The 288,358-nt window shown below is 47.8% G+C and overlaps 6 protein-coding genes across 9 annotated transcripts in view; 1 reads left to right on the top strand and 5 right to left on the bottom strand.

Annotated features, from left to right (window-relative positions):
- dnajb2 (DnaJ heat shock protein family (Hsp40) member B2) overlaps positions 1-11,847 on the bottom strand; it is a 99,363-nt gene extending 87,516 nt beyond the window's left edge. For 3 of the 4 annotated variants that reach the window (XM_043694299.2, XM_043694300.2, XM_087989354.1), the window contains exon 1: positions 11,707-11,847. The gene's annotated coding sequence lies outside the window, so the exon portion shown is untranslated. Of the gene's footprint in view, positions 1-9,829; positions 10,624-11,706 lie in introns of those variants that run through there. The other variant, XM_043694298.2, reaches the window with a different exon arrangement.
- A 21,548-nt stretch (positions 11,848-33,395) lies between these two features.
- Positions 33,396-39,668, bottom strand: LOC122551815 (tubulin alpha-3 chain-like). The gene is made up of 4 exons (XM_087988628.1): positions 39,648-39,668; positions 36,661-36,883; positions 35,866-36,014; positions 33,396-34,364 (listed from the first exon to the last, which is right to left on the bottom strand). Exons 1-4 carry the CDS (start codon positions 39,666-39,668, stop codon positions 33,396-33,398), a joined length of 1,362 nt encoding a protein of 453 aa, XP_087844754.1.
- A 53,487-nt stretch (positions 39,669-93,155) lies between these two features.
- On the bottom strand, positions 93,156-103,612 carry LOC122551814 (tubulin alpha-1D chain-like). The gene is made up of 4 exons (XM_043694293.2): positions 103,475-103,612; positions 96,301-96,523; positions 96,018-96,166; positions 93,156-94,956 (listed from the first exon to the last, which is right to left on the bottom strand). Exons 1-4 carry the CDS (start codon positions 103,475-103,477, stop codon positions 93,979-93,981), a joined length of 1,353 nt encoding a protein of 450 aa, XP_043550228.1. The 5' UTR covers positions 103,478-103,612; the 3' UTR covers positions 93,156-93,978.
- Positions 103,254-219,613, top strand: LOC122551809 (tubulin alpha-4A chain-like). The gene is made up of 4 exons (XM_087989356.1): positions 103,254-103,520; positions 206,996-207,218; positions 212,720-212,868; positions 218,485-219,613. The coding sequence occupies exons 1-4, from the start codon at positions 103,446-103,448 to the stop codon at positions 219,439-219,441; spliced, it is 1,404 nt and encodes a 467-aa protein (XP_087845482.1). The 5' UTR covers positions 103,254-103,445; the 3' UTR covers positions 219,442-219,613.
- On the bottom strand, positions 109,058-130,870 carry LOC122551812 (tubulin alpha-1D chain). Its single transcript, XM_043694292.2, has 4 exons — positions 130,557-130,870; positions 123,701-123,923; positions 116,165-116,313; positions 109,058-110,464 (listed from the first exon to the last, which is right to left on the bottom strand). Exons 1-4 carry the CDS (start codon positions 130,557-130,559, stop codon positions 109,481-109,483), a joined length of 1,359 nt encoding a protein of 452 aa, XP_043550227.1. The 5' UTR covers positions 130,560-130,870; the 3' UTR covers positions 109,058-109,480.
- Positions 219,614-227,625: 8,012 nt separating the features above from the next.
- Positions 227,626-240,054, bottom strand: LOC122551950 (tubulin alpha-4A chain-like). The gene is made up of 4 exons (XM_087988627.1): positions 239,811-240,054; positions 231,625-231,847; positions 230,342-230,490; positions 227,626-229,170 (listed from the first exon to the last, which is right to left on the bottom strand). Exons 1-4 carry the CDS (start codon positions 239,811-239,813, stop codon positions 228,196-228,198), a joined length of 1,350 nt encoding a protein of 449 aa, XP_087844753.1. The 5' UTR covers positions 239,814-240,054; the 3' UTR covers positions 227,626-228,195.
- Positions 240,055-288,358: the final 48,304 nt, after the last annotated feature.

Here is a 288,358-nt window from a genome sequence, read left to right as displayed (position 1 = left end):
GCAGAAAAGGGCGGAACTAGCAGAAGGAAGAAAGGGATCCTGGAGGATCATCAGGCACAGTGTACACAGAGTGCTACTCTTTCACTGAAAAACCAAGGGCTCATCTGCCCCCTCAAAACGGGCAGTAAAAATCCCACAGCATTTTAAAGAAAGGCAGGGGTGCCTTAAACATCACTAACAGATTCTTGTCACCTCGTCCTCACTTGTGGGAGTTTGCTGTGCACTGCACTTCCCAGGGCTGGAGGATGGACTAAAGTTTTAATGCTGAGGTGCTGTTGGGCCAGGGGCCTGTGTGGGTCACAGCAAACACAACAACAAGACTTGGCGATTGTCAGAACACGGGCAGCGGTCTGAGTAACAGAGGTCTGTGAAAGCTTAGGTGTGTGGTGGGAGAAACCTCCCTCTTTGGTCACTGTTCCAACATTAAAAATAGGTCATTAGGTCCTTCTCAAGGTTGTGCTCTGGATGTTAAATTCTTATCAGTCTATCAAAGCCCCTGGTAAACACTATGAGATGTTTAACACAATAAAACGGCTTAACAACTGTTCATTCTTGGCTCTAGTCCTGAACGTGCCAATGCTCCCACTCAGCAATTAAATCTGAAGATTTTGAGCAAAGGCACTCCACAAATACCAACCTCATCTCCAGTTATAGAGACATTTTAAAACAAACCACAGGCAGCAATTCAAGCAGCCTCCACATAAGGGCTGCTTTCTCTTCTGTTCTGCATGATTCATATCATCATTAGTAAAGAGCTATTTTTTGTTATAAAGCAACCAACCAGTCAGCCAATTCCTCTGAAAGATAATTAACAAGTCAACACATCACTTGCAAACACAAAATAACTGTCCCCATTTAACCTGACATTTCCAACATCACCAATGACACCCAAGATGATTCCAGTGCCCTATTTTCCTGTGTCAAAGTCACTGAATGCATTTTAAAAAGATACTGGCAAGATTTCTACAAGCTAAAGATGTCAAGGGGTACGGGAGAGAGTAGAAGTACAGCATTGAGATAGAGGATCAACCATGACTCTAATGAATGACAGAGTGGGCTCGATGGGCCAAATGGCCTACACCTTTTAAAACAGGTTCACATTTCCTTCAGGTCAAATCACAACAAAGAAAAAAACAGCCATTAACACTGACAGGTGCTACCATTGTTCAGTGGGTCGTGTTTTTGCCTCCAAGTCAGAACTTTGTGGGTTCAATTCCCACTCCACCAGATAATGGAACAGAGTTATAGAATACTCACAGCACGGAAAGAGGCAGTTCAGCCCACAGTATCCATGCCAGCTCCAGGAAGGACAATTTACCTTGAACCTGCCTCCACTACACTCTCAGGCCGTGCAATCCAGATCCTAAACACTCAGAGCCATAGTCATACAGCATGGAAACAGACCCTTTGATCCAACTAGTTCATTCCTACCATATTCCCAAACTAAACTGGTCCCACTAGCCTGCGCTTGGTCCATATCCCTCCAAACCCTTCTAATTCATCAATTTATCCAAATGACTTTTAAATGTTGTAACTGTACCTGCATCCACCACTTCCTCTGGCAGTTCATTCTATACAAGAACCACTCTGTATGTAAAAAACGTCCTTTTTAAAAACTTTCTCCTCTCACCTTAAAAATAATGCCCCCTAATTTTGAAATGCCTCAGCCTAGGGAAAAGACCTTTGCTTTTCTCCTTATCTATGCCCGTCGTGATTTTATAAACCTCTATAAGATCACCCCTCAACCTCCAGTGAAAAACGCCCCAGCCTATACAGCCTCTTCTTACAACTCAAACCCTCAATTCCTGGCTCTCATTGTGGAAAACAAGTTTTTCCTCACATCATCATTTCACCTTTTGCCAATGACTTTGAGTTTGTGTCCTTTGGTTTTTGATGCTTTCACCAATGAGAACAGGTCTGTCCTATCCAGTCTAATCAGACCCCCTTAAGGTTTTGACTATCTGTCCCAAATCTCTGATCTTCTCTCCTCCACAGAGATCAGGCCCAGCTTCTCTGAACTTTCTACATCAGTGAAGTTCCCTGGAATCTTTCCTGTACTCTACTCTAATGCCTATGTGTCCTTCTTGAAGGAAAAGGGTAAACGGTACCAAGTGTCTCAGTGCCAGTATCGGGGACCTCTGCATACCGTCTGTGCACAATGAGATGTCAAAACTAAGAGCCCTCGCAGGGATAACATTGAAAAGTTTCATGACATTAGTTCTCACCAATGCCCCAAAGAGCACCACTGAAACAGATTCTCGTCACTTAGTTGTCATTGGTGGGAGCTTGCTGTGCATGAAATTGGCTGCCATGGTTTCCTACAGGATAACAGTGACTACACTTCAAACGCAGTACATGGCCCCTTTGGCTGTAAATCACTTTGGAATAGCTCAGGTTCTGAAAGGCGCGATACAAATCCAAGCCTGTGAAGTTCATTGGTGAACCAAGTGCTGAGATGCCACAATTTGGTTTGAAAAGAATGAAATTATGCGTCTATATAAAGCCAATGAAGCAATTCTGCAGGGTAATTATTGCTGTGATTTCCGAAACACAGCAGCCAACTCTGCTCTGCAAGCTCCCACGAACAGCAAAGTGATAAAGACCCAGAATTTTGGCGAATTTTGTTTGTAACATTGGTCAAGGGATAGTGGGAAGAACTCTTCTGCTCTTCATTAAAATAGGAACCATGAGATCTTTCACATCTACCCAAGCAAGTAGATATGGCAACATTTTAATGTCACATAATGTCCTAATACTTATTGACTACAGTTCTGCCTTCAACAGCATAATTCCAAACAAACTCATCTCTGAACTCCAGCACCTAGGCCTTCGCTCCACGCTCTGTGACTGGAACAGAGACTTCCTGACCCACTGATCACACTCAGCAAGAATAAGTGACAACACCTCCTTCACCATAATCCCCAACATCAGTGCCCCCCAAGGCTGCATGCTCAGCCCCTTACCCTACTCCTCCTTATACACACCGACCAGGAGAAAGTGAGGACGGCACACTCTGGAGAGTCAGAGTCGAAAGGTGTGGCACCGGAAAAGCACAGCAGGTCAGGCAGTATCCAAGGAGCGGGAGAGTCGATGTTTCACACATAAGCCCTACATCAGGACATGCCTGAAATATCGATTCTCCTGCTCTTCACCTGCTGTGCTTACCCGGTGCCACACTTTCCGACTCCTTATACACTCATGACCGTGTGGCCAAAGGTTTGTTGTTGGTCTGTTCACCGAGCTGGTAGGTTTGTTGGCAGACATTTCGTCCCCTTGCTAGGAGACATCATCAGTGCTATGTTACCTCCTGTGAAACGCTGCCGTGCTCTTCTGCTATGAACTGATGTGGTTCTGTTTGTGCTGTTCCTGGTCTTTCCATTGCAGCAGTTTGTATACTGGGTCCAGGTTAATGTGTTTGCTGATGGAGTTGAACGATGAGTAATCATTCTCATCTGCCAACAAACCTACCAGCTCAGCAAACAGACCAACAACGAATCCAACCAGCTCCCAAGCTACAGATCTTCACAAAAACATGGAAGTTTTTATAGGTGTACTGTAGAAAGCATCCTATCTGGATGCATTAGTGTGGTATGGCAACTACTATTCCTCAGACCGCAAGAAATCACAGAAAGTCGTGAACACAGCCTAGTCCATTATGCAAACACCATCCTTCCATCTACAATTCCTGCTGCCTCAGGAAAGCAACTAACATAATCGAAGACTCCTCCCATCCTGGTTATACTCACTTCCACCCTCTTCTGTCACGCAGATGTATGACTGACCTGCGCTGTGCTTCTTACCTCATGTTTTACAGCTGTATCATTTCACTGATTTAAAGCCACTACTATGTTTCTATTCCATGGATAGTTAAGAGCTATACAACATAGAATAAGGTCATTTGGTTCATCGTGTGTGTGTCTCTCCATTTTGGAGGCTTCTTTTGAATCTGTCAAAAGCAGTATCAGCATTGACAATGCCAGTGTACAGTGTTTAAAACAACTCTGTAAAACAAAATCACTTGTGATCCCACTCTCAGCCCCAAGACACTGAATCTGTCCCCTCCCCGACAAATACAGGGGGCTGAGCAGAGACTGGGGATTGTTCCTAAGGGTGTGTCAGTGAGATTCTGGGTACATATATCTTGACTGCAGTGTGTACACACATGCATGTATGTATTGATTGTGTTCCTAAGTACGTCGATGGATGAAAGATGGTGCCTGTCAGTGTGCCCATCTCACTGTAAAGTTTGAGTGTCGATAGTCCAATAGGTGGGAACTGTCTATAAACCCCAAGCTGTCCCTGCCCCAGTAATAATTCACAAAAGGCACAGACTCCTGGACACTCACACACTCTCCCAGTCACACACACATTCCCAATCACTCAGTGCATTCCACTCTATGTTCGCACTCTGACAAACTCTCACACATTGAAGCAAATACCTTCACACACTCACTCGTATTCTGTCATCCTCATTAAATCACACTGTCACACACACTCTCATTCACGTACATACATGCTGTCTCACACACACACACCCGTTCATGTACATACATGCTGTCACATGCACTTACACATCCACCCACACACCCACCCACCCCTCGCACTGATAGACAGACACACAACCTCATCATTCTTACCTGTTCTAACACAGGGTCATCATATTTATGAACAACGGGTTTACTTTTACAGTGAAAGGCAGAAAGTTGAGAGGGAATTTGATGAATTTACTTTTCACCCAGAGGCTAGTGGGGATCTGGAATTTACTGTCTGGGAGGTTAGTTGAGACAGGAAACCTCACAAACTTTAAAAAGTGCATGGATGAACACATAAAATGTCTTAACATTCAAAACTATGGACTTAGTGTAGGAAAGTGGGAAGGTATAGGTTGTAGAGCAGTTTTGGCAGTGCATCAGTGGATCAAAGGGCCTCTGCTGTACTGTATGACTCTCTGATTCTGTATCCATCATGCTTTCAGCAGTGCATTCCAGCTCCTAAACACTTGTGCAAAATAGCCTTTCCTCTCTTGGCAGAGACTGCCACTGAACCACGAGTGAAATGTGACTATTGTGTGAATGCAATAAATACTAGCCACTCCTTGTATCTGAACGTATTTAAATATCACACGCACACGACACTTGAGTCAAACATGAAGCGAGGCAAAGCAAACTAAATTTGGCACCATGGCACTATCAAGTGGACGGAGAGCCCTGGATTCAGGAAGCAGAAAGGAAGGGAGATGAAAATAGATAGTCCACAGGAATGCAACATTTTGAACCACGAGTAGGCCATTCAGCCCTATTCCCCCAATTCTATAAGATCGTGGCTAATCTGGTTGAGGTCTCATCTTCATTTTTCGGGCAGTCCCCATTACCCTCGACTCCCTCATCTACTGAAAATCTATTCAAATCTGCCTTGAACGATTTCAAGGAATTTACATCCACCCAATAAGTTCCAAAAGCCAGATTATCCCTCTACATCCCATTCCCACCTCCATTGCTGCAAAGACTTAAACAGCCTCAAAAACTGACAAATATTTCCTTTGGCATTACAATCAAACACAACATAAGCCCTTCCTGAAGAAGGGCTTATGCCCGAAACATCGATTCTCCTGTTCCCTGGATGCTGCCTGACCTGCTGCGCTTTTCCCGCAACACATTTTCAGCTCTGATCTCCAGCATCTGCAGACCTCACTTTCTCCTCAATCAAACACAACAGACCTACATGCCCAAGTTCAGGCTCAAAATGAACCGACCACCTCCTCTGGTAAACCACTAAGTCTCAGAAGGTCATCCCTCATAAGCGACCTGTCAACAAAACTTCATAAATTAGTATATCACAGCTATGAAAATAAAATACCCTGAGCTGCTTCACAGGAGTATTATAAAGCAGAACTAGATACAGAGCTTTAACATATATAGGGACAGATTCCTGAAGATTTGGTCAGACCAGTGGACTGAGTTTCCTGAATATGTCACCTCCAAGACACACAATGAGCAGAAAGCAGGCTGACATTGTTCTCTGGCAATAAGAGGATTTTCCTGCTCCTCGGATGCTGCCTGAACTGCTGTGCTCTTCCAGCACCACTGATCCAGAATCTGGTTTCCAGCATCTGCAGTCATTGTTTTTACCCAATAAGAGGATCAGCCTGTCTGTCAAAGGATGGATGTGAAATAGACTGTACAATAGAATAGGAGTTTATATTTTATTTCCTATCAGTAGCCCTCTCACCCTCTCTCCCTGACTGCCTTTGCAGTGTCCTACCCTTTTTCCCATCACTCCTCAGACAGAAGGGAGGCTGGCTCATAATGCATGCATACCGCCATTTACCCAACCTTCAATGGACACACCACCTGCCTTCCAGCTCCCACAGACAGGCCACATCCACTGCCTCGCACTTGGAGTAAGCCTCTCCCACTGCCCCAGCACCCGGGCCCGGCTCCATCCCCACGGCCCAGCACCCAGGCCCGGCTCCATCCCCACGGCCCAGCACCCAGGCCCGGCTCCATCCCCACGGCCCAGCACCCAGGCCCGGCTCCATCCCCACGGCCCAGCACCCAGGCCCGGCTCCATCCCCACTACCCCAGCACCCGGGCCAGGCTCTACCCCCCCTACCCCAGCACCCGGGCCAGGCTCCATCCCCACTGCCCCAGCACCCAGGCTAGGCTCCATCCCCACTACCCAAGCACCTGGGCCAGGCTCTACCCCCACTACCCCAGCACCTGGGCCAGGCTCTACCCCCACTACCCCAGCACCCGGGCCAGGCTCTACCCCCACTACCCCAGCACCCGGGCCAGGCTCTACCCCCACTACCCCAGCACCCAGGCCAGGCTCCATCCCCACTGCCCCAGCACCCAGGCCAGGCTCCATCCCCACGGCCCAGCACCCAGGCCAGGCTCTACCCCCACTACCCAAGCACCCGGGCCAGGCTCTACCCCCACTACCCCAGCACCTGGGCCAGGCTTCACCCCCACTACCCCAGCACCCAGGCCAGGCTTCACCCCCACTACCCCAGCACCCAGGCCAGGCTTCACCCCCACTACCCCAGCACCCAGGCCAGGCTTCACCCCCACTACCCCAGCACCCAGGCCAGGCTTCACCCCCACTACCCCAGCACCTGGGCCAGGCTCTACCCCCACTACCCCAGCACCTGGGCCAGGCTCTACCCCCACTACCCCAGCACCTGGGCCAGGCTCTACCCCCACTACCCCAGCACCCAGGCCAGGCTTCACCCCCACTACCCCAGCACCCGGGCCAGGCTCTACCCCCACTACCCCAGCACCCAGGCCAGGCTTCACCCCCACTACCCCAGTTCCCGGGCCAGGCTCTACCCCCACTACCCCAGCACCCGGGCCAGGCTCTACCCCCACTACCCCAGCACCCAGGCCAGGCTTCACCCCCACTACCCCAGCACCCGGGCCAGGCTCTACCCCCACTACCCCAGCACCCAGGCCAGGCTTCACCCCCACTACCCCAGTTCCCGGGCCAGGCTTCACCCCCACTACCCCAGCACCTGGGCCAGGCTCTACCCCCACTACCCCAGTTCCCAGGCCAGGCTCCTACCCCCACTACCCCAGCACCCGGGCCAGGCTTCACCCCCACTACCCCAGCACCTGGGCCAGGCTCTACCCCCACTACCCCAGCACCTGGGCCAGGCTTCACCCCCACTACCCCAGCACCCGGGCCAGGCTCTACCCCCACTACCCCAGCACCTGGGCCAGGCTTCACCCCCACTACCCTAGCACCCAGGCCCGGCTCTATCCCCACTACCCCAACACCCGACCAGGCTCTACCCCCACCACCCCCTCACCGCCGGACCAGGTTCTCCCCCACCCCACCATTCCCACACTGCCCCAGCACCCGGGCCAGGCTCTCTCCCACCACCACTCCCAAATTGACCCAGCACCCAGGCCAGGCCTCACCACCCCCGCCTCCCCACTTTTGATCCTCCTCCAGTGCAACCACATCCTGCCTGCCATGATAATTATTAGGGAACGTGGATTTTTTTTGAATGGCCACACAGGCTCAAGGGTCTGAGTGAGTTACTCCTGCACATAATTCCTGAACGTGTATGACTGAACGGCTGACACCTCTTTTTGGAAGATGCTCCTGATTATTCCCTTTCAGTATTTAAAGGGGTTGGAGGGTTTGAACTACAGGGAGAGGCTGAATAGGCTGTTTTCCCTGGAGCGTCGGAGGCTGAGGGGTGACCTTATAGAGGTTTATAAAATCATGAGGAGCATGGGTAAGGTAAATAGACAAGGTCTTTTCCCTGGGGTGGGGAGTCCATAACTAGAGGACTTAGGTTTAGAGTGAGAGGGGTAAGATATAAAAGGCATAATACCTAAGGGGCAACTTTCTCACACAGAGGGTGGTACGTGTATGGAATGAGCTGCCAGAGGAAGTGGTGGAGGTTGGTACAATTGCATAATTTAAAAGGCATCTGGATGGGTATATGAATAGGAAGGGTTTAGTGGAATATGGGCCCAGCGCTGGCAAATGGGACTAGATTGGGTTGGGATATCTGGTCAGCATGGATGCCTTGGACCGAAGGGTCTCTTCCTATGCTGTACATCTCGATGATCCCTAGTTCAAGAGTTTATGAAAACGTCAATGCATGAAAAACCAACAATACTGTGGATTATTGTTTGTAGGCAAGAACCAAAAGATGTGCAGGTCAGGTGAATTGGCCACACTAAATTGCCCATAGTGTTAGGTGTATTAGTCAGAGGGAAGTGGGTCCAGGTGGGTTAATCTTTGGAGGGTCGGTGTGGGCTTGTTGGGCCGAAGGGCCTGTTTCCACACTGTAGGGAATCTAATCTAATCTAAGCATAATACATATTTTTAAAAGCAGTGAGTTATGATCTGAAATGCACCCACAGAAGTGGATGGAATTTGCCTGAAGGGGTAACAGTGGTTGGATTTAGGGTTACAGGGTTTTTTTTTCTAAATTCATTCTTGGGATGAGGGCATCCCTGGCTAGGCCAGCATTTATTGTCCATCCTTAACTGCCTATCAGGTATTTAAGAATCAACCACATTGGCTGTGGGTCTGGAGTCACGTGTAGACCAGACCAGGTAAGGATGGCAGTTTCCTTCCCTAAAGGACATTATTGAACCAGATGGGGTTTCTTAACAATTGACAATGGATTCATGGTCATCATTCAGACTCTTCAATCCAGATTTTTTTTAAATTGAATTCAAAATCCACCATTTGGATTCAAACCTGGGCTCCCAGAACAATACCTGGTTCACTGAATTAACAGCCCAATGCTAATGCCTCTAGTCCATTGCCTCTGGACCAGTAATCCAGAGAGAAGTTCAAATCCCATCATGACTGGGCAATTTAAATTCATACCCACAACAGCACAGCACAGGAATAGGCCCTTCGGCCCACCATGTCTGTGCCCACAATGATGCCATTTTAAAATAATCCCATTTTCCTGCACATGGTCTTTCTATTCACTGCCTGTTCACACATCTGTATGCATGTCTCTTAAACATTGCTATCATTTTTAATTCATGTGAATTTGGAACAAAAAAGTATCAGTTATAATGACCATTAATCTCTTGGATTGTAGTAAGAATGTTCACTAATGTTCTTCATGGGAAGGAGGTCTGCCACCCTTACCTGGGTAAAAACAATGACTGCAGATGCTGGAAACCAGATTCTGGATTATTGGTGCTGGAAGAGCACAGCAGTGCAGGCAGCATCCGAGGAGCAGTAAAATCGACGTTTCGGGCAAAAGCCCTTCATCAGGAATAAAGGCAGAGAGCCTGAAGGGTGGAGAGATAAGTTAGAGGAGGGTGGGGATGGGGAGAAAGTAGCATACCTGGGAGTTGCAGTGGGAGAGGGACTCCCTGAGATTCTTGTAGAGAGAGAAGGAAAACTTCTTCAAGGCAGGCATCCTTGCAAGAGGGGTCAGGCCTAGATGTGACTCCAGACCTACAGCAATGTGACTGATTCTTAGCTTTCCTCTGTAATAACTGAGCAAGTCACTCAGTTCAAGGGACTAAAAGGGATGGATAATAAATCCTGGCCTTATCAGGGCAGTTTAGTGGCTCAGTGGTTAGCAGTGCCACCTTACAGTGCCAAGGACCTGGGTTCAATTCCACCCTCAGGTGACTGTATGTTAGCACATACTGTGTCTGCATGGGTTTCCTCCTATGGTCTAGATGTGCAGGTTAGGTGGACTGGCCACACTAAATTGCCCATGCTATCCAGGGATGTGTAGGCTAGGTGGATTAGCCACGGGAAATGTAGGGTTACAGGGATTGATAGGATGCTGTGCAGAGGGGCAGTTTGGACTTGATGGGGTTGAATGGTCTGCTCCCACACTGTAGGGATTCTATGAACTAACGTTCACATCGAATGAAAAGTATGTTTTATTAATTCAGAGTCTTTAAAAAGACTTGCATTTACTTAACGAGCTGACATCCCAAAGCACTTTACCATTAATGAAGCGTTGTTTCAAGGGTAGTCATGGTTGAAGGAAAGACGGTGGCGAATTTGAGCACAGCAGGATCCCACAAACAAATACTTTTGAAGAAGAGGTACACACATTGACCTAGCTGAGAGAACAGGAGAAATTGAGGACTACAGATGCTTAAAAATGTGTTGCTGGAAAAGCACAGCAGGTCAGGCAGCATCCAAGGAGAAGGAGAATCGACGTTTCGGGCATAAGCCCTTCTTCAGGAAGAAGAAGAGGACTGCAGATGCTGCAGAGTCAGAGTCAAGAAGTGTGGCGCTGGAAAAGCGCAGCAGGTCAGGCAGCAAAGGAACAGGAGAATCGACATTTCAGGAAGGGCTTATGCCCGAAACGTTGATTCTCCTGTTCCTTTGCTGCCTGACCTGCTGCGCTTTTCCAGCAACACATTTTTAAGCTCTGATCTCCAGCATCTGCGGTCCTCACTTTCTCCTAGTTGATTTCAAGCATAAGCTCTTCATCACACTCCTGATCGAACATCGATTCTCCTGCTCCTCAGATGCTGCCTGACCAGCTGTGCTGTTCCAGCACTACACTTTTTGACTGCCAGCTGGGACTATCCCAATGCTCTGGGAAGTATGTCATGGGAACCTTCTCGAGCAAGATTTGGCAAACCCTGTGGGGGGGAGGTCACAATGACCTCAAACGGACTCTTTCTCTCCATTCTTCCAGCACTTTCTCTGTTTTCATTTCCAAACTGCACAAGGTTTGGGGGAAGGGGAGGGGCAGAGAATGACTGGCAGCCGCTGCGGGCAATGGGGATGAACGGGGTGGCAGGCCAGGCGCCCAATGAGTGGCCGCAGGAGGCGGGGCAACAAACACAACACAACATGAAGCCCCCTCCTGCCTCTGCACCAAAGTAGACACAAAGTAACACAATGTGGACACAAAGTAACAATCGCACCATAATGTAACAAGTGAGACAAAGGGAAAATGAATCCTGGGTTACAAAGTATCCAGCAGAACAATGAGGTGGTTACAATGTATCACAGCAACCGCTAACAATTCGGAGAGAGGGGAGTTTTTGATGGGCTCAGGAATCCAACTGCTGAAAGACTTTACCTCAAAAAGCTGTTTAAATCGGGGTGCTAACAAAAGAACAAGTCTTCGGAGACAGTTAATTATAACACGGGTTCATCTCCACTGCCCGCTGGAGCAGGGCTGGGGAGACGGTGGTTAATTAAAAGATTTTTTTAGTAAGTATTTTATTGCAATGCTCCTACCTGGCTGTTTCAGTAAGCTGTCAGTCTCTCTCCCTCTGTGTGTGAGTATGTGTGTGTGTGTGTATCTCTGTGCTGTTTCTGCCGGCCTGCCCTTCACTCTGAGCTCACCGCGACGTCGACAATAAAGCTGCAGAAACGTCCAGAAACAAAAAAAAACCCTCCAGCCCCAGGACGCACGCGCGCTCACTGCCCCCACCCCCCAAGCGGTTGTCAGTCATAAGGCTACGGTCACCAAGAGGCTGCAGGAACATTCTGTCAGGCTGTGTCCAGATGCTTGCAGGGTCCCTGCTGGGCAGAAGGGGAAAAGGGGGAAACAGTCCAAAAAGCTAGATAAAAAAAACTCCTGAAATAAAGCTTGATTGATAAAGGTACAATGGGTATGCATTAAATTTGACATGCATTAAAGTGATGGTGCCCCCACCTCTGACCTAGGAGGCCTTCAAGTCCTGTGTGCTCCAGATGGTGCTGTGGCAGAGTCCCTCCCTCTGAGGTAAGAGACCTGGGTTTCAAGTCCCGCCCGCTCCAGAGACATCTCTGAACCAGCTGATTTAAAAATATCTATAGAAATATCTTAAGAGCAAGATAATTCAGCTTTTCACTGTTCTAGGTCCCTCAATATTACACATGCATATTTCATGTTAAAATATTCTTAGCTGAATACAACTGGAGGGTGAGGTGGGAAGAGAATCTCAGAATTTTTACAATGCAGGACACCATTCAGACTATTGAGCCTGTTCAGTTCTATCACCCAGTGCCAATCTCCTGCCTTTTCTCTGTCTCTTAACAGTTCTAAGGAAGGGTCACTGGACTCAAAACATTAACTCTGACTTTTCTTCACAAATGCTGCCAGACCTGCTGAGCCAGCAACTTATGTTTTTGCTTCTGATTTACAGCATCTGCAGTGCTAACAGTTTTTATGGTGTATTAGTGCTGCCCTGATTTGCATCACTTACACACATTGAGGTGTTTTTTTCAAGATACTAGTCAAGAAGTCACAAAAGCCATCAAACTATGCAGTAAGAATAGGTCTACAAACTGTATATACCCCCACAGCAAGTATTGAGAAGATTTGTAGCTTAGGTTGAGGTTCTGGATGTGGGTTTGCTCGCCGAGCTGGAAAGTTCATTTCCAGACATTTTGTCATACTACTAGGTAACAATTTCAGTGGGCCTCCGGGTGAAGCACTGCTGATAATTCCTGCTTTCTATTTATATGTTTGGGTTTCTTTGAGTGGGTGATGTCATTTCCGGTGGTGACATCATTTCCTCTTTTTCTCAGGGGGTGGTAGATGGGGTCTCACTCTTTGTGTTTGTTGATAGAGTTCCGGTTGGAATGCCATGCTGCTGTGTTGTCCCAGTCAAAGTGGTGTCCTTCCTCATCCATATGTGAGGATACTAGTGAGAGAGGGTCATGTCATTTTGTGGCTAGTTGGGGTTCATGTATCCTGGTGGCTAATTTTCTGCCTGTTTGTCCAATGTAGTGTTTGTTACAGTCCTTGCACGGTATTTTGTAAATAACATTAGTTTTGTTGTTGTCTGTACAGGGTCTTGTTAGCTGCTGTTTTAGTGTGTTGGTGCAAAATACCATGCAAGGACTGTAACAAACACTACATTGGACAAACAGGCAGAAAACTAGCCACCAGAATACATGAACACCAACTAGCCACAAAACGACATGACCCTCTCTTACTAGTATCCTCACATACGGATGAGGAAAGACACCACTTCGACTGGGACAACACATCCACCCTAGGACAAGCCAAACAAAGACACACATGAGAATTCCTAGAAGCATGGCATTCCAACCGGAACTCTATCAACAAACACATCGAGTGAGACCCCATTCACCATCCACTGAGAAAGGAACAGGAAATGACATCACCACAGGAAATGACTTCACAAAGAAGAATCCCAAACATATAAATAGAAAGCAGGAATTATCAACAGTGCTTCGCCTGGAGGCTCACTGAAGATGTTACCTAGTAGGGTGAAGAAATGTCTGGAAATGAACCTTCCAGCTCAGCACGCAAACCTACATCCAGATTTGGAGCCAGTACATTTGTATATATGTATGTGTGTATGTTCCCCCAAATCCCTTGGAAATACTAATCCTAAATAATTTATTTGATGAAAATAAAACTGACCTGACATAACCAGGATCATCTGCATTGAATCCATGTTAATGGATTATTCGAGGCATTATTATAGTCCATAACAAGACAGACTTGGGATGGTTTTCTTGGGACAATCTTTGTAACCAGAGTGATTTGGGATTTTCTTTTAAGAAATATGTTTCGAGTAATAGGTAAAAGCAGTCAAAATAAAAAAGGGAAAACACCAGCCAATAGTAATAGCAGCACAGCATTGCGTAGGGCTTTCATGAACTTTTATATATGTTACTGATTTAATTTACCAATGCCCATCTGATTTGTCTAATCAATATGCAGTTGAAATCACCCATGAAAATTATAGAGCCCTTCTAACACGCCTCCTTAATTTCTGGATTTATATTTTATCCTACAATGAGACAACTCATTGGGGGCCTACAGACAATACCCACCCATGATGTCTTCCCTTTTGCTATTGAACCAAACTGATTCAACGTGACAATCTATCGTACCTATATCGGTACTCAGCACTCATGGATACCTTAATTTATCAAGCTACCCAACCTCCTTTTCCTTCTTTTACCAATTCAACACTGACATCAACTACAAACCCACCACCTCTCTCAGCTACATTGACTACACCTCCTCCCTCCCTCCCAATTCCTCCGCTTCTGCCACATCTGCTCTCAGGATGGATGATTCCACTCCAGGACATCCCAGATGTCCTCCTACTTCAAGGACCAAAATTCTCCCTCCCTTGTGATCAATGTATTAGGCAAGAACTTTCGAAAGCTGATTGGAGGCAGATGTTCGCAGATAAAGGGACGGCTGGAAAATGGGAAGCCTTCAGAAATGAGATAATCCGGAGAAAGTATATTCCTGTCAGGGTGAATGGGAAGTCTGGTAGGTATAGGGAATGCTGGATGACTAAAGAAATTGAGTGTTTGATTAAGAAAAAGAAGGAAGCATATGTCAGGTATAGACAGGATAGATCGAGTGAATCCTTAGAGTATAAAGGAAGTAGGAGTATACTTAAGAGGGAAATCAGGAGGACAAAAATGGGACATGAGGTAGCGTTGGCAAATAGAATTTAGGAGAATCCAAAGGGTTTTTACAAATATATTAAGGACAAAAGGGTAACTAGGGAGAGAATAGGGTCCCTCAAAGATCAGCAAGGCGGCCTTTGTGTGGAGCCACAGAAAATGGGGGAGATACAAAATGAATATTTTGCATCAGTATTTACTGTGGAAAAGGATATGGAAGATATAGACTGTAGGGAAATAGATGGTGACATCTTGCAAAATGTCCAGATTACAGAGGAGGAAGTGCTGGATGTCTTGAAACGGTTAAAGGTGGATAAATCCCCAGGACCTGATCAGGTGTACCTGAGAACTCTGTGGGAAGCTACAGAAGTGATTGCTGGGCCTCTTGCTGAGATATTTGTATCATCGATAGTCACAGGTGAGGTGCCGGAAGACTGGAGGTTGGCAAACGTGGTGCCACTGTTTAAAAAAGGCGGTATAGACAAACCAGGGAACTATAGACTGGTGAGCCTGACTTCAGTGGTGGGCACGTTGTTGGAGGGAATCCTGTGGGCTAGGATGTACATGTATTTGGAAAGGCAAGGACTGATTCGGGATAGTCAACATGGCTTTGTGCGTGGGAAATCATGTCTCACAAACTTGATTGAGTTTTTTGAAGAAGTAACAAAGAAGATTGACGAGGGCAGAGTCGTAGATGTGATCTATATGGACTTCAGTAAGGCGTTCGACAAGGTTCCCCATGGGAGACTGATTAGCAAGGTTAGATCTCATGGAATAAAGGGAGAATTGGCCATTTGGATACAGAACTGGCTCAAAGGTAGAAGACAGAGGGTGGTGGTGGAGGGTTGTTTTTCATACTGGAGGCCTGTGACCAATGGAGTGCCACAAGGATTGGTGCTGGGCCCTCTACTTTTTGTCATTTACATAAATGATTTGGATGCGAGCACAAGAGGTACAGTTAGTAAGTTTGCAGATGACACCAAAATTGGAGATGTAGTGGACAGCGAAGAGGGTTACCTCAGATTACAACAGGATCTTGACCAGATGGGCCAATGGGCTGAAAAGTGGCAGATGGAATTTAATTCAGATAAATGCAAGGTGCTGCATTTTGAGAAAGCAAATCTTAGCAGGACTTATACACTTAATGGTAAGGTCCTAGGGAGTGTTGCTGAACAGTGAGACCTTGGAGTGCAGGTTCATAGCTCCTTGAAAGTGGAGTCATAGGTAGATAGGATAGTGAAGAAGGTGTTTGTTGTGTTTGCCATTATTGGTCAGAGTACTGAGTACAGGAGTTGGGAGGTCATGTTGCGGCTGTACAGGACATTGGTTAGGCCACTGTTGGAATATTGCATGCAATTCTGATCTCCTTCCTATCGCAAAGATGTTGTGTAACTTGAAAGGGTTCAGAAAAGATTTACAAGGATGTTGCCAGGGTTGGAGGATCTGAGCTACAGGGAAAGGCTAAGACGGCTGGGGCTGTTTTCCCTGGACCATTAGAGGCTGAGGGGTGACCTTATAGAGGTTTACAAAATTATGAGGGGCATGAATAGGATAAATAGACAAAGTCTTTTCCTTGGGATCAGGGAGTCCAGATCTAGAGGGCATAAGTTTAGGGTGAGAGGGGAAAGATATAAAAGATACCTAAGGGGCAACTTTTCATGCAGAGGGTGGTACGTGTATGGAATGAGCTGCCAGAGGAAGTGGTGGAGGCTGGTACAATTGCAACATTTAAGAGGCATTTGGATGGGTATATGGGTTTGGAGGGGTATGGGCCGGGTGCTGACAGGTGGGACTAGATTGGGTTGGGATATCTGGTCGACGTGGACAGGTTGGATCGAAGGGTCTGTTTCCGTGCTGTACATCTCTATGACTCTAATTGTGCCATCAATCATATTTCCTCTATTTCCTGCACATCCATCCTTGAACCCCACAACCCCAACAAAGATAGAATTCCCCTGGTCCTCATATTCCACCCCACCTATCTCCAAATTCAGTGTATCATCTCCCACCAGTTTTGTCACCAACAGTCAGACTCCACCACCAAAATTATATTTCCCCCGCCACCCCTATCTGCATTCCATAGGGACCGATCCCTCTGCAACTCCCTCGTTAGGTCCACACTCTCCACCAACCACCCCCTCCACCCCGGCACCTTCCCCTGTTGCTGTAAGAGGTGCAAAACCTGTGCCCAAACCTCCCTCCTCACCTCTGTTCAAGATCCCAAACGATAATTTCAAATCTGGCAGCGATTTACTTGTATTTCCTCCAACCTCATATACTGCAGCCAGTGCTCTCAACGTGGTCTCCTCTACATCAGAGAGACCGAGAGCAAACTCAAGGAACGGTTCCGGGAACGTCTCTAGTCTGTATGTAGCAACCAACCCCACCTTCCTGTGGCCATCTACTTCAACTCCCTTTTTGCACTCCCCTAAGGACGTATCCATTCTCCTCCACCACCTACACAAGGCTACCCGCAAACTGGAGGAGGAAGACCTCCGCTTCCACCACAGGAACCTACAACCACTCGGCATGAACATTGAATTCACCAGTTTCCAACTCTCCACCCTCCCCCACCCCATCGCAGATCCAACCCTCCAACTCAGATCTATTTTCTTGACCTGACCTACCTGTCCACCTTCCTTCCCACCTATCTGCTCTGCACTTCCCACCACCTGTACCTTCGCTCATCTATCGCCATTCATCTTCCTTTCTCCTAGTCACACCCCCCAACCCCTATTTACTCTCAGCCCCCCTCCCCAGTCCTGATAAAGGGCTTATGCCAAAACGTCGACTCTCCTGCTCCTCGGATGTTGCCTGACCGGCTGTACTTTCTCCAGCTCCACGCTTTATCAACTTTGACTCTACAGCTTCCTTTTCTTTCTTGTCTACTTTTCCAGAATGTCAAATACTTCTGAATATTGAATTCCCAGTCTCTGTCACCCTGCAACCACATTAATTAATAGATATCAAGCAATATTCATTTAATTCTATTTGTGCTATCAACTTATCACTTATGATAAATGCTGTGTGTGCATTCAAATGAAAAGCTGTAACCTTCAATATTTTACCATTATTACTTACTCTGCTACTAATTTCTGCCCCTTCCTGCTGTAGCTGATTGTTGTTCACCACTTCACAACCTTTGCTCGTTTCTTTTTCATTTTTGTATCTTGGACACGTTAAGACTCAGAATGGTGGATAAATCCCCAGGACCTGATCAGGTGCATCCCAGAACTAGTGGGAAGCTAGGAAAGTGATTGCTGGGCCTCTTTCTGGGGTACTTGTATCGTCAGTTGCCACAGGTAAAGTGCTGAAGACTGGAGGTTGGCTAACGTGGTGCCACTGTTTAAGAAGGGTGGTAAGGATAAGCCAGGGAACTATAGACCAGTGAGCCTGACGTGATGAGTAAGTTGTTGGAAGAGATTCTGAGGGACAGGATTTACATGTGTTTGGAAAGGCAAGGACTGATTAGAGGGAGTCAGCATGGCTTTGTGCATGGGAAATCATGTCTCACAAACTTGATTTGAGTTTTTTGAAGAAGTGATAACCAAGGTTAATGAAGGCAGAGCAGGGTACGTTGTCTATATGGACTTCAGTAAGGCATCTGACAATGTTCCACATGATTAGCAAGGTTAGATCTCATGGAGTACTAGAGAGCTAGCTATTTGGATACAGAAATGGCTTGAAGGTAGGCGATAGAGGATGGTGGAGATGGATGGTTGTTTTTTTGCATTGGAGGCCAGTGACCAGCAGTGTCCTGAAAGGATAGGTGCTGGGTACATTTAGATTAGATTACAATACAGTGTGGAAACAGGCCCCTTCGGCCCAACAAGTCCACACCGACCCGCCGAAGCGCAACCCACCCAGACCCATTCTCCTACATTTACCCCTTACCTAACACTACGGGCAATCTAGCATGACCAATTCACCTGACCTGCACATCTTTGGACTGTGGAAGGAAACCGGAGCACCCGGAGGAAACCCACGCAGACACGGGGAGAATGTGCAAACTCCACACAGTCAGTCATCTGAGGCGGGAATTGAACCCAGGTCTCTGGCGCTGTGAGGCAACAGTGCTAACCACCGTGCCGGCCCAAACATTGTTCTTCATCATTTATGTAAATGATTTGGAAGTGTACATAGGAGGAATGGTCAGTAAGTTTGTGGATGAAACCAAAATTGATGGTTTTTGGTCAATGAAGAAGTATCTCAGAGTACAACAGGACCTTAATCTAATGGGCTGAGGAGTGGCAGATGGAGTTTAATTTAGATAAATGTGATGTACTGCATTTTGGTAAGGCAAATCAGGGCTGGACTTATATATTTATTGCAAGGGTTCTGGGAGTCCTGCCGAATAAAGGAACCTTGAAGGTGGAATCGCAAGTAGACATAGTAGTGAAGAGGACATAAAACATAGAACATAGAACAATACAGCTCAGAACAGGCTCTTCAGCCCACGATGTTGTGCCGAACATTTGTCCTAGCTTAAGCACCCATCCATGTACCTATCCAATTGCCGCTTAAAGGTCACCAAAGATTCTGACTCTACCACTCCCACAGGCAGCGCATTCCATGCTCCCACCACTCTCTGGGTAAAGAACCCACCCCTGACTTCTCCCCTATACCTTCCACCCTTCACCTTAAATTTATGTCCCCTTGTAACACTCTGTTGTACCCGGGGAAAAAGTTTCTGACTGTCTACTCTATCTATTCCTCTGATCATCTTATAAACCTCTATCAAGTCACCCCTCATCCTTCGCCATTCCAATGAGAAAAGGCCTAGCACTCTCAACCTATCCTCTTACGACCTATTCTCCATTCCAGACAACATCCTGGTAAATCCTCTCTGCACCCTCTCCATAGCTTCCACATCTTTCCTAAAGTGAGGCGACCAGAACTGCACACAGTACTCCAAATGTGGCCTAACCAAAGTCCTGTACAGTTGCAACATCACTTCACGACTCTTGAATTCAATCCCTCTGCTAATGAACGATAATACTCCATAGGCCTTCTTACAAGCTCTATCCACCTGAGTGGCAACTTTCAAAGATCTATGAACATAGACCCCAAGATCCCTCTGTTCCTCCACCACACTAAGAACCCTACCATTAACCCTGTATTCCGCATTCTTATTTGTCCTTCCAAAATGGACAACCTCACACTTTGCAGGGTTGAACTCCATCTGCCACTCCTCAGCCCAGCTCTGCATCCTATCCAAGTCCCTTTGCAGCCGACAAGAGCCCTCCACACTATCCACAACTCCACCAATCTTCGTATCATCTGCAAATTTACTGACCCACCCTTCGACTTCCTCATCCAAGTCATTAATAAAAATTACGACATTTGGTATACTTGCCTTTATTGGTCAGTGTATTGAGTATAAGATTTGAGAGATTATGTTGCAGCAGTACAGTTCATTGGTTAGACCAATTTTGGAATATAGCATTCAGTTCTGGTCTCCCTACTATAGGAAACGTGGAGTTAAACCTGAAAGGTTGTAGAAGAGATTTACAAAAGTGTTACTGAGTTGGAGGGTTTGAGCTACAGGAGGAACTGGGGCTATTATCCCTGAAGCATCGGCAGTTGAGGAGTGACCCTATGGAGGTTTGTTAAATCATGAGGGGCGTGGATAGGATAAAAAGACAAGATCTTTTCCCCAGGGTAGGGGAGTCCAAAACTAGAGGGCAGAGGTTTAAGGTGAGCGGGGAAAGATTTAAAAGGAACCTAAGGGGCAACCTCTTCAGACAGAGGGTGGTGCGTGTATGGAATGAGCTGTTACAAGTAGTGGATGCTGGTACAAATAAAACATTTAAAAGGCATCTAGATGGGTATATGAATAGGAAGGGTTTAAGATGGATATGGGCCAAATGCTGGCAAATGGGACTAGATTAATTTTGGATATCTGGTCGGCATGGATGTGTTTGACCAAAGGTTCTGTTTCCATGCTGTACATTTCTATGAATCTATTCTCATCAATTAAACCATCACCCTGCGAATTAAATTCCTATCAACCATAATTATACAATTCACCATGACACAGATCCTAGCTTGATTCAAATGAAGCCTGTTCCAAATGAACAGGCCTGTTTTCCCAGTACCAGTGCCTATTAATCAAAGCTCATTTTTTCCACAACAATCTTTGAGTCATGCATTTATTTCACTGATCTTATTTACTCACCACATGGCTCAGACGGTAACCTAAAGCTTATTATCTTTGTGGTTCTACCTTTAATTTAGAACCACGTTGCTTGCAAAGAGCTAGGGGGAGTGATGGACGGCAGTTATAGGAAGGGAGAAAAGCCGCAAGTACAGTCAGGTAGATGGGTTAACTCCAGGAAAGGTAGTAGAGGTGGGCAGGGAGTGCAGGTGTTGTCTGTGGCTATCCCCATTTCAAACAAGTATGCTGTTTTGGAAAATGCAGGGGGTGATGCACTCTCAGGGGAATGCAACACGAACAGCCAAGTTTCTGGTATTGAGACTGGCTCTAATGTAATGAGGGATAAGTTGGGTTTCAAGCGATTGATTGTGTTGGGGAAATTCTCTAGTCAGAGGTAGAGACTGACGTTTCTGTGGCCAGCAGCGAAAAATTAGAATGGTGTATTACCTCCCTGGTGCCAGGATCAAGGATGTCTCAGAGAGGGTACAGAATGTTCTCAAGGGGGAGAGGGGCCAGCAAGAGGTCATTGTCCACATTGGAACCGACAACATAGGAAGGGAAAAGGTTGAGATTCTGAAGGAAGATTGTAGAAAGTTAGGCAGGGATTTAAAAAGGAGGTCCTCGAGAGTAGCAATATCTGGATTACTCCCGGTGCTACGAGCTAGTGAGAGTAGGAGTGGACAGACAAGATTCTTAGAGACCTGACCTGACCCCTAAAAACATTTTTAAGCAGGCAGCTCAGACTGTAAACTTGCTATTTGTTTTAGGTAAGCACACAGTGGATATAGAGCTGAAAATGTGTTGCTGGAAAAGCGCAGCAGATCAGGCAGCATTCAAGGAACAGGAGAATCGACGTTTCGGGCATAAGCCCCCTTATGCCCGAAACGTCGATTCTCCTGTTCCTTGGATGCTGCCTGACCTGCTGCGCTTTTCCAGCAACACATTTTCAGCTCTGATCTCCAGCATCTGCAGCCCTCACTTTCTCACACAGTGGCTATACCCAGGGTGAATTAGCTGATCCGACTGCCATATTTTAAACAAACATTTTATTTACAAAATTACGGAATGAAACACAAAGAACAGAAAATAGAAATCCGGATGACTTATCCTATCCAAAAGCCTGTCAGACTATCCCAACTTAATGATGCTGATCAGAAAATACTTGCAACAATCTCAATAAACATATACCTTAGCACAAGGTGTAAAAATGAAACAAGCCAGGCTTACAGGCTTGATGTTAGAGAGAGGGAGTACTCGGCTGGACTTGCCCCAGCCGCCTTTCTTCACACACAAAATGCTGCTGAACTCAATCAAAAACTCTAATCTAAACGAAGGCTAGCTACACAGCTAGCTGGCCACTCCCCTTTGATTATACCGGGTTTTATTTTAATTCTTGACAGCCTTAGGCCGGATGCATTATCTGTTAGGGGTTTACAGAAATGGCCCCAATAAACCTTTCAAACCCAGCCTAGTTGGAGCCTGGCCAATTACCCCCTCTCTGGAAAAGAACTCAAGAGCATAGTAACCATGTAAAAAGAACCTGTATTGTGACAAGATGAATGTGTGGCTGAGGAACTGGTGCATGGGAGACGAGTTCACATTTTTGGATCATTGGAATCTTTTCTAGGGTAGGAGTGACCTGTACAAGGAGGATGGATTGCACCTGAATTAGAAGGGGACTAATACACTGGCAGGGAGACTTGCTAGAGCTACTTGGGAGGATTTAAACTAGTAAGGTGGCAGGGTGGGGGACCCAGGGAAATACTGAGGAAAGAGATCAATCTGAGACTGGTACAGTTGGGAAAGGGAACAAGTCAAAAGGTCAGAGCAGGCAGGAACAAAGCACAGAGTTAGAGCTGATTAATTAAACTGCATTTACTTCAATGCAAGAGGCCTAACAGGGAAGGCAGATGAACTCAGGGCATGGTGAAGAACATGGGACTACACTAGTGATTGAGCTGCTGGCGGAAGCTATACAAACTGACCCTAATGTAATGGCCCGGAGGTTGGATCGGGTATGCATAAAATTACTCTCTTTGCGGATGACGTCCTTCTTTTCTTAAATGACCCATTGACATCTGTGCCTCGCTTAATTCAAGTGGTTAACTTATTTGGTATGTTCTCAGGTTACACAATCAATTTTATAAAATTGGAGTCTATGCCGCTGGGAGGTCTTACCAGCATATCCAATTTTCCGGATGGATCCCGTTTGCCTTTTTGGTGGTCACTGGGAGGTTTTCTTTACTTAGGTATTTTTTTACTCCGGTATTTGGTCAGCTCTATAAAGCCAACTATATACACTTATTAGAGAAAATAAGACAGGACCTTCAACGCTGGGAAGATCTCCCGACATCCTGGCTAGGTAGAATAGCTTTGTTTAAGATGAATATTCTGCCTTGCCTTTTATACCTTATGAGAATGCTCCCCTTGATGTTGCCGAGACAGGCGCTGCGTAAGCTCTACGGCTGGCTCGGCTCCTTTATTTGGAGTCATAGACGGCCCCTTATTAAATTTGATGAGCTGCAGCTTCCACAATTCTGGATTAGTGGTGCTGGAAGAGCACAGCAGTTCAGGCAGCATCCGAGGACAGGCAAAATCCGAGGACAGGCAAAATCGACACTTCGGGTAAAAGCCCTTCACAAGTCAGGGGAGGGCTGGATTTTCCGGATTTCAGGAAGTACCAATTGAGCTCTCTGTTACCTTATGTAGCTGACTGGGTCTCCTGTGAGCCACAATCAATCTGGTTAGATATTGAGGCCTCCCAAGCAAAATGTCCCCTCATCAATTTACTATTTATGGATAAGATGGGAGTCATTACAGATCATTGTAAAAATCCTATTGTATTAAATACAATCAATGCTTGGCGGATAATGCGACAGGATGAGGGTAATCTGCAAACAACCTCCCCTTCTACCCCTATAGTGGGAACGTTGGGATTCCAGCCAGGGCTGACTGATGCTGAATTTAAATTTTGGGAGTCCAGAGGTATCTCCTGTTTGGGAGATCTGTTCAATGGGGAGGTCATGATGTCCTTCGAACAGTTACGTCAGATGTTTGGGTTGTCAAGCAAGGACCTTTTCGATATTTTCAAATACGAGACTTCATACAAAAGAAGACCACATTGATAATTAATCCATATAAATTAGATATGGAAAGGAGAGTGCTTTGGCCAATGGGTTCGCCCTCGGTCAGTACTCACTACCACTTACTACGTAATAAGGTATCGAAGGACCTGTGAACATCTGTCCCCAGTTCTTGCCTAATACCATGAAAATTGGCTTTCTCCAATTTAGAACTTCAACTTTTAGATCTGGTCCATTCTTTTACATCACTATTTTAAAACTAATAGAATTATAGTCGCCGGCCCCAAAGTGCCCGGTTTTTGGATAACTGGGGTTCTTTCTGGGGACGGTGGGACCTCTATAAACAGGATGGTCTACACCTGAACCTGAGGGGCACCAGTATCCTTGGGGGGAGGTTTGCTAGTGCTCTTGGGGGGGGTTTAAACTAACTCTGCAGGGGCATGGGAACCCAGATTGTAGCTTCAGGGTGCAGGGCCTGGAGTGTAGGGAGGTTAGGAACATGGCATCAATTTCCAAGGAGGGTGTCTGTAAACAGGAAAGTGGCTTGAAGTGTGTATACTTCAATGCAAGAAGTATACGAAATAAGGTAGGTGAACTTGCAGCGTGGGTTGGTACCTGGGACTTCGATGTTGTGGCTATTACGGAGACATGGCTAGAACAGGGACAGGATTGGCTGTTGCAGGTTCCAGGATTTAAATGTTTTAGTAGGGTCAGAGGTGGGGGTAAAAGAGGGGGAGGTGTGGCATTGCTTGTCAAAGATAGTATTACAGTGGTGGAAAGGACGATGGATGAGGACTTGCCATCTGAGGTAGTTTGGGCTGAGGTTAGGAATAGGAAAGGTGAGGTCACCCTGTTAGGAGTCTTTTACAGGCCTCCTAATAGTCCTAGAATCATTGAAGAAAGGATAGGGAAGGTGATTCAGGAGATGAGTGACAGTAATAGGGTGGTTGTTATGGGGGACTTTAACTTTCCTGATAATGATTGGGAAAGCTATAGCTCAAGTTCGTTAAATGGGTCAGTGTTTGTTCAATGTGTGCAGGAGAGTTTCCTGACACAATATGTAGACAGGCCAACAAGAGGTGAGGCCATACTGGATTTGGTTCTGGGTAACGAACCAGGCCAGGTGTTAGAATTAGAGGTAGGTGAGCACTTTGGGGATAGTGACCATAATTCGGTGATTTTTACTCTCGTGATGGAGAGGGATAAGTGTGTACTACAGGGCAAGAGTTATAGCTGGGGTCAGGGAAATTATGATGCGGTGAGGCATGACTTAGGATGTGTGGCTTGGAAAAGTAGACTCCAAGGCAAGAGTGTAAATGATATGTGGAGCTTGTTCAAGGAGCAACTATTGAGTGTCCTTGATAATTATGTACCTGTCAGGCAGGGAGGAAAGGGTCGTGCGAGGGAGCCGTGGTTTAATAAGGAATTGGAATCCCTTGTTAAATGGAAGAGGGCGGCCTATCTCAAGATGAGACGTGAAGGTTCAATTGGGGCGATTGAGAGTTATAGGGTAGCCAGGAAGGACCTGAAGAGAGAGCTAAGAGCAGCAAGGAGGGGACATGAAAGGTCCTTAGTCGGTAGGATTAGGGAAAACCCTAAGGCTTTCTATAGGTATGTTAGGAATAAAAGAATGACTAGGGTAGGAATAGGTCCAGTCAAGGATAGTAGTGGGAAGTTGCGTGTGGAGGCGGAAGAGATTGGGGAGACACTGAATGAATACTTTTCTTCAGTATTTACTCAGGAACAGGGCATTGTCGTCGATGTGAATACTGAGTCACAAATAAGTAGAATGGATGGCTTTGAGGTATGTAGAGAAGAGGTGTTGGAAATCCTGGAAAAGGTGAAAATAGATAAGTCCCCTGGGCCTGATGGCATTTATCCTAGGATTCTCTGGGAAGCAAGGGAGGAGATTGCAGAGCCATTGGCCTTGATTTTTATGTCCTCTTTGTCTACTGGAGTAGTGCCAGAAGACTGGAGGATAGCAAATGTGGTTCCCTTGTTCAAAAAGGGGAGTAGGGATAACCCTAGTAACTATAGGCCGGTGAGTCTCACTTCTGTTGTGGGCAAAGTCTTAGAGAGATTTGTAAGGGATAGGATTTATGCACATCTGGATAGGAATAATGTGATCAAGGATAGTCAGCATGGTTTTGTGAAGGGCAGGTCGTGCCTCACAAACCTTATTGAATTCTTTGAAAAGGTGACGAAGGAGGTTGATGAGGGGAAAGCGGTAGATGTGGTATATATGGATTTTAGTAAGGCGTTTGATAAGGTTCCCCATGGTAGGCTACTGCAGAAAATACGGAGATATGGCATTGAGGGTGAGTTGGAGGTTTGGATTAGGAATTGGCTGGCTGGAAGAAGACAGAGGGTAGTAGTTGATGGCAAAGTTTCTTCATGGAGTGCCGTCACTAGCGGTGTTCCGCAAGGATCTGTTTTGGGACCATTGCTGTTCGTCATTTTTATAAATGACCTGGAAGAGGGGTTAGAAGGTTGGGTGAGCAAGTTTGCGGATGATACGAAAGTCGGAGGAGTTGTTGACAGTGAGGAAGGATGTGGCAGGTTACAGCAGGATATAGAGAAGCTGCAGAGCTGGGCAGAAAGGTGGCAAATGGAATTCAATGTAGCTAAGTGTGAGGTGATTCACTTTGGGAAGAATAACAAAAAGATGGGGTACTGGGCTAATGGTCGGATACTTGGTAGTGTGGATGAGCAGAGGGATCTTGGTGTCCATGTACACAGATCTCTGAAAGTTGCCACCCAGGTAAATAGTGCAGTGAGGAAGGCATATGGCGTACTGGCTTTTATTGGTAGAGGAATTGAGTTCCGGAGTCCTGAGGTCATGATGCAGTTGTATAAGACTCTGGTGCGGCCGCATCTGGAATATTGTGTGCAGTTTTGGTCGCCATACTATAGGAAGGATGTGGAGGCACTGGAACGGGTGCAGAGGAGGTTTACCAGGATGTTGCCTGGTATGGAAGGAAGATCGTATGAGGAAAGACTGAGACACTTGGGGCTGTTTTCATTAGAGAAAAGAAGGTTTAGGTGTGACTTGATTGAGGTGTACAAGATGATTAGGGGGTTAGATAGGGTTGACAGTGTGAACCTTTTCCCGCGTATGGAGTCGGGTATTACAAGGGGGCATAGCTTTAAATTAAGGGGGGGTAGATATAGGACTGAAGTTAGGGGTAGGTTCTTCACTCAGCGAGTCGTAAGTTCATGGAATGCCCTGCCAGTAGCAGTGGTGGACTCTCCCTCTTTATGGGCATTTAAGCGGGCATTGGATAGGCATATGGAGGATAGTGGGTTAGTATAGGTTAGGTGGGCTTGGATCGGCGCAACATCGAGGGCCAAAGGGCCTGTACTGCGCTGTATTCTTCTATGTTCTATGCTCCCCCACTGACACCTCAGTCGCCTGCCCTGCCTTATTTCCCCAGCGTAGGTCAAGCTTTGCACCTTCTCTAGGAGGTACATCCACATACTGAATCAGAAAATTTTCTTGTACACCCTTAACAAATTCCTCTCCATCTAAACCCTTAACACTATGACAGTTCCAGTCTATGTTTGAAAAGTTAAAATCCCCTACCATAATCACCCTATTATTCTAATAGATAACTGAGATCTCTCTACAAAATTTGTTTCGCAATTTCCTGCTGACTATTAGGGGATCTATAATACAATAGACGGAGAGAAATGTGTTCAGTGTGTAGGAGAAAATTTTCTGATTCAGTATGTGGACATACCTACTAGAGAAGGTGCAAAATCTGATCTACTCTTGGGAAATAGGGCAGGGCAGGTGACTGAGGTGTCGGTGGGGGAGCACTTTGGAACAAGTGACCATAATTTCATTTGTTTTAAAATTGTGATGGAAAAGGCTAGATTGGATCTAAAAGTTGGAGGAAGGCTAATTTTGACGATATTAGGCAAGAACTCTCCCAAGCTGACTGGGGGCAGACGTTTGCAGGTAAAGGGATGGCTGGAAATTGGGAAGCCTTCGAAAATGAGATAACGAAAGTTCAGAGACAGTATATTCTTGTTAGGGTGAAAGGAAAGGCTGGTAAGTATCAGGTGCTGGATGACTAGAGAAATTCAGGCTTTGGTTAAGAAAAAGAAGGAAGCATATGTCAGGTATGGGCGGCACGGTGGCACAGTGTTTAGCACTGCTGCCTCACAGCGCCAGAGACCCTGGTTCAATTCCCACCTCGAGCAACTGTGTGGAGTTTGCACATTCTCCCCGTGTCTGCGTGGGTTTCCTCCCACAGTCCAAAGGTGTGCAGGTTAGGTGAATTGGCCATGCTAAAATTGCCCGTAGTGTTAGGTGTAGGAAATGGGTCTGGGTGGGTTGCTCTTTGGAGGATCGGTGTGGACTTGTTGGGCCGAAGGGCCTGTTTCCACATTGTAAGTAATCTAATCTAAAGGTATAGACAGGATAGAGCGAGTGAATCCTTAGAAGAGTATAAAGGCAGTAGGTGTATACTTAAGAGGGAAATCAGGAGGGCAAAAAGGGGACATGAGGTAGCGTTGGCAAATAGAATTTAGGAAAATCCAAAGGTTTTTGTAAATACATTAAGGACTAAAGGGTAACTATGGAGAGAATAGGGCCCCACAAAGATCAGCAAAACAGCCTTTGTGTGGAGCCGAAGGAGATGGGGGAGATACTAACGAGTATTTTGCATCAGTATATGCTGTGGAAAAGAACATGGAAGGGATATAACGTCAGGAAATAGATGGTGATATCTCGAAAAATGTCCTTATTACAGAGGAGGATGTATTGGATATCTTGAAATGCATAAAAGTGGTTAAATCCCCAGGACCTGATCAGGTGTACCCTAGAACTCTGTGGGAAGTTAGGGAAGTGATTGTTGGGCCTCTTGCTGAGATATTTGTATCATCGATGGTCACAGGTGAGGTGCCGGAAGACTGGAGGTTAGCTAACGTGGTGCGACTATTTAAGAAATGTGGTCAGGACAAGCCAGGGAACTATAGATTGGTGAGCCTGACATCAGTAGCGGGCAAGTTGTTGGAGGGAATCCTGAGGGACAGGATGTACATGTATTTGGAAAGGCAAGGACTGATTAAGGATATTCAACATGGCTTTGTGCGTGGGAAATCATGTCTCACAAACCTGAATGAGTTGTTTGAAAAAGTAACAAAGAGAGTTGATGAGGGCAGAGTGGTAGATGTGATCTATATGGACTTCAGTAAGGCGTTCGACAAGGTTCCTCATGGGAGACTGGTTTGCAAGGTTAGATCTCATGGAATACAGGGAGAACTAGCCATTTGGATACAGAACTGGCTCAAAGGTAGAAGACAGAGGGTGGTGATGGAAGGTTGTTTTTCAGACTGGAGGCCTGTGACCAGTGGAGTGCCACAAGGATTAGTGCTGGGTCCTCTACTTTTGTCATTTATATAAATGATTTGGGTGTGAACGTCGGAGTTATTATTACTAAGTTTGCAGATAACACCAAAATTGGAGGTGTAGTGGACAGTGAAGAAGGCTCAGTATAACGGGATCTTGATCAGATAGGCCAATGGGCCGTGGCGTGACAGATGAAGTTTAATTCAGATAAATGCGAGGTGCTGCATTTTGGGAAAGCAAATCAGAGCACAACTTATACACTGAATGGTAAGGTCCTGGGAAGTGTTGCTTAACAAAGAGACCTTAGAGTGGAGGTTCATAGCTCATTGAAAATGGAGTCACAGGTAGATAGGATAGTGAAGCAGGTGTTTGGTATGCTTTCCTTTATTGGTCAGAATATGGAGTACAGAAGTTGGGAGGTCATGTTGCAGCTGTACGGGACATTGGTTAGGCCACTTTTGGAAAAGTGTGTGCAATTCTGGTCTCCATCCTATTGGATGTTGTGAAACTTGAAAGGGTTCAGAAAAGATTTACAAGGATGTTGCCAGGGTTGGAGGATTTGAGCTATAGGGAGAGGCTGAACGGGTTGGGGCTGTTTTCCCTGGAGCGTCGGAGGCGGAGGGGTGATCTTTATCAAAGTTTATAAAATCATGAGGTGCATGTATCGGATAAACAGAGAAGGTCTTTTCATGGGGGTGGGGGAGTCCAAACTAGAGGACATGGGTTTAGGGTGAGAGGGGAAAGATATAAAAGGGACCTAAGGGGTAATGTTTTCATGCAGATGGGTGGTACGTGTATGGAATGAGCTGCCAGAGGATGTGGTGGAGGCTGGTACAATTACAGCATTTAAAAGGTATCTGGATGGTTTTATGAATAGGAAGGGTTTAGAGGGATATTGGCTCAGTGCTGGCAAATGAGACTAGGTTGGGTTAGGATCTCTTGTTGGCATGGACAAGTTGGACTGAAGTGTTTGTTTCCGTGCAGTACATCGCTATGACTCTAATCCCTCAGCAAAATCTTTTTTTGACTCTTATCGATGTCATTGGTTCCTACGGGGCAACCATGAAATATGGATCCTTCCCCCCTCATTCCAATTGACTCTCCAGTTAAGATGTCCTTAATCTACCATCAGATAGATAACACAGCCTTCAGAACTCAATTCTGAAGGGTCACTGGACCCAAAACGTTGATTCTGCTTTCTCTCTACAAATGCTATCAGACCTGCTGAGTTTGTCCAGCAATTTTTATTTGCTTCAGAACTCTGTCTTTGTTGTACATAACAGTATCTATTCCCTTAACTATGGTGTCCCGTGTGCATGGTCAATTCAGTCATTTTCTCTGCATTATCTCCTCCCCACAGTGGGAGCAATAATCTTTCCTGTTGGACAAAGGCTGAGGCTCCACCAATAGCCAAATTGTGAATCCCCGTATCTCCTCCCCTCTCAGTCTCACTCCTGTTCCTGGCAACGAACCAAATTTGATATAATTAAACTAAGGGGTGTGAATACCTCCTGAAACAGTGTCCAGGTATGTCTCCCACTGTCTGATGTGTCCCAGCCTCCAGCTCATCAACTAATAGGCAAAGCTCCTCAAGCAGCGAACACTTGCTGCAGATGTGGTCACCATGACATTCACCAGCTCCACATACAACAGCTGCACTACATCATAGCTCTTTGATCAAACATTTGAACATCTGTCTTGATATATCTCTGTCTAAGATCGTATGAGGAAAGGCTGAGGCACTTGGGGCTGTTTTCATTGGAGAAAAGAAGGTTTAGGGGTGACTTGATAGAGGTGTACAAGATGATTAGGGGTTTAGATAGGGTTGACCATGAGAACCTTTTTCCACGTATGGAATCAGCTATTACGAGGGGGCATAGCTTTAAATTAAGGGGTGGTAGGTATAGGACAGATGTTAGGGGTAGATTCTTTACTCAGCGAGTCATGAGTTCATGGAATGCCCTGCCAGTAGCAGTGGTGGACTCTCCCTCTTTATGGGCATTTAAACGGGCATTGGATAGGCATATGGAGGATAGTGGGCTAGTGTAGGTTAGGTGGGCTTGGATCGGCGCAACATCGAGGGCCAAAGGGCCTGTGCTGCGCTGTATTCTTCTATGTTCTATGTTTAAATCGTTCTGATCTGTACATCCTTGCCTGCACTGCTCGTAAACAAAGCTTTTCACTCTGCTTCAGTACATATGACAATAAATAAATCAATATCTCCTGTGGCTCATATACATGTCATTTTAATATTTAATTTTACTAAATTTCGTATTTTGTTTGGTAATTCTCCTGTGAAGCAGATTTGGAAGATATTCCCTGCCAAAGGTGCTATGTAAATGTAAGTTTTTATTGAGTCAACTCAAAACAAAACAGAAAATGCCAGAAAGTAACAGCAGATCAGACTGTAACCAAGGAAAAAGGAAACCAGGATGATATTTAAGAAATAATTTGGCTTTGTCTAAAGGCTTTTATCAGTAAGACCCAAAACTCAGAATGTTTTCTTGCATTGTCCTTCAATCGATGAATGCGTATGGACTGTTCATGAGTGATTGAGACATTAGTAATAAAATGAATAGTTTCATACAAACATGATTTTATTACAAAAATAAAAAACATTACATGATTGTACAAGGTATCATAGAAGATTCGTGGTCCCAGCGGATCAGGAAATAACTGATTATTGTTCTGATCTGATTTTAAACTAAGTTTCCAGTCGTACTGTTTATTCACATGTACAGTTAATGACCAATCTCTGGGCAATTAATTTACTTCCCAGTGCTATTATTGGATAAAAACATTACAAACAGCAAGATATTTTTCCCCTTTTTTCTCCTATTAACTTTCTTCACTTCCGGTTCGGAGGGATATGGGCCGGGTGCTGGCAGGTGGGACTAGATTGGGTTGGGATATCTGGTCGGTGTGGACAGGTTGAACCAAAAGGTCTGTTTCCATGCTGTACATCTCTATGACTATGACTCTATGATGTCCACCCATCCACCTCCTCCTTCTAAAGACACTGATTGCTGGCTGCAGTGTCATTCCCAGGGATGAGATATTCATTCACATGGGAGTCTGTGTGACTGACAACCGGGGAATCAACTGAAAGGTGCATCAGAGCAAAGTTTGCTCTGGCCAAATTTGGACATTTCCGGAGGAGGACCAGAAATGGACACTCTGCAACATTGCCTTTAATGATTCTTCTGAAGTCCACGGGCTATTTGTTTAAACATACTGACGTTTTAATTTTTGGCTGATGTGTTGCACAACAATCTCAAGAGCTGACCAATGCATAGCCGGAAGGACACCAGCAAAATTGATCAGGGTGCCAATCTGATTGTAGTGAGACAAGTTATACGTAAAAATGCAAGAAACAGGAGCTAAAGTAGATCATTTGGCCCCTTGAGCCTGCTCTGCCATTTCACCAGATCATGCTCATCTGTTTGTATTCTGAATACCAAAAATGCCTGATTCCTTCGCCCAGCAGGAATGTATCAATTTCAACCTTACAAATATTGAGTAACCCCATCTTCATTATCGTTTGAGGTAGTCAGTCCCTAAGTCACACAACACTCTGAGAAAGAAGAAAAGAGTCTCCTCATCTCATTCCTCAGTAATCCCTAATTTTAAAACAGTGCCTCCAGTTCTGGAGTTACCCAATGAGGAAGCATTCTTTTCACATTCACCTTGTCAATAACACTCAGAATCTTGTACTGTTCAGTATATGTACTGCTTTAGGACAAAGTGCACTACTATGGCCAGCTACACTCACTATTTTAACTAACATGAGTCCCAGATAACAACATTTAATCAAGTCCACAATAGTCTCTTTTTTTTTAAGTAAATAATGTAGTAAATGCTTCTGTGGTTACAGACGTGAAAGAAAACCAGAGAGTGGAAAAGCTAATCCTTTATTAACCCTTGGAACGAAGTTTTAGGTCTTCTAATATTCCTCACGGTCAAGTTCAGCACTGTCAATACCAACTTCTTCATAATCTTTCTCTAGGGCTGCCAAATCATCACGGGCCTCTGAAAATTCCCCTTCTTCCATCCCCTCACCCACGTACCAATGTACAAAGGCGCGTTTGGCGTACATCAGATCGAACTTGTGATTGAGACGAGCCCAGGCTTCAGCGATAGCTGTGCTGTTACTCAACATACACACGGCACGCAGCACCTTGGCCAAGTCCCCACCAGGCACCACAGTTGGAGGCTGGTAATTGATACCAACCTTGAAACCCGTTGGACACCAGTCAACAAATCTAATGGACCGTTTGGTCTTGATGGAGGCAATTGCAGAATTGACATCTTTTGGCACCACGTCCCCTCGATACAGCATACTTACAGCCATGTACTTGCCATTGCGAGGGTCACATTTGACCATCTGGTTCGCTGGCTCAAAACAAGCGTTGGTGAGCTGGGCCACAGAGAGTTGCTCATGGTAAGCCTTCTCAGCAGAGATGACAGGCGCATAGGCAATCAGAGGAAAATGGATACGTGGATATGGAACCAAGTTGGTCTGAAATTCTACAAGGTCAACATTCAAAGCACCTTCAAAGCGAAGGGAGCATGTAATACAGGACACAACCTGAGCAAGCAGCCGGTTCAGGTTGGTGTAGGTCGGACGTTCAACATCCAAATTTCTGCGGCAGATGTCGTAAAGGGCTTCATTGTCTGCGATGAAGCAACAGTCTGAATGTTCAAGGGTGGTGTGTGTTGTGAGGATGGCATTGTAGGGTTCAACCACAGCTGTTGAAATCTGAGGAGCTGGATAGATGGTAAATTCAAACTTGGTTTTTTTGCCATAGTCAACGGTAAGACACTGCATCAAAAGGGAAGTGAAACCAGAACCGGTGCCTCCACCAAAGCTGTGGAACAAGAGGAAACCCTGGAGTCCAGTGCAATCATCAGCCTGCAAGAAATTGGATATATGCTAGATTAACCTAGATTAACTTACATTGAGATTCAAAATACAGCAATGGTGAGTGTACAGGCAAAATTCTTGTTAATTTCTTCTGGTGGGAAATGTTCTTAAAGAAGGAAGTAATGGAGAGAAGTCAATGGACATTTTTGGAAAAGAAAAAATACTATACATTTATGTAGTACCTTTTATGACCTCAGAGCTTTCTGAAGCACCTTTCAAACAATTAAACAACTTTGAACATTAGAAACTGTTGCAATATTGGAAACATTACAACCAATTTCAGTACAGCAAGCTACAAGAAACAGCAATGAAACAATATCCAGATAATCTTTAAAAAAAATAGTTATTTTTGTTCCATTCTAGACATCAAAGGATAAAACTGAAATTTCATCTCTAAAAGCTAAAACAGAAATGAGGAGGAATTTGGCTGGGTTGCTGAATATATTAAAAGCTGAGTTATGGGGAGGGCGTAGGTAGCAAAGTGGTTTGAAGGCTACAACCAGAGTGAGCGATAATCTTAGTGAATGGTGCAGCAGGCCCAATGGGCTGAACAGCCTACTTCTGCTCTCTGTTCTTCTAACATTATGTCATCAGCTGTTAATAAATTGGAATTTCCTGAGGTCATGAAAGTGCTCTGGACATGTTAGGCTCTTTATTCTCATAACAGCCATCAAGGATTTATTTCTTTCAGTTATTAGTTCCCTGTGGCCAAAAGTGAAGACCAACCTCCAGAGTTGTGACTGATAGCAATAAATCCTTTAGCAAAAAAAAGGAGCAATTTACTTAGTTGAACCTTTACCACAATGTAACAATATCTCACTTTTGCACTGAAAATGTTTAACAAACATCTCCATTCTCTTGCTTTCTTCCATGTTGCTCCTGACTGAGAAACCTAAGATACCACTGCAAGAAATAAGGAGTCAATATGAAGTCCATGACAATACCATGGGTTGCATGATGACCTTCTTTCCCTGTTTCCTAAAGAGGTTCTTCACCTGTCCTTTCTTCTCCCCTTCCTAGGTATGACTGAGAATTCACCGAGGAGTGCGGGGGGCAGAGGAGGAACACTCTTAAGCCCATATCTTTAATGCATTTAGTGATATTGAACTTGAGCCTCTGGCATTGCATTAAACATAGTCAATTCACCAAAGATCCTCAGACAGTAGCTTCCAAATCCACGGCCACTTTCCATCTAGAAGGACAAGGACAGCAGATATAAGGGAAGATCATCACCTTCAGGTTCTCCTCCAAGCCACTCACCATCCTGACTTGGAAACACATCACCGTGCCTTCAGTGTTGCTGGCTCAAAATCCTGAAGTTCCTTCTCTAATGGCATTGTGGGTCAACCCACAGCAGGTAGAATGCAGTGGTTCAAGAAGGCTGCTCACCACCATCTTCTCAAGGGGCAACTAGGGATGGGCAATAAATACTGGCCCAGCCAGCGACGTCCACATCTCACAAAATGAATGAATGAAGAAAACCCCTTACCAGTTTGCGTATTCTGTCCAGCGCCAGATCAACGATCTCTCTGCCGATGGTGTAGTGCCCACGAGCATAATTGTTGGCAGCATCTTCCTTGCCAGTGATGAGCTGCTCAGGGTGGAATAGCTGCCGATAGGTACCAGTACGTATCTCATCTAGAGTGAAGAGTAATAATTTTTCAGGATCCAGTTTATCTTTGTTTGGCTTTTCTGCCCATCAAAAAGCTGAACTGAAAGGAAGGGTCTGGAGGGATATGGGCTGGGTGCTGGGAGGTGGGACTAGGTTGGGTTGGGATATCTGGTCGGCATGGACGCGTTGGTCCGAAGGGTCTGTTTCCATGGTGTACATCTCTATGACTCTCTGACTATGACAGTAAAAGTGGAAGGAAATGGAAGCTCTAAAATTCAAGCATTTCCATAGCTATCATTAAGCACAGAACTTTCACCTTATCAGTCAACCTGATGATCACCCAAATTTCTGGGTCAGAAATTTTAAATATTATTGGGTAGGACGAACGCTTACACTTGAGGGAATTCAAGTCTAGTCTGTTCAAGTTAATAGCTTTCTCCAGTGCTAGTATGTTTCAATCATTTTATAATGTTTTGAATGTGTGCTTTGTGTACACAATCCTGAACAGACATTTTGTCGTGGCGCTATCTCTTGATCTGCTATATATGGATCATCTGTGACCCAAGTATTTTGGATTAGTGTTCTAAATCGTTCTGCCACTCAATGTTTAGGAAAAGAAATAAAGGCTTGACATTAAAATCATCATCAAGAATCAGTTTTCATTAGACTTACCAATCACGGTTGGCTCTAAGTCAATAAACAGAGCTCGTGGGACAAGTTTTCCAACACCTGTCTCACTGAAGAAAGTAGTGTAGGAGTTATCTGCAGCTCCATAAGTCCAGTCCCTAGGCATCTGCCCATCGGGCTGGATACCGTGTTCTAAACAGTACAGCTCCCAGCAGGCATTGCCTATCTGGACACCAGCCTGGCCAATGTGGATGGAAATACATTCACGCTATGGAACAAGAAGTGCAAATATCAGTACACGGTGGATCAGGTTAAGTCAAAGCACAAATCACAGTAATCCTAATTAATTAAATGAAATTTATAATCCAAAAACATTTTGATTATGTAATGTAAGAAAAATGTTAAGGTAGTTCACCACTCAGACTAATAATGGTGGACAGCAAGTCTGACGTTTCGCTAGACTATTAATCCGGAGACCCAGGTAATGCTCTGGTGACCCAGATTTGAGACCCACCATTGCAGATGGCGGAATTTGAATTCAATAAAAGAATCTGGAATTAAAAGTCTAATGATGACCATGAAACTATTGTTGATTGTCGGAAAAACCCACAGTTTCACTAGTGTCCCTCAGGGAAGTGAACTGCTGTCCTAATTGATCTGGCCTACGTGACTCCAGACCCACAGCAATGTGACTGACTCTTCACTGCCCTCTGGGCAATTGGAGATGGGCAATAAGTTCTCGCCTAGTCAGCGACGCTCTCATCCTGTGAATGAATTTTTAAAAAGCTATCATCCAGTTTCAGTGGTAATGGGAAAGCAAAACGTACTGTTGGCCTTTATTTCAAAGAAAATGGACGATAAAAATAGGGAAGTTTTGTTAAAACTATAAGAAAAGCTCATTAGACTACACTGGCAATACCGTGAACAGTCTTAAAAGCCTAGAAAATAGGTGTACAAAGTTAAAAATCACACAACATCAGGTTATAGTCCAACAGGTTTAATTGGAAGTACAGTAGCGCCTCAACTTACGAACTTAATATGTTCCGGGACCCGGTTTGCAAACCGAAAAGTTTGCGAACTGAATCAATTTTCCCATTGTTCGGATATTTCCGGAGTCTTTTCTCTTTTTTGTCTCTTGGAGGTTGGTGATGCCACTAGAAAATGATCCAGAGAAACTTGTTTTTTTGCTTTGTTGCAGAATTTTCCGAAAATGGGACATCCCGTTGTCATTTAAAATGTTCGCCTTCGTTCGTGCCTTGAATTTTGTACGTACGTTGAAGCAAAAGTTTACGTACAGTCCTGTTCGTAAACCGATTTGTTCGAGAACGGGGTCGTTCGTATGTCGAGGCGCTACTGTACTAGCTTTCGGAGCGCTGCTCCTTCATTAGGTGGTTGAGAAGTATAAGATTGTAAGACACAGAATTTATAGCAAAAGTTTACAGTGTGATGTAACTGAAATTATATATTGAAAAAGACCTTGGTTGACCTTGACTCATCTGTTAGAATGACCACGTTGGTTTCAATTCTTTCAGATGTAAATTGCAAACCTTTTTTTTAGAAGTTACATTTTCAAGTGAACTTTAACAATTGGTGTCTGTCAGCCCAGATAATGTAATGAAGGTGTGAGCTCCCCTGTGTGATACTGTCTGTGCCACAATGTTTAGACTGATGCTAATCTAAAAAAATGAATTTACAGAATCTTACATGGATTCATGCAGTTTTTGAGTGAAGTAAAATGTAACTCTGCAAGTACAAACTCATTCCATAAACGTGTGTGTGTGTGTGTGTGTGTGTGGTGGGGGTTTATAAATGTCTGTCAGAGAGTGAGTGCATGTGTGTGAGTGTGAGTATAAATGGGTATAGGTCTGTGAGAGGCTGCATGTGTGTGTGTAGAAGTGTGTGCGTATGTGTGAAAGCTAGTGCTTCCAATTAAACCTGTTGGACTATAACCTGGTGTTGTGTGATTTTTAACTTTGTCCACCCCAGTCCAACACCGGCATCTCCAAATCTAGAAAATAGGGCATTGGTCCCTTCTAGCCTTTATAGGAAGGATGTGGAGGCACTGGAACGGGTGCAGAGGAGGTTTACCAGGATGTTGCCTGGTATGGTAGGAAGATCGTATGAGGTAAGGCTGAGGCACTTGGGGTTGTTTTCATTGGAGAAAAGAAGGTTTAGGGGTGACTTGATAGAGGTGTACAAGATGATTAGGGGTTTAGATAGGGTTGACCGTGAGAACCTTTTTCCACGTATGGAGTCAGCTATTACGAGGGGGCATAGCTTTAAATTAAGGGGTGGTAGGTATAGGACAGATGTTAGGGGTAGGTTCTTTACTCAGCGAGTCATGAGTTCATGGAATGCCCTGCCAGTAGCAGTGGTGGACTCTCCCTCTTTATGGGCATTTAAGCGGGCATTGGATAGGCATATGGAGGATAGTGGGCTAGTGTAGGTTAGGTGGGCTTGGATCGGTGCAACATCGAGAGCCAAAGGGCCTGTGCTGCGCTGTATTCTTCTATGTTCTATGTTCTAAGCCTGCTCCATCAATCTATATGATCATGGCTAATCATCCAACTCAATCTCCTATTCTTTTTTTCGCCCCGTACGCTTTGATCCCTTCAGCTCTATGAACTATATGATTAGATTAGATTACTTACAGTGTGGAAACAGGCCCTTAGGCCCAACAAATCCACACCGACCCGCCAAAGCGCAACCCACCCATACCCCTACATTTACACCTAACCTAACACTACAGGCAATTTAGGATGGCCAATTGACCTGACCTGCACATCTTTGGACTGTGGGAGGAAACCGGAGCACCCGGAGGAAACCCACGCAGACTTGGGGAGAATGTGCAAACTCCACACAGTCAGTCGCCTGAGGCGGGAATTGAACCCAGGTCTCTAGCACTGTGAGGCAGCAGTGCTAACCACTGTGCCACATGCTGCCTATAAACTATATCTAACTCCTTCTTGAAAGCATTCACTATTTTGGCCACAACGACTTTCTTTGGCAGAGAATTCCACAGGGTCATCAACTTCTGATAAAAAAAACTTCATCTCATCTCCCCATATACTTAAGTAAAAACAAGGACTGCAGATGCTGGAAACTAGAGCCTGGATTAGAGTGGTGCTGGAAAAGCACAGCAGGTCAAGCAGCATCGGTGACCCCTGGGTCTGGACTCCCCAGTCATCAGGAACAATCTTCCTATGTTTACCCTGTCCAGTTCCTGTTAGAATTTTATACGTTTCTATGAGACCCTCCTCATTCTTCTACACTCCTGTGAATATAGTCCCAATCAATCCAGTCTGTCTTCATACATCAGTCCTGTCATTGTAGGAATCAGATTGGCAAACCTTTGTTACACTCACTTCATAGTCAGAACTGCCTTCCTTGCATAAGGAGACCATAACTGCAAGAATTGCTCCAGGTATGGTCTCACCAAGGCATTGTACAATTGCAGCAAAATCTGTGCTTCTGTATGCAAATTGTCTTGCTGTGAATACCAATATACTATTTGCCTTCCACGCTGCCTGCTGCACCTGCATGCTTACTTTCAGCAGTCTTAGTTCCGTTATCGAAGGAAAGATATTCTGAAATTGAAGGCAGTTCAGAGAAGGTTCACTAAGTTCATTCCAGATGTGGAAGAATTTTCTTGTGAGGGACAGTTGAGCTGATTGGGTCTGTACTCATTCGAGTTAAGAAGAATGAGAGGAGATCTTACTGAAAGGTTCAAGATTCTTAGGAGTTTAGATCAGAATGGTGCTGGAAATCAGATTTTCTGCTCCTCGGATGCTGCCTGACCTGCTGTGCTTTTCCAGCACCACACTGATCTAAACTCTGGTTTCCAGCATCTGCAGTCCTCACTGTTGCCTCAAGATTCTTAGGAGTCTTGCAATAGTAGATGTAGAGAGGCTATTTCACTTTATGGGAGAGCCTAGGACCAGAGGACATAATCTCAGAATAAGAGGCTGTCCATTTAAGGAAGAGATGATGAGGAATTTCTTCTCTCAGAAGGTAGTGAATGTGGCATTATTTACTTCAGAGATCTGTCAAGACTGACTTATTAAGTATATATAAGGGTGAGATAAACAGATTTGTAATCAATACGGGAATCTCAGATTATGGGGATAAGGCAGGAAAGTAGAGTTGAAAATTATCAAATCAGCCTTAAACTCACTGAATAGTGGAACAGACCTGCTCCTGCATCTCATGATCTTTCTGGATAAGTAATTTACAAAATCAATACTGTAATCAAGCAGAAAATTCTATAAAGGGCTGAAGAATTTCTCTTCTGATACACAGCAGCACAAAGGTTAGCACTGCTGCCTCACAGCGCCAGGGACCAGGGTTCAGTTTCACCCTCGGGCAACTGTCTGTGTGGAGTTTGCACATTTGCCATGTCTGCACGTGTTTTCTTTGGGTGCTCAGCTTTCCTCCCACAGTCCAGGTTAAGTGGATTGGCCACGATACATTGCTCCATGGTGTTCAGGGATGTGCAGGCTAGGTGGGAAATGTGGTGTTACAGTGATAGGGTAGGAATGTGGGTCAGGTGGGATGCTCTTTGGAGGGTCAGTGTGACTTGATGGAGTAAATGGCCTGTTTCTACACTGTAGGGATTAGCGGGTTTTGAGAAGATTTGTAGCTCAGGTTGCGATTCTGGACGTAAGTTTACTCAGTGAGCTGGAAAGTTCGTTTTCAGACATTTCGTCACTATACTAGGTAACATCATCAGTGAGCTCCGGTGAAGCGCTAGTGTTATGACCCGCTTTCTATTTATGTGTTTAGGTTTCCTTGGGTTGGTGGTGTCATTTTCTGTGGTGATGTCATTTCCTGTTCTTTTTCTCAAGGGGTGGTAAATGGGGTCCAAGTCAAGGTGTTTGTTGATACAGTTCTGTTTGGAATGCCATGCTTCTAGGAATTCTCATATCTGTCTCTGTTTGGCTTGTCCTAGGATGGATGTGTTGTCCCAATCGAAGTGGTGTCCTTCCATCTGTGTGTAAGGATAGTAGTGATAGTAGGTTATATCTTTTTGTGGCTAGTTGATGTTCATGTATCCTGGTGGCTAGGTTTTTGCCTGTTTGTCCAATGTAATGTTTGTTACAGTTCCTGCAACGTATTTTGTAAATGACGTTCGTTTTGCTTGTTGTCTGGATATGGTCTTTTAAGTTCATTAGCTGCTGTTTTAGTGTGTTGGTGGGTTTGTGGGCTACCATGATGCCAAGAGGTCTGAGTAGCCTGGCAGTCATTTCTGAGATGTCTGATGTAGGGGAGGGTGGCTTGGATTTCTGGACATGTTTTGTCTATTTGTTTGGGTTTGTTGCTGAGAAATCAGTGGACTGTGTTCATTGGGTATCCATTCTTTTTGAATACACTGTATAAGTGATTTTCCTCTGCTCTTCATAATTCCTCTGTGCTGCAGTGAGTGGTAGCTCATTGAAATAATGTTCTAATGCAGCTTCGTTTGTAGGTGTTGGGATGATTGCTTCTGTAGTTCAGTATTTGGTCCGTATGTGTTGTTTTCCTGTAGACTCTGGTTTGAAGTTCCCCATTGGCTGTTTGCTCTACTTTGACATCTAGGAATGGCAGTTTGTTGTTGTTTTCCTCCCCTTTAGTGAATTTTATGCCAGTAAGGATATTATTGATGGTCTTGAAGGTTTCCTCTAATTTGCTTCTTGGTCATCCATGTAGCGGACCCAAAGTTTGGGTTGGATGGTTGGCAGAGCTGTTTGTTCATGTCTCTGCATTACAGCCTCTGCTAAGAACCCTGATATCAGAGATCCCATGGGTGTCCTGTTGGTTTGTCTGTAGATTTTGTTGTTGAAGGTGAAGTGAGTGGTAAGGCATATGTCCACTAGCTTGACGATGTTGTCCTTACTGATGAAGTTTGTGGTGTTTGGTGTATTTGTCTTTGGGTCTTCTAATAGTGTAGTCAGTGTTTCCTTGGCCAGGTTGATATTGATGGATGTGAACAGGGCTGTTACATCAAAGGAGACCAATATTTCATCCTCTTCTATCTTAGTGTCTTTGATGGCGTCAGGAATTCTTGGGTGGAGTGAATGGAGTAGTGTGAGTCTTCTACTAAGTGTTTTAGTCTTTGGTGTAGCTCCTTGGCTAATCTGTATGTTAGCGTTCCAGGTAGCGAGACTATGGGTCTGAGGGGTGATCCTGGTTTGTGAATTTTGGGTAATCCTAGAAGCATGGTGTGTTGGATCCATCTGGTTTCATTTTTTGGAAGTCTGTCTTGTCTAATTCTCCAGATTTCTTAAGTGTTTTGAGTAGGGCAGTGATTCGATTTTCTAGTTGTAGGGTTGAGTCTACTGCCACCTGTTGGTAAGTGTCGGTATCTGCAAGCAGTGCGTTCACTTTCTCAACATAGTCTATCAGTTTAAAATGACTGTCAAGCGTCCTTTGTCTGTAGGTAGGATAACAATGTTTTTATCTCTTTTTTTGAGTTCTCCCAGTGCTTTCCTTTCTTGTGTATTGAGTGTGTGTCCTTCCTTTATCCTGCTTAATGTTGGTGTAACTGTCTGTCTGATGGTTTGTTGGGTTTCATCTGTGAGTTTATTGTCTTTCAGTGTTGTTTCTAATACTGCTAAGAAATATTTCCTGTTGTAATTTAATCCTCTTACTAAGACGGCTTTTTCAGTGTCTGTTAAGGGTGGGTCAGATAAGTTTTTTTATCCATGCTTCTAGGTTGTCTGTGTTGTTATTTTGTGTGAGTTCGCCCACTATCACTAGTATCCTTACAGATGAAGAAGGACACCACTTTGACTGGGACAACACATCCATCCTACGACAAGTCAAACAGAGATACTCACAAGAATTCCTAGAAGCATGGCATTCTAAACGGAATTATTAACAAACACATCGGCTTGGACCCCATTTATCACCCTCTGAGAAAAAGAACAGGAAATGACATCACCACAGAAAATAACACCGCTGCAGGAATAACACCGCCAACCCAAGGAAACCTAAACGCATAAATAGAAAGTAGGCCATAACACCAGTGCTTCATCCGGAGGCTCACTGATGAAGTTATCTGGTATGGTGACGGTATGTCTGAAAACGAACCTTCCAGCTCAGCAAGCAAACTTACATCATTGTAAGGATTGTATGAGGGCAACTCCAGTCTGTAATGTTAAAAATAAGGTTTCAATAAATATGATTTATTGTTAAACCAAGATTTTGAATATAAAAATATATTATTTTAGCAATCCAAAATGATACTGGCGGAAAGCAATAATAAAAATGATTTCTTCTAGCATGCCTCACATATACTTACAGGGTTGTCATAAAGAGTTGACAAATATTCAGCCGTTAATACTTTTATGCAATAAACCATTGGTATTTACTGCCAGAGAGACCATGAGGTATACAAAATTTAGGTCAGGCATCAAGTCTACTATTTGAATTTGCTTAATGACTGAGCCCGGACAGTCCTCAGTAGTAAAGAATTCCACAGATTCACTACCCTAGAGAAGAAAATTCTCCTCATCTGTGTTAAATAGACAACCCCTTACTCTGAAAATATGTTCTCTATAAAAAGAACACAGAAAACAAGAGCAGGAATAGGCTATTCAGTCATCAAGGTCTGCCATTCAACAAGACCATGGATGATCCTCTCTTAAAGTCATATTCTCACTTTCTCCCCATATCCCTTGATCCCTTTAGCCCCTAGTTATTAATCAATCTATCAATTCATCTGTTTTGACTGTCCAATGACTTGGCCTCCACAGCCTTCTGTGGTACAGAATTCCACAAGATCACCATTGTCCGTGTGAAGACATTTCTAATCGCAATCCGAAATGGTTTACCATTTATCCTAACACTGCGACCCCTTGGATCTGGATCTTCATCCTTGACCAGAGATAATATCATCCAGTCTGTCCAACCTTGTCAGAGTTTTATGCATTTCAATAAGATCCTGTCTCGTTTTTCTAAACTCCAGTGAATATAGGTCCATTTGACCCAATCTCTCTTCACGACAAATCTTCGTGCCAGCTCAAGAATCAGCTTGGTAAACCATTGCTGCATTCTCTTCAGAACATAAGGTCTAGAAGCAGGACTAAGCAATTCAGCCCCTCGAGCTTTCTCCACTATTTGAAATGACCATGGCTGGTCTAATCTTGGCCTCAACTCCATTTTCTTGCCCACTCTTCAATGCATTATTAATTAAAAATCAATTTCCTCCTTCAATTTACTCAATGTCCCAGCTTTCACTGCACTCTGAGGTAGTGAATTCCACAGATTCACAACCTTTTGAGAGAAATATTTTTTATCTCTGTTTTAAATCTAAGACTATGACCTCTCATTCTAGATTGTCCCATATAAGGAACATTCTATGTCTACTTTGTCAATTCCCTTTAGCCCTTATTTGCCTCAATTAGATCTTGTCTCATCTTTCTAAATTCCAGAGAGTATTGGCCTAAACTACTCAGTAAGACAAACCCCTCATCTCTAGAATTAATCTAGTGAACTTCCTCTCAACTACCTCCAACACAACATCCATTCTCAAGTAGAGAGACTAAAACTGTGTGCAATTATCTCCCGTTGTGGTCTCACTAGTGCCTTGTACAGCTGCATTTATGGCAAGTATATCTTAGATAAGGTGATCAAATCTGCACACAATACTCCATGTGTGAGCTCACGAGGGCCCAGCACAGCTGCATTAAGACTTCATTCCTCCTGTGTCAAACCCTCTCACAACAAAGGGCAACATACCATTTTCATTCAAACTGCTTGCTGCATCTGCATGCTTGCTTTCAAGTGACTGGTGTACCAGGACACCCAGGTCCCTTTGTATATCAACATTTCTCAATCTATCACCATTTAAATACTTTGCTATTCTGTTTTTCTGACCAAATGGAAAATTTCATACTTATCAATCGGATGCATCTGCCATGCTTTTGCCATTTTACTCAGTTTGTCTAAATTGCCTTGAAGCCTTTTACATTCTCATAACCACTCTCAAACTCACCTGATTCCGTATCATCAGCAAATGTGGAAATTACATTTTAATCCCTCAACCAAATCATTAACAAGAAGACACTGAACATAATGGACAACTTAAACTTTGTTTCTGAGTTGCTTTGTGGAGTGATTTTGTGTCTGGTGAGTTGCTGGTCCAGTGAAGGTATGTACCTGTGAGCTGACAGTTAATTAGTATTAACGGAGCAGAATATACCACTGTAACAATTCCTGCAGTTAAGACTAAGGGGAAAGATGCTGTTAATGATACATCTGTACTGATCTCTGCAGTGCCAACACAAACTGAATTTCCTGTTTCCACTCTGTATATTCTGACTATCACACCAAACCCATGTTCATTATTTCTATATCCCTTTCTTTTGCCTCTTGGCTCCTTCTCCTCTGTCTCCTCCTATTCCTGTCTATCAGCCATAATACGTTTCCTCGTCTCTTTTTGGATATTCTGCTCCACCCAACCCTATTCAACTCAACATTACTTCTTGTCCTCCTGACACCATTCTCAGCTTGAACTCACCTTGAATACACTGATAGCTACCTTTTGTGTTGACTGTGAACAGCTCGTTGAAATTTATTAGCAGCTTCCCTGCCCTTTCTTGCCTACTTTCTCATCCACACACACACTCCATCCAATTCAAATCATCCCATCTATGCCAGCAGATTAATCAGCTACACTCTCCTTTCCAATCCTCTCCCCCAAAATGCCTGTTCACTCATGAGCCACTGCATTGTCTTCCTGATCTTGACTGGGACAGAAAACAAGGAGTAGGGTGGCAGGTGGACTGGGTAGTGAAGAAGGCATTTGGTACGTTTGCCTTTATTGGTTCAGTGCATTGAGTAGAGGATTGGGAGGTCATGATGCACTCAATCCCAGGCATTGTACGACTGCCCACTTTTAGAATGATGTGGGGATTGGCCAAGGAACACAACTGGGGCTTTGCAATCTCATTCTTGACAAGGTTGTTCACCAAGCCTGCCTCCCAAAGTTGAGGTAGCTGAGAATGTGATAGGTGGATCACCTACCTATCGAATTCTTAGCTACCTTCTCCCCCAGCCCCATTCCCTCACATTTATCATTCAGCCCCCCCAACCCACAAGTCTCATTCCTGATGGAGGGCTTATGCCTGAAACGTCGATTCTCCTGCTCCTCGGGTACTGCCTGATCTGCTCTGCTTTTCCAGCATCACTCTTGACTCTGATCTCCAGAATCTGCAGTCCTCACTTTCGCCTGCCTCCACTGTTTTTTTTTAAATAAAAACCCAAAGCCTCACAACCTCTTTATTTTCTTTAAAATTCAGAAGTCACACAACACCAGGTTACAGTCCAACAGGTTTATTTGAAATCATAAACTTTCAGAGCATAGTCCCTTTTTCAGTGAAGTGAGAGAGAAGCGCACAGACACAACTTATAGGCAGAGAGATCAAGAGATCATTCCAGATCCTTTGATCTCTTTGCCTATAAATTCTGTGTATGTATCCTTCTCTCTTCACTTTTCCCGACGAAGGGACTACGCTCCGAAAGCTTGTGATTTCAAAATAAACCTGTTGGACTGTAACCTGGTATTGAGTGACTTCTGACCTTCTCCAGCCCAGTCCAACACCAGCACCTCCACATCATATTTTCTTACAGACAGCTTAGTACCTCTCGTTGAATCTCTCTTAAAAAAGCCAAAGTAACCTGTTAAAGCCACAGCATCGTCACGGGGTGGGATGGGGTATTGGGGGTGATGGGGTATTTGAGGGAGTGATGGGACATTTGGGAGATGATGGGGCATTTGGGGGCATTTAAAGGGTGATGGGTTTTGTGGAGAGGATAGGTATTTGACAGAATGATGGCATAATTGGGGCTAATTGGCCATTTGGGGGTGTGATGGGACATTGGGAGTGATGGGGTGTTTGGGGGAATGATGGGGTATTTGGTGGGGTAATGGATTTTGGAGGGATGAGGTATTTCACAGGGTGATGGGCTGTTTAGGGGATATTTGGAGAGTGAAGGGTATTTGGGAGGTATTTGAAGGGTGATGAGGTATTTGGGTGGTAATGAGGTATTTGGGAGTTATTTGAGGGGGTATGATGGGATATTTGGTGGTGAGGGGGCATTTGGGGGTGTGATGGGTAATTGGGGGTATTTGGGGTGAGGGGTTATTTAGGGATATTGGAAGGGTGATGGGGTATTTGCGGGGTAATGGGGTATTTGGCAGTGAGGAGGTGTTTAGGGATATTGGAAGGGTGATGGGTTATTTTGGGGTGGGGGGTATTTGGGGGTAAGATGTGGTATTTAGTGGTGATGGGGTATTTAGGATGAGTGGGGATTGAGTGGTGATGGGGTATTTAGTGGTGAGGGGGTATTTGGGGATGAGGGGTATTTAGTGGTGATGGGGTTTTGGGGGTGAGGGTGTATTTAGTGGTGATGGGGTATTTGGGGGTGTGATGGGGGTATTTAGTGGTGATGGGATATTTGGGGGTGATGGGGTATTTGGGGGTGTGATGGGGTATTTAGTGTTGATGGGATATTTGGGGGTGTGATGGGGTATTTAGTGGTGATGGGGTATTTGGGGGTGTGATGGGGTATATGGGTGAGGGGATTTAGTGGTGATGGGGTATTTGAGGTTGAGGAGTATTTGGGGGTGAGGGGGTATTTGGGGTGTGATGGGGTATTTGGGGGTGTGATGGGGGTATTTAGTGGCGAGGGAGGCATTTAGTGGTGATGGGGTATTTGGGGGTGTGATGGGGTATATGGGTGAGAGGGGATTTAGTGGTGATGGGGTATTGGAGGTCGAGGAGTATTTGGGGGTGAGGGGGTATTTGGGGGTGTGATGGGGGTATTTAGTGGTGAGGGAGGTATTTAGTGGTGATGGGGGTATTTAGCAGTGAGGGGGGTATTTGGGGGTGATGGGGGCATTTGGGGGTGAGATGGGGTATTTAGCGGTGAGGGGGGTATTTAGCGGTGAGGGGGTATTTAGTGGTAATGGGGGTATTTAGCAGTGAGGGGGGTATTTTGGGGGAGTGAGGGGGTATTTAGTGGTGAGGGGGTATTTAAAGGTGAGGGGGTATTTAGCAGTGAGGGGGTATTTGGGGGGAGTGAGGGGGTATTTAGCGGTAAGGGGGTATTTGGGGTGTGATGGGGTATTTAGCAGTGAGGGGGTATTTAGCAGTGAGGGGGTATTTGGGGGAGTGAGGGGGTATTTAGCAGTGAGGGGGGTATTTAGCGGTGAGGGGGTATTTGGGGGAGTGAGGGGGTATTTAGAGGTGAGGGGTATTTAATGGTGAGGGGGTATTTAGCAGTGAGGGGGTATTTGGGGAGTGAGGGGGTATTTAGCGGGGAGGGGGTATTTGGGGGTGTGATGGGGGTATTTAGTGGTGATGGGGGTATTTGGGGGTGTGATGGGGGTATCTAGTGGTGATGGGGTATTTGGGGGTGTGATGGGGGTATTATGGGGTGTGATGGGGTATTTAGCAGTGAGGGGGTACTTAGCAGTGAGGGGGTATTTAGCAGTGAGGGAGGTATTTGGGGGGAGTGAGGGGGTATTTAGCAGTGAGGGGTATTTAACGGTGAGGGGGTATTTAACAGTGAGGGGGTATTTGGGGGAGTGAGGGGGTTTTTAGCTGTGAGGGGGGTATTTTGGGGTGTGATGGGGGTATTTAGTTGTGATGGGTGTATTTCGGGGGTGTGATGGGGGTATTTAGTGGTGATGGGGTATTTGGGGGGTGTGATGAGGGTATTTAGCGGAGAGGGGGTATTTAGTGGTGATGGGGGTATTTAGCAGTGAGGGGGGTATTTAGTGGTGATGGGTATTTAGCAGAGAGGGGGTTATTTAGCGGTGAGGGGGGTATTTGGGGGTGAGGGGTATTTAGTGGTGAGGGGGTTTGGGGGTGAGGGGGTATTTAGTGGCGATGGGGAATTTGGGGGTGTGATGGGGTATTTAGTGGTGATGGGGTATTTGGGGGTGTGATGGGGTATTTAGTGTGATGGGGAATTTGGGGGTGAGATGGGGGTAATTAGTGCTGATGGGGTATTTGGGGGTGTGACGGGGGTATTTAGTGGTGATGGGGTATTTGTGGGTGTGATGGGGTATTTAGTGGTGATGGGGTATTTGGGGGTCTGATGGGGTATTTAGTGGTGATTGGGTACTTGGGGTGTGATGGGGGTATTTAGTGGTGATGGGGTATTGGGGGGTGTGATGGGGTATATGGGTGAGGGGGTATTTAGTGGTGATGGGGTATTTGAGTTTGAGGAGTATTTGGGGGTGAGGGGTATTTGGGGTGTGATGGGGTATTTGGGGGTGTGATGGGGGTATTTAGTGGTGATGGGGTATTTAGCAGTGAGGGGGATATTTGGGGGTGATGGGGCATTTGGGGGTGAGGGGGGTATTGAGTGGTGATGGTGTATTTGGGGGTGTGATGGGGTATTTGGGGGTGTGATGGGGTATTTAGCGGTGAGGGGGGTATTAAGTGGTGATGGGGGTATTTAGCGGTGAGGGGTATTTAGTGGTGATGGGGTATTTTGGGGGTGTGATGGGGGTATTTAGCAGTGATGGGGTATTTAGCAGTCGGGGGTATTTAGCAGTGAGGGGGTATTTGAGGGAGTGAGGGGGTAGTTAGTGGTGAGGGGGTAGTTGGGGGTGTGATGGGGGTATTTAGTGGTGATGGGGGTATTTGGTGGTGAGGGGTATTTAGTGGTGAGGGAGTTTTGGGGTGAGGGGGTATTTAGTCGCGATGGAGTATTTGGGGGTGTGATTGGGTATTTAGTGGTGATGGTGTATTTGGGGGTGTGATGCGGTATTTAGTGTGATGGGGTATTTGGGGGTGAGATGGGGGTATTTAGTGGTGATGGGGTATTTAGTGGTGATGGGGTAGTTGGGGGTGTGATGTGGGTAATTAGTGGTGATGGGGGTATTTAGCGGTGAGGGGGTTATTTAGCGGTGAGGGTGGTATTTGGGGGTGAGGGGTATTTAGTGGTGAGGGAGTTTTGTCGTGAGGGGGTATTTAGTGGCGATGGGGTATTTGGGGGTGTGTTGGGGTATTTAGTGGTGATGGGGTATTTGGGGGTGTGATGTGGGTATTTAGTGGTGATGGGGTATTTGGGGGTGTGATGGGGTATTTAGTGGTGATGGGGTATTTGGGGGTGTAATGGAATATATGGGTGAGGGGGGATTTAGTGGTGATGGGGTATTTGGGGGTGAGGGGGTATTCTGTGGTGATGGGGTATTTGGGGTTTGTAATGGGGGTATTTAGTGGTGATGGGGGTATTTGGGGTGTGTGTTGGGGATATTTAGTGGTGATGGGGGTATTTGGGGGTTGTGATGGGGATATTTAGTGGTGATAGGGGTATTTGGGGGGTGTGATGGGGGTATTTAGCGGTGAGGGGGTATTGAGTGGTGTTGGGGGTATTTAGCATTGAGGGGGTATTTGGGGGTAAGGGGGTATTTAGTGGCAATGGGGTATTTGGGGGTGTGATGGGGTATTTAGTGGTGATGGGGTATTTGGGGTGACGGGTATTTAGTGGTTATGGGGTATTTGGGGGTGAGGGGTATTTGGGTGTGAGGCGTATTTGTGGGTGAGGGGTATTTAGTGGTGAGGGGTATTTCGGGGTGTGATGGGGTATTTAGCGGTGAGGGGGGGTTTTAACAGTGAGGGGGTATTTAATGGTGATAGGGGTATTTGGGGGTGAGGGGTGTTTGGGGGTGTAATGGGGTATTTAGAGGTGAGGGGGGTATTTGGGTGTGATGGGGGTATTTGGGGGTGTGATGGGGTATTTGGAGGGTGTGATGGGGGTATTTAGTGGTGATGGGGGTAGTTAGCTGTGAGGGGGTATTTTGTGGTGATGGGGGTATTTGGCAGTGATGGGGGTATTTGGGGTGTATGATGGGGGTATTTAGTGGTGAGGGGGGTATTTAGTGGTGATGGGGTATTTAGTGGTGATTGGGGTATTTGGGGGGTGTGATGGGGGTATTTAGCAGTAAGGGGCATTTAGCAGTGAGGTGGTATTTAGCAGTGAGGAGTATTTGGGGGTGTGATGGGGGTATTTGGGGGGTGTGATGGGGTATTTGGGGGTGTGATGGGGTATTTAGCAGTGAGGGGAGTATTTGGGGGGTGCAATGGGGGTATTTAGCGGTGTGGGTATTTAGCGGTGAGGAGTATTTGGGGTTGAGGAGTTTTTGGGGTGAGGGGGTATTTGGGGTGTGTGATGGGGGTATTTGGGGTGTGATGGGGGTATTTGGGGGTGTGATGGGGGTATTTGGTGTGTGTGCTGGGGTGTGATGGGGTATTTGGGGGCATTTGGGGGTGTGATAGGGGTATTTGTGGGTGTGGGGGTATTTGGGGTGTGTGATGGGGTATTTGGGGGTGAGGGGGTATTTGGGGTGTGTGATGGGGGAGTTTGGGGGTGAGGGGGTATTTGGGGGGTGTGATGGGGTATTTGGGGTGTGATGGGGGTATTTGAGGGTGAGGGTGAATTTAGGGTGTGATGGGGGTATTTGGGGTGTGATGGGGGTATTTAGCAGTGAGGGGGTATTTGGGGGGTGTGATGGGGTATTTAGCGGTGAGGGGGTATTTAGCGGTGAGGGGGTATTTAGTGGTGAGGGGGTATTTGGGGGGTTGTGAGGGGGGCATTTAGCGGTGAGGGGGTATTTGGGGGGTTGTGAGGGGGGTATTTAGCGGTGAGGGGGTATTTAGCGGTGAGGGGGTATTTGGGGGGTTGTGAGGGGGTAATTAGCGGTGAGGGGGTATTTAGCGGTGAGGGGGGTATTTAGCGGTGAGGGGGTAGTTGGGGGTGTGATGGGTGTATTTAGCTGTCAGGGGTATTTGGGGGTGTGATGGGGGTATTTGGGGTGTGAGGGGGTATTTAGCGGTGAGGGGGTATTTGGGGGTTTGATGGGGATATTTGGGGTGTGAGGGGGTATTTAGCGGTGAGGGGGTATTTGGGGGTGTGATGGGGTATTTGGGGTGTGAGGGGGTATTTAGCGGTGAGGGGGTATTTGGGGGTGTGAGGGGGGTATTTGGGGGTGAGGGGGCTATTTATCCGTGAGGGGGGTATTTATCGGTGAGGGGGTATTTAGCGGTGAGGGGGTAGTTGGGGGTGTGATGGGGGTATTTAGCGGTGAGGGGTATTTAGCAGTGAGTGGTATTTAGCAGTGAGGGGGTATTTAGCGGTGAGGTGTATTTAGCGGTGGGGGTATTTAGCGGTGAGGGGTATTTAGTGGTGGGGGGTATTTAGCGGTGAGGGGAAGTTGGGGGTGTGATGGGGGTATTTAGCGGTGAAGGGGGTATTTAGCAGTGGGGGTATTTGGGGGGTTGTGAGGGGGGTATTTAGCAGTGAGGGGTATTTGGGGGGTTGTGAGGGGGGTATTTAGCGGTGAGGGGTATTTGGGGTGTGTGATGGGGTATTTAGCGGTGAGGGGGGTATTTAGCAGTGGGGGGTATTTGGGGGGTTGTGAGGGGGGTATTTAGCGGTGGGGGGTATTTGGGAGGTTGTGAGGGGGTATTTAGCGGTGAGGGGGTTATTTAGCGGTGAGGGGGTATTTGGGGAGTTGTGAGGGGGTATTTAGCGGTGAGGGGTATTTGGGGTGTGATGGGGGTATTTAGCGGTGAGGGGTATTTGGGGGGTTGTGATGGGGGTATTTAGCGGTGAGGGGGTATTTAGCGGTGAGGGGGTATTTGGGGTGTGTGATGGGGGTATTTAGCGGTGAGGAGGGTATTTAGCGGTGAGGGGGTATTTAGCGGTGGGGGGTATTTGGGGGGTTGTGATGGGGGTATTTAGCGGTGTGGGGGTATTTAGCGGTATGGGGGGTATTTAGCGGTGGGGGGTATTTGGGGGTGTGATGGGGGTATTTGGGGGGTTGTGAGGGGGTTATTTAGCGGTGAGGGGGGTATTTAGTGGTGGGGGGTATTTGGGGGTGTGATGGGGGTATTTGGGGGGTTGTGAGGGGGGTATTTAGTGGTGGGGGGTATTTAGCGGTGGGGGGTATTTGGGGGTGTGATGGGGGTATTTGGGGGGTTGTGCGGGGGGTATTTAGCGGTGGGGGGTATTTGGGGTTGTGATGGGGGTATTTGGGGGTTGTGAGGAGGGTATTTAGCGGTGAGGGGGGTATTTAGCAGTGGGGGGTATTTAGCGGTTGGGGGTATTTGGGGGTGTGATGGGGGTATTTGGGGGGTTGTGAGGGGGGTATTTAGCGGTGGGGGGTATTTAGCGATGGGGGGTATTTGGGGGTTTGATGGGGGTATTTGGGGGGTTGTGAGGGGGGTATTTAGCGGTGAGGGGGGTATTTAGCGGTGGGGGTATTTAGCGGTTGGGGGTATTTGGGGGTGTGATGGGGGTATTTGGGGGGTTGTGAGGAGGGTATTTGGGTTGTGATGGGGGTATTTGGGGGTTGTGAGGGGGGTATTTAGCGGTGGGGGGTATTTAGCGGTGGGGGGTATCTGGGGGGTTGTGAGGGGGGTATTTGGGGTGTGATGGGGGTATTTGGGGGGTGTGAGGGGGGTATTTTGTGGTGATGGGGGTATTTGGCAGTGATGGGGGTATTTGGGGTGTATGATTGGGGTATTTAGTGGTGAGGGGGGTATTTAGTGGTGATGGGGTATTTAGTGGTGATTGGGGTATTTGGGGGGTGTGATGGGGGTATTTAGCAGTAAGGGGCATTTAGCAGTGAGGTGGTATTTAGCAGTGAGGAGTATTTGGGGGTGTGATGGGGTATTTGGGGGTGTGATGGGGTATTTAGCAGTGAGGGGAGTATTTGGGGGGTGCAATGGGGGTATTTAGCGGTGTGGGTATTTAGCGGTGAGGAGTATTTGGGGTTGAGGAGTTTTTGGGGTGAGGGGGTATTTGGGGTGTGTGATGGGGGTATTTGGGGTGTGATGGGGGTATTTGGGGGTGTGATGGGGGTATTTGGTGTGTGTGCTGGGGTGTGATGGGGTATTTGGGGGCATTTGGGGGTGTGATAGGGGTATTTGTGGGTGTGGGGGTATTTGGGGTGTGTGATGGGGTATTTGGGGGTGAGGGGGTATTTGGGGTGTGTGATGGGGGAGTTTGGGGGTGAGGGGGTATTTGGGGGGTGTGATAGGGTATTTGGGGTGTGATTGGGGTATTTGAGGGTGAGGGTGAATTTAGGGTGTGATGGGGGTATTTGGGGTGTGATGGGGGTATTTAGCAGTGAGGGGGTATTTGGGGGGTGTGATGGGGTATTTAGCGGTGAGGGGGTATTTAGCGGTGAGGGGGTATTTAGTGGTGAGGGGGTATTTGGGGGGTTGTGAGGGGGGCATTTAGCGGTGAGGGGGTATTTGGGGGGTTGTGAGGGGGGTATTTAGCGGTGAGGGGGTATTTAGCGGTGAGGGGGTATTTGGGGGGTTGTGAGGGGGTAATTAGCGGTGAGGGGGTATTTAGTGGTGAGGGGGGTATTTAGCGGTGAGGGGGTAGTTGGGGGTGTGATGGGGGTATTTAGCTGTCAGGGGTATTTGGGGGTGTGATGGGGGTATTTGGGGTGTGAGGGGGTATTTAGCGGTGAGGGGGTATTTGGGGGTTTGATGGGGATATTTGGGGTGTGAGGGGGTATTTAGCGGTGAGGGGGTATTTGGGGGTGTGATGGGGTATTTGGGGTGTGAGGGGGTATTTAGTGGTGAGGGGGTATTTGGGGGTGTGAGGGGGGTATTTGGGGGTGAGGGGGCTATTTAGCGGTGAGGGGGTATTTATCGGTGAGGGGGTATTTAGCGGTGAGGGGGTAGTTGGGGGTGTGATGGGGGTATTTAGCGGTGAGGGGTATTTAGCAGTGAGTGGTATTTAGCAGTGAGGGGGTATTTAGCGGTGAGGTGTATTTAGCGGTGGGGGTATTTAGCGGTGAGGGGTATTTAGTGGTGGGGGGTATTTAGCGGTGAGGGGAAGTTGGGGGTGTGATGGGGGTATTTAGCGGTGAAGGGGGTATTTAGCAGTGGGGGGTATTTGGGGGGTTGTGAGGGGGGTATTTAGCAGTGAGGGGTATTTGGGGGGTTGTGAGGGGGTATTTAGCGGTGAGGGGTATTTGGGGTGTGTGATGGGGTATTTAGCGGTGAGGGGGGTATTTAGCAGTGGGGGGTATTTGGGGGGTTGTGAGGGGGGTATTTAGCGGTGGGGGGTATTTGGGAGGTTGTGAGGGGGTATTTAGCGGTGAGGGGGTTATTTAGCGGTGAGGGGGTATTTGGGGAGTTGTGAGGGGGGTATTTAGCGGTGAGGGGTATTTGGGGTGTGATGGGGGTATTTAGCGGTGAGGGGTATTTGGGGGGTTGTGATGGGGGTATTTAGCGGTGAGGGGGTATTTAGCGGTGAGGGGGTATTTGGGGTGTGTGATGGGGGTATTTAGCGGTGAGGAGGGTATTTAGCGGTGAGGGGGTATTTAGCGGTGGGGGGTATTTGGGGGGTTGTGATGGGGGTATTTAGCGGTGTGGGGGTATTTAGCGGTATGGGGGGTATTTAGCGGTGGGGGGTATTTGGGGGTGTGATGGGGGTATTTGGGGGGTTGTGAGGGGGTTATTTAGCGGTGAGGGGGGTATTTAGTGGTGGGGGGTATTTGGGGGTGTGATGGGGGTATTTGGGGGGTTGTGAGGGGGGTATTTAGTGGTGGGGGGTATTTAGCGGTGGGGGGTATTTGGGGGTGTGATGGGGGTATTTGGGGGGTTGTGCGGGGGGTATTTAGCGGTGGGGGGTATTTGGGGGTGTGATGGGGGTATTTGGGGGGTTGTGAGGGGGGTATTTAGCGGTGAGGGGGGTATTTAGCAGTGGGGGGTATTTAGTGGTTGGGGGTATTTGGGGGTGTGATGGGGGTATTTGGGGGGTTGTGAGGGGGGTATTTAGCGGTGGGGGGTATTTAGCGATGGGGGGTATTTGGGGGTTTGATGGGGGTATTTGGGGGGTTGTGAGGGGGGTATTTAGCGGTGAGGGGGGTATTTAGCGGTGGGGGTATTTAGCGGTTGGGGGTATTTGGGGGTGTGATGGGGGTATTTGGGGGGTTGTGAGGAGGGTATTTGGGTTGTGATGGGGGTATTTGGGGGTTGTGAGGGGGGTATTTAGCGGTGGGGGGTATTTAGCGGTGGGGGGTATCTGGGGGGTTGTGAGGGGGGTATTTGGGGTGTGATGGGGGTATTTGGGGGGTGTGAGGGGGGTATTTAGCGGTGAGGGGGGTATTTGGGGGGTTGTGAGGGGGGTATTTAGCGGTGAGGGGGGTATTTGGGGGGTTGTGAGGGGGGTATTTGGGGTGTGATGGGGGTATTTGGAGTGTGAGGGGGGTATTTAGCGGTGGGGGGGTATTTGGGGGGTTGTGAGGGGGGTATTTGGGGTGTGATGGGGGTATTTGGGGGTGGGGGGGTATTTGGGGGTGTGATGGGGGTATTTGGGGGGTTGTGAGGGGGGTATTTGGGGTGTGATGGGGGTATTTGGGGGGTTGTGAGGGGGGTATTTGGGGGTGTGATGGGGGTATTTGGGGGTGGGGGGGTATTTGGGGGTGTGATGGGGGTATTTGGGGGTGGGGGGGTATTTGGGGTGTGATGGGGGTATTTGGGGGTGGGGGGGTATTTGGGGGTGTGATGGGGGTATTTGGGGGGTTGTGAGGGGGGTATTTGGGGTGTGATGGGGGTATTTGGGGGTTGTGAGGGGGGTATTTGGGGTGTGATGGGGGTATTTGGGGGTGGGGGGGTATTTGGGGGTGTGATGGGGGTATTTGGGGGGTTGTGAGGGGGGTATTTGGGGTGTGATGGGGGTATTTGGGGGTTGTGAGGGGGGTATTTGGGGTGTGATGGGGGTATTTGGGGGGTTGTGAGGGGGGTATTTAGCGGTGAGGGGTATTTGGAGTGTGATGGGGGTATTTAGCGGTGAGGGGGTATTTGGGGGGTTGTGAGGGGGGTATTTGGGGTGTGATGGGGGTATTTAGCGGTGGGGGGTATTTGGGGGGTTGTGAGGGGGGTATTTGGGGTGTGATGGGGGTATTTGGAGTGTGATGGGGGTATTTAGCGGTGGGGGGTATTTGGGGGGTTGTGAGGGGGGTATTTGGGGTGTGATGGGGTATTTAGCGGTGGGGGGTATTTGGGGGGTTGTGAGGGGGGTATTTGGGGTGTGATGGGGGTATTTGGAGTGTGATGGGGGTATTTGGGAGTTGTGAGGGGGGTATTTAGCGGTGGGGGGTATTTAGCGGTGGGGGGTATTTAGCGGTGGGGGGTATTTAGCGGTGGGGGGTATTTAGCGGTGGGGGGTATTTAGCGGTGGGGGGTATTTAGCGGAGGGGGGTATTTAGCGGTGGGGGGTATTTAGCGGTGGGGGGTATTTAGCGGAGGGGGGTATTTAGCGGTGGGGGGTATTTAGCGGTGGGGGGTATTTAGCGGTGGGGTATTGGAAGGCGCCCTGATAAGGGAGCACAGGTACAGTACTGTGTTGTTCGAGGACAGGGAAGGGGGAGGAAGGCCTCACATCCCCGACCACGTGCTGCCGCCTGTGATTCCGCGGGGGAAGAGGAATTTAAATTTTTTTCAGAAAAGCCCACTTCAAAATCTTGAAAGTGAACGGTGTGTGAAGTGTGAGAATTACCGGTCAGCGCTGTCCTTACTCACTAACTTAGCCATTACCATCTTTCACCTCGACGCCTCGATCGAGGGCAATCTCGTGGAACAACAACTTTCCCTCCACAAACCCAGGGGCCCCGTAGCGCATGCGCCGTCGTCTAAGCGCGCATGCCCATCACGGCAACAACAATCGTGCTGACGACGCATGCGCGTGTCGCTGCTGCTGGGGCGCGTAGTTGCTCACTACGCATGCGCCATCAGGCAAGTGGCTCAATGCGCAGGCGCCCCGAGGTTGGTATTGAGTGTATCTGAGCCCAGATTACTCAGGTGGAAAGGCACTGTGACCACGTTTTACTTGTACATTGGCTTCCTCTTGGCTGCTTCTCTCACAGTTTATCATCACAAAAGCAAAATGTGGGTGCTAACAATCTGACACAAAAAACTATTAACGTTGCAAATTCTTATGGGATCATAGAGTCATAGAGATGTACAGCATGGAAACAGATCCTTCGGTCCAACTCGTTCTTGCAGATCAGATATCCCAACCCAATCTAGTCCCACCTGCCAACACCTGGCCCATATCCCTTCAACCCCTTCCTATTCATATACCCATTCAAATGCCTTTTAAATGTTGCAATTGTAATATCCCCCACCACTTCCTCTGGCAGCTCATTCCATATATGTACCACCATCTGCATGAAATGGTTGCCCCAAAGGTCTCTCTTATATATTTCCCCTCTCACCCTAAACCTATGCCCTCTAGTTCTGGACTCCCCCATCCCAGGGAAAAGACTTTGTCTATTTATCTTATCCATGCCCCTCATAATTTTATAAACCTCTAGAAGGTCACCCCTCAGCCTCTGACGCTCCAGGGAAAACAGCCCCAGCCTGTTCATCCTCTCCCTGTAGCTCAAATCCTTCAACCCTGGCAGCATCCTTGTAAATCTTTTCTGAATCCTTTCAAGTTTCACATCTTTCCAATTGGAAGGAGATCAGAATTGCAAGCAATATTCAAACAGTGGCCTAACCAATGTCCTATACAGCTGCAACATGACCTTCCAACTCCTGTACTCAATACTCTGACCAAATAAGGAAAGCATACCAATTGCCTTCTTCACTATCCTATCTACCTGCGACTTCACTTTCAAGGAGCTATGAACCTGCACTCCAAGGTATCTTTGTTCAGCAACACTCCCTAGGACCTTACCATTAAGTGTATAGTCCTGCTAAAATTTGCTTTCCCAAAATGCAGCACCTCACATTTATCTAAATTAAACTCCATCTGCCACTTCTCAGCCCATTGGCCCATCTGATCAGGCACCATTTTTGCTTCACTTCCATGCATGATCATAGCGTTACTTTGGCCAATCATGTTCTCGCCAGTCAGCAAACGTCCACCTATTCTCAAAAAAGCAAAATACTGCACAAGACTGGAAATCTGAAACAAAGGCACAGAAGGTTTGAGAAACTCAGCTAGTCTAAAAGGCCATAAGGGTGACATGTTGGCTCAGTGGTTAACACTGCTGTCTCACAGTGCCAGGGACCCAAGTTCAATTTCACCCTCGGGTGACTTGGGTGGAGTTTGCACATTTTCCCCCATGAGTATGTGGGTTTCCCCTGGGTACTCCGGTTTCCTCCCATCGTCCAAAGATGTACAGGTTAGCTGCATTGGTTATGCTAAGTTGCCCAAAGTGTCCAGCATTGTGCAGGTTAGGTAGACTAGCAATGAGAAATGCAGGGTTATAGGGATAACCAGGCACATAGAAGCAACTCTTTGATAGGCACATGGATGATAGGGTTAGTTTGATCTTAGAGTAGGAGAAAAGGTTGGCAAAACATCAACGGCCAAAGGGCCCTTGTACTATAATGTAGGGAGTGGGTCTGGGTGGGATGCTCTTTGGAGGGGTGATGTGGACTTGATGGGCCAAATGGCCTATTCCCATATTGTAGAGATTCTATGATGTAGCAACAGAAATAGACCATGCGGACCGTCCAGTTTGCTCTGTCACTGAATGAGATCATAGCTGGTCTGATAATCCTCAAAAAAACCAAAGATGCTGAAAATTAAAAATCAAATGTTTCTTGAAAAACCACTTTCCTGCCTTTTCCCCATAACCCTCGATCCCTTTGCTATTTAAAAACCTATCTCAATCTTGAATATACATAATGATCCAGCTTCAATAGCACTCTGTAGTAAAGAATTCCACAGATTCATAAACCTCTGAGAGAAGAAATTCCCTTTCATCTCTGTTTTAAATGTGTGACCCTTTATTCGGAGATTATGTACTCTGGTCCTAGACTCTGTCACAAGGTGGAACAATGTCACATCTACCCTATCAAGTTCCCTAAGAATCTTATACACTTCAATAAGGTAGAGAGAGAGAGAAATAATGTTTTGAGTCCATTTTGACTCTTCCTCTATACCAATCCCGTTGCGGGACTCAGGTGGACAAAGTCAGAAGTCATACAACACCAGGTTATAGTCCAAAACATTTATTTGAGATGACAAACTTTTGGAACGCTGCTCCGTCAAATTTCACCTGACAAAGGGACAGTGCTCGGATAGCTTGTGATTTAAAATAAACCTGTTGGACTATAACCTGGTATCGTGTGATTTCTGACCTTATTCTAATCTCATTTTTGAACAATTGGCTTTGTAGCTTTGTATACTATAGAATATCATAGTCATATAGTTACATAGCACGGAAAGAGATCTTTCGGTCCATGTGTCCATGCTCACCAGATATCCTAAATTGATCTACTCCCATTTGCCAGCATTTGGTTCATATCCCTCTGAACCCTTCCTATTCATATACCCATCCAGATGCCTTTTAAATGTTGTAATTGTACCGGCCTCCACCACTTCCTCTGGCAGCTCATTCCAAACATAAACCACCCTCTGAGTGAAAAAGTTGCCTCTTCAGTTCCTTTTAAATCTTTCCCTTCTCACCCTAAACCTATGCCCTCTAAATCTGGACCCATGCACCCCAGGACAAAGACATTGTCTATTTACAATATCCATGCACCTCAAGATTTTGTAAACATCAGTTTAAATTGTTTGAAAATGCCTTGAGGGTTCCCACATCTACAATTCTTTCAGGCAATACGTTCTTGGTGGAAAAAATATTTTCTCAAAACCCTTCTAAGCCTCTTGTTCCTTACATTAAAAACTGTGCCATCTGGTTATTGACCCCTCTACTAAAGGGAAAATTTCTCCCTACCTGCTGTGTCTCTGCCCCCCAGAATTGTATACACCTCAAACAGATCCCTTTTCTGCTTGCTCTACTCTCAGCAATACAATCCCACCCTATTTGGTCTCTCTTCATAGCTGAATCATTCCAACCCAAGCAACACCCTGGTGAACCTCTTCTGCACCCTATTTGGTGCAATCCCACTCTTTCACCAAGGCCATTATGGAGCAAAGAGGGAAGTGATGGCCTAGTGGTATTTTTATGAAGTTGAAGGCATGTACTGTACCTTTAAGAGAGAGTGAATGCTCTTCTGCACTGAAACCTCACAAGCACCTGTCATATGACTAACTAGCAGTCTCAGAGTGTACTGGAAAATTGAAAATATGTAACATTTGGCTGTGAAATAGATACCTGAGTTGGTTACTGTTTTGACAACAAATCAAATTTAAATAATCAGTTTAAATTATACCCCAGGATACTAAAACCCAATCGAGTTTGAATTTATTGTTTTTGGCAACATCAAACCAATGAGATGAACTGATGTTGGGGGTATAAAGACAGCAGGCAGTTTGATAGTCAGTCAGAGTTACTGTCATGGAGAGAGTAACTGTCATCAAGAGCTCTTGCCATTGAAACACTCTTAATTAAAGGTACCTTTTCATATGAAACGTATTTGCAGTAAAAAGAAAGAAGACAACCCAGGGAGACCTTCAGCCGGAAGAAGAAAGACATCAACAATGACAGCTGCTGTGTGGTTTTGAAATTAAGTGTTTTATTGGAACAGTATATTGTTATAGAGTTGGAGGCAGGTAATAAGCAGTTAAGAGAAAGGGGGCTTAGAGTTGTGAATAGATGTTGTTTAATGCTCACTTTGAGAGTTAAAGAATAAGTTGATATTATTTTCTTTAAATAGTGGATTTTGGGAGTTCTCTGTCACTCATAATTTAACAGATTACGAGGTGATGTGAGCTTTTCTGGGTGTTTGGTTTAATTAACAGAAGGGTTCACCATTGTGTCGTAACAGTTTGGGGACTGAGGTCTGTGATTTGGATAGATTTAGACAGATCTAGTCTGAGATTTGGACAGATTTAAACAAATTTGGGTTACAAAAGATCCCAGCAGATTTAAACACTTGCCAGTTAGTGTCCTAGATCTTTAAATAAAACGTAGGTAAGACAATTGTTTAATTTTGGTTACTTGTGCTTGGTTACATTAATAGTGGGAGAAATGACTCTTAAGATTGTTGGAGAGATTCTGGGGTTTGAAAATGATTCCCAAATTTGCCAAGAAAGTTTAGAAAGACTGAGAAAGACCATACTTTTAAAATTAGTAAATAGGTCAGAATTGGGTCAAAACAGGGACTAAAGAAATTAAACATAGTCATTTTGATAGATGGGTGCAGGCCTTCAAGATCGAGAAAACCTATGCGGCTCTAAGAGAGATTATTCTGCTGGAGGAGTTTTAAAACCCACTTCCAGAGATAAGAATTCATGTGGATGAACAGAAAGTTCAGGAAGTGAGAAGAGCAGTGGAAATGGCAGATGAAGATGCATTAGTGCATAAGGCAAAATTTAGCACCCAGCAAGAATTTCATCCTGTGAGAGATAGAATTTGGGAGAAGGGGAGCTCCTCTATTACAAAACAAAGAGTAGAGCACATTGGTAATAGTTTACCACAGGGGGAAAAAGAAGCCCAAGAGGGTGGAAAAGAGGTGAAAGGCCTCAGGTGTTTTCACTGCAATGGAGTGGGAGACAGAAAATTACAGTGCCAGTAGTTTAAGAAAGGCGCTGAGAAAAGATGTTTTCACTACCAGAAGTTGGGGCACATAAAGTCACAGTGCTGGTCAGTAAAGAAAGGCACTGTGGGAAAAGATGGTAAAAGGGGTTAAACCAGTGGCATTAGTGTAAGTAGTAAAGACACATCAAGAAAAGTCAAGGAACTGCCGGAAAGTGCATTAGTGCCTGATCTCTATTAAGAATTTGCCCCTGTGGGTAAAGATTACACAGAAAGAACAGGGGGGGGAAGGGAAAGAAGTTATAATTTTGGGAAATACAGGATCTAATCAGTATCTAATAGTAAGAGATGAATGTATTTGCATTCTTTCTGACCTGTTACCCAAGAGGGTGGTAATTTGTGAGATAGATGGACAGAAATTTAATGTTCCCCTATGCAAGACCAGGTTGGAGTGCCAACTCAAGACTGGGGAAGTAACAGTGGGAGTGATTGACAGAGTATCAGTTCCAGGAATTCAGTTTGTTCTTGGGAATGATTTGGCAGGATCCAGGGTGGGAGTAACACCCCTTGTTGTGGAGAAGCCAAAGGAAGACTAGGGAACAGAGTAGTTAAAAGAAACATATCCTGGATTTTTTTCAGACTGTGTAGTGACAAGATCACACTATCATAAGTCACAGCACAAAGCAAAAACTAAAGAGAAAGATGGAGGAGTTGAGGTTCAGTCAGCTGCAGGAAAAAGTTGAATAGGCTGAGGGCCAGGCAGACATATTTAGTCCTGAAAGACTAATGGACTTACATGAGAAGGACGAAACAATAAGATACAAATGCATACTCAAAAAAGAAATCGGAATGTATTCCTGAGGGTTATTATCTTTAAGATAGAATCCTCAGATGGAAAGAATCCTCAGATGGAAACACCATGGCAGGTTAGTGCAGAGGAGAAATGGGCCGAAGTGCACCAGATTGTGTTGCTGGTAGCAGACAGACAGGAAGTGTTATGGTTAGCACATGAACTACCTGTAGAAGGTCACCTCGGGGTACGAAAGACTCAGACTAAGGTACAAAACCATTTCTATATGCCTGGACTGCACAAGGATGTGGTTAATTTTGCCGTACGTGTCATACATGCCAAATGGTAGGTAAGCCACAGGCAGTAATAAAACCAGCCCCTTTGTTGCCAGTTCCTGCATTCACAGAACCTTTCATGCAGATTATGATTAATTGTGTAGGTCCCCTTCCTAAAACTAAAAGTGGAAGCCAGTACTTGCTAACCATAATGGATGTATCTAACAGATTTCCGGAGGCAATTCCATTACAGAGTATTAAGACAAAAAGGGTAGTCGAGGAGTTAGTAGCTTTTTCCACACGGTGTGGACTACCCAGAGAAATTCAGTCAGACCATGGATCTAATTTTACTCCTAGGCTGTTTAAAGAAGTCATGAATAGCTTAGGTAGAGAGCACTTTAAATCCAGTGCGTATCATCCTGAATCCCAGGGAGCTTTGGAAAGGTGGCATCAGACCCTGATGACCATGTTAACAGTGTACTGTCAGAATTACCCAAATGATTGGGATAAAGATATCCCATTCGTATTGTTTGCCATTAGAGATGCCCCAAACAAATCTACTCAGGTTACTCCCTTCAAGTTAATATTTGAACATGAAATGAAATTTGAACATGAAATAATTGAAATTAATTAAAGAGAAATTGACAGGACCGAATTCGAAGATCTCACACATGGAATACATATCTGAGGTGAGGGAGAGATTAAATTGGGTAGGTAAGTTAACTAAACAGCACCTGAAAAAGGGTACAGCATAGAAGGAAGCAGGTGGCAGATATAAAATCTAAAATTTGAATTTTTTCCTGTGGGGATGACATAGTAGTATTGTTCGGATGCTGCCTGAACTGCTGTGGTCTTCCAGCACCACTAATCCAGAATAGTAGTATTGTTACCAGTGGTAGGAGATCCCTTCAAATCCAGGTTTAATGGTCCTTATCAAATTGAGAAAAGTTGAGTCAGGTAAACTATTTGGTAAAGATGCTGCATAGAAAAACAACTGCATCAGGTATGTTATCTGAATATGTTGAAACCTTATTATAATAGAAAGGGGGAACTGGAGAAACAGGTGTTAGTTACTGCCCTGCAGAGTGAGGAATCAAATCCAGACGTCATGAATTTGATTTGCCCCTCAAAATAGGTTAAACAATGAGGAAGTCCTTGAGGAGTTGGATAGGTTGGTGAACTATCTGTCTCAGAACCCAGTTGAAAGGTTTGTTGCAACAGTATGAGGACATCTGCAGGAATAAGATGGGGAGGACTAATACAATTATGCATGAGGTGGAAGTCGGGAATGCTGTTCCAATAAAACAACACCCCAACAGACCTAATCCTTTTGAAGCCACACATGTCCAGAAAGAAGAGGATGTGATGCTTAACAAATATATCATCGAACCAAGTCAGAGTGAGTGGGGTTTGCTGACTGTGTTAGTTTGCAAACGTGATGGGACTCAGTGATTTTGTGTGGACTATCGGAAGGTCAACGCTGTAACAAAATCAGACTCACACACAACATCAAGATTGGAGGACTGTATAGACAAAGTTAGACAAGCCACTTACATCACAAAGTTGGACATACTGTGTGGCTATTGGCAGGTACCTTTATCAGAAAAAATGAAAGAAGTTTCTGCATATGTAACCCCAAATGGGTTATATCAATTCAAAGTGATGCTCCTTAGAATGAAGAACGCACCAGCCACATTCCAAAGATCTCATGAACAGAGTTGTGGCTGGGTTAACAAACTGCGCAGTTTATCTGGATGATGTAGTAATCTTTAACGAGTCATGGAAAGATTACATGGTACAGTTGGCAGAGCTCTTTGAACAACTATGAGAAGCAAAACTGGTGATAAAGAAAACAGAATTTACAATGGCAGAAGTGATGTTCTTGGGACACAACAAGTTTGACCCCCAGCAATGCTAAGATGAAGGCCATTGTGGAATATCTATGACCAACCTCGAAGGAAGAGGTGCTTTGATATTTGGGACTATGCAGATCCAAACTTCAGCAGCATGGTGGCACCGCTAACAGGTTTACTGAAGAAGGTCACACAATCTTGGTGGACAGAACAATGTCAGGAGGCATTTGAGAATATAAAAGCAGTATTAACTACCTCATCAGTTTTTAAAATTTTTCGAAACCCATCAAAGTTGCAATCAATGCTAGCGATATAGGACAATAGACAATAGACAATAGGTGCAGGAGTAGGCCATTCAGCCCTTCGAGCCTGCACCGCCAAGAGTTGGAGCTGTACTGCTACTGGAAGATTGTGATGGAACTGAACAGCCAATTGGCTACTTTTCAAAGAAACTCAACAACCAGTTCAAAAAATACTCTATTATCGAGAAAGAATTTTTGAGTTTGGTACTGGCCTGACAACGTTTTAATGTTTATGTGATGAACAATGTGCGGAAGACAGTTGTGCACACGGGTCACAATTCTTGGAATGATTTAAAGACAAAAATATAAGGTAATTTCATCAGAGTCTTGTGTTACAGACTTTTAATTTACAAATTGTTCATATTGCAGGTCGTAAAAAGGTGATAGCAGATGTGTTATTGCGGATTTAAAGGATAAATTACTGATAAGATTGAACAAATACTAATGTTATATATATGTGTGTGTGTGTGCAGAAAATTAATATGAACTTAGGTTAATGTCCTATGTATTCCAATGTAATGGGATTAAGAAATAGAAAAACAATGAAGCTATCTTTTCATTATGATGGTTCATTTTTTCTTAAGAGGGGAGGTGTTATGAAGTTGAAGGCGTGTACTGTACCTTTAAGAGAGAGTGAATGCTCTTCTGCACTGAGACATTCTAAGCACCTGTCATATGATTAACTAGCAGTCTCAGAGTGTACTGGAGAATTGAAAATATATAACATTTGGCTGTGAAATAGATACCTGAATTAGTTGCTGTTTGACAACTATTTGAATTTAACCAATCAGTTTAAATTATGCCCGAGGATACTAATACCCAATTGAATTTGAATGTATTTTTTTGCCAACATCGAACCAATGAGACAATCCAATGTTGGGGATATTAAAAAGGCAGGAATTTGAAAGTCAGACAGAGTAACTCCATCGAGAGCACTTGCTATTGAAACACTCTCTGGTAAAGGTACCTTTTCATATGAAACATATTTGCGTTCAAAAGAAAAAAGATGATGCAGGGAGATCTTCATCCGGAAGAAGACATGGACAATAGCCGCTATTTGGTTTTGAAATTAAGTTGATGTAATTTTAACAAGTGTTTTATTGGAACTGCATATTGTTATAGAGATAATAAGCAGTTAAATGAAAGAGGGGCTTAGAGTTGTGAATAGTTGTTTAATAAAAACAAATTACTGCAGATGCTGGAATCTGAAACCAAAAGAGAAAATGCTGGAAAATCTCAGCAGGTCTGGCAGCATCTGTAAGGAGAGAAAAGAGCTGATGTTTCGAGTCTAACTGACCCTTTGTCAAAGCTTAAAAAAGGGAGCAATAGGAAGGTATTTATACCAGGCTGAGAGAAGGTGAGTCATGGCTCCAGAAGCAAAGGTAGCAATAAAGAGGTGATAATGACAGTGCATAGAGAGATTATAGGGAGATTAGGAGCTGTGAATGACCAAGGCTGAAGCCAGTGCGATGTGACAAAATATGTGGGGGATGGGTGAAGCAGGGGCAAAATGGAAAACAGGGGAGAAGGGTGGCAAAGGGGAAAGAGGAGAGGAGAGTTGTTGTTGAATGTTCACTTTTAGAGTTAAAGAATAAATTGGTATTTTCTTTAAGTAGTGGAATTTGGGAGTTCTCTGTCACTCATAATTTAATAGATTACGAGGTGAAGTGAGCTCTTCTGGGTGTTTGGTTGAATTAACAGAAGGGTTCACCACTTTGTTATAACAGAATTATTGCTAGGCTATTAATCCAGAGACCCAGGTAATATCACGAGGATGTGGGTTTGAATGAACATCGCAGAACTTTTCCAAATGGCACTGAAGCCTCTTTTCATCCAGCAAACAATTCTCGGTCCCAATTCTTTTTGTATTGTCAGAAAACTTGGAAACATTGCATTCGGTTCCCTCACCCAGGCCACCCAGGCCACCCAAGCACTGATCCCTGCTGTACACCACTGATCACTGTCTCTCACCTGGGAAAAAGGTTTATCTATCCCCACTCTCTGTTTCATCACAGATGGCAGAATTTGAATTTAATTAAAATTCTGGAATCAAGAGTCTTATGATGAGCATTGTCAATTGTCAAGAAAACCCCCATCTGATTCACCAATAAAAGGTGCAAGGAAGCTTCAGCACAATCTGAAAATGTATTTTTTTCAATTCACTCACTCGGTACTTAGAACATAGGAACATAAAAACTAGGAGCACGAGTAGGCCATCTGGCCCCTTCAAGCCTGCTCCTCCATTCAATATGATCATGGTTGATCTTTCCATGGACTCAGATCCACTTACCCACCCGCCCACCATAACCCTTAATTCCTTTACTGTTCAAACATTTATCTAACTTTGCCTTAAAACATTCAGCAAGGTAACCTCAACTGCCTCACTGGGCAGGGAATTCCACAGATTCACAACCCTTTGGGTAAAGAAGTTCCTCCTAAACCTGCTCTCCCTTATTTTGAGGCTATGCCCCCTATTTCTAGTTTCACCCAACCTTCTTTGTTCTGTCTTATCTATTCCCTTCATAATTTTATATGTTTTTATAGTTAATCGTGCTAATATATTATCCACAATGCCATGCACTTTTATCTTATGCGTCAGCCTTTTGTGCAGCACTTTATCAAATGCCTTCTGGAAATCCAGATACACCACATCCACTGATTCCCCATTGTCTACCGTGCTTGTAAGGGCTTTATAGAATTCCAGTAGATTAGCGAAGCATGACCTGCCCTTCATGAACCCATGCTGCGTCTGCCCAATGGGACAATTCCTATCCAGATGGCTTGCTACTTTCTTCCTTGATTATAGATTCAAGTATCTTCCCCACTATAGAAGTTAAGCTAACAGGCCTATAGTTACCCACCTTCTGTCTACCTCCTTTTTTAAACAGTGGCATCACATTTGCGTCATGGGCGCCACGTTGGCTCAGTGGTTAGCACTGCTGTCTCACAGCGCCAGAGACCCAGGTTCAATTCCTGCTTCAGTCAACTGTCTGTGTGGAGTTTACACATTCTTAGAACAGAGGAACATAAAAACGTAGAATGTAGCAAAGAGTACAATAGGTGAATGGGGGTGGGGATGAAGGTGATAGGTCAGAGGGGAGTGTGGAATGCATCGGTTGGAAGGGAGATAGACTGGTAGGACAGGACATGAGGACAGTGCTGAGCTGGGAGGCTGGAGCTGGAGTAAGGTGGGGGGAGGGAAAATGAGGAAACTGGTGAAGTCCACATTGATGCCCTGGGGTTGAAGTGTTCTGAAGCGGAAGATGAGGCGTTCCTCCTCCAGGCATTGGGTGGTGAGGGAGCGACGGTGGAAGAGGCCCAGGACCTCCATGTCCTCGGCAGAGTGGGAGGGGAAGTTGAAGTGTTGGGCCACGGGGCGGTATGGTTGATTGGTGCGGGTATCCCGGAGATGTTCCCTGAAGCGCTCTGCAAGGAGGTAGTAAATTGCCATCATGTTAGGTATGTTAGTCAGAGAGAAATGGGTCTGTGTGGGTTACTCTTTGGAGGGTTGGTGTGGACTTGTTGGGCTAAAGGGCCTGTTTCCACACTTTCAGGATTCTAAGAACTGATCCAGCCTTGCCTTTTGCACTGATATGCTTGTCTCCCTTATTATTGAGGGTTAGGATATTTGAAGAGCCTATTCCTCTTCCAGAGTATTGTTTAATTGTGCACCACCATTCACCACTGGATGTGTCAGGATTGCAGAGCTGAAATCAGATTTGCTATTGTGGAACTGCTGGGCTCTATCAATTGATTTTCTTGTTTGGGGTTGTTCAAGTGCAGGTTAGGGTGAATTGGCCACGCTAAATTGCCCTTCGTGTCCAAGGATGTGCAGGTTAGCTGCATTAGCCATTGGAAATGCAGGGTTACAGAGATAGAGTAGGGGGATAAGTCTGGGTGGGATGCTCTTCGGAGAGTCGGTGTGAACTTGGTGGCTGAATGGCCTGTTTCCACACTGTGGGGGGGGGGGTTCTATGATAAATTTGTTTTTTTTTCCCCTTGTGTGTTGATCGCTATGATGATTACAGCAGGGTTGGTGGCCAGTTAGACTGTTGGTTGAAACTTTATTGCTGGAACAGCACAGCAGGTCAGGCAGCATCCAGGGAACAGGAGATTCGATGTTTCGGGCACAGGCCTGTGCCCGAAACGTCGAATCTCCTGTTCCCTGGATGCTGCCTGACCTGCTGTGCTGTTCCAGCAATAAAGTTTCAACTTTGATCTCCAGCATCTGCAGACCTCACTTTCTCCTCCAGTTAGACTGTTGGGCCTGTTCCAGCTCTCTGCAGATGCAAATGATAAGCAGCTTAAATTTTAGTAAGAACAAATACTCTGGAGACAAAAAAACAAGAGGCCTTTTGTGGCCTAGAAAATTTTCCAAATTGGACGGTGTGGATAATAAAACAGGAGTGAGGGAAGACAAGGCACAATTCCATTCAGCAGTAATTCCATGGTGCAAGTGAGGACGGCAGATGCTGGAGAGTCAGAGTCGAAAAGTGTGGTGCTGGAAAAGCACAGCCAGTCAGGCGGCATCCGAGGAGCAGGAGAGTCGACGTTTCGAGCATCACCTCTTCATCAGACAGCTCTTCATTCTGATGAAACGCTTGTGCTTGAAACATGCTTCAGATGCTGCCTGACCGGCTGTGCTTTTCCAGCACCACTCTCTCCAACAGTAATTTTATGGTGCCCAGTACAATTGCAGGACTGCAAATACAGCAGCTGAGACATCATGAACACCTGCCCACTGTATTCATGGCTATTCCCTGCTCAAATAGATTGGAAAAGTGTTAAAAGAAAAACAAGAAATGCAGGAGAAACCCTGACAACATCTGTGAAGACAGAAACGATTAATGTTTTGATTTCAATATACCTTCTTTTCAGGTGTCAATCAAAACTCACCATTCTAAATTGGATCAAGTGCAGGTTGCTTATTCTGAGTCTTTAGGATAAAAATGAAGTGTTGTCCCTGCTTAATTTATGCTTGCTTCTTTCAGTTCCTTAATTATCATCAATAATGGTGGAATTTCCTGATTTCTTCCAAGCGTCATAGATTCATATGGTACAAAAACAAACTCTTCGATCAAATTCTTCCATGCTGACCATATTTCTCTGCAGTCCCGCCACATCCATTGGTGAATGGTGGTGCACAATTAAACAACACTCTGGAAGAGGTATACTCCCAAACTAAAGTAGTCCCATCTGCCTGGGCTTGGCCCATAGCCCTCTAAACCTTTCCCATCCGTGGACCTGAAGATTCCTGAAGAAGGGCTTATGCCCGAAACGTCGATTCTCCTGCTCCTCAGATGCTGCCTGGCCTGCTGTGTTTTCCAGCACCACATTTTTCAACTCTAGTCTCCAGCATCTGCAGTTCTCACTTTCTCCTACTTCATCCGTGGACCTGTCCAAAAGTCTTTTAACTGTATTTGAATCTACATTTCCTTCAGTTGACTCCACACACGCACCACCCTTTTGTGTGAAAAAGTGCCCCCCTCAGGCCCATTTTAAATCTTTTCCCTCATCTTAAAGCCATGCTCTGTAGTTTTGAATTCCCCTACCCTAAGGAAAAGACCTTTGCTATTTACGCTATCTTTGTCCCTCACAGCCAAAGTACAGGAAGATAGATGGAGAGGACAGGCAGTCAGTGCAGGTGTGACAAATATTCCATTTCAGACAAATATTCCATTTCAGATACTGATGAGGGAGCTGGCCCTTCAGGTGACATTCCTGAAGAAGGGCTAATGCCCGAAACGTCGATTCTCCTGTTCCCTAGATGCTGCCTGACCTGCTGCGCTTTTCCAGCAACACATTTCCATCCCTTCAGGTGACAGCAGCAGACAGAGCACTGACACCACAACAATACTGAGGTGAGGAACAAAGTATAGTAGAGCAATGGTAATGACAGTCAGGGTAGAGACAGGCGCTTCTGTGTCCACGACAGAGTCTCCAGAATAATATGCTGCCTCACTGGTGCCAGGGTCAGTGATGTTTCTGAATGGGTACACGGCATTCTAAAACGCGAGAGTAAACAGACAGAAGTCATTGTCTGTATTGGCACTATGACATGGGTAGGAAGAGTGACATGGTCCTAAAATGACAATTCAGGGATTTCGGTTGTAAGATAAGAAGTAGGACCTCCCGTGTAGTAGTGATCACAGGATTACTCCCCGTGCTACGTGCTACTGAGGCTTGGAGCTGAGATAGAGTACAATTGAGTATGCGGCTCAAGAGATGGTGCAGTGGGGAGGGCTTCAGATATGTGGATCATTGGAAACACAAATACTGGAGATCACAGCGGGTCAGAGCTCTGGCGAAGAGTCGTCTGGACTCGAAACGTCAGCTTGCTCTCTCTCTCTCTCCACGGATGATGTCTGACCCATTGTGATCTTCAGCATTTTTGTTTTCAGTACAGATTCCAGCAATAATTTGGATGTGGACCATTGAGGTGTCTTCCAAGGAAGGTAGGACCTGTGCAAGTTGGACAGGTTGCACCTAACAGGAGGGACACCAATATCCTGCCTGGAAGGCTTGATAGTGCCACTCAGGAGAGTTTAAACGAGTTTGCCCTTGGGGTGCAAGCAACAGTCAGTAAGTAAAGCAAATATAGCTATGTAGAAGAGCAGTCAGGGAGAGGTTGCGGAGCTCAGTGGAACCGGAGGCTTGGACTGGATTTGCTTCAATGTAAGAAGTATAACAGGGAGGACAAATGAATTTAGAGTCTGGATTAATGCATGCAGTTATGATGTTGCTGCTATCACACATAACTGGTTGAAGAGGGACAGGTTTGGCAACTTAACGTTCCGGAATATCAATGTTTTAGGTGAGACAGTGGAGAAAGCAAGAAGTGGGGGAGATGCATTACTGGTTAGGGAGCTGTGTTGAGGGAGGACACCCCCTGGAGAGAACTTGCAGCGAGGCACTATGGGTAGAGCTCAGGAAGAGGAAGGGTGCTATCACAATGTTGGGATTGTACTACAGACCTCCCAGCTGCCAGTGGGCGATAGAGGAAGAGATATGTAGTCAGATTCCAAAAAGATGTGAAAATAACAGGGTTGTTGTAGTGGGTGATTTTAACATTCCCCCATATTGGGACTGGGACTCCCTTCGTGCTGGGGGTTTGGATGGGGAGTCATTTGTTAGATCTGTCCAGGAGGGAGGGGGCCATACTGGACCTGGAATTGGGAAATGAACCCGCCCAGGTAATCAAAGTTTGTGGGAGAGCATTTTCAGAATAGTGACCGTAATTCTGTCATAATACTCATGGATAAGGACAAGAGTGGACACCTCGGATAAAGGTGTTAAATTGGGGGAAGGCCATCTATAACCAAATTAGGCAACGGTTAGAGAATGTGGATTGGCTGTTTGAGAGCAAATCCACATCTGCCATGTGGGACCCTTTTAAAGACCAGTTGATTAGAGTGCAGGACAGGGGCATGCTCCTGTGAAAATGAAGGACAGGAATGGCAGGATTTCAGCAACCTTGGATGACAGGAAATTATCAGCTTAGTCAAAATAAAGGAAACTGACCTAAGTCTAGGCAACTAAATACAGACCAAGTCCCTGAAAAATATAGAGAAAGTAGGAAGGAGCTCAAATGGGGAGTTCGAGGGTTAAAAAGGGGCTATGAAATATCCTGGGTTAAGGAGAATCCCAAGGCAATTTATACATATATTAGGAGGGTATAAGAGGGTAGCTAGGAAAGACTAGACCCACTGAAGGATAAAGGAGGGAGGTCATGTACGGAGACAGAGGAAATAGGTGAGTCGCATCAGTATTCACCAAACAGAGGGACGTGAGGGATGTGAAGTTATGGAAAAGTGTGTGAATACTCTCGGGCTAGTCAACACAAGGAGGCAGTGATGGGTGTCTTGAAATACATTAAGGTAGGCAAGTCCTCAGGATCTATCCTGGGATACTATGTTGGACGGAGGAAATAGGTGAGGCCTTAACAGGAAAAGAAATATTTATTCATTGTGGGCGTCACTGGCTGGGCCCAGCATTTATTACCCATCCCTAGTTGCCCCTTGAGAAGGTGGGGTGAGATGCTTTCATGAACCGTTACAGCCTACATGCTGTTGGTTGACCCACAATGCCATTGGGGAGGGATTTCCAGGATTTTGACCCAGTGACAGGGAATGAACGGTGACATATTTCCAAGTCAGGATGGTGAGTGGGTTGCAGGGGAACTTGAAGGTGGGGGTGGTCCCATGTATCTGCTGCCCTTGTCCTTCTAGATGGAAGTTGCCATAGGTTTGGAAGGATCTTTAGTACAGTGCATCTTGTAGATAATACACACTGCTGTTACTGAGTGTCAATGGTGGAGGGTATGGATGCTTGCGGACGTAGTGCCAATCAAGTGGAGCTACTTTGTCCTGGATGATGAGAAGCTTCTTGAGTGTTGTTGGAGCTGCACCCATCCAGGCAAGTGGGGAATATTCCATCACACTCCTGACTTGTGCCTTGTAGATGGTGGACAAGCTTTGGGGAGTCAGGAGGTGTTTACTTGCCACAGTATTCCTAGCCTCTGATCTGCTCTTGTGTTTATGTGGTGAGTCCAGTTGAGTTTCTGGTCAATGACAACCCCCAGCATGTTGACATTGGGGGATTCAGTGATGGTAACATCATTGAATGTCAAAGAGCGGTGGTTGGATTGTCTTTTATTGATAATAGTCATAGCCTGGCATTGTGTGGCACGAATGTTACTTACCACTTGTCAGCCCAAGCCTGGATATTGTCCAGATCTTGTTGTATTTGGACATGGACTGCTTCAGTATCTGAGGAGTCACGAATGGTGCTGAACATTGTGCAATCATCAGTGAACATCTCCACTTCTGACCTTGTGATGGAGAGAAGGTAATTGATAAGACAGCTGAAGATGGTTGGGCCTGGGACACTACACTGAGGAACTCCTGCAGCGAATGTCCTGGAGCTGAGACGACTGACCTCCACAACCATGACCATCTTTGTATGTGTCAGGTATAACACTAACCACTGGAGAGTTTTTCCCCTGATACCCATTGATCCCAGTTTTGCCCGGGCTCCTTGATGCCACACTCGGTCGAATGCAGCCTTGATGTCAAGGGCTGTCACTCTCCCCTCCCCTCTGGAATTCAGCTCTTTTGTCCATGTTTGACCCAAGGCTGTAATGGGGTCAGGAGCTGAGTGGCCATGGGGCATCACTGAGCAGGTTATTGCTGAGCAGGTGCTGCTTGATAGCTCTGTTACTGACACCATCCATCACTGTACTGATGATCAAGAGTAGACTGATGGGGCGGGAATTGGCCGAGTTGGATTTATCCTGCGTTTTATGTACAGGACATACCTGGGCAATTTCCCACATTGTCAGGTAGATGCCAATGTTGTAGCTGTACTGGAACAGCTTGGCTAGGGGAGCGGCAAGGCCTGGAGCACAAGTCTTCAGTACTGTTGCCGGAATGTTGACAGGCCCCGTAGCCTTTGCAGTATCCAGTGTCTCCAACTGTTTCTTGATATCATGTGGAGTGAATCAAATTGGTATCAAATCAAATCAAATCAAATCTATGATGCTGGGGACCACTGGAGGAGGCTGAGATGGGCCATCCACTCAGCACTTCCGGCTGAAGATTGCTGCAAAGGCTTCAGCCTTATCTTTTGCACTGATGTACCGAGATGTACTGAGATACAGGACTTATTCACAATTGGAAGCAAATAGACGTATTAGTGATAGGCAGTATGGGTTTTATGGGGAAAGTCATGTTTCACCAACTTGACTGAGTTTTTTGAGGAGGTGACAAAAATGATTGATGAGGGAAGGGCAGTGGATTTTGTCTACATGGACTTTAGTAAGGAATTTGATTAAATACCTCATGGTAAACTGGTACAGAAGGTACAGTCTCATGGAATCCAGGATGAGCTAGCTAGATGTATACAAAACTGGCTTGGTCATAGAAGATAGTTGCAGTGGGAAGGGTGCTTTTCGGAATGGAGATCAGTAACTAGTGATGTCCCACAGGAATCAGTGCCAGGGCTTCTGTGGGGGTGACCTTATAGAGGTTTACAAAATTATGAGGAGCATGGATAAGATAAATGGACAAACTCTTTTCCCTGAGATCGGGGAGTCCAGAACTAGAGGACATAGGTTTAGGGTGAGAGGGGAAAGATATAAAAGAGACCTGAGTGGCAACTTTTTCACACAGAAGATGGTACGTGAATGGAATGAGCTGCCAGAGGATGTGGTGGAGGCTGGTACAATTACAACATTTAAGAGGTATTTGGATGGGTATATATATAGGAAGGGTTTGGAGGGATATGGGCCGGGTGCTGGCAGGTGGGACTAGATTGGGTTGGGATATCTGGTCGGCGTGGACGGTTTGGACCGAAGGGTCTGTTTCCATGCTGTACATCTCTATGACTCTATGACTCTATATCGTGTAGAGTGTGTTAAATTGGCTGAAGACTATAGTGATGCTGGGGACCACTGGTGTAGGCTGAGATGGACTATGTATGACTCTATGTATATAAATGATCTGGAGGAAAATGTTGGTGGTCTGAATATGAGGTTTGTGGATGACACCAAAATTGGTGGAGTTGTAGATAGTGAGGAGAATTGTCAAAGGATACAGTGGGATATAGGTTGCAGATTTGGGTAAAGAAATGGCAAATGGAGTTTAGTCAGGAGAAATGTGAAGTGATGCATTTTGGAAAGTCAAATTTAGGTGCAAGTTATACAATAAATGGCAGAATCCTTAGGAATATTGACAGAGAAGAAACTGAGCATACAAGTCCACAGATCCCTGAAACTGACAACACAGGTGAATAAGCTGGTCAAGATCTTCCAGGGTTTAGGATTGTTTAAAAAGAACAGGGAGGGTGTAAAAGAGGAGGAGGTGTAGCATTGCTAATCAGAGAGTGCAAGACAGCTAAAGAAACGAAGGTTGTTGAGGAAGATTTGTCTACTGAGTCAGTATGGGTGGGAGTTAGGAACAGCAAGGGAGCAGTCACCGCATTGGGGGTTTTCTACAGACCACCTAACAGCAGTAGTGAGATTGAAGATCTCATATTCGGGCAGATTCTGGAAAAATGCAGATGTAGCAGGGTTGTTGTTATGCGTGATTTCAACTTTCCCAATATCGACTGGAACCTCCTTAGTGCAGGTGGTTTGGATGAAGTCGTTTTTGTCAGGTGTCTTCAGGAGGGTTTCCTTACTCAGTATGTAGACAGGCTGATGAGGGGAGAGGTCATTTTGGATTTGGTGCTTGGCAATGAGCCAGAACAAGTGTCAGATCTCGCAGTGGGAGAACACTTTGGTGACAGTGACCACAATTGCCTCACATTTACCATAGCCTTGGAGAGGGAAAGGAGCAGCTACTGAGGGCAGATATTTAATTGGGGAAAAGGAAATGATGACGCTATCAGACAGGAGTTGGGAAGTACAGACTGGGAGCAATTGTTCCACAGAAAGGGCACAGCAGACATATGGAGACTGTTTAAGGAGCAGTTGTGCGAGTGATGTACAAATTTGTTCCTCTGAGACAGGTAAGAAGAGGTAAGATTAAAGAACCTTGGATGATGAGAACAGAGGAACTTCTCATCAAAAGGAAGAAGGCAGCTTACGTAAGGTGGAGGAAGAAAGGATCTAGCACAGCTTTAGAGGATTACAGGCTTGCTAGAAAGGAGTTCAGAAATGGACTGAGGAGAGCCAGGAGGGGGCACGAAAAAGGCTTAGCAGATAGGATTAGGGAGAACCCAAAGGCATATTACTCATACGTGAGGAATAAGAGAATGATCAGGGAGAAGGTAGGGCCGATCAGGGATAGCGGAGGGAACTTGTGCGTGGAGTCTGAGCAGATAGGGGAAGCCCCTAAATTAGTTTTTTGCTTCAGTTTCCACCAAGGAAAGGGAACATGTTGTAAATGAAAACTTAGAGGAGCTGGGATACAGTCTTGACCAGATCAAGATTGATGAAGTTGATGTGCTCAAAAGTTTGGAAACCATTAAGGTTGACAAGCCCGTAGGGCCAGACCAGATTTATCCTAGGCTGCTCCGGGAAGCGAGAAAGGAGGTTGATAAGCCGCTGGCGAGGATATTTGCCTCCTCACTCTTCACGGGAGTCATATTGGAGGATTGGAGGGAGGCGAATCTTGTTCCTCTTTTCAAGAAGGGTAATGGGGAAATCCCTGGCAGTTACAGACCAGTCAGTCTTACGTCTGTGGTCAGCAAAGTTTTGGATAGAATTCTGAGGAATAAGATTTATGACTATTTGGAAAAGCTATAACCTGGTGTTGTGTGATTTTTAACTTTGGTGTTTTGGCTTTTATTAACAGGGGCATCGAGTTTAAGAGCCACGAAGTTTTGCTGTAGCTCTAAAAGTCGCTGGTGAGACCACACTTGGAATATTGTGTCCAGTTCTGGTCGCCCTACTATAGGAAAGACACAGAGGCTTTGGAGAGGGTGCAAAGAGGGTTTACCAGGATGCTGCCTGGACTGGAGGGCTTGCCTTATGAAGAAAGGTTGACTAAGCTCGGACTTTTCTCTCTGGAGAGAAGGAGGAAGAGAGGTGACCTGATCGAGATATACAAGATAATGAGAGGAATGGATAGAGTCAATAGCCAGAGAGTTTTCCCCAGGGCAGGACTGACTGGCACAAGCGGGTCATAGTTTTAAGATATTAGGAGAAAGTTATAGAGGGCACGTCAGTGGAAGGTTCTTTACACAGAGAGTTGTGAATGCATGGAATGGGTTGACAGCTGTGGTGGTGGAAGCAGAGTCATTACGGACATTTAAGCGACTGTTGGACATGCACATGGATAGCAGTGAGTTGAGAGGTGCATAGGTTAAATTATTTTATTTTACATTAGGATTAATCCTCAGCACAACATTGTGGGCTGTGCTGTACTTTTCCATGTTCTATGTTCTAAGAGGACATTCAGCACGTTTGCCTTCATTGTCAGGGTATCCAATATAAAAGTTAGTGAGTTATGTTCCAGCTGTACAAAACGTTACTTAGGCCACATTTGGAATATTGCTTGCAGTTCTAGTCGCCACACTACCAGGATGTGGATGCTTTAAAGAGGGTGTAGAGTTTACCAGTCTGGTGCATCGATCCTTACCTTGTGGAAGGTCAACGCCAGCTCTTAGATATATCTTCCTACCTGTCCCTGGACTACCAACACTAGCGCACTTTTCCATGTAACCACAGAAGGTGCAATACCTGCCCCTTCCCCTCCTCCCTGTTCACCATCCAAGGACCTAAGGCATTCCAGGTGAAGCAGCATTTCACCTGTACCTCCTCCAATCTTGTGAATAGTATTCGCTGCAGCCAATGTGGCCTCCTCTACATTGGAGAAACCAAACGCAGACTGAGTGACTGCTTTGTGGGACACCTCCGATCTTCCCATAGCCGGTCATTTTAACATGGCACCGTGCTTTTGTGCCTACATGTCTTTTGTGAAGACATGTTTGTGAAAAAGTCCAAGGGAATGTGCTCCATAACTAATTTCTGCCATCCCAGCAAGCCCAGCAGGTTCTCAGACACCCAATTCATCAGAATATTCTTCCGTGCACAGTATGCAAGAATATTAAATAGTTTCTTCCCATGTCCGTCTAAAGATGATAAATTCGGTAGACCTAAGAGGAGAGATATCGGGTCTACTTTGACTTCAGTCCTCAATACCCTCCATATCCCTCCCGCCACAGCGCTCCAATAAACACAGAGCCTGTGGCATGTCCAGAAGCAATGGGTAAGAGTACCTGCACTTATTTTACATTTAGGGCACACTGAAGATGCCCATTTTTTAAACTTCGCCGGATGGTCTGGTGCCAGATGAGCCCTGTGCAGAACTTTTAACTGCGTAGTGCATGTCCTGTTACAGACTGAAATCTTTCGAGTATTCTCCCATATGTTCTCCCACGTTTCAGAAGAGATCGCCACTCCCAGCTCTTGCTCCCAGACCTCACATAACCAGTTAATATCCTGCCAGGCCCTGCCACCCAGCAGGTGACAGAGGGCACTAACCGAGAGGGTGCTTGTGAAATGTAGAAACAACCTCTCTATATCGGGCTTATAGGGCTTAGTGAGAAGCATAGTCTTCTTCTGGATGAAATCCCTAACCTGAAAAAAACGGAAAAGGTCTCTGCTGGGTAACTCGTATTTGCGACTCAGTTGCTCAAAAGACATCATAACCTTCCCCTCAAACAAGTCTCCCAAACTAGAAACTCCTCTCGCTGCCCATAGTTTGAACCCTGAGTCCACCATCCCTGGTCGGAACCCTGGCATGCCAACTATGGGTGTAAGTGGTGAAGTCTTGGATAAACAACCCTCACTCTGACACATCGCCCTCCATGCCTTGACTGTACTAATGACAATGGGGTTCCAGCAGTGGTCCATAACTGTCCTCATCTTATCCATGAACAACAGGTTAATAAGAGGGAGGCTTTGCTTGGGAAGCTTCAATATCCAGCCATATTGAGCCTGGATTGTTACCGACCCAATCGCAGACAAAGGGCAGCAGGGAACTCAATTGATACCTCCTGATGTCTGGGAAATCAACCCCTCCCCCTCCTTGAGGCAACTGCAATTTAGTAAGTTTGATGAGGGGCCGCCCATGATGCCAGACAAAGGAACCAAACCACCCCATAAGCTTCCGCAGCGTTGACCTGGGAAACATTATAGGGAGCATACGCATGGGATAAAGCAAACGAGGAAGAACATTCGTCTTAATGAGAGATATTCGGCCCAGCCATGAAATTGGAAGAGCCTTCCATCTCTGGAGATCTCGCCTGATACTGTCGAGCAAGTGAGCAAAGTTAGTCCGAAATAACAGATTAAACTTGGGGGTAATAAAAATGCCTAGGTATCGGAGCCCTGCCCGTGACCACTTAAAAGGGAACTTAGAGCCACCTTCAACTCCTGGCACATCCTTAAGGTTCCCCAAAGGCATAGCCTCCGATTTTGCAAAGTTAATCTTATATCCTGAAATAGCCCCAAATGAATTGATACATTGTATCAAATGGGGTACGGAGGTCATCGGGTTCGATAAAAACAGAAGGACATCATCCACATACAGTGTAATCTTGTGGGCCCTCGATCCCACTTCCGGAGCGGTATGTGGACGTTCTGACGAATGGCCTCTGCCAGCGGCTCTATCACCAATGTAAACAACAACGGTGAGAGGGGGCAGCCTTGCCGACTACCCCTTCCAATCCTAAAATTCCCAGACTTCATCCTGTTGATGACCGCGGCCAGAGGGCGGCGATATAAAACCTCCACCCACCTAGCAAAGACTCCACCCAACCCAAACTGTTCTAAGACATAAAAAAGATACGGCCATTCCACCCGGTCAAATGCTTTCTCTGCATCTAAGGAAATCACCAACCCCTGAATCGATTGTTGCTGACAAACTTGGACTATATTCAGCAACCTCCTAATATTATTAGAGGACCTATGGCCCCTTATAAAGCCTGTCTGGTCCTCTTTAATAATATGGGGCAACACCCTTTCCAATCTCAGCGCCAGAACCTTGGACAGAATCTTGAAATCTGAATTTAATAGAGAGGTGGGCCTGTATGAGGCACAATCCTCAGGAACCTTCCCCTTCTTAGGAATTAAGGAAATATTAGCTTCTCTCAAAGATGGTGGTAGGCATTCATGCATATAGGAGTGATTGTACATCTCCAACATCGGCCCTGACAGAATCCCTGTAAACTTCTTATAAAACTCACCCGGAAAACCATCAGGGCCAGGCGCTTTCCCACTCTGAAGCTGCCTAGCTGCCTCCTGTATTCCCTGAACTATCAAGGGGGCATTAAGGAGAGATACCTGTTCCAAGGTTACCCCTGGGAGGTCCAGGTTCTTAAAAAGGGTCTCCACTTTAGCACTTTCGCAACCTTCAGACCGATACAATTCAGAGTAAAAGCTCCGAAAAGCCTCATTAATCTTTTTAGCATCATATGTAAGGACCCCGGCGCTGTCTCTGATTGCAGTAATGGGTTGGGGAGCATGCTTTTTCCTAGTCAGGTATGCTAAATATTTCCCTGGCCTATCCCATATTCGAACAGCCTCTGTCTAGCAAAAGCAAGTTCTTTTAGATTAGATTACTTACAGTGTGGAAACAGGTCCTTCCACCCAACAAGTCCACACCGACCCGCCGAACTGCACCCACCCAGACCCATTCCCCTACATTTACCCTTTCACCTAACACTATGGGCAATTTAGCATGGCCAATTCACCTAACCTGCACATTGTTGGACTGTGGGAGGAAACCGGAGCACCCGGAGGAAACCCACACAGACACGGGGAGAATGTGCAAACTCCAAGTTTTCCTCCTCTCTCTTCAAGCATCTCAGGGAGTCCCTCTCCCACTGCAACTCCCAGGTCATTTCCTCTGCCCTGAAGCCGGACTTGTCCTACCTGTCTATCTCCTTTTCCACCTATCCACTCCACCCTCTCCTCCCTGACCTATCACCTTCATCCCCTCCCCCACTCACCCATTGTACTCTATGCTACTTTCTCCCCACCCCCACCCTCCTCTAGCTTATCTCTCCACGCTCCAGGCTCACTGCCTTTATTCCTGATGAAGGGCTTTTGCCCAAAACGTCGATTTCGAAGCTCCTTGGATGCTGCCTGAACTGCTGTGCTCTTCCAGCACCACTAATCCAGAATCCACACAGATAGTCGCCTGAGGCTGCGTTTTGTGTCAGTATTGAATTCAAGGCAGCCCAAAGGGCTATGATGCGCTGTAGCTTAGTCACCGAAGGCAGCGCAAGATGTGCTGCCTCCGCGGCTTTCAACCGTGTCTCAATTAGACGCTGCTGTTCCTCCTTCTGTCGTTTCCAGCTAGCCAAACAGGAAATAGCTAATCCCTAGCAAAGGCCTTAGCAGTCTCCCATAGCATGGACAAACTACTAGCCGTGCCTGTGTCGATATTCAAGAATTCCTGAAACTCCTTCAAAAAGTATTCCACAAATTTGGAATCCTTAAGGAGAAAGGGGTCCAAACACCAGTGCCGCAAACCTAGCCCTTCACTCTTGGCCTTAACCTCCAAATATACTGCAGCATGATCAGAGATAGGTATATTCCCAATTTTACAACCCATAATCGAATCCAGAAGGGCTGAGGGAGCCAGAAAGAGGTCAATCCTCATGTGTCATTTATATGGGTTTGAAAAAAAGGTGAAGTCCCTGTCGGTAGGGTGAAGACATCTCCAAATATCCACCAGCCCCAACTCCTTGCATAAATCTGGCCTGCTTGGCCTGTGAAAAAATAGTTGGGGGCCCACAAGGCATCCTGTCCACTGTCAGATCCAAAAGAAAATTAAAATCCCCCCTCCCTATAATAATGTGCCGTGTTCCAAAAGCACTCAACTTGGAGAAAGCACGAATCAAATATTTGAGGGGATGCGCCAGAGGACAGTAGGCGTTTAAAATGCCATATTCCTCCCCATGTATCAGGGCTTTAAGTATCACAAACCGTCCCTGCTCATCTTTCACCTGCTCTAATAATGTGAACGGAAGATTTTTCTGGATAAGTACCGCCACTCCCCTACTTTTAATAGTAAAGGATGAAAAGAATACCTGGTCATAACCCCTGCCATTGTAACTTCAGGTGTTCCCCATCATCAAGATGGGTTTCCTGCAACAAAGCAATATCAACCCTTTCCCTCTTAAGGCTAGAAAGCACTTTTTTCCTTTTAACAGGTGAATGACTTCCCTTAATGTTCCAGGAACACCATTTAATAAGATACTTAGCCATATCCCCTTTCAGACTCCCTTGAACCCCTCAGAGGGAGAACCCTGCTTACAAAGCGCCGAGCATAAGTAAAGAAAGAATCATAGAATCGAAAAACTATATATACAAAAACTACTCTATCATAACTAGAAACAACTATTACTACCAAAAAACTACAAAGAAAACCAACTATAGAACCTTGAATGGAAGACTCTTTCCCCTGCCCATAGGGGGTCCTCACCCTACCCATCCCCTCCTTCACAGCTCCTTCAAACCTGGACTGTGCCCCAGCCTTAGGCCAGAAAAAATAACAAGGAAATGATCCTTAAATCAAAAGACAAAGTTAGGATGAGCACTCCATCCATCCCTGGCTTCATTTCACCCCTACTTGTGACTAAAAGAGAAGCAGAACAAAAAAAAAGGGAGAGAGACAACAAAGAACATCCACAAAATTTCCTATCAGAAAATCCAGTTATTAAAAAAAATAGGAACAATTTATTCCAAAGTCTTTTCCCCGCTTTCCAAAAAGGAAATTATTAGGGAGAAAGAAAGGAATGAAAAAAAGGAAGGAAAACATGGGGAAAAATAGAAAAGAGAACAAACATTAACCATATTCTTCAGGCCTATCCGTCTATTTTAAAGTGTCCACAAAGTTTTTAGCCTTATCTGCCGAGTCAAATGTATAAACTGAATCCTCGTGGCTGAAACGAAGTACTGTGGGTATCTCATGGAGTACTGGATGCCCAGGTTCCTTGGCCTCTTTCTAACTTCATTGAAGGACTTCCTCTTTCAGAAGTACAGCCGCTGAAAAATCCTGGAAAAACATGATTTTTAACCCCTTGTATGATTTTCGAGGTCGTCGATATGGTTTCGCAAGGCTTGCACCTCTCGCTCCAGCACCTGGATCCGACTGGATGAGGACTCCATCACAGCTTCTGAGGCCTTAGTTAGCCCTCCACCTCCTCCAGCCTCTCCCCGAGGCCCTGGATCTCCTGATCGTGCTTCTGCAGCATGGATGCAATAGGTTGCACCTGGGCCTGAATCTCCCCACGGATTTCCTCAATCGCAGCTGCAACTTTCAAGGAAAGTCTCTCCATCGCCGTAGCCAAGTCCTGTGAGTCTGTCAGGTCCCCGGGGGGTTCAGGAGAGGCTGCTGCTGCTGCTGCTGCACATTCTGGTGTTGAAGGTGCTGGAGGGGAGTGTCCTCCCTGCTGCTGGTTGCTTGCTCCTTTTCCCTTTGGTATCCTTCCCACTCCCAAATATTAACAAGTACGTGTTCTGTAAGGCTTTAAACTTATATTTCCACCACATAGGTTGGCCAGGGATGGCAAAAAACACTGGTATGCCTTGGCTGTTAGGCAGAGCTGTCCACAGCAGTCCTACAGAATCGCCGCCACCTTGCCGAGTATGAATGGAGGGTTTTAGTTATAGAACATAGAACATAGAACAGTACAGCAGAGTACAGGCCCCCCGGCCCACCACGTTGTGCCAAGCATTTATCTTAATCTAAGATCAACCTAACCTACACACCCCTCAATTTACTGCTGTCCATGTGCTTGTCCAGCAGTCGCTTAAATGTCACTAATGTCTCTGACTCTACTACCACCACTGTAGACAGACAGGAGGCTGGGGGGAACACAGCAGGCCAGGCAGCATCAGGAGGTGGAGAAGTCGACGTTTCAGGTGTAGCCCTTCTTCAGGACTGGGGGGGTGGGTGTGGGAGAGCTGCAGATAAAAGGGGGTGGTGAAGTGGGGATAGGTTAAGACAGGTAGAGGGTTGGTCAATGGGAGGAATGAATCCAGTTTCTGGCAGGGAGGAGTGGAATGGAGAGAGTGGGGCTGGTAAGGGAGTCGGCAGATGGGAAGGGAGATTATTTGAAACTGGAGAATTCAATGTTGAGTCCTCCAGGCTGCAGGCTGCCCAGGCGGAAGGTGAGGTGTTGTTGCTCCAATTTGCAGTTTGGTTAGGGTTAGGTAATCCCAACCCTAACCCTAAATATCTTGAAGAAGGATTACACCCGAAACACCAACTTCTCCACTACTACACCTCTATGAATCTATGACCTGATGCTGCCTGGCTTGCTGTGTTCTTCTAGCCTCCTGCTTGTCTACTGTAGATTCCAGCATCTGCAGATTGTTTTTGTTTCTACTCCCACCTACCCTGTTTGTTATCTATATCAGTGATTTGGATGACAATGTGCCACGTAGGATTACATAGTTTGCTGAAGACACTAACATAGGTGTCTCCACATTGACATGGGGAACCGGTAAAACCATGCACACCATCAGGAATTCTGTCTATACTGAGAAAACAAAGATATATCCAACAGCCTTCTGCAGAGGGAGAAAACATTGTATTCACCTTATCCACCATATATATCTTCTGTCACATCTCCCCTATAGCTTCCTGCAATCACCTTAACATTAGGACTAATCACTTTAAAATTAGTACCCCTTGTAACAGCAATTTCTGCCTTAGGCAAATGTCTCTGCCTATCTACTACAAGACATGTCAGAGTGTCGACACGAGTAATACCATTACACGTGGGGACACCTCCCACCATGTACGCGGCAAGTACTCATGTGACTCGCCCAACACGGTCTATCTCATACGTTGCAGATAAAGCAGCATATCCCATTATAAAAGATGAAAATTTTAATCTAAGATTGTTAACTGTATGACATCTCCATGACACTGGACTTCTTTGGCTGTAAATTTTATTAGCATGATCTTAACCTCCACAAACCACCTGATGAAGGAGTGGTGCTCCGAAAGCTAATGCTTCCAAATAAGCCTAATGGACTATAACCTGGTGTTGTGTGATTTTTAACTTTGTCCACCCCAGTCCAACATCAGCACCTCCAATTCATTATCTCATACACCTCTATCAAGTCACCTCTCTTCCTTGTCTCCAGTGTGAAAAGTTCTAGCTCCCTCAACCTCTCTCCATAAGACAAGCCCTCCAATCTGGGCAGCATCCAAGTAAGGATTAGGAATTGACACGGGTTTGATGGACCAAAAGGCCTATTTTCATGCTGTACTATATCATATAAATCTCTTGCTCTCACTTCCAAAATGAACTTCACATTAAATTCCATTTACTAACATCTTGCTCACTTATTTAACCTATCAATATCACTCTAAACTTTTGTTCCCCTCTCAAAACCACATTTCTACTTAGTGTCTGTAAATTTGGCTACTGTACACTCACTCCCTTCCTTCATATATATTGTAAACAATTGCAATCCTAACATTGATCCCTGTCAAACTCCATAGGTCACATGTCACAGACCTGAGAAAGAACACCTTATCCCCACTCACTGCTTTCTGCCCATGTGCCAATTCTCTAAAATGCTAAAACACAGTGGGCTTTTGGAGAAAGTGAGGACTGCAGATGCTGGAGATCAGAATTGAATGTGGTGCTGGAAAAGCGCAGCAGGTCAGGCAACATCTGAGGAACAGATGAATCGTAAGCACAAGCCCTTCATCAGGAATGAAGCTGTGGGCTGGGGCGGTTGCTGAGAGATAAATGGGCGGGGTGTGGAGCAGGGCTGGGGGACACTAGCTGGGAATGCAATTTTTAGATAAAGGTGGTGAAGGTAAATCGGCCAGAGAGGAGGGTCGAGTTCATAGATGGGAAAGACGATGGTCAGGTCAATAGGACAGTGCTGAGGTTGGGGCTTGAGACTGGGATAAGGTGGAGGGAGGGGAAATGAGAAAACTGGTGAAATCCACATTGATCCTGTGTGGTTGCAGGATCCCAAGGCAGAGTATGAGGCATTCTTTCTCCAGGTTTCGGGTGGTCAGGGTTTGGTGATGGAAGCAGCCCATTACCTGCATATCCTTGGAGGAGTGGGAGGGGGAGTTGAAGTGTTCAGCCACAGGGCAGTGGGGTTGGTTGGTGCATGTGTCCCAAAGACATTCTCTGAAACGATCTATAAGTTGGTGTCCTGTCTCCCCAGTGTGGAGGAGACCACATCGGGTGCAGCAGATACCGTAGATGACATCGACAGAGGTACAGGTAAATTTCTGTTGGATGTGGAAGGATCCATGGGGGCCTTTGACAGAGGTGAGGGGGAGGTGTGTGTGCAGGTTTTACACTTCCTGCAGTGGCAGGGCAAGGTGCTGGGAGTGGGGTGTGGGCGGGGATGTGGATCTGACGAGGGAGCCACGATGGGAATAGTCCCTCCGGAATGCTGATAGGGGTAGGGAGGGAAATATATCTCTGGTGACTGAGGATGATGTGGTGTAAAGAGGTTGGTGGGATGGAAGGTGAGGACCAGTGTGGTTCTGTCCTTGGTCAGGGTAGAACCCTCCCCCTCCCTCACCTTCCACTCCACCAACCACCTCGGATGCTGCCTGACCCGCTGTGCTTTTCCAGCACCACACTCTTGACCATGGACTCTTACCATATAACAAACATTTGAAGTACATTGTTGAACTTTTTCTGCAAGTCCAAATACAAGTACTCGTTCCCATCCAGTTGAGCACAGCACACTGCCTGCTTTTAATACTGATAATTAGCTGGAGCCAAGTCTTCAGTCTAAGTAATTGGAAATAGTTTTGGGCTTGATTATTAACAATCCATGCAAATGCAAAATGTGAAAACATCATTGCTGTGATGCAGATTAAACTGGGTAGAACACAAGCATTTTCTCCTCCCAATGTGAGGATGCTGTTCCTTTAACATGGTTATGTGGTCCTTGGTTTTGTTCAAACAGGTTGTAAAAGGCCAATTTGGGGTCTTTGCTAAGGGCTAACAGATACTGTCCAAGGCAATAATCAGGCAAACAGCCTTTGTGTTTTGTTTAAAAACCAGTTATAGTCATAGAGTCATAGAGATGTACAGCACGGAAACAGACTCTTCGGTCCAACCCGTCCATGCCGACCAGATATCCCAACCCAATCTAGTCCCACCTGCCAACACCCGGCCCATAAACCTTCAAACCCTTCCTATTCATATACCCATCCAAATGCCTCTTAAATGTTGCAATTGTACCAGCCTCCACCACATCCTCTGGCAGCTCATTCCATACACGTACCACCCTCTGTGTGAAAAAGTTGCCCTTAGGTCTCTTTTATATCTTTCCCCCCTCACCCTAAACTTATGCCCTCTAGTTCTGGACTCTCCGACCCCAGGGAAAAGTCTTTGCCTATTTATTCTATCCATGCCCCTCATAATTTTGTAAACCTCTATGAGGTCACCCCTCAGCCTCCAGGGAAAACAGCCTCAGCCTGTTCAGCCTCTCCCTATAGCTCAAATCCTCCAACCCTGGCAACATCCTTGTAAATCTTTTCTGAACTCTTTCAAGTTTCACAACATCTTTCCAATAGGAAGGAGACCAGAATTGCATGCAATATTCCAACAGTGGCCTAACCAATGTCCTGTACAGCCACAACATGACCTCCCAACTCCTGTACTCAATACTCTGACCAATAAAGGAAAGCATACCAACCACCTTCTTCACTATCCTATCTACCTGCGACTCCACTTTCAAGGAGCTATAAACCTGCACTCCAAGGTCTCTTTGTTCAGCAACACCCCCTAGGGCCTTACCATTAAGCATATAAGTCCTGATAGGATTTGCTTTCCCAAAATGCAGCACTTCGCATTTATCGGAATTAAACTCCATCTGCCACTTCTCAGCCCATTGGCCCTTCTGGTCAAGATCCTATTGTAATCTGAGGTAACCCTCTTTGCTGTCCACTACACCTCCAATTTTGGTGTCATCTGCAAACTTACTAACTGTACCTCTTATGCTCACATCCAAATCATTTATGTAAATGACAAAAGGTAAAGGGCCCAGCACCGATCCTTGTGGCACTCCACTGGTCACAGGCCTCCAGTCTGAAAACAACCCTCCACCACCACCCTAGGGTACACCTGATCAAGTCCTGGGGATTTATCCACCTTTAACCATTTCAAGACATCCAGCACTTCCTCCTCTGTAATCTGGACATTTTTCAAGATGTCACCATCAATTTCCCTAGTCTATATCTTCCATATCCTTTTCCACAGTAAATACTGATGCAAAATATTCATTTAGTATCTCCCCCATTTTCTGTGGCTCCACACAAAGGCCGCCTTGCTGATCTTTGAGGGGGCCTATTCTCTCCCTGGTTACCCTTTCGTCCTTAATATATTTGTAAAAACCATTTGGATTCTTCATAATTCTATTTGCCAAAGCTATCTCATGTCCCCATTCTGCCCTCCTGATTTCCCTCTTAAGTATACTCCTACTTTCTTTATACTCTCCTCAGGATTCACTCGGTCTATCCTGTCTATACCTGACATACGCTTCCTTCTTTTTCTTAACCAAACCCTCAATTTCTTTACCAATCAGCATTCCCTATACCTACCAGCCTTTCCTTTCACCCTGACAGGAACATACTGTTTCTGGATTCTTGTTATCTCATTTCTGAAGGCTTCCCATTTTCCAGCCGTCCCTTTACCTGTGAACATCTGCCCCAAATCAGCTTTTGAAAGTTCTTCCCTAATACCGTCAAAATTGGCCTTTCTCCAATTTAGAACTTCAATTTTTAGACCTGGTCTATCCTTTTCCATCACTATTTTAAAACGAATAGAATTATGGTTGCTGGCCCCAAAGTTCTCCCCCACTGACACTTCAGTCACCTGTCCTGCCTTATTTCCCAAGAGTAGGTCAGGTTTTGCACCTTCTCTAGTCGATGCATCCACATACTGAATCAGAAAATTATCTTGTACACATTTAAGAAATTCCTCTCCATCTAAACCTTTAGCACTATGGCATTCCCAGTCGATGTTTGGAAAGTTAAAATCCCCGACCATAACAACCCTATTATTCTTATAGATAGCTGAGATCTCCTTACAAGTTTGTTTCTCAATTTCCGTCTGACTATTGGGTGGTCTATAATACAATCCCAATAAGGTGATCATCCCTTTCTTATTTCTCAGTTCCACCCAAATAACTTCCCTGGATGTATTTCCGGGAATATCCACCCTCAGCATAGCTGTTATCCTTATCAAAAATGCCACTCCTCCTCTCTTACCTCCCTTTCTATCCTTCCTGTAGCATTTGTATCCTGGAACATTAAGCTGCCAGTCCTGCCCATCCCTGAAGAAGGGCTTATGCCCGAAACATCGATTATCCTGCTCCACGGATACTGCCTGGCCTGTGTTTTTCCAGCACATTTTTCATCTCTGGTCTCCAGCATCTGCAGTCCTCACTTTCTCCTGCCCATCCCTGAGCCATGTTTTCGTAATTGCTATATCCCAGTCCCATGTTCCGAACCATACCCGGAGTTAGACCCCTCGCATTGAAATAAATGCAATTTATTAGTCCTACCTTGTCCCTGCCTGTTTGACTCACTTCTGTTCCCAACTGTACCTGTCTCAGATTGATCTCTTTCCTCACTATCTCCCTGGGTCCCACCCACCCCCACTTAACTAGTTTAAATCCTCCTGAGTAGTTCTATCAAATTTCCCTGCCAGTATATTAGCCCCCTTCCAATTCAGGTACAATCCATCCTTCTTGTACAGGTCACTTCTACCCCAAATGAGATTCCAATGATTCAAAAATGTGAATCCTTCTCCCATACTGCAGCTCCTCAGCCATGCATTCATCTGCTCTATCCTCCTATTCCTGCCTTCACTATCTTGTAGCACTGGGAGTAATCCAGATTATTACTACTCTGGAGGACCTCCTTTTTAAAATTTCTGCCTCTCTAATCTCCCTTCAGAGTCTCAACCTTTTCGCTTCCAATGTGGACAATGACCTCCTGCTGGCCCCTCTCCCCCATGAGAACATTCTGCACCCGGGAAACAACACACCATTCTGCTTTTTCTCTGCTGGCCATAGAAAAGTCTGTCTGTACCTCTAACTACAGAATCCTCTAACACAATTGATCTCTTGGAAGCCGACATACCCCTAATTGCATTAGAGCCAGTCTCAATACCAGAAACTTGGCTTATCGTGCTACGTTCCCCTGAGAATCCATCACCCCCTACATTTTCTAAAACAGCATACCTGTTTTAAAATGGGTATATCCACAAAAGACTCCTGCCCTTCCTGGAGTTAACCCATCTATGTGACTGTATCTGAGACTTTTCCCCCTTCCTATAACTGCCATCACATACTGTTGCAAATTCCTCATCGCTTCTGTTTCTCCAACCGATCCACTCGATCTGATAAGATTTGCATCCAGCATTTATGGCAGATATAATCCACCGTAACCCTTAAACTCTCTTTAAACTCCCACATCTGACAAGAAGTACATATCACTGCAAAGTCCATTTTTGCTCCTTCACAATCTACAGACCCAGAAAATAACACCTCTATTCCTCTACAAACACTGCCCCAGGTTAAATTAATAGCTTATGGCTTATATTTTAAGTTTAATTAAGAGACTTATCTCCAAAAACATATAATCAAGAAAGAATCCACTAACTTAGGACTGCAGCCTCTCTCTTAGAAAGACTTAAAACAATTAACTTATCTGTGCTGTGAACTTCACCCAACAGTTCCTCCAAGATTAGCTGTGAATTTCACTGTTTGTTAATTTTCCCAGATGCACTCTAATGTCCAATGACACACGAATTCAAACAGCAAAGGCGGTAACTTTGTAGTTGTACAATGAAAGGAGAGTGGTCAGTTCTCCCAATTCAGCGATTTTTTAAAAAAAAGTTTGGTTTAGTTTTTAGCTGGGAACCCAAAGCAACAGCTACAGTGAAAAGAGGTTCCATGCGGATTCTCTCTCGGACATCTATTTTGCAAGAAGCTGTGTTTAGTTTACCTTTTTGCCAAGAGATGTGTTTATGGGGATGTTTCAGAAAATTGAAGCAACATCATTAAGTTGCATTAGAGTTGCTTGGGTTTTCAGGTGGGTTGTTATACTATTATTGTTCTCTTTTGTTTGTGTTTCGGTCTGTAGTCTGTAAATAAATTGTTTTAAATTGGAGTGGTTTGACCAACTGCATCATTCCTGGAATATCCGCCTTACATTTGTTTTAAACAACTACAAAAGTTAGGATCTGGGCTACCTTCTTGAAATGTTTTGAGGGGATCTGGCCTGGTCCATACCACCAGTTACTTGGGTCAGTTCCTTAATTCTGTATCCAGATATACCTTGAACCAAACTGAATCTGCCAATATTCTTAACCAGTGCACAATGGAGGCTTGACAGGTTAATTTTGCAAAATCACCAACAGGAAAACAAAATGCATTTTTATATGGTCAGAGTTTATTGAAATGTTGTTCTGAACATTACAAATCGTAAAAGCAATTAGTTATTTCTTCAAACATTTTAAGTTGGAAGCTGTGCCATTTTGATGTGACTACCATTTTAATAGTATTGTGTTTGAGACAAGAGTGGTTGATCAGTCTCCTGAAATACTTACAGATCCTATTAAGTGCACACCTACATATAGCTTCACTCCTGATGCAGAACAAAATACAAGCATAATTCCTTCCATTTGAACTTTGTAATTAATCCAAAGTACATTGCAAAACAGGTAGTTACTTTTAGCAAAGATGTATTTGTTCCCCAGCAGGGTACAGCTGCGTGCAACCCACAAAAATGTACAGTGACTTGACAAGCACAACATAGCTGGAATGAGGAATTACATACAATTATCTCACTGATAATTGCACAAGGTAAAAAGTAAACTGAAAAAGTGAGATTGAATAATCTAAAATTTAGGATATTCATTGGCAAGGCGACAGACCACGATGGGTCAAATTGTTTGCATGGTGCACTTACACTGTTCAAAGTATAATGGTATATGGATGACGACTACAATCTGGGTGTACAATTCAAACATGTCGTCTATTGGTCAAATCCTTATACTGGAATGTAAGCTTTTACCAGTTGCTGAGTTCTAGATTTTTTTTTTTAATTGCTGCGAAGTAAATATTCAAGCATACCACAGACGTAGCACAATGTGAGGATTAATAGCACAACTTCCACTTGAGGAGGAAAGAAAGTACGTGACTTCTTAAAGGTCACTTTGCATCTGACCAGCAAACGGATCTCAACCAATTTCCCTAATATTCTTCTTCTTCTTCACCTTGATCCTCAACACTATCAGCACCAACCTCCTCATAATCTTTCTCCAAGGCAGCCATGTCTTCACGGGCCTCTGAGAACTCCCCTTCCTCCATCCCCTCACCCACATACCAATGCACAAAGGCGCGCTTGGCGTACATCAGATCAAACTTGTGGTCCAGTCGAGCCCAGGCTTCAGCAATGGCCGTGGTGTTGCTCAGCATACACACAGCTCGCTGCACTTTGGCCAAGTCCCCACCAGGCACCACTGTAGGGGGCTGGTAGTTAATGCCAACCTTGAAGCCAGTTGGGCACCAGTCCACAAACTGGATGCTGCGTTTGGTCTTAATGGTGGCAATAGCAGCATTGACATCTTTTGGCACTACATCACCACGGTAGAGCAGGCAGCAAGCCATGTACTTGCCGTGGCGAGGGTCACACTTGACCATCTGGTTTGCTGGCTCAAAGCAGGCATTGGTGATCTCAGCCACAGAGAGCTGCTCATGGTAAGCTTTCTCAGCCGAGATGACAGGGGCATAAGTAGCCAGAGGGAAATGGATACGTGGATAGGGAACTAAATTGGTCTGAAACTCTGTCAGGTCAACATTCAAAGCCCCATCAAAGCGAAGGGATACGGTGATGGAGGACACAATCTGACCAATCAGTCGGTTCAAATTGGTGTAGGTTGGGCGTTCAATGTCCAGGTTTCTACGGCATATATCATAGATAGCTTCATTGTCCACCATGAAGGCACAGTCCGAGTGTTCGAGAGTGGTGTGTGTCGTCAGGATAGAGTTGTAAGGTTCAACCACAGCTGTGGAGATTTGAGGAGCTGGGTAGATGGCAAATTCAAGTTTGGATTTCTTGCCATAGTCGACAGAGAGACGTTCCATCAGCAGAGATGTGAACCCAGAGCCAGTGCCTCCACCGAAGCTGTGGAAAATGAGGAAACCCTGGAGACCGGTGCATTGGTCAGCCTGTGTGGGAAGGAATAGGTAGCATGTTACAATTCAGTCAGAGTGTAGTATTCAGAAGGAAGAAAATTAAAAAATATTCTTTTTGTTTGGGAAAGTAATTGTTTTGAGTCTTAAATTTATGGCAGCAAGTCCTGGAATCATTCTAGCTACTCAGCTCTGAATTAATTTATGTCCTTTTAGTTTATAATAAAGAAAAACGTTTCCCAAACATTTCAAATATGGATACAGCAATGAGATGGACAGAATTAGACTGTACGAGATGTTCTATTACTGGGTGAATGAGCAACAATCATAAAGCAAATCCATATCCAGCTGAGTTTTGACATTATTTCTTTAAGCTTCATATTCCATGATGGATCTTCCCTATTTGCACATCACAAACAATTATCTTCCCACCTGCTTAATTAGTCCAGATCACATTGAATGCCATCAGTATCCTGTAGTTGTCTCCGGTCACACTGTTATGCATCATCAGCAAATACAATACTATGTTATAACTTCCTCTATTCATTTTATGAACACAATGGTCAGCAGGCCTTGCAGAATGTACCAATTTGAGTTTTTTCAAACACGATCTTTAATTGATCCACTGGATTTTTACACAGTTTTCTGCAAATGCCAGTTCAGGATCTGGGACTTTTTGTTTTAGAGAAAACCTTTCTTGTGTACTTCAAGCTGCCAATTCAATGATCCACACCTTAAACCACCCAACACAGGGTACCTTATGAGCTGTGGAATGATGATTCCCAGCAGCTAGTTGGAAACTATAAGAAGGCATTTCACTTGTGACTCTTAACACGCATCAAGGAGATGTGATCTTTTAGTTATCCACTCCCTGGTGAGGATTGATACACAGGTTTTCAGATGTGAAGGGAAATCTCTGAAGCCACCATTGCAGCCGAATGCATCATCACGTCCTTTAATAAAATATATGAAAATAGATCATGTGAGAGTAACGTGGTGATTCAAAAAGGTAAATACTGACAATAGACACTGTTAAAGCATTACACAAAGTACAATTATGTTTATTCCTTGATTAATGGATAATGCAAGAACCTTACAAGTTTACGGAGCTTGTCAAGGACCAAGTCAATAAGCTCCTTTCCGATGGTGTAGTGCCCACGGGCATAGTTATTGGCAGCATCTTCCTTCCCGGTGATGAGCTGCTCGGGGTGAAATAGCTGCCGATAGGTACCACTACGAATCTCATCTGGAAGGCAGATGAAACATTACTTTTCCCTTCCCATGCATAAACAAACAAGGGATAAACCACAGAGATATTAATTTTGACAATGCAGCTCCATAAGCAGGAGAATTATAAACAAATTCTCACAATAGACATACCAATAACGGTTGGTTCCAGGTCAACAAAGACAGCACGTGGGACGTGTTTTCCTGCACCAGTCTCACTGAAGAAGGTGTTGAAGGAGTCATCTCCCCCTCCAATGGTCTTGTCACTGGGCATCTGCCCATCAGGCTGGATACCATGTTCCAAACAGTACAGCTCCCAGCAGGCATTGCCCATCTGGACACCAGCCTGGCCAACATGGATGGAGATACATTCACGCTGTGGGAGAAATCAAAAAGTATAAGTCACATCAAATTGAAAGAAAAACTTAAGATATCAGTGGTGACAGTAATAATCATATTGGTACCTAAATATTAATCAGCGAGAATATTTAAAAACAAGTCTTTGAAAGGTCACCCTTCCCCTGTGACCTGGGGACTCCATCATTAGGGGGACAGATGGGAGATTCTGTGTTATGAGAGACACTCACTGTTGGTGTGTTGCTTCCCAGATGCCAGAGTCTGATGTCTCTGATCATTTTTTTGGGATCCTGGGGGGGGCGAGCAACCCCCTCATGGTTCACATTGGCACCAAACGACAGGCAGGAAGAGAGATGGGGATTTAAGGCAGAAATTCAGGGAGCTAGGGCGGAAGCTTAGAGCTAGGACAAACAGTTGTTATCTCTGGTTTGTTCCCCATGCTGGCAAGAATAGGGCGACAGAGAAGTTGAACACGGCTACAAGGATGGTGCAGGAGGGTGGGTTTTGGATACCTGGATAATTGGGGATCTTTCTGGGGTAGGTGGGACCTCTACAAACAGGATAGTCTTCACCTTAACCAGAAGGGTACCAATATCCTGCTCCAGGGAAAATAGCCCCAGCCTTTTCAGCCTCACCCTACAGCTCAAACCATCCAATCCCAGCAACATCCACTCAAGTGGTTTTAGAGAAAATCTGTAGCTCAGGTTGTGGATCTGGGTGTAAGCTTGCTCGCTGAGCTGGTAGATTTGTTCTCAGACCATGCAAGGTAACATCATTGAGCCTCTGACGAAGCACTGATGTTCTGTCCTGCTTGCTTTTTGCGAGTCTAGGTCTTCTGTGGTGGATGATATCACTCCTGGTCCTTTTTCTGAGAGGTTGGTAAATGGGGCCGAATCGATGTTTGTCAATGGAGTTCTGGTTTGAATGCCAGGTCTCTAGGAATTCCAGCGAGTGTCTTTGTTTAGCCTGTCCCATGATTGTCCCAGTTGAACTGGTATTCCTCTGTCTGTGTATAAGGATACTAGTGATAGTTGGTTATATCTTTTGGTGGCTAGTTGGTGCTCATGTATCCTGATGACTAATTTCCTGCCCTTCTGTCCGATGTAGTATTTGATGCAGTCCTTGTAGGGTATTTTGTATATGACGTTCGTTCTGCTGGTTGTTGGTACAATGTCCTTTAAATTCATTAGGAGCTGTTTCATTGTGGTAGGTGGTTTGTGGGCTACCATGACGTCAAGGTGTCAGAGTAGTCTTGCCGTCATCTCCTAAAATGTCTTTAATGTATGGCAGGGTGGCTGAGAGTCTCTGGGCGTGTTGTCTCTTCTTGTTTAGATTTGATGTGTAGGAATTGGCAGACTGTGCTTATCATGTCCCCATTGATCCTGAATACATTGAATAGTTGTTTTTCCTGGGCGCTGCAGTGTGTTGTGACTCATTTAAATAATGTCCTAATGCAGCTCCATTTGTGGGTGTTGGGATGATTTTCTCCTATAGGAGAAAAAGAGCACTGCAGATGCTGGAGACCAGAATTGAAGAGTGTGGTGCTGGAAAAGCACAGCCAGTCAGGCAGTATCCAAGGTTCAGGACAGTCAGTCAATGTTTCAAGTATGTGCTCTTTATCATGAAGTTGAGTATCTGATCAGTGTGCGTGGCCTTCCTGTAGATGCTGGTCTGCAAATCTCCATTGGCTTTTCGTTCTACTGTAATGTCTAGAAAAGAGAGTCTGTCATTGTTCTCTTCCTCTTTGGTGAGCTTTACACCTATAAGGAAGTTGTTTGCGGGGTTCTTATAACTTGTTGCATTTCGTGATGCCAAAGACGTCATCCACATAGCAGACCCAAAACTTCAGCTGGATCATGGAACAGGCTGTTCGTTCTAACTTCTGCATAACTGTTTCTGCTATGGTGATCCCATATGATCTCAATTAATGATGGAACAGACACAATGGGCTGAATAGCCAACTTCTGTTCCTATGTCTTACGGTTTCTGTAGCAGTCTCCATCCATTCCTTCACCCCACTGTTTCCAGCTGTATTAGCACTATTGTAGAAATCCCTCTACGTCTACTTTTTCTCATTTAAAATGCTCCTTTAAACAGATTTTGCTTTTCTCATTTCAACATTAATTTTAGCTCATTCATTTATACTTGCATACAATGGTTAGGGTGTATTTTCATATATTAATATGAACTATCACAAACATAAATCCATTACATTTTATATATTTTCTTCAAAAGAAACATGCTTGCAGCACAAAATTTAGCATCTCTTTGTTTAAAAGTCAAGGGAGCAGTGCTGCAAAACTGAATTGTTTAGTTCACTGCCCCTTTACATGTCAGTACTGGATCAGAAGAGAACTAAATGCAGCAGAAATCTGAATCCTGTTATATAGAAATAGAATGGTCATAGAAAAATTCCAGAATAGGACTCATTGCTGTACACAATAGATTGTCTGTCTATACAGCAACTTTTAGAACAAACATTTTGGCATAGTTTAAATTATGGAATTTGTTGATAAAGTCAAGAGAATTGTGCGCGCAGAAGTCTCACGGACTACAAAAATGAGCTAAATTCCAAACAAGTTGCACATTTAAACTGACTATCAATTCCACCAGTCAGATCCTGGCTCAATTTGATACATTCAACTGTTTTTAATTAAAGTTAACAGAAAATAATACATGCAACTTTGAAATTAGGGGTCAATTAAAATGATATAATTCTGTATTCGCAGGCACAGGCCCTCTGATATCTTGTACAATATCCTTATTGCCCTAAACAAATATTTCAAAATATTAAGCAATTAAATCTTATTGTTCACCATGACAATACGATTTTCAGGAATTAAACGGGTTACACAAAATGGAGTTCTGTGCCCCAGAAAACAGACCGATACATAACAATGACCAAGCAAACTAGTCTCCGACTATTTGCAGAAACCGAACAAGCACACCTCCCTAGGAGAACACTCCACTAACACTAGTTACTAAAACACACCTCCAGTAGAAAACTAGCAAGTGTAGAAAACTGGCAAGTATATAATCAGTTATCAGAATCAAGCACAATTAAGGCCCTAAAGGAATGTCTGAATGATTTATTTGGAGGTTTTTGCAAAGAGAAAACGTATCCCAGTCTTTGCCTTTTCTGTCAAATGCTATTGATACAGATCATTCTCTAGATAAAAGCACACTGAATAGACAACTGGTCAATGCTAATGCCAAAAAAAGCCTGGAAAAGCCACACCTACTGTGGGAAAATGTACACAACTGCAAATACCTTGTAAGGGCTGAAAATTCACTGATTTGAATAAGCAAGGAAGGACAATGCTGACAGATCAGAGATACTCAGAACACACACTTGGCTTAATGTACTTTTTTTTCCTCTATTCTGTGAAAAATGTATTTTCAAACTTCCTATAGTTTGTGTGGGGAAATACTTCTTGCAGCAACTGTGGACCATTCAGACCCAAATAAGTAGCTTTTAAAGTTACAAGGAAACCTTTAGTATTTAATGTATTTCTAAAATACTGCAAAATGTTTAACTCCAACTTTTAAAAAATTTATAGTCTCAACTAAACAATCAGCAACTAAAGACTATAATTGCCAATCGATTTGGACAATGGTGCTGTAGGTGGGGGACCAAGGTTTGTATTCAATTCATGTTTGCTACATTCCAGTTGCATGGGGTGCAATAAAAGGACTCAAATACCTTAATAAATTAATTATTTGGCTAGGTGATTTGAGTGAAAATGAGTAATTAACCCACCAACCTATATTGTCTCCTAGACCTCAAATCTTCAAAGTTTAATATTTACAATCTTGTGTTTATATTCTTGTGAGCCTCACAAGGCTTTTCCAGCCTTATAACTAGATCACTCCACTCCCCTTCTACGGTAAATTGTTTCTCTGGTGCAGCACCATCCTTCATTATGCTATTTAATGTACACTGCACCATTCATACCAAACTAAGTTACATAAAGATAATAGAAAGGCTGGGATTGTTCTCTTAGCGGATAAGGTTTTAGGGAAAATTATTTCCACGGGCAAGCAGACCAGTTCCCACTTGTCATAGGTTAAAAATAATTGCCAAACGAACTAAATAGGGAAGAAGAAATGGCCTCACAGAAGGTTAAGATTTGTGATACATGATTTTAAAAAGTGGTAGAACCAGATTCTATCCAAAATTCTAAATTCTAATGGGAGAAAAATTGGGATGTAAAGCAAAGTTTGACAGCTGGATTAAAAGGAAATCACTACAGATGCCGGAAATGTGAAATAAAAACATAAATAACTGAAAATACTCAACTGGTCTGGCAACATGTGTGGAGACAGAAAGAGCTATTACTTGGATTTGAAGCTACTTCAAGATGGCAGGGTAGAAATATAACTGGATGCAGTGACAAAAAGGAGACAGTATGGCAGGCAAGAGCAATCTACTCCGCAATTCGAATAAAATCATGTCTGAACCAATAAACCTTAACTCCACTTTCTTGCCTTTTCTTCATAATCCTAGATTCCCTTGCTGATTAAAAATAAATCTCTCAACCTTGAATATATTTCATGATCTAGCCTGTACAGTGGCAAAGAATGCCAGACTTACTAACTGCAGAAGAAATGCCTCCTTATGTGTCTTAAATGGGTGACTCCTTACCTTGAGATTTTACCCTGTGGGTCTAGATTCTCCCACAAGAACTTCCCCACATTTACCCTGTCAAGGCCTAAGAATCTGGTATGCTTGAATAGATCACTTCATTTTTCTAAATGCCAGGGAGTAGAATTAGATGAGTTTAACTGACAAAGATCCTGGAATTAAAGATTAGGGAGACCAACCCATGATCTCTACCACTCAGAAGGACAAGGAGAGCACTACCTAGAAGTTCTCCTCAAGGACATACACCATCCTGACTTGGAATTATACCACCATTCCTTCAGTGTTGGAAATGTAGTCCTGGAACTCCTGCCCTAACAGCACTGTGGGCATCCCCAGACCACAGAATGCATATTCTAGAATGCAGCTCACCACCACCTTCTCCACAGTAATTGAGGACAAACAAAATGCTAGTCTAGCCACTTCATACCAAGACTTAATTTCTAAAAACATCCAAAGAGAGTATAATTGCCAGAATGGCCATGCCTAATTACCTACCTCAGTATCCTATTTCTGCATTCTCCCCATTTCCTTTGATCCCTTTAATCTCAAGAACTATACCTAAATCCTTCATGAAAATATTCAATATTTTGGCCTTGACCACTTTCTGGCAGAGAATTCCACAGGCTCAGCCCATTCTCTGCGTCAAGATTATTTCCCCTCCTCTAAATGGCCTTTTTATTCTCAGACTGTGAGCCCCGCTACAAGCAGATGAGGGTGCTAGTGGTATTATTGCTAAACAATGAATCCACAAACTCAGCTAATGTTCTGGGGACCCAGGTCTGAGTCCCAAAATGGCAGATAGTGAAATGTAAATTCAATTCTAAAGAAAAAAAATGTGGAATTAAGAATTTACTGATGACTATGAAACTGTTTGGGGCACAGATGGTGGGGTGGGTGGTGTGCTGGATAGGCTGGGACTTTTTCCTCGGAGTGTAGGAGGTTGATGGAAACCGTAGAGGTATATCAAACTGAGGGGCATGGCTAGGGTGAATAGCCAAGGTCTGTTCTCTAGGGTTGGGGAATTCAAAATTAGACAGCATATTTTTATGGAGAAAGATTTAAAAAGGACCACAGGAGTTTTTTTTTTTACACACAGGGTGGTACTTTTATAGATAAAACTGCCAGAGGAAGCAGTAGCAGCAGCTATAATACAACATTTAAAAGACACTTGGACAGGAACACGATTAAAAAATGTTTAGAGGGACATGGGCCTACAGCAGGCAATGGGACTAGTTTAGTTTGAGAGAGTCTGTGCAGACAGGTTGGATCAAATGGTGTTTCCTTGCTGTATGACTACGACCTGCTGACTGATTCAGAATCCCTACAGGGTGGAAACAGGCCATTTTGGCCCAACAAGTCCACATCGACCCTCCATAAAGTAAACCATCCAGACCCACTCCCCTACCCGACATTTCCCCTGACTAATGCACCTAACCTACACATCCCTGAACGCTATGGGCAATTTAGCATGGCCAATTCACCTAACCTGCACATCTTTGGACTGTGGGAGGAAACTGGAGCACCCGAAGGAAACCTATGCAGATATGAGGAGACTGTGCAAACTCCACACAGTCGCCCGAAGCTGGAATCAAACCTGGGTCTCTGCCGCTGAGGGAGCAGTGCTAACCACTGAGCCACCATACCACCTGCCAGCAATTTCTTTCTTTCTTTCTTTCTTAAAATAAGAGATGCCCCATGACCAGTGGCAGACATGACGACCTAAAGGAGAGGGGTCTGTTTTTGTGCTGCACATCTCTATAAGGGCTAATTTCTACTGGGGTGGGGCGGGGCGGGGCAATAGAAACTGATCACCACGTTAGACATCAGCCGCCCCAGGGGAAGGTCATCAATGTCATCACCGAGTCTGACGCGTGCGCACTAACCTGCCTGCCGACAGCCGGCCAGCACGCAGGCGCACCGGGGCCGTCCCCATTTTCCATCCCACACCACCCCCTCCCTCCGGGAGAGCGCCGCCATTTTAGAACAAAAATGCAGGGAGGGAAGGAGAAACAACAATAAAAAGGTTTTCCCGGTACAGCCTGTCGCCTTCGGTTAGACGACCTCGCCAATTCCATCGAGACGTAGCTACAGGCGGCTTCCTCACCTTAAATTCGGATGTGGCGTTTCAAATAAAAAAGTAAAGGCGGGAAGTGGACGGTGGGCCCCAAAGCGTAGGAGAACCGTCCGAAATGGAGACTTTTTAAAAAAAAAAGGAAAATTTCACCAAACCGGCTCTGAGGAATATTGGAGCTAGTTTCTTTTGTTTTGTTTAACACAGAAAAAGAACACCGAGAGAATGACGGCCCCGGGGAAACGTTCACCTACCATTGTGTTGCTCGGCTGGCGCGATTGCTCAGGAATGAATGACGGGGTAATGTCGTGAGTCTGTGCGCATGCGTGGCGAAACGGGGCGGGTTATTGGCGTGAGTCTCTGCGCATGCGTGGCGAAACCTGGGGCGGGATATTGGCGTGAGTCTCTGCGCAAGCGCCATACCATCCCCCCTCCCCCCCCCCGGTATGGAGGCGGTCGCGCGGTGACGTAGAGGCTGCTCCAATACCGCAGAGGGTGGCACGCTGACAAAGAATTAGGGATTGATCAGCACGTCATTGCAGCATCTGTGGGTGGAATTCGCATCTATGACTACAACTTCCAGCAACTTTCCAAACCCATGACCCCTCTTCCCTACTCCAGTAAGACAAGGGCAGAACACAAAACAAACAGACATTTCTGGAGAAACTGCAAGGTTTTGCAGTGTCTGTAAATGCCTTTATTTGTTGCAGTAGATCGAGGCATTGGGGAGGGGAGATGATGGTATTACCCATCCATTGACTTTCCCTTTAGTTTATTTTCCCAGCCTACTTTAGATGACTCTCTTAAAAGCTCTGCATTCAGACCATAAGACATAGGAGCAAAAATCAGACCATTCAGCCCATTGAGTCTGCTCTGCTATTCATCACCTTCATCTCCTCCCCCTATTGTACTTTATGCTACTCTATCCCCACCCCCACCCTCCTCTAGCTTATCTCTCCATGCTTCAGGCTCTCTGCCTTTATTCCTGATGAAGGGCTTTTGCCCGAAACGTCGATTTGGCCTGTCCTTGGATGCTGCCTGAACTGCTGTGCTCTTCCAGCACCACTAATCCAGAATCTGGTTTCCAGCATCTGCAGTCATTGTTTTTACCTGCTCTGCTATTCAGTCATGACTGATAAGTTTCTCAAAAACCTATTCATGTCAGTCTTAAATATACTCAATGACCTGGCCTCCACCCTGGTGAAAAGACCTTGTCTATTTACCCTGTACATGCCCCTCATGATTTTATAAACTTCTATAAGGCCACCCCTCAGCCTCTGCTCCAGGGAAAACAGCCCCAACCTATTCAGCCTCTCCCTATAGCTCAAATCCTCCAACCCTGGCAACATCCTTGTAAATCTTTCAAGCTTCACAACATACAGCAAACACAGGGAATACAGGGGATGTTCAGCAGGTCTGACAGTACCTGTGAAAAGTGAAACGGAGTTAACATTTTGAGTCCAGTGTGACTTATTCAGAATGAGGAAGACTTGAAAAGTTAACTCTGTTTCTCTATCCACAAATGCTTACAGACCTGCTGAGTTTTTCCAGATTGTGTGTTTCAGATTTTCCAACAATCCCATGCTATTTTTCTTTTATTTGAAATTCCACTATTTTGTGATTGCTTCTCTTACAGGATCCCTCACTATAATTTTTTTAATGAATCCTGCTCCATTATACATTACTAAATCTAAAATCCTTCCTGATGAAGGACTTATTCCTGAAATGTTGATTCTCCTGCTCCTCGGATGCTGCCTGACCTGCTGTGCTTTCCCAGTAACACACTCTCGACTCTGATGTCCAGCATTGGCAGTCACTTTCTGCTAAATCTAAAGTAGCCTATTTCTGACTAAATTCTGCAATGTACTGAATTAAGAAATAACCCTCGATGCAGTCTACAAATTTATGTTCTGTGTCGCCCTTCCCCATTTGATTTTATCAGTCTATTTGCAGATTAAAATCACCCATGACAATCATAGTGTCCTTCTTATGCACCTCCATTATTTCCTGATTTATACTTTGTCCTATAGCAAGGCATCGCTTTGGAGGCTATAGGTGACCCTCCTGTGAATTCTTACCCTTGCCATTCCTTTTCTTCCCCAAACTATTCCACACCACGACATATCTGTATCACTGCTTACCACTGCGCTGATGCCTTCATTTATTAACCAAGCTACCCCACCTTCTTTTCCTTTTTGCCTATTTTTTCTAGAACTGAATATCCTTGAATATCGATTTTCCAATCCTGGTCACCCTGCAACCATGTTTCTATGATAGCTATCAAATCATATCCATTTATTACTATTTGTGTAGTCAACTCATCTAGCTTGTTAAAAATGCTGTGTTTTCAGACAAAGAGCCTTAACCTTTTTTCTTTACCAGTATTACTTTCTCTAGTTCCAATTTCTGCTGCACTCTTCTGTGCATGTTTTCCTGTAACACTTTGATTATCATTTGCCTCTTTATTATCCTGCAGCTTGTTTCTTTTTGACATTCTATACTTCCTTTCAACCAAATCATCCATCCCACTAATTAGTTTAAAGCCCAATCCACACCTGTAGTTATATGATTCACCAAGAAACCAGTCCCAGCATGGTTCAAATGGACCCCATCCCAAATGAACAGCTCTCGCTGTTAGTACCCCATCAATCATAACCCATTTCTCCCACACCAGTCTTTGAACCATGCATTTACCTATCTAATCTTCTTTATCCTATGCCAATTTGCACATGGCACAGGTAGTAATCCACAGATTATTACCTTAGTGGTTCTGCTTTTTATTTTGGATCCAATCTGCTCAAACTTTCTTAGGTGAACCTCTTTTCGAGTCATACCGATGTCATTTGTACCTATGTGGATCACAACAACTGAAGGAGAAAGTGAGGTCTGCAGACGCTGGAGATCAAAGCTGAAACTTTATTGCTGGAACAGCACAGCAGGTCAGGCAGCATCTAGGGAACAGAAGATTCGACGTTTCGGGCACATGCCCTTCTTCACAACAACTGAATCCTTCCCTTCTCATGTGAAGTTCCTCTGCAGCCTGGAAGAGATGTCCTGAACAGACAGCCTTCCTGTCTTTGCTGCAGAAAGCAGTATTTATTCATCTGATTATGCTATCCCCTATTACTAATGTTTTTTCCTTCAACTTAAATGGTGCCATCCACCCCATGGTGCTGTGATCAGTTTGCTCATCCTTCCTGTAGCCTGTACCCTTGTCCACACTGGGAGTAAAGTTTTGTACTATTGGATAAGAGCTGAAGCTCATCCAAAGATATATCTAGATCCCCATTTTGCCCCACTCACAGTCATAACCTTCTGGCTTCTGTCCACAGATGAAATTTGGTGTAATTAATCTCAGGGATGTGGCTGTCTCCTGAAACACAATGTCCAGACATTTCTCCGCATCCCCGATGTATCACGCCATCCTCAGCTCAGACTCGAGCTCATCAACCGAAGGTCCTTGATGAGCTACCATTTGATGCAGATATGGTCATTGTGGATTGCACTGCTGTCCACTGGCTCCCACATTCTACAGCTGTAACACATCAGCTGCCCAGCTAGCTCTATTCTTACCTAATGTGTTTGATCAATTGAAAGACATGGTGATAATATCCACCAAGCAGTTATCAGTATTCCTACTTAAGGTCTTACAGAAAGAAAGAAGTTGAAAGAGCTTCTTGCAGCCGATATTTATCACTGCCAATGTTGCTCTTCTCATGTGGGTCCATCCTTCTTCTTATGAAGCTGCTGACCTACTCTCTCACATTGTTTGAGAAGCTGATAACTATGCCCTCTGTCCTGCTCATTAAGAAGTTGCTGACTTGCTCACACATGCTCTTTATGAAGCGGCTGCCTCTGAGCTTTCTTGGCATCAGTGTCAGACGCAATGCAGACTTGCTGGAAATCGTTTTCCAGTGACTTTCTGCAGGGCTCAGTGCTGGGGCTCTTGTGGTTCATGTTTAACATGAATGATTTGAACTTTAATGTAGGGGATATGATGAAAATGTTGTGGATGATACAAAAACTGGCAGGGTGGCAAATAATGAGGAGGATAGCTGTGAACTGCAGGAGGCTATTGATGGACTAATTAGCTGGGCAAAGCAGTTGGTGCAATAGTAATGTCACAAAACTAGTAATTTAGAGGTACAATCTAATGTTCTGGAGAAATAGGTTCAAATCCCTACATCGGAGATTGTGATATCTGAACTCAACAAAAGTCTGGAAATAAAACTTAGTCTAAAGGTGACCATATAATCATTCTCATGTGTCGTAAAAATTAATGTCCTTTAGGGAGGGAAATCTGTTGTCCTTTTCTGGTCTGGCCTACACGTAACTCCAGACCCACAACAATGTAGTTGACTCCTGACTGCCCTCTGAAATGACCCGAGCAAGCCAACTAGTTCAGGGACAATTAGGGACAGCTCAGACATTGGTGCCCACATCCTGTGAATGAATATTTAAAAAATGGAATTCAACTTGGAAAAGAGTGAAGTAATGCATTTGGGGAAGTCTAACAAGGCAAGGGATTAGACAATGAATGGTACAATCCTGGAAAGTACTGAAGATCAGAAGGACCTCGTTTTGCATATCCAGAGATTCTCCTGAAGGTTGCAATGCAACTTGATAAGGTGGTTAAGAAGGCATGTGCGATATTTGCCTTTACTAACCAAGGCTTAGAATACATGAGCAATGAGGTTTATGCTACAACTATACAAAACACTGGTTAAGCCACAACTGGAGTACTAAATATTGTCTGGTCACCACATTATGGTAAGAATGTGATTTCACTGGAAAGGATGCAGAGATATACCAGGATGCTGCCTGGGCGATGAGGGTCTGAGCTATGAAGAAACATTAGATCGGCAAGGGTCATTTTTCTTATAGCAGCAAAGATTAAAAGAGGACCTGTTAGAGGAATATCAGATCATGAGGGGCATAGATAGAGTGGATACAAAGACACTTTGTCCATTAGTAAAGAGGTCAATAAGCAGGGGGCATAGATTTAGACTAAGAGGAGAATTCAGGAGAAAGGTTTTCTCCTAGAGGCTTGTGGGAGCCTAAAACTGACTGCTTGAGAGGATGGTTGAATCAGAAACTCCTAAAATTTAAACAGTATTTAGATATTGACTTGTGTTGTCATCGTTTTTAGTTCTATAAATCGGAAAATGTAATCAGATCTTTGATTGGCACAGGAACAATGGGCTGAATGGCCTCCTTCAATGTTGTAAATATCTATTAGTTCACTAAAAACGGTAAGGAAACTTTGACTTTTATCTGGGGTGGCTTGATTACATAGAGGTGGAAGTCAGATTAAAACTGATTGAACCACATCCGGAGCACTGCATGCAACTGTGTAATCTTGGAAGGGTCTATTGAAATTGGAATGTTGTACAGATGGTTCAGAGTGATACTGTGATAAAAGCGTTAAATTATGAGGACAGATTTGACAGACTGGTTTTGAATTCCCTTGCATATAGGAGATTAATGCATGACCTAATTGAAATTCTTAAGATGATTAAATGGTGGAGAGGAACTATTTCTTCTGTTGGGTGAAGGCCAGAACAAGGAGATTAACCTTTAAAATTAAAGCTAGGCCGTTCAGGAAGCACGCAAAGTGGAGTTGAAATCTGCAACACTATCTCCAAAATGCTGTTGAGACTTACGGTCAGTGAAACTAATTGATTTTTGTTGTTAGGGCTGTGGTGGGTACTTGCACCAAGATGTATAAATAGAATTAAGATGCGGAGTGGCCATAATTTGATTGAAAGGCAGGAGAAGCCAATGGGGCTGGTTGGCCTCTTCCTGCTTCCATGTCAACAGAAAGTCATACACAGCTGTTTAATATAGATGACATTTTATTTGTTACTGCTGCATACATCTCATGTATTCCATCACTTCAATCCTGATAACTAAGGAATGGTCAATGCTTGCTTTTTCTTGATTTTAAGCTAGTTGGTACCAACTTGTTGTGCAACCAATGAACTGAATTATGCATTATTAAAGGAAAGGGAAGAATCTGCAAAGATTTGAAATAAAAAGTGAACAGTACAGAGAAGTTAAGGGGCAGGATCCTCTGACAGATATGCTAATCTTTCTTTCCAGCCAGCAATGGGCCTGCAGTCTACTTTTGTGTCTCTATGTTGTTTCTCGATTTTGTGCCCATTTGCCTGCCAAGAATGCTTGAGATCAGAGTTTTCAACTTGAATCACATCAGCTCATTGAACCCTAATATTATCAGTGCTAGGACTACTTTTGAGCATTTAATACTCCTCACCTTCTTCTGCCTCTCCTTCACCCTCAATGCTGTCAGTTCCAACTTCTTCATAATCTTTCTCCAAGGCAGCCATGTCTTCACGGGCCTCCGAGAACTCCCCTTCCTCCATCCCCTCACCCACGTACCAATGCACAAAGGCGCGCTTGGCGTACATCAGATCAAACTTGTGGTCCAGTCGAGCCCAGGCTTCAGCGATGGCCGTGGTGTTGCTCAGCATACACACAGCTCGCTGCACTTTGGCCAAGTCCCCACCAGGCACCACTGTAGGGGGCTGGTAGTTAATGCCAACCTTGAAGCCAGTTGGGCACCAGTCCACAAACTGGATGGTGCGTTTGGTCTTAATGGTGGCAATAGCAGCATTGACATCTTTTGGCACCACATCACCACGGTAGAGCAGGCAGCAAGCCATGTACTTGCCGTGGCGAGGGTCACACTTGACCATCTGGTTTGCTGGCTCAAAGCAGGCATTGGTGATCTCAGCCACAGAGAGCTGCTCATGGTAAGCTTTCTCAGCCGAGATGACTGGGGCGTAGGTAGCCAGCGGGAAATGGATACGTGGATAGGGAACTAAATTGGTCTGAAACTCTGTCAGGTCAACATTCAAAGCCCCATCAAAGCGAAGGGAGGCTGTGATGGAGGACACAATCTGACCAATCAGTCGGTTCAAATTGGTGTAGGTTGGGCGTTCAATATCCAGGTTTCTGCGGCAGATATCATAGATAGCTTCATTGTCCACCATGAAGGCGCAGTCTGAGTGTTCGAGAGTGGTGTGTGTCGTCAGGATAGAGTTGTAAGGTTCCACCACAGCTGTGGAAATCTGAGGAGCTGGGTAGATGGAAAACTCCAGTTTGGATTTCTTGCCATAGTCAACAGAGAGACGTTCCATCAGCAGGGATGTGAACCCAGAGCCAGTGCCTCCACCGAAGCTGTGGAAAATGAGGAAACCCTGGAGACCCGTGCATTGGTCAGCCTGTGGAATAGAGCATTGGTGTTTAATCAGCAATAATGCAGCAGAACAAAGCAGGAAGCTGCTCCTCAGGGGAATTCACCAACAGGTGCACTGGAGGGCCACTTGCCACATTCAAAGTTTAAAGTCCATCAGTTATAAAATTAGACTAAAGGAATTATTTGACTTGGGGTGATCTGATTGGGTTTTGTCACAGATTATGTATGGAGGTCATTGACTTAAATTTGCAAAATACCTAGAGGCAAATTGAGGAGAATGTTTTTCACTCGCCATTATTGGGAATTGGAATATCTCACCTGAAAAAGTACTGGAAGCTCATTTTATAAAATTCAAGGATAAGCATTGATGATTAAGAGCAAAAAGTGAAGTTGTAGAAACTGAGCTCATTTGCTGTTTGAGCTTAAGAGCCTCCCTCTGTGTTTCTAAGTGTCTCGGGTGTGAAAGAATTAGGGAAGCACAATTTGTAGTCGTATCTGAACAGATTAAGGTTAGCTGTTAGAGATAGGGAGAGTGTTTCTTTACTCAGAGGGTAGTGTATCTATCAATAAGGAGCCATGTTGATAGGTGAACACCAATCGCTGAACTTATTCAAGTAACAGTTGGACGTGATCCAGATTGGAGTGAAGATCATTTCATACAAGAGGTTGATATCGAGGAATACTAAACTATGTCAGAGTAATCTTCTGGCCTTGTTTGGTGAACTGAAGGAAGGGATTTTGAGAGTAATTCCATAGATTTTTTTTGTCCCAAATGAGCCGAGGATTTTAGCGAGAGTTTTGTATTTCCCAGGAGAGATTTGGGGGCTGTTTAGAAAGTGAATATATTGTGATGCAACAAGGTACCATAATTGTATAGGACTGAATGAACCAGAGGATCTTTTCCTGTTCTCAGGGATTATATGCAAGTTCTCAGGATACCTGGCATCATTCACTGCTTCCCTGAATGAATGCATGAGGTCACTTTCTCTGAGTACCATTTGAAGCTGTGCAATCAGCTACCATGTCACCAACTCCAAATCCCTCTGCCCCTCCTTTAAAATGTTCCTATTATAGAGTGAGGGTTTGGGTCACCTGCCCTAATATCCCCTTGTGTGACCTGGTATTGTTTTGCCTGATAATTGCCACAATGATTAAAGCACTATAGACTAAATTGATGGGGCGTAAGACCAATAAGTCGCCTGGACCTGATGGGATGCATCATAAGATATTACAAGAAGTAGCTACAATGATAACGGATGAATTGGTACAGTTACCAAGGGAAATGTTGGTCCCTTGGGAGATGAAACGAGTGAGTTAATAGTGGGGAACATTGGCAGAGGTGCTAAATCAATATTTTGCCTCAGTTTTCACGGTGGATGATAATAGTAACATTCCTATTGGAATGGACAAGTCAGAGGTGAAAGAAAGGGTAGAACTTCAAACAAACAACATCAATAGAGAAATGGTACTCAGCAAACTATTTGGACTGAGGGCAGACTAGTCCCCTGGGCCTGATGGCCTACATCCTAGGGTATTAAAGGAAGTGACGGCAGAGATAATGGATTCATTGGTTACAATATTCCAAAATTCCCTGGACATAGGAAAGGTTCCAGTGGATTGGAAAAATGCTGATGTAACTCCCTTATTCAAGAAGGGAGGGAGCCAATATGTGTGAAATTACAGAGCAGTTAGTTAAACATCTGTTATTTGGAAAGTATTCGAATCAGTTATCAAGGAAGCAATAGCAGGACATTTGGAAAGTCAAAATGCTATCTGAGTCAGCAGGGTTTTGTGAAGGATAAATCACTTTTGACTAATTTGCTAGAGTTCTTCAAAGCTGTAACAAGCAAAGTGGATAATGGGGATGCTGTAGATGTAAATTATCTGGACTTCTGGAAGGCGTTTGACAATGTGCCGCACAAAAGGTTAATTCACAAGGTTGGATCATATGGGATTAGGGGTAACTTATTAGCCGGGATAGATGACTGGCTGATGGACAGGGGACAGAGAGTTGGAATAAATGTTTTTTTTCTGGAAGACAAGATGTAACTAGTGGGGTGCCACAGGGTTCGATCCTTGGACCCAGCTATTTATAATCTACATTAATGACTTAGATACAGGGATAGAAGGCTCTTGAGCCAAATTTGCGGACGGTACAAAAATAGGCAGGTCAGTAAATTGCAATGAGGAAATAAGAACCTTACAAATGGATATAGATAGGTTAGGAGAGTGGGCCAAAACGTGGCAGATGGAGTTTAACGTGGATAAGTGCGAGGTCATGCATTTGGGTCGATAAAGTGGGAAGGTGACCTATTATCTTAATGGGGAGAGACTTCAGGTGCTGTGGTGCAGAGAGATCTATTCATGAGTCACAGAAAGCTAGCATGCAGGTACAGCAGATAATAAAGAAAGCGACTGGAATGTTGGCTTTTATAGCTAAAGGAATAGAATATAAAGGTAAGGAAGTATTGTTGCAACTTTACAAGGCATTGGTAAGACTGATCTATATTGTGCATAGTTTTGGTTCCCTTATTTAAGGAAAGATGTAGTGGCATTGGAGATAGTTCAGAGGAAGTTCACTAGATTGATCCCAGAGATAAAGGGGTTTGTCATATGAAGAGTTTAGTTCTATACTCTCTGGAATTTAGAGGAATGATGGGAGATCAAATTGAGGTATTCAAGATGATAAAATGTGTGGATAAAATAGACGTGGAGTGGATGCTTCCTCTTGTGGGACATTCTAGGGTGAGAGGTCATAGTCTTAGGATAAGGAATAACAAATTTAAAACAAAGTTGAGGAGAAGCTACTTCACCCAAAGGGTTGTGAATCTGTGGAATTCTCTACCCCAAAGTCCGGTGGATGCTGGGCCATGAGTAAATGTAAGGAGGAGTTAGACAGATTTTTAATTGGTAATGGGTTGAAGGGTTGTGAGGAGAAGGCGGGAAAATGGGGGTGCCGAGCATATCAGCCATTTTGAAATGATGGAGCAGACTCCATGGGTCGATTGGCCTAATTCTGCTCCTATATCTTATGAACTTCCATGAATCTGGAAAAGTACTGGAGAATTGGAAAACTGTCAATGTAATACTCTTATTCAAAAAAGAAGGAAATAACACACAGGCAGCTCTCGGTCAATTAGCTTAACACTGGGCATTGGGGATAAAGCTTAAAGTCTGTGAGAAAGAATTTAAAGCAGAGCATTTAGGAACACATAATCTGATCAAGCAAAGTCAGAATGAAGGGAAAATCATGCCTGAAATTTATTAGATATTTTTGAAGAGATAACAAGCTGGATGGATAATCAGGAAGCAGTAGATGTAATATGATTTGGATTTCTAGATGGCATTTTGATGAGGTGCCTCACAAAGATACCATCTCGTGGTGTTGGGCGTCGTATTTTATCATAGGTAGAACATTGGCTAATTAATAGAAGTCAGAGTTGGAAAAAGCGGGGTAACCTGTAACTGGTGAACTGTCACAGGGAGGAGTGCTGGGGCAACATTAATTAATATATATGAGGAAAGTGAATGTACTATCGCCAAGTTTATGGAGAAAACAAAAATAGACAGGAATGCGAGTGGTGAGAATGAATTTATAGGATGTGGGATTTGGACAGGTTAAGCAAGTGGGAATATAAAGTGGGGAAATATGAAGTTGTACATTTTGGCAGGAGGACTAGAGAAGCTGAATATTATTTAAATGGAAAAAGACAGCAAAAAACTACAGAATTAGCATAATTCATGCATAAATCACAAAAAAACATATAAGTTCAGCAGGTAATAGGGGATTTTGACTCTGCTTTCTCTCCACAGATGCTGGCAGCCTTACTGAGTTTCTCCAGCTGGTTCTGTTTTTATTTCACTAAGTTGAAACTGGGTATGGAAGAATTGTTTTACGAGGAGAGATTGAGTAGGTTGTGCCTCTACTCATTGGACTTTAGGAAAGAAAGAAGTGACCTAATTGATACTTACATGATTTTTAGGGGGTATGAAAGAGTAGACGTGCAGAGGTTTTTTTCTGTTGTGGGAGAGTCTGAGATCAAAGGGCATAATCTGCATAGTAAGGGATGACCCAGCTGAGACTGAAATAAGGGAGTAGTGAATCTGTGGAATTCTTTACTACAGAGGGCTGGAGATATAGTCAGCCCTTTTTAATCAGTACAGAGGAAACTGATTATTTGAAGTGTATTTTGTTCAGTTAATTGAATGCCAGATAATCGATGTTGGATAACATAGTTAGCCACATATCGATCTTGTTTGGATAATCTGAAGTTCAGTTAATCGAATGCTGGATAATCGAGGTTCCTCTATATAGGAATCAAGGTTTATGCAGAAAAGGTAGCAAAGTGAATTAAAGGTTAATCAGATTAGTTATGAGCTCATTGAATTTTGGAGCAGACATGATGGGCTGAATGGTCTATTCCTCCTGTGTCTTATGGTCTATACAAGTGCCAATTATTTTAGAACACATAGAGCCTCTAAGCCCATGTGATTCCATTACATCAGCAGCACAAGTGCACAACAGCATCAATTTGTGCTCCTACTAAAGATGCTCTTGCCAGTAAACCAAAAATAAGGCACCAAATATACCTCTTTTTGAATCTTTAGTGACATGGAATTGAAACAACAAATCCACAGAAGCTGCAGAGCTCGGACCCGGTGGTTCTACCTGATTCACAAGGCACGATTCGGACAGTTCATCACAGCCTCATTCCTGATGAAGGGCTTATGCCCGAAACGTTGATTCTCCTGCTCCTCGGATGCTGACTGACTGGCTGTGCTTTTCCAGCACCACACTCTCAAGTCAGACAGTTCATAGAGGTAAAAACAATGACTGCAGATGCTGGAAACCAGATTCTGGATCAATGGTGCTGGAAGAGCACAGCAATTCAGGCAGCATCGAGGAGCTTCAGCAAAATCGACGTTTCGGGCAAAAGCCCTTCATCAGGAATAAAGGCAGAGAGCCTGAAGCGTGGAGAGATAAGCTAGGGGAGGATGGGGGTGGGGAGAGAGTAGCATAGAGTACAATGGGTGAGTGGGGGAGGGGATGAAGGTGATAGGTCAGGGAGGAGAGGGTGGAGTGGATAGGTGGAAAAGGAGCTAGGCAGGTCGGACAAGTCCGGACAAGTCAAGGGGACTGGAAGTTTGAAACTAGGATGAGGTGGGGGAAGGGGAAATGAGGAAGCTGTTGAAGTCCACATTGATGCCCTGGGGTTGAAGTGTTCCGAGGCGGAAGATGAGGCGTTCTTCCTCCAAGCGTCTGGTGGTGAGGGAGCGGCGGTGAAGGAGGCCCAGGACCTCCATATCCTCGGCAGAGTGGGAGGGGGAGTTGAAATGTTGGGCCACGGAGATGTTCCCTAAAGCGCTCTGCTAGCAGCTCCGAGACACCCGCACCAATCAACCAAACCGCCCCGTGGCCCAACATTTCAACTCTGATATGCTGCCTTTCAAATGAGCTGTTTAACTGAGGGCTATGTGTCCCCTCTTTAATGCACATCAAAGATCCCAAAGTCACTACCTGGAGGCAGATTTGGTGTGCTAAAACACCAGTGGATGATTTGCCTTCAGTTTTCCTGCTGTTATTAGTAACTGCATTTTACAAATCCTGTATTTCCCTACATTATAATGCCTACAGCACAATAAGTACTTCAATAGATGTAAAATGCTTTTGAAAGGCACTCTCAAAATGCAAGTTCTTTCTGATAGCTCTTGGTGCAATACTTACCAACTTGCGAAGTCTGTCCAAAACCAGATCGATCAGCTCCTTGCCAATGGTGTAGTGCCCACGAGCGTAGTTGTTGGCAGCATCTTCCTTCCCGGTGATGAGTTGCTCAGGGTGGAACAGCTGACGATAAGTACCAGTACGGACCTCATCTATAATGCAGAATCATTTCAAAATATGTTCACTTATACACAAGCATGCAGCTCAGCGTGTGGGCCTCCTTGTTTTTAAATGAGAAATTAAAGGGCTAGGCGTGTAGTAGAGGAAATAAAAACAGAGAATACTGGAAACACTCAGATTTGACATCACAGCAGAGAGAAAGACTGAGGGAACAGATCTGTGATTTTCAAAGACCTAACAAATTGGAACACAATTTCCAGCATTTTCTGGTTTTATTTATGATTTTCAACATCCACAGTATTTTGTTTATCACAGAATTGTTACAGCACAGGAGGCCAATTCATCCAATAACCCTGTACATTATTATTTTTTAAAAAGCCGTTTGATTCCCTTTTTATTGTCTCGATTGAAATTACCTCCCCCATACTCTCAAGCAGTGCAGGGCAGATCCTAAATACTTGCTGCTTGAAAATTTTTTTCTCATGTTAATTTTGCTATTTTTAATTACTTTAAATTTGTGCACTCTTGTTTTTGATCCTTTCATGATTGGGAACATATTCTCTCTAAGTATTCTATTTTGAATACTTCATTAAGATCACCTCTGAACCTTCTCTCCTCAAAGGTAAAAATTCTCAGCTTCTCCAATTAATCCTCAGAAAAAAAAAATTCCTTTTTCCTGGATCCGTTCTTATAAACATCTGCACTTTCTCCAATGCCCTTACATGCTTCCTAAATTGTGTGGCCCAGAAATGGATACAATACTCCAGCTGAGGCCAAACTGGTGTTATATAAATAAAAGCAACATAACGTCCTTGCCTTTGTATTTAAAGACTGCGCAAATAAAGCCCAGGATATTTATTGCATGTCCTGGCGGTACGGTGGCTCAGTGGTTAGCACTGCTGCCTCACAGAGCCAAAGACCCGGTTCAGTTCCAGCCTCGGGCGACTGTATGGTGTTGAGTTTGCACATTCTCCCTGTGTCTGGGTTTCCTCCGGGTGCTCTTATTTTCTCACACAATCCAAAGATGTGCAGGTTAGGTGAATTGGCCAAGCTAAATTGCCTGCAGTGTTCAGGGATGTGTAGGTTAGGTGCATTAGTCAGGGTAAATGTACATTAATAGGGTAGGGAAATGGGTTTGGGTGGGATATTCTTCAGAGGGTTGCTGTGCACCTGTTGGGCCGAAGGGCCTGTTTCCACACTCTAGGAATTCTATGATTCTACCACATTTGTTGACATATGCACCCAGGTTCCTTTGCACCTGCATCCCTTTAACATTATATTCTATATTTTATGTCACCAGTTCATGTTCTTTCTGCCAAAACATCTCTGCATTGAACTTCATCTGCCATCTGTTGGCCTATTTTACCAACTTATCTATGTCATTGTGAAGGTCCTACACTACCTTCCTCATGATGCTTCCACATTTTGTATCTGCAAATTTTGACAGTATGTTTTACACACTTAAGGACAGATCATGAGATGTATATCAGGAAAAGCAAAGGCCCTAACACTGATCCTTGGGGAACCAGCTGTAAAAATGTTCATTAACCATTACGTTCCATTTCCAGTCACTAAGCCAATTTTGTTTCTGAAGAAGAATCATATTTAACTCAATGTTAACTGTTTTCTATCTCCCCAGAAGCTACCAGATTTTCTGAGTTTCTCCAACACTTGATATTTTAATTTCAGAACTCTAGCATCTGCAGTACTTTGCTTTTATTTGTATCTATGTTGCTATGGTCCATTTTATTCTGAGTTCTAACTTTGATCACAAGTCTATTTTGTGACTTGTATTTATTTATTCACTCATGGGATATGGGTATCGCTGGCTGGCCCAGCATTTATTTCCCATTCTGAGTTGCCGTTAAGAAGATGGTGGTGAGCTACCTTCTTGGACCTCTGCAGTCCAGATGCTGGGGGTAGACATACAATTCCTTTAGGGAGAGAATTCCAGGCAATTCTGCATTATTTCAAAATGCCTTTTGAAATTCTATGTGCGCTAAATGTGGGCGGCACGGTGGCACAGTGGTTAGCACTGCTGCCTCACAGCGCCAGAGACCCGGGTTCAATTCCCGCCTCAGGCAACTGACTGTGTGGAGTTTGCACGTTCTCCCCGTGTCTGCGTGGGTTTCCTCCGGGTGCTCCGGTTTCCTCCCACAGTCCAAAGATGTGCAGGTCAGGTGAATTGGCCATGCTAAATTGCCCGTAGTGTTAGGTAAGGGGTAAATGTAGGGGCATGGGTGGGTTGCGCTTCGGCGGGGCGATGTGGACTTGTTGGGCCGAAGGGCCTGTTTCCACACTGTAAGTAATCTAAATCTAAATCAAGAGCATGGCCTTCAACACCCACCCTGATTGGAAGACTCCAGTGAGTTAGTTAAACATGGTTGTCTTGAGAAATCAATGCTGGTTCTGTTTCGAATAACCTGCATTTGACCACAGTCCCTCAATCACCAAAGTGAAACTGACTCATCTGTAGTTGCTGGCTTATCCTTATATCCTTTTTTGACCAAGGGGATAATATTTGCAATTCTCCAGTCCTCTGATATGACCTGAGTCTAAGAAACTCAGGAAAAGTTCTTGCCAGTGTCTCTGTAATTTCCTTTCACTTCCCTCAGTGTCCCAGGATGCATCTCACCCAGCACATTGCTAGTACAGACAGCCTATCCAATAGACTCATAGAGATGTACAGCTTGGAAACAGAACCCTTCAGTCCAACTTGTCTATGCCGACCAGATATCCTGAATTAATCTAGTCCCATTTGCCAGCTCTTGGCCCATATCTCTCTAAACCTTTACTATTCATAAACCCATTCTGATGCCTTTTAAATGTTGTAATTGTAACAGCCTCTATGACTTCCTCTGGCAGCTCATTCCATGCATACACCTCCCTCTGCAAGAAAACATTGCCCCTTATGTCTCTTTTAAATCTTTCCCCTCTCACCCTAAACCTTTGCTGTCTAGTTCTGGACTCTCTCACCCCAGGGAAAAGACTTTGTTTATTTATCCTATCCATGTCCCTCATTATTTTATAAATCTCTATAAGATCACCCCTCGGCCTCCAGCGCTCCAGGGAAAACAGCCCCAGCCTAGTCAGCCTCTCCCTGTAGCTCAAACCTTCCAACCCTGACAATATCCTTGTAAATCTTTTCCCTCCTCCTTAGCAGTTTTAACCCTTTTTAGTGACTGAATTTCCTTTTTATTCATCCTGGCCTGGGTAGAATATTCTCCTTTGGTAAAGACAGATGCAAGGTATTTATTTAATACTTCAGTCATTCTGTCTTTTTCATGTACAAAGCCCCTTTTGGTCCTTCATTGGCCACACTCCTCTTTTTCCCATCCTTTCCTGTTTATGTGGCTGGAGAAAATCTTTAGAATTCCCCTTAATACTAACTGCCAACCCTTTTCATATGCCCTCTTTCTTTCTCTAATTTGCTTTTTCATTATTCCTCTGAGAATTCTATACCCACCCTGGTTCTTAATTGTATTTTGTGCTGAGCTCTGCCATAAGCACTCACTTTTTTCGCTTTATCATAATTCCCACATCTTGCCACCAAGGGAACTCTTAGATTTGTTTGTCCTACCTTTCCCTTTCAAAGGAATATAACTTGACTGTGCCTGAACCGTCTTTTATATAAACATAGAAAATAGGAGCAGGAGTAGGCCATTCGGCCCTTCAATATGATCATGGCTGATCATCCAATTCAACACTGTGTTCCCACCTTCTCCTTAAAGCCTTCAATCCCTTGAACCCTAAGAACTACTCCTTCTTGAAATTATCCAATGTTTTAGTTTGGACTGATTTCTGTGACACAATTACACAGGATCACTATACTTTAAGAGTTTTTACCTGATGTCAGTCCTAATAGACTGTATCCTTAGTCTGTAACTCCCTGTTTCTAGACTCCCCAGTCATCACTAACATCCCTCTTGCATTTATCTTGTCTAATCCTCTTGGAATTTTATAGGTTTATATGAGATCCCTCCTTCTCCCCTCCACCTCCCAAGCAATTCCTTCTAAATTCCAATCAAAATAGTTCAAAGTGATATAGTCTCTCTTCATGCATCAGCCCTGCCATCCCAGGGATTGGGTCTGGTAAACCTTTGTTGCACTCCCTCCATCGCCAGAACATCCTTCCTCAGATAAGGACCCCAAAACTGCACAGAGTACTCCAGCTGTCGTCTAACCAAGGCCCTATATAATTGCAGCAAGGCATTCCTGCACCTGTACTTGAATTCTGTCATGATGAAAGCCCATCTGTTTTCTCTCAACCTGCTTTTTTAAATCGTGGGGTTCCAGTCCAGTCTATAGATGCTGTTCCAGAATCTTGAAAGATGACCACCAATATATCCATGATTTCTAGAGCACTTCTTTCAGTACTCTGGGATGTAGATTATCATGCCCTGGGGATCTATCAGCCTTTAATGCCATCAACATTCCTGCTAATACTGGTTTCCTTCAGCTCCCACCCCTCAACAAGCTTTTGCGTTCACAAGATTTTTATGGTATTATTTGTGTCTTCCTTTGTAAAGGCAGAACCTTTTCTTTGAAGTTAGTCCATCATTCAGGTCCTGTTTCTCCTTCCAACCTATTCAACCCAAATCCATTCTTCCCCTGTTGAAGTTAGCTTTTGCCCAGTTAATTATTCTTACTCTGCATTGTGTGCTATTCTTTTCCTTAGTGGCCTAAACCTTACAATACACAGTGATCACTGTCCCCTAAATGTTCTCCCACTGACATTTGGCCCACCACATTCCCAGGATTCAGGTCCAGCAGTGCTGTCTTTCTTACCCCTCACTGCCTTTCACATTACCACTATCACAGTCTACATATTAATGTTCAAAATTCCTGATTATAACTACTTTATAGCTTTTGCATTTCTCTTGGAATTTCCTTGCAACTTTGTTTCATAGAATCATAGGATCCCTACAGTGATGGAAGAGGCCTTTCAGCCCAAAGAGTCCGCCTCAACCCTTCAAAGAGCATCCCACCTAGACCTGGCCCCCAACCCAACCCTTTCAACCTGGTATTTCCCTTGGCTAATCCATCCAGCTTCCATATCCCTGGACACCTCAGGGCAATTTAGCATAGCCAATTCACCTAACCTGCACATCTTTGGACTGTGGGAGGAAACCGGAGCACCCGGAGGAAACCCATGCAGACACGGGGAGAAACGGGTAACCTCCACATCCCCCCCCCCCCCGCCTCCGCAACATTAGACAGATGCCCAAGTGTGGAATCAAATCCGGGTCTCTGATGCTGTGAGGCAGAAGTGTTCTCTTCATCGTTCCCACCGGTTGATGGCCTATGGATGACATCAAGCAAGATAATTGCTCCTTTTTAGTCCTTAGCTGTAGCCCAATTGATACTGTCCTTGACCCAACTGGGAGACCCTCTTCCTCCAGAACTTCATGTTCACTATAACAATGCCACCACCCCTCACCTCCCTCCTCCCAACACCCGCTTGTTGGCCTTTCCCCTCTCTCCTGAGCACCTTGTATTCATGGGATATAAGTGCTACTGTTTAGGCCAATATTTATTGCACATCTCTAATTGCCGTTGAGAAAGTGGTATTGAGCTGCCATACTGAATTGTTGCAGACCCTGTGGTGGTGCTGGTGTCAGACAAAGTCAGAAGTCACCAAGACATTGGATTATAGTCCAACACGTTTATTTGAAATCACACAAGCTCTCTCTCTGAGAGCTTTTGTGATTCAAATAAACCTGTTGGACTATAACCTGATTCTGGATTAGAGGTGCTGGAAAAGCACAGCAGTTCAGGCAGCATCCGAGGAGCAGGAAAATCGACGTTTCGGGCAAAAGCCCTTCATCAGGAATACAGGCAGAGTGCCAGAAGGGTGGAGAGATAAATGAGAGGAGGGTGGGGGTGGGGAGAAAGTAGCATAGAGCTGGTGTCATGTGACTTCTGACTTCACCCACATTACTGTTAGGTCACTCTGTACCTTTGGACCTTTCTGGTCTTTGCTTTTGGTCAAGGACACTATCAAAGTAGGGTAGGAATTGAATTTAAATCAACCATGATCTGGACATGGATATTAACTTTCCCTCGTTGAAATAATGTAATTAATTGAAATAATGTCACGGAATGTGGTACACTGCACTGTTAGTCAGCAGGACAGTTATGTCTGGTACTCAGAGGACAGGCAAACCAAACCAGAAGTCAGTCTTGAATTGCTGGACGTGATGACTTTCGAAGTAATTGATCTGATATCATGGGCTTAAGGCAGTGTTTAATCATAAATTGTGTTATCCTCACCACTCAGTTGAAGTGTTTAAGATAATAAAGTCTAAGATTAGACAGAAGCAGAAAGCTAGCACACAGGGGCACCAGGTAATCAGGAAGACTAATGGAATGTTGGCCCCTATTTCAAGGGGATTGGAGTGTAGAGTAGGGAAGTCTTACTGCAAACTGTGTACAAGGTGCTGGGGAGACCACATCAGGAGCACTGTGAGCGGTTTTGATCCCCTATTTAAGGAAAAGATATTTCATTGGAGGCAGCTCAGAGAAGGTTTTCTAGCATGATCCTGGGTATGGAGGGATTGTCTCATGAGCAAACACTAAACAGGTTGGGACTCTACTCCTTGGGGTTCAGAAGGATGACAGGTGATGTCATTGAAACGTATTGGATTCTTAAGGGGTTTGACCAGGTAAATGCTGAGAAGATAATTCCCCTCATGGGAGACATTAGGACCAGAAGACATAATATCAGAATTAAAGGGATGCCAATTTAAGACTGCGATGAGGAGGAGTTTCTTCTCTCAGAGGGTTGTGACCCTTTGGAGCTCATTGCTTTACAGAGCTGTGGGGGCAAAAATCTTCTGTATATTTCAGGTTGAGATAGATTCTTCTTCTGCAGAGGAATCAAGGGTTATGTAGAAAAGGCAGGAAAGTGGATGTGAGGAATATTGGATCAACCATGAAAGTCAAGGGGCTGAATGGCCTATTCCTGCTATTATTTCTTCTGTCTTCTCAATAGGATAGGCAGCAACAATTTCCTCTGGTCGGGGAAAGTTTAGGAAAGGGAGCACAATCTTAAAATTTGGAGCTAGGCTGTTCAGAAATGATGCAAGTAGTCTTTCAACAAGAATAAAAATCTGGATCAGCTCCCAAAAAGCTGTCAAGGCTAGGGAGCAATCAAAACAGACCTGAGTTTAATAGGTCATTGTTGGATGGGTGGATCAAGGGTTTGGAAAACACGGTGTTTAAATAGATTTAAGGTACATATTACAGAAGATCTAATTGAATAGTGGAATAGGCATGGAGGTGGAGGGGAGATGAACTGCCTCCTTCTGTTCCAATGTTTAATAACAAAATAAAAACATAAATGACAATAAAAGTCGGTGTGAGAGAAAGATTCTAACACTTTTTTGGGAGCTATAATATCATATTACATAGACATACCAATAACGGTTGGTTCCAGGTCAACAAAGACAGCACGTGGGACGTGTTTTCCTGCACCAGTCTCACTGAAGAAGGTGTTGAAGGAGTCATCTCCCCCTCCAATGGTCTTGTCACTGGGCATCTGCCCATCAGGCTGGATACCATGTTCCAAACAGTACAGCTCCCAGCAGGCGTTGCCTATCTGGACACCAGCCTGGCCCACATGGATGGAGATACATTCACGCTGTAGGAGAAAAATAAGCAATTATTATTACAAAGAGGTAGATTCTTCAAAATTGCTTCATCTCACTCTGTCAATATAAGTTTCTACTCAACTCAACCCTTTTGCTATCTGTATTTCTCTCAGACATAAGATGTGAATAATAGAGGAGGGGTGTGTGTGTTTGTGTGTGTATGTAGTCCTCTCAGAGGGGTATGGGTTCAAATCCCACCACGGCAGCTGGAGTTGAAATTCAATGAATACATTTGGAACTGAAAGGTACTCTCAGTATTCTTGTCCATTAAACTATAGTTGATTTTCACAAAAACACATCTAGTTCACTCACATCCTTAAAGAAAAGGAAATCTGCCATTCTGACTGAGACTGACCTACATGTGACTCCTGACCCACACCAATGTGGTTGACTTTTAACTGCCCTCTGAAACAATCTAGCAAGCTACTCAGTTTGAGGACTGTAGGTATGGACAGCAAATATTGATGTGAGCATCCCATGAAAGAATTAAAAATGCAGATTTCTGTCACATGATAATCACTCCATTATCGGCAAGTTTAAAAGTAGTGAAACAAAAGCAAACTTCTACTCACTCACTGGAAATCACAAATAAAACATTGTGGGAAAAAATTCATCAACATCAGTAAGGAGAGAAACTGAGTTACTAAGCAAATTACTGAGTTAAAAAGCAAATTACTGCGGATGATGGAATCTGAAACCAAAAAAGAGAACATGCTGTAAAATCTCAGCAAGTCTGGCAGCATCTGTAAGGAGAGAAAGGAGCTGACGTTTCGAGTCTACCTGACCCTTTGTCAATGCTGAGAATGGGGAAAACAGATAGAGCACATGAGGAAGTGAGAGTACAGATTGAGAGAAAACAGAGTGGGAGAGAGACCTTGGGATGGGAATTTGAAAGAGAAACAGTGTGAGAGAGAGCTTGCTAGAGGGAGAACGAGAGACTGATGGGGTAGAAGTTGAAAGGGGGACAGAATGTGAGGAAGGAGAATGAGAAGGTGAGATTGAAGTGAGAACGAGAGAGCTGAAAGAGGGCAGAGGAGATGTGAGAAAAGGAAGTAACCAAGGAGCGGGGGTGGGAGAGAATATGGTAGAGACAAGAGTGTGATGGAAGTAAGAGATGATGGAGGAGGTGGGAGAAAGAGAGAGAGGAATTGGGGAGAGAGAGAGAGAGGGAATGTGAAAAGGATGGGATAGAAAGTCAGAGGATTGGAGGGGGCCCTCTTGTGGCACTGTGGTAGTGTCCCTCCCACTGAAACAGCAGGCTAGGGTTCAAGTCCCACTTGCTCCAGAGGTGTGTAATGATATCCCTGAGCTGGTTGCTTAGAAAATAGGTTTGAGAGCAGAATCAGAGAGAAGTGTGAGAAAGAAGGGAGAGAGGAAGGAATGCGAAGATATAGAACAGGTGGAGAGATTTACAGATAATTTGGAGAAGAGAGAGAGCGAGAGAGAGCAGCGAGTGATGCAGGCAATTTCAGAAGAACAGCTGGAAATGTAGAGAGGGATTTGCTAGATTTTCTCTGAGGAGAGAATGGGAGTTACTCCGAGAGAGAGAGAGAGAGAGAGAGAGAGATGCCATGGCGAAAGTGGAGAGAAAGAAAGGGAGGTGAGAGCAGCTCGATTCCTATAATCGGGTGTAGGTTAGGCCCCTATTTATGGAGTAAAAGGAACAATGCATCACCCATCCCACATCCAGTTAATATTTTTTAAAAACTATTTCCTTGTGTGGGGCACAAATTGAATTCTGATGAAAATCACAAGCCAACATTCTGAATGAAATAATGAAAACTCAACCGATGGAACTTTTTGCTGGCACACAAGATCTGAAGCTCAAACTTCTCAGGAAATCCGAGGAGTGTAAATTGCAGTCTGTATTTTCTGACCCTCCCTTTTTCTTAATCCTACCTTTCAACTCTCATTCATTGAGCAGCAACTATTTTTTATACTACTAACTTTGTTCCCATGCCAGGGTATCAGCTCCAAATGCTTCCCCTTCTCTGTTTCCATCTTGTTTTTTCACTCAGTCATGGGATGCATTAATTGCCCTTCCCTCACTCTCCAGGAGAAGGTAGGGGAAGCTGCATTCTTGAACTGTTGCAGTCCATTTGATATAGGTGTCGACACAATGCTTTTGGGTGGATGGGTGGGGGTTCCAGGATTTTGACCTAGTTCTCCTGGCATCCTCTTCATCACCCACTCTCCTCTCTCTCTCCCCATGCGAAATCCTATATCTCCCCCTTTTTCTATCTCTCCATCTTCCTTTCTATCTTACTTCTTTTTCACTTGACCATTCCAATTTGTCTCCTTCTTTGTCTCACCCCTTTCTCCCCTACTCCTGCACCATAAGACTTTTAAAAACAAGAAAAGGCTATTCAGCCCCTTGCCTTGCTCCCCCCTTCAGTAGGATCATGGTTGATCCAACATTCCTCATGTCCACTTTCCTGCCCTTTCCCTGTAACCCTTGATTCCCCAACTGATCAAGAATTTATCGATCTCAGCCTTAAATATACTCAAGGACTTTGCCCCTCAGACCTGTAGCAAGGAGTTACAAAGGCCATACAGGTTATTGGTTAGGCCACTTTTGGAATATTGCGTGCAATTCTGGTCTCCCTCTTATTGGAAGAATGTTGTGAAACTTGAAAGGGTTCAGAAAAGATTTACAAGGATGTTGCCAGGGTTGGAGGGTTTGAGCTATAGGGAAAGGCTAAGAAGGCTGGGGCTGTTTTCCCGGAGCGTCAGAGATTGAGGGGTGACCTTATAGAGGTTTACAAAATCATGAGGGGCATGGATAGGGTGAATAGACAAGGTATTTTCCTGTTGGTGGGGGAGTCCAGAACTAGAGGGCATAGGTTTAGGGTGAGAGGGGAAAGATTTAAAATGGGGCAAAGGTATTGGGTGTATGGAGTGAGCTGCCAGAGGAAGTGGTGGAGGCTGGTACAATTACAACATTTAAAAAGGCATCTGGATGGGTACATGAATAGGAAGAATTTGGAGGGGTATGGGCCAGGTGCTGGCAAATGGGACTAGATTGGGTTGGGATATCTGGTCGGCATGGATGAGTTGGACCGAAGGGTCTGTTTCCGTGCTGTACATCTCTATGACTCAAAACCCTCTGAGAGAAGAAATTTGTCTTAATTTCAGACTCAAATTGGTACCCCTTTATTCTGAGACTACACCTCTAGTCCCAGTCTGTCCCATGAGGGGAAATACCAACTCAACATTTACTCTGTCAAATCCTGAAGAATCCAATATGTTTCAAGGAGATCACCCTCTCATTCTTCTAAACTCCAGTGAGTGGAGTCCCAACTTGTTTTGCCTTTGTTCATAAGACAATCCCTCCCTCGTACTAAGCACTCATCCTAGTGAACCTTCTCTGAACTGCCTGTAATGTATCTTTCCTTAAATAAGCTGCTGACAGTGCTCCCGATGTGGTCTCCCTAGAACCTTGTACAGTTGCAGTTAGGCTTTCTTACTCTTTGATTCTAGATTAGAGTGGTGCTGGAAAAGCACAGCAGTTCAGGCAGCATCCAAGGAGCAGGAAAATTGATGTTTCGGGCAAAAGCCCTTCGAAACGTCAATTTTCCTGCTCCTTGGATGCTGTCTGAACTGCTGTGCTTTTCCAGCACCACTCTAATCTAGAATCTGGTTTCCAGCATCTGCAGTCATTGTTTTTACCAAATTTTTCTTACTCTTTGACTCAAACCCCCATGAAATAAGGCCAACATTCCATTAGCCTCCTCTGACTTCCAGTCCCCTTCTTCTCCTTCCAATTTAAAGCACACTTCTGGAATCTGAAACATTCCAGGATTCTGTGAGCATTGTTGCTAAAAAAAACTTCTGGTTTGTTACAGAGAGATCCAGACTGACCATTTACTTGAAGTGGACTGCGGGCAAAAAGCAGGCAAATGATACTTAGATGGTCCTCTCAAAGATATTTAGAGTCATAGAGTCAAAGAGATGTACAGCACGGAAACAGACCGTTCCATCCAACTTCTCCATGCCAACCAGATATCCCAACCTAATTTAGTCCCACCCGACAGCACCCAGCCCATATCCCTCCAAACCCTTCCTATTCATCTACCCATCCAGATGCCTTTTAAATGCTGTAATTGTACCAGCCTCTGACTTCTAGAAAAGGAGTTAACCTAATAGAGATGTTTAAAATTATAAATCTGTTTGATAAACTATATGAAGAGAGAATGTCTCTATTTATGGGAAAAACCAAAACCAGGGCTAAGATTCAAGAGTGAATTCTGCTGATTTCCTTCATTCTTGCTTTTCGGTGACCCATTAAGTAAATGTTATTTGGTCTACGTTAAATAAATTAGAAATTCAGGATAAAGCCCTTTATCTCCAGGATGGTGAGAAAGTGGATATCATCACCTCAGAGAAGGATTGAGGCAAGTAGTGTAGATATAGGGCAGACCATTTAGGATGGAGATAAGGAAACATTTCTTCACTCAAAGGGCAGTGAACCTGTGTAATTCTCTTCCACAGAAAGTCTTGGAAGGCAAGTCACTGAATATATTCAAGAAAGATTATTTTCTTAGCTATTAAAAGCGTCAGGGCAAATATAGGGAGAAAGTGGGAATATGACTTGAAGACAGAGGGTCTGCTGTAATCAAACTAAATGGCAGAGCGGACTTGAAGGGCTGAATGGCCTACTCCGGATCCTAGTTTAGAGATTCATTTTAGGGAAGCTTGATGAGAGAGAAGGAATAGAAAGATATGGTGTTAGAATGAGATGAGACATGTGAGAAGAGAGGATTATTATCTGGTAAATTGCAGTTGGGTCAGATGATCTGGTTGCGCACTGTAAATTCTGTATGACTCTATAAAATCAATGAAAAAAAGTCACTTATTGAAGCTCTAGTTATCCTGCTGTCTCAGCTTCTACATTGCTTTCATCCAATCACTTTCACCTCTATAACATGCCTGGTTGCACAGTAACACTGCAACACTTTCAGGGTAGTCAGAAGCCTCCAGCCTTGCAGCCCACTCCCATTGTATAATAAGGAACCTGTCTAGTTCCCTTCAGAATCCTCTTGATAGCTTCTTATTCCAGCATTCATGCTCATAGTAGTCTGATCTGCACAATCTATTTACAGCAGAGAACCCCAACTGTATACGTACATTCCAACTGCCAGCTGCAATCGGTCAGGAAATGAAACTGGGATAAAGGAACCCTGGTTTACAAAGTTTCCCAGGGACAGTCTCCCCCAGACAGAGACTCCCGAGACAGCAAGACCTATGATAAACAAGACTCCTCAACCAGAGAATCCTTAGGCAAAGAACGCCCGACAAGGGATCCAAAGGCTCTCGGGGGATAGGCAGGAAAGTGGAATTGAGGTCACAATTCGTGAGTTAAGATTAGTGTGGTGCTGGAAGAGCACAGCAGGTCAGGCAGCATCCGAGGAGCAGGAAAATCGACGTTTCGGGCAAAAGCCCTTCATCAGGAATTCATCATCTTACTAAATGGCAGAAAAGACTACTACTGCACCTATCTTATATGCTTTAGCCACAACACAGACTAATCTCTTACATAGAAAAGATTCTCGTGATGGTGAAAATCAGCAGAAAGTATCGGTTCTGCAGGACTGTAGAATCCTCCGATCACTCCAGCCTTCCACAATGGCCAGCCAATTGCCAGACTTCCCTGCCAGGATGGCAGTGACATAAAGGTAGACAGCACGTCCGCGCTGATCAGCATTTGAAAATGGTTCCTAAACTGAACAAGTCCTATTTGCCTGTATTTGGCCCATATCCCTCTATACATTTCCTAACCATGTACTTGTGCAAATGTCTTTTTAAATGTTGTAATTGTACCCGCGTCTAGCACTCCCTCCAGCAGTTTGTTCCATATAGACACTACCCTCTGTGTAGCAAAATTGTCCCTCAGATCCCTTTTAAACCTTTCTGCATCACCTTAAACCTACACCCTATAATTCTGGACTCCACCACCCTGGAGAAAAGAATTCACCACCCAATTCTGACGTTTTGGCTATTCATCTTATTTATGCCTCTCAAGATTTTCTAAACTTCGATAAGGTCAATATGTTGGCAATGCACAATCTTGAGAGATTATGTTGTGGTGTCGGGTCCATTACACGAGCTCTGTACCATTAACCACACACATCACCCCAAGTTCATGCCTCACTATCATAGGGGCAATGATATCAACAATCTTGGTACTGCACACGGTTGAAAATTCCTATCCAAATCCCTCTACTACCTTATTCAACAGCAGTGCCTACCCCACTACCCACGACCTTAAATCTGGGAAACTCTTCTAACTCTCTATTTCACCCAATTCTGACGTTTTGTCGACTTCCTCACTTCCTTCACTTTGACTTCACAGATTTTAAGCTCTGAAATTTGCTCCCTGAGCCCATCCACCTGTCTCTCTCTCTCCCTCTCTCTCGCTTGATTTTTTTCCTCCTTTCAAAATGCTTCTTAAAATCCTATCTCTTTGACCAAGTTTTAGTTTACTTGTCCTAACCTCTCATATCAAATTCTTGTCTGAGTCATGCTCCCATGAAGAACCTAACAACTTTCTTTACTAAACTATAGGCTCTGTATAAATGCAACTTGTACATTTTTAAATGCACAAATAAAACCAGCAAGCTCACCATGATTATAGCTCTCCTCTTGTACAACCTTCAGGAATCGACGAAGAAGATTTTCAGCAGACTGAAAGCTGCCTCCTTGCCTGGATTTATAGCCGAACAGAGACAAAGAGTTTTTATAAAAAAAACCCGTTGGTGGGGAGGGGGGAAGGCAGAGGGAGTTTGTTGGTAGCAACCAGCAGAGAGATCCGATTGTTTATGCAATCCGCTTTCTCCAGGAGATGAGTGCTCAAATTACTCGACTCGGTCACCAACGCAACAGAGACAAGCTACCAAGGGAGCGACGTCCTGGTGACAAGAGGTTAAACACAGTACTCGCAAACACACTGAAACTAGCCAAACAGGGTGCTTGCATTTTTCACTCTCAGACCCCAAGCAATCAGCTCCAGCAAGTATATCTGCAGATTGCATTTCGTGCCTCGATCATATTATCAAAAGTGTTTCCTTTATTAACCTTGTCTGTGTATGACTGGGGAATGGGGTGGAGGAATGCTGGGTAGTGGTAGAATGTAAGAGAGAAAAGAGGAAAAACTTGCATCAAATAGTGCCGCCTGCTCAGCCAAGCATGTATTGCGATTCGGATCAGGAAAGTAGCAACTAATTAGGGGGAGGGAGCGAGGTTAAGAAAGAACTAGAAATTATCATACAATAAGTTGCATGACCTCATTCTCAACACAGTTTACTGCCAAGGTCGTGTTTTTGAAGGATAGCCCCACCAGTTTACTCTCGATTAGTAAAGTGAGGCGGGGGGGGGGTGTTGGGTGTCATCAAGCAACAACACTTGCTCAACTATAACACAACACCAGATTATAGTCCAACAGATTTAATTGGAAGCACTAGCTTTCTGAGCGCTGCCCCTTCATCAGGTGATTGTGGCGGACACAATTGTAAGGCACAGAATTTATAGCAAAAATTTACAGTGTGATGTAACTGAAATTATACATTGAAAAATACCTTGATTGTCTGTTGAGTCTTTCATCTGTTTGAATACCATGGTACTTTCACTTCTTTTATGTGTAAATCACAAAAAGTGAAACTTTCATGGTATTTGAACAGATGAAAGACTCAACAGACAATCAAGGTATTTTTCAATGTATAATTTCAGTTACATCACACTGTAAATTTTTGATATAAATTCTGTGCCTTACAATTGTGTCCTCCACAACCACCTGATGAAGGGGCAGCGCTCCGAAAGCTAGTGTGCTTCCAATTAAACCTGGTGTTGTGTGATTTTTAACTTTGTACACCCCAGTCCAACACCGGCATCTCCAAACCATCAACTATAACCTGTTCATTGACGCTCAGTTCCACCATGCCACTGAGCTCCAGGCCTCATTGTTGATGCAAACGAGGACAGAAGTACAGAATTCAAGAGGGGAAATGAGGGTGAAAGCCCCCTGACATTGAGACAGACCTTGACGGAATGTGGCAATTTGGAACACTATCAAAACTGGAGTTAATGGCGAACAGGGGTAAAACTCTGCACTGCCTGTAGTTATATCTAACACAAAGGTTATGGTTTTTGGATGATAGTCATCTCAGCTCCACAACATCGCAGGAGGAGGTCTCCAGGGTAGTGTCCTAGATCCAATCACCTTCAGTTACTTGATCAATGACCTTCCTTCTATCACAAGGTCAGAAGTGGGGATATTTGCCAATGATTGCGCAATGTTCAGTATCATTTGAGGCTCCTCAGGTATTGAAGTAGCCCATGTCCAAATGCAACAAAATCTTGACATTATTCAGGTTTGGCCTAATAAGTGGTAAATAACATTCACCACACAAGTGACAGGCAATGACCATTTCCTGATGAAGGGCTTATGCCTGAAACATCAATTCTCCTGCTCCTTGGATGCTGCCTGACCGGAAGTGCTTTTCCAGCACCACACTCTCGACTCTGAGCTCCAGCATCTGCAGTCCTCACTTTGTCCCAGGCCTTTTCCAATATAAGAAAATGTGACCAACTCCCCTTGACTTTCAATGGCATTACCATCACTGAATTCCCCTCTATCAATATCCTGGGAGTTACCATTGACCAGAAACTCAACTGGACTAGCCACATAAACACTAAGCCTCTGACCTGCTCTTGTAGGCAAGGAATATGCAGCGAGTAACTCCTGATTCTTCAAAGCCTCTCTGCCATCTACAAGGCACAAGTCAAGAGTGTGATGGAATACTTCCCAGTTACCTGGATGAGTTCAGCTCCAATAAAATCCACTCCCTTCACCACTGAAGCACAGTGGCTAAAGTCTGTTTAAAAGTAAAACATGTTAACACCAAATTATTACTTTGAACTTTTCAAAGTATCCTGTTATAATGCCTTAATAGTCCTTTGAGCAACTTCCCTGTGTTACTATCAACATCCTGGGTTGTCATAGAGTTAGAGAGTCATATAGATGTTATAGCATGGAAACGGACCCTTTGATCCAACCTGTCCATGCTGACCAGATATCCCAACCCAATCTAGTCCCACCTGCCAGCACCCGGCCCATATCCCTCCAAACCCTTCCTATTCATGATTAGATTTCTTATAGTGTGGAAACAGGCCCTTTGGCCCAACAAGTCCACACTAACCCTCCAAAGAGCAACCCACCCAGACCCATTCCCCTACATTTACCCCTTCACCTAACACAATGCTAAATTGCCTGTCATGTTAGGTGCAGGGGTAAATGTAGGGGAATGGGTCTGGGTGGGTTGCTCTTTGGAGGGTTAGTGTGGACTTGTTGGGCCAAAGGGCCTGTTTCCGCACTGTAAGTAATCTAATCAAACAACGGGCAATTTAGCTTGGCCAATTCACCTAACCTGCACATTTTTGGACTGTGGGAGGAAACCGGAGCACCTGGAGGAAACCCACGCAGACATGGGGAGAATGTGCAAACTCCACACAGACAGTTGCCCGAGGCGGGAATTGAACCTGGGTCTCAGGCACTGTGAGGCAGCAGGGCTAACCACTGTTCCACCGTGCCACCCCAATATACCCATCCAGATGCCTTTTAAATGCTGCAATTGTACCAGTCTCCACCACTTCCTCTGGCAGCTCATTCCTCACACACACACCACCCTCTGTGTGAAAACGTTGCCCCTTAGGTCTCTTTTATACCTTCCCCTCTCACCCTAAACCTATGCCCTCTAGTTCTGTACTCCCCCACTCCAGGGAAAAGACTTTGTCTATTTATCCTATCCATGCCCTTCATGATTTTTATAAACCTCTATAAGGTCACCCCTCAGACTCCGACGCTCCAGGGAAAACAGCCCCAGCCTGTTCAACCTCTCCCTATAGCTCAAATCCTCCAACCCTGGCAACATCCTTGTAAATCTTTTCTGAACCCTTTCAAGTTTCACAACATCTTTCCAATAGGAAGGAGACCAGAATTGCACGCAATTTTCCAACAGTGGCCTAACCAATGTCCTGCACAGCCGCAACATGACCTCCCAACTCCTGTACTCAATGCTCTGACCGATAAAGGAAAGCATACCAAACGCCTCTTCCCTATCCTATCTACCTGGTACTCCACTTTCAAGGAACCAAAAACCTGCACTCCAAAGTCTCTTTGTTCAGCAACACTCCCTAGGACCTTACCATTAAGTGGAAAAGTCCTGCGAAGAGTTGCTTTCCCAAAATGCAGCACCTCGCATTTATCTGAATTAAGCTCCATCCCACTTGTGGGATATCAAGTTGAGTAAATTTTGGAGACATTAGCAATGCTCAATTCCATTAGTTGACAGGTTACTACAAAATGTTAAACACAGCTAAATGTTTATGAACCGGAAACTATGGGACCAGCCGAGTGCCAGTTCATTAAATATTCTGGTTGATCAAGATCTCCAATCAATGTAAAAACACACTAATGTAATGCGAGGTGGGCATACACATCATTTACCTGAAACTGAACTGGATCACAGGAGTGAGTGAGAGGTGAACAGGTCAGTGGTAGTTAAATCTCCCAGATTCCAGTCCACTATCTAGAAAGTAGAAGTCAGGAGTATGATGGATTACTCCACACTTGCCTGGTTGGGTGCAGCTCCAACAACACTCAAGAAGCTTGACATAAAAAAACTTCATGATTGGCACCCCAACCACCACCTTAAACATTGGGAAGTGAACAAGATGAAAGCTGCCATAGCTGCTCTCTCATCACAGAGAGGATGGCTGGTGCTGATTTTAACCTGAGAGTCACCATGCATTAGATGAGTGTCAAGGTTGTAGAGGTGGAGCCATCATGGTGACCTTAGCTGGTACAGGAACTGTACCCACGCTGTTAGTATAACTCAACATCAGAAACCAATCATTCAGCCAATTGAACACTCACTCCCTTCTCCATTGGCTCAGAGTGGCAGCAGTGCATGCCATCCGCAAAATACCTTGCAGCATCTCACTAAAAATCCCTTCCAAACCTAAGACCTCGACCATCTAGAAGGGCAAGGGCAGCAGATACATGGGAACACCACCACATGCCACACATCATCCTGACTTGGAACGACACCAATGTTCCTTCCTTGTGTCAAAATCATGGCACATCCTTCCTAACTGTGTTGTCAGTGTCCCTTCACCTCAAGGACAGATGTAGTTCAAAAAGACAGCTCACCACTACCTTTTCCAATTTAATTAGGGGTGGACAATAAATGCTAGTAATGCCTACATCCCATGAGCAAATTTTAAAAATAACAGATATTAGACTAAATGGTCTGTAGTCATCAGCTTTTCATTCATTTACTATTTCCCAATCTAATGGAATCTTCCCTGAATATAGGGAATTTTGGAAAATTAAAGCCAAGGCATCAACCCATTCTACTAGTCATTTCTTTAACACCCTAGAATGAAGTCTGTCAGGACCTAGATTTTGTCAGACCACAAACCTAACAATTTGCTCAGTACCACTTCCTTGGTAAATGTAGATTTCTTGGGTTCCTCCATTTTTTCCATTTCCTGATTTACAGCTATTTCTGAAATGTTTCTATTTCCCTCCAAAATGAAGAGTGATGTATGGTGGCATGGTGGCTTAGTGTTTCGCACTATTGCCTCAAAGCACCAGGGTCCCAGGTTTGATTCTAGACTTGGATGACTGACTGTATGGAGTTTGCACATTCTCCCCATGTCTGCGTGAGTTTCCTCCTATGTTCCAAAGATGTGCAAGTCAGGTAAATTGGCCATGCTAAATTGACCATAGTTGTTAGGTGCATTAGTCAGAAGGGGGTGGGTTACTCTTCGGAGGGTCGGTGTGGACTTGTTGGGCAGAAGGGCCTGTTTCCACGCTGTAAATAATCTAATCTAAACCTGTTCAATTCATGTGCCATTTCCTTATTTTCCATTTTTAATTCCTCTGACTCACTTCCTGGAAGACCAACAATCACTTTGTTAATTTTTTAAAAAATTATGTACAGAAACTCTTGCTATCTGTTATTACATTTTTAGCTGTGAACAGCTGGGGCCCACAGACTGATCCTTGTGGTACCTCACTAGTCCCAACCTGCCCAAACTGAGAATAACCCTCTTATTCCCACTTCCTGCTTTTAGCTTTATAACCCATCCTCAACCCATGGTATTATATTAACCCAATCCTTAGAATCCCTACAATGTGGAAACAGGCCCTTTGGCCCAACAAGTCCACACTGACACTCTGAAGAGTATCCCACACAAACCTATTACTCTACATTTACCCCTGATTATTCCACCTAACCTACACATCCCTGAACACTCTGGGCAATTTAGCATGGCCAATTCACCTAACCTGCACATCTTTGGACTGTGAGAGGAAACCAGAGCACCCGGAGGAAACCCACGCAGACACATGGAGAATAAGTTTGTCAATGCCCATCCCCAATGTACCTGCTTCTACTTTCCTTAGTGAATTCTCAAATTTGCCTTCAAATTCCAGCTGTTCTTTGGGAATGGAGTATAAAATTAGGGAGGTTATGCTAAAATTACACAAGTCTAGTTAGACCACAGTTAGACTCTTTGAACACTGTGAAGAATTTTGGGTCCCTTATCCAAGTAGAGATATACTAGCATTGGAGATAGTTCAGTGAAGGTTCATTAGGCTCATCCTAGGTATGGAGGGAATATCTTATGAGGAGAGGTTGAGTAAATTGGGTCAGTAGTTGTTGAAATATAGAAGAATGAGAGGTGATTTTATTGAAGCATGCAAGATTCTTAGGGGACTTGACAGGGCAGATGTCAAAAGGTTGTTCAGGACTGGAGAGCATAATCTCGGAATAAGAGGTTGCATATTCAACACAGAGATTTGGAGAAATTTCTCTCTCAGATGGATAGTAATTCTGTGGAATTTAAGGCTGAGTTATTCATTATATTCTAGATTGAGATATTCTAGAATCAAGGGTGGTGAGGAAAATGGCAGGAAAATGACGTTGAAATTAATCAGAGCAGCCAAATTCATATTTGAATGGCAGAGCAGACTTGATGGGCTGAATGGCCTGCTTCTGCTCTTATGGTTTAAAGGCTTATGGAATGAATGTTATATTTCTATGTGAGAATTTTGCTTCTTTGTGGAGACAATGGCCTAGTGGTACTATTCCTATGCTATTAATGTAGTGACCCAGAAATGTCTTGGGACAAATCCCACTGGGGCAGAAAGTGGAATTTTAACTTTGTAAAAAATATGGAATTAAGAGGCTAAGTTGTCGATTGGTGGAAAAACTCACCTTATTCATTAATGTTTCTTAGGGAAGGAAACTGTCATCCTTACCAGGTCTGGCCTATATGTGACTCCCGCAATGTGGTTTGTTTTTTAACTGTGCTCTGAGTGCTTAGGGATAGACAGTAAACACTGACCTAACCAGTGATACCCATATCGAATGAATGAATTTTTTAAAATTGGTGCCAAGTCACATTGTTCAAGTCACACTGTTCAAGTCCCACTCTGGGAGTTCAGCACAAAAATCAAGGCCAGTGAAATACCGAGGGAATATGCCTGATATTGAGGAAGACACTGATGCAGTCGTTCAGGTGAGACATTTTAAACTGAAGGCCATCTAACTGCTCTTTCTAATCTGCCATGGAATGTGTGTATAAGTAGCAAAGCTAACATTTATTGCCTATCTCTAGTTGCCCATGGACTGATTATTCTGCTCAGTTATTTCAGAGATGGTTAAGAGTCAAATAAATTATTGTGGTCTAGTACCTTTATGTAGGCCAGACCTGGTAAGGAGGTTAGATGTTTCTTCCCCAAATGGCATTAATAAATCAGATGGGATTTTACAGATTACTGAGACTAGATTTCAATTCCAGATTTATTAATTGAATTTAAATTTAAATCCCAGCAGGTGCCATGGTGGGATTTGAACTCCGATAAGAACAGAGTAGTTTTTTTATTCATTCGCTCGACGTCCGTGAGCATCACACCCCATCCATAGTTGCCCTTGAGAAGGTAGTGGTGAGCTCCCTTCTTGAACCGCTGCATTCTGCGTGCTATAGGTAGATCCACAATGCTGTTAGGGAGGGAATTCCAGATTTTAATCCAGTGACTAGGGTTGCTAGGAGCAGGAATAGGCGATTCAGCCCTCGAGCTTGCTGTGTCATTTAATTTGATCCTGGCTGATCTAATCTTGGCTTCAACTCCACTTTCCAGCCTGCTTTCCATAATCCATCAACCCAGTACTAATTAAAACCCTCTCTATCTCCTCCTTAAATTTATACAGTATCCCAACGTCAACACACACTGAACTAGTGACTTTGACAGATTCACAATCCTTTGAGAGAAACAATTTCTCCTCATCTCTGTTTTAAATCTGCTACCCCTTATCGTAAAACTGTAACCTCTCATTTTAAATTGCTTCACATGAGGAAACATCCTTTCTACATTTACATTGTCAAGAACAGGTTTTTTCCCCATTGTTATCAGACTGCTGAATTGACTCCACAACTTCAAATAATGTTGACCTAGCTTTGTCCACCTCCTGTGCAGCTGTAACATTGTATGCCTCACTTAGCAGCCTGTGATCTGTATGTTCTTGCTTGCTGTGATCGGCCTGTAATGCTCACAAAACAAAGCTTTTCATTGTAATTTGGAGGTGCCAGTGTTGGACTGGGGTGGACAAAGTTAAAAATCACAAAGCAACAGGTTATAATCCAACAGGTTTATTTCATATTTTATTTGTCTCAAGAGGGTTGGAATATAAATGCAGTGATGTGCTTCTGAGACTTTATAAAGCCCTGGTTAGGCTCCATTTAGAATACTGTGTCCGATTTTGGGCCCCACACCTCAGGAAGGACATACCGGCACTGGAGCGTGTCCAGTGGAGATTCACACGAATGATCTCTGGAATGGTAGGCCTAACATGTGATGAATGGCTAAGGATCCTGGGATTGTATTCATTAGAGTTTAGAAGGTTGAGGGGAGATCTAATAGAAACTTATGAGATAATGCATGGCTTAGAAAGGGTGGACGCTGGGAAGTTGTTCTGTTAGGTGGGGAGACTAGGACCCATGGGCACAGTCTTAAAATTATAGGGGGTCAATTTAGAATGGAAATGAGGAGACATTTCTTCAGCCAGAGAGTGGTGGGCCTGTGGAATTCAGTGCCATGGAGCGAAGTGGAGGCTGGGGCATTAAATGTCTCCAAGGCAGAGATTGATAAATTCTTAAGCTCACAAGGAATTAAGGGATATGGGGAGAGTGTGAGTAAGTGGAATTGAAACACCCATCAGCCATGATTAAATGGGTGGACTCGATGGGCCGAATGGCCTTGCTTCCACTCCTATGTCTTATGGTCTTTTGGTCTTAAGGTTTACTTGGAATTACTAGTTTTCGGAGCGCTGTTTCTTCATCAGGTGGTTGTGGAGCAGAATCATAAGACACAGACTTTGTAGCAACAGGATTGCAGTGTCATGGAATGTAATATCAAACACATTCAGCTTACATCTTTCATCTATTAGAATAACCATGTTAGTTTCGGTTCCTTCATATGTAAATCCCAGTGTTTTTTAAAGTTTCGTTCTCAAGATAGCTTTTAACAATAGGTGCCACCTCCGCTTAGATAATGCATTGAAGGTGTGAAGTTAAAGTCTGTCTGTGTCCCAATATTAGGTCAGACTGATTCTATTTCTAAAGTGGAAGTTACAGAATCTTACATGGATTAGTGCTGTTTTTGAGCAAAATAAGATGTAATTCTGTTTCCAAATAAACCCAATGGAGTATAAACTGGTGTTGTCTTTTAACTTTTTGTTTTTCTTAGGTACATGTGACTACAATAAATCAAATCAAACAAACTCCAGAGAATATAGACCTAAATTGCTCAATCTCTCTGCATAAAACAAACCCCTCATCTTGGGAATTAATCTAGTGAACTCATTTGAATGACCTCAAATGCAACTACATCCCTCCTCAAGTCAGGGGGTCAATGGCCTAACGGTATTATCACTGGACTATTAATCACGAGACCCAGGTAATATTCTGGGGACCTGGATTTGAATCCCACTATGGCAGATAGTGGAATTTGACCATGCATCCATTGTTGATTGTCAGAAAAACCCATCTGGGTCACTAATGTCCTTTAAGGAAGGAACCCTCCATCCTTACCTGGTCTGGCCTACATGTGACTCCAGACCCACAGCAATGTGTTTGTCTCTTAACTGCCCTCTGGGCAATTAGGAATGGGCACTAAATGCTGGCCTGACCAGCAATGCCCTCATCTCAGGAATGAGAAAAGGGGAAGTGGACCAAAATTGTACAGAATATTCCAGGTGCAGTCTCACTAATGCCTTGTATAATTGTGGTAACACATACAAAGTCTTCTACTTTTATCCTCTTTTCTGCGTTTATACTCTGTTCTTTCAGCAATACGTTCCAAAATGCCATTTGCCTTCCTGATTACCCGTGGTTCCTGCAGACTAGTTTCCAGTGATTCATTCACAAGGACAGATAGAATTAATGACTTTTCCCTAGAATGGGGGACTTTGAGACTAGGGGGTCCATTTTTAAGGTGAGAGGAGACAGATTTAAAAAATTCATGAGGGGCAAATTTTTTACACGGAGAGTGGTTCCCATGTGGAATGAACTTCCAGAGGAAGTGGTGGATGAGGGCACAGTTACAACACTTAAAAGAAATTTGGATAAGTACATGAACAGGAAGGGTTTGGAGGGATATAGGCTAGGAGCAGGCAGGTGGGACTTGTTCAGTTTGGGATGACATTCAGCAAGGACTGGTTGGACCAAAGGGTCAGTTTCCATTCTGTATAACTCTACGACACTCAGATCTCTCTGCTCTGAAGCATATCCCCAGATATATCCTCACATATAGAGCAAGCTTACAGCCCTTCTCCACCACCCCCTTCCCCCCACTGCTGCTGTTCCCTATGGACCAGATTCTACGAGATCTCAACTTTAGCCGTACAGCTTTCTCCAGTCACGGATTCCCTCTCACAAAATCACAGAATTGTTACAACACAGAAGGAGATAATTTAGCCGGTTTGGACAAAGTACATTCCTCCCTGCTTTTGGATATAATAGTGATCTCCATTCACCGTGATTTGGAGATGCCGGTGTTGGATTCAGGTGTACAAAGTTACAAATCACACAACACCAGGTTATAGTTTAATTGAAAACACTAGCTTTCGGAGCGCCACTCCTTCATCAGGTGGTGATGGTTCATCTGGTGGACAAATGGCCCTGGACAGGTGGACAACTACCTGACGAAGGAGCGGTGCTCCAAAAGCTAGTGCCTCCAACTAAACCAGTTGGACTATAACCTGGTCTTGTGTGATTTGTAACTCCATTCACCATGTTCACTAATTCTCCACTGTGTTCTTCATTTCTGTGCTGCAACCAATTCTGCAAACTTCCTGCAATTTTCACTCCCACAGAAATACCTGCACAGAAACAGAAGAATTAAGAGCAGGAATAGACTGTACGGTTCATCAAGCCTGCCCCACCATTCAACACAGTGATAGCCAATTGTGGGTTTCGTCTCCAGTTTCCCGCTTATTTTCCACAGTCCTTGACATCCTGGGAGACCAAAAATCTGTGTATTCTGGCCACAATTCTGGGACAGACAATTCCAAATGTTCACAACTCTTTGAAATTATTTCTGCTCACCTCAGTGTTCATTGTTTGGCTCCTTAATCTGAGACTGTACCATTATGTTCGAGAATCCCGATGCAGGGGCAACAACATTTTAGTATCAACAGTACAGGAAAGATACTGCAGATAGCAGGAATCTGAAATAAACATAGAGCATGCTGGAGAAACTCAGCAGGTCTGTCAGCATCTGTGGAGAGAAACAGAGTTAAAGTTTTTTTGTTTTTCTCTTCTTCAGAATGTAGAGTTACATCAGACTTCGAGTCAGGCACTGCCACAAGAATCTCTGTAAACCAGATAATTAAAAAAAAATACATTTCTGAATCAACCTGCTTAGCAATGTTATTATGTGGCTCTGGAGCAAGTGGGACTGGGCCTCCTGGCTCAGAGGGAGGGACACTATCACTGCATAATAAGGCTACCCTTATAGGCCAGATAACTTTCTTTTAATTAATCCATTTTTACCAAATCCCTCTATTACACACTCTGGAGCAGGTAGGACTTGAACCCAGGCCTCACTGTCCAGGGGTAGGGGCAAGTCTGACAGAATCTGTGGAGAGAGAAACAACAAAGTTAACACCATTCTGCTGCCTTCTCCCCATAACCTTTGATCCCGTTAATAATCGACAACTTAGCTAGCTCTGTATTTACACTCAATGACTTGGCCTCCATAGCCTTCTGTGGCAATGAGTTCCACAGCTGAAGAAATCCCTCCTCATCTCAGTTCTAAAGAGTCGTCCCTTCACTCTGAGGCTGTGCCGTTGGGTCCTAGTCTCTCCTACTGGTGGAAACACCTTCTCCATGTCCACTCTATCCAGGCCTCTCAGTATTCTGTAAATTTCAATCAGATCCCCCCATCATCCTTCTAAACTCCATTAGGTACAGACCCAGAGTCATCAACCACTCCTCATACGACAAGCCCGTCATCCCCGGGATCATTCATGTAAACCTCCTCCTAACCCCCTCCAAAGCCAGAAATGGGGCCCAAAACTACTCACAATATTCCAAATGTGGTCTGACCAGAGCCTTATACAGCCTCAACAATACATCCTTATTCTTGTACTCTAACCCTTTGAAATGAATGCTAACAGTGCAGTTGCCTTCCTATCTGCAACTGAATCTGCTTTAACCTTAATATTAACCTTAAGAGAATCCTAAACTAGGACTCCTAAGTTCCATTGTGCTTCAGATTTCTGAAGTCTTTCCCTGTTTAAAAAATAGTGTCAATCTCTATTCTTCCTGATGCGGTGACTAATCTCACACGTTTCCACATAGTATTCCATCGTCCACTTCTTTGCCCTGGTGAGACAGGACAACTGTGTGCCAAACAGCAAAAACCTCAAGTGATAAGCAGGGCCTCTAATTTTGGACTCCCCCACCCCAGTTAAAGACCTTGTCTATTTATCCTATCCACGCCCCTCATGATTTTATAAACCTCTATAAGGTCACCCCTCAGCCTCCGACGCTCCAGGGAAAATAGCCCAAGCTTATTCAGCCTCTCCCTGTAGCTCAAACTCACCAGCCCTGGCAACATCCTTGTAAATCTTTTCTGAACCCTTTCAAGTTTCACAACATCCTTCCGATAGGTTCGTGAATGAAAGAAAAAAAATAGAAAATGGTAGGAACACAACAGCATTAGATTAGATTAGGTTAATGACAAGATATTCATGTCTGGGCTGAATTGCAGGTTCGTTGTAATGGCTGTTGTTCACATTTCCACTTATTCTTGTTGTTGTTACAAAGTAGCTGGGGACTGAGTTCCCGTCTCACTAGGATACCCAAGGCCATTGACAACCGCAATGCCATTGCTATGGCCTGAGACTTGAACCCACCTGCCAGCCCAACTTTCCACCCCCGCCAGTGCCATCGATTCGTTACCATTGTCGGATTCACAGCCCACTGCTGCCTTTGATGCCAGAGTCGCAGCCGCATCGAAGTCCAGATTAAGCCAAACGACTCCAAACACTTATAACCGAGTCGTGTGTCCCTGCCGACAGCCATTAATCCTGTAAAACTGCTGGAGAGTCAGAGTCAAGAAGCGTAACGCTGGAAAAGCACATCCCGTCAGGCAGGATCTGAGGAGCAGGAGAGTGTCCTGATGAGGAGCTTATGCTCGAAACGTTGATTCTCCTGATCCTCGGATGCTGCTTGACTAGCTGTGCTTTTCCAGCACCACACTCAACACTCAGTCGCAACAGTGTATACCATCTACAAGATGCACTGCAGAAACTCACCAAACTTCCTCAGACAGCAACTTCCAAACCCACAGCCACTTCAATCTGGAAGGACATGGGCAGCAGATACATGGGAACACCATCACCTGCAAGTTCCCCTCCAATTCACTCACCATCCTGACTCGGAAATATATTGGCATTCCTTCACTGTCACTGGGTCAAAATCCGGGAATTGTGGATCTAGCACAGCACACGGATTGCAGTCATTCGAGAAGTTAGCTTACGGTTACCTGAAGGGCAATTAGGAATGGGCAATAAATGCTGGCCAGCCAATGATGCAGTGGCTCAGTGGTTAGCACTGCTACCTCGCACCATCAGGGACCGGGGTTGAGTCCCAGCTTCGGGTGACTGTCTGTACGGAGTTTGCACATTCTGCCCGTGTCTGTGTGGGTTTCCTCCCACAATCCAATGACGTGCAAGTTAGAGTGGATTAGCCGTGCTAAATTGCCCATAGTGTCCAGGGATGTGCAGGCTGGTGGATTAGGCATGGGAATTTCAGAGTTATGGGTATAGGGTAGAGAGGTGGTTTGAGTGGGATGCTTTTCAGAGGGGCAGTATGGACTCAATGGGCTGAATGACTTCCTTCCATACTGTAAGAATTCTATGATTCTATGACGCCCACATCCCACAAATGATTCCATTTTTAAAGGGTACGCCAGGCCAGGAGTAAAGTTGATAACGGGGTCCATTATTGGTGAAAATGGGTCGGCTGTGCCGAAAGCAGATGATAAGGTCTGGGGTGTCAGGGTAGGTAAAAGGCATGGCAGGAGGTGTTCAGGCCCTAAAAGCATTGCCATTGGGGGCTGAACGTCCCCAAGCAGAAAATGAGATGCTGCTCATCCAGCTTGTGTTCAGATTTGCTGCAGCACTGCAACACGCCCGAGACAGAGGTGTTGGCCAGGGAACACAGTGGGGTGTTAAGAACATAAGAACTAGGAGCAGGAGTAGGCTGTCCAGCCCTTTGAGCCTGCTCCACCACTCAATAAGATCATGGCTGATCTTTTCATGGACTCAGCTCCACTTACCCGCCCTCTCACTGTATCCCTTAATTCCTATATTGTTCAATGAAAATCTACCTTAGCTTTAAAAACATTTACTGAAGTAACGTCGACTACTTCCCTGGACAGGGAATTCCATAGATTTACAATCCTCTGGATGAAGAAGTTCCTTCTCAATTCGGTCTTAAATCTGCTCCCTCTAATCTTGAGGCTGTGCCCTCTAGTCTTAGTTTCACCCGCCAATGAAAGCATCCTCTCTACTTCTATCTTATCTATTCCCTTCATAATTTCATATATTTCTGTAAGTTCCTCCCTCATTTTTCTGAATTCTAATGAATATAACTCCAGAAGCTCAGACTACTTTTTGCAGTCACAAAATGTAGCCTGCATTTTGTCTCCCCGGTGTAGCGGAGATAACAATGTGAGCAATGAATAAAGTGTAAGTAAAGTGTGCTGCTTCACCTGGAAGGTGTATCTGGGGCCCTGGATAGTGAGGACAGGTGCTACACCTTCTGCAACAGCACAGGAATGTTGCTATGGGAGTGTTCAGGGGGATGTTGGGAGTGAAGATGGAGTGAGTATTGTGTTCCAGAGGGAAAAGTCCCTGTGGAATGCAGACGTGAGATGTGGAAATGTGTCTGGTGGTGGCATGATACAGCTAGAGTTGGCGGCAATGGTGGCTTGTGATTGGTTGTAGATGCTTTTGGGATGGAAGTAAGGATGCGGGAGACCCTATTGGTGCTGTGGAAGGGATGAGAATGGGTGAGGGCTGACGTGTGGGAGATGAGTCAGCCATGGCTGAAGGCCCAGTCAACCACGGTGGTGGTGGGGTTCGTGGTTGAGGAAGGAGGTGGAAGTTTCTGAGACCCCCTGTGGAAGGTAACATCATCAGATTTAATCCCCCTCAGCTGGTAGAAAGTATCCCATAGCTAACATTTCAAGCAAGAACATGGGGCCTTCTCCGTAGTTTCCTTGGATAATATTGTGGTGGAGCCAGGTTCAATGGATGCTTTCCAAATGGACTTTGATTTGTTTTTTTCTTGCTCACAGGCTGAAAAGCCAACTCTTGCTCATAATTTGTGTGCTTGTAAATGCATTTCACTGTCGGAAGATGGGCTATCATCCATTTTGGACCTGAAATGATAGCACAGATTACTGGTGAAAAGCAGGGAACTGTGGAGGTCCAAAGAGACTTGGGGACCCAGGGGCACATATCGTTAAATTGCTACGAACAGTTATAGAAAATAATCTTTCTTTCTCTCTCTTTGAAGTAAGCCCATGGAGGTCAGTATCCCATCATCAACTCACCCTTTATTTACATTGGACAGTCCTTGACACTGATCCAGCTCCCTCAGAGCCAGCTCTCAGAGTGAACAGGATGGCTGACACTCCGGTTTGGATCTGGATTGTTCTCCGAAAAGGAACAACATTGAAGTTGCAGGGAGAGATGGATGGGCGCAGATCCAAAAACACTCAATAAGCTTGGCACGATCCATTTTGTTTCATACATTCAAAGCATGTGGGCATCGCTGGCTTGGCCCAGTATTTTTTGCCCGTCCCTAGTTGCCCCTTGAGAAGGTGCCTTCTTGAACCGCTGCAGTCCATGTGCTGTGGGTTGACCCACAATGCCCTTAGGGAGGGAATTCCAGGATTCTGACCCAGCTTTGGGAAGTCAGGAGGGAGGGGACTTACTCACCGCAGTATTCCCAGCCTCTGACTTGTCCTTGTAGCCACGGTGTTTATGTGGTGAGTCCAATTGTGTTTCTGGTCAATGATATCCCCCAGGATGGTGATAGTAGGGGGATACAGTGATGGTAACACCATTGAATGATTAGATTCACGGTGGCTCAGTGGTCAGCACTGCTGCATTACAGCGCCAGAGACCCGGGTTCAATTCCGCCTCAGGCAACTGTCTGTGGGGAGTTTGCAAATTCTCCCTGTGTCTGCATGGGTTTCCTCCCACAGTCCAAAAATGTGCAGGTTAGGTGAATTGGCCATGCTAAATTGCCCATAGTGTTAGGTGAAGGGGTAAATGTAGGGGAATGGGTCTGGGTGGGTTGTGCTTCGGCGGGTCGGTGTGGACTTGTTGGGCCGAAGGGCCTGTTTCCACACTGTAAGTAATCTAATCTAATCTAAAGATTGGCTCTTATTGATGATGGCCATAGCCTGGCATTTGTGTGAGACAAATGCTACTCATCATCAGCCCAAGCCTGGATATTGTCCAGATCTTGTTGCATTTGAGCACGGACTGCTTCAGTGTCTGAGAAGTCACGAATGGTGCTGAACATTGTGCAATCATCAGTGAACATCCCCACGTCTGACCTTATGGTAGAGGGAAGCTGAATTCAGGACAAAGCAGCATATCCACAAACATCCGCCCCCTCCACCACTGACTCTCAGTAGCAGCAATGTGTTCCATATACAAGATGCACTGCAGAAATTCACCAAAGATCCTCAGACAGAACCTTCCAAACCCACAACCATGCCCATCGAGAAGGACAAGGGCAGAAGATGTCAGTAACTGGGGTCACAACTTCAAGACTGTCAGCAAGAGAGCTCGGAATGAAATGAGGAGAAATCACTTGCCTCAGAGAATGGGTAGGGTTTGGAATGCACTGCCTGGGAGAGTGGAGGAGATCGATTGCATAGGAGATTTGAAAAGAGAACAGGAGATATATTTTAAAGGGATGAGCTTAGAGGAATTCGGGCTGGAGAATGGGACTGGCTGGTTAGCTCCTTCGGGAGCTGGTACAGACATGATGGCTCGAATGGCCTGTTTGTATCGTGTAAAATTCTAGGATTCTAGATACATGGGAATACCACCCCCTGCAAGTTCCCCTTCAGGCCACTCACCACTCTGACTTGGAAATATATCTCAGTTCCTTCAGAGTCTCCAGGTCAAAATCCTGGAATTCCCTCCCTGACAATATTATGGGTCTAAATAAACCACCTGCCAACCTTCCCCCAAGCATCCACCCACACCGAATTGCCAGTTCCATAAGTCACTGCTGCACACAGATATTGAAGCAGCTGGAAAAATGTGTGGGAGTTTCTCCCCCGGTGCTCCCAGGGCCACTTGGGTTCACCAGATCCCCCAATCAATTTACAGTGTCTCTCTCAGTCTACCCAAGGCACTATCCCTCACACAACAAGGAGCTAAATCAGCTAATACTCTGATTCCAGTGATATTGCTTGAGAGCTAACTCTAGGTCAGGACACCAGGGGGAAGCTTAGAAAGCCTCAGTGCAGGTACAGGCCCTTTGGCCCATTGAGTCTGTAGTGACCTTCCAAAGAGTATCCCGCACTATCTCAGTCATCCTGCAATCTTTCAACCAATTTGACTAACAGAGACTATCTACCCGTAATCACATGGTTATTTGTGGGATCTTGTTATGTATGCACTGTTTACTGCATTTCCAATAACAGTGACTACACTTTAAAAAATACTGCATTGACTTCAAGATTTTTTGGGAAGTCCTGAGGTTGTGAACAGTGCTGTATAATTGTGCGCTCTTTTGTTATTTAATCGGGAGCAGGTTGGTGATAGCCAGTGTGTCTCTCCCTCCCTGCCTAGTTTGGTTTAAGGTAGGCATGGGAACTGCAGAAATCTCTATGCCATTTAGCCAGCTCTCAACGTACGATTGGTTCAGTAAAACGAATATTGCACTGACAGAATATTATGCAGCAATTGCTTCCCCCTCGAAACGCACCCTGAGTCGATACCATCACCCTCCCCACTTGCGTCCCCTGCTGAGTTTTCTGTGTTTCCTGGATTAGTTTTGCTTTATGAACTTACACTGATCTGTAACGTTATTCCTCTCTTGCTTGAAAAGAGATCCTGAAGTCCGTAGTATTGAGTTACAAAGCCCCATTAAGTTCTTGCTATTCAGTTGCACATTCCCTTGTCTCTGTGGAGCTGTGTTTAAAACATTATGTTATTAGGTGCCAGACAATTTCTCAGATGGGACAGAATGGGAGGGAAGAAAAAGCGGGAATCTACTGTGGGTTTTGATTCTAATAGGCCATGTATCTCTTCATTTCAAGACCAGCGACATGTCCTTACTACAGTCAATCATTTTAACACAGTGCCCTGCTCACATGCCCATGTGTCTGTCCCTAGGCACGCTGCAGTGTTCCAGTGAATCACAGCACAAACTGGAGGAACAACATCACATCTTCAGACTGGGCACTTTACAGCCTCTGGAGCTTAATATTGAGCTCAACATCTTCAGATTGTGAACATTTCTTCCCTCTCTTTTAGCTTGTTATCATGTCCTCTCTTCCCTCCCCCCCATCCCGGTTACTGTCCTTCTCAGTCTGACAGGAGACAGACCATTGTTCTGTTGTTCTCACATTTCCATCACTTTACCTGAACTCGCATCATCTTTTCTCCATCAGGACCCTACACCCACTACCCCTAACCCTCCCAAACTGTGGGCGGCACGGTGGCACAGTGGTTAGCACTGCTGCCTCACAGCGCCAGAGACCCGGGTTCAATTCCCACCTCAGGCGACTGTCTATGTGGAGTTTGCACATTCTCCCCGTGTCTGCGTGGGTTTCCTCCGGGTGCTCCAGTTTCCTCCCACAATCTAAAAATGTGCAGGTTAGGTGGATTGGCCATGCTAAATTGCCCGTAGTGTTGGGTGAAGGGGAATGGGTCTGGGTGGGTTGCGCTTCGGTGGGTTGGTGTGGACTTGTTGGGCTGAAGGGCCTGTCTCCACACTGTAAGTAATCTAATCTATAGCATAAATGCTGTCCCCTCCACACTTCAATTCAGCTCTGATGAAGAGTCATCTAAGAACGTTGGTTTGCTCTCTCCATGGATGCTGCCTGACCTGCAGAGATCTCCAGCATTTGTTGATTCCAGTACAGATTTGCTCTGACAGATTGAGCTGAAAAATGTGTTGCTGGAAAAGCGCAGCAGGTCAGGCAGCATCCAAGGAGCAGGAGAATTGACATTTCTGGCATAAGCCCTTCTTCAGGAATCTGACAGACTGAGGCCAGGTCTCTTTCTGAAGGAGTGTTGGGTCAGCAAGCAGGACATGATAAAGCTAATGTCCTTTGATGATTCAACAATCCTTTCAAAGCACAACAGGGACCGATATTCAATACACTTTTGGGAGTGACCGTACTCTCTGTGGGATTTGTAAATTCATAGAATGGCAGAAGAAAGCCATTCAGATGATTGTGACAGTACTGGCCCTTTGAAATAATTATTCGATACCCCATCAACCCTTTCCTGATAGTCCTGTAATTTTTTTTCCCAGTTTAGGTACATATCCAATTCCCTTCTGAAAATTACTGTTAGATCTGCTTCCATTGCCCTGCTCACCAACAGTGCATTCCACACCCAGGCAAAAGATAAAGTCACCATAGTTCCACCAGGGCTAAGCTCTCATTAGAGAGACGATTGGTGGTGTTTCAGAAGGAGAATCTTCGTGGTAACCTCAGCTGGTGCAGGAATTGAGGCCATGCTGTTGGCATCACTTAGCATTACAAAGCAGCTGTCCAGCCAACTGAGCTAACCGAACCCATCAGATTGACATATAAAACTTTACCCCATAAAAATATTTCTGCCTGCACTTTTTGCCAATTATCTTGCATCTGTGTCCTCTGGTTACAGATAATTCTAACAATTTCTTAGAATCCCTAGTGTAGAATTTCTTAGTGTAGGGAGTGGCAAAGCAGTAATTAGGAGGCAGAGGCTAATGCTCTTGTGTTCAAGGTTCAAATCCCACCCCAGGAGCTGGTGGAATTTAAATGTAATTAATGTATTTGGAATTTGAAGTTAGTGTATTAATGGTGACCTTGAATCTATCACTGATTATCATAAAGCTTCATCTGGATTGCCAATGCCCATTCAGGAAGAAAATCTGCTGCAATTAATAGATTGGAAGTCAAAGAACTAGGAGCAGGAGGAGGCCATTCGGCCCTTCGAGCCTCCTCTGCCATTTAATATGATCATGGCTAATTTCATCTCGAACACAACTCTACTTTCCAACCTACCGTGTGGAAACAGGCCATTTGGCCCTTTGAGTCCACACGGACCTCTCTGGAGAACATCCCACCAAGAGCTACTCCGTTACCAAGCCCTGCATTTCCCATGGCTAATCTATCTAGCCTACATATCCCTGTGCACAACAGGCAATTTAACGTGGCCAATCCACCTAACCTGAGCATCTTTGGACTATGGGAGGATATCAGAGCATCTAGAGAAAATGCACACAGACACAGGAAAAATGTGCAACTCCACACAGATGGTTGCCCAAGGCTGGAATTGAACCCAGGTCCCTGATGCTGAGAGACAGCAGTGCTAACCATTGAGGCACTGTGACACCCTAGTTGACTTCTACTGACTCTATTGAAACCCTCAGTTTTGAACTACTCTTAGTCTCCTCTGTTTCAAGGACAACAGCCCCAGTTTTCAGAAACATTTGACATTCTGATAACCTTTGGGATATTGTGTGCAATCCTGGTCTCCCTCCTCTAGGAAGGATGTTGTGAAACTTGAAAGGGTTCAGAAACAATTTATGATTTGATTAGATTTCCTACAGTGTGGAAACAGGCCCTTCGGCCCAACCAGTCCACACTGATCTCCGAAGAGTAACCCACCCAGACCCATTTCCCCTCTGACTAATGCACCTAACACTATGGGCAATTTAGCGGGGCCAATTCACCTGACCTGCACATCTTTGAACTGTGGGAGGAAACCGGAGCACCCGGAGGAAACCCACGCAGACACGGGGAGAATGTGCAAGCTTCACACAAACAGTCGTCCGAGGCTGGAAGCGAACCTGGGACCCTTGTGCTGTGAGGCAGCAGTGCTAACCACTGAGCAACCATACCGCCAGAGTTGCCAGTGTTGGAGGGTTTCAGCTATAGGGAGACGCTGAACAGGCTGGGGCTGTTTTCCCTGGAATGTTGGAGGCTGAGGGGTGACCTTATAGAGGTTTACAAAATCATGAGGGGCATGGATAGGTTAAGTAGACAAGGTATTTTACCTGGGGTGGGGAGTCCAGAACTAGAGGACATAGGTTTAGCGTGAGAGAGGAAAGATATAAAAGGGACCTAAGAGGCAACATTTTCACACAGAGGGTGGTACGTGTATGGAATGAGCTGCCAGAGGATGTGGTGAAGGCTGGTACAATTGCAACATTTAAAAGGCATTAAAAATTGCTAGCTGTAACGGGCTGCTCCTTTTTTGAGGTATTTTAGGTGTTGGGGGTGATTTTCTGGAATTCCAGGAGCAGCAATTACTGTTTCATATGCTGTTGCATTGTCTTGGAACTTTGGAGAAAAAGAAGTCAAAACAACAGCAGTTTTAAAAGGGAGAAGGACAGACAAAGGAAGCACATGGTGAGGTCAATGTAGGAGAGAGAGAGAGAAAGAAACCCACATTGCTAACTGACACAGCAGTGAATCTGTGCAGTTACTGCCTTTGCTGCTTGAATTCATGTATTACTGGACATCGGAGTGTATCTAGGTAAACTTAACAAACAGCAAAATTCACAACTGATCTCGGAAGAACCTGTTTGGGAGAAGTCACAGCACAGAAACAGATAAGTAAGTAGTTTTAAGTATAGCCTTGCTGTAAATCTTCAATAGTGAGTATAGAGTCATAGAGATGTACAGCATACCCTTCGGTCCACCCCGTCCATGCCAACCAGATATCCCAACCCAATCTAGTCCCAGCTGCCAGTATCCCTCCAAACCCTTCCTATTCATATACCCATCCAGATGCCTCTTAAATGTTGCAATTGTACCAGCCTCCACTACTTCCTCTGGTAGCTCATTCCATAGGTAAAAACAATGACTGCAGATGCTGGAAACCAGATTCTGGATCAGTGGTGCTGGAAGAGCACAGCAATTCAGGCCTGTCCTCGGATGCTAGCTCATTCCATACCCGTACCACCGTCTGTGTGAAAAAGTTGCCCCTTAGGTCTCTTTTATATCTTTCCCCTCTCACCCTAAACCTATGCCCTCTAGTTCTGGACTCCCCAACCCCAGGGAAAAGACTTTGCCTATTTACCCTATCCATGCTCTTCATAATTTTGTAAACTCCTATAAGGTCCTCAGCCAGCGACGCTCCAGGGAAAACAGCCCCAGTCTATTCAGCATTTATCTGAATTAAACTCCATCTGCCATTTCTCAGCCCATTAGCCCATCTGGTCAAGAACTTGTTGTAACCTGAGGTAACCCTCTTCGCTGTCCACTACACCTCCAACTTTGGTGTCATCTGCAAACTTACTAACTGTATCTCTTATGCTCACATCCAAATCATTTATGTAAATGACAAAAAGCACCGATTCTTGTGGCACTCCACTGGTCACAGGCCTCCAGTCTGAAAAACAACCCTCCACCACTACCCTCTGACAAGCTCTTGGGGTACATTGGGTTCCAATCGATCGATTGTGTTAGGGGACTCTAGTCATGGGTACAGACAGATGTTTCTGCAGCCAGCAGCGAAAAATCAGAATGATGAGTTGCCTCCCTGGTGCCAGGGTCAAGGATGTCTCAGAGAGGGTGCAAAATGTTCTCACGGGGGAGAGGGGCCAGCAAGAGGTCATTGCACACATTGGAACCAACGACATAGAAAGGGAAAAGGTTGAGATTCTGAAGGGAGAGTGTAGAAAGTTAGACAGGAATTTACAAAGGAGGTCCTCGAGGGTACTAATATCTGGATTACTCCCAGTGCTACGAGCTAGTGAGGGTAGGAATAAGAATGTAGAGAGATGAATGCATGGCTGAGGAGCTGGTGTATGGGAGAAAGAATTACACTTTTGGATCAATGGATTGCACCTAAATTGGAAGGGGACTAATATACTGGCAGGGAGATGTGCTACAGCTCCTCGGGAGGATTCAAACTAGTTGGGAGGAGTTGGGGGCACGTGGGGTTGTGGGGGGGTGGGACCCAGGGGCATACTGAGGAAAGAGATAAATCTGAGACTGGTACAGTTGAGAAAAGGAGCGAATCGAACAGTCAGGGCAGGCAGAGACAAAGCAGAGAACAAGGTAGGACTGATACATTCAACTGCATTTACTTCGATGCAAGAGGCCTAACAGGGAAGGCAGATGAACTCAGGGCATGGTTAGGAACAAGGGACTGGGATATCATAGCTATTAAGGAAACATGGCTCAGGGATGGGCAGGACTGGCAACTTAATGTTCCAGGATACAAATGCTATAGGAAGGATAGAAAGGGAGGCAAGAGGGGAGGGGGAATGGCGTTTTTGATAAGGAATAACATTACAGCTGTGCTGAGGGAGGATATTCCCGGAAATACATCCAGGGAGGTTATTTGGGTTGAACTGAGAAATAAGAAAGGGAAGATCACCTTATTGGGATTGTATTACAGACTCTCCAATAGTCAGCAGGAAATTGAGAAACAAATTTGTAAGGAGATCTCAGCTATCTGTACGAATAATAGGGTGGTTATCATAGGGGATTTTAAGTTTCCAAACATAGACTGGGACTGCCATAGTGTTAAGGGTTTAGACGGAGAGGAATTTGTTAAGTGTGTACAAGAAAAGTTTCTGATTCAGTCCGTGGATGTATCTACTAATGAAGGTGCAAAACTTGACCTACTCTTGGGAAATAAGGCAGGGCAGGTGACTGAGGTGTCAGTGGGGGAGCACTTTCGGTCCAGCGTTCATAATTTTATAAGTTTTAAAATAGTGATGGAAAAGGTTACACCAGATCTAAAAGTTGAAGTTCTAAATTGGAGGAAGGCCAATTTTGACGGTATTTAGACAAGAACTTTCGAAAGCTGGTTGGGGGCAGATGTTCACGGGTAAAGGGACAGCTAGAAAATAGGAAGTCTTCAGAAATGAGATAGTGAGAGTCCAGAGAAAGTATATTCCTGTTAGGGTGAAAGAAAAGGCTATTAGGTGCAGAAAATGTTGGATGACGAGATAAATTGAGTGTTTGGTTAAGAAAAAGAAGGAAACATATGTCAGGTATAGGAGAAAGTGAGGACTGCAGATGCTGGAGATCAGAGCTTAAAAATGTGTTGCTGGTAAAGCGCAGCAGGTCAGGCAGCATCAAAGGAGCAGGACAATTGACATTTCGGGCATAAGCCTTTCTTCAGGAAGGCCTTCAGGAAGCCCTGAAGAAGGGTTTATGCTCGAAACGTCGATTCTCCTGCTCCTTTGATGCTGCCTGACCATATGTCAGGTATAGACAAGATAGATTGATTGAATTCTTAGAAGAGTATAACGGCAGTAGGAAGGAAATCAGGAGGGCACAAAGGGGACATGAGATAGCTTTGGTAAATAAGGTTAAGGAGAATTCAAAGGGTTTTTACAAGTACATTAAGGGCAAAAGGGTAACGAGGGAGTGAATAGAGTTCCCCAAAGATCAGCAAGGCAGCCTTTGTGTGGAGTTGCAGGAGATGGGCGAGATACTAAACGAGTAGTTTGTATCAGTGTTTACTGTGGAAAAGGATATGGAAGATATAGAATATGGGGAAATAGATGGTGACATTTTGAAAAATGTCCATATTACAGTGAAGGAAGTGCTGAGTGTCTTGAAACGCATAAAGGTGGATAAATCCCCAGGACCTGATCAGGTGTACCCTAGAACTCTGTGGGAAGCTAGGGAAGTGATTGCTGGGCCCCTTACTGAGATATCTGTATCACAAGTGAGGTGCCAGAAGATTGGAGGTTGGCTAACGTGGTATCATTATTTAAGAAAGGTAGTAAAGACAAGCCAGGTGAGCCTGACCTCGGTGGTGGGCAAGTTGTTGGAGGGAATCCTGAGGGACACGATGTACATGTATTTGGAAAAGCAAGGATTGATTAGGGATTGTCAACATGGCTTTGTGCGTGGGAAATCATGTCTCTCAAACTTGACTGAGTTTTTTGAAAAAGTAACAAAGAGGATTGATGAGGGCAGAGTGGTGCGTATGTTATATATGGACTTCAGTAAGGCGTTCAACAAGGTTCTCCATGGGAGACTGGGTAGCAAGGTTAGAACTCATGGAATGCAGTGAGAACTTACCATTTGGATACAGAACTGGCTCAAAGGTAGAAGACAGAGGATGGTTGTGGAGGGTTGTTTTTCAGACTGGAGGCCTGTGACCAGTGGAGTGCCACAAGGATTGGTGCTGGGTCCACTACTTTTCGTCATTTATATAAATGATTTGGATATGATCATTGGAAGTATAGCTAGTAAATTTGCAAATGACACCAAAATTGGAGGTGCAGTGGACAGCAAAGAAGATTACCTCAGATTACAAAGGGATCTTGATCATATGGGCCAATGGGCTGAGGAGTGGCAGATGGAGTTTAATTCAGATAAATGCGAGGTGCTGTATTTTGGGAAAGCAAATCTTAGCAGGACTTATACACTTAATGGTAAGGTCCTAGGGAGTGTTGCTGAACAAAGAGACTTTGGAGTGCAGGTTCATAGCTACTTGAAAGTAGAGTCGCAGATAAATAGGATAGTGAAGAAGGCATTTGGTATGCTTTCCTTTATTGGCCAGAGCATTGAGTACCGGAGTTGGGAGGTCATATTGCGGCTGGACAGGATGTTGGTTAGATCACTATTGGAATATTGCATGCAATTTTAGTCTCTTTCCTATTGGAAGGATGTTGTGAAACTTGAAAAGATTTACGAGGATGTTGCCAGGGTTGGAGGATCTGAGCTGTAGGGAGAGGCTGAACAGGCTGGGGCTGTTTTCCCTGGAGCGTCAAAGGCTGAGGGGTGATCTTATAGAGATTTATGAAATCATGAGGGGCATGGATAGGATAAATAGACATGGTCTTTTCCCTGGTGTGGCGGAACCCAGAATGAGAGGGTAACGTTTTCACGCAGAGGGTGTTGCTTGTATGGAATGAGTTGCCTGAGGAAGTGGTGGAGGCTGGTACAATTGCAACATTTAAAAGGCATCTGGATGGGTATATGAATAGGAAGGGTTTAGAGGGATATGGGCCAAGTGCTGGCAAATGGGACTCGATTAGGTTAGGATATCTGGTCGGCATGGACGATTTGGACTGAAGGGTCTGTTTCTGTGGCTGTACATTTCTATGACTGTATGACTCTACGTAATTTCTCCTCAGCTCTCTTTTAAATGTGCTGCCCTTTATTCTAAAACTGTGACCTCTCGTTCTAGATAACCCCACAAGTGGAAACATCCTCTCTACATCTTCTTTATCAATCCCCTTTTGCATCTTATTGCCCTTAATTAGATCTTCTCTCATTCTTCTTACACTCCTGCAATGATTGGCTGAAAGTGCTCAATTTCTTTTTGTAAGACAAGCCTTTCCTCTCTGGAATTAATTAGTGATCCTATTGATTGTTGTAAAAACTCCATTATGATCACTTATCTGCCATCTGTACCATGTGTGACCCCAGACCCACAGCAATGCGGATGACTCTTAACTAGCCTCAATTCCATTTCCTACCCTTTCCCCATTAACCCCTGGTTCCCTTATTAATTAAAATTACGTCTGTCTCACACTTGAACGTACTGAATGAACCAGCCTTGACAGTCCTCTGCGGTAAAGAATTCCACAGATTCCCTGCCCTTGGAGACAAGAAATTCCAACTTATCTCTGTCTTAAATGTGTGACTTCTTACTCTGAGATGATCCCCCTCTGCTCCTCGACTCTCCAACCCTGGGATTGGCACATTGACTCACAGCACCAGGGACTCGGGTTCAATTCTAGCCTCAGGCGACTGTCTGTGTGGAGTTTGTACTTTCTCCCCGTGATGCGTGGGTTTCCTCCAGATGTTCCAGTTTCTTCCCACTGCCCAAAGATGTGCAGGTCAGGTGGATTGGCCATGCTAAATTATCCATAGTATACAGGCTGGTGAATTGATTGTGGGTGGGTGTAGAATGCTCTTCAGAGGGCCAATGTGGACTCGATGGGCTGAATGGCCTGCTTCTGCAGTGTTGAGATTCCGTGGTTATACGACACGGGCAAACAATCTCTGTGCATCTACTGTCAAGTTCCCTAAGTATCTTGGATGTATCAATACCATCACCTCTCATTACTTTACGTCACTGGGGTGTGCTGACTGTTAGTCTCATTAATTTCTCCAGTGCTCTTCTTTTAGAACACAAAACTCTTCAGTTTCCTCATTCTGGCCACATCCTTGATTTCTCTCAATTTCAGACATTTCTGAAACTTAACAGACTCATTCAGCAGATAAGGAGACCATTCAGCCCCTCCTTCCTGTGTGGGTTATTTGAAACAGTTATCCAGTTAGCTTCCATCTCTGCTCTTCCCCTACTTATAGAGTCACACAATCATAGAGATGTACAGCATGGAAACAGACCTTTCGGTCCAACTCATCCAAGACAACCAGATATCCTAACCTAAACTAGTCCCACCTGCCAGCACCCGGCCCATATCCCTCCAAACCCTTCCTATTCACATACCCATCCAGATATCTCTTAAATGTTGCAGTTGTACCAGCCTCCACCACTTCCTCTGGCAGCTCATTCCATACACGTACCACCCTCTGTGTGAAAAAGTTGCCCCTGAGGTCTCTTTTATATCTTTCCCCTCTCACCCTAAACCTATGCCCTCTAGTTCTGGACTCCCCCACCCCAGGGAAAAGACCTTGTCTATTTATCCTATCCATGCCCCTTATGATTTTATAAACCTCTATAAGATCACCCCTCAGCCTCCAACGCTCCAAAGAAAAAAGGTCTCAATGTGGGAGCAGGACCTTCCTCCAGCCTTGCACATCACAGTCTGGCACACCTCGGGAATTCTGCCACCTGCTGGAAGCCAGCGTTGAGTGTGCCACACTACAAGAACCTGCATTTATATAGCCTTCACTGTGGTAAACACTCCAAAAACCTGGAATGAGACTATTATCAAACAAAACTAGACGTGTAAGAAGAGCTTTAGACAGATTAGTGTAGGGAGTGGCAAAGCAGTAATTAGGAGGCAGAGGCTAATGCTCTTGTGTTCAAGGTTCAAATCCCACCCCAGGAGCTGGTGGAATTTAAATGTAATTAATGTATTTGGAATTTGAAGTTAGTGTATTAATGGTGACCTTGAATCTATCACTGATTATCATAAAGCTTCATCTGGATTGCCAATGCCCATTCAGGAAGAAAATCTGCTGCAATTAATAGATTGGAAATAAAAGAACTAGGAGCAGGAGGAGGCCATTCGGCCCTTCGAGCCTCCTCTGCCATTTAATATGATCATGGCATCTCGAACACAACTCTACTTTCCAACCTGCTCTCCAAATCCCTTTAGTCTATTACTAATTAAAAATAACCCCCATCAGTTCACCCAATGTCCCAGTGTACACCACATTCTGGGACAGTAAATTCCACAGATCTACAAACCATTGACAGAAGTAATTTCTCATCAACTGCTACCAGTTATTGTAAAACTATGATCTCTTATTCTAGATTGGTAAGACTCAAACCCACATCCACAGAACACTAGCCTGGGCTTCTGCATAATAATCCGGCCACTGACATTCCATTACACTATAAGAAATAGGAACAAAATCTGGCCATTCGACCAATAACATTCTTAATCTGGTGACCGGCACCCTCGATCCGGCCACTGACATCTCCACTATGGCCACTGACGTCCCCACTCCGGCCACTGGCATACCAACTCCGGCCACTACCATCCCCACTCCGGCCACTGACGTCCCCACTCCGGCCACTGACATCCTCGCTCCGGCCACTGCCATCCCCAATCCGGCCACTGCCGTCCCCAATCCGGCCACTGACATCCCCACTCCGGCCACTGACATGCTCGCTCCGGCCACTGATGTCCCCACTCTGTCCACTGCCATCCCCACTCTGGCCACTGACGTCCCCACTCTGGCCACTGGCATCCCCAGTCAGGCCACTGACAACCCCACTCCGGCCACTGCCATCCCCACTCCGGCCACTGATGTCCCCACTCTGGCCACTGGCATCCCCAGTCAGGCCACTGACATCCCCACTGCGGCCACTGACGTCCCCACTCCAGCCACTGACGTCCCCACTCCGGCCACTGACATCCCCACTCCGGCCACTGACATGCTCGCTCCGGCCACTGCCATCCCCACTGAGGCCACTGACATCCCCACTCCAGCCACTGACATCCCCACTCCGGCCACTGACATCCCCACTCCGGCCACTGACGATCCCACTCCGGCCATTGACATCCCCACTCCGGCCACTGACGTCCCCACTCCGGCCACTGACATCCCACTCCGGCCACTGACGATCCCACTCCGGCCATTGACATCCCCACTCCGGCCACTGACGTCCCCACTCCGGCCACTGACATCCCACTCCGGCCACTGACATCCCGCTCCGGCCACTGACGTCCCCACTCCAGCTACTGATGTCACCACTCTGGCCACTGACATCCTCTCTCTAGCCACTGCCATCCCCACTCCGGCCACTGACATCCTTGCTCCGGCCACTGCCATCCCCACTCCGGCCACTAACATCCCCACTCTGGCCACTGCCATCCCCACACCGGCCATTGCCATCCCCAATCAGGCCACTGACATCTCGCTTCGGCCACTGAAATCCCCACTCCGGCCACTGACATCCCCACACCAGCCACTGACATCCCCACTCCGGCCACTGACGTCCCCACTCCGGCCACTGACATCTCGCTTCGGCCACTGCCATCCCCACTCCAGCCACTGACGTCCCCACTCCGGCCACTGACATCCTCGCTCCGACCAATGATGTTCCCACGCAGGCCACTGCCATCCCCACTCCGGCCACTGACATCCCCAAACAGGCCACTGACATCCCACTCCGGCCACTGACATCCCCAATCCGGCCCCTGCCATCCCCACTCCGGCCACTGACAACCCCAATCAGGCCACTGACGTCCCCACTCAGGCCACTGATATCCCCACTCCAGCCACTGATGTTCCCACTCCGGCCACTGACATCCCCAATCAGGCTACTGCCATCCCCACTCCGGCCACTGACATCCTCGCTCCGGCCAATGACGTCCCCACTCTGGCCACTGACATCCCCAATCGGGCCACTGCCATCCCCACTCTGGCCACTGCCATGCCCACTCCGGACACTGACGTCCCCACTCCGGCCACTGACATCCCCAATCAGGCCACTGCCATCCCAACTCCGGCCACTGACATCCTTGCTCCGGCCACTGCCATCCCCACTCCGGTCACTAACATCCCCACTCCGGCCACTGCCATCCACACACCGGCCATTGCCATCCCCAATCAGGCCCCTGACATCTCGCTTCGGCCACTGACATCCCCACTCCGGCCACTGACGTCCCCACTCCGGCCACTGACATCCCCACTCCGGCCACTGACATCCCCAATCAGGCCCCTGCCATCCCCACTCTGGTCACTGATGTCCCCACTCCGGCCACTGACATCCCCACTCCGGCCACTGACATCCCCGCTCCGGCCAATGACGTCCCCACTCTGGCCACTGACATCCCCAATCGGGCCACTGCCATCCCCACTCTGGCCACTGCCATGCCCACTCCGGACACTGACGTCCCCACTCTGGCCACTGACAACCCCAATCAGGCCACTGACATCCCACTCCGGCCACTGACATCCCCAATCCGGCCCCTGCCATCCCCACTCCGGCCACTGACAACCCGAAACAGGCCACTGCCATCCCCACTCCGGCCACTGACGTCCTCACTCCGGCCACTGACGTCCCCACTCCGGCCACTGACATCCTCGCTCCGGCCACTGCCATCCCCAATCAGGCCCCTGCCATCCCCACTCTGGTCAATGACGTCCCCACTCCGGCCACTGACATGCCCAATCCGGCCACTGACATCTTCGCTCCGGCCAATGACGTCCCCACTCTGGCCACTGACGTCCCTAATCGGGCCACTGCCATCCCCACTCTGGCCACTGCCATGCCCACTCCGGACACTGACGTCCCCACTCTGGCCACTGACATCCCCAATCAGGCCACTGACATCCCACTCCGGCCACTGACATCCCCAATCCGGCCCCTGCCATCCCCACTCCGGCCACTGACAACCCCAATCAGGCCACTGCCATCCCCACTCCGGCCACTGACGTCCCTACTCCGGCCACTGACGTCCCCACTCCGGCCACTGACATCCTCGCTCCGGCCACTGCCATCCCCAATCCGGCCACTGACATCCCCACTCCGGCCACTGACATCCCCACTCTGGCCACCGACGTCCCCACTCCGGTCACTGCCATCCCCAATCCGGCCACTGACATCCCCACTCCGGCCACTGACGTCCCCACTCCGGCCACCGACGTCCCCACTCCGGCCACTGCCATCCCCAATCCGGCCACTGACATCCCCACTCCGGCCACTGATATCCCCACTCTGGCCACTGACGTCCCCACTCTGGCAACTGGCATGCCCAGTCTGGCCACTGGCATCCCCACTCCGTCCACTGCCATCCACACTCTGGCCACTGCCATCCCCACTCCGGCCACTGATGTCCCCACTCCGTCCACTGCCATCCCCACTCTGGCCACTGACGTCCCCACTCTGGACACTGGCATCCCCAGTCAGGCCACTGACAACCACACTCCGGCCACTGCCATCCCCACTCCGGCCACTGACGTCCCCACTCCGGCCACTGGCATCCCCACTCCGGCCACTGCCATCCCCACTCCGGCCACTGACGTCCCCACTCCGGCCACTGACGTCCCCACTCCGGCCACTGACATCCTCGCTCCGGCCACTGCCATCCCCAACCCAGCCACTGACATCCCCACTCCGGCCACGGACATGCTCGCTCCGGCCACTGCCATCCCCACTCCGGCCACTGCCATCCCCACTCTGGCCACTGACGTCCCCACTCTGGCAACTGACATGCCCAGTCTGGCCACTGGCATCCACACTCCGTCCACTGCCATCCCCACTCCGGCCACCGACGTCCCCACTCCGGCCACTGCCATCCCCAATCCGGCCACTGACATCCCCACTCCGGCCACTGATATCCCCACTCTGGCCACTGACGTCCCCACTCTGGCAACTGGCATGCCCAGTCTGGCCACTGGCATCCCCACTCCGTCCACTGCCATCCACACTCTGGCCACTGCCATCCCCACTCCGGCCACTGATGTCCCCACTCCGCCAATGCCATCCCCACTCTGGCCACTGAAGTCCCCACTCTGGACACTGGCATCCCCAGTCAGGCCACTGACAACCACACTCCGGCCACTGCCATCCCCACTCCGGCCACTGATGTCCCCACTCTGGCCACTGGCATCCCCAGTCAGGCCACTGCCATCCCCACTGCGGCCACTGACGTCCCCACTCCAGCCACTGACATCCCCACTCCGGCCACTGACATGCTCGCTCCGGCCACTGCCATCCCCACTGCGGCCACTGACGTCCCCACTCCGGCCACTGACATCCCCACTCCGGCCACTGACATCCCCACTCCGGCCACTGACATCCTCGCTCCAGCCACTGCCATCCCCACTCCGGCCACTGGCATCCCCACTCCGGCCACTGCCATCCCCACTCCGGCCACTGACGTCCCCACTCCGGCCACTGACGTCCCCACTCCGGCCACTGACATCCTCGCTCCGGCCACTGCCATCCCCAACCCAGCCACTGACATCCCCACTCCGGCCACGGACATGCTCGCTCCGGCCACTGCCATCCCCACTCCGGCCACTGCCATCCCCACTCTGGCCACTGACGTCCCCACTCTGGCAACTGACATGCCCAGTCTGGCCACTGGCATCCACACTCCGTCCACTGCCATCCCCACTCTGGCCACTGACGTCCCCACTCTGGCCACTGGCATCCCCAGTCAGGCCACTGACAACCCCACTCCAGCCACTGCCATCCCCACTCCGGCCACTGATGTCCCCCTTCCGTCCACTGCCATCCCCACTCTGGCCACTGACGTCCCCACTCTGGCAACTGACATGCCCAGTCTGGCCACTGGCATCCACACTCCGTCCACTGCCATCCCCACTCTGGCCACTGACGTCCCCACTCTGGCCACTGGCATCCCCAGTCAGGCCACGGACATCCCCACTCCGGCCACTGCCATCCCCACTCCGGCCACTGACATGCTCGCTCCGGCCACTGCCATCCCCACTGCGGCCACTGACGTCCCCACTCCAGCCACTGACGTCCCCACTCCGGCCATTGCCATCCCCAATCCGGCCACTGACGTCCCCACTCCGGCCACTGACATCCCCACTCCGGCCACTGACATCCCCAATCAGGCCCCTGCCATCCCCACTCCGGCCACTGACGTCCCCACTACGGCCACTGACGACCCCACTCCGGCCACTGACATCCTCGCTCCGGCCACTGACATCCCCACTCCGGCCACTGTCATCCCCAATCAGGCCCCTGCCATCCCCAATCCGGCTACTGACGTCCCCACTCTGGCCACTGCCATCCCAACTCCGCCATTGCCATCCCCAATCAGGCCACTGACATCCCCACTCCGGCCACTGACATCCTCGCGCAGCCCACTGACATTCCCACTGCGGCCACTGACATCCACACTCTGGCCACTGATGTCCCCACTCCGGCCACTGACATCCCCACTCCGGCCACTGACATCCCCAATCAGGCCACTGCCATCCCTACTCCGGCCACTGACATCCTCGCTCCGGCCACTGACATCCCCAATCAAGTCCCTGACATCCCCACTCCGGCCACTGACGTCCCCACTCCGGCCACTGACGTCCCCACTCCGGCCACTGACATCCCCAATCTGGCCCCTGCCATCCCCAATCCGGGTACTGACGTCCCCACTCTAGCCACTGGCATCCCCACTCCGTCCACTGCCATCCCCAATCCGGCTACTGACGTCTCCACTCTGGCCACTGGCATCCCCACTCCGTCCACTGCCATCCCCACTCTGGCCACTGACATCCCCACTCCGGCCACTGCCATCCCAACTCCGCCATTGCCATCCCCAATCAGGCCACTGACGTCCCCACTCCGGCCACTGACATCCTCGCGCAGGCCACTGACATTCCCACTGCGGCCACTGACATCCACACTCTGGCCACTGACGTCCCCACTCCGGCCACTGACATCCACACTCTGGCCACTGACGTCCCCAATCGGGCCACTGCCATCCCCACTCTGGTCACTGCCATCCCACTCCGGCCACTGACGTCCCCACTCCGGCCACTGACGACCCCACTCCGGCCACTGACATCCCCACTCCGGCCACTGACATCTCCAATCAGGCCCCTGCCATCCCCAATCCGGTCACTGACGTCCCCACTCCGGCCACTGACGTCCCCACTCTGGCCACTGACATCCCCACTCCGGCCACTGCCATCCCCACTCCGGCCACTGACATCCTCGCTCCGTCCACTGCCATCCCCACTCCGGCCACTGCCATTCCCGCTCCGGCCACTGACATCCCCAATCAAGTCCCTGACATCCCCACTCCGGCCACTGACATCCCCACTCCGGCCACTGACATCTCCAATCAGGCCCCTGCCATCCCCAATCCGGTCACTGACGTCCCCACTCCGGCCACTGACATCCCGCTCCGGCCACTGCCATTCCCACTCCGGCCACTGACATCACCTCTCCGGCCACTGACATCCTCGCTCCGGCCACTGCCATCCCCACTCCAGCCACTGACATTCCCACTCCGACCACTGACATCCCGCTCCGGCCACTGCCATCCCCACTCCGGCCACTGACATCCTCGCTCCGGCCACTGCCATCCCCACTCCAGCCACTGACATCCCCACTCCGACCACTGACATCCCGCTCCGGCCACTGCCATTCCCACTCCGGCCACTGACATCACCTCTCCGGCCACTGACATCCCGCTCCGGCCACTGCCATCCCCACTCCGGCCACTGACATGCCCACTCCAGCCACTGACATCCCGCTCCGGCCACTGCCATTCCCACTCCGGCCACTGACATGCCCACTCCAGCCACTGACATCCCCACTCCGGCCACTGACATCCCCACTCCGGCCACTGACATCACCTCTCCGGCCACTGACATCCCACTCCAGCCACTGACATGCCCACTCCAGCCACTGACATCCCCACTCCGGCCACTGACATCCCCACTCCGGCCACTGACATCACCTCTCCGGCCACTGCCATTCCCACTCCGGCCACTGACATCCCACTCCAGCCACTGACATGCCCACTCCAGCCACTGACATCCCCACTCCGGCCACTGACATCCCCACTCCGGCCACTGACATCCCACTCCGGCCACTGACATCCCGCTCCGGCCACTGACGTCCCCACTCCAGCTACTGATGTCACCACTCTGGCCACTGGCATCCTCGCTCCAGCCACTGACATTCCCACTCCGGCCACTGACATCCTTGCTCCGGCCACTGCCATACCCACTCCGGCCACTAACATCCCCACTCCGGCCACTGCCATCCCCACACCGGCCATTGGCATCCCCAATCAGGCCACTGACATCTCGCTTCGGCCACGGACATCCCCACTCCGGCCACTGACATCCCCACTCCGGCCACTGACATCCCCAATCAGGCCACTGACATCTCGCTTCGGCCACTGGCATCCCCACTCCAGCCACTGACGTCCCCACTCCGCCCACTGATATCCCCACTCCGGCCACTGACATCCCCCATCAGGCCCCTGCCATCCCCACTCTGGTCATTGACGTCCCCACTCCGGCCACTGCCATCCCCACTCTGGCCACTGCCATGCCCACTCTGGACACTGACGTCCCCACTCTGGCCACTGACATCCGCAATCAGGCCACTGACATCCCCAATCAGGCCCCTGACATCCCACTCCGGCCACTGACATCCCCAATCCGGCCCCTGCCATCCCCACTCCGGCCACTGACAACCCCAATCAGGCCACTGACGTCCCCACTCCGGCCACTGACATCCCCACTCTGGTCACTGACGTCCCCACTCTGGACACTGACATCCCCAATCAGGCCCCTGACATCCCACTCCGGCCACTGACATCCCCAATCCGGCCCCTGCCATCCCCACTCCGGCCACTGACAACCCCAATCAGGCCACTGACGTCCCCACTCCAGCCACTGACGTCCGCACTCCGGCCACTGACATCCCCAATCAGGCTACTGCCATCCCCACTCCGGCCACTGACATCCCCACTCCAGCCACTGACATCCCCACTCCGGCCACTGACATCCCCAATCCGGCCCCTGCCATCCCCACTCTGGTCACTGACGTCCCCACTCCGGCCACTGACATCCTCGCTCCAGCCACTGACGTCCCCACTCCGGCCACTGCCATCCCCACTCCGGCCACTGACGTCCCCACTCCGGCCACTGACGTCCCCACTCCGGCCACTGACATCCTCGCTCCGGCCACTGCCATCCCCAATCCAGCCACTGACATCCCCACTCCGGCCACTGACATGCTCGCTCCGGCCACTGCCATCCCCACTCCGGCCACTGCCATCCCCACTCTGGCCACTGACGTCCCCACTCCGTCCACTGCCATCCCCACTCTGGCCACTGACGTCCCCACTCTGGCAACTGACATGCCCAGTCTGGTCACTGGCATCCCCATTCCGTCCACTGCCATCCACACTCTGGCCACTGACGTCCCCACTCTGGCCACTGACGTCCCCACTCTGGCCACTGGCATCCCCAGTCAGGCCACGGACATCCCCACTCCGGCCACTGCCATCCCCACTGCGGCCACTGACGTCCCCACTCTGGCCACTGACGACCCCACTCCGGCCACTGACAACCCACTCCGGCCACTGACATACTCGCTCCGGCCACTGCCATCCCCACTCCGGCCACTGACGACCCCACTCCGGCCACTGACATCCCCACTCCGGCCACTGACATTCCCACTCCGGCCACTGACATCCCCACTCCGGCCACTGACGTCCCCACTCCGGCCACTGACATCCTTGCTCCAGCCACTGACATCCCCGCTCCGACCAGTGACATCCACACTCCGGCCACTGACATCCCGCTCCGGCCACTGCCATTCCCACTCCAGCCACTGACATCCCACTCCGGCCACTGACATCCCACTCCGGCCACTGACATCCCGCTCCGGCCACTGACATTCCCACTCCGGCCACTGACATTCCCACTCCGTCCACTGCCATCCCCACTCCGGCCACTGACGTCCCCACTCTGGCCACTGGCATCCCCAATCCAGCCACTGACATTCCCACTCCGTCCACTGACATTCCCACTCCGGCCACTGACATTCCCACTCCGTCCACTGACATTCCCACTCCGGCCACTGACATCCCCACTCCGGCCACTGACATCTCCAATCAGGCCCCTGCCATCCCCAATCCGGTCACTGACATCCCCACTCCGACCACTGACATCCCGCTCCGGCCACTGCCATCCCCACTCCGGCCACTGACATGCTCGCTCCGGCCACTGCCATCCCCACTCCGGCCACTGCCATCCCCACTCTGGCCACTGACGTCCCCACTCCGTCCACTGCCATCCCCACTCTGGCCACTGACGTCCCCACTCTGGCAACTGACATGCCCAGTCTGGTCACTGGCATCCCCATTCCGTCCACTGCCATCCACACTCTGGCCACTGACGTCCCCACTCTGGCCACTGACGTCCCCACTCTGGCCACTGGCATCCCCAGTCAGGCCACGGACATCCCCACTCCGGCCACTGCCATCCCCACTGCGGCCACTGACGTCCCCACTCTGGCCACTGACGACCCCACTCCGGCCACTGACAACCCACTCCGGCCACTGACATACTCGCTCCGGCCACTGCCATCCCCACTCCGGCCACTGACGACCCCACTCCGGCCACTGACATCCCCACTCCGGCCACTGACATTCCCACTCCGGCCACTGACATCCCCACTCCGGCCACTGACGTCCCCACTCCGGCCACTGACATCCTTGCTCCAGCCACTGACATCCCCGCTCCGACCAGTGACATCCACACTCCGGCCACTGACATCCCGCTCCGGCCACTGCCATTCCCACTCCAGCCACTGACATCCCACTCCGGCCACTGACATCCCACTCCGGCCACTGACATCCCGCTCCGGCCACTGACATTCCCACTCCGGCCACTGACATTCCCACTCCGTCCACTGCCATCCCCACTCCGGCCACTGACGTCCCCACTCTGGCCACTGGCATCCCCAATCCAGCCACTGACATTCCCACTCCGTCCACTGACATTCCCACTCCGGCCACTGACATTCCCACTCCGTCCACTGACATTCCCACTCCGGCCACTGACATCCCCACTCCGGCCACTGACATCTCCAATCAGGCCCCTGCCATCCCCAATCCGGTCACTGACATCCCCACTCCGACCACTGACATCCCGCTCCGGCCACTGCCATCCCCACTCCGGCCACTGACATTCCCACTCTGGCCACTGACGACCCCACTCCGGCCACTGACATCCCCACTCCGGCCACTGCCATCCCCACTGCGGCCACTGACGTCCCCACTCTGGCCACTGACGACCCCACTCCGGCCACTGACATCCCACTCCGACCACTGACATCCCGCTCCGGCCACTGACATCCCGCTCCGGCCACTGCCATTCCCACTCCGGCCACTGACATCCTCGCTCCGGCCACTGACATTCCCACTCCGGCCACTGACATCACCTCTCCGGCCACTGACATCCCGCTCCGGCCACTGCCATCCCCACTCCGGCCACTGACATGCCCACTCCAGCCACTGACATCCCGCTCCGGCCACTGCCATTCCCACTCCGGCCACTGACATGCCCACTCCAGCCACTGACATCACCTCTCCGGCCACTGACATCCTACTCCGGCCACTGACATCCCGCTCCGGCCACTGCCATTCCCACTCCGGCCACTGACATGCCCACTCCAGCCACTGACATCACCTCTCTGGCCACTGGCATCCTCGCTCCAGCCACTGCCATTCCCACTCCGGCCACTGACATGCCCACTCCAGCCACTGACATCACCTCTCTGGCCACTGGCATCCTCGCTCCAGCCACTGACATTCCCACTCCGGCCACTGACATCCTTGCTCCGGCCACTGCCATACCCACTCCGGCCACTGCCATCCCCACTCCGGCCACTGCCATCCCCACACCGGCCATTGGCATCCCCAATCAGGCCACTGACATCTCGCTTCGGCCACGGACATCCCCACTCCGGCCACTGACATCCCCACTCCGGCCACTGACATCCCCAATCAGGCCACTGACATCTCGCTTCGGCCACTGACATCCCCACTCCGGCCACTGCCATCCCCACACCGGCCATTGCCATCCCCAATCAGGCCACTGACATCTCGCTTCGGCCACTGACATCCCCACTCCGCCCACTGACATCCCCACTCCGGCCACTGACATCCCCCATCAGGCCCCTGCCATCCCCACTCTGGTCACTGACGTCCCCACTCCGGCCACTGCCATCCCCACTCTGGCCACTGCCATGCCCACTCTGGACACTGACGTCCCCACTCTGGCCACTGACATCCGCAATCAGGCCACTGACATCCCACTCCGGCCACTGACATCCCCAATCCGGCCCCTGCCATCCCCACTCCGGCCACTGACAACCCCAATCAGGCCACTGACGTCCCCACTCCGGCCACTGACATCCCCACTCTGGTCACTGACGTCCCCACTCTGGACACTGACATCCCCAATCAGGCCCCTGACATCCCACTCCGGCCACTGACATCCCCAATCCGGCCCCTGCCATCCCCACTCCGGCCACTGACAACCCCAATCAGGCCACTGACGTCCCCACTCCAGCCACTGACGTCCCCACTCCGGCCACTGACATCCCCAATCAGGCTACTGCCAACCCCACTCCGGCCACTGACATCCCCACTCCGGCCACTGACATCCCCACTCCGGCCACTGACATCCCCAATCAGGCCCCTGCCATCCCCACTCTGGTCACTGACGTCCCCACTCCGGCCACTGACATCCTCGCTCCAGCCCCTGCCATCCCCACTCTGGTCACTGACGTCCCCACTCCGGCCACTGCCATCCCCACTCTGGCCACTGCCATGCCCACTCTGGACACTGACGTCCCCACTCTGGCCACTGACATCCGCAATCAGGCCACTGACATCCCACTCCGGCCACTGACATCCCCAATCCGGCCCCTGCCATCCCCACTCCGGCCACTGACAACCCCAATCAGGCCACTGACGTCCCCACTCCGGCCACTGACATCCCCACTCTGGTCACTGACGTCCCCACTCTGGACACTGACATCCCCAATCAGGCCCCTGACATCCCACTCCGGCCACTGACATCCCCAATCCGGCCCCTGCCATCCCCACTCCGGCCACTGACAACCCCAATCAGGCCACTGACGTCCCCACTCCAGCCACTGACGTCCCCACTCCGGCCACTGACATCCCCAATCAGGCTACTGCCAACCCCACTCCGGCCACTGACATCCCCACTCCGGCCACTGACATCCCCACTCCGGCCACTGACATCCCCAATCAGGCCCCTGCCATCCCCACTCTGGTCACTGACGTCCCCACTCCGGCCACTGACATACTCGCTCCAGCCACTGCCATCCCCACACCGGCCATTGCCATCCCCAATCAGGCCACTGACATCTCGCTTCGGCCACTGACATCCCCACTCCGGCCACTGACATCCCCACTCCGGCCACTGCCATCCCCACACCGGCCATTGCCATCCCCAATCAGGCCACTGACATCTCGCTTCGGCCACTGACATCCCCACTCCGCCCACTGACATCCCCACTCCGGCCACTGACATCCCCCATCAGGCCCCTGCCATCCCCACTCTGGTCACTGACGTCCCCACTCCGGCCACTGCCGTCCCCACTCTGGCCACTGCCATGCCCACTCTGGACACTGACGTCCCCACTCTGGCCACTGACATCCGCAATCAGGCCACTGACATCCCACTCCGGCCACTGACATCCCCAATCCGGCCCCTGCCATCCCCACTCCGGCCACTGACAACCCCAATCAGGCCACTGACGTCCCCACTCCGGCCACTGACATCCCCACTCTGGTCACTGACGTCCCCACTCTGGACACTGACATCCCCAATCAGGCCCCTGACATCCCACTCCGGCCACTGACATCCCCAATCCGGCCCCTGCCATCCCCACTCCGGCCACTGACAACCCCAATCAGGCCACTGACGTCCCCACTCCAGCCACTGACGTCCCCACTCCGGCCACTGACATCCCCAATCAGGCTACTGCCATCCCCACTCCGGCCACTGACATCCCCACTCCGGCCACTGACATCCCCACTCCGGCCACTGACATCCCCAATCAGGCCCCTGCCATCCCCACTCTGGTCACTGACGTCCCCACTCCGGCCACTGACATCCTCGCACCAGCCACTGCCATCCCCACACCGGCCACTGCCATCCCCAATCAGGCCACTGACATCTCGCTTCGGCCACTGACATCCCCACTCCGCCCACTGACATCCCCACTCCGGCCACTGACATCCCCCATCAGGCCCCTGCCATCCCCACTCTGGTCACTGACGTCCCCACTCCGGCCACTGCCATCCCCACTCTGGCCACTGCCATGCCCACTCTGGACACTGACGTCCCCACTCTGGCCACTGACATCCGCAATCAGGCCACTGACATCCCACTCCGGCCACTGACATCCCCAATCCGGCCCCTGCCATCCCCACTCCGGCCACTGACAACCCCAATCAGGCCACTGACGTCACAACTCCGGCCACTGACATCCCCACTCTGGTCACTGACGTCCCCACTCTGGACACTGACATCCCCAATCAGGCCCCTGACATCCCACTCCGGCCACTGACATCCCCAATCCGGCCCCTGCCATCCCCACTCCGGCCACTGACAACCCCAATCAGGCCACTGACGTCCCCACTCCAGCCACTGACGTCCCCACTCCGGCCACTGACATCCCCAATCAGGCTACTGCCATCCCCACTCCGGCCACTGACATCCCCACTCCGGCCACTGACATCCCCACTCCGGCCACTGACATCCCCAATCAGGCCCCTGCCATCCCCACTCTGGTCACTGACGTCCCCACTCCGGCCACTGACATCCTCGCTCCAGCCACTGACGTCCCCACTCCGGCACTGGCATCCCCACTCCGGCCACTGCCATCCCCACTCCGGCCACTGACGTCCCCACTCCGGCCACTGACGTCCCCACTCCGGCCACTGACATCCTCGCTCCGGCCACTGCCATCCCCAATCCAGCCACTGACATCCCCACTCCGGCCACTGACATGCTCGCTCCGGCCACTGCCATCCCCACTCCGGCCACTGCCATCCCCACTCTGGCCACTGACGTCCCCACTCCGTCCACTGCCATCCCCACTCTGGCCACTGACGTCCCCACTCTGGCAACTGACATGCCCAGTCTGGCCACTGGCATCCACACTCCGTCCACTGCCATCCCCACTCTGGCCACTGACGTCCCCACTCTGGCCACTGGCATCCCCAGTCAGGCCACGGACATCCCCACTCCGGCTACTGCCATCCCCACTCCGGCCACTGACATGCTCGCTCCGGCCACTGCCATCCCCACTGCGGCCACTGACGTCCCCACTCCAGCCACTGACGTCCCCACTCCGGCCATTGCCATCCCCAATCCGGCCACTGACGTCCCCACTCCGGCCACTGACATCCCCACTCCGGCCACTGACATCCCCAATCAGGCCCCTGCCATCCCCACTCCGGCCACTGACGTCCCCACTCCGGCCACTGACGACCCCACTCCGGCCACTGACATCCTCGCTCCGGCCACTGACATCCCCACTCCGGCCACTGTCATCCCCAATCAGGCCCCTGCCATCCCCACTCTGGCCACTGACGTCCCCACTCTGGCAACTGACATGCCCAGTCTGGTCACTGGCATCCCCATTCCGTCCACTGCCATCCACACTCTGGCCACTGACGTCCCCACTCTAGCCACTGACGTCCCCACTCTGGCCACTGGCATCCCCAGTCAGGCCACGGACATCCCCACTCCGGCCACTGCCATCCCCACTGCGGCCACTGACGTCCCCACTCTGGCCACTGACGACCCCACTCCGGCCACTGACATCCCCACTCCGGCCACTGACATACTCGCTCCGGCCACTGCCATCCCCACTCCGGCCACTGACGACCCCACTCCGGCCACTGACATCCCCACTCCGGCCACTGACATTCCCACTCCGGCCACTGACATCCCCACTCCGGCCACTGACGTCCCCACTCCGGCCACTGACATCCTTGCTCCAGCCACTGACATCCCTGCTCCGACCAGTGACATCCACACTCCGGCCACTGACATCCCGCTCCGGCCACTGACATTCCCACTCCGGCCACTGACATTCCCACTCCATCCACTGCCATCCCCACTGCGGCCACTGACGTCCTCACTCTGGCCACTGGCATCCCCAGTCAGGTCACTGACAACCCCACTCCGGCCACTGCCATCCCCACTGCGGCCACTGACGTCCCCACTCTGGCCACTGACGACCCCACTCCGGCCACTGACATCCCCACTCCGGCCACTGACATACTCGCTCCGGCCACTGCCATCCCCACTCCGGCCACTGACGACCCCACTCCGGCCACTGACATCCCCACTCCGGCCACTGACATTCCCACTCCGGCCACTGACATCCCCACTCCGGCCACTGACGTCCCCACTCCGGCCACTGACATCCTTGCTCCAGCCACTGACATCCCTGCTCCGACCAGTGACATCCACACTCCGGCCACTGACATCCCACTCCGGCCACTGACATCCCGCTCCGGCCACTGACATTCCCACTCCGGCCACTGACATTCCCACTCTGGCCACTGGCATCCCCAGTCAGGCCACTGACAACCCCACTCCGGCCACTGCCATCCCCACTCCGGCCACTGACGTCCTCACTCTGGCCACTGGCATCCCCAGTCAGGCCACTGACAACCCCACTCCGGCCACTGCCATCCCCACTCCGGCCACTGATGTCCCCACTCTGGCCACTGGCATCCCCAGTCAGGCCACTGCCATCCCCACTGCGGCCACTGACGTCCCCACTCCGGCCACTGCCATCCCCACTCCGGCCACTGATGTCCCCACTCTGGCCACTGCCATCCCCACTCTGGCCACTGCCATCCCCACTCCGGCCACTGACATCCCCACTCCGGCCACTGACATGCTCGCTCCGGCCACTGCCATCCCCACTGCGGCCACTGATGTCCCCACTCCGGCTACTGACATCCCCACTCCGGCCACTGACATCCTCGCTCCAGCCACTGCCATCCCCACTCCGGCCACTGACAACCCCAATCAGGCCACTGACGTCCCCACTCCAGCCACTGACGTCCCCACTCCGGCCACTGACATCCCCAATCAGGCTACTGCCATCCCCACTCCGGCCACTGACATCCCCACTCCGGCCACTGACATCCCCACTCCGGCCACTGACATCCCCAATCAGGCCCCTGCCATCCCCACTCTGGTCACTGACATCCCCACTCCGGCCACTGACGTCCCCACTCCGGCCACTGACATCCTCGCTCCAGCCACTGACGTCCCCACTCCGGCACTGGCATCCCCACTCCGGCCACTGCCATCCCCACTCCGGCCACTGACGTCCCCACTCCGGCCACTGACGTCCCCACTCCGGCCACTGACATCCTCGCTCCGGCCACTGCCATCCCCAATCCAGCCACTGACATCCCCACTCCGGCCACTGACATGCTCGCTCCGGCCACTGCCATCCCCACTCCGGCCACTGCCATCCCCACTCTGGCCACTGACGTCCCCACTCCGTCCACTGCCATCCCCACTCTGGCCACTGACGTCCCCACTCTGGCAACTGACATGCCCAGTCTGGCCACTGGCATCCACACTCCGTCCACTGCCATCCCCACTCTGGCCACTGACGTCCCCACTCTGGCCACTGGCATCCCCAGTCAGGCCACGGACATCCCCACTCCGGCCACTGCCATCCCCACTCCGGCCACTGACATGCTCGCTCCGGCCACTGCCATCCCCACTGCGGCCACTGACGTCCCCACTCCAGCCACTGACGTCCCCACTCCGGCCATTGCCATCCCCAATCCGGCCACTGACGTCCCCACTCCGGCCACTGACATCCCCACTCCGGCCACTGACATCCCCAATCAGGCCCCTGCCATCCCCACTCCGGCCACTGACGTCCCCACTCCGGCCACTGACGACCCCACTCCGGCCACTGACATCCTCGCTCCGGCCACTGACATCCCCACTCCGGCCACTGTCATCCCCAATCAGGCCCCTGCCATCCCCACTCTGGCCACTGACGTCCCCACTCTGGCAACTGACATGCCCAGTCTGGTCACTGGCATCCCCATTCCGTCCACTGCCATCCACACTCTGGCCACTGACGTCCCCACTCTAGCCACTGACGTCCCCACTCTGGCCACTGGCATCCCCAGTCAGGCCACGGACATCCCCACTCCGGCCACTGCCATCCCCACTGCGGCCACTGACGTCCCCACTCTGGCCACTGACGACCCCACTCCGGCCACTGACATCCCCACTCCGGCCACTGACATACTCGCTCCGGCCACTGCCATCCCCACTCCGGCCACTGACGACCCCACTCCGGCCACTGACATCCCCACTCCGGCCACTGACATTCCCACTCCGGCCACTGACATCCCCACTCCGGCCACTGACGTCCCCACTCCGGCCACTGACATCCCACTCCGGCCACTGACATCCCGCTCCGGCCACTGACATTCCCACTCCGGCCACTGTCATCCCCGCTCCGGCCACTGACATTCCCACTCCTGCCACTGACATCCCTGCTCCGACCAGTGACATCCACACTCCGGCCACTGACATCCCACTCCGGCCACTGACATCCCACTCCGGCCACTGACATCCCGCTCCGGCCACTGACATTCCCACTCCGGCCACTGACATTCCCACTCCGTCCACTGCCATCCCCACTCCGGCCACTGACGTCCCCACTCTGGCCACTGGCATCCCCAGTCAGGTCACTGACAACCCCACTCCGGCCACTGCCATCCGCACTGCGGCCACTGACGTCCCCACTCCGTCCACTGCCATCCCCACTCTGGCCACTGACGTCCCCACTCTGGCCACTGGCATCCCCAGTCAGGCCACTGACAACCCCACTCCGGCCACTGCCATCCCCACTCCGGCCACTGATGTCCCCACTCTGGCCACTGGCATCCCCAGTCAGGCCACTGCCATCCCCACTGCGGCCACTGACGTCCCCACTCCGGCCACTGCCATCCCCACTCCGGCCACTGATGTCCCCACTCTGGCCACTGCCATCCCCACTCTGGCCACTGCCATCCCCACTCCGGCCACTGCCATCCCCACTCCGGCCACTGACATCCCCACTCCGGCCACTGCCATCCCCACTCCGGCCACTGACATGCTCGCTCCGGCCACTGCCATCCCCACTGCGGCCACTGACGTCCCCACTCCGGCTACTGACATCCCCACTCCGGCCACTGACATCCTCGCTCCAGCCACTGCCATCCCCACTCCGGCCACTGGCATCCCCACTCCGGCCACTGCCATCCCCACTCCGGCCACTGACGTCCCCACTCCGGCCACTGACGTCCCCACTCTGGCCACTGACATTATCGCTCCGGCCACTGCCATCCCCAACCAAGCCACTGACATCCCCACTCCGGCCACTGACATGCTCGCTCCGGCCACTGCCATCCCCACTCCGGTCACTGCCATCCCCACTCTGGCCACTGATGTCCCCACTCTGGCAACTGACATGCCCAGTCTGGCCACTGGCATCCACACTCCGTCCACTGCCATCCCCACTCTGGCCACTGGCATCCCCAGTCAGGCCACTGACATCCCCACTCCGGCCACTGCCATCCCCACTCCGGCCACTGACATGCTCGCTCCGGCCACTGCCATCCCCACTGCGGCCACTGACGTCCCCACTCCAGCCACTGACGTCCCCACTCCGGCCATTGCCATCCCCAATCCGGCCACTGACATCCCCACTCCGGCCACTGACATCCCCACTCCGGCCACTGACATCCCCAATCAGGCCCCTGCCATCCCCACTCCGGCCACTGACGTCCCCACTCCGGCCACTGACGACCCCACTCCGGCCACTGACATCCTCGCTCCGGCCACTGACATCCCCACTCCGGCCACTGACGTCCCCAATCCGGCCACTGCCATCCCAACTCCGCCATTGCCATCCCCAATCAGGCCACTGACATTCCCACTGCGGCCACTGACATCCACACTCTGGCCACTGATGTCCCCACTCCGGCCACTGACATCCCCACTCCGGCCACTGACATCCCCAATCAGGCCACTGACGTCCCCACTCCGGCCACTGACATCCTCGCGCAGGCCACTGACATTCCCACTCTGGCCACTGCCATCCCCACTCCGGCCACTGACATCCTCGCTCCGGCCACTGACATCCCCAATCAAGTCCCTGACATCCCCACTCCGGCCACTGACGTCCCCACTCCGGCCACTGACGTCCCCACTCCGGCCACTGACATCCCCAATCTGGCCCCTGCCATCCCCAATCCGGGTACTGACGTCCCCACTCTAGCCACTGACATCCCCAATCTGGCCCCTGCCATCCCCAATCCGGCTACTGACGTCCCCACTCTGGCCACTGGCATCCCCACTCCGTCCACTGCCATCCCCACTCCGGCCACTGACGTCCCCACTCCGGCCACTGACATCCCCAATCTGGCCCCTGCCATCCCCAATCCGGGTACTGACGTCCCCACTCTAGCCACTGACATCCCCAATCTGGCCCCTGCCATCCCCAATCCGGCTACTGACGTCCCCACTCTGGCCACTGGCATCCCCACTCCGTCCACTGCCATCCCCACTCCGGCCACTGACATCCCCACTCTGGCCACTGGCATCCCCACTCCATCCACTGCCATCCCCACTCTGGCCACTGACATCCCCACTCTGGCCACTGCCATCCCAACTCCGCCATTGCCATCCCCACTGCGGCCACTGACGTCCCCACTCCGGCCACTGACATCCCCAATCAGGCCACTGACGTCCCCACTCCGGCCACTGACATCCTCGCGCAGGCCACTGACATTCCCACTGCGGCCACTGACATCCACACTCTGGCCACTGACGTCGCCACTCCGGCCACTGACGTCCCCACTCCGGCCACTGCCATCCCCACTCTGGTCACTGCCATCCCCACTCCGGCCACTGACGTCCCCACTCCGGCCACTGACGACCCCACTCCGGCCACTGACATCCCCAGTCCGGCCACTGACATCTCCAATCAGGCCCCTGCCATCCCCAATCCGGTCACTGACGTCCCCACTCCGGCCACTGACGTCACCACTCTGGCCACTGACATCCCCACTCCGGCCACTGCCATCCCCAGTCAGGCCACTGACATCCCCACTCCGGCCACTGCCATCCCCACTCCGGCCACTGACATGCTCGCTCCGGCCACTGCCATCCCCACTGCGGCCACTGACGTCCCCACTCCAGCCACTGACGTCCCCACTCCGGCCATTGCCATCCCCAATCCGGCCACTGACATCCCCACTCCGGCCACTGACATCCCCACTCCGGCCACTGACATCCCCAATCAGGCCCCTGCCATCCCCACTCCGGCCACTGACGTCCCCACTCCGGCCACTGACGACCCCACTCCGGCCACTGACATCCTCGCTCCGGCCACTGACATCCCCACTCCGGCCACTGACGTCCCCAATCCGGCCACTGCCATCCCAACTCCGCCATTGCCATCCCCAATCAGGCCACTGACATTCCCACTGCGGCCACTGACATCCACACTCTGGCCACTGATGTCCCCACTCCGGCCACTGACATCCCCACTCCGGCCACTGACATCCCCAATCAGGCCACTGACGTCCCCACTCCGGCCACTGACATCCTCGCGCAGGCCACTGACATTCCCACTCTGGCCACTGCCATCCCCACTCCGGCCACTGACATCCTCGCTCCGGCCACTGACATCCCCAATCAAGTCCCTGACATCCCCACTCCGGCCACTGACGTCCCCACTCCGGCCACTGACGTCCCCACTCCGGCCACTGACATCCCCAATCTGGCCCCTGCCATCCCCAATCCGGGTACTGACGTCCCCACTCTAGCCACTGACATCCCCAATCTGGCCCCTGCCATCCCCAATCCGGCTACTGACGTCCCCACTCTGGCCACTGGCATCCCCACTCCGTCCACTGCCATCCCCACTCCGGCCACTGACATCCCCACTCTGGCCACTGGCATCCCCACTCCGTCCACTGCCATCCCCACTCTGGCCACTGACATCCCCACTCCGGCCACTGCCATCCCAACTCCGCCATTGCCATCCCCACTGCGGCCACTGACGTCCCCACTCCGGCCACTGACATCCCCAATCAGGCCACTGACGTCCCCACTCCGGCCACTGACATCCTCGCGCAGGCCACTGACATTCCCACTGCGGCCACTGACATCCACACTCTGGCCACTGACGTCGCCACTCCGGCCACTGACGTCCCCACTCCGGCCACTGCCATCCCCACTCTGGTCACTGCCATCCCCACTCCGGCCACTGACGTCCCCACTCCGGCCACTGACGACCCCACTCCGGCCACTGACATCCCCACTCCGGCCACTGACATCTCCAATCAGGCCCCTGCCATCCCCAATCCGGTCACTGACGTCCCCACTCCGGCCACTGACGTCACCACTCTGGCCACTGACATCCCCACTCCGGCCACTGCCATCCCCACTCCGGCCACTGACATCCTCGCTCCGTCCACTGCCATCCCCACTCCGGCCACTGCCATTCCCGCTCCGGCCACTGACATCCCCAATCAAGTCCCTGACATCCCCACTCCAGCCACTGACCTCCCCACTCCGACCAGTGATATCCCCACTCCGGCCACTGACATCCCGCTCCAGCCACTGCCATTCCCACTCCGGCCACTGACATGCCCACTCCAGCCACTGACATCCCGCTCCGGCCACTGCCATTCCCACTCCGGCACTGACATCACCTCTCCGGCCACTGACATCCCGCTCCGGCCACTGCCATTCCCACTCTGGCCACTGACATCCCCACTCCGGCCACTGACATCCCCCATCAGGCCCCTGCCATCCCCACTCTGGTCACTGACGTCCCCACTCCGGCCACTGCCATCCCCACTCTGGCCACTGCCATGCCCACTCTGGACACTGACGTCCCCACTCTGGCCACTGACATCCGCAATCAGGCCACTGACATCCCACTCCGGCCACTGACGTCCCCACTCCGGCCACTGACATCCCCACTCTGGTCACTGACGTCCCCACTCTGGACACTGACATCCCCAATCAGGCCCCTGACATCCCACTCCGGCCACTGACATCCCCAATCCGGCCCCTGCCATCCCCACTCCAGCCACTGACGTCCCCACTCCGGCCACTGACATCCCCAATCAGGCTACTGCCATCCCCACTCCGGCCACTGACATCCCCACTCCGGCCACTGCCATCCCCACTCCGGCCACTGACGTCCCCACTCCGGCCACTGACATCCCCACTCCGGCCACTGACATCCCCAATCAGGCCCCTGCCATCCCCACTCTGGTCACTGACGTCCCCACTCCGGCCACTGACATCCCCACTCTGGCCACTGACATCCTCGCTCCGGCCAATGACGTCCCCACTCCGGCCACTGACATCCCCACTCTGCCCACTGCCATGCCCACTCAGGACACTGACGTCCCCACTCTGGTCACTGACGTCCCTACTCCAGCCACTGACGTCCCCACTCTGGCACCTGCCATCCCCACTCCAGCCACTGACGTCCCCACTCCGGCCACTGACATCCTCGCGCAGCCCACTGACATTCCCACTGCGGCCACTGACATCCACACTCTGGCCACTGCCATCCCCACTCCGCCCGTGACATCCCCACTCTGGCCACTGCCATCCCCACTCCGGCCACTGCCATTCCCGCTCCGGCCACTGACATCCCCAATCATGTCCCTGACATTCCCACTCCGGCCACTGACGTCCCCACTCTGGCCACTGCCATCCCCACTCCGGCCACTGCCATTCCCGCTCCGGCCACTGACATCCCCAATCAAGTCCCTGACATCCCCACTCCGGCCACTGACGTCCCCACTCCGGCCACTGCCATCCCCACTCCGGCCACTGACATCCGCACTCCGGTCACTATCATCCCCACTCTGGCCAATGCCATCCACACACCGTCCACTGACATCTCCGCTCCGGCCACTGACATCCTCTCTCCGGCCACTGACATTCCCACTCCGGCCACTGACGTCACGAATCTGGCCACTGACGTGCCCACTCGAGCGACAGCCATCCCCTCTCTGGCCAATGCCATCCCCACTCCGGCCACTGACGTCCCCTCTCCGGCCACTGACATCCCCACTCCGGCCACTGACATCCTCGCTCCAGCCACTGACTTCCCCACTCCGGCCACTGACATCCCCACTCCGGCCCCTGCCATCCACACTCCGGCCACTGACATCCCGCTCCGGCCACTGCCATTCCCACTCCGGCCACTGCCATCCACACTACGGCCACTGACATCCCGCTCCGGCCACTGACGTCCCCACTCCAGCTACTGATGTCACCACTCTGGCCACTGACATCCTCGCACCAGCCACTGACATTCCCACTCCGGCCACTGACATCCCCACACCGGCCATTGCCATCCCCAATCAGGCCACTGACATCTCGCTCCGGCCACTGCCATCCCCACTCCGGCCACTGACATCCCCACACCGGCCATTGCCATCCCCAATCAGGCCACTTACATCTCGCTCCGGCCACTGCCATCCCCACTCTGGTCACTGACGTCCCCACTCCGGCCACTGACATCCTCGCTCCGACCAATGACGTTCCCACTCTGGCCACTGACATCCCCAATCGGGCCACTGCCATCCCCACTCCGGCCACTGACGTCCCCGCTCCGGCCCCTGCCATCCCCACTCTGGCCACTGACATCCCCAATCCGGCCCCTGCCATCCCCACTCCGGCCACTGACGTCCCCGCTCCGGCCACTGACATCCTCGCTCCGACCAATGACGTTCCCACTCTGGCCACTGACATCCCCAATCCGGCCCCTGCCATCCCCACTCCGGCCACTGACATCCCCACTCCGGCCACTGACATCCCCAATCAGGCCCCTGCCATCCCCACTCTGGTCACTGACGTCCCCACTCCGGCCACTGACATCCCCACTCCGGCCACTGACATCCTCGCTCCGACCAATGACGTTCCCACTCTGGCCACTGACAACCCCAATCAGGCCACTGCCATCCCCACTCCGGCCACTGACATCCCCACTCTGGTCACTGACATCCTACTCCAGCCACTGACGTCCCCACTCTGGCCCCTGCCATCCCCACAGCAGCCACTGACGTCCCCACTCCGGCCACTGACATCCCCAAACTGGCCACTGCCATCCCCACTCCGGCCACTGACATCCTTGCTCCGGCCGCTGCCATCCCCACTCCGGCCACTAACATCCCCACTCTGGCCACTGCCATCCACACACCGGCCATTGCCATCCCCAATCAGGCCACTGACATCTCGCTTCGGCCACTGACATCCCCACTCCGGCCACTGACGTCCCCACTCCGGCCACTGACATCCCCACTCCGGCCACTGACATCCCCAATCAGGCCCCTGCCATCCCCACTCTGGTCACTGACGTCCCCACTCCGGCCACTGACATCCCCACTCCGGCCACTGACGTCCCCAATCAGGCCCCTGCCATCCCCACTCTGGTCACTGACGTCCCCACTCCGGCCACTGACATCCCCACTCCAGCCACTGACGTCCCCACTCCGGCCACTGACATCCCCACTCCGGCCACTGACATCACCAATCAGGCCCCTGCCATCCCCACTCTGGTCACTGACATCCCCACTCCGGCCACTGACATCCTCGCTCCGGCCAATGACGTCCCCACTCTGGCCACTGACATCCCCAATCGGGCCACTGCCATCCCCACTCTGGCCACTGCCATGCCCACTCCGGACACTGACGTCCCCACTCTGGCCACTGACATCCCCAATCAGGCCACTGACATCCCACTCAGGCCACTGACATCCCCAATCCGGCCCCTGCCATCCCCACTCCGGCCACTGACAACCCGAATCAGGCCACTGACGTCCCCACTCCGCCCACTGACATCCCCACTCCGGCCACTGACATCTTCGCTCCGACCAATGACGTTCCCACTCTGGCCACTGACATCCCCAATCGGGCCACTGCCATCCCTACTCTGGCCACTGCCATGCCCACTCCGGACACTGACGTCCCCACTCTGGCCACTGAAATCCCCAATCAGGCCACTGACATCCCACTCCGGCCACTGACATCCCACTCCGGCCACTGACATCCCCACTCCGGCCACTGACAACCCCAATCAGGCCACTGACGTCCCCACTCCGGCCACTGACGTCCCTACTCCGGCCACTGACATCCCCAATCGGGCCACTGCCATCCCCACTCCGGCCACTGACGTCCCTACTCCGGCCACTGACATCCCCAATCGGGCCACTGCCATCCCCACTCCGGCCACTGACGTCCCTACTCCGGCCACTGACATCCCCAATCGGGCCACTGCCATCCCCACTCTGGTCACTGACGTCCCTACTCCGGCCACTGACGTCCCCACTCCGGCCAGTGACATCCCCACTCTGGCCACTGCCATCCCCACTCCGGCCACTGACATCCTCGCTCCGGCCACTGACATCCCCACTCCGGCCACTGCCATTCCCGCTCCGGCCACTGACATCCCCAATCAGGCCCCTGCCATCCCCACTCTGGTCACTGACGTCCCCACTCCGGCCAATGACATCCCCACTCCGGCCACTGACATCCTCGCTCCGACCAATGACGTTCCCACTCTGGCCACTGACAACCCCAATCAGGCCACTGCCATCCCCACTCCGGCCACTGACATCCCCACTCTGGTCACTGACATCCTACTCCAGCCACTGACGTCCCCACTCTGGCCCCTGCCATCCCCACAGCAGCCACTGACGTCCCCACTCCGGCCACTGACATCCCCAAACTGGCCACTGCCATCCCCACTCCGGCCACTGACATCCTTGCTCCGGCCGCTGCCATCCCCACTCCGGCCACTAACATCCCCACTCTGGCCACTGCCATCCACACACCGGCCATTGCCATCCCCAATCAGGCCACTGACATCTCGCTTCGGCCACTGACATCCCCACTCCGGCCACTGACGTCCCCACTCCGGCCACTGACATCCCCACTCCGGCCACTGACATCCCCAATCAGGCCCCTGCCATCCCCACTCTGGTCACTGACGTCCCCACTCCGGCCACTGACATCCCCACTCCGGCCACTGACGTCCCCAATCAGGCCCCTGCCATCCCCACTCTGGTCACTGACGTCCCCACTCCGGCCACTGACATCCCCACTCCAGCCACTGACGTCCCCACTCCGGCCACTGACATCCCCACTCCGGCCACTGACATCACCAATCAGGCCCCTGCCATCCCCACTCTGGTCACTGACATCCCCACTCCGGCCACTGACATCCTCGCTCCGGCCAATGACGTCCCCACTCTGGCCACTGACATCCCCAATCGGGCCTCTGCCATCCCCACTCTGGCCACTGCCATGCCCACTCCGGACACTGACGTCCCCACTCTGGCCACTGACATCCCCAATCAGGCCACTGACATCCCACTCAGGCCACTGACATCCCCAATCCGGCCCCTGCCATCCCCACTCCGGCCACTGACAACCCGAATCAGGCCACTGACGTCCCCACTCCGCCCACTGACATCCCCACTCCGGCCACTGACATCTTCGCTCCGACCAATGACGTTCCCACTCTGGCCACTGACATCCCCAATCGGGCCACTGCCATCCCTACTCTGGCCACTGCCATGCCCACTCCGGACACTGACGTCCCCACTCTGGCCACTGAAATCCCCAATCAGGCCACTGACATCCCACTCCGGCCACTGACATCCCACTCCGGCCACTGACATCCCCACTCCGGCCACTGACAACCCCAATCAGGCCACTGACGTCCCCACTCCGGCCACTGACGTCCCTACTCCGGCCACTGACATCCCCAATCGGGCCACTGCCATCCCCACTCCGGCCACTGACGTCCCTACTCCGGCCACTGACATCCCCAATCGGGCCACTGCCATCCCCACTCCGGCCACTGACGTCCCTACTCCGGCCACTGACATCCCCAATCGGGCCACTGCCATCCCGACTCTGGTCACTGACGTCCCTACTCCGGCCACTGACGTCCCCACTCCGGCCAGTGACATCCCCACTCTGGGCACTGCCATCCCCACTCCGGCCACTGACATCCTCGCTCCGGCCACTGACATCCCCACTCCGGCCACTGCCATTCCCGCTCCGGCCACTGACATCCCCAATCAAGTCCCTGACATCTCCACTCCGGCCACTGACGTCCCCACTCCGGCCACTGACATCCCCACTCCGGCCACTGACGTCCCTACTCCGGCCACTGACGTCCCCACTCCGGCCACTGACGTCCCTACTCCGGCCACCGACATCCCCAATCGGGCCACTGCCATCCCCACTCCGGCCACTGACGTCCCTACTCCGGCCACTGACATCCCCAATCGGGCCACTGCCATCCCCACTCCGGCCACTGACGTCCCTACTCCGGCCACTGACATCCCCAATCGGGCCACTGCCATCCCCACTCTGGTCACTGACGTCCCTACTCCGGCCACTGACGTCCCCACTCCGGCCAGTGACATCCCCACTCTGGCCACTGCCATCCCCACTCCGGCCACTGACATCCTCGCTCCGGCCACTGACATCCCCAATCAAGTCCCTGACATCTCCACTCCGGCCACTGACGTTCCCACTCTGGCCACTGACATCCCCAATCGGGCCACTGCCATCCCCACTCTGGCCACTGACATCCCCAATCCGGCCCCTGCCATCCCCACTCCGGCCACTGACATCCCCACTCCGGCCACTGACATCCTCGCTCCGACCAATGACGTTCCCACTCTGGCCACTGACATCCCCAATCCGGCCCCTGCCATCCCCACTCCGGCCACTGACATCCCCACTCCGGCCACTGACATCCCCAATCAGGCCCCTGCCATCCCCACTCTGGTCACTGACGTCCCCACTCCGGCCACTGACATCCCCACTCCGGCCACTGACATCCTCGCTCCGACCAATGACGTTCCCACTCTGGCCACTGACAACCCCAATCAGGCCACTGCCATCCCCACTCCGGCCACTGACATCCCCACTCTGGTCACTGACATCCTACTCCAGCCACTGACGTCCCCACTCTGGCCCCTGCCATCCCCACAGCAGCCACTGACGTCCCCACTCCGGCCACTGACATCCCCAAACTGGCCACTGCCATCCCCACTCCGGCCACTGACATCCTTGCTCCGGCCGCTGCCATCCCCACTCCGGCCACTAACATCCCCACTCTGGCCACTGCCATCCACACACCGGCCATTGCCATCCCCAATCAGGCCACTGACATCTCGCTTCGGCCACTGACATCCCCACTCCGGCCACTGACGTCCCCACTCCGGCCACTGACATCCCCACTCCGGCCACTGACATCCCCAATCAGGCCCCTGCCATCCCCACTCTGGTCACTGACGTCCCCACTCCGGCCACTGACATCCCCACTCCGGCCACTGACGTCCCCAATCAGGCCCCTGCCATCCCCACTCTGGTCACTGACGTCCCCACTCTGGCCACTGACATCCCCACTCCAGCCACTGACGTCCCCACTCCGGCCACTGACATCCTCACTCCGGCCACTGACATCACCAATCAGGCCCCTGCCATCCCCACTCCGGCCACTGACATCCTCGCTCCGGCCAATGACGTCCCCACTCTGGCCACTGACATCCCCAATCGGGCCACTGCCATCCCCACTCTGGCCACTGCCATGCCCACTCCGGACACTGACGTCCCCACTCTGGCCACTGACATCCCCAATCAGGCCACTGACATCCCACTCAGGCCACTGACATCCCCAATCCGGCCCCTGCCATCCCCACTCCGGCCACTGACAACCCGAATCAGGCCACTGACGTCCCCACTCCGCCCACTGACATCCCCACTCCGGCCACTGACATCTTCGCTCCGACCAATGACGTTCCCACTCTGGCCACTGACATCCCCAATCGGGCCACTGCCATCCCTACTCTGGCCACTGCCATGCCCACTCCGGACACTGACGTCCCCACTCTGGCCACTGAAATCCCCAATCAGGCCACTGACATCCCACTCCGGCCACTGACATCCCACTCCGGCCACTGACATCCCCACTCCGGCCACTGACAACCCCAATCAGGCCACTGACGTCCCCACTCCGGCCACTGACGTCCCTACTCCGGCCACTGACATCCCCAATCGGGCCACTGCCATCCCCACTCCGGCCACTGACGTCCCTACTCCGGCCACTGACATCCCCAATCGGGCCACTGCCATCCCCACTCCGGCCACTGACGTCCCTACTCCGGCCACTGACATCCCCAATCGGGCCACTGCCATCCCCACTCTGGTCACTGACGTCCCTACTCCGGCCACTGACGTCCCCACTCCGGCCAGTGACATCCCCACTCTGGGCACTGCCATCCCCACTCCGGCCACTGACATCCTCGCTCCGGCCACTGACATCCCCACTCCGGCCACTGCCATTCCCGCTCCGGCCACTGACATCCCCAATCAAGTCCCTGACATCTCCACTCCGGCCACTGACGTCCCCACTCCGGCCACTGACGTCCCTACTCCGGCCACTGACGTCCCCAGTCTGGCCCCTGCCATCCCCACTCCGGCCACTGACATCCCCAAACAGGCCACTGCCAGATAGAAGACAGAGGGTGGTGGTGGAGGGTTGTTTTTCAGACTAGAGGCCTGTGGCCAGTGGTGAGCCGCAAGGATCGATGCTGGGTCATTGTCTTTTGCTTTTTATATAAATGTTTTGGATGTGAACATAGGAGGTATAGGTAGTAGGATTTCAGAAGACACCAAAATTGGAAATGTAGTGGACAGCGAAGAGAGTTACCTAAGAGTACAACAGGATCTTGATCAGATGAGCCAATGGGCTGAGGAGTAGCAAATGAAGTTTAATTTAGATAAATGTGAGGTGCTGCATTTTGGAATAGGAAGGGTTTAGAGCGATATGTGCCAAGTGCTGGCAAATCAGACTAGATTAGGTTAGGATATGTGGTCAGCATGGATGCATTGGACCAAAGGGGCTGTTTCCACGCTGTAAGTCTCTATGATCCTATAAAAGGAAATTTGGGGATGCAACAGTTGTTTGTGAGAAACGTAGGGTCAGGTTTTTAGGATGTAGTATGATGTCAGCAAATTTGAAGAGAGCGACAATACCTAAGCAAAAACGTTCAGGATACTGAAGGGAAGCATGAAGCGGTATTTAGTGGTGTGTAATTATATGATAATAAGATCGAAAGAGCAGGAGGTTGGTGTCATGGACAAGAAGAGAGTGGAGAGAGAGTGAGGGGAAATCGGACAGAAACTCGAGCAAAACATATATTCAGTGCTAATGAAAATGAGATTTGGCAAGTTTGACCAAGTGGATTGGTCAAAAGGAAGATCATGGACGAGGCAGCTGACTGGATTGGCTGAATCTTCATGACAAGGACTCCATGTACTCCTCGCACATCTGGTTGGATGGTAAATTGGATAGCTATTCCCAAAGGAAAGAAGAAGCTGGCCATTATCTTGACATTCCATGATGATCCTGAAATCGTCAGCAGTTTTAGCAGCTGAGAGCAGACCCAATAGTGTTTTACAGTGGTCCAGCCAGATCCAGAGATTGATGGCTAATGATGGATGCTCCAGGGCAAAGCACTACACCTGATTGGCACCCTGTCCATTTCAGCCAAATGTATCATTTAAAAGATCCACTGCAGAAACTTACCTAAGTTACTCTAATTTATGTTCCAAACCTGTGACTTACCTCCTAAAAAGGGCAGAAAGTACACGAAAATACTACCACCTGCAAGTTCATCTTCAACTCACATCCTTTGGGGCAGTATCACCATTCCTTCATGGTCACTGGGGTCAAAATCTGAGACCTCATCTGAAAGGAAAAGTGTGTCTGCCTACATGGAGAAACAGGGGAATGGTTCCATGTGACACGCTCCTAATGAAAGCTAGCACAGACACAGCATACCAAATTGCCACATTGTACGCATCTATGGATTTGCTGTGTAAGAACTCTGTAGATGTACCTGTAGGCATCACATGAACTACAGCAGTTCAAGAAGGGCTACGAGCAAAACCTTGCCTTGTCAATGATACATTCCATAAGCAAACTAAGAAAAGAAATCTCTCAAAATGCTCACATTCAGGTTAAAACAGCAAAGTATGTTTGTTGGATTTGAAAACAAAAAGCCAATATTTTAATAATTAGGCATCCCACGAGACATTCAAACTGAAGGACATCTAACATACATTATAAAGATTCACTCTTATAAAATTAACTGGGCCATTAATTGTGATAAAGATAACAACTGTTGACAATAAATCAGAAAGACATAAACATCGGGCCAGTTTGTTGTTGCTTTATTGAGTGATCTGACAGTAGTTGGTGAGAGATGGTGAAATGGTGTCTGAATGTTGGTTTCCTTGTTAATTCATCATTGAATCTCATTGAGAAACGAATACTTGTCTTGAGCAACACAGATGACAGATTTACTTGGGCAGGTTGGAGCTGCTAACACTTTTTCCACGACCACTCAATTGTTCCTGTAAAAATGCCGATTGGATGGATGGATGAGTTGGCTGGTTGTGATGCTGATGCCATTCTTTCTACCCAGCTGGAAGAATAAGGGAAATGCTTCCATGAGACAAAACAACATCCAGATTCTGAACTACCTGAGAACTGTACTAGACCTGGAATACCAGCATGAAACTTGCTGCTGAGAAACAGCCATAAACCATTAAGAGTAATGCAGTAGACTGCTGCATGAGGGTATCATAGGTACACATGTTATAAACCCAAAAAAGACTGTAGGTAATTCATAGTGTTGGGGCAATGTCACTTGACCTGCGAACCGGAGGTCAGGCTAATGCTGTGGGGGAATGAGTTCAAATCAAGCAGCTTGGGAAGTTTAAAGCCAATTATTAAAACTTGGAATTATAAGTTACTCTGAGTAATGATAACCATGAACATATCGATTGCTGGGGGAAAAAAAAACTTATCTGGTTCGCTAGTGCCCTTAAGGAAGGAAAATCTGTTGTCCTTACCTGGATTGACCTACATCCAGATACAGTGGGTTCTACTATAACATGTGATTCTTCAATGTGAATTGGCTTTAACGCAATTGAAGAATTTAAACCATTGTTTATAGAACACGAACTTTCCTTACCTGTAATGGTTATAGTACAATTCCAGCCCCGTTAGGTTAAATGAAGCAGCTATTGCCCAATTTTCTTATAATGCGAGATCACACAAGAACAGAACTATTGCATTACATTAGAACCGACTCTACACAGCAATGTGTGGACTTCCAATTATCTTCTGAAATGGCTTAACAAGTTTACGGCAAGTTAGGGATGGGTGAAAAAAAACCAAAATCTCTTGAAAGAATAAATTTAAAAATATTACCTGTGTTATTTGCTAGTATGAACCAATATCTGGTCAGTTATCAATGGCATTTTTATAACAAAACCTAAATATTTTGAAATCCAAGCCTTCTCTGTTTCAGAAACATATTATTGCAGCTTCTTTCTTTAAAGTTTATGCATCAATGACACTGCACTGCACTGCCTTGTAAAATAAGAACAAATAAATCCAAAAGCAAAAAGCACAGAACGATTGTGAACAGTTATTACTCAGTGACAAGAATTGCTGTCGAAGAGTGTGATGCTGTAAAATCATAGCCGGTCAGAACCAGCAGACATGACATATTAGAACTTCAGAAAGGCATTCCATAGTACTGCCTATAAGGCTACCTAATATGGCTAAGAGCCCACGGTTTTGGAGGTAGTATATTAGTTTGGATAGAGAATTAGCAGACTAATAGACAGAGAGTTGGGAAAAGGGGGGCACTTTCAGAATGACAACTTGTACCTAGTGCCACAGAGATCAGTGCAGAGGTTGCAATCACTTACAATAAAGATGTTAATTCCTTTGATGAGGGAAATTAATGTACTTTAGCCAAATTTGCAAATGACACAAGGAAAGATGGAAATGTGAGTAGTGAGGGTGGCACAAAGAGTCTGCAGGGAGATGTAGATCGGCATGTTCAGCGGGTGGGCAAAAATCTGGCAAATGGAATATAATGTGGGAAAATGTTGAGTTACACATTGTCACAAAGCTAGCCGGGCTCCGACCAGTTTGGTTTGATACAGAGATGAAAAGGATTTTGAGAGGCCTTTTATTTATATGTAAACAGATGAGACTTCAGGCCAAAGTGGTCATGTTTTAGAAGTGACCTGTGGAATGAAAGGAGAGTGGTCAGCTCTCTAGCTGAGCAGAGTCTAGATCAGAGTGGTGCTGGAAAAGCACAGCAGGTCAGACAACATCCGAGGAGCAGGAAAATTGACGTTTCAGGCAAAAGTCCTTCATCAGGAAAGTTCAGAACTGGTTGGGAGTTCAACAGTGAGCTGTGTGAAAACTCTGTCTTCTGCCCTTCTAACTTCAAACTATAAGCATCTGACCCTTTTTTGCACTTTGTTTTAAAGGGGGTTTGTTTATTGGGACTGCTGTGTATATTCAGAACAGCATACTTAAGTCTAGTTTGGTTAGATTGAGTTCTGTGGGGGTTCTTTATTCTGTTCTTCGTATTTCATTGTGTAATTTTGTCTGTTTTAAACCTGGTAGTCAACCTCACTAACTTAATCTGGGTAATTTTCACTGTATACTTACCAAAACAAATTGCAAAGTTATGGTCTGGGACTGCCTGCTTAAGAATGTTTTGAGTGGTCTGGCCTAGTCCATAACACAACTGAAGAAAATTTCAGATACTTAGAAAAGAATTGGAGAAGGCATGAGATTTGGTTGGGTAGACAAAGCTTGAGGTAGTAATGGCTCTTTCAGTCACCAAAAGTTTTCTGGATGTGGATTTGGTGACTTTGGAAGTTTTGCAAAAAGTGAATAAGACCAAGCTGTAGGAATTAGCAGAGAAGCTGGAATTGGAACTGCCAGCTTCTGTGAGGAAAAGAGACAAAATTACAGCAGTAGCTCAGCATTTAAACTTGCTGCAGAAACCATCAGAATCTGTAGAGATGGCAAGAATTCAGTTGCAAATGAAGCAGCTTGAGTTAGAGGCAAGAGATAAGGAAAGGGCAACAGAAATTAAACAGTTAGAGTTACGATTAAAAGTAGAAGAGAGGGAAAAGGAGAGAGCAGCAGAACAGAGAGGAAAAGAGAGGGCTTTTGAACTTCAAAAACTCATACTTAAATAGGGAAGTTGGCTTAAAAGGCTGGAGATAAAGGCTGAGGGTAGGCTTGGTGAGGAAGAGAGTGAGGGGGAGCAAGCCGCCGGTAGTCAGAAGCCTAGTGAGAAACTGTTTAAGTCCGTTCAAGCATGGCCTAAATTTGATGAGAAGGATGTGGAAGCCTTTTTCATCTCATTTGAAAAGGTGGCCAAACAAATGCAGTGGCCAGTGGCAATGTGGGTTGTGTTGATCCAAATGAAACTTGTAGGTAGGGCTCGTGAGTATTCGCATCACTGTCAGAGGAGGGATCTGGGGAGTATGAGGAGGTGAAAAAAACTATCTTAAGTGCATATGAACTTGTACCAGAAGCCTACGGACAATGTTTCAGGAATCTAAAGCAGGACCCTGGTCAAACCTATATTGAGTTTGCAAGGATCAAACAGAGTAATTTTGATAGATGGATAAAAGCTTTAAAAATCGAGCAAGGCTATGATGCCCTTAGAGAAGTAATTATTTTGGAGGAATTCAAAAATTCACTACCTGAAGTAGTGCAAACTTATGGAAGAACAGAGAGTTAAAATGGCAAGGCTAGCAGCTGAAGTGCTTGATGATTATGAGCTGGTCCATAAAACTTGGTTTGGCTTCCAGAATCAATTTCAGTCCATGAGGGACAGAAACTGGGGCAAAAAGAAATCCTCACATGGAAAGGGAAAGGTAGATCTTAGTGAAGATCATAAGGATAACTTACCACAGGATAAATAAAAGGGGGACAAAAAAGTTAAAAAGCTCTGGTGTTTTCATTGTAATAAAGTGAGCACACGAAATCACAGTGTTGGTGGGCTGGGAGAAAGCCAGATAAAGGAAAACCAGGCAAGCCTGGGAGTTTTGTTGGAGTAGTAACAAAAAGGGAAGGTAGACAACTGCCTCAGTGTACTAGATGATCAGAGGTTGATTATGGAGGAAGTGCCAGATCTGCTTAAAACATATACATGCGAGGGTAAAATTTATTCGCATAGGCCAGGAGCAGTAGGTAAAGATATTAGAATATTAAGGAATACAGGATCCTCTCAGTCTGTAATGCTGAAGGATGAGGAGATATGTATTCCTGAGGGACTATTGCCTGAAAAGGTACTGGTAACAGGAATTCATGGTGAGACAAAAAGTACTCAATTATGTAAAGTGAGACTAGAGAGTCCAGAGAAGAGTGAAGAATTTGTGGTAAGACTGCTGAACAAACTCTCAGCTCCAGGAAAATAATTTGTGCTTGCAAATGATATAGCTGATTCACCGCTAGGCGTGCTGCCTACAATAGTTGAAAAGTCAGTGGAGACTCAAGCAACTGAAGACATGGAGAATGTTTATCCAAGAATTTTCCCTGATTGTGTGGTCACAAGATCACAGAGGCACGAGCTGAAGCAGGAGAGATCAAAAGGCACAGATGAGGAAGCTGACATAGCTTTATCAGAAATGTCCTTTAATCGGATAAGTGCAACAGAGAACGACTAAAAGGTAAACATGCAAGTATCTTTATCCTATTGAGTTAGAGCAGAAAGATGAGAATTTAAAACAGTTATATCAAAAGGCAGTAACACAGAAGGAATGTGAATGCATCTGTGTGTTATTACTTTACAAACAATGTCTTAATGAGGAAATGGAGACCACACACACATTCAAGCAGATGAGAAATGGGCAGAGATACATCAAATTTAGGGGTAGCACGATGGCTCAGTGGTTAGCACTGCTGCCTCACAGCACCAGGGACCCAGGTTCAATTCCCACCTCGGGTGACTGTCTGTGTGGAGTTTGCACATTCTCCCCGTGTCTGCGTGGGAATCCTCCGGGTGCTCCGGTTTCCTCCCACAGTCCAAAGATGTGCAGGTCAGGTGAATTGGCTATGGGAAATTGCCCATAGTGTTAGGAGTAGGGGAATGGGTCTGGGTGGGTTGCTCTTCGGAGGGTTGGTGTGGACTTGTTGGGCCGAAGGGCCTGTTTCCACACTGTAGGGAATCTAATCCCCACTCCAGACACTCACATCCACGCTCCGGCCACTGACATCCCCACTCCGGCCACTGACATCCCCGCTCCAGCCACTGACATCCCCGCTCCGGCCACTGACATTCCCAAACAGGCCACTGACATCCCCGCTCCGGCCACTGACGTCCCCACTCCGGCCACTGACGTCCCTACTCTGGCCATGACGTCCCCAATCCGGCCACTGAAATCCTTGCTCCGGCCACTGACATCCTCGCTCCGGCCACTGACATTCCCATTCCGGCCAATGACATCCTCACTCCGGCTACTGCCAGCCCCACTCCGGCCACTGACATCCCCGCTCCGGCCACTGACATTCCCAAACAGGCCACTGACATCCCCGCTCCGGCCACTGAAGTCCCCACTCCGGCCACTGACGTCCCTACTCCGGCCATGACGTCCCCAATCCGGCCACTGAAATCCTTGCTCCGGCCACTGACATTCCCATTCCGGCCACTGACATCCTCAATACGGCCACTGACGTCACCACTCCGGCCACTGACATCCTCACTCCGGCCACTGACATCCTCAATCCGGCCACTGACGTCCCCAATCAGGCCACTGGCATCCCCGATCCAGACACTGACATCCTCGCTCCGGCCACTGCCATCCCCACTCCGGCCACTGACGTCCCCACTCCGGCCACTGACGTCCCCACTCCAGCCACAGCCATCCCCATTCCTGCCACTTACATCCCCACTCCGGCCACTGACATCCTCAATCCGGCCAATGACATCCCGATTCCGGCCACTGACATCACCAATCCGGCCACTGACATCCACGCTCCGGCCACTGACATCCCCGCTCCGGCCAATGCCATCCACAATCAGGCCACTGCCATCCCCACTCCAGCCACTGACGTCCCAACTCCGGCCACTGCCATTCCAACTCCGGCCACTGACATCCCCACTCCGGCCACTGACATCCCCGCTCCGGCCACTGACATTCCCACTCCGGCCACTGATGTCCCCACTCCAGCCACTGACATCCCCACTCTGGCCACTGACATCCTCGCTCCGGCCACTGACATCCCCACTCCGGCCACTGACGTCCCCACTCCGGCCAATGACATCCTCGCTCCGGCCACTGACATCCCCACTCCGGCCACTGACATCCTCGCTCCAGCCACTGACATCCCCACTCCGGCCACTGACATCCCCACTCCGGCCACTGACATCCCCACTCCGGCCACTGCCATCCCCGCTCCGGTCACTGCCATCCCCACTCTGGTCACTGACGTCCCCACTCCGGCCACTGACGTCCCTACTCCGCCCACTGACGTCCCCACTCCGGCCACTGACGTCCCCACTCCGGCCACTGACATCCCCACTCCGGCCACTGCCATCCCCACTCCGGCCACTGACATCGCCACTCTGGTCACTGACGTCCCCACTCTGGCCACTGACATCCTCTCTCCCACCACTGACAATCCCACTCCGGCCAATGACATCCTCAATCCGGCCACTGCCATCCCCACTCCGGCCACTGCCATCCCCACTCCAGCCACTGACGTTCCCACTCCGGCCACTGACGTCCCCACTCCGGCCACTGACGTCCCCACTCCGGCCACTGACATACTCGCTCCGGCCACTGCCATCCCCACTCCGGCCACTGACATCTCCACTCCGGCCACTGACATACTCGCTCCAGCCACTGACGTCCTCGCTCCAGCCACTGCCATCCCCACTCCGGCCACTGCCATCCCCACTCCGGCCACTGCCATCCCCACTCCAGCCACTGACATACTCACTCCGGCCACTGACGTCCCCACTCCAGCCACTGCCGTCCCCACTCCGGCCACTGACGTCCCCACTCCAGCCACTGCCATCCCCACTCCGGCCACTGCCATCCCCACTCCAGCCACTGACATACTCACTCCGGCCACTGACGTCCCCACTCCAGCCACCGCCGTCCCCACTCCGGCCACTGACATCCCCACTCCAGCCACTGCCGTCCCCACTCCAGCCACTGACGTCCCCACTCCAGCCACTGACATCCCGCTCCGGCCACTGATATCCCCACTCCGGCCACTGCCATCCCCACTCCGGCCACTGACATCCCCACTCCGGCCACTGCTGTCCCCACTCCAGCCACTGCCGTCCCCACTCCAGCCACTGACGTCCCCACTCCGGCCACTGCCGTCCCCACTCCAGCCACTGCCGTCCCCACTCCGGCCACTGACGTCCCCACTCCGGCCACTGACATCCCCACTCCGGCCACTGATTTCCCGCTCCGGCCACTGACGTCCCCACTCCGGCCACTGACATCCCCGCTCCGGCCACTGACTTCCTCAATCAGGCCACTGACATCCCGCTCCGGCCACTGATATCCCCAATCAGGCCACTACCATCCCCACTCCGGCCAATGACATCCTCAATCCGGCCACTGACATCCCCACTCCGGCCACTGACATCGCCACTCTGGTCACTGACATCCCCACTCCGGCCACTGACGTCCCCACTCTGGCCACTGACGTCCCCACTCCGGCCACTGACTTCCTTGCTCCGGCCACTGCCATCCCCACTCCGGCCACTGACATCCCCATTCCGGCCACTGATGTCCCCACTCCGGCCACTGACGTCCCCACTCCAGCTACTGACGTCCCCACTCCAGCCATTGCCATCCCCACTCCGGTCACTGACATCCCCACTCCAACTACTGACGTCCCCACTCCGGCCACTGACATCCCGCTCCGGCCACTGATATCCCCACTCTAGCCACTGACGTCTCCACTCCGGCCACTGACGTCCCCACTCCGGCCACTGCCATCCCCACTCCGGCCACTGACATCCCCAGTCCGGCCACTGACATCCCCACTCTGGCCACTGACATCCCGCTCCAGACACTGACATCCCGCTCCGGCCACTGACGTCCCTACTCCGGCCACTGTCATCCCCACTCCGGCCACTGACATCCCCGCTCCGGCCACTGACATCCCCACTCCGGCCACTGACTTCCTTGCTCCCGCCACTGCCATCCCCACTCTGGCCACTGACATCCCGCTCCGGCCACTGACGTCCCCACTCCGGCCACTGACTTCCTTGCTCCGGCCACTGACGTCCCCACTCCGGCCACTGACATCGCCACTCTGGTCACTGACGTCCCCACTCCGGCCACTGACGTCCCCACTCCGGCCACTGACGTCCCCACTCTGGCCACTGACATCCCGCTCCAGCCACTGATATCCCGCTCCGGCCACTGATATCCCCACTCTGGCCACTGCCATTCCCACTCCAGCCACTGACATCCCGCTCCGGCCACTGATATCCCCACTCTGGTCACTGACATCCCCACTCCGGCCACTGACATCCCCACTCTGGTCACTGACGTCCCCACTCCGGCCACTGACATACTCGCTCCAGCCGCTGCCATCCCCACTCCGGACACTGACATCCCCACTCCGGCCACTGACGTCCCCACTCCGGCCACTGACTCCCCACTCTGGCCACTGCCATCCCCACTCCGGCCACTGACATTCCCACTCTGGTCACTGACGTCCCCACTCCGGACACTATCGTCCCCACTCCGGCCACTGATGTCCCCAATCTGGCCACTGACATCCCCACTCCGGACACTATCGTCCCCACTCCGGCCACTGACATCCCCACTCCGGACACTATCGTCCCCACACCGGCCACTGACATCCCCACTCCGGACACTATCGTCCCCACTCCGGCCCCTGCCATTCCCGCTCAAGCGACAGACATCCCACTCCGGCCACTGATATCCCCACTCCGGCCACTGCCATCCCCACTCCGGCCACTGACATCCCCACTCCGGACACTATCGTACCCACTCCGGCCACTGACATCCCCACTCCGGCCACTGACATCCCCACTCCGGCCACTGACATCCCCACTCTGGTCACTGACGTCCCCACTCCGGCCACTGACATACTCGCTCCAGCCGCTGCCATCCCCACTCCGGACACTGACATCCCCACTCCGGCCACTGACGTCCCCACTCCGGCTACTGACTCCCCACTCTGGCCACTGCCATCCCCACTCCGGCCAGTGTCGTTCCCACTCCGGTCACTGACGTCCCCACTCCAGCCACTGACATCCCCACTCCGGCCACTGCCATCCCCACTCCGGCCACTGACATCCCCACACCGGCCATTGCCATCCCCAATCAGGCCCCTGCCATCCCCACTCCGGCCACTGACATCCCCACACCGGCCACTGACATCCTCGCTCCGGCCACTGACATTCCCACTCCGGCCAATGATCTCCCCACTCTCGGCACTGACATCCTCGTTCCGCCCACTGACATTCCATTCCGTCCACTGGCATCCCCACTCCGGCCACTGACATCCCCATTCCGGCCACTGACGTCCCCACTCCAGCCACTGCCATCCCCACTCCGGCCACTAACGTCCCCACTCCAGCTACTGACGTCCCCACTCCGGCCACTGACATACTCGCTCCGGCCACTGACATCCCCACTCCGGCCACTGACATACTCGCTCCGGCCACTGCCATCCCCACTCCGGCCACTGACATCCCCACTCCGGCCACTGACATACTCGCTCGAGCCACTGCCATCCCCACTCCGGCCACTGACATCCTCGCTCCGGCCACTGACATCCCCACTCTGGCCACTGACATACTCGCTCCGGCCACTGCCATCCCCACTCCGGCCACTGACATCCCCACTCCGGCCACTGACATACTCGCTCCAGCCACTGACGTCCCCACTCCGGCCACTGACATCCTCGCTCCAGCCACTGACATCCTCGCTCCGGCCACTGACATCCCCACTCCGGCCACTGACATACTCGCTCCGGCCACTGCCATCCCCACTCCGGCCACTGACATCCCCACTCCGGCCACTGACATACTCGCTCCAGCCACTGCCATCCCCACTCCGGCCACTGCCATCCCCACTCCAGCCACTGACATACTCACTCCGGCCACTGACGTCCCCACTCCAGCCACTGCCGTCCCCACTCCGGCCACTGACGTCCCCACTCCAGCCACTGACATCCCCACTCCAGCCACTGACGTCCCCACTCCGGCCACTGCCATCCCCACTCCGGCCACTGACATCCCCACTCCGGCCACTGACATCCCCTCTCTAGCCACTGCCATCCCCACTCCGGCCACTGACATCCCCACTCCGGCCACTGCCATCCTCGCTCCCCCCACTGCCATCTCCACTCCAGCCACTGACGTCCCCACTCCGGCCACTGACGTCCCCACTCCGGCCACTGACGTCCCCACTCCGGCCACTGACATTCTCGCTCCGGCCACTGACGTCCCCACTCCGGCCACTGACATCCCCACTCCGGCCACTGACATCCTCGCTCCGGCCACTGACTTTCCCACTCCGGCCAGTGACATCCCCACTCCGGCCACTGACTCTTCCACTCTGGCCACTGACGTCCCCACTGCGGCCACTGAAGTCCCCAATCGGGCCACTGCTATCCCCACTCCGGCCACTGCCATCAGCACTCTGGTCACTGACGTCCGCACACCGGCCATTGCCATCCCCAATCAGGCCCCTGCCATCCCCACTCCGGCCACTGACATCCCCACACCGGCCACTGACATCCTCGCTCCGGCCACTGACATTCCCACTCCGGCCAATGACCTCCCCACTCTCGGCACTGACATCCTCGTTCCGCCCACTGACATTCCATTCCGTCCACTGACATCCCCACTCCGGCCACTGACATCCCCATTCCGGCCACTGACGTCCCCACTCCAGCCACTGCCATCCCCACTCCAGCCACTGACATCCCCACTCCGGCCACTGACATCCCCACTCCGGCCACTAACGTCCCCACTCCAGCTACTGACGTCCCCACTCCAGCCACTGACATACCCGCTCCGGCCACTGCCATCCCCACTCCGGCCACTGACATACTCGCTCCGGCCACTGCCATCCCCACTCCGGCCACTGACATCCCCACTCCGGCCACTTCCATCCCCTCTCCGGCCACTGCCATTCCCACTCCGGCCACTGACATCCTTGCTCCGGCCACTGACATCCCCACTCCAGCCACTGCCATCCACAATCAGGCCACTGCCATCCCCAATCCGGCCACTGATGTCCCCACTCTGGCCACCGACATCCTCGCTCCGGCCACTGACATCCCCAGTTCGGCCACTGACATCCCCATTCCGGCCACTGACATCCCCAATCAGGCCACTGACATTTCGCTCCGACCACAGACATCCCCACTCCGGCCACTGACGTCCCCACTCCGTCCACTGACATCCTCGCTCCAGCCACTGACATTCCCACTCCAGCCACTGATATCCCCACTCTGCCTACTGACCTCCCTACTCCGGCCACTGACGTCCCTACTCTGGCCACTGACGTTCCCACTCCGGCCACTATCATCCCAACTCCGGCCACTGGCATCCCTACTCCGGCCACTGACGACCCCACTCGGGACACTGACCTAACCACTCCGGCTACTGACATCCCGATTCTGGCCACTAACATCCCCACTCCGGCTGCTGAAATCCCTACTCCGGCCACGGACATCCCCATTCCAGCCACTGCCCTCTCTACTCCGGCCACTGACATCCCTACTCCGGCCACCATCATCAGCTGCCAGAATTCCCACTCCATCCACACAGTTACGGTTGTGGAAGTAGTAAGGAATGATGTGAAAATATTAGTGGAATTGAAGACTGAATCTGAAATTCAAAAATTAATCCTTCAGAAACCAGATCAGAAATGATGCTGGTGTCTAAAAGAATAGATAGCATAGTTAAATCTTCCAGATAACTATGGAAGTGACCTATAAAGGCTATTAAAGGCTCACAAATTAATTTGCTTGAGTAGGCCAGGAAAGAAAGGTTTTGACTGGTTATGGTGATCATATGCAGGAATATAGAGCAAGTGTACCTACAAACCCAACCCGAGAATTGGCTAAAGGGGAGGGAAGAGCTGAAAACGTGTTGCTGGAAAAGCGCAGCAGGTCAGGGAGCATCCAAGGAGCAGGAAAATCGACGTTTTGGGCATGAGCCCTTCTTCAGGAATGAGGAAAGTGTGCCCAGCAGGCTAAGATAAAAGGTAGGGAGGAGGGACTTGGGGGAGGGGCGTTGGAAATGCAATAGGTGGAAGGAGGTTAAGGTGAGGTTGATAGGCCGGAGAGAGGGTGGGGGTGGAGAGGTCAGGAAGAAGATTGCAGGTTAGGAAGGTGGTGCTGAGTTCGAGGGTTGGGACTGAGACAGGGTGGGGGGAGGGGAAATGAGGAAACTGGAGAAATCTGAGTTCATCCCTTGTGGTTGGAGGGTTCCTAGGCGGAAGATGAGGCGCTCTTCCTCCTGCCGTGGTGTTGCTATGGTCTGGCGATGGAGGAGTCCAAGAACCTCCATGTCCTTGGTGGAGTGGGAGGGGGAGTTGAAGTGTTGAGCCACAGGGTGGTTCTGTTGGTTGGTCCGGGTGTCCCAAAGGTGTTCTCTGAAACTTTCCCAAGTAGGCGGCCTGTCATTATATTCATAATGGACAATGACATTTTTGAACTGACTTGCAGAAGCTTGTCCTCACCTATTGTGATACCAAAACTGATGAGACACAAGATTCTGTATTGATTAGCACAAAGTTAATGCAGGAACAAAAATGGACGCTTGTGTATTCCAATATTGGAGGACTGTATTCAAAGAACTGGATATGTACAATTTGTCACCAAAACTAACTTGCTAAAAGAATATTGCTTGACAGAGCAAAAAATTATCAACTTTTGTAACGTCAAATGAACTTTATCAAGGCAAAGTTTGGAATGAAAATGCACCAGTAACATTCCAATGATTAACCAATAAAGTGACACTGATGGTTTACGTAGATAACTTAGTTGTCTTAAGCCAAACGAGGGAAAAAAAATTTACATTACTGAACTGAACTGTTTGATGCCAACGAGCCAATTTTGCTATTAACCTCTCAAAAAGTACATCTGTCAAAGCAAAATGGATTTATTTAAGCTATACTGTGGGACAAGGCCAAGTAGCACCTAGAGAGGGGAAAGTAAGGGCTATTTGTGACTTTCCTGTGCCTAGAATGGATATATTAGCACAAGTGGATGTCACCAAATTTTTGTTCCAAACTTTAGCATTGGAAAGCGGTTAAAGCAGAGCAGAAAACTTGAATCGACGCAAAGACATCAGAGTGCCTTTGACAATCTGAAAGCTGTATTGTACTGACGACTGCACCAGGTTTGGTAACACTGAATTCAGAGCAGTCATTCAAACTGGTTGTTCATCCTGTGTTTAGATTAGAGTGGTGCTGGAAAAGCACAGCAGGTCAGGCAGCATCCGAGGAGTAGGAAAATCGACGTTCAGGAATGAAGGGCTTTTGCCCGAAATGTCGATTTTCCTGCTCCTCGGATGCTGCCTGACCTGCTGTGCTTTTCCAGCACCTCTCTAATCTAGACTCTGATTTCGAGCATCTTCACTTTTGCCTGACTGTTCATCCTGTCAGGCCAGATTTCATTTTGGGAGATAACTTGTCCTTTAGAACCATCACTTGGGATCACAACACTTGGAACAGAATCTTGAAGAACACATCAACACTGCAGTGGGACAAGTGTCCCAAATGGGAGACAAGTATCTGTGGACGTTAGACTTTTCTTGGAGAATTAATACCATCACCTAACGCAGGTGCTAATGATTGAGAAGAAGAGAAAAGAAAGAAAACTCACCAACTTTTCATGAGTGTTTCCATACCAAGTCAGAGGCTTTCCTGACCCACCTACTAACTGAGATGACTCAAGTCAAAGACTTGGGGACAAGTGGGAGATATAAAGGAAAAGGAAATGCGCAGTAAATCTTGCCAAAAGATGTAATCTAGGTGACCCATTTGAGAATATATATACAGATGTTAATCAATATTTATGCTGGGCAAGAAACGTTTGAGGAGTGGTGTTGTATAAGAACATCAGAACCCTGCAGCAACCTTGTGATGACAATGATGGAGCTGTGCCTCATACACATCAAGAGCACACTGTGGGCAGAGTTAAAGAAAGCAGATGGAGGCCTGCCCAGAAGCTGAACATTTAGGCACATGAACGCGCTGCTCTCTCATCAATGAGTGAGATAACTGATTTAGTCTGAGGGCCTCAGCACCTCAGATGAGGGGAATGGTTTAGAAGGAGAGTCTTTCACCGTGACCTCATCCAGTGTAGGAATTGAACCCACTCTGCACTGTAAACTGGTTATCCAGCCAACTGACCCTGTAAACTGTAAGTAATCTAATCCTGCCATGGCAGATGGTGGAAATTGGATTCAATAATGATCTGGAATTCAGAGTCTAATGGTGATTATGAAACCACTGTTGGGGAAAACCCTATCTGGTCCTTTTGGGAAGGAAACTGCCATCTTTACATGGTCTAGCCTATATGTGACTCCAGCCAATGGGGTTGACTCTTAACTGCCCTCTTGGGTAATAAATGCTGGCTTGGCCAGTGATGCCCTCATCCCATAGATAATAAAAAAACTTTTAATTTGTGATTATTTATGAGGGGAAATTATCGAACAACTGGCACTATCGTACTGAGGTACAGACAGAAATGGAGGAAGTTAAACTTTAAATAGATCTGTACTTTCTAATTTTAAAAAATCTAATTGCATATCTAGTTGTACTTTTTTATGGCTGAGGGGGATGGTAGTTTTTCCTTTTTATTAAGGATGATAATTCCGCTAATTGACTTAATTTATTTCAACCAATCCCCCACATGAATTGTCAGCAGCTGTATAAATAGGGTAAAGGGAAGCAGCTAACTACTCCTGATATTTCTTGGGTTTGTTTTCACGGTGAGGTGGCTGATCTTTGCATAATTTTTTTGTGAAAAATTGGAACTGGGAGAAAGCAGGAAGAAGGGGCATTTAAAATGGTGAGTAAACTAAAAATGACTAGGGTGTCTCATACCTTTTGAAGTTGTACGGCCAATTTCATTTTTTTTTAATCTAAAAAATGTGGATCAGAGACTGTTTTATGATGATTCTCATCTTAGTCTGAGTAAGGTGCCCTGATCTTTTAAAATGGGTTATCTATAGGGATGTAGGGAGGAGTTGTAGGGGGGAGTTGAGGTGAAGTGTCGGTATGAGGTTTAACTGTCTGGGGATTAATTCCGGGAAAGATGGATAGAATATTTTTAAATCTCAAAATTGTTATAGTGCATTGTTCCCAATGATTGCCTCTGCCTCTGGTTGACCCATGTCCTGCAGTTTGAGAAGCTGCCTGTCAAATTCATCTCAGAGGTTAAACCTTTGCTACCCAGCTCTTTATCCTTCAATTTAATGGCTGCAAGTCTATCCAGGCGGAAGAGGTTGTTAACTCTTCCCAAAATAAATCTGGAAATTTCTCTCACCAGTGTGGAGAGAGTGTGGAACCCACTATTACTTGGGCTGGGAGAGGTACATCTAATAAGGAGTGGAATCCAGATCAGACCCTCTTGCTGAATCATAGAATCATAGAGATGTACAGCATGGAAACAGACCCTTTGGTCCAACCCCCTCCATGCCGACCAGATATCCCAACCCAATCTAGTCCCACCTGCCAGCACCCAGCCCATATCCCTCCAAACCCTTCCTATTCATATACCCATCCAAATGCATTTTAAATGTTGTAATTGTACCAGCCTCCACCACTTCCTCTGGCAGCTCATTCCATATACGTACCACCCTTTTTGTGAAAAAGTTGCCCGTTAGGTCTCTTTCATATCTTTCCCCTCTCACCCTAAACCTATGCCCTCTAGTTCTGGACTCCCCAACCCCAGGGAAAAGACTTTGCCTATTTACCCTATCCATGCCCCTCATAATTCTGTAAGCTTCTATAAGGTCACCCCTCAGCCTATGACGCTCCAGGGAAAACTGCCCCAGCTTGTTCAACCTCTCCCTATAGCTCAGATCCTCCAACCCTGGCAACATCCTTGTAAATCTTTTCTGAACCCTTTCAAGTTTCACAACATTTTTCCGATAGGAAGGAGACCAGAATTGTACGCAATATTCCAACAGTGGCCTAACCAATGTCCTGTACAACCGCAACATGACCTCCCAACTCCTGTACTCAATACTCTGACCAACAAAGGAAAGCATACCAAATGCCTTCTGGCCCATCTGGTCAAGATCCTGTTGTAATCTGAGGTAACCCTCCAGCATGTCCTGCTGAAAATAGAAAATAGTGTAGGCAGGGAGAGAAGGCTATAGGAATATCAATTGGCCTATCAGTGCTGAAAAATGAGATTTACTTGATTATTCCATCATGGAATCTGGTTGTTGCTGTCTGTCCTGGCACATTTTGTCTAAAAGACAAAACAGATCCACAATGTAGTTAACTTGGGTCATGTGTAGGCCAGACCAAGTAAAGACAGCAGATTTCCTTCCCTAAAGGGCATTAGTGAGCCAGATTTTTTTTATTGCCAATAGCTTCATGGTCTCTAGATTCTTAATTCCAGGTTCTTTCTGGAACTAATTCCACCATCTGCCATGTCAAGATTTGAGGAGAAAGTGAGGTCTGCAGATGCTGGAGATCAGGGCTGGAAATGTGTTGCTGGAAAAGCGCAGCAGGTCAGGCAGCATCCAGGGAACAGGAGAATCGACGTTTCGGGCATAAGCCCTTCTTCAGGAAGGGCTTATGCCTGAAGAAGGGCTTATGCCCGAAACGTCGATTCTCCTGTTCCCTGGATGCTGCCTGACCTGCTGCGCTTTTCCAGCAACACATTTCCATGTCAAGATTTGAACCTAGCTCCCAAAACACACACAGGGTTACCAGTCCAGTGGCGATAGTGCGAGATCACTGCCTCCCCTAAGATTCCATGCTAGTGTGCAAACTTCTACATGGAAATGTCCATGCAATCAATTGTTCCAGCTCCCCCAATGCACTTCTAACAGTTCACTTCCTCTCCTACAGCGTGAATGTATCTCCATCCATGTTGGCCAGGCTGGTGTCCAGATGGGCAATGCCTGCTGGGAGCTGTACTGTTTGGAACATGGGATCGAGTCTGATGGACTCAGACCTGATGAGAAAAATGCAAGTGAGGCTGATGATTCTGTTGACACCTTCTTCTGTGAGACAAGAACTGGGAAATACGTGCCCAGGGCAATCTTTGTGGATTTGGAGCCAACTGTGATTGGTAATCATGTCACTTAAACCTTCCTTTAAGTTTTTATCTTGCAGAAACAACTGTGAGCCTTCCAAAAACTATGTTGTGATAGTACTTTGTTCAAGGTAAAGACTTTCTCCCTTATCAATGATTTGCTGTAACTGGAAATTAAATTGAATTTATTGTCACGTGTACCGAGGCACAGTGAAAAGCTTTGTCTTGCGAGCTGAGGTGATTGCTTGCTTTTTTTTTTAAAAAAGGCAACGATGGATCTAACTATTCTAGACAGGAAACTAGTTTCCTAACTATTGTAACTATATATCTCTGACACTCCTAATGTCATGGGTACATTTTTAAGTGGAAGGGATGCAACTATTGGAACTAACTGTCTCAAAGGTAGAAGACAGAGGGTGGTGGTGGAGGGTTGCCTTTCAGACTGTAGGCCTGTGACCAGTGGAGTGCCACAAGGATCGGTGCTGGGTCCTCTACTTTTTGTCATTTACATAAATGATTTGGATGTGAGCATAAGAGGTACAGTTAGTAAGTTTGCAGATGACTCCAAAATTGGAGGTGTAGTGGACAGCGAAGAAAGTTACCTCAGATTACAACAGGATCTTGACCAGATGGGCCAATGGGCTGAGAAGTGGCAGATAGAGTTTAATTCCGATAAATGCGAGGTGCTGCATTTTGGGAAAGCAAATCTTAGCAGGACTTATATACTTAATGGTAAAGTCCTAGGGAGTGTTGCTGAACAAAGATCTTGGAGTGCAAGTTCATAGCTCCTTGAAAGTGGAGTCACAGGTAGATAGGATAGTGAAGGTGGCGTTTGGTATGCTTTCCTTTATTGGTCGGAGTATTGAGTACATGAGTTGGGAGGTCATGTTGCGGCTGTACAGGACATTGGTTAGGCCGCTGTTGGAATATTGCATGCAATTCTGGTCTCCTTCCTATCGCAAAGATGTTGTGAAACTTGAAAGGGTTCAGAAAAGATTTACAAGGATGTTGCCAGGGCTGGAGGATTTGAGCTACAGGGAGAGGCTGAACAGGCTGGGACTGTTTTCCCTGGAGCGTCGTAGGCTGAGGGGTGACCTTATAGAAGCTTACAAAATTGAGGGGCATGGATAGGGTAAATAGACAAAGTCTTTTCCCTGGGGTCGGGGAGTCCAGAACTGGAGGGCATAGGTTTAGGGTGAGAGAGGAAAGACATAAAAGAGACCCAAGGGGCAACCTTTTCACACAGAGGGTGGTACGTGTATGGAATGAGCTGCCAGAGGAAGTGGTGGAGGCTGGTACAATTGCAACATTTAAAAGGCATTTGGATGGGTATATGAATAGGAAGGGTTTGGAGGGATATGGGCCGGGTGCTGGCAGGTGGGACTAGATCAGGTTGGGATATCTGGTTGGCATGGACAGGTTGGACCGAAAGGACTGTTTCCGTGCTGTACATCTCTGACTCTATAACTTACTGGGCTGCATACTCTGCCTTGTTTGTAAAATGAGTAATGGGGTTTGAGAAGATGCAAAGAGTTAATGGTGTAAATAAACTTTAAATTCGTTCGGCTGCTCCTGTATTGGGAGCCTCTTTATACAAAAGGTAATGGAAGGGGTGACTCAGTGGTTAATGCTGCTGCCTCCACAGCACCAGGGACATAGGTTCAAAGCCAGCCTTGGGTGAGTCTCTGTGGAATTTACAGGTTTTCAGTGTCTGGGCTTCTGGATGATCTGATTCTCTACCATAATCCAAAGATGTGCAGGTTAGGTGGGTTGGCCATCACAAACGAGGGGAGATGAGGTGGGAGCTGGAACTGGGTGCAGACTGAATGGGCTGAATGGCCTCTTCCTACACTATAGATATTCTAAATGTACAAGCCCCTGCTGAGGCTAGGGGGGGCTAATAGAAAAGTTCATAACTGGGATTACTCTTTAGATGTCTAGATTAGAGTGGTGCTGGAAAAGCAAAGCAGGTCAGGCAGCATCCGCGGAGCAGGAAAACCGACGTTTCAGGCAAAAGCCCTTCATCAGGAATACTCTTTAAATGCACCACTTAAGATGGGTAAACACAAGCCCAGTTTTACTCATGAAATTGAAACAGGCTGATTGGCCATCTCCTGTTTTATAATAGCCTGGGATTTAGGACCATCAGTGGTCTAACCTTTTTTAACCCAAGAAATCTCTATCATGCAGGTGATCGATGAAGAAATATCTGATGCATGTAAGAATGGCACAGCTGTAGTCATGGTTATTTAAAATGCACATTGAAAATCATCTCAGTAGAGGCAGTCTTTAGGCGTTCATATAACTCCGTGATAACTCTTCTGAACAGTATGTTACCAAACCTACAAGGGAGCGTGCAATCTTAGATCTGGTCCTGTGTAATGAGACAGGTAAAATTAATGAACTTGTAGTTAAGGATTCTTTTGGAAAAAGTGATCACAGTATGATCGAATTTCAGATACAACTGGAGGGTAAAATAGCATAAAACCAGGGTGTTATGCTTAAACAAGGGAGACTATAATGGGATGAGGAAGGAGTTGGCTAAATTTCACTGGGACACAAGATATATGGTGGAACAGTGGAGACTTTCAAAGAGGTTTTTCAGTGCTCAAGGAAAGGATAGTAAGGGTAGGAAGAGCCACCCTTGGATAACCAAGGAAATAAAGGAAGGCATCCAATTAAAAGTTCAGGCTTACAAAGTAACCAAGAGTACTGGGAAACAGGAAGATTGGGAAAACTTTAAAAAGCAACAAAGAACCATGAAGCAAGAAATAAAGAAAAGATAATTTGCTTTATAATCTAGCTCCGGATATCAAAACAGGTCAGAAAAGTTCCTATAAATATAGGAAAAGGCTGGCTAAAGTGGACGCAGGTCCCTTGCAGAAAGAAAAAGGGAATTAATATTGGGTAGTGCTGAAATGGCCGAGGCCTTGAATAATTATTTTGTCAGTCTTCCCAGTGGACGATGTGTCTAACATGCCAAAGAATATGTTAAGGAGACGATGGGAAGTGAGGACCTAAATTAAATTGTTATCATGAAAGGGATAATGCTGAGCAAAACTGAGGGTCTAAGGGTCGATAAGTCCCTTGGTCCTGATGGAATGCATCCCAGGGTGCTGAAAGAAACGGTGAAAGTTATAATAGCTGTGTTAGTGGTAATTGACCAAAATTCACTGGACTCCAGACAGGTCCAGGTGGACTGAAAGACCGTGAATGTCATGCTGCTGTTTAAAAAGGGTGTAGGCAAAGGCAGGTAACTATAGACCAGTTAGCTTAACATCTGTAGTTGGGAAAATGCTGGAGGCTATCATTAAAAAAGTAATAGTGAGACATCTGGATGGAAAAGGTTCCATCGGGCAGACACAGCATGGATTCAGGAAGGGAAGGTCGTGTCTGACAAACTTACTGGAGTTATTTGAGGACGGAGCAAGCAAGGTGGATGGAGGGAAACAGGTGGATGCTATGTACTTGGATTTCCAGAAGGCGTTCGATAAGGTGCCACATACAAGACTCATCCATAAGATAAGAATGCATAGAGTTGCAGGGAATGTACTAGCATGGATAGAGGACTGGTTAACCAATTGAAAGCAGAGTTGGGATAAATGGGTGTTTCTCTGGTTGGAGATCAGAGGTGAGTGGGGTGCCGCAGGGTCAGTGTTGGGCCCACAATTGTTCATGATATATAAATGATTTGGGAGAGGAGGCCAAGTGTAACATCCAAGTTTGCTGATGACATTAAATTGAGTGGAAGGCAAACTGTGCGGATGATGTGGAGGGGCTACAGAGATTTAGATAGGTTAAATGAGTGGGCAAGGGTCTGGCAGATGGAGTACAATGTTGATAAATATGAGGTTATCCACTTTGGAAGTAAATGTAGTAGGGTCAGTATTATTTAAATGGTGAAAGATTGCAGCATGATGCAGTGCAGAGGGATTTAGGAGTATTCACACGAATCGCTGCAAGTTGATTTGTAGGTGCAACAGGTAATCAGGAAGGCAAATGGAATATTGGCTTTTATTGCTAGAGGAATTGAATTGAAGAGCAGGCAGCTTCTGCTCCAATTGTACAAGGTGTTGGTGAGGCCACACCTGCAGTACAGTGCACAGTTCTGGTCTCCTAACTTGAGGAGGGATACACTGGTGCAGAGGAGGGTCACCAGTTTGATTTCAGGGATGAGGGGGTTACCCTATAAGGAGAGGTTGAGCCACCTGGGACTGTACTTGCTAGAATTTGAAGATTGCAAAGAGATCTTTTCTATCCCTTTCATAGGGATATGTCTCTAAGATGGAGTGGGTGGGACTAGGACTAGGAGACATGGCCTCAAGATTACGGGGAGTAGATTTAGGACAGATGAGGAGGAACTGCTTTTCCCGGAGAGTAATGATTCTATTAAATTCTCTGCCCAAGGAAACAGAGGCAGTTTAATTAAACATATTCAAGACAAATTGGGTGGGTTTTTGAATGGAAGGGGAATGAAGGGTTATGGGGATAATGCAGGTAGGAGGAGCTGAGACGGTTGATAGATTAGCCATGATTGGTGGAGCAGCTTGATGGGCCAAATGGCCTACATCTGTTGATACAAAACTATAAATACCTAGACTTCTGTCACTCTGGACATGTTCATTTCAATCTAATGGTAACAGTGAATACAATTCCCAATACAATGGGTCTGAACCTATTTTTTGTTTTTCACTCATTGGGTGGTTTACAAGAATGCTGTTCATCTGGTCAAGAATTGCCCTGTGAAACCTGTCAATCTGCCTATTTAACGCTACCTGGTTTAACTTAAACCATGGCAACTGCAATCAGTCTAAAACTACTGCATTCTTCATGGCAAACCCCCCACAGTTGTTCAAATTCCAACAAAGCAGTGCTCTCTTGTACAGTATAAAATATTGCTCTCCTTGTATTGGTATTCCTGAGCCTTGCACTCGTCAGGTCAAAGCTTTGCTGAAATCTGTTCTTTCCTCAGAAAGAGGCTTGAGGGGTGACATTTATAGAGGCTAATAAAATCATGAGGGGCATGGATAAGGTAAATACCAAGTCTTTTCCCTGGGGTGGGGTGCCCAGAACTAAGGGCATAGGTTTAGGGTGAGAGGGGAAAAATATAAGAGACCTAAGGGGCAACATTTTCACAGAGGGTGGGAAGTGTACGGAATGAGTTACCAGAGGAAGTGGTGGAGGCTGGTACAATTACAGCATTTAAAAGGTTAAAAAAAATCACACAACATCAGGTTATAGTTCAACAGGTTTATTTCAACACACTGGTCCTTCATTAGTTGGTTGTGGATTTTTAAACTTTGTACACCCCAGTCCATCACCAGCACCTCCAAATCAAAAGACATCTGGATGGATATATGAATAGGAAAGATTTCGGGGAATATGGGCCAAGTGCTGGCAAATGGGACTAGATTAATTTAGGATATCTGGTTGGCATGGATGAGTTGGACCAAAGGGTTTGTTTCGTGCTGTACATCTCTCACTAAGATGAGTGACCAGCAAAAGACCAGATCAGGATTGCAATTTATTTTCTGTAGATGAGGTCCGTACTGGCACTTATCACCAGCTGTTCCACCCTGAGCAGCTCATCACCGGGAAGGAAGATGCTGCCAACAACTACGCCCGTGGGCACTACACCATCGGCAAAGAGCTGATCGACCCAGTCTTGGATCGAATTTGCAAGTTGGTATGAGTTTGTGTGTGTGCGTGTGTGTATGTGTATGCCTGAGAACCTTCTCCCACTTATGAAAGTGATTTGGGAAAGCTGTTTAGAAAACTGAGGTGCAGTAGCCCAATCTGCTCATTCCCACTGCTGCACCTCTTCCCTGACCACCCAGCCCCTTTTCACCCCACTGCAATATTAGTGAGCTGCTTTGATGGGTTAAAGTGTCTCTCATCATTCATGGCCTATAGTGTTGCCTAGACCAGCATTTATTGCCCAAGGTAAAAACAAGGAGTGCAGATGCTGGAAACCAGAGTCTAGATTAGAGTGGTGCTGGAAAAGCACAGCAGTTCAGGCAGCATCCGAGGAGCAGGAAAATCGATGTTTCGGGCAAAAGCCCTTCATCAGGAAGCCTACATCAGGAAGCCCAAGCCAAATGCTGGAAGGGTTGCTAACAGTCAACCACATTGCCGTGGATTTGGAGACCAATTTCCTTCCTTGAAGGGCATTTGTGGAATTAAGGGTTTTTGCCAGATTTGTGACATCAAATATCAAAAACAACTCCACCTCCCCCACCCACCACCACCGCATAGTTAGTCCAACACATTTATTTGGAAACACTAGCTTTCGGAGTGCTGCTCCTTCATCAGGTGGTTGTGGAGGTTAAGGTCATGCTCACAGAATCTTTAGCCAAAGGAGTCCAGTGTCATGGAGATGTGATACAGTAAACAATCTTAGATTGTTAATAAAGGAGGAGCCATTGTCATTCAGAACAGATTACTGTAAGGAAGTGTTACTGACAACTGAACAACCAGGAACACTACAGGCAACTACCAGCCTATCTGACCAAACAGCACACCTGTGAACAAAAACATTGATCAGGACTTTGGATCCAGTCCTTCAGAGTTCCCTACGCACTCTCATCCTATGTACTTCTCACATAGGGGACTTTACTGCCTTCCGAAAATACACAAAGCCAACACACCAGGATGCCCCATCGTATCAGGCAATGGGACTCTGTGTGAGAACCTCTCTGGCTATGTTGAAGGCATCTTGAAACCTACTGTACTGGGGATCCCTAGCTTCTGTTGCAACATTACAGATTTCTGACAGAAACTAGCACCCATGGACCAGTCGGATCAGGAACAATGGACGTGTCAGCACTCTACACAAACATCCCCCATGATGATGGCAACAGCATCAGTACTCACCACCAATCTCTGAGCACTGTGCTACAACCCATCTGCTTTAACCTTGATCACAACATCTTCACCTTTGACAGCCAGTTCTTCATCCAGACACTGGAACAGCCATGGGGACCAAATATGCACCCCAATATGCCAACATTTTCATTCACAAGTTTGAACAAGACTTCTTTTCTGCACAGGTCCTCCAACCAGCACTTTACACCAGGTGTATTGATGTTTTCCTCCTCTGGACCCATGGTGAGGAGTCACTGAAACAACTACACAATGATATCAATGAATTTCATCCCACCATTAGACTTACCATGGGCTTTTTTTTTAAAGTATCTGTCTCATTCTTGGACGCACCTCACTTTACCGCAAACCCACAGATAACCTCACGATGCTACACCTTTTCTCCAGCTTCCACCTGCAACATCAAAACAGCCATCCCCGACAGACAAGCCCTATGCATACACAGGATCTGTTCAGATGGGGAGGAATGTGATGGGCACTTGGAAGTACTCAAGTGTGCCCTCATAAGAACAGGGTATGATGCTCAACTCATCAACCACCAGTTCCGATGTGCCACAGCGAGAAACCGTAATTACCTCTTCCAGGAGATTGACACGTGCTGCAACTTACAGGGTACCCTACATTGTCCAGTACTTCCCAGGAACTGAATAACTACGCCATGTTCTTCACAGCCTCCAGCACATTATCAATGAGGATAAGCACCTCACCAAGACCTTCCAAATGCCTCCACTTCACTTTTTAAACAGATCATTGTTTGCAGCAAATTGCCTGATTTTCAGGACAACAACACTGTACAACCCTATCACAGCAGCCATTGCAAGACGTGTCAGAGTAGTGACATGGGTAACACCATTTACACGTGGGGGCACCTCCCATGCACTCAGCAAGTACTCCTGTGACTCAGCCAACGTTGTCTATCTCATATCCTGAAGGCAAGGATGCTCTGAGGCATGGTACATTGAGACTGAGCAGATGCTATGACAACAGATGAATGGACACTGCAGAACAATCAACTGCCAGGAGTTTTCCCTCCCAGTTGGAGAACACTTCAGCGGTCCAGGGCACTTGGCCTTGGAACTTCGGGTGACCATCCCTCAAGACAGTCTTCGGGACAGACAGCAACACAGAGTGGCTGAGCAGAGGCTGATAGCAAAGTTCAGTATCTGAGGATGGCCTCAACTGGGACCTTGGGTTCATGTCACACTATAGGTGATCCCAATGCATGACACACCCCACACCCTACTCTCTCCAACACATGCACCCTCTCACACATACACCATCATGCTGTGTGTGTCTTTATATAAACACAATCGCATGCACTTACACCCACATGCACTCAATCTGTCACTCCTCCGTGTGCACACATAGAAGCTTATGGGGTGCATTTGGTTTTGCAGAATTACATGTTATTTTACTCAAAAACTGCGTAAAACCATACAGAGGACACAGACAGACGTCACAACTATTGCTTAAAATAGCTGAGTTATCTTAGAGGGAAGTTCTGGGAAATTCCTATCAAAGATCAGAAACCAGCATATCCCATGACAAAAAATGCAAGTTTTAATTGTTTACCGTATCACATTTCCATGACACTGGAATCCTTTCGCTATAAATTCTGTGAGCATGAACTTAACCTCCACAACCTGATCACGTATACCCTAGAACTCTGGGAAGTTAGGGAAGTGATTGCTGGGCCTCTTACTGAGATATTTGTATCATCGATAGTCACAGGTGAGGTGCCAGAATACTGGAGGTTGGCAAACGTGGTCCCACTGTTCAAGAAGTGGGTAAGGACAAACCAGAGATCTATAGACCGGTAAGCCTGATGTTCGTGGTGGGCAAGTCGCTGGAGGGAATCCTGAGGGACAGGATGTACATGTATTTGGAAAGGCAAGGACTGATTAGGAATAGTCAACATGGCTTTGTGTGTGGGAAATCATGTCTCACAAACTTGATTGAGGTTTTTGAAGAAGTAACAAACAGGATTGATGAGGTCAGAGTGGTAGATGTGATTTTTATGGGCTTCAGTAAGGTGTTCGATAAGGCTCCCCACAGGAGACTGGTTAGCAAGGTTAGAGCTCACGGAATACAGGGAGAACTAGCCATTTGGATAAAGAACTGGCTCATAGGTAGAAGACAGAGGGTGGTGGTGGAGGGTTGTTTTTCAGACTGGAGGCCTGTGACCAGTGGAGTGTCACAAGGATCAGTGCTGGGTCCACTACTTTTCTTCATTTATATAAACGATTTGGATGTGAGCTCAAGAGGTATGGCTAGTAAGTTTGCAGATGTAATTAGAGGTGTAATGGACAGCGAAGAAGGTTACCTCAAATTATAACTGGATCTTGATCAGATGGGCCAATGGGCTGAGAAGTGGCAGGTGGAGTTTAATGCAGATAAATGCGAGGTGTTGCATTTTGGGAAAGCAAAAATTAGTAGGACTTATATACTTATTGGCAAGGTCCTGGGAAGTGTTGCTGAACAAAGAAACCTTGGAGTGCAGGTTCATAGCTCCTTGAAAGTGGAGTCGCAGGTAGATAGGATAGCGAAGAAGGTGTTTGGTATGCTTTCCTTTATTGGTCAGAGTATTGAGTACAGGAGTTGGGAGGTCATGTTGCGGCTGTACAGGACATTGGTTAGGCCACTGTTGGAATATTGTGTTCAATTCTGGTCTCCTTCCTATCGGAAAGATGTTGTGAAACTTGAAAGGTTCAGAGATTTACAAGGGTTGTAGGATTTGAGCTATAGGGAGAGGCTGAACAGGCTGGGGCTGTTTTCCCTGGAGCGTTGGAGGCTGAGGAGTGACCTTATAGAGGTTTACAAAATTGAGGGGCATGTATTAGGATAAATAAAAAAAGTCTTTTCCCTGGGGTGTGGGAGTCCAGAACTAGAGGGCATAGGTTTAGGGTAAGAGGGGAAAGATATGAAAGAGACCTAAGGGGCAACATTTTTCACACAGAGGGTGGTACGTGTATGGAATGAGGTGCCAGAGGAAATGGTGGAGGCTGGTACAATTGCGATATTTAAAAGGCATTTGGATGGGTATATGAATAGGAAATGTTTGGAGGGATATAGGCTAAGTGCTGGCAGGTGGGACTAGATTGGGTTGGGATATCTGGTTGGCATGTACGGGTTGGACCGAAAGGACTGTTTCTGTGCTGTACATATGTATGACTCTATAACCAACCGATAAAGGAGCCGCACTCTGAAAGCTAGTGCTTCCAAATAAGCCTGTTGGACTATAACCTGGCATTGTGTGATTTTTAACTTTATCTACCCTATTCCAATACCAGCACCACCAAGCCATGACCCACTACATCTGTACACTGGATGTCCCCATACCATTAGCCTGGTGGTCTGGTTTATTAGACTTAGTGATATTGCCATAGCACCATCGCCTCCTCTCTGAATGGAAGTCCTGTTCCTTCCTTGACTTGTATTTAAAATGTCTAACCATAACCCAAAACTTTTTCTCAATTTTGGCTTTCTGTGAATTGCCTTTTAACAATTTTTGATTGTTAAATCTGTCAACTCAGTGGCACTTCTTTCAGCTGTCAGGAGACTAAGATCCAGAGTTCTTCCCTAAACCATTCTTCTGCTCTACCTGTCTCCACTTCATCTCTTTAAAACCTACTTTGTAAATTTGTCATCTCAAACATTGTCTCCAGCTCAAACATTAATTTCTTATTTGTCAGATAAGGGTACTATATAATACAAGATGGTAGGACATGTGTGCAACTTAACTCTGGTCTACAGCTTTTTAGTTCTAGCAATCTATGCTGACAAATTGTCACAAATCACAAGCAATGCATTTTTCTCACTTTCTGCCCCACTGCAATAAACTTGTCTCTGCAGACAGATCTTGAGATTATAAAATGCAGGTGGCGGTGTTTCCCCTCGCAGCCTAGCTTCGAACGATGATATTCCCATTCTTTCAGGGTCACTGGGTCAAAGTCTTGGAGCACCCTCACATCATTGTGGGAGTCCCTACATCATGCAGTGTTTCAAGAAGGTAGCTCACCAACTCTTTTCCCCCCAACCCCGTTCAACTAGGGATGGGTAATAAGTGCTGGATTAGTCTTCAAAGCCTACATCCCATAAGTGAATTGGGGGGTGGGGGTGGAAATTGATACAAGTCACAATGATGATAAACATCAGACAGGTCCCAGGCTCGAAACCTGCTGAGTTAAACTAATCATAGCTGGTAAGACCAGATGGTAGAGAACCCACAAAGCCTATGACCTCCAAATCTTTATTGGATCAATATCTCAATTTAACCATATGATTTTCCAATTTAAATTTGGGGATCTATTAGAAATGGTACATCTTTGATAAATCAAGTCTCAGGATTAACCTTCCTGAAGAAAAAGGACTTCAAGATACAAATAACTCTTGTTTGACAGCAATTATTTTTCTCTTCCAGGCTGACCAATGCGCGGGTCTTCAAGGTTTCCTGGTCTTCCATAGTTTTGGTGGAGGCACTGGCTCAGGATTCACCTCCCTACTGATGGAACGTCTCTCGGTTGACTACGGCAAGAAGTCCAAGCTGGAGTTTTCCATCTACCCAGCTCCCAGGATCTCCACTGCTGTGGTGGAACCCTACAACTCCATCCTGACCACTCACACCACACTGGAACACACTGATTGTTCCTTCATGGTGGACAATGAGGCCATCTATGACATCTGCCACAAAAACCTGGACATTGAGCATCCAGGCTACATCAACCTGAACCGTCTGATCGGGCAAATTGTGTCATCAATCACAGCTTCTCTCCGTTTTGATGGGGCCCTCAATGTTGACTTGGCAGAATTCCAAACTAACTTGGTGCCATACCCTCGTATCCATTTCCCTCTGGCTACCTACGCCCCAGTCATCTCAGCTGAGAAAGCTTACCATGAGCAGCTCTCTGTGGCTGAGATCACCAATGCCTGCTTTGAGCCAGCAAACCAGATGGTCAAGTGTGACCCTCGCCACGGCAAGTACATGGCTTGCTGCCTGCTCTACCGTGGTGATGTGGTGCCAAAAGACGTCAATGTTGCCATTGCCACCGTGAAGACCAGACGTTCCATCCAGTTTGTGGACTGGTGCCCAACTGGCTTCAAGGTTGGCATTAACTACCAGCCCCCTACAGTGGTGCCTGGTGGGGACTTGGCCAAAGTGCAGCGAGCTGTGTGTATGCTGAGCAACACCACGGCCATTGCTGAAGCCTGGGCTCGACTGGACCACAAGTTTGATCTGATGTACGCCAAGCGCGCCTTTGTGCATTGGTACGTGGGTGAGGGGATGGAGGAAGGGGAGTTCTCGGAGGCCCGTGAAGACATGGCTGCCTTGGAGAAAGATTATGAAGAGGTTGGGAGTGATAGTATAACTGACGACTAGGAAGAAGTTTGAATTCTATTCAACTCTTGAGTTTGCTCTTTGTGAAATGGCAAAGAGGTACAACAAAGTGTTTTTTGAATGAATTCCACATGTATTGGAAGCAGGTCTCTCAAATGTAAAAGACATTTCTCTTTGTTTCCTGTCTGAAATTATTAGGTGCAATTTCTTTACTAAATATCAATCAACTGATGCTGTTTTTATCCTTAAATTTGATACCAGCTCCAATTTCAGAGGGTCTTGTATTTGTGCTGGTTCTATTAACAACTTAACACGTGTAACCTATTGATGCAATTGGACTTGAATTTGGTAGCATCTGTACTGCAGCCTCCAGGGCTGCTCCATTCCTCCGAATGTATATTGTAACTGTCTTGGACCTAGAAGCAATCATGTCGTCATTGTTGCATGTGTAAAGTAGGAAGGGGTGACAGTGTTCGGAACTAATGAGCCACTCCCATTTACAATAGCTTATTTGATTCCCATTAAATGTTTTTGGGATGTCACCTCCAATATTTAATGGGAGCCATATGCATAGCTTTAATTTTCAACTGAGTACTAAATGAATGTTAAGACTTGGTGACACAGTGGCTCAGTGGTTAGCGCTGCTGCCCCCTCAGCGCAGGGACCCAGGTCCAATTCCAGCCTCTGATGACTGTATGGAGTTTGCACGTTCTCCCCGTGTCTGCGTGGGTTTCCTCGGGGTGCTCTGGTTTCCCCCCACAGTCCAAAGATGTGCATGTTAGGGTGAATTGGCCATGGGAAATTGCCCATAGTGTTTAGGGATGTATAGGTTAGGTGTATTAGTCAGGGGTAAATATAGAGTAGGGTAGTGGGTCTGTTTGGGTTACTCTTTGCAGGGTCAGTGTGGACTTGTTGGGCCCACTGGCCTGTTTCCAAACTGTACGGATTCTACTTTACACAAAGGGAGTAAGTGTCTAAGCTACCTTCTAACCCATGTGCAGTGTAGCAACTTTTTGTTTGAAGGTGTGCTCACTACTGAGCTCTGGAGATGAGTCCATCTCCAGTATAATGCTAACAATGGAGAGGAAATGAAATTGCAACATGGAAACAATGGCCCATTATTTCCAACAAGGCTAACAATTCTCCTTTATTGCCAATTTGGGTGGGATTTATATGGCTCATCCAGCCTGTGCGTGAATTTAAGACTTTTTTTTTAAAGATCTGGATGTGCCGTTTTAAAACAAACGAACCTTTAGCCAAGAGGGTTTAAATTTTGCTTCCGCTACATTGGCAGGAAAGGAGCTTTTTATTCTTCAGTGAGATGTAGGTTTTTTATCAAACAAGGGAGTGAACTATTGAGGTAGGCAAGAAAAAATGTTTGAGACCGCTAATCCGAGCAAAGGGCTGAATGGCCACACTTGTTCCTTGTTTGTATTTGTAATGTACACAGGATCAATCCAGGAATGGAAATGTATCACTGCTGTAGTTCTGATTATTCACATTGCAGTCAATGAATGGTAGATAATGCTCTCAGGCAGGCCGGGCTAGTGTTTATAATCTACTTCCATTTCTACTTCCTCACCCACCATAATTCTCTCCTCCCTCTTTCTTCAATTATCCTTGACATATCTACACTTCTGCTCTAATTGTACCATGTGCCAGTGCACTCCAGTCTCTAATCTGTAAAGAGGGTCTGCAGTATCTACATTTACATGTTTTATACTCTCCACTCAGTTCCCCTGGTCCCAAAAAAGATCTCAACACTTGGCTAATACTATGTTCTTTTTTTCACTTGAAGGAAAGGCTACAGCATGGAGGCCATTCAGCTCTGAGTCAGGATTTGCCCAGGTGTATTAATACTTCCACACACTCTCAAACAGCAGCAAGAGGTCATATAACCCTCTCCGACATGATAGGTTAGTGACCTAACTCTAGATACTCAGCCTCAGAGTAACCCAGCCTTCCCAGCCCTATCTCTGTAACCCTGCATCTATTATGGCTAATCCACCTGGCGTACACATCCCTGGATGTTCTGTACAATTCGGGGGAGGTGAAGCCTTAGTGGAATTACCTGAGTTTCTAGAATAACAGTACCGTGACGGTGATGATATGGGGCCTGGGCTTCAAATCCTGCTGTGGCAGATGGTGGAATGTGAATTCCATGGAAATCTGGAATTAATGGTCTAAATGATAACCATGAATCTATTGCTGCTTGTCAGAAAAATCCATCTGATTCACTCATGTCCTTTTAGGGAAGGAAACTGCCATCCCTACCTGATCTGGCCTACACAGACCCACAGCAATGGGGTTGACTCTTAACTGCCCTCTGGGCAATTAGGAATGGGTGAAAAATGCTGACCTGGCCAGTGATACCCTCATCCTGCGAATGCTAATGTTGTTTCATAGCCAATGCCCTAAGTGTGCATCTTTGGGCATTATTAGAATGGTGCTGGAAACGCACAGCAAAGTCAGGCAGCATCCGAGGAGCAGGGAAATCGACATGTCGGACAAAAGCTCTTCATCAGGAATCGTGAATTCCTGATGAAGGGCTCCGGTCCGAAACGTCGATTTTCCTGCTCCTCGGATGCTGCCTGACATGTTGCGCTTTTCCAGCACCATTCTAATCTTGACTCTAATTGCCAGCATCTGCAATCCTCACTTTTGACGTTAACTAGGTTTCTTTGTTAAGCACAGGACCACTGATTTATTAACAAGCGTAATCATCTCTGAATCTTCAGTGGATAATCAGTTGAATTGAATATCGCAGGAAGCAACAGGGAAAACGTACATGTTTGTTTTTCTTCTAAATAAGCACACAGTAGTAAAGGAATGAATTTCTCTCCACGATTGAAGGAAACACACTTCAGGCCAATAAGTCTCATTTCTTTGAAGACAGCAATGATAGGGTATGGAATACTCAGCTGATCGTTGGTATGTTGAGGTGAGTGACACCAAACATTGACAGTTGGTTTTAGAATCTTTACAAACACAGCCTCCCTGTTACTGAAGTTTGCTTTGCAGCTTTTAGAGAGAATGATTACATTTCTGCACAGGACTCACAACATGGGTGCATCCAGAAACAGGAAAGCTGAGCTGGGAAGCTCCTTTCCTTCAGCAGGTTGGTTACCAACCATTCCAAACAATAAGCAAAACAGAAACTGTATCCCGACAGTCAGAATTTCAGTCATAGGAGCAATCAGTGGCTTTCCCTGAAGGGAATTCATGCAACCAAATCACTCAATTACCTGGAACCATGTGATTCCCAACAAAAGCCTTGTTTAGAAACAAAAAGAACTCCAATGTGTTTTGTCATTGACCTTTTAGCTCAGTTGGCTGGACAGCTGGTTTGTGATACAGCATCACCAACAGTCAGAGGGAAATTGAGAAACAAATCTGTAAGGAGATCTCAGTTATCTGTAAGAATAATAGGGTGGTTATGGTAGGGGATTTTAACTTTCCAAACATAGACTGGGACTGTCATAGTGTTTAGGGTTTAGATGGAAAGGAATTTGTTAAGTGTGTATAAGAAATGTTTCTGATTCAGTATGTCAATGTACCTACTAGAGAAGGTGCAAAACCTGACCTACTCTTGGGAAATAAGGCAGAGCAGGTGACTGTGAGGTCAATGGGGGAGCACTTTGGGACCAGTGATCACAATTCTATTAGTTTTAAAATAGTGGTGGAAAAGGATAGACAGGATCTAAATGTTGAAGTTCTAAATTGGAGGAAGGCTAATTTTGAGGGTATTAGGCAAGAACTTTCAAGATTACAGCGGTGCTAGGAATGCACAGCAGGTCAGGCAGCATCTGAGGAGCAGGAAAGTCGACAGAGATCATTCCTGATGAAGGACTTTTGCCTGAAACATCGATTTTCCTGCTCCTCGGATGCTGCCTGACCTGCTGTGCTTTTCCAGCACTACTCTAATCTTGACTCTAATCTCCAGCATCTGCAGTCCTCACTTTCACCTAAGAACTTTCAAAAGTTGATTGGGGGGGCAAACATTTGCAGGTAAAGGGGCGGCTGGAAAATGGGAAGTCTTCAGAAATGAGATAACAAGAATCCATAAACAGTCTGTTCATGTTAGGGTGAAGGGGAATGCTGGTAGGCGTAGGGAATGCTGGATGTTGAAAGAAATTGAGGGTTTGGTCAAAAAAAAGAAAGCATATGTCAGGTAGAGATCAAGTAAATCCTTAGATTATAAAGAAAGTAAGTATATACTTAAGAGGGAAATCAGGAAGGCAAAAAGGGGATATGAGATAGCTTTGGCAAATAGAATTAAGGAGAATCCAAAAGGTTTTTACAAATACATTAAGGACAAAAGGGTAACTAGGAAGAGAATAAGGCCCCTTAAAGATCAGCTAGGCAGCCTTTGTGCGGAGCTACAGGAGATGGGGAGACACTAAATGAGTATTTTGTATCAATGTTTACTGTGGAGAAGGGTATGGAAGAGACAGAATGTGGTGAAATACAGAGAAGTCAGATGACACCAGATTACAGTCCAACAGGATTTAGAGTCATAGAGCTGTACAGCATGGAAACAGACCCTTCAGTCCATGCATCTCCGTCAGGTAAAGTGAGAGCAAAGCACACAGGCACAGAATTTATAGGCAGAGGGGATACAGGATCAAAAAAAATCACACAATAGTGTGAGTGGAGTGTCGCCAGTCTGAATAATAGGTCTCTGCAGGTGATCAAGAGCATCAGATGGTGTGAGTAAAGTGTCACCAGCTGAGTAACAAGTGAAGGGATGACCTATCATCTGATTAAATGAGGGAGTGCTGGAAACAAACCAAATGACTGGAATAACATGATAGGTAGGCGAGTCACATGCCGAGGGTCTAACTAAAGTAACAACAATCCAAAACTGTACAAACTAATGAAAGTAAAGATATCATAACAATTTACCAAGGAGGTGGTATTAAAACAAGACAGGAAAGAAGATTTTACAGGTACAGAACAGTGTGGTGGGATCACATGTAGTGAAACATGAACCCAAGGTCATGATTGAGACCATCCTCATGGGTACGGAACTTGGCTATCAGTTTCTGCTTGGCGAGTCTGTGTTGGTGTGTATCTTGAAGGCAGCCTTGAAGGATGCTTACCCAAAGATCAAAGTCTGAATGTCCCTGACCTTTGAAATGTTCCCTGACTGAGAGGGAACATTCCTATCTGAAGGTTGGCTAACGTGGTGCCACTATTTAAGAAAGATGGTAAGGAAAAACTAGGGAACTATAGACCGGTGAGCCTGACCTCGGTGGTGAGCAAGTTGTTGGAGGAAATCCTGAGGGACAGGATTTACATGTATTTGGAAAGGCAAAGACTGATTAGGGATAGTCTACATCGCTTGTGTGTGGGAAATCATGTCTTACAAGCTTGATTTGAGTTTTTTGAAGAAGTAACAAGAGGATTGATGAGGGCAGAGCGGTAGATGTGGTCTATATGGATTTCAGTAAGGCGTTCGACAAGGTTCCTCATGGTACACTGATGAAGGAACGTCACTCCGAAAGCTAGTGTGCTTCCAATTAAACCTGTTGGACTATAACCTGGTGTTGTGTGATTTTTTTAACTTTGTACACCCCAGTCCAACACCGGCATCTCCAAATCATGGTACACTGGTTAGCAAGGTTAAATCACATGGAATACAGGGAGAACTAGCCACTTGGATATAGAACTGGCTCAAAGGTAGAAGACAGAGAGTGGTGCTGGAGGGTTTCTTTTCAGACTGGAGGCCTGTGAACAATGGAGTGTCACAAGGAACGGTGTTGGGTCCACTGCTTTTCATCATTTATACAAACGACTTTGGTGTGAACATAGGAGGTATGGTTAGTAAGTGTGTAGATGACACCAAAATTAGAGGTGTAGTGGACAGCAAAGAAGGATACCTCAGAGTACAACGGGATCCTGAACAGATGGGCCAATGGGCCAAGAACTGGCAGATGGAGTGCAATTTAGAAAAGTGTGAGGTGCTGCATTTGGGAAAGGCAAATCAGGGCAGGACATGTACACTTAATGGTAAGGTCCTGGGAAATGTTGCTGAACAAAGAGACATTGGAGAGCAATTTCGTAGCTCCTTGAAAGCGGAGTCACAGGTATGTAGGATAGCGAAGAAGGTGTTTGGTATGCTTTCCCTTATTGGTCAGAGTATTGAGTATAGGAGTTGGGAGGTCACGTTGCAAATGTACAGGACATTGGTTAGGTCACTGTTGGAAAATTGTATGCAATTCTGGTCTCCCTCCTATAGGAAATATGCTGTGAAACTTAAAAGTGTTAGAAAAGATTTACAAGGATGTTGCCAGGGTTGAAGATTTGAGCTATAGGGAGAGGCTGAATAGGCTGGGGCTGCTTTCCCTGGAGCGTTGTGTGCTGAGGGGTGACCTTATAGAGTGGATAGTGTGACCAGACAAGGGTGTTTTCCCTGGGGTGGGGAAGTTCAGAACTAGAGGGCATAGGTTTAGGGTGAGTGGGGAAAGATATAAAAGGGACCTAAGGGTCAACCTTTTCATGCAGAGGGTAGTGCCTGTATGGAATGAGGTGCCAGAGGAAATGGTGGAGGATGGTAAAATTACAACATTTAAAAAGAATAATAAGGGTTCACAGGGATACAGACTGGATGCTGGCAAATGAGACTAGGTTAACTTAGGATACCTGGTCAGCATGGACGAGTTGGACCAAAGGGTTTGTTTCCGTGCTGTACATCTCTCTGACTCCAAGTCCACAAATAAAACTAAACATGAGAACTGTAATAAAGTTTCTGTAGCATGAGCATACGAATGAGGAACAAGAGAAGGCCACTCAGCCCTCTGAGCTTGCTCTGTCATTCAATAACATCATGGCTAATCTGATTTTAGCCCGAACTCCACAAATGATGGGTGATTGGATAGTCAATTATACAATTGATAAAATAGTGAGCGACTGGAGATATCAATATTGGTCAGGAATAACTTCCCTGCATCTGCTGGAGAAGGTGGATAGGCCACTGGAGGTGGCATCTTTCATTTGAGACCTTAAGCCAACATTAGAGTGGTGCTGGAAAAGCACAGCAGGTCAGGCAACATCCGAGGAGCAGGAAAATTGTGATGAAGGGCTTTTGCCTGAAATGTCAATTTTCCTGCTCTTTGGATGCTGCCTGACCTGCAGTGCTTTTCCAGCACCACTCTAATCTTGACTCTGTCTGCCTCCTTAAACCAACAGTGCAGCACTCGCTCAGTACCCCCATTATGACCCTGTGCTCAAAGTCTCTGGTCAGTTGGAAGGGCCTGTGCCCAATATGTCGCCCTGTGGGTTTAACCTTGTGGATTGCTGGTGTGTGAGGAAGGAGTGCCACCTAACTGAAGGCTACCCTGACCCAGTTTTGCCTCTCAGTATCCAAACCCCCCATCCCCCACACTGTCATAAATGTAATACTACCCCCTAATCCCCAAACCCTAGCAATACCCTCACAGGGTCTGCTACCTCAGGATATTCCACGTTTACCTGGGTTCCAGGGCAGCCACTGTTCCCCTTTCTCCCGGGTCCCTCTGTAGCAGTGGTCAATGACCCTGATATTTATGGGCGGCACAGTGGTTAGCACTGCTGCCTCACAGCGCCAGAGACCTGGGTTCAATTCCTGCCTCAGGTGACTCTCTGTGTGGAGTTTGCTTATTCTCCCTGTGTCTGCATGGGTTTCCTCCGGGTGCTCCGGTTTCCTCCCACAATCCAAAGATGTGTAGGCTAGATGAATTGGCCATGCTAAATTGCCTGTAGTGTTAGGTGAAGGAGTAAATGTAGAGGAATGGGTCTGGGTGGGTTGCGTTTCGGTGGGTCGGTGTGGACTTGTTGGACTGAAGGGCCTGTTTCCACACTGTAAGTAATCTAATCTATTGTGCAGCCTGCTATTGGTTGGTAGATCATTGATATCTCTGACAGGCCGAAACCTTGAGGTGTGTACATCATCAAAACTAGGAACAGAGTTGGCCCCTTATCTCCTTGGGTCTGCTTCACAGGGAGAAGGCATGATTGAATGGTGGAGCAAACTTGATGGGCCAAATGGCCTAATTCGGCTCCTTTACCTTACGGTTGTTTGCTCTGCCTTGGCTGCTCCAGTTACTCCACACCGCCAGCTAACCTGGTAACCTTCCACCCCTCGAGGTTCAAAGAGTCACAACTGAGACTTAGAAACTAATTAATGGGCCACTGCTAAAAAACTTGGAAGAGCTGCTGGAGGTAGATTAGAATTAGGATTTCTTAAGAGACAATCACGTTTTTCACTCTGATATTTATTCGCTTCACATTTATTAGATTTTGTAGGCTTGAGTTTGAAGACTTGTGGGTAGCTGATGTCTTCTTTTAAAGAGGTCAATGAAAGGAGAGAGGAACTTTTTTTTAACAGAACATTTCTTGGTAACTACATGTTTCATGATAACTGCTGTTTTGTGGAAACCCCTGCCTGGGTTTGTAATTACCAAGTACCAATTCCTGTTTTGAATACAGTACTTCTAGTTGCTTCATTGTTATAAACTGTGGCTACAGGATGACAGCAAGAACACCAAAAAAAACCCAAGTCCACTGCAACATCCCACTTCATAATTAGAGGAGTCAAAGATTTCTCCAAATCATCTTGCAACCTTTATTTTGATTAGGTAAAAACAGAGGAGAGTTCCCAAATAATCAACTCGACTCTAAAAACCCAGAGTGTTTAAAAGGTCAATTTCTCAAATAGCGGACGCCAATGAAATTCAGAACGCTACCGTTCAGAAAAGAACGGATTTTAATTGTGTCAAACAAAGGTGAAAAGATTTGCCCCGAGCGGATTGGAAATCAGAATCCCTCATTTTCCTCATCATCAGCTGTGCTCTCTGCACCAACCTCTTCGTAATCTTTCTCCAAAGCAGCGAGGTCTTCACGGGCCTCTGAGAACTCCCCTTCCTCCATCCCCTCACCCACGTACCAATGCACAAAGGCGCGCTTGGCGTACATCAGATCAAACTTGTGATTGAGTCGAGCCCAGGCTTCAGCGATGGCCGTGGTGTTGCTCAGCATACACACAGCTCGCTGCACTTTGGCCAAGTCCCCACCAGGCACCACTGTAGGGGGCTGGTAGTTAATGCCAACCTTGAAGCCAGTTGGGCACCAGTCCACAAACTGGATGGAACGTCTGGTCTTAATGGTGGCAATGGCAACATTGACGTCTTTTGGCACCACATCACCACGGTAGAGCAGGCAGCAAGCCATGTACTTGCCGTGGCGAGGGTCACACTTGACCATCTGGTTTGCTGGCTCAAAGCAGGCACTGGTGATCTCGGTCACCGACAGCTGCTCATGGTAAGCTTTCTCAGCTGAGATGACTGGGGCGTAGGTAGCCAGAGGGAAATGGATACGAGGGTATGGCACCAAGTTAGTTTGGAATTCTGTCAGGTCAACATTGAGGGCCCCATCAAAACGGAGAGAAGCTGTGATTGATGACACAATTTGCCCGATCAGACGGTTCAGGTTGATGTAGCCTGGACGCTCAATGTCCAGGTTTTTGTGGCAGATGTCATAGATGGCCTCGTTGTCCACCATGAAGGAACAATCAGTGTGTTCCAGTGTGGTGTGAGTGGTCAGGATGGAGTTGTAGGGTTCCACCACAGCAGTGGAGATCCTGGGAGCCGGGTAGATGGAAAACTCCAGCTTGGACTTCTTGCCGTAGTCGACCGAGAGACGTTCCATCAGCAGGGAGGTGAATCCTGAGCCAGTGCCTCCACCAAAACTATGGAAGACCAGGAAACCTTGAAGACCTGTGCATTGGTCAGCCTGAGTGAGGAAATGAGAAAGATAGAGAAATGTCGTTTTCCAAATAGAACAAATGTTACGTTATCCGGCCGTTCAGTTTTGGACATTAATTCAGCGACTTGCCCAACATGAATGCTTGTTGAGTTAACAGAGTATAATATATTGTCAGTGAGATTTTCGATTCTGAGGAAGAGATAAAAGAGTTTTTGATTTTTGGTTCCACGAAGGGGACCTTTTTTTGAAGGGTCAGAAACCTTTTCAAAACAACATAATAAATTGCTGGAGAAACTCAGCAGGTCTGGCGGCGTCTGAACGTTCTGAAGAAGGTTTACTGGACCCAAAATGTTAACTTTGCTTTCTCTCCACGGATGCTCCCAGACATACTGAGCTTTTCCTGCAATTTCTGATTGTGTTTTGATTTCTAGCGTTTGCAGCTTTAGGTCAATAGGTATGAGGCTGGAAAAGCAAATTAGACAGCATCGAAGGAGCAGGAACGTCAACGTTTCAGTCCGAAATCCTGCATCCCGACTCTCCTGCCCCTCGGATGCTGCCTGACCTGCTGTGCTTTTCCAGCTCCACATCTATTTACTCTGGCCTCCAGCATCTGCAGTCCTCACTGTCTCCCAGTCAGCATGTTCTTTGTTTTTTAAAACTTTTGACCCAAAGCTAAAAGCATTGGATCAAAGCAGCAGGGTTGGAGGATTTGAGCTGTAGGGAGAGGCTGAACAGGCTGGGGCTGTTTTTCCTGGAGCATCGGAGGCCGAGTGGTGACCTTATAGAGGTTTATAGAATCATGAGGGGCATGGATAGGGTAAATAGACACAGTCTCTTCCCTGGGGTGGGGGAGTCCAGAACTAGAGGGCATAGGTTTAGGGTGAGAGGGGAAAGATATAAAAGAGACCTAAGGGGCAACTTTTTCACGCAGAGGGTGGTACATGTATAGAATGAGCTGCCAGAGGATGTGGTGGAGGCTGGTACAATTACAACATTTAAAATGCATTTGGATGGGTATATGAATAGGAAGGGTTTGGAGGGATATGGGCCGGGTGCTGGCAGGTGGGACTAAATTGGGTTGGGATATCTGATCGGCATGGACAAGTTGGACCGAAGGGTCTGTTTCCATGCTGTACATCTCTATGACTGTGACTCTAAATGATGTGACAAGCTGAGTTTTAAATATCGACATCCTTACCAACTTGTTAAGTCTAGCTAAGACTGGGTCGATCAGCTCCTTGCCAATGGTGTAGTGCCCACGGGCATAGTTGTTGGCAGCATCTTCCTTCCCGGTGATGAGCTGCTCAGGGTGGAACAGCTGACGATAGGGACCAGTCCGGACCTCATCTAGAACAGGAGCAATGCAACAAGTTACAATGGCCGCTGCATCTGTGCGCTCAGGTGGAGAGAGTGAAGAAGCTGAGTCTGTTCCCCTCAGGGCAGAGGACATTAAGAAGAGATTTAACAGAGGCTTTCAAAATCAGGTGAAACCATTTCCACTAGGAAGTCAGTCAGTAAGCAGAGAGAGTATCAGCAAAAATGAAGATAAGATGAGAGAATAATTGTGTGCAGGGAGATGTTGTGATCTGGAAATAGCGGCTTGAAGAAAGCAGACTCAATTCAACTTTTAATTTCAAAAGGATGGTTTATCATCAGGATATGGCAATGTGCTGGGAGTGGAACTAATTGGAGAAATCTTTCAAAGAGGCTGCACAGACCAGAGAGGCTGAATGGCCTCCCCTGTGCTGTTTCATTCCACATTGCATTACAGCAATTTTGCTGCATTTTACTTCATCCCAATTTGATATATTTGCACCCGGGTGGGGGAAGAACTTAAAATGGATCAAATTAATTTCCATCTCCAACCACATCCCTTTTGTTTTGAGTCAGTTTCAACGTTTGATGTTTAACCTCAGTGCAAAGGGTGTACTAACCACTGTTTGGGATTAATTGTGGACCTGGATCAAGCCTTTAATGGCTGTTTATGCCAATCTTCCTTCCTGCTTTGTAGAGGAAGATATCCATTTACTGCTCCTGGGATGTGTTTGTGAGTCAAACATGAGCAGAATTTCAGAGAAAATATTTCTGGTGAAGATTCAGGAATCTTGCAGCGAGTGTTGGAATAATAGGGGTGTTATTTCTCTGCTGACTGTTTGAAAGAAAAATCCTAATTCGTCCCTCAGTTTTGCTCATAACCCTGCAAACCTTTATCCCTTTGTTATCCAATTTTCCCAGTGGAAGTTCCTTACTGAATCTGCTCATAATTCCCTAGTAGACAACACCTTCCAGATCACAGCAAAGCATGGGTGTAATCTCCAGTCAAGTGTTGTATAGGTCAATGCTTCCCATTGGGAGAAAGTGAGGACTGCAGATGCTGGAGATCAGAGCTGAAAATGTATTGCTGGAAAAGCGCAGCCGGTCAGGCAGCATCCAAGGAGCAGGAGAGTCGATGTTTCGGGCATGAGCCCTGCTTCCCATTACCGATCACAGTTGGCTCCAGGTCCAGAAAGATTGCCCGGGGGACATGTTTCCCAGTTTGTGTCTCACAGAAGAAGGTGTCAAAGGAGTCATCAGCCTCGCTTGCATTTTTCACATCAGGTCTGTACCCATCAGGCTGAATGCCATGTTCCAAACAGTACAGCTCCCAGCAGGCATTGCCCATCTGGACACCAGCCTGGCCAACATGGATGGAGATACATTCACGCTGCAAGAAACATGATGAACAATTAGTGAAACTTGGGATAGGCCCACAATAACCTTAGGGAGGAAATTCCAGGATTTTGACTCAACATTCCAAACAGACTAGGACTGCCGTTATTTTAAAAGTTTATATGGAGACAAATTTGGTGTACCGACTAGAGAAGATGCACTATCTGACCTACTCTTGGGAAATAAGGCAGGGTATGTGACTAAGGTGTCAGTGGGGGAGCACTTTGGGGCCAACGACCATAATTCTATTAGATTTTAAAAAGTGATGGAAAAGGATAGACCGGATCTAAAAGTTGAAGTTCTAAATTGGATGAAGGCCAATTTTGATGGTATTAGGCAAGAATTTTCAAAAGTAGATAGGTAAGGGGATGGCTGGAAAATGGGAAACCTTCAAAAATTAGATAACGAGAGTCCAGAGACAGTATATTCCTGTTGGGGTGAAAGGAAAGTCTGGCAGGTGTAGGGAATTCTGGATGACTAGAGAAATTCAGGTTTTGATTAAGAAAAAGAAGGAAGCATATGCCAGGTATAGACAGGATAGATGGAGTGAATCCTTAGAAGAGTATAAAGGCAGTAGGACTATACTTAAGAGGGGAACCAGGAGGCCAAAAAGGGGACATGAGATAGCTTTGACAAGTAGAGTTAAGGAGAATCCAAACAGTTTTTAGAAATACATTAAGGACAAAAGGGTAACTAGGGAGAGAATAGAGTCCCTTAAAGATCAGAAAGGCTGCCTGTGTGGAACCACAGGGGAGATATGAATGAAATATTTTGCATCAGTGTTTACTGTAGAGAAGGACATGGACGATTGAGAACGTGGCAAAATAAATAGCGACATCTTGAAAAATGTCCATATTACAGAGGAGGAGGTGCTGTATGTCTTAAAATGCATTACGGTGGATAAATCCCTGGGATCTGATCAGGTGTACCCTAGAACTCTGTGGGAAGCTAGGGAAGTGATTGCTGGGCCCCTTGCTGAGATATTTGCATCATCAATAGCCAGTGGTGAGGTGCCGGAGGACTGGAGGTTTAACCATGGTGCCACTATTTAAGAAAGGTGGTAAGGAAAACCAGGGAACTATAGACATCAGTGTTGGGCAAGTTGTTGGAGGGAATCCTGAGAGACAGGACTTACATGTTTTTGGAAATGCAAGCACTGATTAGGGATAATCAACATGGCTTTGTGCATGGGAAATCATGTCTCACTATCTTGATTGAGTTTTTTGAGGAAGTAACAAAGAGGATTGATTAGGGCAGAGCATTAGATGTGATCCATATGGACTTCAGTAAGGCGTTTGACAAGGTTCCTTATGGTAGACTGATTAGCAAGGTTAGATTAAATGAAATACAGGGAGAACGAGCCATTTGGATACAGAACTGGCTCGAAGGTAGGACAGAGAGTGGTGGTGGAGGGTTGCCTTTCAGACTGTAGGCCTGTGACCAGTGGAGTGCCACAAGGATCGGTTCTGGGTCCTCTACTTTTTGTCATTTATATAAATGATTTGAATATGAACATAAGAGGTATAGTTAGTAAGTTTGCAGATGACATCAAAATTGGAGGTGTAGTGGACAGCGTAAAGAAGATTACCTCAGATTACAACAGGATCTTGATCAGATGGGCCAATGGGCGAAGGAGTGGCAGATAGTGTTTAATTTAGATAAATGTGAGGTGCTGTATTTTAGAAAGGCAAATCAGGGCAGGACTTATACACTTATAAATACATTTAGGACAAAAGGGTGACTAGGAAGAGAAAAGGACCCCTTAGAGATCTGCATGGCTGCCTATGTGTGTCTGGGGAGTGCTGCTGAACAACGAGACCTTGGAGGACAAGTTCATAGTTCTTGAAATTGGAATCGCATGTAGATAGGATAGTGAAGGAGGTATTTAGTATGCTTTCCTTTATTAGTCATTGCGTTGAGTTTAGGGGTTGGGAGGTCATGTTTGTGGCTATACAGGACATTGGTTAGGCCACTTTTGGAATATTGTGCGCAATTCTGGTCTCTGTTATAGGAAGAATGTTGTGAAACTTGAAAGGGTTCAGAAAAGATTTACTGGATGTTTCCAGGTTTTGATGGTTTGAGCGATAGGGAGAGGCTAAACAGGCTGGGGCCATTTTCCCTGGAGCATCAGAGGCTGAGGGGTGACTTTGTAGAAGTTTATAAAAGCATGAGAGGCATGGATAGGATAAATAGACAAGGTTTTTTCCCTGGGGTGGGGAGTCCAGAACTAGAGGGCATAGGTTTAAGGTGAGTGGGGAAACATTTAAAAGGGACCTAAGGAGCAACTCTTTTTAATGCAGAGGGTGGTACGGGTATGGAATGAGCTGCCAGAGGAAGTGGTGGAATCTGGTACAATTACAACATTTAAAAGGCATCTGGATGGTTATATGAATAGGAAGAGGTTTGAGGGATATGGGCCAAATACTGGCAGGTGGGACTAGATTAATTTAGGATATTTGGTTGGCATGGATGAGTTGGACCGAAGAGTCTGTTTCCGTGCTGTACAGCTCTATGATTCTATTCTCTATGAATCTGAAGGAATGGCAATCTATTTCCAAGTCAGGACAGTGAGTGATTTGTAGGGGAACTTGCAGGGGGTGGTGTTCCCATGTATCTGCTGCCCTTGTCCTTCTGCATGGAAGTAGTCATGGGTTTGGAAGGTGCTGTCTGAGGATCTTTGGTGAATTTCTGCAGTGCAGCTTGCTGATACTGAGCATCGATGGCGGAGGGAGTGGATGTTTGTGAATGTGGTACCAGTCAAGTGGCTGCTTTGTCCTGGATGGTGTCAAGCTTCCTGAATGTTATTGGAGCTGCACCCATTCAGGCAAGTGGATTATTCCATCACACTCCTATTTTAAAAAAAAAATAATTTGTGGGGTGCAGGTAATCATTTATCATCCTTCGCAATTGGTCAGAGGGCAGTTATGGATCAATCACATTGTTGTGGGGCACACCTAGTCAGACTGGGTAAGGACGGGAGGTTTCCTTCCCTAAAGAAGTAAATTAGAGAACCAGCAAGTGTTTTTTACAATGAAAATAGACAATAGTTTTACGGTCATCATTTGGCTAGCTGGTATTCCAGATTCATATTAAATTCAAATGTCACTATCTGCCATAGTGGGATTCAAACCCATGTGCCCAGAGTCATAAAACAAACACAGTACACTGGAGAAACTCAGCAGGTCTGGCAGCAGTGTAGAGAGAGAAACACAGCTAACGTTTCGAGTCCAGTATGACTCCTCTCAGTTAGCCTGGGTTTCTGGATCACTAGAGCCATGACATTATTGCGAACACCAACCATCTTGTGGGGAGTCAGGAGGTGAGTTACTTGCTGCAGGATTCCTAGCCTCTGACTTACTCTTGTAGTTACAGTATTTACATGGCTAAGCACATGGATGATTTTGGGATAGTGTAGGGGGACGAGCTGAGAATAGTTCACAGGTGAGCGCAACATTGAGGGCTGAAGGGCCTGTTCTGCATTGTATTGTTCTACGTTCTATGGCTAGTTCAGCTCAGTTTCTGGTCAATGGTAACTACCAGAATGTTGACAGAGGAGGTTTCAGTGATGGTAATGCCATTGAATGTAAAAGGTGATAGTCATAAAGTCATAGAGTCCTACAGCATGGAGGCCCAAACTAGCCCATGCTGCCCAAACTGTTCATCCACACTAACCCCATTTCCCTGCATTTGGCCCACATCATTCTAACCCTTCCCTACCCATGTATAAACCTTTTCTATCTATGTAACAGTTACATTATCTTTTGACTGATGTTGCTGTGGTTCTGTTCGCCGAGCTGGGAATTTGTGTTGCAGACGTTTCGTCCCCTGTCTAGGTGACATCCTCACTGAGGATGTCACCTAGACAGGGGGTAAACGTCTGCAACACAAATTCCCAGCTCGGCGAACAGAACCACAACAACGAGCACCCGAGCTACAAATCTTCTCCCAAACTTTGAACTGATGTTGCAGTGTGTGCAACCAGATGAGGTGTGGTATTGCAGTGAGGAGGATGGAGAAGAGTTTTACTGCAATTACATTGACTTGATTGACTCCATAAAACCCAGTCAAGAATGGATGTAAGGTGGTCACACTTGGAGATAATTGTCCCTGCACCTGTATTTATAGGAGTTAGACTGGTAGTCTCTATAGTCCCAGGAAGCTGTGGTGAATGTTATATTTGGTTATGCTCTAAGTAGTCTATTTTCTTCCAAGATGATGAGAGTTGAGTCTTAAAGATAGCTGAAATAACTCCATAGAGAGTGGTATCGTGTCACCAAGTCACCCTTTATTTACATTGGTCAGTTCTTGAGACTGATCCTACTCCCTCAGAGCCAGCTCTCAGAGTGAACAAAACCTCTGACACTTGGTTTATATATTTTTTCCAGGTGACCGTTCCTTATTAAGAGACAGGGCAGTGTCAGGAGACACTTTACTGGCGGAGAAATCATCCACAAGCCCCTCAGATATTTCCATACAGAACACTCCAGAGGTAGTGGGTCCTTCACAACCACCATCTAACTCTTGGAAATACACAATGAGTGGTTTTACCAGCCACCGGCAAGAAGATCCTGGGTATGTCTGACCCCTCCAGACCACAAGCAGTCCAATGGTTATCCAACCAAACCATCAGGGCCAAAAGGCTCCACTGCCAAGCAGGATCCTTCCACCCGTAAGATAGTTCCACAGAAGCTGGTATCCCGTCTCCAAGTCACCCTATAGTCACATGTGGAGAGTCCTTGACACTGATCCAACTCCCTCAGAGCCAGCTCTCAGTGTGAACAGAACCTCTGACACTCCTGTTTATTTTTTTTTTCAAGATTTTATTACAGTAGCGCCTCGACATACGAACAACCCCGTTCACGAACAAATCGGTTTACGAACAGGATTGTACGTAAAATTTTGCTTCAACGTACGTACGAAATTCAACGTACGAACGAGGGTACGAACGAAGGTACGAACGCAAAAATCCCATGTGCGACCATGTGGTTTCATTGTTCTGCTTTGCTAGGCGCTTGTTGAACGCAAAAGCTCTGGGGCCCCGCATGATTCTCATTCAGTTCGTCTTTGGCACGCGCGCTGTGAACATCGTTCGTTGCTACGTCCAAGCATTCTTACACTTTTTTCTTGTTTTTTGCATTAAATTAGCCCTCATTATGGCTCCCAAGAAAGTGAAAAGTGGTAGTGATAGTGGTGTTAAGAAGCCTAAACGTATTGCTGTGGAAATGAAGAAGGAAATAATAGCTAAACATGAGAGTGGTGCTCTCGTTATCTTATCTCGCTAAGCAGGTGCTCGTGTTATCTTATCTCACTAAGCAGGACGACATGGCGAAACGGATCAATTGGAATTACATTAATTCAAATGGGAAAACTTGATTCAGTTCGCAAACTTTTCGGTTCGCGAACCGGGTCCCGGAACGGATTAAGTTCGTAAGTCGAGGCGCTACTGTATTTTCCATTTGGGTGGTACAGCCATTATATTCTTTGCAACAATGTCCTTCTCCCTGGGGAAAGCCAGAATATCCAAGTGACGTCAGACTTCATTCGGACAATCTGGCTTCCCCCAGGAAGAAGACTTCACTTGGATTAAAAAATGACCAGTGTGGGAGACAAAAGGGACAGAAGTGAATCATCTAGGGGCCCAGAATCAGTTTAGACTGACTCTGGGAAGACTGAATTACTGCTTAAGCAATGTATGAAATATCCTCGGGAGGTGAGTTTACCAGTTGCATTAAATGTAAAAAGGGAAAGCTCTGTTCCATAGTTTAATGTGTCAGGTGCCCACAATAATATTGTTTAATCAAAAGTGTTTTTAATCTGTTTGTTACAGTAAAATTATTAAAATGTGAACTCTTGCATTATTCTTTCAGCTATCAAGTGGATGTTACAATTTCTTTGTTTTTAGTAATCAGTCTCTATGGGGACGGTATAATCGACAACAGGTTGTTGTGCAATATCTTTATATGCAAACGTTATTTTGCATACAAGATGGTGATGATACATATTAACCTCATTGTAAACAATTGAAACAAATGGTTTAAAGGTCATTGGCTTCTTGGCAGACATATAAAAGTGATAAAGAGAGAGAGAGAGAGAGAGCAAGAAAAGAGATGAAGTGAAAGTGGCCAAAGGAAGAAAGGATTTATAAATGAGCCACAATTGCAGTGCATTGTTGGACACAATACAAAACCAGAGATGGAGTATAGATATTGCTGGCTCAAGCCAAATGAGAATGTCAATATAAGTAAAGTACAGCTTCAATATTGTTTGTCTTTATTTCGTGGATGAGATTTCCATAGCCAAGTCTCCCCATTTCCTGGATCTGAGTTAATGAGTTGTCTCAACAAGAGCAGGTCGGAGGCTGGGAATTCTATGGTGAGTCACCCACCTCCTGACTTGGAAATACATCGTTGTTCCTTCAGTGACACTGGGAATAAAATCCTGGAATTCCCTCCCTAAAGGCATTGTGGGTCTCCCTATAGCACTGCAGAAGGCAGCTCACCCCCCCCCCCCCCCCCCCCACCTTGCCCACTGGCTATGGGCAATAAATGGTGACACCCATGAATGAATTTAAAAGAAAGTTAGGCGGCAGAGTGGACACTCCTTGTTAATGTGCAGTGCTATTTGTGTATCTCCACAAGTGCAAGAGGTTGGACCTCAGCCTCCAGCAAGAGGGAATGGCCTCCAAACTTTTCCAGCAAGGACCATTCTCCACAGCTCCCAGCTGACGGCACAGCTGAGTGGAAACAGAAACTGGCCAATTCCAGCGCTGGCAGGAAACAGGAGAGGGACTGGCACAGTGCCAAGAAAAGGGGCCGAAAAATGCATTTTACAGAAACAAAAAAAAAATCACAAAGCTTTCCATTTCATGGCTGTCTGCTGTCAGACGATTGGAATGTGGAGTTCAGATCAATAAAATAGTGAACCAAAGCCTGGTCGATTTGATGACTAAAAGTTACTTACAACATCACAGTGAAGGAAGATTATTGCAGTCAAAAAAAAGGCTCCACTCGCAAGTTTATAAAATATAACACAGAGTCTGAGTAACTTTCAACTCACTTCCTCTTGCTCTCCCTTCTCTTCAAACAAATTCTTCCTCAACCTGAAATGGCCTCTTTGCAGAATTCAGGAGAATGAGAGAGAAAAATATTTTGTACACCCCCCCCCCCCCCCCCATACACACACCCATACACACAGATAGACAAACACATAAACAGAGACACACATACACAGATACACAGTCAGCGACACACAGACAGACAGATACACACACACAGAAGTACACACACACGCCATACACAGACGCTCATAAATATACACATGCACACAGACAGAAACGTATGCAGTTATACACACGCCGTTACGCACACACACACACACACAAACGCACACAGAGTTATACACAAACAGACATGCACACAGTTATATACACACACAGTTACATACTCGCATACACACAAATTGAATTGTGCTCACGTTAAAAACTTGATGCTTTTCAAAAATAGGATTTGGTTTGGGAGAGGGGACAGGGTTTAATTCCTGGAGTATTAACTTAGCTGGACAATGGCATCAGTCAGTGAGGATGCCCAGTCCTGGGGAATGAGAGGGCAAATTCAGCCCTCAACCAGACACAGAGACCCTTTCCTTTTCCTTGATATAGTTCCATCTTCTGCACTTGGGAGTAATTCAGGCAGATTTATTTGGGAGAATTGACCCACTGGGATCAGTCTCATTTAAAGTGATTTGCTTTGTCCTTCCAATATTGTCCTAATTCAGACTGTGCCTCATTCCTCCCTCACCTTCAATCACACGAGATCCCTTTCCTATAACCAGGGCACATAATTTGAGCAGTGCTGAGCCTCCACAAAACACGAAATTCAACCCACCACTAGAGAAAGAACTTTCTGTAGTTTCAACAGTTTAAAAGTCAAGGCAACATTTACCTCACTCAATCCACTCACCATTTTCTAAGATCCTTTCTCTGTCTCTGTCCGAGCTGACTGGTGTCAGGAAGAGAGACTGTACACGGGACTGATCACCTCACGCTGGGAACAAGAGGGAACAAGGCTGTTGGTGGGAGCAGGGGGATGGGGGAAATAATGGAAAACATCTGTCCCCGGGACCCTATTTATGCAGCTGTTCACGTCACAGGATGGGGGAATGGTTTACAGAAATCTAAATCGAATTACAAAATGTAGTAATAATGTGCGAGGGGACGTCAAGGTGAATGCCAAAACTGTGGCAGGTTGGGAGGTAACCCTACTTTGCCTTTTGCTTCATGCAAAAGAATTGCAACAAAGGTGTAATAACAAACTAGTTTGCCTACGCAGATGAGCCTTTCTGTGACTGATATGCAAATAGATTTAGGGCAGAGAGATGAGCTATCTTCACTCTTTCAGGGAACGTGGACATGTGTGCCTTGGTCAGCATTTATTACCCAACCTGAACTGCTCTTTGAACTGAATGTCACGCTCAGCCATTGCAGGGGGCAGTTAAGACTCAACCACATAACCCTTGGTATGGATTCACTTGTAGGCCGTACTGGGAAAGAATGGCAGACTTACTTCATTCAAGAACATTAGTGACCCAGATGGGATTTTACAACAATTGAGGATGGTTGTCATGGTCACTGGGACTGTCTTTATATTCCAGATTAATTAATAGAACTTAAATTCCACCTTCTGCTGAGGGAGGGAGGGATGTGGAGAGGGGTGTGAGGGGATGATAGGAAGGATATTATCAAGCTGCAGCGGATTCAGAAGAGATTTACCAGGACGTTGCCAGGTATGGAAGGTTTGAGTATAAAGGCTGGGACTTTTTTCACTGTTGCGTAAAAGATTGAGAGGTGACCTGATAGAAGTTTATAAAGTCATGAGGGGTATAGATAAGGTTAATTGTAGTTGTCTTTTCCCTAGGATGGGGGATTTCAAGATTAGAGGGCACATTTTTAAGGTGAGTGAGAGAGAGATTTTAAAAAGACATGGGGGTAAATCCTTTTACACAGAGGGGGTTTCGCATGTGGAATGAACTGCCTGAGGAAGTGGTGGATGGGTACAATTACAATGTTTGAAAGACATTTGGATGGATACATGAATAAGAAAGGTTTGGAGGGCTATGAGCCAGGAGCAGGCTGATTGGACTAGTTACTTTGGGATTATGCTCGGCATGGACCGGTTGGACTGAAGGGTCTGTTTCTGTGCTTTATGACTCTATGTCAAAACGTGTGGTGCTGGAAAAGCACAGCCGGTCAGGCAGCATCCGAGGGGCAGGAGTGTCGACGTTTCAAGCATAAACCCTTCATCAGGGACACGAGTGTCACTGCGTGACCTGGCATTTATTGCCCAGATGGTATTGCTGTGGGCTTGGAGGCACATGTAGACCAGACTGATTAAGGATGGCAACTTCCATCCTTAAAGGACACTAGTGAACCAGATGGTGTTTCTCCTCACCATCAGTGATAGTTTCAAGGTCATCCTTAGACACTTAATTCCAGATATGTTTCATTTTTGAGGTTGAATTGAATTTCCACCATCTGCCATGGTGGGATTTGAACCCAAGTTGCTGGACAGTACCTGGATTTCTAGATTAATTTCTGGATTAGGGCAATACAGTGGCTCAGTGGTTAGCACTGCTGCCTCACGGCGCCAGGAACCTGGGTTCAATTCCAGCCTCAGGCGACTGTCTGTGCGCAGGTTAGGGTGAATTGGCCATGTTAAATTTGCCCATAGTGTTCAGGGATATGTAGGTTAGGTGCATGAGTCAGGAGAAATGTTGAGTAGGCTGTAGGGGAATAGGCCTGGGTGGGTTACTCTTCAGAGGGTCGGTGTGGACTGGTTGGGTCAAATGGCCTGTTTCCACACTGTAGGTATTCTATCTGCTTCCCCCTTTTATTTGCAAAGAACTGGCTCCCGCTGGAGAACGTATGCTGCCTCTAGATCCCTGTTGGTTTCTCCATGGCAACACCTTAGTAAACTGATCCAATTGCTTGACTTGTGAACCAAGGTGGTGGTGAGCTGCCTTCTTGAACTCGGCGAACGTGAGGACTGCAGATGCTGGAAGTCAGAGTCAAGATTAGAGTAATGCTGGAAAAGCTCCTCGGATGCTGCCTGACCGTCTGTGCTTTTCCAGCGCCACTCTAATCCTGACTGCCTACTTGAACTGCTGTGTCGAGACATTTAGTGTAGGGACACCCATGACACTGTTTAGTAGGGGAATTTCCAGGATTTTGTCCCAGTGACAGTGAGGAAATAGCAATATACTTCCCAGTCAGGATGATGGGTGACTTGGAGGGAATTTGCAGGGGGTGGTGTTCCCATATATCTGCTGCCCTTGTCCTTCCAAATGGAAGTGGTCATAGATTTGGAAGATGTGGCCTAAGGAGCCCTGGAGAGAGAGAGAGAGAGAGAGAGAGAGGGAGAAAGTGAATGTTGAAGATGGTGGTTAAGGTGCTAAAAAAGCAGGCAGCTTTGTGCTGGATGGTGTCAAGGCTCTTGAGTGTTCCTGTAAAATCCAGGCAAGTGGGGAGTATTCCATCACACTCCTGACTTGTGCCTTGTCGATGGTGGACAGGCTTTGGAGAATGAGGCAGGGAGGCTGCATCTTTGATGGCCTCTGACCTGCTCTTGTAGCCGCAGTATTTGTATGGTGAGTCCAGTTCAGTGTCTGGATAATAGTAACCCTCAGTGGGTATAGTGGTAATGCCACTGGACTGGTAACCTGGAACACCACGGTAATGTTCTGGGGAAATGAGCCTGAATCCGAGTTTGAGACAAAAAAAAATTGCAGATGCTGGAATCCAAGGTAGACAAGTGGGAGGCTGGGAGAACACAGCAAGCCAGGCAGCATCAGGAGGGACAGGCAGGAGGCTGGGGGAACACAGCAAGCCAGGCAGCATCAGGAGGGACAGGCAGGAGGCTGGGGGAACACAGCAAGCCAGGCAGCATCAGGAGGGACAGGCAGGAGGCTGGGGGAACACAGCAAGCCAGGCAGCATCAGGAGGGACAGGCAGGAGGCTGGGGGAACACAGCAAGCCAGGCAGCATCAGGAGGGACAGGCAGGAGGCTGGGGGAACACAGCAAGCCAGGCAGCATCAGGAGGGACAGGCAGGAGGCTGGGGGAACACAGCAAGCCAGGCAGCATCAGGAGGTGGAGAAGTCAAGGTTTCGGGTGTAACCCATCTTCAGAGTTTGAGTACAGCAATGATCAAATTTACCTTCAATAAAAATCTGAAATTAAAACAGTTAACCTAATTGTGACCATTGCTGATTGTTGGAAAAGTCCATCTGGTTCCGTTAGGGAAGGAAGCTGCCACCTTTATGTGACACTAGATCCATAGCCGTGTGGTTGATTCTTAACTGCCGTCTGCAATGGCCCAGACAGTATCAGTTGTATCAAACTGCTAGAAAGTCTCAAAACAAAGGCACTGAATCTTGATAGACCACCTGGCATTTACTGAGGCACTGGAAATGACAAAGACAACCCCATCCATCCAACAAAGTCCTCCTTACTAATATCTGGGGGCTCGTGCCATACTTGGGAGAGCTGTCTCACAGACTAATCAAGCCTGACATAATCATATTTACAGAGCCATACCTTACAGACAAAGTCACAGACACCACCATCCCCATCCCTGGGTCTATATCCTGTCCCACCAGCATTAAACTTGTAGCATTCTGTAGGGGATTGACAGGCTAAATGTTGAGGGGATGTTCCCCCTTATGGGAGAGTCTAGGACCAGAGGGTATATTAGGGAGGTGATGGTCATGTGTTATTATCACAAGACCCAGGAAATATTCTGGGAACTCCAGTTTGAATCTCACATTGGCAGATGGTGGAATTTGAATCCATTTAGGAGGAATTAATAGTCCAAGGATGACCATGAAGCCACCATTGATTGTTGGGAAAAGCACATCTGGTTCACTAACTCATTTAGGAAAGGAAACTGCTATCCTTACTTGGTCTGGCCTACATGTGACTCCAGACCCACAACAATGTGTTTGACTCTTATCTTGACAATTATGGATGGACAATAAATGCTGATCTGGCCAGCGACCCCCACATACCGTGAATGAATTAAAAATAGTCTTGGATAAAAGGGGCACCATTTAAGACTGAGATCATAGAGTCATAGAGATGTACAGCATGGAAACAGACCCTTCGGTCCAACCTGTCCATGCCGATCAGATATCCCAACCCAATCTAGTCCCACCTGCCAGCACTCGGCCCATATCCCTCCAAACCCTTCCTATTCATATACCCATCCAAATGCCTTTTAAATGTTGCAATTGTACCAGCCTCCACCACACCCTCTGGCAGCTCATTCCATACACGTACCACCCTCTGTGTGAAAAAGTTGCCCCTTAGGTCTCTATTATATCTCTCCCCTCTCATTCTAAACCTATGTCCTCTAGTTCTGGACTCCCCGACCCCAGGGAAAAGACTTTGTCTATTTACCCTATCCATGCCCCTCATAATTTTGTAAACCTCTATGAGGTCACCCCTCAGCCTCCAACGCTCCAGGGAAAACAGCCCCAGCCTGTTCAGCCTCTCCCTATAGCTCAAATTCTCTAACCCTGGCAACATCTTTGTAAATCTTTTCTGAACCCTTTCAAGTTTCACAACATCTTTCCGATAGGAAGGAGACCAGAATTGCACTCAATATTCCAATGGGAGGATTTATTCCCTCAGAGAGATATGCGTCTTTGGAACTCCTCGCTACTGAGAGCTGTGGAGCCTGACTCCTTGTGTCTATTTAAGGCTGAGATAGATTCTTGATCAGTCAGGGAATCAAGGATTACAGGGAAAAGGCAGGAAAGTGGATGTGAGGAGTGTCAGAACAGCAATGACCCTAATAATGAGGCAGGCTTGAGGGGCTGAATGGCCTATTCTTATTCCTATTTCTTATGGTCTTATGGACAGGTCCAGCAGAGTTGGTGACACAAACGGGAGGTACTTGACCTAGGAGTCCTCTCACATCGACTCTGGGCCCCATAATGTCCATGGCATCAGGTCAGACATGGGTAAGGAAACCTCCTGCTGATTACCATGTATCACCCACCTTTGCCTGATGACATTGTGCTGTTCTGTGTTGAATGGCACTTGGAGGAAGCACTGGGAGTGCAAGGAACTTCAATGCCCACCACCAAGAGTGGTTCGACAGCAGCACTACTGATTGAGCTGGTCGGGTCCTAAAGGACATCGCTGCTAGACTGGGTCTGTGGCAGGTGGTAAACAAACCAACTACAGGGAAAAACATACTTGACCTCATCCTTACCAATCTGCCAGCTGCAGATGCAGCTGTCCATGACAGTATCGGTAAGAGTGACCACCACGCTGTCCTTGTGGAGACAAAGTCTTACCATTACTTTGCGAATACTCTCCATCGGGCTGTGTGGCACTATCACCATGCTAAATGGGACAGACTTCAAACAGATCTAGCGATTCAAGACTGGGCATCCATGATGCGCTGTGGTCCATCAATAGCAGCAAAGTTGTACTCCAAAACAGTCTGTAACCTCGTTGCCCAGCATATCCTTCATTCAATTATTAACTTCAAGCCAGGGGATCAATCCTGGTTCAATGGAGAGTGCAGGAGGGCATGCCATGAGCAGCACCAGGCATACCTGGAGATGAGGTGTCAACCTGGTGAAGCCACCAAAGAAGGCTACTTGCATAAGCAGCAGGCACTGGACAAGAAAAACACATTCAAAAAAGAATAATGTCATGGTTTTAAACAAACAGTCATAACAATAAACTTGACAACATAAAGTTAGAACAGTAAACAATCTATAAGTACAACTTATTTGTAACATCCAGAATTAATGTGGTAAATGTAAACAATAGATGTTGATTGAATACCCCTCAAGGAATATCAAATAGTCAATGTGATCAAGAAATATCCCACAGATTGCTTAGTAACTCCCTCCAGACGTTAATGACACATTGTGTCATTGAGAGTCATTAAGCTTGACATTACCTCTCAGAGTTTCAGATGCAAGAGCTGGGGCTGTTGCCACATTTGAGAGTTTGTGCACCAAACGCCAGCCGTTTTCCTGCAGGATAGTTTGAAATAAATCTGAATTCTGCTTCTTTGCAAAGCCCCAGTTTCCTTAAGCCTCTCCCAGACCCTCCACCTTCAGCAGCCTGGGCCCTAACTTCTGGGATTCCCTCCCTAAACCTCTCTGTCTCTCTCCTCCTGTAGTACCCTTGTTAAAAGCTACCTGGTAGGCCCAGGTTTTAGTTGCCAGTTGTAATATCTCTATCTTGGACTTGTTCGTTATGGTGTCATAAGCCTCCTGTGAGTGCTAAAGGATTGTACACTGTTTGAAATGTGCTATATAAATGCAAGTTGTTGTTAGGTGACATCTAGGTGACATGAGTTTATGCAGGGAAAAGAACAAGGATTCAAATCTCTTATCACAAGATAATACCCAATTATGAAAATTCTATTATCAATATGAATGTAAAATAGATTTGCATGTATATACATGTAAAAGCATTATTAATAACTTTTTCCATGGAGAGTAATTGGATTTGGAATCTTCCAGTGAAAAGCATTCTTTTAAAAGTGAAAATAGATAATTACAAAACATAAATATTACAGAGTTGGAGACTGGGGGTGCAGATAGGAAAATACAAGAGGCTGAGAATACAAAAACCAAGAGACGTTGGTCAGACCACAGTTGGAATACTGTGAACACTTTGGTCTCTTTATCTGAGGATAGATAGACTGGCACTGGGGGAAGTCCAGAGAGGGTTCACTCAGCTGATCCTGGGTGTGGAAGGACTGTCTTACGAGGAGAGGTTGAGTGGGTTGGCCCGTATTGGAATATAGAAGAATGAGAGGCGACGTTATTGAAACACAAGATTCTGTGGGACTTGGTAGGGTAGATTGGAAAGGTTGTTTCTCCTTGTGGGAGAGTCTAGGACCAGATGGAATCACCTCAGAATAAGAGGTCACCCATTTAAGACAGAGATGAGGAGGAATTTCTTCTCTCAGAGGGGAATGAATCTGTGGAAATCATTAACGCAAAGGGCTGTTGAAACTGGGTCATTAAATATGTTCAAGGCTGAGACAGACAGATCTTTATTGAGTGGGAGGATCAAGGGAAAGAGGCAGGAGAGTGGAAGTGAGGATTATTAGATCAGCCATGATGTCATTGAATGGTGGAGCAGAGGTTTTTTGAAAAACTGACAAAGAGGATCAATGAGGGCAGAGCAGTGGACGTGTAAGGCATTCGACAAGGTTCCCCATTGTAGACTGGTTAGTGAGATTAGATCACATGGAATACAGAGACAGCTAGCCGTTTGGATACAAAATTGGCTTAAAGGTAGGGGACAGAGGGTGTTGGTGGAGGGTTGTTTTTCAGACTGGAGGCCTGTGACTAGTGGTGTGCCACAAGGATCGGTGCTGGGTCCACTATTTTTAATCATTTATATAAATGATTTGGATTTGAACATAAGAGGTATTTTTAGTAAGTTTTCAGATTATACCAAAAGTGGAGGTGTAGTGGACAGCGAAGAAGGTTACCTCAGAGTACAATGGCACCTTGATCAATGGGCTAAGGAGTGATTGATGGAGATAATTTAGATAAATGTGAGGTGTTGTATTTTGGTAAGGCAAATCAGGGCAGGGCTTATATGGAATGAGCTGCAAGAGGAAGTGGTGAAGGCTGGTACAATTACAACATTTAAAAGGCATTTGGATAGGTATATGAATAGGAAGGGTTATAGGGTTATGGGCCGGGTGCTGGCAAATGGGACTAGATTAGGTTGGGATATCTGGTCAGCATGGACGGGTTGGACTGAAGGGTCTATTTCTGTTCTGTACAGCTCTATGACTTCATGACTCAGACTCGATGATCGGAATGGCCTGCTTCTGCTCCCCCAGCGTATGATCTAATGGTTACAGTCACTCTCTCTAAAACACTAGATTGGTTCCACTTGGAGAATTGTATCCAACTTAGGGAATCACACACATGTGTTAGGATCTGAAGGCTTTGCTGCTGGAAAGTCTCAGCAGCTCTGGCAATATTCATGGAGAGAGTACCGCGCTTGCAAATGCTGCTCGAATTGTAGTTGGAGATTTAGCCTCTTCAAAAGCAATTGCAGGGCCAGCTAGCAGCAATAAGAGATAGTGGGGTAAGAACTATGTGGGAGGATGTGTGAGTAGAGGGCAGAGAGCAGGAGGGAGTATCGTGCAATATAAGAGGGGCAGTTAATGGGGCACTCTGGCACTGCTCCACTAACATGGCCCTGCCTGCATCCAACCCTGGCCACCAGAAATAACCTTCACCAACATCTTCATTTTGGAAATCCCTACTTGACCCTGGTGGAGTTCAGTCAGTATCTGGTGGTGACCTTTTGCTTGTGATGAACAATCTTACTCCCCATAATAACACACCATCCTCTATGTGATCTGGTCTCTCTGAGTCCAAAAAGGTTTCAGTTCTAGTTGGGATGGCCCTTTGGTTTCCCCCGCCACCTCCAGCTGTTTCGGTTCTTCCAGGACCGGATCTTTCTGTATCCAAAGTCTGATACTGTCAGCTGTGACTGGAAGTGTGTATCTGCCAGCGAGAGACGGCTCAATGCATCCACGTTTGTTACTTGACTTCCTGGATGGTATTCCAGCTTGTAATACAAGTACAATGACAGCACTTACAATTAGTGCCATTGTTGAATTCGGCCTGAAGCTAGCCTTGTTAGCCCCCTGCCAGCTTCGCGTATAAATCCTCTGGGTGAGGGCTTGTGCTTCAACACTTTACTGTTTGTTTAAAATCCCCACAAAGGCAAACTGAATCATCGGGATTCACATTCAGGAGCAATTGGCGCTGCCCATTCCACAAACTGGGCTGGTTTGATGATTCCTTCCCTTCCCAACCTCCTGATTTCTGCCTCTACCTTTGCCCATCAGGTGAATGGCACTGGGTGGGCCTTACAGACTCGGGGAACCGCTTCCTGGTCAACGTGCAAGGTGGCCTTGGCTCCTTTGTATGTCCCTACACCTTCCTGAGAAAGTTAAGGGTATTTAAGTATGTAAGTTAGCTCGCTGAGCTTGAAGGTATGTTTTCGGACTCTTCGTCACCATACTGGATAACATCATCGGAGAGAGTCTCTGGTGAAGCGCTGGTGGTATGTCCCACCTCTCTATTTGTAGGTCTTGGTTTCTTAAGGTGGGTGATGCCATTTCTGGGTTTTTTTTCAAGGGAAGGTAGATAGGGTCTAAACCGATGTGCTTATTGAGGATATTTAATTAGGACTTCACTCAGGGAACTAATGAAAATGTGTTGAGCCAATTTAGATGAATCTTTCTCAACAAATTTCACCCCATCAAGATTGGGCCAGTGGGAATCAGTGGGAACTGAACCAGCTGCTTCTCATACAAGACTGAAGCCTAAGGTCTATCTTTAATCTGTAAAGGTTGCCCGGTACAGGTGCTCAGTCTAGCCAAGAGCTTGCACAAACCTAAGTGTTGGAATCCAGAACTAATTTTGTTAAAGACGGGTTCTACAATGCTGTGGTTCTGTTCGCCAAGCTGGAAGTTTTTGTTGCAAACGTTTCATCCCCTGTCTCGGTGACATCCTCAGTGCTTGGGAGCCTCCTGTGAAGCGCTTCTGTGGTGTTTCCTCCGGCATTTATAGTGGCCTGTCCCTGCCGCTTCCGGTTGTCAGTTTCAGCTGTCCGCTGTAGTGGCCGGTATATTGGGTCCAGGTCGATGTGTTTGTTGATGGAGTTTGTGAATGAGTGCCATGCTTCTAGGAATTCCCTGGCTGTTCTTTGTTTGGCTTGCCCTATAATGGTAGTGTTGTCCCAGTCGAATTCATGTTGCTTGTCGTCTGCGTGTGTGGCTACTAGGGATAGCTGGTCATGTCGTTTCGTGGCTAGTTGATGTTCGTGGATGCGGATCGTTAGCTGTCTTCCTGTTTGTCCTATATAGTGTCCCACTCAGACCCATAGTATCACTACCAGGGACACCATCACACAAACTGGCTAAAGAACTACAGCAGAAATTGAAACACCTGATCAGCGGATCCAGACACTCTATACAATCAACACAGGATTCTTGGACATCATCAGAAATATACACATAGACAAGGAAGAAACCATGGTCTCATTCGACGTAACGACACTGTTCACCTCTATTGACAAAGCCCTAACCAGAGAAACAATAGCCAACCTGCTGAACAGACATAACAGACAACAGGACGTTGAACCCATCAACAAAGACGGCATACTTAAACTACTGGACTTGTGCCTCACAACACACTTCACATTCAACAACCAGATATACGAACAAATCAATGGAACACCCATGGGCTCACGGATCTCGGGACTCATAGCAGAAGCAGTAATGCAAAGGTTAGAACAAACAGTCTTACCACAAATTCAACCCAAACTCTGGGTCAGATACGTTGATGACACCTTCGTAATCATTAAAAACACGGAAATAGAGAAAACACACCGGATCATCAACTCCACACTCACAGGAATCCGATTCACGAGAGAGGAAGAAGAGGACAACCAACTCCCATTCCTAGACGTGATGGTACAGAGAACACCAAATGGAGAATTCACCACTAAGGTGCACAGGAAAGCCACACACACAGACCAAGTCCTGAACTATGAAAGCAACCACCCCAATACACACAAACGAAGTTGCATCAAGACATTATTCAAAAGGGCCACAAAACACTGCAACACACCAGAACTGCAAAAAGAGGAAGAGGAACACCTGTACAAGGTATTCGCCAAAAACGGATACCCTCGCAATTTCATCAACAGATGCCTAAGGGAAAGACAATGGAACGAGGACATGCTGCAACCAAAAGGACTAGCCACACTACCATACATCAAGAACATCTCAGAACTGACAGCCAGACTACTGCGACCACTAGGACTTATAGCAGCACACAAACCAACAGCCACACTCAGACAACAACTCACCAGAACGAAGGACCCGATACCCAGCATGAGCAAAACTAATGTAGTGTACAAAATCCCATGCAAGGACTGCACAAAACACTACACAGGACAAACAGGAAGACAGCTAACGATCCGCATCGAACATCAACTAGCCACGAAACGACACGACCAGCTATCCCTAGTAGCCACACACGCAGATGACAAGCAACATGAATTCGACTGGGACAACACTACCATTATAGGGCAAGCCAAACAAAGAACAGCCAGGGAATTCCTAGAAGCATGGCACTCATTCACAAACTCCATCAACAAACACATCAACCTGGACCCAATATACCGGCCACTACAGCGGACAGCTGAAACTGACAACCGGAAGCGGCAGGGACAGGACACTATAAATGCCGGAGGAAACACCACAGAAGCGCTTCACAGGAGGCTCCCAAGCACTGAGGATGTCACCGAGACAGGGGACGAAACGTTTGCAACAAAAACTTCCAGCTCGGCGAACAGAACCACAACAACGAGGACCCGAGCTACAAATCTTCTCACAAACCTTGGGTTCTACAATGCTAAGCAATGTAACTGTTCCAAGCTGTAATTGTGATTTGGAGGAGCCGGTGTTGGACTGGGGTGTACAAAGTTAAAAATCACACAGCACCAGGTTATAGTCCAACAGGTTTAATTGGAAGCACTAGCTTTTGGAGCTCTGCTCCTTCATCAGGTGGTTGTCCATCACCACCTGATGAAGGAGCAGCGCTCCGAAAACTAGTGCTTCCAAATAAACTTGTTGGACTATAACCTGGTGTTGTGTGATTTTTAAAGCTGTAATTGGACTTTCTAGGATGGGCACTCTCCTGGATACTGGCCTATAAGTTCTCTTACTCAATTTTGGTTGAGTGGGACTCTTTTGCTGTCTTGAGACTGTATTCTGGTAGCAACTACAGTGGTTTGTCAGTCTGTTACCTGAAGAAAATCGTAACTGTTTGGCTGAGGCTTGGCTTTGTTTAAGGGTTTTGCTGCAGGCCAACCTAGCGTCCCTCTGTTCAGGATATGTCCTGAGTGATACTATGCAATTGCCTTCACTCCAGTGGCATTCCCCAAACTCTGTCGGACTGGTGAGGGTGTTCACTTCCATTGGAATACCCTACAACTGACATGCTCCATTTGCTGCATTTCCCAATGATAAAGCCAATTGTACTGCCTGTTTGAAGACCAGTTGGGCTTCCGTTAGTAGGCACTTTTGCATGGTTACATCATTAATCCATGTTCAAAACGGTCTCTCAGCATCTCATTAAAGGTTAAATCAAAGTCACATGTCTCTGCCCGTCAGCTTAACCAAGTCAAAAAACTCTTCTTGGTCCTCGAATTGCCGAGTAAAACTGATAACGTCTCAGAATTAGAGGAGGCTTGGGGTCATAATATTCCTTAACTAAATCCATCAACTCGCGAAAGGTTTCAGTATCTGGAGCCTTAGGGAAACTTAGGCTCCTAATAACTGAAAAAGCCAAGGGTCCACAAGCTGTTTGGAGAATTACTTGTTGCTTTTCATCTGCCCCAAAGTCATTTGCCTAGAAAAAGTAACACTTTCTTTCCACATACTGGGCCCAGTCTTCGACGTCACGATTGAATGAGCGAAGCTTTCCAATGACGACATGATGTCTGCAATGCTTATTCCAACTTGAAGACGACTGTTGCAAGTGAATTACTTGTGGAGCATGCATTTGTCTTGCCGCCACTGAAATATCTCCCCAGGGGCCAGTATCCCGTCACCAAGTCGCCCTTTATTTACCCGTGGAGAGTCCTTGACACTGATCCAGCTGTCAGAGTGAACAGAACCTCTGACACTCCTGTTTATTTTTTTTTCTTTAACTCTCCTTTTTATTTTTTTAATTTTTTTTATTTTTTTTCTTCATTTTTTCTTTTCCTCCTGCCCTCCCTCCAGGAGACTTTTTTTTTCTCTTTTTTTTTAACCCCCACACTACCACCTAACCGCAGTAGTGCCTTTTTTTTTTCCCCAGCACCCATGGTGTGTGTGCAGGTGTGAGACAACACTCCTGTTTATTTTTTTTTAAATTTTTTTTTAATTTTAACCCCCACACTACCACCTAAGTGCGGTAGTGCTTATTTTATCCCCAGCACCCATGGTGTGTGTGTGCAGGTGTGAGACACAGTGGAAGACACAAAGTGCACGAATCTTTATTTAATTTCCACCACCAGGAAGATAGGAAAACACCCGGGTGGCCAGTGACAAACACTGCCCTTCACAGCAAGGGACAGTGCTGTGTGATCAAAACGGTGAAGGGGAGGGTAGGGACTAAATCAAAATAGAGTTGGAGGGAGAAATGATGCACTCCACTCCCTGCGGCGCCCACCTCTCCCTGAACAACTCCAGGGTGTTGGTGGACACCGCATGCTCCTTCTCCAAGGACACCCGGGCCCTAACGTAACCGCGGAAGAGGGGCAGGCAGTCGGCCCTAACGACCCCCTCCACGGCCCGCTGCCTGGACCTGTTGATGGCCAGTTTGGCCAGGCCCAGGAGCAGACCCACGAGGAGATCTTCAGACCTGCCCTCCTTCCTCCGTACCGGGTGCCCAAAGATCAGGAGCGTGGGACTGAAGTGCAGCCAAAAACAGAGAAGGTTTTTCAGGAAATCAAAAAGGGAGTGCAAACGCCCACACCCAATATATACGTGGTCCACGGACTCCACAGCGCCACAGAACAAGCAGTTGGGCTGGGAGTCCGTGAACCACCGCAATCTGCGGTTGCAGGGGACTGCTGCATGCAGCACCCTCCACCCCAGATCCCCGAGAGAAAGGGGGAGGACTCCCGCGTAGAGAGTCCTCCACTGGGGATCCCCACCGCCCGGTGGCAAATGGGCACGCCAAGGCGTGTCCGGACGGTGGATGAGGGAGAAGAGGTGGATGGTGTGCAGCAGCAGTCGATACAGGGCCTTTCTCTTCACCTCCCTAAACAAAACAAAATTAAAGTCTCGGAGGCGGCTCAGGTTGTGGGGCACAGGCTCCCACGGGAAGTACGGGACCCTGGGGCCAATGTGAAATTCCGTCCGGGCTGGGAACACTCCTGTTTATCTCTGTCAGCCAGGGCTCCCTGATTGGACCAGGTTAATCAGGGGACTCCTATTTAATGAGGTCCACCTGGTTGGCCCTGTTACAATCACTACAGGTAGGGTATGGGAGAGAGGGAGGGGTATGTGAGAAGCCTGGTCTCGTGGTTTACTGTCGGTTGGGTTGTGTGGGAACGCTGACACCTACTTTGGATGGAATCTGGTTCTCTGTGCCCATCAGACGATCTTCCCCCACATGATTAAACCCACCCTTTGAAGCTCATCCCTCCTCCTCTGGACCCATTGAAAATCCCTGGACTTGGTAACGTCCAGGATCCTGGATCAGTGGTGCTGGAAGAGCACAGCAATTCAGACAGCATCCGAGGAGCTTTGAAATCGACGTTTCGATTGGAGGCCCTGGTCATGGCGGATGGAGGTGTAGAGGGATTGGGTATCCATGGTGAAGATGAGGCGTTGGGGGCCGGGGAAACTGAAGTCTTGGAGGAGGTGGAGGGCGTGGGTGGTGTCTCGAACGTAAGTGGGGAGTTCCTGGACTAGGGGGGATAGGACAGTGTCGAGGTAGGTGAGATGAGTTCAGTGGGGCAGGAGCATGCTGAGACAATGGGTCGGCCAGGGTGGTCAGGCTTGTGGATCTTGGGAAGGAGGTAGAACCGGGGTACTCTATGCTACTCTATCCCCACCCCCACCCTCCTCTAGCTTATCTCTCCACGCTTCAGGCTCTCTGCCTTTATTCCTGATGAAGGGCTTTTGCCCGAAACGTCGATTTCGAAGCTCCTCGGATGCTGCCTGAACTGCTGTGCTCTTCCAGCACCAATAATCCAGAATCTGGTTTCCAGCATCTGCAGTCATTGTTTTTACAACGTCCAGGATCCACTGACTCTGGGACTGCTTGTAATCCCAGCAGAGACCACTACCTGATCCTGGCGCTGCTGAGACTCCAAGGCTGGAATCTCAGCAGCACCAGGGTAGACAGGCTATGCCTGTCTCTTTGTTGGCGACGTAGAACAGTCCATCTTCCGTAATTACACCTGCACCACTCATTGGCCTATTAGTGGGACTCTAACACTCTGATCTACAGGTAGGACTGAAACACACTGACCAAGAGGTGGGACTCTAAGACACTGGCCTGTGGGTGGGACTGAAACACACATGCCAGTGAGTGGACTAAAACACACAGGCCTGTGGGTGAGACTGAAACACACTGGCCTGTGAGTGGACTAAAACACACTGTCCTGGGAGTGGGACTGAAACACACTGTCCTGTGGGTGGAACAATGGGTGGAACACTAAGACACTGGCCTGTGGATGGGAATCAAAGACATTGGCCTATGAGTGGGACTCTAAGACACTGTCCTGTGGGTGGAACAGAAACACACTGGCCAATGGGTGGGACTCTAAGACATTGGCCTATGGGTGGGACAGAAACACACTGTCCTGTGGGTGGAACACTAAGACACTGGCCTGTGGGTGGGACACTAAGACACTGGCCTGTGGCTGGGACTCTAACACACTGGCCAATGGGTGCGACAGAAACTCACCGGTCTATGGGTGGGACTCTAAGACACTAGACTGTGGGTGGGACTGAAACACACTGACCAATTGGTGGGAAAGAAACACACTAGCATGTGGGTGGGACTGAAACACACTGGCCTGTGGGTGGGTCTCTAAGACACTGGCCTGTGAGTGGACTAAAACACACTGGCCTGTGGGTGGACTAAAACACACTGGCCTGTGAGTGGACTAAAACACACTGGCCTGTGGGTGGGACAGAAACACACTGGCCTGTGGGTGGGACTGAAACGCACTGGCCTGTGGGTGGGACTCTACATGTAGGACACTGGTCTATAGGTAGGACTGAAACACACTGGCCAATGGGTGGACTAAAACACACTGGCCTGTGGGTGGGACTGAAACACACTGGCTTATGGGTGGGTCTCTAAGACACTGGCCTGTGGGTGGGACTGAAACACACTGGCCAATGGATGGGACAGAAACACACTGGCCTGTGGGTGGGTCTCTAAGACACTGACCTATGGGTGGGACAGAAATACACTGGCCTGTGGGTGGGACTGAAACACACTGGCTAATGGGTGGGACTCTAACACACTGACCTATGCGTGGGACTCTAAGACACTGGCCTGGGGGTAGGACTGAAATGCACTGACCTGTGGGTGGGACTGAAACGCACTGGCCTATTAGTAGGACTCTCGGCCTTTTGGCTAAGATCAAGTGTCTGTTCTTATCAGGACAGGGGTCGAGTTGCGAGTCATCAGAGCTAGTGGAGATCATCGCTGGATCGTGATTGGACGTTGGAGGATCGCTTGGTTGTGCTGACCTGCTATTGGTGGATCTTCATGCTGGCTTCGGCCTAACGCCAATTCAGGGACCAGCCAACCTCAGAGCTATGGCCTCAACAGCTGTGCGCAGCCCTGGGCAGGGGGTTTGAAACACCGTCCGGGTGTCTGTCAAGAAGGTGGAGGAGCGTACACCAGTCGATCGGACGGTGTTCGTCGAGAAGGTGTTGTTCGAGTGCTGTGGATTCGCCGCAGCAGACGTGTACTGCCTGCAGGATTTCCCTGGGGCAGGCTACTTCGATGTCACCTTCAGGAGCGTGAAGCAATGTGAGCAGCTCCTGAAGGTCTTCAAAGAAAAGGAAGGGGAGCCGCTGTTCTCCATCTTGTCGGCGGTCCCCTTGTGTGTGCTTCCTGCACAGAGGAGTCGGGTTGTTACAATCCACATGTACAACCCCTACGTGCCAGCAACTGATGTCCTGACGTTCCTGGGAAGATATGTGCAGGTCGAGGGTCAAAGCACCGATGTGGTTGACCCTTTCGGGATCTGGACCAGCAAACGACAGATCAAGATAACCCTGAGGGTGGACGCCAGCGGGAATATCCTCCACCCACCCTCCAGCTTTGCTATCGGAGGGAGCAGAGGGTACCTGACTTATGCAGGGCAGCCGAAAGTGTGCCGAACCTGTGGGAGGTCAGGCCACATGGCGGCGGACTGCAAGGTCACGATCTGTCGCAATTGCAAGAAGGAGGGCCACCCGACCAAAGAGTGCAAGGAGGAAAAGAACTGCAATCTGTGCGGGGGGCGGGCCACGTGTACAGGGCCTGCCCAAGACGAGGAGCCGCCACCTACGCGCAGATGGCCGGAGGCGGGCCACAAAAGGACGGCAAGGCACCGCAAACCGGCAAGGGAATGGTGTCTGGGGGCATGCAACAGGAAGGACAGGCCGGAGCAGAGCAGATGACAGTTACCGGAGAGGTACAGCTGCCGAGCGAAGCTCCGACAGGACAGGAGGAGGAGGCGGAGAAGGGAAAGAAGGAGGCAGAGGAATGGACCGTGGTGAAAAACAGGAAGAGGAAAACCCACCCGGTCACCAAGACCTCCCAGAAAAAGGGGAAAAGGCAGCTGCAGGTGGAAGACACGGACAGCTCTTCGGAGAGTGAGGACGGAAGAAAGGAGGGTCGTCACCAAAAGAAGAGGCAGAGCGCTGCGAGGAGAAAGGAGAGCAGCAACTGCCAACCAAGGGATGAGCCTCCTGAGGAAATGGGAAACCACCACCCCCCACCAGGTGAAAGCCAGGAGGGTCCCACCGCCCCACAGCTCCAGGTCACTGGGAGCAGCGACCCTCTGACAGCCCCGCTGTCAGATATAGAAACAGACAGCGTGGACCCTGGTCTCGGCCCGATGACACCGAAGCGGGCAAATGGGCCGAGTGAGGAACTGGACAGCTACCTCAGCCCAGCGAGGGTCCAGCAGTTTGCGTACTGCACGGGGATGCAGACAGCTACCCCAGAGGGGCAGGACCAGCGACAATCGGACATGGGTAACCTTACAACCTGTTAATAAAATGGGGTTTAAAATTGCAACTATTAATGTGCGCAGCATAAAATCTGCTGCGCGATGTGTTTCAACACTGGCCTTCCTGGCCAACGTGAAAGCTGATGTCCTCCCAGTTTCTGCAGGAGTGTGGGATACCGCACCTCAGCAGTTACAGGAGATGGTCGAGTTTGTGGGCCCATGGGCCGTCAGTGTGGTCGGGGGGTAACGATAACCGCTCCTCGGGCCTGGGTATTTCTGTTACGGGGAGGCAACTTCACCATCTCCGAGGTTAAGGAGGTGGTGGGTGGGCGCCTCCTCGTTGCTGATGTTACTTACAGAAACGCTCCCATGAGACTAATCAACGTGTACGCCCCAGCGGGTAAGAGTGAACGGTTGGCCGTCCTGCAGCAGCTTCCACTGTTGCTGGCTACGTCCAGGCCGGTCATTCTGGCCGGAGACTTCAACTGTATCATCGATGCAGATGGACGATCCGGCGGGGGGGGACAGTAAACTGGATGCCACGTCCAGAGCCCTGATGGACACGGTCAAAGACGCCAAGCTGCACGACATCTTCAGCACCCCTGCAGACAGAGCGCAGCGTAGATACACCTGGTCACGGGCAGACGGGTCTATCCGCTCAAGGATAGATTACCTGTTTGTGTCCCGAACGTTCTCGGTCAGATCCACCGACGTCAAGCCGGTGTTCTTCTCTGACCACTGCCTCCTGCTGGCCGACTGTCACCTACAGGACGAGCAGCGGGCTGGTAAGGGAACGTGGAAGCTGAACACCAAGCTGTTGACCCCGGGAAACATCGAGGAGCTCAAGAGGGATTACGCAGGTTGGAGAACCGTGAAGCCCCTCTTTGAGTCTCCAGCAGACTGGTGGGAAACAGTAAAAGGGAACATCAAGAGGTTCTTCATCCTCAAAGGTGTTCAGGAGGCGAGAGAGAGACGGGGAAAACTGTCCCAGCTCCAGGAAAGTATGCAGAACCTGCTCCTGCTGCAGACGATGGGGGTGGATGTCACGGAGGACCTCAAGGAGGTGAAGGGCCAGCAAGCCTCGCTCTTTGCCTCGGAGGCCTCCAGAATAATCGTCCGGTCCAGGGTCCGCTCGGTGGAGCAGGACAAGACGTGCTCACGTTTCTTCTTCCAGAAGGTGCACAAAGAGAGCTCCGTGCTCAGCAGCCTGAAGGAAGAAGATGGCTCGGTAACGTCATCTCAGGCTGACATCATGAGGATCAGTAAATCCTTCTATGCCAGTCTGTATGACGAGAAGCCGACCGACAGCGCGGCCTCCCAGTCGTTCCTGTCCTCTATCACGGAGGTCTTAGACGACGGAACACGAGAGAGGCTGGACCAGCCGCTATCTCTGGATGAGCTGACCAAGGCCCTCGAGTCCTTCGAAAAGAATAAAACTCCCGGAAGCAACGGCTTACCGATCGAGCTCTATTCCGCTCTTTGGGACTTGATTGGCCGGGACCTGCTGGAGGTGTATGTCAGTATGCTTCAGGCAGGTACCATGAGTGAATCCATGAGGAAAGGCATCATCACCCTCATCTACAAGCAGAAGGGGGAGAGGGAAGAAATTAGAAATTGGAGACCGATCTCACTGTTAAACACAGACTACAAAATCTTGTCAAAGGTCATCGCCACCCGGGTCAGGTCTGCTCTGGGATCGGTGATTCACCCTGACCAAACCTGTGCTGTACCAGGCAGGAAGATCGCTGAGAGTCTCACACTCCTCAGGGATACGATTGCCTACGTGCAGGACAGGGGGGTGGACACCTGCCTCATCAGCCTGGACCAGGAGAAAGCCTTTGACAGGATATCGCATACATATATGAGGGATGTCCTCTGCAAAATGGGCTTCGGGGAGGGAATCGCTAATTGGATCAGACTGCTCTACACCAACATTGTCAGTGCAGTCTCAATCAATGGGTGGGAATCAGATAACTTCCCAGTCAGATCTGGAGTCAGGCAGGGCTGCCCTCTCTCTCCTGCCTTGTTTGTGTGTTGCATAGAGCCATTTGCCGAGTCCATCAGGAAGGATGCGAGCCTGAGAGGGGTGACTATTCCTAGCAGCAGGGGCCTGCAGGTTAAGGCCTCCCTGTACATGGATGACGTCGCCGTTTTCTGCTCGGATCCGCTGTCCGTGCACAGACTCATGTGCATTTGTGACCAGTTCGAACGGGCCTCGGGGGCCAAGGTAAACCGAGGCAAGAGGAAGCCATGCTCTTCGGGAACTGGGCCGACCAATCCTCTATCCCCTTCACCGTCAGGACTGACCACCTGAAGGTGCTGGGTATTTGGTTCGGGGGGGCTGGGGCGTGCGCCTAGACCTGGGAGGAGCGGATCAGGAAGGTGAGACAGAAACTGGGCAGATGGGAGCAACGGTCGCTCTCCATCGCGGGAAAAAACCTGGTCATCAGGTGTGAGGTACTCTCAGTATTGTTATACGTGGCACAGGTCTGGCCTTTCCCCAGAACCTGTGCTGCCGCAGTCACCCGGGCCATCTTCCACTTCATGTGGAGATCAAAGATGGACCGGGTCCGAAGAAATGTAATGTACAAAGACCGGTGCAATGGGGGAAAAAACACACCCAATGCAACCCTCACCCTGATGGCCACCTTTGTGTGTGGCTGCATCAAGCTGTGTGTGGAGCCCTGGTACGCAAACACCAAGTGTCACTACGTACTGAGGTTCTACCTGTCCCTGGTGTTGCGAAGGATGGGCCTGGCCTCGCTGCCGCGGAACGCTCCGAGTAGTTGGACCGTTCCGTATCACCTGTCCTTCGTGGAGAAGTTTATCAAGAAAAACACCTTTGACCACAAGTCCATCAGGAAGTGGTCAGCACATAGTGTCCTTGAGACCCTTCGGGAAAAGGAGAGGGCAGATCCTATCGAGCGGTTCCCTGAGCAGACTGTCAAAGCCATTTGGCAGAATGCCTCATCGCCAGAACTTTCCAACAAGCACCAAGACATGGCTTGGCTGGTGGTGAGAAGGGCTCTGCCTGTGAGATCCTTTATGCACACCCAGACTCTCTGCCGCACCGCACGCTGCCCTCGAAGCGGCTGCGGGGGGGGGGGGGGACGAGACTGTCACACACCTCCTTCTGGAATGTGCCTATGCAGAGGAAGTCTGGAGAGGAATGCAGTGGTGTCTGTCGAGGTTCGTCCCGAGCAGTGCCGTGACGCGGGACTCCGTGCTCTACGGCCTGTTCCCCGGGACGCACACCGAGACGAACATCAACTGTGCCTGGAGGATCATCAACTCGGTGAAGGACGCTCTCTGGGTGGTCCGAAACCTGTTGATCTTCCAGCTGAAGGAGTTGACCCCGACTGAGTGTTGCAGACTGGCACATTCCAAGGTCCAGGACCACGTGTTGAGGGACATGCTGAAGCTTGGGGCAGCTGCCGCCAAGGCGCGGTGGGGAAAGACCACCGTCTAACATCTGCCTGCCTAAGAAGAACAGGGGGCCCACGCAGTCATTTGGGCTCCGCTGGCGCCTCAGCTCAATGTAATCGCACCAATCTGTGAATAGGAATGATTACCCTGTTTCGATACGCAAAGAAATGGAATGTTTACAGAATGATGACATGTCCAATTGTATAGATTAAATATATATGAATAAAATATATTTTTGAAATAAAAAAAAATTAGTAGGACTCTACAGGTAGGACACTGGTCTATAGGTAGGACTGAAACACACTGGCCTGTGGGTGGGACTGAAACTAACTGGCTAATGGTTTGGACTGAAACACACTGGCCTATGGGTGGGACTCTAAGACACTGGTCAATGGGTGGGACAGAAATACACTGGCCTATGGGTGGGACTCTAACACACTGGCCTGTGGGTGGGGCTGAAACACACTGGCCTGTGAGTGGACTAAAGCACACTGGCCTGTGGGTGGGACAAAAACACACTGGCCTGTGGGTGGGACTGAAACACTCTGACCTATGGGTGGACTAATACACACTGGCCTGTAGGTGGGACAGAAACACACTGGCCTGTGGGTGGGATTGAAACACATTGGCCTGTGAGTGGACTAAAACACATGAGCCTGTAGGTGGGACAAAAACATACTGGCCAATGGGTGGGACAGAAACACACTGGCCAATGGGTGGGACTGAAACACACTTGCCTATTGGTGGGTCTCTAAGACACTGGCCTATGGGTGGGACTCTAAGACACTGGTCAATGGGTGGGACCCTAAGACACTAGCCTATGGGTGGGACAGAAACACACTGGTCTAGAGGTAAGACTGAAACACACTGGCCTTTGGGTGTGATTCTAAGACACTGGCCTGTGAGTGGACTAAAACACACTGGCCTTTGGGTGTGACTGAAACACACTGGCCTGTGAGTGGATTAAAACACACTGGCCTGTGGGTGGGACTGAAACACACTGGCCTGTGAGTGGACTAAAGCACACGGGCCTGTGAGTGGGACTGGAACACTCTGACCTATGGAGGGACTAAAACACACTGGCCTGTGGGTGGGACAGAAACACACTGGCCTGTGGATGGACTAAACACATTTGCCTGTGGGTGGGACTGAAACACACTGGCCAATGGGTGGAACACTAAGGCACTGGCCTATGGGTGGGCCTCTAAGACACTGTCCAGTAGGTGGAACAGAAACACACTGTCCTGTGGGTGGAACAGAATCACACTAGCCAATGGGAGAGACAGAAACACACTGGCCAATGGGTGGAACACTAAGACATTGGCGTGTGGGTGGGATGCTAAGACACTGGCCTGTGGCTGGGACTCGAACACACTGGCCAATGGGTGCGACAGAAACACACCGGTCATTGGGTGGGACTCTACAGGTAGGAAACTGGTCTATAGGTAGGACTGAAACACCCTGGCCAATGGGTGGACTAAAACACATTGGCCTATGGGTGGGACTCTAAGACACTGGCCTGTGGGTGGGACAGAAACACACTGACCTGTGGGTGGGACTGAAACACATTGGCCTATTAGTGGGACTCTGCAGGTAGGACACTGGTCTATAGGTAGGACTGAAACACACAGGCCAGTGTCTTAGAGTCCCACTCATAGGCCAGTGTCTTAGAGTCCACCCATTAGCCAGTGTGTTTCAGCCCCACCCACAGGCCAGTGTGTTTCAGCCCCACCCATAGGCCAGTGTGTTTCAGTCCACCCAAAGGCCAGTGTCTTAGAGTCCCACCCGTTAGCCAGTGTGTTTAAGTCCCAGCCACAGGCCAGTGTGTTTCAGTCCCACCCACAGGCCAGTGTCTTAGAGTCCCACCCATAGGCCAATGTGTTTTAGTCCACCCATAGTCCACTGTGTGGGACTGAAACACACTGGCCAATGGGTGGGACTGAAATACACTGGCCTGTGGGTGGGACTGGAACACAATGTCCAATGGGTGGGACCGAAATATATTGGCCTGTGGGTGGGACTCTAAGACACTGGCCAATGGGCAGGACAGAAATACACTGGCCTATGGGTGGGACTGAAACCACCTTGTTACGGTTGGAGGGGTGGGGTCTGAGGGCGGAGATGCGGGATGTGGACGAGATCCGTTGGAGGGCATCTTTAACCACGTGGGAAGGGAAATTGCGGTCTCTAAAGAAGGAGGCCATCTGGTGTGTTCTGTGGTGGAACTGGTCCTCCTGGGAGCAGATACGGCGGAGGCAGAGGAATTGGGAATACGGGATGGCATTTTTGCAAGAGGTAGGGTGGGAAGAGGTGTAATCCAGGTAGCTAGGTTGGTAGGGTGGAAGGTGAGCACCAGGGGCGTCTGTTTTTACCTCTAAGACACTGGCCTGTGCGGGGGACTGAAATACACTGGCCTATGCGTGGGACTCTAAGACACTGGCCTATGGGTGGGACTCTAAGACACTGGCCTGAGGGTGGGACTGAAACACACTGGCCTATTAGAGGGACTCTACAGGTAGGACACTGGTCTATAGGTAGGACTAAAACACACTGGCCTGTGCGTGGGACTGAAACACACTGGCCAATGGGTGGGACTGAAATACACTGGCATATGCGTGGGACTCTAAGACACTGGCCTATGGGTGGGACTTTAAGATACTGGCCTGTGGGTGGGACTGAAACACACTGGCCTGTGGGTGGGACAGAAACACACTGGCCTATGGGTGGGACATAAACACACTGGCCTGTGGGTAGGACTGAAATACACTGACTAATGGGTGGGACTCTAACACACTGGCCTACGGGTGGAACTCTAAGACACTGGCCTATGGGTGGGACTCTAAGACACTGGCCTATGGGTGGGACAGAAACACACTGGCCTGTGGGTGGGACAGAAACACATTGGCCTATGGGTGGGACAGAAACACACTGGCCTGTGGGTGGGACTCTAAGACACTGGCCTATGGGTGAGACTCTAAGACACTGGCCTGTGGGTGGGACTGAAACGCACTGGCCTATGGGTGGGACTCTACAGGTAGGACACTGGTCTATAGGTAGGACTGAAACACACTGGCTAATAGGTGGGACTCTAACACACTGGCCTACGGGTGGCACTCTAAGACACTGGCCTGTGGGTGGGACTGAAACACACTGGCCTATTAGAGGGACTCTACAGGTAGGACACTGGTCTATAGGTAGGACTAAAACACACAGGCCTGTGGGTGGGACTCTAAGACACTGGCCTGTGGGTGGGACAGAAACACACTGGCCTGTGGGTGGGACTCTAAGACACTGGCCTGTGGATGGGACAGAAACACACTGGCTAATGGGTGGAACAGAAACACACTGGCCTGTGGGTGGGACTGAAACACACTGGCCTATTAGTGGGACTCTACAGGTAGGACACTGGTCTATAGGTAGGACTGAAACACTCTGGCCAATGGGTGGACTAAAACACACTGGCCTGTGGGTGGGACTCTAAGACACTGGCCTATGGGTGAGACTCTAAGACACTGGCCTGTGGGTGGGACTGAAACGCACTGGCCTATGGGTGGGACTGAAACACACTGGTCTGTGGCTGGGACTGAAACGCACTGGCCTGTGGGTGGGACTCTACATGTAGGACACTGGTCTATAGGTAGGACTGAAACACACTGGCCAATGGGTGGACTAAAACACACTAGCCTGTGGGTGGGACTCTAAGACACTGGCCTATGGGTGGGACTGAAACACACTGGCTAATGGGAGGGACTCTAAGACACTGGCCTGTGGGTGGGACTGAAACACATTGGCCTATTAGTAGGACTCTACAGGTAGGACATTTGTCTATAGGTAAGACTGAATCACACTGGCCAATGGGTGGGACTGAAACACACTGGCCTATAGGTGGGTCTCTAAGACACAGGCCTATGGGTGGGACTGAAACACACTGGCCAAGGTTGGGACTGAAACACACTGACCAATGGGTGGGACAGAAACAGACTGGCCAATGGGTGGGACAGAAATACACTGTCCTATGGGTGGGCCTCTAAGATACTGGCCAATAGGTGAGACTCTAACATACTGGCCTATGGGTGGGACTGAAACACACTGACCAATGGGTGGGACTCTAACACACTGGCCTGTGGGTGGGACAGAAACACTGCAATATGTGTTTTAACATACGTGTGGCAAATCTCTAAGCTGATGAGAACAAGCTGGACAAATGTAAAACTCGACTCACTGATTTCAGGGAATTGGGAGGCTGCTGTGCGCTCTGTTTTACAGAGGCCTGGCTCACTCCTGCCTTTCCCTGACTGTACCTTACCACCTGAAGGCCTCTCAACCCACCAGATGGGCTGCACCGTGTCCTCAGGCAAGGCACAGTCTGCCTTCTGGTCAACATCTTCTGGTGGTCAGACATGATAACTCTGGTGAGTCACTCTCCCTGGTCTTGGAATATCTAATGGTGAAGTGCTGTCCCTATTAGCTGGTGTGGGTGTTCACCTCTGCCAACCTGACAGCAGTCTACGTCCCACATCTTGTGGAAGTGAAGAGCACATTTGGTGTCTTATACACCGTGACTAACAGCCTTGAGACAGAATACCCCGAGATCTTGTTCACCATAGCCGGTGACATGCCAACCTCAACAGTATGCTACCAAGACACCACCAACACGTCTGTTGTCCCATCCAACACCCAAACACCCTGGACCGTCATGACCCATCCATCAAAGACGCCGACCACTCCATCCCCCATCTGCATTTTGGTAAATCACATCATGGAACTGTGGTCCTTCTCCTGGCTTTCAAGCAGAAACAGAAGTGTGCGGATCCCGTACAGAAAGTCCAACATTGCTGGTTTGAGGTCACTGATGACTGCTTTGAGTCAGTGCACCGTTCCAAATTGAAGAAGTCAGCGGCCAACTGAAATTATTCTGCCACTACTGTCACAGACCTTCATCAGTAAGCGTGCGGAGGACTGCATACCAAGGAAATTAATGCGACTGTTCCCCAACCAGAAACCATGAATGAACTGGAAGATCCACCCCCTACTGAAGTCTAAGTCTTAGCTGTCAAGTCAGGTGACCATACAGGAAATCTAGGTGTGAGCTTCGCAAAGCCATCAGGGACGCCAAGACACAATACCCAGACTAAACTAGAGTCCAAGACTAACTACACAAACACACGTTGATTGTAGTGAGTCGTACACAACATAGTGGGCTACAAAACAAAGTCAAACTAGAATCGCTGAAAACAATACATCCCTCTCGGATAAGCACAATGCATTCTATGCTCGTTTGGAAAAGAAAGTCGGTGAGATGATGTCACTGCCCCGACAGACTCAGATACACCTGTGCAAAGGTGAGGACTGCAGATGCTGGAGATTAGAGTCAAGATGTGCTTTTCCAGCACCAGTCTAATCTCAGGTGCCCATGTACCCACAATCACTACCACGGGGGGCAGATCGGCCTTCTCGAGGCTAAACCCACAGAAAGCAACTGGCCCAGATGGAATCCCTGGCCGTGAACTCAGATCCTGCTGAAACCAGCTGGTGGAGTATTTGCAGACATCTCTAACCTCTCCTTACTGTGATGTGAGGTTCCCACCTGCTTCAAGAAGACCAACGCCATCCCTTTACCAAAGATACATCAGGGAACGTGCCTTAATACCTACCGCCTGGTGGCTCTGACATACGTCATTATGAAGTGCTTCGGGAGGTTCATAATGGCACACAGGTAAAAACAAGGGCTGCAAATGCTGGAAACCAGAGTCTAGATTAGAGTGGTGCTGGTCAGGCAGCATCCGAGGAGCAAGAAAATCGACGATTCGGGCAAAAGCCATTCCTGATGAAGGTCTTTTGCCCGAAACATCGATTTTCCTGCTCCTTGGATGCTGCCTGACCTGCTGTACCTTTCCGGCACCACTCTAATCTTGAGTCTAATCTCCAGCATCTGCAGTACCCACTTCTGCCTGAGGTAGAGATAGTTGAGAGCTTCAAGTTCCTATGAGTAAATATCACCAACAATCTGTCCTGGTCCATCCACATCAACGTTACAGTCAATAAAACACATCAATGCCTCAACTTTTTCAGGAGGCTAAGGAAATTCAGTATGTCCACAATGACTCTTACCAATATTTATAAATGCCTCAGAGAAAACATCCTATCAGGATGCATCACAGCTTGGTATGGCAACTGTCTGCCCAAGGCTGCAAGAAAATTGTGAACACAGCCCAGTCCATCATGAAAACCAGCCTTCCATCCATTTGCTCCATTTACACTGCCCACTATCTCAGGAAAGCAACCAACATCATCAAAGATCCCTTCCACCCCGGTTATACTCTCTTCCATCCTCTTCCATCGGGCAGAAGATATAAAAGCTTGAAATCACATACCAAAACATTCAAGGACAGTTTCTTCCTTGCTTCTATAAAGTCATAGAGACATACAGCACAGAAACAAATCCTTCAGTCTGACTAGTGGTGGCACAGTGGCTCAGTGGTTAGCACTACTGCCTTATAGCACCAGGGTCCTAGGTTTGATTCCAGCCTCAGTCGACTGTCTGTGTGGAGTTTGCTCTAGTTTCCTCCTACAGTACAAAGATGTGTAGGTCAGGTGAATTGGCCAGGCTAAATTTTCCATAGACAATAGGTGCAGGAGTAGGCCTTTGAGCCTGCACCATTCATTATGATCATGGCTGATCATCCTCAATCAGTATCCTGTTCCTGCCTTATCTCCTTAACCCTTGATTCCACTTTCCTTGAGAGCTCTATCCAACTCTTTCTTAAATGTATCCAGAGACTGGGCCTCCACTGCCCTCTGGGGCAGAGCATTCCACACACCCACCACTCTCTGGGTGAAGAAGTTTCTCCTCATCTCTGTCCTAAATGGCTTACCCCGTATTTTTAAGCTGTGTCCTCTGGTTCGGCACTCACCCATCAGTGGAAACATGTTTCCTGCCTCCAGAGTGTCCAATCCTTTAATAATCTTATTTGTCTCAATCAGATCCCCTCTCAGTCTTCTAAACTCAAGGGTATACAAGCCCAGTCGCTCCAATCTTTCAACATAAGATAGTCCCACCATTCCAGGAATTGACCTCGTGAACCTACGCTGCACTTCCTCAATACCCAGAATGTCTTTCCTCAAATTCGGAGACCAGAACTGCACACAATATTCCAGGTGCGGTCTCACCAGGGCCCTGTACAACTGCAGAAGAACCTCTTTGCTTCTATACTCAATCCCTCTTGTCATGAAGGCCAGCATGCTATTAGCTTTCTTCACTACCTGCTGTACCTGCATGCTTGTCTTCATTGACTGGTGTACAAGAACACCCAGATCTCTTTGTACTGCCCCTTTACCTAACTTGACTCCATTTAGGTAGTAATCTGCCTTCCTGTTAGTGTTAGTTGCAGTAGTCAGAGGGAAATGGGTCTGGGTGGGTTACTCTTCGGAGGGTCGGTGTGAACTGGTTGGGCTGAAGGGCCTGTTTCCACGCTGTAGGGAATCTAATCTAGTCCACAATGACCTTGTTCCCAACCTAAACTAGTCCCACATGCCTGAGTTTGGCCCATATCCCTCCAAACCTTTCCTATTCATGTACTTATCCAAATGTATTTTAAACATTGTAGCTTTACCCACATCCACCACTTCCTCTGGAAGTTCATTCCATACACGAACCACTCTCTGGGTACAAAAGTTGCCCCTCATGTCCTTTTTAAATATTTCTCCTCTCACCTTGAAAACATGCCCCCTCGTTTTGAACTCCCCCACCTTAGGGAAAATATCTTTGTTATTTACCTTATCTACGCTCCTCCTGATTTTATAAACCTTTACAAAGTCACCCCATAACTCACACTCCAATGTAAAAGGTCCCAGCCTATGCAGCCTCCCCTTATAACTAAAACCCTCCTTTTCTGGCAACATCCTGGTAAATCTTTCTGAACCCTCTGCAGCTTGATAATATCCCTCCTGTAACAGGGCGACCAGAACTGCACACGGTGCTCCAGAAGAGGCCTCACCAATGTGTCCAGCTTGTGAACAAAGATTGTAAATGGTTAAGGCCCCAGCTCCAATCAATCAGTCAAACATCTTTCCCAGGAGCTGACTCTACCTGATTACGTTTTTTAACTGTGCTTCCATCTTTAAAAATAGTTCCCGGCATTTTCCCCCCGATAGATATCAGTCCAGCTGACCTGTATTTCCTGCTTTCTGTCTTCCTCCTTTCTTGAATAGTGAAGCCACATTTGTTATTTTCTAATCTGGTAGGACTTTTCCAGAATCTAGGACATTTTGCAAAATCAAAGCTAATGCATCTACTGTCTTTGCCAGCACTTTTCAGACTCAGGATCCTCCATATTCCCTGTTACTAAATCGTCAGCTAGATAAATGGCAACCTGGGGTAGACCTTGTAAAATGTTCTCCAACGTCCGCTAAAAAAAATTGCACAGGCTGATGATACCCCAAAAAATTTTTATTTGTATTAATTGTAGCGTACATCTGGGAATCCTCATTTAACCACAATTGCAAGTACACCTGGCTCACGTCCAGCTTTGTGGAGTTCAGCCCCCCCCTTCCAGCTTTGTGTATAAGTCCTCTACACAAGGGATTGGGTGTTTATCCAGCAGCAAAAAGCAGTTTACCATTTGTTTAACATCCCCACAAAGGTGAACCGACTCATGGGGATTCCCGATCAGTAACAACTGGTGCTGCTCATTCCACAAACTGGGCATTTTGACGATTCCTTTATTTTGCAGCCTCCTGATTTCTGCCTCTACTTTTGCCCGTAAGGCAAATGGCACTGGGTGGGCATGGCGGAATCATAGGATTGTTTCCTGGTCTTTTTGCAAGGTGACCTTGGCTCCTTTGGTACTCCTCAAACCAAAAAATGTTAGCCAATCAAGGTGAAGCTCTCTCAACCATCAAGCTTGGGTGCAAGTCTTTTACAACAATCAGTGGCAACTGAACCAGCTGCTCCTCATATGAGACCGAACTGAAGTTTAGATTAGATTAGATTCCCTACAGTGTGGAAACAGGCCCTTTGGCCCAACCAGTCCACACCGACCCTCCGAAGAGCAACCCACCCAGACCCATTCCCATTCATTTACCCCTGCACCTAACACTACGGGCAATTTAGCATGACCAATTCACCTAACCTGCACATCTTTGGATTGTGAGAGGAAACCGGGAGCACTCGGAGGAAACCCACACAGACACGGGGAGAATGTGCAAACTCCACATAGACAGTTGCCCGAGGCGGGAATTGAGCCTGGGTCCCTAGCGTTGTCCCCTTAATCTGTAAAGGTTCCCCGGTATAGGGTCTCAGTCTAGCTGAAGACTTGCACAAACTTAAGGGTTGGAGCCCAGAACAAATTTTGTTAAAGACAAAATCACTAAGACTAAGTGCCGGTATTGAACTCCTTTAGAACAGGATGACCATTTAACCAGATGTTTATTTTGATTGAAAGAAAAATTGCTGGAAAAGTTCAGTAGGTCTGACAGCATCTCTGGATAGAAATCAGAGTTAACATTTCATGTCGAATGACCCTTCCTGTTCTCTTCACAGATGCTGACAGACCTGCTGAGCTTTTCCAGCAACTTTTACTTCTGTTTCTGATTTACAGCATCCACAGCTCTTTCATTTTTTTTATTTTGATTGGTTCTGATTTGGATGTTGCTAAGCAATTTAACTGTTCCAAACCAGGTGTAGGCAGATTTTCCAGGGTGTGTGCACTCACCTGGATACTGGCCTATGAGTTCTCTCACTCAGTTTTGGTCTAGTGGGACTGTTTTGCTGTCTTAAGTCTGCATACCAGCAGCAACTACAATGGCTTGTTGGCCCAGATCCTGAAGAAAATTTTAACTGTTTGGCTGAGGCTTGGCTTGGTTTAGGAATTTTGTTGTTGGCTGACCCAGAGTCCCTCTGTTCAAGATATGTCCTGAGTGTCACTATGCAAATACTTCCATTCAAGTGGTGCTCCCCAAGCTCAGTCAGACTGGCGAGGGTGTCCGCTTCCTTCAGAATACCCTGCAACTCATGTACTCCACTTTCCAATGATAAAGCCAAATGTAGTGCCTGTTCGAAATCGACTTGGGCTTCAGCTAGTTGGCACTTTTGCATGATCACGTCATTAATCCCACATACCAAATGATCTCTCTGCATCTCATTCAGGATTAAACCAAAATCTTAACCTAGTCAAAAATCCTGATACGGATTCCCCTGGTTTTTGAATTGCCAAGTAAAACCAAGTGTCTCAGATTTTGAGGAGGCATGGGATCATAATAATCCTCAACTAACTCCATCAACCCTTGAAAGGTTTTAGTATTTGGTGCCTCAGGGAAAGGGAGGATCCTAATAACCAAAAAAGCTGTGGCTCCATAAGCTGTCAGGTAAATTACTCATCACTTTTCATCTACCCCAATGTCATTTGCCCGCATTCTTTCCACTTACTGGGTCCAGTCTTCAGTGAGAAAAAGTGGTGGAGGCTAGTACAATTGTAACAATTAAGATGCATCTGGATTGGGGCATGTGAATAGGAAGGGTTTGGAGGGATATGGGCCGGGTGCTGGCAGGTGGGACCGAATTGGTTTGGGACATCTGGTCGGCATGGACGGGTTAGACTGAAGGGTCTGTTTCCATGCTGTACATCTCTATGACAGGATTAAATATGTCAAGCTTCCCAAATAGTGGGCATGATGCCAGAAATGCTAATCCCAACTCAGAGGCGACTTATTGCAAACATAATATTTCTGGTCCATGCTTTACTCTTGTCGCCACTGAAATAACTCCACAGAGGCCAGTATCCTGTTACCAAGTCTCCCTTTATTTACATGGGGAGAGTCCCTGACACTGATCAAGCCATCTCAGAGCCAGCTCTCAGAGTGAACAAACCCCCTGACACTCCTGTTCTTTTTTTTTTCTTTTTTAATTAGGGAAATGAGGACAAGCCTCAAATCCTTTCCTCTGATTATATATTTTTTTACCCCCACACTGCACACAGCGGTAGTGCTTATATTTTCCCCAGCACCCATGTTGTGTGTGAGCAGGTGTGAGACACAGTGAAAGACAACAGGTGTCCAAATTTTTAGACACTCCTGTATATATTTTTTTCTTTTTCCACAGAGGCTGGTGACCCGTCACCTCGTCACCCTTTATTTACACATGGAAAGTCCTTGGCACTGATCCAGCTCAGAGCCAGCTCTCAAGAGTGTTGGACTGTCTGACGCTCCTGTTTTTCAAAAAAATTACCCCCACACTACTGCTTAACTGTGGTCGTGTGTATATTTTCCCCAGCAGCTATGTTGTGTGTGTGTGCAGGTGTGAGACACAGTGAAAGACAACAGGTATCCAAATCCTTAGACACTCCTGTTTATTTTTTCCTTCTTTTTCTTTTCTTTGTACTTGACACTGATCCAGCTCCCTCAGAGCCAGCTCTCAGAGTGAACAGAACCTCTGACACTCTTGCTTTTTTTTTACCCCCCCCCCACACTACCGCCTAACTGCAGTAGTGCTTATTATTTTGTCCCCCAGCACCCATGTTGTGTGTGAGCAGGTGTGAGACACAATAGAACATAGAACATAGAACATAGAAGAATACAGCGCAGTACAGGCCCTTGGGCCCTCGATGTTGCGCCGATCCAAGCCCACCTAAACTACACTAACCCACTATCCTCCATATACCTATCCAATGCCCGTTTAAATGCCCATAAAGAGGGAGAGTCCACCACTGTTACTGGCAGGGCATTCCATGAACTAACGACTCGCTGAGTGAAGAACCTACCCCTAACATCAGTCCTATATCTACCCCCCCTTAATTTAAAGCTATGCCCCCTTGTAATACCCGACTCAATACGCGGGAAAAGGTTCATACTGTCGACCCTATCTAACCCCCTAATCATCTTGTACACCTCAATCAAGTCACCCCTAAACCTTCTTTTCTCTAGTGAAAACAGCCCCAAGTGCCTCAGTCTTTCCTCATACGATTTTCCTTCCATACCAGGCAACATCCTGGTAAACCTCCTCTGCACCCGTTCCAATGCCTCCACATCCTTCCTATAGTATGGCGACCAAAACTGCACACAATATTCCAGATGCGGCCGTACCAGAGTCTTATACAACTGCATCATGACCTCAGGACTCCGGAACTCAATTCCTCTACCAATAAAAGCCAGTACGCCATATGCCTTCCTCACCGCACTATTTACCTGGGTGGCAACTTTCAGAGATCTGTGTACATGGACACCAAGATCCCTCTGCTCATCCACACTACCAAGTATCCGACCATTAGCCCAGTACCCCATCTTTTTGTTATTCTTCCCAAAGTGAATCACCTCGCACTTAGCTACATTGAATTCCATCTGCCACCTTTCTGCCCAGCTCTGCAGCTTCTCTATATCCTGCTGTAACCTGCCACATGCTTCCTCACTGTCAACAACTCCTCCGACTTTCGTGTCATCCGCAAACTTGCTCACCCAACCTTCTAACCCCTCTTCCAGGTCATTTATAAAAATGACAAACAGCAATGGTCCCAAAACAGATCCTTGCGGAACACCGCTAGTGACGGCACTCCATGAAGAAACTTTGCCATCAACTACTACCCTCTGTCTTCTTCCATCCAGCCAATTCCTAATCCAAACCTCCAACTCACCCTCAATGCCATATCTCCGTATTTTCTGCAGTAGCCTACCATGGGGAACCTTATCAAACGCCTTACTAAAATCCATATATACCACATCTACCGCTTTCCCCTCATCAACCTCCTTCGTCACCTTTTCAAAGAATTCAATAAGGTTTGTGAGGCACGACTTGCCCTTCACAAAACCATGCTGACTATCCTTGATCACATTATTCCTATCTAGATGTGCATAAATCCTATCCCTTACAATTCTCTCTAAGACTTTGCCCACAACAGAAGTGAGACTCACCGGCCTATAGTTACTAGGGCTATCCCTACTCCCCTTTTTGAACAAGGGAACCACATTTGCTATCCTCCAGTCTTCTGGGACTACTCCTGTAGACAAAGAGGACATAAAAATCAAGGCCAATGGCTCTGCAATCTCCTCCCTTGCTTCCCAGAGAATCCTAGGATAAATGCCATCAGGCCCAGGGGACTTATCTATTTTCACCTTTTCCAGGATTTCCAACACCTCTTCTCTACATACCTCAAAGCCATCCATTCTACTTATTTGTGCCTCAGTATTCTCATCGACAACAATGCCCTGTTCCTGAGTGAATACTGAAGAAAAGTATTCATTCAGTGTCTCCCCAATCTCTTCCGCCTCCACACGCAACTTCCCCCTACTATCCTTGACTGGACCTATTCCTACCCTAGTCATTCTTTTATTCCTAACATACCTATAGAAAGCCTTAGGGTTTTCCCTAATCCTATCTACTAAGGACATTTCATGTCCCCTCCTTGCTGCTTTTAGCTCTCTCTTCAGGTCCTTCCTGGCTACCCTATAACTCTCAATCGCCCCAATTGAACCTTCACGTCTCATCTTGAGATAGGCCGCCCTCTTCCATTTAACAAGGGATTCCAATTCCTTATTAAACCACGGCTCCCTCGCACGACCCTTTCCTACCTGAAAGACAACAGGTGTCCAAATCTTTAGACACTCCTGTTTATTTTTTTTATTTTCTTAAACAATTACAAAACAGCTTACAAAAAACAGCTAACATTTGCAGCTGTAAACAAAGAAACAGCAATTTTACAAGGGAAAGGAACAGCAAAGCCAGGCCGCAAACCTTACCGTTCAACCAGTTTACAGGGAAATGAGGACAAACCTCAAATCCCAGTTTCAAACATTACAAGACAGCAACAATGACATTTGTACATAAAAAGACAATCCAATTACATAAAAAAAACAGTGCATTCAATACAGACCCAGCAAGCCCCCCCCCCCCCCCCCACCTTCCGGCCACTCTAAGGCAGTCCGTCCTTATGCACCTTCCAGCTCTCGGTCCAGCCCATGCCCCTTCCAGTTCTCGATCCACCCTGACACACCTTTTGACACTCCTGTTTATTTTTTTTTTCTAAAAGGAATGCCAGTTAACAAACTGGCTAAATAATTCAGCCAGTTCAGGAATCAGGTTTCCCCCTCCAAAAAAGGAAGCAGAAACTAACAGTAACATACTGACTGTAACACCAGCCAGCACAGAGTCAGTTCCTAAACTGAGAAGACTCTGAATCTCCTGTTTATATCAGTCAGCCAGGGCTTTCCTGATTGGACCAGGTTAACAGTAACATACTGACTGTAACACCAGCCAGCACAGAGTCAGTTCCTAAACTGAGAAGACTCTGAATCTCCTGTTTGTCTTTTTTTTTATTTATAGAGTTGGAGGGGGAAATAATGCACTCCACATCTTCTGGTTTTTTTTTTCCCCAGATCCCCGCATCTCCTGTTTATATTTTTTTTCTTTTTTTTTCTCTCTTTTTTTTTAAAATCTCCTGTTTTTTTTTTATTTTAACCCCCACACTACCACCTAAGTGCGGTAGTGCTTATTTTTTCCCCCAGCACCCATGGTGTGTGTGTGCAGGTGTGAGACACAGTGGAAGACACAAAGTGCACCAATCTTTATTCAATTTCCACCACCAGGAAGATAGGAAAACACCCGGGTGGCCAGTGACAAACACTGCCCTTCACATCAAAGGGCAGTGCTGTGTGATCAAAACAGTGAAGGGGAGGGTAGGGAGACACTCCTGTTTTTTTTTTTTTACCCCCTCCACGGCCCGCTGCCTGGACCTGTTGATGGCCAGTTTGGCCAGGCCCAGGAGCAGACCCACGAGGAGATCTAGCCCTCCAGTTTTTTTTTTTTTTTCTTTACCACCTAAGTGCGGTAGTGCTTATTTTTTCCCCAGCACCCATGGTGTGTGTGTGCAGGTGTGAGACACAGTGGAAGACACAAAGTGCACCAATCTTTATTCAATTTCCACCACCAGGAAGATAGGAAAACACCCGGGTGGCCAGTGACAAGCGCTGCCCTTCACATCAAGGGACAGTGCTGTGTGATCAAAACAGTGAAGGGGAGGGTAGGGAGACACTCCTGTTTATATCTGTCAGCCAGGACTCCCTGATTGGACCAGGTTACCAGCCCCAATCAGGGAATTCACATTCTATGAGGTCCACCTGGCTGACCCTGTTACAATCACTGCACTGAGTTTGATGGATTTTTGTTGGCAAAGGTATCAAGGGTAATGAAATACGTGAAGCAAAGGGAATTATTCCTTTCGTCTGGATGTAATTACTCAGTCTGAATGAAAGAAGCTATGTCATAGTGGCATTAGAAACCAAAACTGCTGGAGAAACTCAGCAACTCTGGCTGCATCTGACGTCAAGTCTGACGTCAAGCCGGTGTTCTTCTCTGACCAGTGCCTCCTGCTGGCCTACTGTCACCTACAGGACGAGCAGCGGGCTGGTAAGGGAACGTGGAAGCTGAACACAAAGCTGTTGATCCCGGGAAACATTGAGGAGCCCCTATTTGAGTCCCCAGCGGACTGGTGGGAAACAGTAAAAGGGAACATCAAGAGGTTCTTCATCCTCAAAGGTGTTCAGGAGGCAAGAGAGAGGCGGGGAAAACTGTCCCAGCTCCAGGAAAGTATGCAGAACCTGCTCCTGCTGCAGACGATGGGGGTGGATGTCACGGAGGACCTCAAGGAGGTGAAGGGCCAGCAAGCCTCGCTCTTTGCCTCGGAGGCCTCCAGAATAATCTTCCGGTCCAGGGTCCAATTGGTGGAGCAGGACGAGACGTGCTCACGTTTCTTCTTCCAGAAGGTGCACAAAGAGAGCTCCGTGCTCAGCAGCCTGAAGGAAGAAGATGGCTCGGTAACGTCATCTCAGGCTGACATCATGAGGATCAGCAAATCCTTCTATGCCAGTCTGTATGACTCGAAGCCAACAGACAGCGCAGCCTCCCAGTCGTTCTGTCCTCTATCACGGAGGTCCTAGACGACAGAACACGGGAGAGGCTGGACCAGCCGCTATCTCTGGACGAGCTGACCAAGGCCCTCGAGTCCTTCGAAAAGAATAAAACTCCCGGAACTTACTGGTCGAGCTCTATTCCGCTCTGTGGGACTTGATTGGCCAGGACCTGCTGGAGGTGTATGTCAGTATGCTTCTGGCAAGTACCATGAGTGAATCCATGAGGAAAGGCATCATCACCCTCATCTACAAACGGAAGGTGGAGAGGGAGGAAATCAGAAATTGGAGACCAATCTCACTATTTAATGCGGATTACAAAATTTTGTCAAAGGTTATCGTCAACCGGGTCAGGTCTGCTCTGGGGTCGGTGATTCACCCTGACCAAACCTGTGCTGTGCCGGGCAGGAAGATCGCTGAGAGTCTCGCACTCCTCAGGGATATGATCGCCTACATGCAAGACAGAGGGTTGGACACCTGCCTGATCAGCCTAGACCAGGAGAAAGCCTTTGACAGGATATGAGAGATGTTCTCTCCAACATGGGCTTTGGGGAGGGAATCTGCAATTAGATCAGACTGCTCTACACCAACATTGTCAGTGCAGTCTCAATCAATGGGTGGAAATCAGATAGCTTCCCAGTAAGATCTGGAGTCAGGCTGCCCTCTCTCTCCTGCCTTGTTTGTGTGCTGCATTGTGCCATTTGCCAAGGAAGGATGCGAGCCTAAGAGGGGTGACTTTTCCTGGCAGCGGGGGCCTGCAGGTTAAGGTCTCCCTGTACATGGATGACGTCGCCGTTTTCTGCTCGGATCCGCTGTCCGTGCGCAGACTCATGTGCATATGTGACCAGTTCGAACGGGCCTTGGGGGCCAAGGTAAACCGAGGCAAGAGCGAGGCCATGCTCTTCGGGAACTGGGCCGACCAATCCTCGATCCCCTTCACCGTCAGGACCGACCACCTGAAGGTGCTGGGTATTTGGTTTGGGGGTCTGGGGTGTGTGCCAAGTCTTGGGAGGAATGTATCAGCAAAGTGAGGCAGAAACTGGGCAGATGGAAGCTACGGTCGCTCTCCATCGTGGGAAAAAACCTGGTCATCAGGTGTGAGGCACTGTCATTGCTGTTATACGTGGCACAGGTCTGGCCTATTCCCAGAACCTGTGCCGCAGCAGTCACCCGGGCCATCTTCCAGTTTATATGGAGGTCAAAGATGGACCGGGTCCGAAGGGACTCACTGTATAAAGATCTGGGCAATGGGGGAAAAAATACACCCAATGCCACCCTCACCCGATGGCCACCTTTGTGTGGCTGCATCAAGCTGTGCGTGGATCCCTGGTACGCAAACACCAAGTGTCACTACGTACTGAGGTTCTACCTGTCCCCGCTGTTGCGAAGGATGGGCCTGGCCTCGCTGTCGCGGAACGCTCCGAGTAGTTGGACCGTTCCGTACCACCTGTCCTTCATGGAGAAGTTTATGAAGAAAAACACCTTTGACCACAAGTCCATCAGGAAGTGGTCAGCACGTAGTGTCCTTGAGACCCTTCGGGAAAAGGAGAGGGCAGATCCTGTCGAGCGGTTCCCTGAGCAGACTGTCAAAGCCATTTGGCAGAATGCCTCATCGCCAGAACTTTCCAACAAGCACCAAGACATGGCTTGGCTGGAGGTGAGAAGGGCTCTGCCTGTGAGATCCTTTATGCACGCTCGGACTCTCAGCCGCACCGCACGCTGCCCTCGAAGTGGCTGTGGGGGGGACACGAGACTGTCACATACCTCCTTCTGGAATGTGCCTATGCAGAGGAAGAGAAATGCAGTGGTGTTTGTCGAGATTCGTCCCGAGCAGCGCCTTGACGCGGGACTCCGTGCTCTACGGTCTGTTCCCCGGGACACACACCGAGACGAACATCAACTGTGCCTGGAGGATCATCAACTCGGTGAAGGACGTTCTCAGGGCGGTCTGAAACCTGTTGATCTTCCAGCTGAAGGAGTTGACCCCAACTGAGTGTTGCAGACTGGCACATTCCAAGGTCCAGGACCACGTGTTGAGGGACACGCTGAAGCTTGGGGCAACTGCCACCAAGGCGCGGTGGGGAAAGACCACTGTGTAACGTCTGCCTGCTTAAGCACAGGGGGCTGACTCAGTCAGGGGGCTCCGCTGACCCCCCCCAGCTAAACATGTGGATAGTAATCGTATAGACTTGTATATGCGAATGATTACTCTGTCTCTGTATGCAAGGAAATGGAATGTTCACAAATGTATGGCATGACCGATTGTACAGATCATCAAAATATTTTATGAAAAAATTAACTCTGTTGCTCTCTCCCCACAGTTGCTGCAAGCATTTTTCTTTGTTTTTATTTCAGATCTCCAACATCCCCAGTATTTTGATTTTACATCATGGCAATATCAGGTCATTCAGGATTGGAATCTGTGTCTATTGGCTTCCTTATAAGACATCCTCTCTTATTTTTGATAAGACCTGTTGCTGTTCACTTCACAGGTTGCACACCTCGTCTCACAACAGAACGAAGGCAGTGAGGACGGAGTTAAGACACAGAGCAGCCATGATTGAATGGTGGGATAGATTCAAGAGGCTGAATGGCCTATTCCTGTTCCCATATCAGTTTCAAATGAAGAGGAGGACCCGCCTAATGGTGAGGTAATGGCCTGGTGGCATCACCACTAGATCTTTTAACCCAGTGACCTAGGTAATATTCTGGGGACTTGGGTTTGAATCCCACCAAGGTAGATGGTGGACTTTGAATTCAATAAAAATCTATAATTAAGAGTCAAATGATGACCATGAATACATTGTCAATTGTTGGAAAACCCATTTTTTCACCCATATCCTTCAGGTAGGAAAACTACAATTCTTACCTGGTGTGGCCCACATGTGACTCCAGACTCACAGCAAAGCAGTTGACTCTTAACTGTCCTCTGGGCAATGAGGGATGGGCAATAAATGCTGGCCCAGCCAGTGACACGCTCATCCCATGCATGAATTTTAAAAAAGGATAGCATTTTAGTTCGCACGGAGGCTCAGTGGTTAGCACTGCTGTCCCTCAGCAACAGGGACCCAGGTTCAATTCCAGCCTCGGGTGACTGTGTGGAGTTTGCACATTCTCCGCATGTCTGCGTGGGTTTCCTCCCACAGTCCAAAGATGTGCAGGGCAGCTGAATTGGCCATGCTAAATTGCCCATAGTGTTAGGTGCATTAGTCAGAGGGAAATGGGTCTGGGTGGGTTACTCTTCAGAGGGTCAGTGTGGGGCTGAAGGGCCTGTGTCCACATTGTAGGGAAACTAGTCATTTCCTGAACTGCTGCAGAACTGAAAGCCATGTACATTTTCTGTTGAGGCAGATGCTATGTGTAAACACTCTCCGTACCTCTGCAAGCACAGGGAAGAGGAATCTGTCAGCATCACATTCTCAAAGAGCAGAAGGGACATTCCGGACTCCCTCTTGTATTTGGACACCAGACTTCACGACGTGTACGAGTTCCCCAGAAGGTTACAATTTTGACATCTCGGTATGTGGCAAAGGCAGGCAAAGAACCAGCTGCCTGTAATGCAAACAAAATCTCAACTCAATTATTGCCACATTGCAGCCCTGTGGAACACTCCTATTACACTGCCCTGACAGACAGCTGAACTGCAACGACAAGGTCAGCCCCAAAGTCAATGTTTCAATGGAAACTCCCCTCCACGCGCCCCATAAACCTACCCTACACACCCTGCCCCACCAGGCCCTCCCCAAACCACTTCCCCACCCACCCACACTTCCTTCCCACACCAACCTTGAGTGAAGATCCAGAGGCATACAAGTGAAATGAAAACCACTTACATTTTTGACTTTACATGCCCATAGTCCATCTGCAGTTTCTAAACCACGCTGACACACCAACTATCACTACCATGGGAATGAATTTGGGAGGATTTCCTTCAGGGATGATGTGGAGGAGCCAGTGATGGACTGGGGTGTACAAAGTTAAAAATCACACAACACTAGGTTATAGTCTGACAGGTTTATTTGGAAGCACTAGCTTTTGGAGCATTGCTTACTCATCAGGTTGATGAACCACCCTGATGAAAGAGCAGCACTCCGAAAGCTAGTGCTTCCAAATAAACCTGTCAGACTATAACCTGGTGTTGTGTGATTTTTAACTTTCTTCAGGGAGCTTTAGTAGAATGCTGCGCAAAGTCTCTCACATTTTGAGGAGTTAGTGGAAAAGAGAGTCTTTTTTTATTGTTTCACAGGAGGTGGGCATCCCTTGCTAGGCCAGTGTTTGTCACCCATCCCTAATTGCCCCTTGATAAGGTGATGTTGAAACACCTTCTTCAAATGCTGTGGAGGAACAGAACACTGGAACTTGCCTTTCATATTCATTTACGGGATGTGGGAAGTGACCACACCATTAGGTTTTGGTGTTACTGGTTGATGGTTAAGCTGATAGGGCACCGGGGGGAAAAAAAAATCACTCACAGGATGTGGATGGGCCGTCATTTATCGCCCGCCCCTAGGTGTCCTTGAGAAGGTAGATCTTTTGCAGATGCTCAGGCACAGTCCAATCGCTACAAGCTTTAGTTTTTGTCGGATGGGAACTTTCTCACTTCTGTCCCACCCTGCCTCAAACACATTCAATAACGCAGCCTCCATTGCTCATTGGGGAAAAGAATTCCAAACACCAACAACCCTCTGAGAGAACAAAGATTGTCCTCCCTTCCATCTTAAATGTTTATGTTTAAACTGTGTCCCCCTGTTCTCGGCTCATTGCAAACATCCTCTCAGCGTTTACTCTGTGAAGTCCCCTCAGGAACTTATCTGTGGTGCAGGGTCACACATAGCACAGTTGGGGAGGGAGCACCTAACAGATTGGAAGGTAGGAAGTGAAGGAGGTCACTCTGCCCCTCGAGTGCCTTCTCAATCTGCTCCAAGATGGATGAATAGAAGTTGCTGCAGGTGTCAATGTTCCTGATGAAACCCATGCTGATACCCCTCAAAGCCTTCTACCCAGACAGTGAGGATACATGTTTGAGTAGGCAAATGTCCCTTCCTTACTCATTAACCCCTCCATCACCTTGAATGTTTAAACCCATTATGGGAGAAGACTGCCAATGTGGCATGCAGGCGGTGAAGGGGTAATATGACTGGGTTAGCAATCTGTGAATTCTAGATCGATACCCTGCAATTACAGGTTCCACTCTTTCCCCAGTAATGTGGTGAAATTTACATTCAATCATCGAATTCATAAAGATCCAGAATTGTTAAATAACTTTAGCCACAGGAGTACCATCATTGCAAAATAAAAACTGGTCCTTGAGGGAATGAAACTGCCATCCTTACCTGGTCTGGTCTACATGTGACTTCAGGCCCACAGCAATGCGGTTGAATCTTAACTGCTGTCTGCAGTGCCTAGCAAACCACTCAGTTAGGGGCAATGAGGAATGGGCAACATGTGCTGGCCTTAGCAGTGACTCCCACATCCCATGAAACGATTTGTTGAGAATCACATTTAATAAAGGGTCTGCCTGTTGTACAATACCTTTCACGAGCTTGGGAGAGCCCACATTCTCCTGTCACTGTCCTACTGTCAGAAACTCTTGCCAGTCCTTTCACATATGTGGTTAATTTCCATTACTCATCGCATTTGTTCCTGACACAGGGGAATGAAACAAACACAAGCACCAGGGGGCAGCAAACTACCAAGTCAAAATCACAACATTCACAAACAGACATGATTTGGAGATGCAGGTGTTGGACTGGGGTGTACAAAGTTAAAAATCACACAACACGATGTTATAGTCCAACAAGTTTAATTGGAAGCACTAGCTTTCTAAGCGCTGCTCCTTCGTCAGGCGTCTGTGGAGTACACAGTTGTAAGACACAGAATTTATAGAAGTTTTGACTTGGTAGTCAGTTTAACTTTTCACAGGTAGAACATTTCTTAGAAAGAATCATAGAATCCCTACAGTGTGGAAGCAGGCCGTTCGGCCCATTGCGTCCATAGCACCCTCCAAAGAGTCCATACCACCATCCCATCCCTGTAACTCTGCATTTACAATGCTTTTCACTTACAGTGGGTGTCATTAAGGTGTTGAACTCAAGTTTCATGAAGTGTCATGGGTTAGGGGGAATTCGAACGCCTACCCTCCCAGCCTGGCTGTCTGGTCCTGTGACATAATCAGTACCACCACTGCCACCCTCTGTCCTAGGGCTTGATCTTTTGGACTTGGACCATGCAGCTCTGTGACGGGCAGGGTAAGTGGGTACGTTCTGAAGAAGGGTCACTGAACCAGAAACATTAACTCTGCTTTCCCTCCACAGATGCTGCAGGACCTGTTGAGTTTTTCCAGCCATTTCTGATTTTGCTTATCATTTCCAGCATCTGCAGTTCTTTGATTTTTGTTTTGTACGTTAAGTGGGTAAAATGGCCAATGCAGAGTTCACGACAAGGCTGTGAGTCTGGTGCCCGGTGAGTCTGGGGAGTCTAATCGCAGATGTGTCAAAACTATCTCCTTGAGGGGCAGTGCGGGTCTGCTGTCCAATCACTTTGTGCAACCTTTTCACACTTGCTCATTTATGAAGAAAATCTTGCACATATGCAGCACTTCCCATGCTCTAGAAGCTTTCCCAAAGTGTTTACCAGCCTGTCAAGCATCTTTGTTCTGGTAATTGTGATATTGTGAGAAAATACCACCTATAGCTAGTCTATGTTGGGCTACTAGTCCATTGGAACCTAAATGGTGAACCCACACTTACCACAGTGTGTTCACATTCTACAATTGGAAACCTGTCTCCTCAGGAGTGGCACAGTGGCTCAGTGGTTAGCACTGCTGCCTCACAGCCCCAGGGACCCGGGTTCAATTCCAGCCTTGAGCGGCTGTCTGTGTGGAGTTTGCATGTTGTCCCTGTGTCTATGTGGGTTTCCTCTGGGCGCTCCAGTTTCCTCCCAGAATCACAAAGATGTGCAGGTTAGGGTGGATTGGCCATGGGATGGTTGGTGGGGACCTGATGAGCTGAATGGCCTCTTCCGCACAGTAGGAAATCCACAAGTCCTACCTGCCCTAGAGATGTTCAACCTGAACAGGTTGATTCAGAATGCTGGAAAATCTCATAAAAATGCCTACACTTAAATGGCGACTTTCCCTGTGGTAATAAAGGGATACACCAAAGAGTTACTGTGGGAGCAAAGGAAGTAGGATACAAAACCATTCTGCACTGTTGCATCCCACAAACTGTTCAGTAAAAGTGCACATGATGAAATAGGGCTTTGCTCAAGTTCTGAATTTGCAACGTTAAATCACATGTCATCCTTAGATTGCACAAGTTTGGTAATGCTTCTCATTAAATCCTTCAGGTAAGATCATTAAGAACTATCTCAAGAGCAATGACTTTGTTTTGTTGTTGTTAAATGTTACTGTAAAAGTTGACAATAACCTGCATTTCTCTGCAGCCTTTGACACTGTGGTCAGGCAGAAGTTGATATTACGTCAAAGAAGGAAACAATACATTGAGTGACTGGGAACATGGTCAAAGAGGTGGGACTTAAGGAATCTCTTAAAGTAGGGGGGGGGGGAGAGAGAGAGGGAGACAGATGAAAAGACAGGGAGGTTTCAAGAAGGAATTTCAGATCTTTAGACCCAGGCAGCTGAAGATATGACCATCAGGGATGGAGAGATAACTGTCAAAGGTGCACAAAACACCAGAATTGGACGAGTATAAAGTTCAGAATGAGGAAGTGTCACTGGATTCAACATGTTAATTCTATTTCTTTCCACAGATGCTGCCAGACCTGCTGAATTTCTACAGCATCTTTTTGTTTTAGTTTCAGCTCTCCAGCATCCGCTGATGTTTGTTTTATTTTAATGGCTCACTCCTTGCTAGCTATCGCAGTTTTACAAGTGAAATGTCGCAAAGCCAGTGTTTAAATTTTTCTTTAACTTGGCTTCATCAATAACTCAGCTGTTTCAGATTCAGGGCTTTGAATAAGCATCACAAGGATCATTGTGATACTGAGGGGATGCTGCACTGTCAGAGATGCCACCTTTCAGATGTAACATTTATTATCTATCCTCTCAGGTGAATGTAAATGATTGTCGAGGGTTCTTGGACTTTCGCTGGATTAACTTTCTGTTGGAGAATGTTTCATTAGTAGTATGATAAAACCAATTGTTCAAGAGAATGTACTGGGGGAAGTTTGACAAAAATGTTAAACAGATTGTCTGGAAGATTTCAGGTAGTTATGTAGCATGTATAAACACAGAAAGGAGGGTGTGTGGAGCAATGGGTAGTGTCCCTGCCTCTGAGCTAGAAGCTCTGAGTTTGAGTCACACTCCAAGACTGATGTTCAACGAAGTTATGTTTCTGATTAGATTAGCTTCCCTACAGTGTGGAAACAGGCCCTTCGGCCCAACAAGCCCACACCGACCCCCCCAAAGGGTAACCCACCCAGACCCATTTCCCTCTGACTAATGCACCTAACACTATGGGCAGTTTAGCATGTCCAATTCACCTGACCTGCACATCGTTAGACTGTGGGAGGAAACAGGAGCACCCGGAGGAAACCCACACAGACACAGGGAGAATGTGCAAACTCCACACAGACAGTCACCTGAGGCTGGAATCGAACCCGGGTCCCTAGCGCTGTGAGGCAGCAGTGCTAACCACTGAGCCACCATGCCAACATGGTCAAACTGGTTAAACTTGAAAGCTCTTTCAACACATGCTGATGGCAGGTGGTAAAATCATGCAACATTTCTGCTCAGCCACCTTATGGAAATAAATTGGAGCCCTCTACCACAGCTCCAGGCTATAATGTGCATGTAAACATTTCTGTTTCCACAGCAGCTCAGATTCCATGGGGGTCAGTCCACACTCAGTTGGACTGATTGGCAGCTTGAATCTGATTTGTGGCAACAGCATAGGATCCATGTCTGTCTGGGGTGGAGTCCAAACCTGCTTCTGAGTCCTACCCAGGGTGAACGTCACAGCGTTATGGGTTAGACCTGGTGTTGTGAAGAGAACTGAAGAAGATGCAGCACAAATTCAGGCTATTTGGCCCTGTCAGTCCAGGCTGATGTTCCTGATGAAGGGATTATGCCCGAAACATCGATTCTCCTGCTCCTCGGATGCTGCCTGACCTGTTGTGCTTTTCCAGCACCACACTGTCGACTCTGATCTCCAGCATCTGCAGTCCTCACTTTCAGCAATCTAGGTTTGATCAATATATCATTTCAGCTGCATGACACTGTGATCTTTTGTTATAAATTCTGTACCTTATAATCCTGCTGCATAGCTACCTGATGAAGGAGCAGCGCTCCGAAAGCTAGTGCTTCCAAATAAACCTGTTGGACTATAAACTGGTCTTGTGTGAGTTTTATCTTTGAAACAAGTAATTTTTCCTTATCTCTGTTTTAAATCTGCTACCCTTTACCCTAAAACTATGACCTCTCATTCTGGATAAAAACTGAAAGAATTTAAGATGCTTAAATCAGAGACAAAAATCAAAATTGCTGGAAAAGCTCAGCAGGTCTGGCAGCATCTATGGAGAGAAATCAAAATTAACGCTTCGGGTTGAGTGACCCTGAGGAAGGGTCACTTGATCCAAAACTTTAACTCCAATTTCTCTCCACAGATGCTGCCAGACATGTTGAGTTTTTCTAGCAATTTTGATTTTTACCTCTCATTTTAGATTGCCCCACGAGAGGAAAGATCCTCTCTCCATTTACTGTGTCATTGCCGGTTAAGCATCTTATTGCCCTCAATTAGATCTTCTCTCATTCTTCTAAACTCCAGAGAGTATAGGGCTAAACTGCTCAATCTCTCTTCATAAGACAAACCCCTCAACAATCTCTTTTCTTTGTTCTTCTTTAGACAGGGTGGATAGAGACAAGTTTTTTTCCCACAGTGAAGGATTCAACAACGAGAGGTCACGCTTTCAAGGTGAGAGGTGGAAAGTTTAAGGGTGATACACACGGTAAGTACTGCACACAGAGGGCGTCTGGAACGCGTTGCCAGCAAAGGTGGTAGAGGCAGGCATGGTAGATTCATTTAAGACAAATGCATGAGTAGGTGGGGAGCAGAGGGATACAGACACTTAGGAATTGACCAACAGGTTTAGACAGTACATTTGGATTGGCTCAGGCTTGGAGGGCCAAAGGGCCTGTCCTGGGCTGTAAATTTTCTTTGTTCTTGTTCTTTATCTAGTGAACTGCCTCCAATGCACCTACATCCCTCGTTGACTGAGGGGTCTAAAGCTGTATGCAACACTCCAAGTACGGTCTTACTAATGGCCTCCCCCTGTGCTGTATCAATCTATGATTCGGCAATTATTTTGTAGTTTTATGCTCCTCCCTATGCTACACACTACACCATCAATTCAGTTGTGTTATCTGAAAGCTTGGCAGGTATTGGTGAATCATTGAATACTGGCATGGATTCCTGTGGGACACCACAAATGATTTTCTTACATTTCAGGAACGTTATCTGTCCTTGAGAGAAGCTGGTGGCAGCTGGTCACCAACTGATCAAAATGGCAGCAACTTGCCCATGAAGCCCCATCACACTTTGAGTCTGAAGGCCTTAGTAATGAGGCAGGATAGACAATGAGGGTGCTGACAGATCACAGCAAGTCAGGCAGCATCAGGAGGTGGAGAAGTCAACATTTTAGGTATAACCCTTCTTCAAGACCTGAAACGTTGACTTCACCACCTCCTGATGCTCCCTGGCTTGCTGTGTTCTTACAGCCTCCTGCTTACCTACCTTGGATTCCAAGCATCTGTTGTTTTTATTTCCTCTCTCTCAACAATGAGGCAGGGCAGTGGCAGAGAAGGAAAGACAAAGGAAGCCAATCTTGTCTCTGGATCCACTGCCTCATGGGATAACCAGCCCCCACTCTGTGGGTTACAAAATTGGCCTGTGCAGTTACAAGTAGCCTGATCAGAAACTTGTCACCTTGGGGAAAACATCATCTCCGAGTTGAGGGGCAGCCAATGATCACCACCTAACGAGACTTCTAGCAATTCCTTGAACCTTATTGGGAAGTTTATCAATGCCTTTTTGAAGTCCGCATGATCTACATTCATTGACATTCCCCATCTACCAATGGCTGGTTTGTGATGCAGCCAACAGAGTGGATTCAGTTTGGCTCAGGTTACCATGAAGGACTGGCCTTCTCAACCTCTCCCCTCGCCTGGGGCGTGGTGACCCTCAGGTTAAACCACCACCATTGCCTCTCGCCTCTTTCTTTCTAACAAGAGAGTAGTCCTCTGGGACTATGGTGACTTTACCTTTTTTAATCACTTCAGATTCTTTACACAAGTTCAGCTCGGTTTGTTACGCAGTGTAAGTAGACACCTTCGGTGCATGGGACACCTTCGGTGATTGGA

Source organism: Chiloscyllium plagiosum, unplaced genomic scaffold (genome assembly GCF_037043375.1).
Source record: "Chiloscyllium plagiosum isolate Xiang-an unplaced genomic scaffold, Cpla_swu_hap1 HiC_scaffold_7, whole genome shotgun sequence".
In the NCBI taxonomy this organism is placed as follows: Eukaryota; Metazoa; Chordata; class Chondrichthyes; order Orectolobiformes; family Hemiscylliidae; genus Chiloscyllium; species Chiloscyllium plagiosum.
The sequence above is the reverse complement of the archived record's forward strand: the minus strand, read 5'-3'. Positions and strand labels throughout refer to the sequence as shown.

Coding starts and splice junctions, on each gene's coding strand:
- LOC122551815 (XM_087988628.1), bottom strand. CDS start 39,668: ATGAAGTTTTTTTTATCAGAA. Junction 36,884..39,647: donor TGAAGTTTTTTTTATCAGAA/GTTGATGACCCT, acceptor CTTGTTCCATAG/CGTGAATGTATTTCCATCCA. Junction 36,015..36,660: donor CTTAGAGCCAACCGTGATTG/GTAAGTCTAATG, acceptor TCTTCACTCTAG/ATGAGATACGTACTGGTACC.
- LOC122551809 (XM_087989356.1), top strand. CDS start 103,446: ATGACGGCCCCGGGGAAACGTTCACCTACCATTGTGTTGCTCGGCTGG. Junction 103,521..206,995: donor GCTCAGGAATGAATGACGGG/GTAATGTCGTGA, acceptor CCTCTCCTACAG/CGTGAATGTATCTCCATCCA. Junction 212,869..218,484: donor TGGATCGAATTTGCAAGTTG/GTATGAGTTTGT, acceptor TTTCTCTTCCAG/GCTGACCAATGCGCGGGTCT.
- LOC122551814 (XM_043694293.2), bottom strand. Junction 96,167..96,300: donor CCTGGAACCAACCGTTATTG/GTATGTCTATTG, acceptor TCTGCCTTCCAG/ATGAGATTCGTAGTGGTACC. Junction 94,957..96,017: donor TTGACAAGCTCCGTAAACTT/GTAAGGTTCTTG, acceptor CTTCCCACACAG/GCTGACCAATGCACCGGTCT.
- LOC122551812 (XM_043694292.2), bottom strand. Junction 116,314..123,700: donor CCTGGAACCAACCGTTATTG/GTATGTCTATGT, acceptor TCTGCATTATAG/ATGAGGTCCGTACTGGTACT. Junction 110,465..116,164: donor TGGACAGACTTCGCAAGTTG/GTAAGTATTGCA, acceptor TCTATTCCACAG/GCTGACCAATGCACGGGTCT.
- LOC122551950 (XM_087988627.1), bottom strand. Junction 230,491..231,624: donor CCTGGAGCCAACTGTGATCG/GTAATGGGAAGC, acceptor CTCCTGTTCTAG/ATGAGGTCCGGACTGGTCCC. Junction 229,171..230,341: donor TAGCTAGACTTAACAAGTTG/GTAAGGATGTCG, acceptor TTCCTCACTCAG/GCTGACCAATGCACAGGTCT.